The sequence below is a fragment of the Melospiza melodia genome, chromosome 6 (assembly GCF_035770615.1).
Source record: "Melospiza melodia melodia isolate bMelMel2 chromosome 6, bMelMel2.pri, whole genome shotgun sequence".
NCBI lineage: Eukaryota > Metazoa > Chordata > Aves > Passeriformes > Passerellidae > Melospiza > Melospiza melodia.
This window is the reverse complement of record NC_086199.1, coordinates 11,283,605-11,571,962: the sequence shown is the minus strand read 5'-3', so window position 1 is coordinate 11,571,962 and position 288,358 is coordinate 11,283,605. Positions and strand designations below refer to the sequence as shown.

The following is a 288,358-nucleotide window of genomic DNA, read 5'->3' as shown; positions in this document are numbered from 1 at the left end:
AGATATTTGTAGACACTCACATCCCCTCATCTCTGTCAAGGCTGAACAGGCCCAGCTCCCTCAGCCTTTCCTCACAGAGATGCTCCAGAGTCCCATCACCATATTATTGCCCTCTACTGGACCCGTGCCAGTAGCTCCCTGTATTTCGTGACCAGAGGAGCCCAAAACTGGGCACAGCACTCCAGATGTGCCTCACCAGGACCGAGCAGAGGGACAGGATCACCTCCCTTGGCCTGCTTGCAATGCTCTCCCTAATGCAACCCAGAATCCCATTGGCCTTCTTGGCCCCCAGGTACTGCTGGCTCATGGATCTTGTCCACCAGGACCCCAAGGTCCTTCTCAGAGCTGCTTCCCAGCAGGTCAGCCCCCAGCCTGTGCTGGTACAGTGGGTTAGTCCTCTCCAGTGGCAGACTCTGCACTTGCCTTTGCTGAATTTCATCAGATTCCTCTCCACACAACTCTCCAGCCTGCCCAGGTTCTGCTGGATGGCAGCACAGCTCTCTGGGGTACCAGGCACTCCCCCCAGTTTTGCAGTAGTAGCAAACTTGCTGAGGCTGTACTCTGTCCCTTCATCCAGGGCACTGATGAATAAAATGAACGAGACAGGACCCAGTGCCAGTCCCTGGGTAACACCACAGGCTACAGGCCTCCAGCTGGACTCTGTGCTGCTGATCACAAAACTCTCAGCTCTGACATGCAGTCAGTTCCCAGTCTACCCAACTGCCCACTCATTCAACCCACTCTTCCTGATCTTGCACATGAGGATGTCAGGCAAAACAGTGTTAAAAGCTTTGCTGAAGTCAAGGAAGGCAATATCCACCACTTTTGTCTCATCTACCCAGCCAGTTATTCCATCCCAGAAGCCAATCAAATTGGTCAAGCATGATTTCCCCCGGTGAATCCATGCTGACTACACCTGACAACTTTCTTCACTCCCACAAGCTTAGAGATGACATCTAGAATGGGATGTTCCATCCCCTCTCCAGAGATGGAGGTGAGGCTGACTGGCCTTTTTTAGTTTCCTGGATCCTCTTTCTTGCCATTTTTGAAGACTGGAGTGACACTGGCTTTCTTCCAGTCCTCACATGTTTCTCCTGTGCTCCATGACCTTGGAGAGTGGCCTGATCTCAGGCATCTCTTCTGTTCTCCATCACCATGGAGAGTGCCTTAGCAATAACATCTGGCAGCACATCTGGCACCCCTCAGCACTGGTGGGTGCATCCCATTGGGGTCCCTGGATTTGCAGGTGTCACTTTGCCTAAATGATCTCTAACCTGATCCTGCTCAACCAAGGGAAAGCTTTCCTTGCTCCAGACTTTTTCTCTTGCCTCCATGGTCTGAGATTCCCAAGAGCTGGCCTCAGCAGCAAAGTCTGAAGAAAACAAGACATTCAGTAACTCCACATACTCTGTATCCTTCATCAGCACAGCACCCACCCCATTCAGCAGCAGGCCTACATTTTCCCTAGTGTTCCTTTTGCTACTGATGTACTTGAAGAACTCCTTCTTTTTGTCCTTGACATCCCTTGCCAGATTTTATTCCAAATGGACCTTTCCATAATCCCTACTACACATCCGAAGTTGGACAGAAACACAGCACATGTTTGTGAGTGGACAAGCATGGATTTCCACAGGTAAAAGGGTTAAGGATGTTCAGTTTCCCATATTTCTTGATCAGCTGATCCTAGAGAAGAGCTCTAAAGCCTGCAGTCCAATTCTGGCTTCAAAACATTGCCAGTTTGCCCTCGCTGCTTGGCAAGAAACAGCAAAATTGTGTTAACAGTTTCTTTCAAGAATACATGTTAGTAAGTGCCAAATGACAGTTGTAATGACCCTGATGCATTTCTCTCCTTAGGGCTTTTTTGTTTAGAAGCTGGTTGCCGCCCACGAAGAGAAAGATCATTCTTTGTCATGAACTCTCCCATCACCCTGAGCTTTCTCCACTGCCACCAGCACTATACCTAGTAAAGAGAGTAAAGTAAGAAACCACCTCCTATTTAACAAAGAGCTACTCCCACCTGGGATTATAAACACCAGAGTATGCATTAAAGGCCTGCTAAAATTCAAGGAGTCTTTCCATCAATTTTAACAGGCTCTTGGTCAGGTCTTGAGAGTCTATTTTTATGAAATCACTCATTTCTTCCCTTGTTTATGTAAAGAACCTTTTTTAAAATCCATGTAGAAAGACTCTACTTGGACCTGTATCAGAGCAATGGTTTAATCATAAGTTAAATTAAGAAGTGTCACTGTCTGCAGCCAAAAGAAGGAAGCTAAGTCTGACACGGCACCTGTGCACTGCTTCTCTGGCTCAGCACTGACCTTGGTTGACAGGAACATGTGCCTGAAAAATGCACCCAAGGGGAAACTCATCACAACATGAACAATCACAGTAGAATGATAAACACCCACACTGCACAAGAAAGCTGCCAAACCCTCACAGCAGCCAGGACTCCAAGTGCATCTGGAAGGAGGTGTACCAAAAGAATATGTGTGTATGCACACATATGTGTTTGCACACAATCTCTTGCCCCACTTTGTGCCTAGAGCACCATGTTTCATTATGTAATAAAATGCAGGCATAAAAATACCTTTCTGCTCCCTTATGACAGACACAACTAAAATTATTGGGTTCCCCACATGCAATCACAACAGAAGGTTATGATGTCTTGCAGTGATTTAATCATACTGATCCATTCACATACATTTTTCTCCTTAACAAGATAACTGATGTATTTAGCTTTGAGCAGCTTAGCTTTCCTTTTAATAATTTATGATTACATGCTCCCACAAGATCATCAAAGCTGTGAGAAAGCCATAAAAACACATTCAGTAAGAAATTAGTCTGTGTTTCCTCTTAACTAATGGAAGAAACAATGGTTTTAAATGTTGCATGGATGATTTTCTTGCACATGTGGTCTTACGCAAGATCCCTGCTGTAAAAGCCTAAGGTTGGCAGGCACCAAGGATGAACTGAAGAGCCAGAAGAGTCTTTATGGGCTCAAATCTGTTCACCCATACAGGTAATTCACAAGCAGAACTCAATGCATTCATGCAAAGATTACCAAAACCGTGAAAGATCAGGTGCATTCAGTGTTCACATGGTCAGAATAAGCCTTTCTGAAAGTGAAATGCAGAAATGGCCTGCTGTGCCAATGAAGACTGAAAACAATTCTAGCTTTCTTCTATCCTCTTTCATCTAAAATATTTGCTGTCTCCTGCCACATGCAGCTATCCACAGACCAAGAGTAATGAGGGCAATAAAAGAAGTTGAAGGTGCTTAGTTCTTCAGCATGAGAAGTATATTTGCAGCAACACAAGCAAGAAATCCCTTTTTTCTGACCTGTATGTCAATCACAGGAGATCTGTATCACTCTTGTAAGAAGGAGACTTGGAAAAGAGTTGGACCTCTGGTGAAATGTATGGATATTCAGGGCTTAAGCATAGGTGTAATTGCAATCTGCTTGTAAGAATGTCTGATAAACTTCAATTTGGAATGCCAAATCTGACACCTTTTAGGTAGCTTTCACATTGCAAATGCCAGCTCTGCTTAAGATGTGTGAAATCCTTGATGTGGCTAGAAAAAAGCTGTAGATCAGCTCAAGCAGCAGATCCTGCAGGGTGCTGAGCCACTAAAGCCCCTCCACAATCACTGGTGGAGTGCACTCTTCCTGCTCCTGCCCACATGTGTGCATTGCAGCACTCAGTCAAGTAAATATGGGGAGAAACAGTGCATGATCTTGTTTTTGTTTCAAAGACTGACTGTGCCTGCAGCCTTGCCAGAGCCAGATGCTGTAACTCTGCATAGTTGCTATTCTGCAGGATGGGCCAGAATCTTCCAGTCGCTGGGTGTGGTGGGTGCGAGGTCGCCTCATTAGCATTGTTTGAAGCTGCGTGGGTAGTTTCCATTGTGGTCTAGCAGCCATGCAGGACACACCCAAGGGAGCTGGGTATACTGCATGCAGGAATTAGCCCACGCTAAATTCCACACTTGCACAGCTGGATTGCTACCCCCACTCCAGCAAGTTAGTTGAAAGCCCGGTAGGTACATCTCCAGAGAGAAGAGATGGGTGAAATATTGAAACAGGAGGCCCTTCTTTCTGCATCCTACAGCATTTGAAATAAAGGTGAGTTTAATAGAAGGAGACAGATCTGTCCAAGAGCGTCCCAAAGAGAGAAAACATCAAGCTTTCATGGTTTCAGTCACCTGAGCTAGAAGTTCTGGAAACCCTGAGCATAAAAGTTTACCATGTACAAGCAATACTTCCTACTAAGGGTACAGAAAACATGGAAATCCCAGTATTTTCCAGACTTTCTGATTGCTGAACAGTAAGAACAGATTGCCAGCTGGGAGCTTGGAAACCCTGCAACAGACTTCCAGTCAGCCCACAGAGCAGGGCTGCCAGAGCACCACTGATAGTGTGTACTCTGCAACTACTCCACAGAGCTGATAGTCAGAGTCACCTGTCAAATGCCATTTTAACTGAGAAACTGCAGGAACCAGACAGCATATTGATTTCAGAAATAAAATGTTTGTTGCTTCCAGCAGGAAATTATCACAAAATTTCTGCTTGGCAGAAAAATTTCTTTTCACTTCCCAGATCAATTTTGACCAAAAACTTCTCCTCCCCCCCTCCCCCCCCCAAAAAAAAAAGAAAACAAGATTTCCCATGAACCAGAATTTCTCTTCTTCAGCCAATTAAAATCAGTAAGAAGTGAAAGGGAGAAAAGGAGAGAGGAGTACTGTTAACCAGTATAAAACTTCTCAAGACCTTTAAATTGCCTGACTTGTTTTCCTGTAGTCAGAGATGTTAATACCAGAAGGAACAAGAGCAATTTCTTATCTCCACCTTTACATGAGCTGAAGTTACCAAGGCTTAACAAGTTGCCACATGCCAGCTGAATCAAGCAGTCTTTGTACATCTTCAGCCTTTAAGTAGCACAAGACAATGTGGTTTAACATAACCATTTTTGTTACTGGCTAAACCAAGTTTCATTGCCTTAAACATGCCCCAGTCTAAATGCATAAACACTTCTATTTTGCCTATAGAATATCTCAAGTTAGGGACTGACCTCTCATTAACCTGCAGCAATTTGAAGAAAAAAATATATTATATATGAAAAGAAGCATAATTGATTTGCAGCATCATTACTTTGCTGTGGTACCACAGTGCCATTAGGAGCACCACATGAGATCAAGGCTCCCAACTCCCTTATTTAAGGTGTCTTCCCAGGCCATTCTGTGATTCTACAATTCCCTTACACAATAAGCAGGAGCAACAGATGTTACTCCATCAGTTACTGATTAACTGAGCTAATTAACTAATAATTAATTAATTACTGGTTCTATTTACCCAACTGTTTCAGATCAAACTTATGTCTGAGTCTTATGAGAAATCTCTCCCAATCACAAAAATCACAAAATGTACTACAGATGACTATTTGAGCACATCACTCTTTTTTTATATAAGGATGTGTTGCTATGCCCAGTTTGCAGATTCAAAGGGCAACCATATTAAGTAATCTAAAAGTCATGCAGGAAATCTGTGGTGTAGCAAAGCCTCAAATCCAACAGAATTCTACATCCCTTTTACACACTGATATCTCTTCAATGATCTCTCCTTTGAGACTGCAGCCTGTCTCAGTTACCCAAGTTATTTGTCAGGAGTGCTAGCTTATGATCATTGAAAATAATAAGATTGCTCCTATTGCTATCAACTGGAGCTTTGCAACTAATTTTAACAGGAACAGGCTCATTGAATTCAGAAATCTAAAACTACCACAATGCTCCCCTTATATTGCAAACAGAGCAGTAGATTTGTTAACAGTTAGAGGGAATATGTATACGTATGTATGTAATAACAGAAATATGTAAATTTAGAATATGTATGCTGTTGTAACAACGTCAGACATGAGTTTTACTTCTGTAGCCAGAAACAACCTGCAGACCCATGAAACATCCTGCACCTGACTTTTGCCTTGTTTACTTTCTCAAGGCCTCTGTTAACTTATCTCTCACTCCATACTCTCAGTCCATAAGATTCCTAGTCTAGAGAGATTTCAAGCTGCTACCATTAAAAGGTAACTGCAATTATTCAAAAGGAAAAAATAGCCTACATCTATGGAAATTATTCTATTATTTTACCTTAAAATAGAGATGTGGGTAAAAGACACATTTCAACACTAAGGTCAATAAACAAAAGTCCTAGCTCACCCTCCAACAGGACTGTCAAATGTAAGGATCAAATATCCCATGGTTTGCTGTGATTAAGGACATGCTCACTTCCCAGCATTTGCTGCAGTTCTGGCAAGTCGTGAGACAGCAGACTTTAAATCTGTAACATGACTGATAGAAGTGTTGTTTTTAAAGGTTGAAAATGTTTTAGCACTAAATATTAAGTCACTCAGAGATTAGAATATGTATGGGATCAATTTTTCACCACATTTCATCAGACTTTTATGCTGTGAAAAATAGTGGGGTTACTCTGGCATAAAACCAATGCAATGGAATGGAGATTCATACCTGTGGTCACTAACGTGGCCCAGTTGTATATACAAAAGGATATGGGGAGAAAATATTAAGAAAAGGTGTCAAAGCCCAAACATGTTCTAAAATTACTTTCTAGTGCAACACTGAGTAAAATCAACATTGTTTTTTGATAAACACTTTGGTAGCATTTGTTGGAGTCTATGAGTCTCACTTTCCACTCATCATTGGGCCTGCAGAATTTATGTCCATATCAATTACAGAAAGTTGCCCCATCTTGCCACCAAAATGCAGGTGAGCCTGCAGCAGGACAAACTGTGTGACACAGAGGTCACATGCCATGCAAAGTTACAGATGGAAGCAGATTCCAGCAAAAAGCCTGACATCATTCTAGCTGTTAGGCTGTGCTGTCTCCATTTCAATTCTCTCTCAGACTGTTTCTTACTGAATCCAAAACTACCTTTTGAGTTTTGCCCTTGGTTTATGTTCTCATAATAATTACACTCATTTAATGTTAGAGAAGATTCATGAAGGCCACAAGAAGATCGGCCAAGCAGTACGGAAGAAATTTCTGCGTTAGACAAAGCTGTGAGACACAAATCATGGAAGATGGTAGTCTGGAGAAAAATGGCTTGGCAAGTTGAAATGAAGGCCATAAAGTCACAGAATTATAGAATCATTTGGGTTGGAAGGCCCTTAAAGCTCACAGCCTTCAGTTAGAAAATTCATTTAAATCAAAAAGGAGAAGGTCCACATTGCTCTTTGCTCCTATGGGTTTGTTTTCTCCAGTTTAGATCAGCTCTGCCTTTGAGCTCTTTCTGCCAAACTCTTGACAAGTTTAATTTTGAAAACTGACAACAACAAGGAAGCTTTTAACCGTTTTTATATTAATCTACTTCAACTAATTTTTATCTAGCTAGAGGCAGGGTTTAATCAATTACAGGTTCCTTCTCTAAAGAAGGCCTCAGCTCAACTTAACCACAGTTTACACTGTGGCCTACATTACTAAATTCCAATGGCATTTAACTTTTCAAGGTCTTTCTTTAGAGTGGTAACACTGAGTTTTACATTATACACAGACAAAGGTTTAGGAAATGCCAGATGGTTACTCCTGAAAGGATTTACTGATGGACTACGCCACCACTAATGGAAAACTGAAGAGCACACTTAGCCAGAACATTGTCAGACATCAGGATTTCTCACTACTCATCACACACACACAAACAAAAAAAAAAAACCCTTTCATGCTTACTGGGAAGCTCCTGGAAGAGCCCAGTTCTGCATTCCCTGCAAACCCCCAAATTCCCTTGGATTTCACTAACAATTTTGAGTTGCACAAGCATAATTCCCTCTCCAACTAGTAACTTCTGCCAGAGCCACAAAAGGCATGACTCTCCTACAACTGTTAGCCAGAAGATTTAGCCTTTTTGAGCTCAAATTGTCAAGCTATTCTCTAGCTCTGGTAGTTCCAGGTTCAATTCCTGGTAATGATTAGGCCAACAGTTACTTCACAGGGAACAGAGAATCCATCTCTAAGTACTTCAAAAATTCTTAATATAGAGGAACACCTTTAGTTGTATTTTAGTAGGCATAAATGCATACCAACATGCTCTCTCAATATATGATTGGGGGGGGGGGGGGGGGAAGCATTGAAAACTGATTTGTAAGAGGAGATGGAGATGAATAATAAATGCTTATATAACACAAAATGGCACATAATATTATAAATCATTAACTGCAATACAAACCAGATGTCGCTGCATCTGTAACAACCCTACAAATTTCTACTTGTCTGTTACCTCTGGGGTTTTTCTTTTACATATACACTTGCATGTTAAAACTTGCAATTTCCATGGCAAAGACGAATCAAGGAGCTTTTATGTCTGAGCTTATGAGGTTTAATAATTTTCTAAATTTGCCTAGCATAAAACACATAACAGCTTCAAGCAGATGACTCAAAAAATCATATAACATTATCTGTGTATGTATTTACAGCTTATGTTTAGAAGGAAAAACACATTCAGTGAGAGAATGACATCTTTTCAGGGATTTAAACAAAACACACCAAAAAACCAGAGTGGAATTTAGGCTTACAAGCAGGAAGATATACAGCAATAACTGCATAACAGCCTTCCTGATTTTTTGCACTGGCTCAAGGAAGCTCACTGTATGAGCACACAATCTTTGGTACACTGTAGCTAAACACAGAAACTGCTTAAAATCCCAACTCTGGAAAAACTTCTGAAAAAACTTAATTTGAAATTCTGCTGCAGTCAGTGGGACATGCTTATCCATATTTATATGCTTGGCAGCTGAGGACCCAAAAGATCTACAGCAGGTTCCTCTTTCCCCTTGCACATTGAGGTCCTTTCAAATCCCACCAACCATTTACAGAGCTCCAGCTCTCAGCTGAATAAAACGCTTACCATAATCTGGAGAGCACAGTCTAGACATCTCTCATCCTGAGAACATATTTGCTACCACAGGGTACCAAAGGTCTTCAAAAAATTGTAAAGAAGTAGAGAATTTCCTTCCCTTTGGAAAGAGTGAAGTCCGCTGCATGTTTTAACTCAGACTCACCCTAACAATTGCTTTTTCCTCCACAAAATGCATTAAGGGCCTAATATCATACTCCATTCCTATAGTGATCGAATTCTACAGACACATAAATTATCAAATATCAGCATGCAAACTCTTACAATCCTTGTTGTCGGGAGCAGTAAAAGTCTATGTGTTGATATGTTTAATCAAGATAAATATTATTATCTAAAGCAATAGGATGACTTGACTTCTGTCTTCATAGAGAAGAAAACATAAGTTCCTTTTCTTTTTTGCAGAAAAAAATAACAGTTACTGATGATATACAAATGTTAAAAAAGAAAAGTATGAACAAACAAAAGCTGTTTCATTAAATTCTCTGACAGACACAAAAAGGAAATGCCAAGATGCTTTACATTTATAAGATGCACTTTATGAAAAGTAGTTAACCCTTTTAAAATCACAGAATCATAGAATGAGTTAGGTTGAAATAAACCCTAAAGAATATCCAGTTCCAACCCCCAGCCATGGGCAGGGACACTTACCTCTAGACCAGGGTGCTCAGGACCCTATCCAACCTGGCCTTGAACACTTCCAGGGATGAGGCACCCACAGCTTCCTTGAGCAACCAGTGTGTCACTACCAGTGAAGAAATTGTTCCCAATATCTAATCTAAACCTGCCCCCTATCAGTTTAAAGCCATTACCCCTTGTCCTATCAGTCCATGCCCTTGTAAAAATTCCCTCTTTTCAATCTCTTTAGGTACTGAAGGTATCTAAAAGTGCCCCCAGATCCTCCTTTTGTCAAGGCACTAGTGATGCTGAAAACCATGAGACTGACTTAACTCATTTCCCTGCATAGTACAATTTGTTTATTCTACAATGGGAAGTTCCCCTTTTTTTTCAGTCAACTTCAAAGTTTATTTTAGTGCAAGATTCCCCTCAGATACAGCAATGTGACCACCTGACCTAAGCTGGAGTGTGGTAATACACATCCATACTGCCCTTCCTCCTGCAGCATCTTTTGCAATGTGTGCTGTTCACACGCCAAACACTCTTTCACCGATAAACTCTTTATTGGGAAATTAGGTAAACTGACCAACTATGTGTACCAATTAAGGGTAAAACTGATAAAAACTGACTAGAGGAACACACAAGCAGGCATTTATAATAAGAGAGAGGAAGCCTGCTGGAGAGGAAAGAGCAGGGGTAAAGATAAAAGTGGTCTCTGAAAATTAGAACAATTCAATTTGTGTCTGTATATATCATGTATTTGCATTTCACCATGATAATAACAGGATCCACCAAGAAACAGTATCATTGTATGAGGAGAGACCCCAACAGTTTTCTACAGGACTCTGCAGAGAAAACTTGCTCAGGAAAGGTCTTCCCCAAGAATCCTACCAGAACCTGCAAGCAGTTTGTAACTTGCTCCCTGGCAGAGCTCAGACACTCACAAATTGAGCTGACAGCTGGGCATGGTTTTATGGAGCCTAGCAAGGCCCACACAGCGCAGTTGGGTGCCTGCATCCCTCTGCAGACCTATCTGCTAGAATTTTACTCCAGTTTACACAGGCCATCTGTGTGACAGCCCAAGTGACAATGCCGGTGCAGCGCCGCCCACCGCGCCAGTGACTGAGCAGCGACGCCGTCTCGCTCTTCCCAACCACCTCCTGCCACAGAGCTCCCCACTACAGCCACTGGCTGGGAAACAGAAACCCATGCAGGGCCATTCCTCATGGAAAGCAGAGTTAAACACCATGGGCACCAAGCTGTAAGGCACTGGGGATCCGAGAGGCAGATGCCCCAGCAGGGACAGATCTGGTACTGGTTAGAGAGCCACAGCCTGGAGTACATTTTGAACAGCTTACATATTGCACAGCTCCTTAGCTACTCCACACTGTGCTTCTGTACACTGCACTATAAAATCTCCCAGTGCAGTAGGTGGGCTGGCTATTTTTAAAGTGCTTTGGATGAGTTTAGGCTGATTATTATGCCTCTTTGATTCTCCTCCTTTTTGCAAAACAGACTGAGTTTTGACTCAGAAATAAATACGTCTGGCAAAAGAAAACAAAGTCAGGCTTTATGTAAAATTTACACTGAACATAAACCTAAGTCTAAGTACAAGGCAAATCATTTTGATAAGTGGTTAATAAGTTAATAAAGATACTATTCATCAACCTACTGGAGTTGAACATTATAGTGATTTATAATTCTCTGGAAGGTTTTTTACTGGTGTATTTATAACTGCTTACACCACATGGTCCTCACATGGCTAACCAGCTCTGCAGGATCTGTTTGTTATTTAAGAAAAGCATATTAATGAAATCTTAACATAAAGTGAGTGACCAGAAAATATAGTGACAGATAATATATTTTATAATCCATACATGAACTAATAAATTTACCAGATCATTCTTTAAATAACTGTTAACATATTGAGCCAACAACAGTCATTCATACATATTAAATAAACAAGAAAGTAAAGGTTACAATGGAAAACTGTTCTATTGCTGTAAAAGTGGAACCTAGTGAGCTCCTAAGCTCACAAGATGCTGCTGAATCCATTCTCAGGTTGAAGAGTTTGAAGCTCAGCCTCAGGAAGTGTTTAAATTCAAATTTAATTTAATAACAAAGTGTCTTATTAATTCTTCCTGGCAGGTTAGAGGAGGCTGTTGTATGCACTATCTGTCGTGCAGCTGGCAGCAATGCTGGACTTTCCTAGGGCTCTGCAGGAGCACCTCAGGAAGGCCTCACCACCTCTCATACAGCAGGCACTCAGTGTTCAGACTGCCCCCCAGTTGCTGCAACAGAAGGGTTATGAACTCTTGCACTTCCACAAGTCCGTTTCAAACAGACTTTCAGTGCCAGTAGTCTTGCACAAAAGCTTGTTTACAGATTCAGAAAATGAACAGAAAAATAATGCAGTTGCTCTCATGTCAAAATTTAACTGGACTCTAAATATTGTAGGATCCAAGGTCCTAAAATTCACATCCAAATATAGATGTAGACACATAAGGAATAAGGTAATTTCAATACAAAGATAATTCCTAGAACATTGCTTGAGCTTTATTGACTGGTTAGAAAGACAAACTAAACAGCCAGCTTATCCTGGAAAGAATGAGACCCTTTTTTCACAATGACTGTGATCTGTTTATTGGGACACGAGACTGGACTCAGCATATCTAAACTGCATGCACCCTCTGGGTCTGAACTTTGGCTACCTTCCTCCTTGTCTCTATTCTTTTGAGATCTAGCACTAGCTGCATTAACACTTTTCCCTAGTTTCATCTAGGTGCCTTAACTTTGAACTGCAGCAGAGCAGAGGAGACTTGCTCGCACAGCAGCCCCCAACCTTCAACCGTACAGCAACAATTAACAGCAACTTCTGTCACCACCTCTTTGCACTGAATAGATATCTCTGAGCAAACAGACTCTTGCACAGTAGCCCTAGGAGCCTGAGAGGCTGCAGAATCATCAGCAAGAAATCCCACAGTCCAGAGTCCGACACGAGCTGGGTAGACTAACTAAAGTTACATCACAAGCTCAAATGAAGTTTGAACAAAGTGCAGCTACAGGCAACACCTCTGTTCTGTTTCCAGATCAAATAATAAGCTGTTTGTGTGCTTGAACATTTCTGTTTGTTTGTTGGCTTGCTTGTTTGTTTGTTTTGCATCTCTTTCTGAGACCCTCTTTCTGAGTGTACTCCCAAGAGTTCTATCTGGACCAGTACATTTCTCACTGCAAGTGCTACATCAGCAGCTTAGCACATTGGAGAGCTTCTTTCTAAATTCAAAATTGCCCTTGTACTTGGAGGCGTATGGAATGTACTTGAGAGCATCACAGGCATATCAGTTTTCTCTCTGTGTAGCCAAGGATGACGTTGCAGGGTACCATCCAAACCATCCCACTTGCAATGTAAAGAGTCCAGCACTGCTTGCCTTCCATGCACATTGAGGACATCCCTAAGACATGCAGTCACCGCAAACCTTTCTGCTGGTAAAGATGAAATGCTCACCCACAATCCTACGGCTATATGGGATCATGCCCAGTCAAAACCTGGTATTTCTGCAGCACAAATAGACCCTATGTGTTTATACTGTGCTTGGAACATTTTGATATAGTTCTGCATCATTTTGCAAAGTTGTAAAGTCCTCCAGGACCTCATGAAGCCTCTGGAGAAATGGAGGGGGGGGGGGGGGAAGGCAGGAATGGGAGGTAAAAAAATTAAGAAATTACTAGCAGCATCTGTGAACTTCATGAACCTATTACAGAAACCCCAGACACAAAACACAGTATAAAGCTAAATTCCAGCACCCATTACTCACCCTACTTTTGAAACATAAGTCATGTGTGCAATAAGATACTGCTCTGGATGAGACATCCGTGGTTCAGTATAACCTGGACCACACTGCATGAGGGATTTTCTGTCCCAAAAGGAAAGAAGCAAACTGAGTGAAAAAGAAAGTAAAAAATATGACAGTGTGAAAGTTCCAGGTAAACAATATCAGAAGGACAAAATATGAGTTACATATATATACCCTGAACTGTGATTTCAGAGTAGATACAGATGTTGTTGTCAAGCATTTGCCATGGGGTAGATGATTTTGCTGGACCTTCTGGAGGGAGAAGGGAGAAAGACTGGTCAGATATTTTTTTATCATCTTTAAAATTACAGGAATTTATTTCCAACTTTGTTCCAGCTGCAGCTTATTTTTTTCCAAGATTCTAAGCATACTCTACCCGATGTGTGGGCTCGGCAGGCTTTAGAAATGCAAAAGAAACAAATTAGGGAATTGTCTCTTGCTTTTTCATTCTGTCTTTACTTTCTCAATTTTTCACCATTCCACACAGATTCCAAGCTGTATCCCCACTGAGAAATGCAGGGCATGTTAAATAAGGAGTAGTTTGATCAAATAACAAACTCTGAACACAGCTGTCTCCACAGTCAGTGGTCCGGTCTCCTCCTCTCCCATCCCATCACCAGTCATTCCACTGCAAGCCCCACATTTCCCATCTTCCTTCTGTGCCCTCCAAACTCCCTCTTCTTTCCCTTTTCCTCCTTCACTTGCTTCTCTGCCTCCTGTATACATGAGGACCCACCTCCACACTATCATACCCAGTCTCTCAATTAAAAAGGTGACATTTTGTATAAAAATAAAAAAATCAGCAATTTTGAGCAATGACGAAGGAGGTAAGACTTCAAGAATAATGCACCAAGGAAGCAAAAATGTCTCTATTGGGCCAGTGTAATCTCTCTGTTGTGGCAAAAAACAACCAAACTGAAAATGCTGTTTGGAGCCTAACCTGTTAAGTTCCCAAAATTGCCAGTTAGTTGTTTGGGAATTTCCTGTGTGGCACCCAAACTACCATGTTTCATATCCATACATAAATTTCCTCAATTAATTTTTCAATGCCCTCTCATTTTGTATTTGAGAGAAACAGTAATTAATTGCCGCTTGAATCTTTTCACAGAACTAATTCACAGTGCTTCCATTAGTACCCTGTATGACTGCTGAAATACCACATCCAATCCATACAACCATAAAGTTTTGTTCCACATCCAGTCAGTAGTCACAAACTGGTATTATCTTCCACAATAAAGCCAAAACAGCTATCATTATATCAGGTCTATTTTCTAGCTTCAAGCAAGTGTGTAAGGGCAGCTTTGGAAAATATTCTCCAAGTACCTTTTGCAGTTCATTACTCTGTAGTGCCAATGCTCATGTAGTGCAAATTAACTTGTATGTTTTTGGATGTAAGCCTGACAGTGAATGTCAACCACAGCCCAGACTGTACATATTCACAAATCATTGTAATACATATAACAATGCTTTGTTAAGTGCAAGTTATAAAACGGGGTTAATGTTGCCTTAAGTAGATCAGATGAACGAGGTAGTCACTGTAGCAGTTTTAGGCTACTTTTTAAGAGTTACTGGACAGCATGTGATGTATCTATATGCAGAACAGTGCTTGTATTTGGAAACGTGATTTTCAAGAAATTTCAAGTTTTGTTTTTCAAGAATTTGTGTCATTTCTGCAGCTGCATATCATAGGGTTTTCAAAATGGGTTGACTCAGGCACACCCAAGTATTCTTGTAGGGCTCTGTTATTTACAAGCCATTCTGTTAAAATGGCAGTTATGATTTGGCTATACTCATTACTTTGTTTTCATTGTCTTCACATACTTTCATATGTCTTTGTCTTGATACTGCTAGGCTTCCTAGCAACATGGAGAAACTTAAGATTTGCTCCTTCAAAGAATTCATGGCCCCAACCCAAAGAGTCCCACTGACCACACTGAATTTTAAGGTTAAACAGACAGAACACCTTCTGAGAGCAACATCAAAATCTAAATCTGAATTAGAGGGATAATATGGTCTATCCTTGCAATTTTCTGCATCAATAAAAACTTCACAGAGTCTGAAATCCTGACCTCACTAACACTGACTAACCCTCTCCGGAAGATTTCACTAATACGGCTCCACTGGTACATGCACCTTACAAGCTAATTCACTTCTCCTTTTATTTGTAATTTGAAAGCCCGATGCCTAGAAAATTATCAGAATGTTTACTCCTTAAAAACAAGTATTAAAGACAGATATGAGGGATGGAGAATCCTGAATATATAAACTCAAAAGCTTAAGCAGTCAATTCCAATTTTTCATATATCTGACATAATTTTCTTAATTGTTGCATCCCAATTTACTAACAAGGCATTTGTCTTCTTCATTTATTTTCTTTCCCTTTCTTCCCTTTAAATTCACAGCTGCAAATCAATGCAAACTCATTCAGCGATTACCCAGGAGTAAACTTCTATTTTGTAAAGTGAACATTCTGCTTTCGGGACCTCTCACTTTTAACAATGTTACACCCTTGGGCCTTTCTGCCTTCCAATTCCTAGCTTGAAAGCTTGCATTCTCACTAGCTGTCCCTTTTTAAGTACACTTTTGTGAAACTGCACTGAAGTGAAAAAATGTTCATGAAGAACTTTGGTTTATTATTTTAAATAGCAAAGGTAGCTCTCCTGCCTCAGTCCTGGCATCTTATTGATTTTCTTTTTTTCACATTTTGGCCAAAAAAATCAATAAAATAAAGTAATTCTCAGTTTCCTATGTTACAGCCAACAAACTGATTACATTATTACTGGATAACATCACCTCTCTGGAATTAGGCTGCTAGCTGAGGTTTTATTATAGTAGTGAATTCACACTGCCATGGTTAGCAATGTCAGCATTTCAATTAAAATAGTCTCTTCCTCCTCCTCCTCCTCCTCTTCCTATCTTTTCTCAAAGGGCTGAAATTTGGACTTAAAAATGAACTTAAGGTAGAAGGACTGACAACATAATCCACGTCACTAAATCCATGGCTTACCATTTTAGCACGTTTCTGACAAGTGGCTTTAGAGTATTTTTAAGTAAAGGCCCGACTTCATGCCTTCATCCTCTATCCAAAACTTGAGCGTGTATGCAGAGTATGTAAGACTCATTACCACTACCTTTGTGGCTTGAGCTTCTTAATAAATGAGCTTTTAATAATCTCCTTATTTCAGGGAGCCACTGCTTTTAAAACTGCACATCCAGCAGACAGCTTGGACTGAAAGATGTGTGTTTCTACAGCTTTGCTTCAAAATTCTGCTTCAAAACAGGGATGTCATGCACGAAGCATGTTTCCCAAAAGCACTGCTGGTGCTGAGGCACGCAGGGGTAAAGGATTTGAAAGCACTCCACCTGGGAGCTCTGAGAAAAGGTGGGAGACCCGCTGCAGGCTCGCCATGAAGACTTCCCCCATACGTTTTTGCTGGGACGTGCCAGGAGGGCTCCATGGAAACCGCAGGCAGCCAAAACCCAGCTGCGTGTTTGCCGAGCAGGGCAGAGCACAGCGGTGATGACACCGGCGCTGCCCGTCCCTCGGACTGCGAGTCGCTGTCCCGGTGTGCGCCCCGCGTCCCCTCCCCGCCCCGCGCTGAGGTTCTGTGTTTGCCTTTGTCCTTGAGCGGGCGGGCGGCTGTCCCCGGGCACACGCCGGGCACACCTCGGGGACAGCGCGGGGCCACGGCCGGGGCTCGGCCCGGGCCCGGCCCGCCCGCCCGCTCCAGCCCTGGCGCCGAGGGACCGGCCACCCCCTCCCGGCCCCGACGGTCACTTACGGTGGGGCGGGTGCCGCCGGGAGCGCTGCCGGCCGCGGGGACGGACCCCGGCCCGCCTGCGACAGGGGTGCCGGCCGGGAGGGGGGCGGCCTCCCGTTCGGTGTCGGAAGGGTGAACATTTGCCGGAAACCCGGGCGTTTATTCCACTTGGCAGAAGCGCAGGGGGTCGGGGAGGGGGCATGGGTGCGACGGGCGGCGCGCGGTGCCCGGGGAAGGGGGCGAAGAGCGGGGCCCGATGTGCCCGCTCGCCGCTCGGCTCTCGGATCCGCTACCCGGCGGCTGCCGCCGTGAGTCACCCCCGGCCGCGGCAGCGTCAGCCTCGCCGCGGCGTTGGCAGCCAGACGAGCCGCGGCGCGGAGCCGCCGCTGTCCTCGCATGAACCCGGCGGGGCTGCCAGCGCCAGCCGAGTGCGCGCAAGGCGAGAGCCGAGGCTGTGCCGGCGCGGCGGCGTGCGACACCCCTGCGGCGGGGATGGCGGAGCCGGGGCGGGGGGCGGGAGCGGGGGGGGGCAGCCCCTCGGCGGCCGGGCCCGAAAGGTAAGCGTGGGACAGGGACGGTGCGGCGGGGGCACGGTCACGCAAAGGGCACGGTGCGGGCGGGAGGCGCTGCCCCCGGGGCCCCGCGTCCCCGAGGACGTGGCTGTGCCGGCCCAGGGCGAGGGGAGGGGGCGGAGGGGGGCGTGGGGGGCGAAAGCGCCTCCGCTCCAGGCACGGGTCAGACGGCTTCCGACAGCGGGGATGCTCGTCGGTGCGAACGGCAAACCCCACCGGGCCCTGTCCTGTTAAAAAAAAAGAAAAAGACAGCATCCTCTGCCCCGCGGCGCAAAGATCCCGCTCCTCTTGGGCGAAAGGTGCCTCGTTGCCCAACAAACAGCCTTATCTCCCTTCTCCTGGCCGCGGGGAGCGGCAGGAAATCGGGGCAGCTGCCGGCAGCTGCTGGCGATGTCTCGAAAGCCGCAGGCAGGGTCACGGCCGCTGCCGCGCTCCCACCGCCGTGTCCCGAGGTGGCGTAACCCGGGGAGGGGGGTTCACGGGCTTATCCACAGCCTCTCCCTTTGCTCCCACCTGTCATCTGTAGTTTTTCTTCATTTCTTTGCTGTCCGCCCACCCCATCCCCTACAGCTGGAGCGACCGAGTCCCTAAGGACAAGGCAGGTTGCCCACGCGAAAGCACGGAGAGTCTGAACCCTGGGAGGACATCTTCTGCCCTCCGTCCCTGCCCCGGGCGGTCCCAGCGCCGCGCTTTCCGCGGGGCTTTCGACGAGCCCTGGGCACCGGACCGGGCTCCGCCGGGGGCGGTGAGGCGCCGCGCTACCCCCGGGGAGCCGCGCTGGGAGGTAGGATGCGCTCGACATCAGGGAGACGAGAGCCGGGAAAAGGGCTTTTAAGGAAATTCTCCCTCGGTGATGTGAGGTCGGGTGGGAGGGCCGGAGCCCCTCTTGGCTCCGGGAGGGTGAGACCCATCCGCACACGCAGATCAGGTCATCGCAGTGCAGCAGGTGCCTCCGAACCCCTTCGCTTCTTCCCCGCTCCGTCTCAGAGAACAGCGCCCGAGGGAGCCCAGAGACACCACCTTAATAGCCGTAATAATTAAAAACAACAACAACAACAAAAACCCCCTTCTGCCTGGCCTTAATGATCCTTTACACACATTCCCCAGCCGCTCCCTCCCCCGTCCCCCCAGTGAAGGGCACTGATTATTCGCACTCCTCTGTTTGCCGAGAGCGCAGCCTGATGAAAGGACTTTATCCTCGAGTGACTCCATCGCTTGCTCCTCCTCCTCTCCCCAGCCTCGCTTCCCTCTCAGCCCTAATTGGGCTCTTGCTAATATGATTAAAGCCCAGTTAAATGTTTCTTGATAAATCTTGTCAAGAGAGGATCCCCCTCCGTCCCCTCCCCTCTCTGTCGGTTGTCAGAAGCCCGGTTACAGACAGGACATGCCTGGCTCCTGCTGTTCATACGCTGGTGGGAAGTTGGCATTTCACAATTGTTCCTTTAACAGAGTTGTTTTGGAGCCGGTCCTGCGGATTGTTCCTCTTTAGGCCGGGCTTGCTGATAAGAACCGCCCGTGGCTTTTATGTAACACGTTAGGATTTGGTCCTGGTCCCAAAATCGCACTGTTTCTTTAGCCTTTTATTTCATACCCACCCTCCCCCTCCTGCTCTCGCTGCTCTTAGTAGCCTGTTCCCGGAAAGGCTCTTGCTCGATGTGAGCCGGCCCGGCGCGATCGCCCGTGCAAAAGCCGCGCAGGTCCCAGCGGAGCTGCGCGGGGGCGGAAGGTGCGCACCGGGGGCTGGTCTCGCACAGCCGCCCCCGATTCCCGGGAAAATCCCGTTTTCTCCGGCTCCTCTGGCCGCGCTCGGAGCCCTCGGGCGAGGCTCTCCCTTTGCTGCCCGTCGCTGTGTGGGGCGCCCCGATCCCCCGCGGGTTCTGCGGCAGCACCACGGCAGCGAGCGCGCTCTGCCCTTCACCTGCGCCTGTTTCCTTGTGGTTTCACTGCCATTGTACTCGGGGGTTAAACCCCACCCCGCCCCCGTTATCCCCGGGGGAATGCGGTTGAATTCGTAGGCATTAGGAAGCAGCAGTCGGCGTTGGAGGGCGAGGGTGGTCCCCGGGCGCCGGGCCCCCTGCGGCCGGCCACGGGCTGGCAGCGCCGCGTCTGTGCTGGCGGTGCTCCCGCAGTTCGGGGGGGCTCGTTGGTGGGCCTGTGGGCTCGTTTCCATTTGGTGTTCGCTTTTCTTTGGGGTTTCAGAGGTCCGGCAGGGTCTTTTCGAGGGTGTTTGGTGGCTGCTGCTTCAGCCTTACTGGGTTTGGAGACTGCGGGGGCTGTAGCTGTCGAAGGGGGGAAGGGGACGGGCTGATTGCTCCCCTGTCGAGCCGTGCAGCCACGGCCTGGAAGCTCTTCGATCCGCGGCTGGAGGTGGTATTTCCCGATGGCACACCTGGCCCTGGCTCCAGCAGCAGCCCGCGCCCCCGTGCCGGCAGAGCCTCACGGCATTTCCACGGGGGGCACACGCTGCCCTCACCAGCGGCAAGCAGGGACAGGGGTGCCCGAGGGACACGGACCGCTGCCTCTGTCCCACACCCGGAGAAGTGCTCCCGAATCCCTCCCGCTCGCCACCGTCTGAGCCCCACAGGCTGCTCCTCTTCGTGCCCGAGGCTCTCCCGGGGACAGGCGGCGGCGCTGCCCCGTCCGCCCTCGGGGCCGCCGCTGCGGGGACGGGCCTGCGGGAGGCAGCGGAGGAGAAAGGTCAAAACCAAACAACGAAAAATCGCCCCCAGCCCTGGGGAGCGCAGCTCCAACAAAGGCGCTTGTTCCCTGGGCAGGGGAAAACCCGAGCCAAGGGGCAAAACAGCGATGTCCGTGCCCGCCGAGCCCCGCTGCCTCCTGCGGGCGGCGGAGCCGGGGCCGAGCCGGGCGGGGGGCGCGGGGCCGAACCGGGCGGGGACCTGCGTCCCCCCGGGGCTGCTCCTCCTTGCTGCGACCCCGCGGAGCGCCGGCCCTCCCCAGGCGAAGTTTCAGCCGCGGTTTGAGGATGGTTCCCTCTCCCTGCTCGTTCCTTCCCTTCTCCCTTGTGTGTTCCCCACCGGGGGGGTCTGAGAGACCACAAGAGCTGCGGCCCCTTTGGCCCGGGACTGTGGATTTACCCGAGAAGAGTCCTAAATAAGCAGCTGTTTGTGCTCTAGCTGGAACGCTGGAGGCTTTCTAAGAATGGCGCTTTTCTTACACGAGGGTTGGGGTTTTTTTAATTTAATTTTATTTTTATTGGTGCATCGAACCAGCCTACAGCATTGCTGGCATCTTTCCACCAGGTGTCTGGGGCTTAGAGAAAAATTCTAATGAATCTGAAAATTGTGAGACAGTTTCCCTCCCCTTCTCCCAAATAAAATATAAGAATTGGTACAAACTGTCCAGGAAGGGATTCAAGATGGAAAAAGAAAAGCACCTTCACTCCACCAGAGTGGTGAGGACCCAGAAAGGCCTTCCGCAGTCAGGAAGGAATCAAAGCACCTGGAAGATGGAATTTGACTGGTTTGAGAACCAGCTTCTGAGATGTGGTTACCACCCACAGCAAGGAACTTGACCCCATGATCCAAAATATCCCTTTTAATACTCTTCCTAAAAAATAATAATTTGCCTTTCTGTACACCAAAAAAAAATTTTCAAGTACATTGCACACATAAAACTACTCTACTCCACAGCATTCTTGTAGGTACGAATCCCTATTCCCATTGTACAGAGGATTTGCTGGTTTGCTGCCAGGGTCACGCTTGGAGCTGGGGGCACTTGCTGTGTCCTGAGACCCAGAGCAGCACCCAGCACTGCTCTGCTCACTGAAACCCCCTGACAATGATGCTGTTATATCTGCAAAGATAAGGGGCTGCTTTGCAAGACCCAGTAAACAGCAATTCTGGATGTTGTTTTAAATCAATATACGGTATGAGGAAACAGACATGCAACTGGGGGGTTTAGGTTTTAAACTCTCAGTGTCTGACTGTTATCATTATTTACTTAAACACCACTTAGTCTTAATAAGTAGTCCTTGTTACTTTTAGAAGAACCTAGCTCAACTGACTGAAAGATTTTCTACTCACCTGACTTACAAAACAATCGTTTTCTGTCTGAATAAATTGAGAGGACTGACTGACGCTCATGCTTTCGATGTAGACAGCAAAAGCTAGACTCAAATCTACTTGCTTTTCTTATGCAAATCTTCTCACTGGATTAGAAGGGAAAGTAAACAGCAGTCCAAACTTAAGATCTTTTTTCTTTTTAGAGGCAGCCTGTTGTATAAATCTGAAATAGAAACTGTTTTCATTTGAAGATCAAATAGAAGCTATCTAGTGAAGCTGACAAACAGGGCTGCATAATCTGTTTGCATTTTTGGGAAAAGGATAGCTCTGGTTTTGTTTCAAGGCAAGGAACTTTTAAATAATATTTAACGAAATAATTGACCTTGATGTTTAAACTACAACTTCCTTCATGTCATTAAGCTCACTGTTTTAAAAAAAAAATGTTTAGTATCTGAACTCTGGCGTTCATTCTGCTAATCTCATAATAACATTTGTTTCTTGTGGAATTTTGTTTGATGAACTCATGGTGAAAGAGGAGAGAGAGTTCAGAACAACACGAGCTTTGCAGCTCATTTATACTTTTTCTCTCTGAAAAAAATAGCGAAAACATCCTTATGCAGAATGACTTTTCAGGAACAATTTCTCAGATGGATGGATCAAGAAGAAACTTTCTACAGCTGAACCATAAGCCTTGGGACAAGCTGTTCTTTTAACATGTATTCTGACTTTTAAAAAATATTGCAGTCCTTGACTACAAAAAAATGATTTTGTGGAGTTTGTCCTCATGATAACTAGGCTCTGAGTCTGCTTTTGAAATGTGAGAGAAATGGAACTAACTCCATAAAGTGTGTCTATCACATAAAGCTTTTAGGACAGCCTAATTCACACTATATCCTGCTCTTTGTTCAACTGACAGATTTCCAACTGCAGAAAGAGGCACATATCTGGGGACTGCTATTATCTAAGCTAAATATGTACATTTTGGATCAGTTCTATTTTATTTGAATACTCACAGTTTCTGTTTGGGATCTTAAGCATGAAAGGATTGCAGTGATGTGCATTTTATTAACTATCCATCATTCTTTGTACATGCACAAAGGTGCATAAACATACACATTCACTAGTCTCTCTGCTCTGCAAGAGTTCAGAAAATTTCATGCAAAATTATTTCAAATAAAAACAAGGAACCAAACAACATGCACATTACCATACAAGAAAGCAGGGAAACAAACAAAGTGGGGAGAAATTAAAGCAATAAATGAACAGAGTTTAACTTAATTTTTATTTGTTTGTAAATGAAAAATACCATGACAGAAGTGGATTTTTTTTCCAGTCATGTGATCCTTGAATTGCAAAACACTGGTATCTACCAAAACACTGTTTTGTACCCTGCACGTTGTGTACTCACTCATAGATGAAAGCTCTTCCTTTTTCCCTGCTGGCACACATTTTTTCTCTCCAATGAGTACCTACTTTCAGAAGTATGACAAATCAGGTTGCTTTACTCCCAACAAAGGACACGCAGTTAACATTTCCCCCGATAAACAATATTTGAATTCCCACCCCAGGGTACAAACAATCAGCTCAATAATGTTTAAAGACCTGGGATCTAGAGAGCATGGTGGTGTTACACAACTGGAGATGTGACGTTATCTGGCAATCTGAGCAGGGTCACACTGGTCATGGGACAATATAAATTCTGTGTCAGTCATCGTGTTGATGCAGGTTTTCTCAACTTCACACAGGTGTTATTCAGTACAAGCAACAGTAAATGGTCAGAGTCATCTCCCATCTCATCACTGTCCTCTATCTCTGCCTCCCCTATGGCATACTTGGCACAGGACATCCCTCAGAGCATGCCATGGCAGTCCCTCAGGCCGCTGTCCCCAAGTGACTAACCGGTGTGTGGGACACAGGGCAGCACCCACGTCACACCAGTGATGTGTTTGCAGGAGGTAACTTTCTGTTACCCCCTTAATACAATCCCCACTGTGACTCAACACCAGCAAGGGAAGGGAGGAGGCACCCCCTGTCCTGTGGGGTTATCATGCAGTTCCCCTCCACAGGTTGCCTCCTTGCCTGCCAAGTTATATTTCTACTTATTTCTACTTATGCAGCTGCTGCTCTTCACTTTTACATAGAATGAGAATGTGGCATCTGGGCATGGCAGTTCTTGACCTGATAGACTACAGATGCTGCAACAGAGTAGTAGCTGTCATTTAGCTGTAGTTACTTGCAGAAGCTACTGGCTCTACTATTTTTGTTTGGTTTTGTTTTTGTTAATACTATGAGCTTCAAGGAAAATAGTACAGTAGCTCTTCCCAGTGAATTGGGTGCTGTGCCTGCCACAAGTCACATCAGACCTATAGCCTGTGTGTTTTGGGGTATGCAGTCGGCATCTAAGCTGACTGCATCTTTTCCCAACAACCAAACACAGCTTGCAACACGCAGGCAGAGACAGAAGATGGCATTTCTGTCATACAGGGCATACATGCTCATTCCATCTTCTGCTCCTCTGATGATGATTTGTGAGGAACCAACCTGGCATATTGCCTCAGCCCAGGGAGTAAACTTCATCTCCTCAGCACAGGTGTTAAGCAGGCAGCTGTGCAAAACCAAACTTCTCTGTGAGACTGAATGCACTGTTCGTCCATCTTCTCCTGAGAATTATTTACCTTGAGATTTTGCTTGATTGTGGAAATTCTCTCAGCCCAATATTTATATCAACATCCCCCACTCTTGATTAGGGAATCAGAAAGAGTGACTGTGTCCTAAATTTCATCAGTCTCTGGTTATCTTGCTTTAGAGTCTTCTATTCTAAAAATGTCTTCTTATCCGGCATGGTTATTCTTTGTATCCTCTGCTGAACTGGTATAGAACATTTCTGCACCCTGCAAAACAAGCAATGAATATTTCCCCCTGTGCTAAATTCAGTTGTTCTTATGGAAATCATGTCAGTCAACCTGCAAAGAGCTTCAGGGTCTGTAGATAACATGAGCTTAAACAACACCTGCCTGGATACATCTCCTTACTTTTCCTCCAAACATACCTGTGGGTCTGTCAGAGAGCCCTGGGGAAGCTGTAGCCACACGATGAAGGTGGCAAGGGTGTGAATCCAGAGAGGATTAAGGCTGCTAGCCACTGCAGCTTGTCCCTGCTGCCTGCGCCTTGCTAAAGCACAAAAGTCTTGTGACTGGCATGTCCTCCACTTCGCTGGGTTACATGACACATGCCAGAAAATGTGTCAACCCACTCCCCATCTCTTCAGCATTATTAGCCTGGGGAGGGAAACACAGCCAAAGAACACGCACACAACTTTGACAGGTTCTGCCTAATCCACCCACATAATGACATTTCTTATGCTAAGTGCCAGAGCAGTGTAGGGAGGCCACTGTCTGTACCAGCTGCTGGCAAGTCAAAGTTAGTTTCATGGTTATGTTTAAGATATAGCCTGATGTTACGTTAAGAAGTCTTTGTCTCCTGTGGTGCAGTGCTCAGAGAATGACATCAAAAGCCTTCCTAATTCACCCCCCGGGTCATCTGATTATAGGCATGGCACAGAGCCACGCTGCCCCAGGAGCCCGTGAGTCAGGGTGACATCCATGACTATCCTCTTAGCCCGTGGAAGGAAGTAACGTGCCCTGAGCATGAAACAACCAGGAGCAGATTACATCCTTCCTCGTGTCAGCTTAGCCCTGCTGGCTGTTGGGGCAGGCACTGGGGAGGCAAGAGCAGCCTCTGATTCCCCATCCTTACCTCGGGGAAGCTGTTTCTCCCTGTGCCGGGACACGCCGTGCAGGCAAACCCCACGAGAGGGTTTTGCTCAGCCAGGCAAGGAAGAGGACGCTCGGGCTCTCTTCTCCAATGTGGTGCAGGGTTACATCACACAGTGAAACATCCATCCCTCCTCCAACAGCCCAGGCATATCTGATCATGAGGGTGCTGTGTGTTCTCCATCCCTTGGCATTTATCCTTGTAATTAGTCTATCTGTTTCTGATTTATTTATTTTCAGGCAGTCTTCTACACCCTTGCTCCCTCACTTGGGCACATGGGGCAAACCACAGACTTGCCCTTAAACTACATAGAAAAATAAAATCAGAAACAGACTAACCACAAGAATCAATAGCAAGGAGCAGAAAGCACATGATTGGATAGTGGAGCTTCCTTCAGAGATCCATCTGCCCTGAAATGTGATGTAACTAGGCTCACATACCACATCTGCAAAAGGGGGTAACAGATTCGTCTTCGCAACCTGACTGGCAGGGTGAAACTATGCTGGCTCAGAGAAGCCAAGGCATGTTTGAAAATCACTTCTAAGGAAGAAAAAGAAGTCCATTTTGTGTTCACAGAGCTAAAGCAATCACTTTCAAGTCTGACATGATTCCTGTTAGTGTTATTGTTGCTTCCTAGAATTTAGGCTTGAATTTGGCAGAAGTCAAGAAGCCAAGGCATACACAGAACCATTTGTGAGAATCAGTGTGTCTGTGTGCATGGGCCAATTCTTTTCTGAATAAACAGCAGTCCCTGGGCTGCTGGGTAAAGTGTCGATATAAGATGGCAGTCAGACATGTAGGCTCATACCCATGAGGTAAGGCTATTTAGGGATGCAAGTCACCTTTTTTTCCCTACAAATAAACACAAACAGACAGTAAGCCATGCCTTTCAATGCTATTAAAATATTTTTGTGACCTTCCATACTGTTCCTTGTTTGTCTCCCAAAAGTAGCATCATTTCCTGGGAGAGGGTATCAAGACATTAATCAAAAATAGATGAACAGTACAAGAAATGAAGCACAAGCAGACAAGTATAAATATCTTCCTGCATATCCAGAATACAGAAGCTGTCTGAAAACCTTGTGATTAGAGCCAATACACTCAATTCACCACACAGACAGCGTTCACTGCTGTCATTCCTATACTGAGCATCTCATTGGATACCCTGTGATTCTGCAGCCCTCCATCAGGTGAATGATGTGAAGTCATTGCTCATGAGATAGATCAGACAGTACAGAAACCCTCCAAACAGAAACCTCTGCTTGTTTCTGGCTAGGAAGAATAAATCTTTTCTTTTGGGATCCGCAGAAATACAGATGCAAAAGCAGGACGTGGGTAAATGAGAGAAGATAAGGTATTGCTCCTGCAAGCAGAACATCCTGTCTTCAAAGTGGGTGAGTACTTCCAAACTTTCCAAATATTTCATTGCCCTCCAACTAGATCATAGATCTGACCCTCTTTCCTTTCCAGATACTTTCCAGCATTCTAAGCCATAATAGAGGCAGGCAGAAAGTATAATTTTGAGAAAAAGAGATTAAAAAAAATAAATGGGGAAAAAAAACCTGAGGATGCCCTGATTTCCATAGTCAACCTCCTGGACACTGCCACAGAATTTTTTCCATCTCCATGAAGATGTGGCTGATTCTGGTTGATCATTAGCAGAACTTGAGGCAGCTGTATAAACAGCAGATTTCTACACCTACAGGTCTTCATTCATTTCTTCCAGTGAGGTTTTTAATTTGACTGGCAGCTAGCCTATCTGTGCAGCTGATAAGAGAAGGAAAAACCACCCTCCAGTGCTTGCATCGCCACTGCCTTTCCTCTGGTTCTCATCACAGAAGCGTACAAAGAATTAAAGAGCTCTCAATACATTTGTAACCAAGTATTTACCCTAAGTGAGGTAGATTATATTTGCTTATTGTACCCATTGCATTCTGGCACATGTTCAAGACTGCCTAATTCCTTGGAGTGCTATGGAAGAGTTTAAAAACCCTTTGTTTATCATAAACTGTTTGGCAATGAGAGCACATTCAGTGTTGTCCAGGGTATAGTAGCTCCAGAGCTCACACGCCTGGTGTTTGGGCACTTGGCGTTGTCTCACTTCACAAACAGAGCACTGGGGACAGTTCTGGGATGCAGCCAATTCACCTTAGTCCCTTGCAGGGTTATTAAGAGTATTCTGAAATTCTCTCAGGCATTTCATGAAGAGAAAAGATAATTAAACCATGTTCAGAGGAAACGTTCTTCAAGGAAATACAACTTCATCTTAATCAGCTTGCTTTTTTGAGAGCATACTCATTTTGACAACATTTTTAATGGAGACAAATTAAAATATTATTTACAGTAAATTATTTTTAAATTATTGCTTTCCATAAAGTGAAAACATATAAGTAGTTCCTTGTTTTGTTTAATCTTGTTTTGAACTTTATATAGCATTCATATATTTAACATTCTCCTACTAAATTGAATATTTTAATGTCATTATAACTTTTGGGTTTTCTGGTGTGAGAATGATTTGACACTTACAGAACACTTCCACCATGCCAAATATATTCTCTTGGAATTCTCAGTCCCTGAAAACTTCACCACCTTCTCTTTTTCCCCAAGTGTTGGAATTTCCCATAGGATGGAAATTCTGTTTACTGACCAGCTCTGCTAAAATGTCTTTCTCTATCAAAAAAAAAAAAGGGGGGGAGGGTGTCACAAATACACAACCGTAAACTTGTCAGGATGCATTTCTTATTGTTGGCTCATATGTTGCCCTCTTTTGGTAGCTTTTGTATTGTACTGCACATAAAATATTTAACAACTGCTGCAGCAACTCAATATCCAAAGGGGACTGAGAGCTGAATGTTAAAACTAAGCAAATGTATGAAGAGAGCAGCAGGTTGTGAGTTTGGCACATAAAGATCTTATAGAGACATCCTGTTGGGAGAGGCAAAGCACTAAGGTATTAATAAAGCAGTACAGCATGAAACTGGACTGTAAAGGTTAGTGAGAAAGAGGAAAAATATCTGTAGATACTCACTCATGTGAATAATTTAACCCTATATCCTGCCTTCAATCCTCTGATGAGAAACCTGACTTTGAAAAATTTGTTCGATCAAGACTTGTAAAAGGAAGCTCTGCCCTAATCATCACTCATTTGGTCTTTCCCCGTTACTTATTTCATAACCTATGCAAGGGTTTTATTAAATTCTTGTAAAGAATAAAAAACTAGTAAAGCCCAGAAAAGTGCCTGCTAATTTTCCAGGACTAAATCCCTACCAAAGTCAACACTTCCTTCACTAATTTATTTCTGAATGATGAAACTAAATCTGCAGTGATTTGCTAATACTAGCTATAAAATCATGTGAGAGTTACAGTATTATAAGCCTAGAATCATTATTTAAGCAAAACACTGATGTGTTAATTTTTTTCCAGAAGAGAGATTTTTCCCCTACTATTTCTGACTAAATTTTAAAAAAAGCCCCTTCTCAATCTGTGCCAATGATTAAGAGTCTAAAGAGATGGGTATTCACCTCCTCTTGACTTTGCAAAAGAGCTGAGTGCTAACTCCCCCAAAATACCATTCTTAGAGAACAAACTGCTCTCTGCTCAGATAATTCTGAGTTATAAGCACAATAAATGGTTACTCAGGAGAGATATTCCCACCGTATCTGTGATTCCAGTTCAGCATTCCACAGCCCTATTCTTCAAAGATTAATTTTCTTTGGTTTGAAAACCAGCATCAGGAATTCAGCCTCACAGTAACTGTTTTATGAACAGTCACAGAGATCATTTCAGAGTTCAGAAGGGAACTCTTCCTCCCACCTTGAATTGTGAAGGCTCTGTGGTAACTGGAGGAATTCTTGGGATAGGGAAGAACACTGAGCCTTCCAATGTAAAGACATACATTCTCTAGTGCTTAACTCAAACCTAACCTAAACCCCCAACAATATGAACTCCTCTTGAAAGACCATCTGACAGCCTTCCAATTTTCACCCTAAAAACAATACACAGGAAAGGCATGATTTAGGTGCCACCCTCTCCCTCTTGTAAATTGTTGGCTGGTTTAAGACTTCACAGACCTTTGTTCCATATCTTGTGGTAATAAATGACTGCTTGGTGATTTTGATGCAGCCAGTATGCACCTTTTGGTGGCCAAGGGCTCACAGATTTTGATCAAGTTTCCTCCCAGATCTAACCAAGCTCCTTCCTGCTCCAGGCTGATGAAGTGCTTTAACATGTGCTCGGTTTAACCTGATATGTAGTTCCTTTGTTAAAGCCACCTAGCAGGGCTGTAAAGGGAGTTGTAAATCTGCAGCACAGCTCATACACTTTAAGTTAAGTTTATGCTTAATGAGATGTTTGGTTTGAGCCTGAGTCTTTCCCCCAAGTGTTTTTTCCAGCCTTTGAATCGTTGTGGGATTTCTTCCAAGTCCTTCCAGTCAGCCAGTGGCTGGCAATATTGAACACAGAGTTGAATGCAATAGCACAGATCTTTTACACAGGCACTCTTACCTCCCTGCTTCATGGTACAGATCTCTACATGCACAGCTTTTACAACTGTGCAAATTCATACCTCTCTCCCACCTGGTCTTCTCCCTGCCATACTTTGAAACTCTGTCAGAAATACTGATGGCCAGGACATGGGACATGTACATTCCAAAAAATCTTGGCATTCGTTTTCTTCTTTTTGTTTTTTTTTTTTTAATTGTGAATTGTTTGGGCGATTTTGTGCTTAGCTTTCTAGTATCTCCCATTCCTTTGATATCATTATCTGCATTCTTCTGTTTACATTCTTTCCTGGTTTAGTATCATCACCACATTTCACTATTTTGCTGTTTACCTCTACTTTGAGATTATCATACAGTTACTAAATAGAACAATGTCTGTCAAAAGTCCCTGACATGACCTATAAGACACTTCCACAAGCTACAACAATTGATCATTGCTCTTTGTTTACATTCTTTCTCCCATTTCAGTCTACACAGCAGTGTTCTCCGCCAAAACAATTGAAGTTCTTTCTCTCAACATGAATACCTGAAACTGTGTCAAATGACACATTCAGTGCTCCACACAGCACTCACCCACATTGCCATCATGCTGTGTATCTCTCAGTTCACTCACTGAGCATACTGCCTTGCTTGCTGAGTGCCAGCTTGGAGCATCCTGGCCACAGCCTACAGCCCTGGTCCCCAGATCTCTAATATATAGAATTAATATGTTGCATATTAACATGAAAGGCGTACTTAATATGCTTTACTTTGTGCAAGACCATACTACTTGCTGTTCCTGATACTATTTGCCTCAGTGTTTCCTTGGGATTAGCTGGATGACTTAGCTGTAAGAAACAAACAGAATTTGGCCTAAAATACTATAAAATATTCAAATTATTAAAGACATTGTCCTTGATTTATGGCCTCTGCGGTGAGAAATGTCCATTAACTGTCCTGTCTAACATTTTCTGTCGCAGACATTACCCGATTCCCTATATATGGAGCCCAAAATTTCTGCTTGGCTGACTTGTGTTTTCCAGAAAGAGATTCAATTTTGACATGTACACAATTGCTTTCTTGGGCTGTTTGTTTCAGCAGTAGATCACACTAACTGCTACAAATCCAAGCCTCAACGCTCGCTTAAATTTACTTGGCTTATATTTCCACCCACTGATTCTTGTAATATATTCATCTGATGCAAGACACTTTTTTTCTTGTTGTGAAGGTAATTATACACTGTAATCCAGTCATCTCATTTTGGTAAGGGAAACAAAACGTACTTTCCAATCTGCAAGCAGTTCTTGTACTTTTTCTCCCACCTTTTTTCAGATTTCTAGCACCCACTGTGCTGCAACGCACTCCAGCCACATAAGTCAACTCATACATCCCTGCTAACTTGTTCAAAGAGGATTTTATTCCTCTTCCACACCATCAGATTGAGCCCTGTGTCCAGTTGCTTCCCTGCAGTGATACCACGGACACTTCAAGCACCACCCTTGGGATATGATTTCTATTGCATCAATACTGACACTATCTGTGCATGATTTAAGATTCTTTTCTGCAGAGGTCCTGCTTACCAAATCTGGGCTTTTCCATCTTCAAAATTTATTTATCGTTCCACCAATTTTAATTTCCTCCCTAATTTACTAAGCACTGTTTAACTGGGGATGTATTTGTCTCTCAGTCATTAAGGGCAGTACTGAGGCCTGCCAAGAGTAACACCCATTTCTGCAAACTGACTCCAGAGCTTTCCTTCAGAGCTGACAGCTGCTTTTTGACACCTATCAGTTAGTCAGTTCTTAATCCCCTCAGCAGTCACTCAATACCTGTTGTACAGTACTCATTTGTATTAAATGCTTAGACAGAGAAGGCAAACAAGTGTATTTGAATGCTGAAAAAATGGGCTAAGAACTTAAATCCTGGAAATTGTTAAAAAGCCTAATCCCGACTGGTGCCTAAACACTTACAAGCACACAGACTTACGTGACTCATTGTAGGTCCACAGTTATGAAACCTCATGCTTTGTATATTTTTCTGTTGATATTAATTTTTCTTATCTGTGAAAGAAAAACTTAGACTGTTGGATAGACCACACATTGCCTTTTGTAGTCACACACACAGAACTTCCCTTTTGTTTCTCTGCATCTTCACAGGTAACTATTCTTTTTCAAAAATAATTGTCAATGTCAGTGTAAATCTTTCAGATAGTATTTCTAATATTATTGAGTTCAGATCATGCAGCTTTGGTGACTTTCATCCATATATTCAAGTATTCCCTCGTCTGTTTCTATCAATAGGATTTATTTATTTGTGTCACAGTGTTTCTTTCTTGTTAATTGCTTCAAGTTATTTTATGTAATTAAAGACAGATGGTAAAGCAAAGTTCAGTATCTCATCCATTTGTTAATCGGTGGCTTATGCAGCTCTATAAATGTAGCGGGGATGTTATGATTTTGGTGTTTTGTGTGCTGTGCTTTAAATTAAATACTGGGACCAATTCCGAGTTACAGTGAAGCCAATGACAAAAGCTGCCATTGACCAGGATCTCACAGTGGGAGACCATGGATGAGGAAAGCTGTGAGCCAGCTCAGTGTGGTGTTTACACTTTACAGAGGCACACAGCTCACTCCCTCCTACACCCAGGTCTCACCATGGACCTTTGCATCGACAGCTTCCACAATGTGTCAGGGGCAAAGGGAGCAGCCAGGTCAGGGCATTGGTGAAGAGGTTTATGGAAATCCATCACTGGTTTCAGCATTCTTTCTGTTTATTCTATTTTGGGGAAATTATATTCTTTTCATATGCAAGGGAGCAAAACATCTGTTTTCATTAAGGACATCTTGTTCTTCAGATTAGAGGAAATAACCAGAAAAGGAATAACAAACAAAAGTCTCCAGAGGAAAAGAAGCCCGACACGTGCTCCCTTGGGCTGCCATCTTGAACTGATCCAGGGCCTTGGCAGCCTGGGAGCAGATCCCATCAGATCCCAGATCCCAGCACAGATCCCTCACTCCCACGCAGTCCATGCATCACTCTCTGCACACCCAACCTGTTCGTGGGCTTATTTTACCCCAGCTATCTCCTACCTGCAGATCAATCTGCAGGCTCTAGCATACTGTGTTATTTTGATGCCCTTATCTTTCCTCTTTCATAAAGAAAAGGTTCATGGCATTCTTGCTGGCTTGCCTGTCTGTCCCCCATGCTCCCACACTGGGCAAGTACCCTCTGTACAGGCACTGGCAATGGCTTTCTAACCAACTTACTGGCTCCCATCTTTCAGTCCAACAAGCAATTTGGCTTTATCTGTTTTGACTCAGTACGAGCCTGCTCCTATTGTTTCCCACATTCTTGCATTTCCACCACATTATGTGACTGACAGAAAAGCAATTCCTCAATTAGACTACAAGGAGTGTGCTGGGAATCACAAGTCAGCCTAAGGATTTATGTGCTAGACCAAATTATCGTAACTGACACAACACTTCCAGCAAGTGAGTTTGGAAATACCAGAATCTCCCCCATCCCCTCACCACCACCACCCACTCCCCCCCCCCACCTCCACTCCCCCTTTCTTCTTTGGGAAAGGCAAATTAGAGAGAATAAGGATTCCTCATCGCTACTGTGAGTCATGCTCACATTGAGCACATGGCTGGTGAGGTCAGCGACAAGGGTTGTTGGGGTTCAACTACAGAAAAAGTGGATTTTTCTAAAAGGCATCACAGTCAGAGCAACATGAAAGAAGAAGAATGCAGCAGCCACCAAGGCCCCTAAACCACAGGTGAAAGGGAAGCACAGTTGGACTCACGTTTCTCAAAAGAATGAGCAGAGACAGGTGGCATAGGATCCTGTGCCCTTTTATTCATCCAATCTTTTGGCCCTTAACATAAACTTTTGCTTCCTCACCATGGATGCTCACCAAAGCAAAAATTTAACCTATTTTACTCAGCCTAAGATAGAATTTTAAAAAAATGTTAGCACCGCTTATTCTGGGGAACAAGCAGTGAGGCATATTTGAAAATAACTGAGTAATTTCTGCCAAGCAGGTGTCATGCCTAAACCCTATTTAAAATTCAGACATTGAACTTTAAGCACATGCTTAAGTCCTGATAAGAGACAATGCAATTTAAGCAAAGTGGAATTCAGCGTGTGCTTGGCTGAGTGCTTGAATCAGGTCACAGCCACTGAAGGATTACTGGCACCAGCAGTCCAGCCATGGATTGTAGGGTGGCACTTAAACTGCTGAATCTGCGATAGCAAGTGTGGTTTGTTTTTTTTTTTTTCCTTATACTCATTTTTACTTCTTCTTTTTTTGTGTGTGTTCCTGTAAAACAGGTTTCACCCTTCAGGAAACCATCTGTATTTGGCACCTATTTGGTGCATTTTTACCTATTGTAAAAGAATGACAGTTGAAAATTCCAAGGTAGTTTAACTATAGAGAAAAAAATCTTCTAATGTTGATGCTGAAACAGAGCTTAAAGTATTATAGGTTGATAGTTCTTTTTTTTCTTTCTTTTTTTATTGTTAAATGCTAAAGCATCAAGTAAATACACTTTACAGTCTATTGCATCGGGCTCTTTTTCAGTAGGTTGGCTCCTGCCAACAGCAGGTTCAGAACTGCCAGTTCTAATTAAAAACTTTATTTTAAAGATACATTTCACAGTTTATTCATGGCATCCTGAGAAATTTAAATTGCTGGATTGAGCAAATGGATACAGTTTCTTTTCTATTGATTCCCAAGTAATGGCTTTAATTAATAGTTTCAGCAATTCACAATTGATGTACTGTGGCTGTTGAAATCAATTTCTTCTTTTAGACGAGTCACCTAGAGTGGGTTCCCCTAGTTTTGCCTATTTCTTTGCACAGGGTTTATCTAAATTTTATTTACTTTTTTAATTTTGCATTGCATCAGTCTAAAATGGTCAAAGATTATTCTGGCCTCAAGAATTTCAGTGGCAAATCCTTTTAGTAGTCCCAGTTGTAACAAACAGACAATTGCCATCATGAACTCTGTATAAGTAGTATTGTGAAATCTCTGATTTATAAGCATATTGCATAGCAAAAACTATTTTGATAACCCATGCTTTTCTCTGCTATGTCCAGCTCTCTGGTTGCAGAAAAATATGAGTGAAACAGTTTTCTGCCTTCTAGATTTGGTGGGAAAATAGCGCCTTCAAGAGCTGAACACCAGATCTAGAAATGCCACACCTATGGGTGGCTAAATTTCCTGAGGCTTATTTCTCTGCCTTAGGTGGCAGAGAAGTAATTTGAATAGCATAGGATGGAGTCAAAAAGGAGAAAAATATAGCCTAGGCTTTTGATTCATCATGTTTTTATAATTGTTAATCAAATGCACAGTATATTTCAATGACTGCCGCTTTTAATCTTGTATCCTTTATAAGCTTTTCAGATTAAATATAGAGATTGCAATGTTCTATTAGGTGATTAAATAATATATCATACCTTTATTTTATTATTTGGTGATCATTAGCTGCTGTAGAGCATATTACCAGCAGCAAGTCCTCCAATTAACTTTTACTGACAGTATCACATCAGAAAAAATCATTACAATTCACAAGCACCCTGTCTGCATTCTCACAATGATGTGAATACACCTCAGTTGCTCAGTGAAGTCAGATGTTTGCCTTTACCAACAGGTTTTAAGCAGGATTTAGATCATAGATTCCTTAAGAGTTTCAGACTATAGGCAGCATCTTCCTAAGTTTTCTCATTAAGACTCACCCCTGCTTTCTGATCACACAGAAACCTTCTGGTTTTGATGGCTGAATAACAGCCCTGAGGCAAGCACAACTGTTAGCATTTGAAAGTGCTAGCTAGGAAATATTTAATGTGTTTTTAGCTACTTTTAGCACCATTAAACTGTTGGGGGAAAAAAATCACAAACAAACAAACAAACGAGAAAATGCAGTCAATGCTATCTGATGAGCCAGCTCTTGCACAGACACTCCCCAGGTCTTTGGTGATCTGCAGAACACAGCTTCAAATCCACTGCAGTATTTGAAATCTCACTCTTAGAGCAGCTGAAAGCTCTTCACACCTGTGTGTTTCTTTTTACAGTAAGAGCTGGATCTGGCTTCAAATGCAGGATAAAGAAAGACATATAATTTTGACTTAAGAGACATTTAACTAAACCACCAATATATTCTCTTAATTCAAAGCAGGGATAGGATGAACATCTCCAAATCCAAAGAATGCATTATATCATCAACTCCTTATTTTTAAGTGATTCCAAATCATCAAAAAGATTGTGTAAGAGCAGCTGATTCCCAATATAGATATCCTTTTCTTGGGCACCAAGTCATGCCAAGACCCTGGCTGAAATTTTACAAGCGTCTCAAATTGTACTTTAAATAATAGTTATTAGTCATAAGGATTGGCTACCTTTCTTTTCTTTGAAAAGAAGCTATAAATGTATCATCATTTATTCATTTCTGAAATCATCATATTGTTCTCCAAAAGAGTTGGGTTAAATTTACAAAATTTAGAAACATATGTTGTGGGACATGTTTAGGATGTTTCTACTCCTAAACTCAAGTTTAAAACTATGTGTCCCATCCCAGTTGTGAATTTTATGAAAAGTATGTTCAGTCAGAAGTACAAGCATTTCTGCAAATTTCTGAAGGTGGGATTTCCTCCTTATTTATGTAAACATTTTCTTCTTGAATAAAAATAATCTGATAATTACTTTTTTTTCTTGCATTGGTGTACCAGTTCCAAGGCCCAGTCATTAACTAGGACTCCAAGTTAATAAGTGCTTTATGAACAGGGAGAAAGCAAATTTTCCCTGCCCCAAAGGGTTTGTAATGTAAACTCCTAATTTAAAATTCATTAATTTTACACATCACCTTACATAACAATCACAATGCCATAAAGGAGTGAACACATGCTTGTAATTAAAGCCATGGCAGTCTCATCCCATTGTATGAAAAATAGCTCTATCATAATGGTCCTGACTTTGTGCCAGACTAGCAGCTAATCATGGGAGAAAGATGATCTAACACTTGCACAACATGAAAATAGAAATGAAACGTTCTGGTTCCAGCCTATTTTCTCTAGACTTGCAGGGTGATCTTGTGCGTGCTACTTAAGCTTTCCGCCCCTCAATTTACCCATGTGCAGAACAGCAATAACAGCATTTATCTGACTCAGAAATGTTTTGTAAGAATAAATTCATAAATCATTAAGTCTCTTACGCACTCTCAACACGCTTTCTACACAGCACCCATTATAGACACTCGAGAAGCACACATGAACTACTGGTTTTAGTCCCAAAATGCCTTTAAAAAGTAGAGTTCAGGGAATGTGTGGCAGGAGCAAATAGATCTATCACAGTCAAAACCTTTCTATTCCTGTGCTATTTGCATTTCACCTGCAATATGCAATAAGGATAAAGCTAATCAAATTCATTTTGTCACTTCTGGATTTACAATATGTTAGCAAATATATGTTCAGAAATTCAGACCAAGATTTTCTACATAAAACTTCTGGGGAAACTCCTTTGATTCTTAATCTGTATACTGTTTTCATAAGAGATATCAAACTCTTTAGAAATTGAAAAGGTCTCTTTAGGAATACCTTACAAGGAGAGAAATTCTGGTAAATGCTACTTTGGATGACTCTTCATCTTGAAAGAATGCAGGGATATTGCTCAGTAGCCATAGCATCACTGTGCTCCTACCTAGCAGGAAATGCCAATACTAGATCATCAAGGTCAGAAGTCCCATTCATTGACAAAACCATTCATGATATGAGAATGAATGAAGTATCTTGTAAGTTAGCACTCTCTGACTCTCTGTGCAGATTTCACAGTTCAGGACAGAGCCAGTCTATCAGTGGAACACTTTCAGCATGTAATGGTCTGTAAAGTCACGTCCCAATAGAGATAATGAGGTCCCATTCATTATTTGCCAAAGAAGTGCAGCAATTTAAGCCTGACTCTCTTCTGCTGTAAAGTTAAGTGTTTGAAATTTGGACCTGATCCTACCTTCACTGAAGTCAATGATAAGGCACCACCTGATTTCAAGGGAGCAGCGGCAGATTTTTTGTAATGCAGAGATCACATTAAATTCACTCTACCCTTCTCTCACAGAGTGAAAAGCAGGTCATGGGTCTGATGTTTGCAGCAATAATGAGGAGGCTTTAGAAACTAAATGGGATGTAGCTGATTATTTTAGCACAAATTGAACTGAAGTACTAATGACTTACCAAGCATTATTCTTATCTGTTGCACAATCAGCACATGATGATGTCCAGAAATAGTGTAACATCATACTTTGTTCAGCAAAAGGCTCAAGGGCTGATTCACCCTCTATGACATAAATCGGGAGGCAACCTCACTAAAGTAATTGAATTACATAAGACTAAAATTAGTGACAGGAGAGCTAGACCTGAAAAGGACCTCTCCAAGCACTGAAAGGGAAGGTGCCACCTGCCCCCAGCAATGCCCAGCTGAGCCAAGGACCGCCCCAGCCCGCTGTGCTTGTGGAGGGCTGGGCCCAGCAGGGACTGCAGCAGCCCTTCTGTCACAGTCTGTGCTACCTTTGCTCAGGGGAAAAAAAGGGTTTGAGACCAGAGAAACAGTGACTTGATGGGGCCACCCCAAAGGAAGCCACAGGGAAGATCAGATACTTGTATTTTACTGTGCACCAACTTGTGTCAGTCAGACCCAGGCCAAAGAACAGGGCTGCTCTGAGGCAGTTTGCCTGGCCAAAGAGCTGGCACACAGATTGCAGTGAATATCCTGGAGATAGGCTCTCTTTTTGACACTTGTCCTAGCTCCCTGACAAACAAAGCTGCCTCCGAGCAGAGAGGCATTGGCTCTTCTGACATTGGCTCCTTAATTTCCATACTCAGTGCAAGATATTAATTTTTTCTCCAGTTTTAATGCAGTTTACTCACATATGTTATTCAACAGTGAAAATGCAAATTTCCCGGCCCAAGTATTCAGCTCCACTCCTTAGCCATGTCACATTCTCACCTACAACACAGTGATGTGCTCTGAGCACTGCCCTGCCATGCCCCTGTTATTGCTCACCAAGATCCTGCCCCCAGATGCAGGGTGCTACCACAAGTACTTGAATTGTCCAGTGGAGATCACAGCCACTCATAACATCCTGCTGTGAGTAGCAACAGGACACACAGTAAGGCTACAGGTGGCCATACAAGATCCCATTTGTCAGTAAGTCAGAGAGCATTATTCTAACACCAAGAACCAAAAAACAACCTTTGAGCAGGACTCTGAGGCTGACAGAGCCATGCCCTTCCCTATTGAATGAGTGATTCTACATTCTGAAGTCAGAGGGACACTGGGAGTATCACCAAGCAGCCCTTTACATCTTTTTACCCAAACCCAGCATCATGTTCTAGCAAGAGAGCCACAGTATTTCCAAAGCAGTAGCATGTTCATCAGGAGACCCTTAACTCATTCTTCCCCTTATGCACAGCAAACACTTGTACTTCTACAGCTGTGAGCATCCTCTTTTAGGTACAAAAAGCTAAAATTACGATTAATGGTTCCTGTGCAGAAAATCAGCATTCATTATAACAAACAATTCTGGCTTGTAAAGTTAATGGGTTTTTTATATAATGAATAAACTGTTCACCAGCATTATATCTTTAAGCAGCATTTTAGCTATTGTAGAACTATCTGCAAGTCAGCATCTTACATGGCTCAGAGAAATTAACTAAATTGAAGACTTAAACTAAATCAATGCTCAGCAGAACTCTAGCCTTATTTTTGGATGCCAAGCCACACTACAGAAAACTTTGTTAGAAAGCAAAGAGAATGTTATTTTTCAACAGAACATGTGTGTGTGTAAAGGAAAACATTGTTCACAGCTAAAGTTATCCATGAAATACAAATGCAGAAGATTAAGAAATCTGAAAATTTTATGTGTACTTTAGGAACAAAAAAAAATTGCATCTTTCTATAATGCCTTACACTTGAGAAGTTTTAATTAGATCACAATAATTAAGTCTGTCTGATAACATCACTGTGATATATGTCTTCATTTACAAATGGGTAAACTGAGACTAAAAGTGGTCCTTTGTGCCAATTTGTGCCTTACCCAATCAATCAAAGAACAAAACAGCACAGAACTTCTGATGTCCTGGCTTCCACTTCACTGGTCAAACTTTTACCAGATCACATCTCATGCCAACAGGACCTCATGCTAACAACCTCTTTGTATTTGAGAGTGGGACCCAGAGTTTTCAACTCCATTATTGCAGTAACACTTCATCACTTGTATTCCTGTCTATTAGTTTAGCATATACAACTGTTTTTACAGCCAAACAAAACAAGTTTACGAATTCACATATTTTTATTTTAATTATTAATTACATTGTTTTCCAAGAACCTCATTTAAAATACCATTTAAAGTCTTTTTCTCATTTGTCAAAAGCCCCAGTAAATTTATTCCCCTTTTATGTGGTACTGGATTATTTACTCTTCATTTTCTACATGAAACAAGCCCCGACTAGTTACTAGATGGCAGACATGTCATGTCCAAATCCCAGAAACCTGCTTATTTTACTTCATAGGTCTTTTGAGGGTTTGGCTGGTTTCCTGATCTTGCATATGTGAGCTCCATCTTTCTGAGAATGCATCAGCCAGCCTGCCTGAGCTAGTCACAGGCAGGATTAGTAAAACCAGGCATCTGCAGATGTTAGGCTCCCAAAAATGAATACCAGTGTTGTATTCTAGGGGCTTTCATTTGGTGAAGGACTGTGGGCCTTGGCAGGGTGAGTTGGGATACTCCCTCACGATAGCTTATCTGCAGGAAAAGGAGTGCCAGGGTTTATAGGATTCAGCAGCAGCGTGGCTAATGAGGACAGAGCAGCCTGACCCATGTGAGTGTTGAGCAACCACAACTCCCATTTACTTCAGCACTTTTGTAGATCAGATCCTCAAGGTTATTTGCTTTTTGGAATAAGCCACTTGTGGTCTGCATCAGCCTTTTCTCTTGGCAATGGTGGCCCATGCCATTTGTTGTTGGCTTTGGCCAGCTGTGACCAGCATGGCTCCTGATCACAGACCATGTGACACAGTTATTTTTAGCATATCAAATTCGCAGAAAGACTAAATGCCCGGTTTTTGCAAAGTTGTTGAAAAGACAGTTTCCTCTTGTTCAAAGCATTTCTGTCTCCAGGTCCAGCAAACTGCTGCTTTTGACAAACTACAAGTCACCATCTTGCTACTCAGCAGACTGTGCCTGGGAGAAAAGAATCAATTAGATAATAAAAGTGTTAGAGGATTTGCTTGTTTTATCACTTCGTTTATCCTTTCAGTGTTATTGTTCTGTCAAGAAACCAAAACATGAAGAACTACATCACAATTACTCTTTGCTTTGACTCACACAAAACCAAGAAAGATGGGTCAGTGAGGGCTGTCACGAGCTGCACCCATTACCACTGCTGTCCTTTGGAAGGAGCCTTTGTTCATTTTTCCTCACTTCTGGCTACTCATCAGGAAGGGCCAATAAGGAGGGAATCTTCTTTAGTCAGCTTCTGCATTGTTTTCTGTATCAGGAAAAAAGAAAAGAAACTAAGCAACAATATAGAATTCTGATTTACAGAATGCTAAGTGGTTTTTTCCCAAAGATTTTACTACCTCCCTCCATCACTGCCATTGATTTATCTGTTTCACTGAGTGAAAAGCTCGTCCTCTACTAGGCTGAATAGCTGAGGTATCATGTACTGCACGATTCATACCCTCTCCCAAAGAGATTATTTTCAGGGTTTTCATAAGGAGAGAAAACAACCTGAATAACACAGCTGTAAATTCACTGATTTTAAAAAAAAAAAAAAAAAAAAAAAAAAAAGAGTTTTCTAAAAAAATTTCCTGAAACTAATTGCAATGAATTCAAGGTTTTCTACAACAAATGAGACACAAAGGGGTCTATGCAACCAAATTCAATTGTATTGCAAATTACCTACCTACCTGAGTAGAGATCCCTTCTTAGTCTGATTGAGAATATAGATATAGGCATGGGACTGCCACATGACTACTTTATTGCAGAGTTCATCTGCCTCTTTCCATCCCCCTTTCCCCATTTTCTGCCAATCTGTACTTCCTCCCTACTGTCAAATGCTCCCCTGGTCTACCTCTGAAAATGTAGCCCTTAAAATATCCTGACAAGCTCTATGGACCTTTACAGCAATAAGGAAGATTTGGCTATCAGAGGGCTATTTGTCACACACACTGAACTTAGCTCAGAGCCTCGTTAGATCCACATATGGAGCTTCAAGGGTATTTGTTTGGGATGGGCTGTGAACTTAACCAAAGGTAACTCCCATTCACTGGCAGATGGAGGAGGTGGTGCCAGTAACATTACTGGGTTCAGAAATACAACACAGCTTGTCATAACATGTTGCTCTGGCAACATCTGTTAACAGCCCACAGAGCTATGTAGCACTTAAGCCAGATATAGCCATAATGTAGTCTTTTGCACTGAGCTGCAGCTATTTGTACCTTTCCCAGACAGCAACATGTATTATTTGTTCCTGGCCTCAGAAAACCCCACCATCTCTTTCAGGGTTTATTTCCATTTTTCTGGGATTAGGCTACAATGCCGTGGCAAGTACATCTCAGTAACAGCCTTTTTGGAGATGTGAAACTCAGAATTACACCAAATTCCTTCAGGCACTCCTGACAACACCCAGCTAGAAGCAGAGTTTGGTCCAGACAGCATTGCTCCTCAATCAATGGAGCTAATTTCTTACAGGAACTCCTCCCAGCTTCACCAGCATCACTCCATATCCTTGACAACATAACATCCAGTTTCATGTACTCTATTCAGCAATGGGGAAGCTAGTCTGGCACCACCAGGAAAGAGTATAGAAACAATCATTTTTGCTTTTGAGTTTATATTTATGACCATTTTGATATGTTACTGCTGCAAATGGACCAACGTAGTCTCTTACAAGCCAAGTGAGGTCATATCAACACAAATTCTCTATGACAAATGTAGTCTATAAAGAGGGGTAGGTATAGGGAAGGAGACAAGGACTTCTGCTTTCTTGTGCACCATCAGGATTTTATCACAAATCACAATTTTTTTATACTTTTAGAATTTTACATGTTCAGTGCATGAAAGGAGTGACAATTTCCAGAGTGATAATTACTTGAGAATATTTCTGTTGTGATAAGGGAGCCCTTCAGGGTGTCTACAGAGACAAAAGTCAAAAGAGGTTAATGCATGCCACAGCTGTGCCATACCCTTCCTCTGGGTCTAGTAAGCCTGGTGGGTTTTTCCACTGAAACAGCAAGGGATTTTCCTATCAGAAGGCAGCTGGTATCAGCAGATCTCCCAGCTTATCTAGATGTCGCATCTCTTCCAATTTAAATGCTACATCAGTGGTTATTAAGCCTGTGTTGCAAAGAAATAAAACTAAGGAAAACATTCTGGAGGGTGCTCTGGATTCCATTAAAGGATTGAATTTCTCACTATGTTACACTTTTTCCATATGGCTGAAACATGGAGTTGAATGCATTCATATACTGCTAGTGGTATAATCCCAGATGGTGACAAATGACCTCATTTCAACAGCAACGTATAGATCTTTATGACACCAATGCTCAGCCATGCTCTTGGGATATTCTCTCCAAACAATGAATGACTGGCAGATAGCATAATGTTTAACTTCTGCCTTCAATTTTGTACACACTTTATGGCTAATGCTGCAGAGCTACTCGTTCATTAAGTACTCAGCCTTGTAACAGCATTCAGATGACACGAGATATTCCCTGAGCTGCCAGCCAAGGACCTCCTTTGGCCCATGAAGATCAACTGTGGTGCAGGCAGTGTGTCACTGTGTGTGTGTAAAGATATGCTCTGGCAGGGTAGAAGCGAGCTGATAACGTCTTACCCCTGCTTGGGCCCTTCAGCTGCCTCTTGGGGAAGCGTGAAAGGCTGCCAAGCTCAAGATGTGCTGCATCCTGCAATTTGGCTTTCCAGAGAAGAACAACCCCTCCCCCCAAACTCACCCACGCAGTTCTTTACCCCAAGAAGAGGTCATCACACAAAAAGTAGATAGGAGAGAAAAAGACTGCACACTTGACTGTAACTGCAAAAGAGAGAAGTCTGGAGTCCTCTTGAGATGATGTGTAAATGGAAAGCAATCTGGGCTGTCTCCATCTTTTACAGAAAGACCTCTGTGCTTTTGTGGACTTCATGGCCTGCCAGATGGAGACGGCTCCAAGTAACACTGAGATCTTATTGCTGCAGAAAACCAAGGAGAGCTATAACCCCAAGTACTGCAGGTGTAGGAGGGAGTACTTGCTTGGATGATGATTCATGTCAGCATCTGAATAAATAAGGTCAGACAGCCAGAGATTATTCCAGTGAAGGGGAGTTGATTTGTTTGGGGGGCAGAAAGGAGGGGCTGTTTGTTTGTTTTGTATCATTATACTGTAACCCTGGCCTACTCTGATTTGGTTTTGTTTTTTTCCCCAAGATTTATACTCATTTATTTTAATTAAGACCTCCATTCAGCAGAACATATAACTGGGCGCAGCCTACCTGAACTGGAATAACTGTATCAAAAGCATAAATCCTAATGTTAGCATCCACTGTGTAGCCAGCATAATGTAGCATTTATAAACATATCTGCAATCTGTTTTAAGGAAGATGTCTCCACTACAGACCATAAAAAATAAAAAATCACTTGCCTCAAAGGGGTGAAAAAGGATTAATTAGTTAGTGCTCGTGTAGCACTGTGGAGATACAAATCATGGGACTGTGTTATTGGTAAGCAAAAGATGCCAACAGGAAGCAGCATTGTTAAAGGCACGAGGACTAACAATGGTTTTGTTCTCGCATTTGTAAATGATTCGTCGGCTATTGAAAGGTGTTGGCCTTTCAGCCTAGGAGACTGAAATCCTCTTTCTTCAACCAAAAGAGCCTTCATGGGCTGTGCATAGTTTCTCACACTCCTTCACTAGTGTTCCTCACTCTTAGCTTATAGATGCTAGACAGTAGCCCATTCTCCATAGTCCTTTTATTGCTTGGCCTCTGCCTCAGCTGCCAAGAGGGGTGCCATTTAGACTCATTGTTATGGTAGCTTTTATGATCTAGACATGGTGTCTAGGATCAGAGACTTCCTAGCAATTTTGCATATGCTGCTGCACTGCTGTCAGAAGAGAAGAACTCCTAGTAGCCAAAAATGTGGGCAGAATTCAAAGCAATGACCTACAGATGAAAGGCACCCCATCTGGGCCAGTTAAGCCATCCAGCCCCTGAATGCCAGCTCTTCACTGAATGAAACCGTATTGTGATGTGATGCTCAGAAGGGAAAAAAAAAAAAGAAAAAAGAAGCAGTTTTAAAATATCTGTGGATAACGGCTGTCTAGAGCTAGGGCTACAGACATTCAAACCTTGCTTACATAATATTTCTATCACGCACCATCCTCCCACCCAACTCTCCACATCATGCCAAGGTGCTGGAGGGAGGTCTTGTTCTTATTTATGCGGCATGAATACAAAATCAGAGAGGGTGGCAGAAACTTTCCACAGAAAGGTATGGTGCCTTGGCATGCTGAGGAAAATAGTAGAGCAGGAACAGCTTGTAAGTGAAGGGGGAGGAGAAGGATTAAAGAAATTGAAATAACGGTATTCAAGTATTTCCTCAAAAAAACAGGATGACTGCAGTCCCTTAAACCCAGAAACTCAGGGAGAAAAATACAGAGCAAAGCATCTTTTCTCCCTATGTTTGTTAAATTGCTCACTTAGGCAAGGAAAATCTTTTTTTACCCCGTTGTCCTCAGCTTCTTTTTCACCCTGTTGTCCTCAGCTCCTTTTTCACCCCGTTGTCCTCAGCTCCTGACACACATATGACCTCTGTCCTCCTTCCTTGCAAACATAGGCCAGATGAGGAAGGTGGTTTTGTCACCTGGAGTTAATTTATTCCAGTCTCCGCTGTGGTGTGCTGCTGTGCTGGGGTGGAACCTTTTCAGATGTCGGGATGACAGGAGAAAGAAAAACGAAGCAGCAGAGTATGTGTGGCGGGTGGCCGAGTCATCCTATCACCACGTATTTGTGTAGTTTCTTTTAGTGCCATCCAATCTTTCCTTCTGTCCCTAAATGGCCTGTGTTGAAAATGTCCCTGCTTACAGTTGCTCAACTGGAATGAGGACAAATTGTTTGCAGTGGCCCCCTTCCAAATGCTTGTGCTGTAACTTTTGTCTTGACTAGTCTCTGGAGATATCTCTAGAGTGAGTTTCCTATGACTCGTTTGTGCTACCCCTAAGTCATGTCAGATTTTCTTCCTCCAGTCTTTCAACTTTGCAGCAGAAATCTTATTTAAAACAGAAGAAGCCAGAGCAGGCAGAGGCTTAATGCTGTTATGTCACAAGTTCCCCCGTGAATTAAAAGCGAGGGGGTCGGGTCCCAAGGGTGTCCGAGGTTACAGAGGGGTTCCACAGGGGCAGGGAGACCCACAGGCACAAAGGGGATGGCCACACCAAGCAGCTCTGAGTTATTAAGTCCCAGTGGTGTCAGGACTGCATTGCCTCCCATACTAAGATATCAGCCACTTTTGTAGGTAGGAATGCCTGGCCCTTGGCCCTCCAGACCACTTTGGCTCAGCACTGAAGGGGTGGTGAATGTACTCTTCCCCCTCACACTCACATGTGAATCAGTCCAGGATGACACAGCATCAAAAAAAAAAAGTGGGTTAGCAAAGCCTGAAGAACTAAGCCAAGAAAGCAAGGGTTTATAGTTCCAAAAACCATTTGATGGAGTTTTGCACGTAGACTCATTAATAGATGTTACAGAAGAAAAGGTTCATTCCTCCCCTGTTAGATGCATGATCTGTTAGACATGTATGTGTATATATCTATAATATTTTCCAAGGATAACTGAATTCAAAGGCTATTGTCTGCTTAAATATTAGTTTTTCATCGAATATGCAGGCTGCTTTTAGAAAATAAATACAGAGTTAATGGTATGAAATGGTCTCCTTCAACACTACTAGGACAGAAAACCAGGCCTGCATTCAGCATCTTCCCTGTCTCTTTACACACTTTGCAGAAAATCATCGGAGCATCCTCAGACTGAAGGGAGAGTGAAACCAGGAGATGAGACTGCCATGGTTCCTCACAGAGCCCCTGGGCATGCAAGGGCCATGATGGGGAGCAAATTGCAGGACCATCAACCATTTCTGCCTCTTGGCTGCAAGTAACCAGCAGGGCTTTGCCTGCTTAGGTTTCTCAGACAGCCTCCCTCAAAGCACCTCAGCACCTTTTGCTTTGTGTCACAGGAAATAGGAGTGTGGGGGAAAAAAAAGAACAATGGAGTTTAGTGAAGGCATCCCATGGTTCCAGTCATGGAGTTGTTCATGTTACACATTGGGTGGTGCATCACATTGCAATGGCATCTGCTGCTCTTTGACCCTTTCCTGGTCTCCTGACTCAGCAGAGAGGTTATCTCCTCTGCAGATATATCCCTGTATCTCTGAGATAACATTACCAGCTAGAAGTGGACAGAGCACAGCCAGCCAAGGCATTCCAGACACTGGAGGTTGCTCAGTGTTATGAGGCTCAGCAAACACAAGGGTTTTGTACAACATTGCCATTATTCTGAGGATTTAAAATCTTTGTCACTGGCTATCTTTTATTCATTATTTTTGCTTTTCCTTTCCTTTTTTTTTCCTTTTTTTTTTTTTTTTTAACACAACCAATGTCATACTGTGCCTCTGCCTCCCAGTTAGTCAGCCAAATGATTGCTTGCATTGCACCAGGATCTCACAAACACTATGACTACTTTGTTTTTCATTAGCACTAGAGGGGGAAAATAAACAAGCTGGGCTCATGGTTTATAATTGCATATGTAATTACCATTTTAAGACCACTCTTTGCAATACAATTTAGCTCACTGCCCTTTGTATCATCTCTGCAGTGCCTCTCAGAGCAAATGTAAGCCACCCCTGTTTTTGTCCATCATGCAGCCAGATTCCAGTCTTGGATGTGCTGAAAACAGCGTGATGTACCTCTAAAAATTATCTGCTCTGCTTGCAAACACAGTGACCAGTATTTGGAGCCATGCCTTGACATTCGCTATGTAGTTGGAAGAAGAACCTGTCCAGGCCAATCTTTGGGTCCAATCCAGCTGGCAAACATTTTATAGCACAGCAAATTTTTGTAGAGTTACTCCTGGTTTACTTTGTTTTCAACATCTCAACAGATCCATGGGAAGAGATCTGCTGATACCACAAAGGCAGAGTCTTCCCTTGGCTTGATTGGTTTCTTCCATGTAAGTAGTAGGGAAGATGAGGAGCATATTGTCAATAAAACACAGACATTATTTACAATTCAACTTCTAAAAGCTGCCATAAAGTAGTGAATAGCAATGAATAAGTCCAAAGCCATTCTACTCTGTTTTGGTTACTACTTTATGCTCCCAGAGCTCATATGTTCAAAGGGACAAAGCAGAGATGCCCAGAGGAGAGGAAGTCTCATTCTAAAAAAACATAAAAAGAAATGCATGGCCAGAGATCAGGGGATAATTTTATGTCTCACATGTTTTCTGAACCAATAAAGAGCAGCTTTAAATTGTTGCTCTCCTTCTTGATTTTAGAAGAGGCTGAAGCAGACAGCATAGTTTACAAAATAGCAGGTGAGCATGAATCCTGAAAAAGTAGATCCATAACAAAATCTTGGTCACTGAGGCCAGAAGGACCCTACCCTTCTGTCTGTGGCAGGATTGATCTAATTATTCTATAACTGTTCCTGCAGATGGGTGTCTGGCCTCGAATAACTCCAACGACAGTGATTGTCCAACGGCTCTTGGCAGCTTGTCCAACTGCCGAACAGTTCTTCTACAGTTTTGCCTAATATTTAACCTAAAACTTCCCTTCTGCTTCAGCCAATTATTATTTGTCCCATCTTTGTTGACTAATGAGAATAATTGATCCTTGTCCTCTTTATAACATTCCTTTATGTCTCCCGTTATTAGGTTCCCCACACTCTACTTTTGCCTTTTGGCTAAAGGTGCCAAGTTATCTTAACCTTTCCTCTTAGATCTGAATGCCAGACTTCTTACCATCTTTCTTCCACTCTAAATTCTTCAATTTGTCCACATTTTTTCATACAGAATTGAATGCAGTTACTCCAGTTATGCTTTAACCAGTGCCAAGCAGAGCGCAATAATTACTTCAGTAACCTTACTGACCCCATCTAATAACAAAGGCAAAATGCAGCATGTAATTAAAATCTAAAAAAATAACTATTTTTAAAAGCTAATTGCCTTAACAATCAAACATTCTACAGCTCAGAGAACACACACTAAAGTATTTACAGGTTATTGTCCATTCAAAAAACATCTTTTTCAGTTATATTCCCAATATTATATTTTGAGCTACGTTCAGTTTTACTCCTATTAGGAATGGTCTGCACTGCATCTCCCACACTGCCTCACCATCTTTTTATTTCCTGCAGATTTAACTCCTAGAAGTTCCACAGTGTCCTGTCTATAGCAGGGATGTTCACTAAGGATTTCCCACTGTTATTAGACCTTCTCCAGCTCCACCAGTATGGCACAGCAGAGAACTCCCACTCTTGCTTTTGATCTTTTAGGCTATTACTATGTCTTCCAGCTTCACTAATGTCAGTGGAGCAGAGCCAACAGTGAGGCATTTTTAGAAAGCTTCCTTTACAAGGACAAAATATGCATCTCCTTTGCCAAGTCCATGGTGCCCTACCTTGAATCCCCTTCTCTCTGTGGTCTGGCTGGTGTTCTTTTAAAGGGCCTTCTGTCCTCTTCACATCATCAGCATCACACACGTCCATCACAGCCTGTAACTGCACATACTCCTGCCTTTCAATGGGCACCTCTTCAGGAATAGAAATCCTTGTTACAACCAACACAAATGATTCAACATTACTATCAGTCTGCTGACAACAGCTATTCTTGGAAAAGGATTACATGAATTTCTAGAATCCCTGAAAATAAACAAATTTGGCTCCATTTACAGGAATGGCAAATTCAGACTGCAAACTCACTTGACTGAGCCAATGCATTTAATTAAATTGGTTTGCTATTATGCTGATAAGCAGAGATATGACTGTTGTTAGTAGACGTAATAGTTTCTATTCTTGTTGCCTCATAGCACCTTAATTAAATTACAATTGTTCTGTTGGAAAACATGTCTGTGAACACCTCCAGAGAGACAACACGGGAAAATATTCCTAACAGTATAAAAAACAGGAGAGCAATACTGCATGGTAGATAGTACATAAAGGGCTAAGATTGCAGTAGGGAAGATTCAGATTTGACTTAAGAAAAACCTGACTGTGAATCATTGGAATATATCACCTGGGCATATGAATAGATAATCTTGATTTTCCTGTCCTGTGCTGTCTTCTAGCATAAGTTAAATGAACAGCTGACAGGAAGAACCCAGGCATAATTGGTCCTACTTTGTTACACAGATGATTGAGGTTCTTTTGAGGATCTTTTCGCCTCTGTTTTTCTATGGTTGTATTTCACTTTAAATTTCTAAAAAATGAAGTAAACTCCTGATCTCATTTACACACATCCGTGCCTCTCATATTCTATAAAATCTGTACATTTACAAATGAGGTCAGAATTTGGCTTCCAATAATAACACATTGTAATATGCCAGCAATTCCTCCATAACAGGGAAAGGAGCAAAGTACCTTGTTGCGTAGGTCCCTTAACCAGTCCATACAAGGCAAAATAATTACTGCTTTTTTTAACCAGACTCATCCAAGCACTTGTGTAAGACCCTCTTATATAGCTATGTAAAGTAATACATGCACATATTTCCACCTGGAGAAGAGATAGGTTTGGAGGTCTGCATAAAATCAAACAGAAATATCACCTGCAAATGTATAGTGTACAACTAGGCATTGGTTGGAGTCCAGGCAAAGAAGAATTTAAAGGACTTATGTTTGCAAACATGTGTTTGCATGGTTCTTTGGTATATAGGTATTTTCTTCCTTCTTTGTTTATTACAGTGTTCTGGATAGAGATTAAATTTAGCAGCTCGGTATTTGGGTTTTTCCACTTACCTTGTAATAAGATTTGCACACATTTTTGTAGCTAGATTAAAAACTGCCAAGTGGTCTTTTAAACATCCTCAGTGCTTTCAAAGGAGTTGTTCATGGCCTCTTACACACCAGTGTGTCCCTGGACCCACATCAGGAACTGATCCCATCCCATACAAATAAAGCTTTACCCTATTTGTCCAGCAGAAAAAGCACTCCTTAAAACATGCCAGGACACAAAATCCCCATTGTATTCCACTAGCAAATTCCACAATAAGACTCCATTTAAAGCCTATTTAGGTTGGTTAAAGGCTTGCCATCAAGTCAGTGAGGTTTGGGACAGGCCCTGAGCACGGGGGTCTTAAGGACAGGAAAGCCTCCCTATACACTACAGCTCTTAGGGAAATCACTGAGGTCAGCAGAGGCTGATGGACTTCAGCAGGTCGCTGAGGTCAGCAGATGCTCAGTGGGAAAAGAATTTTGTGCTGATCCAAAGCTACCAGAGAAATAAGAAGGTGGGAAGACTGAAGAGAGTGAGTCCTCCCCACATGTCATTCACCTGCAGGCTGCTAGGTCTGCAGAGGCTGGAAAAGCCAAGCAGAAATGTTCTTTGGAAGTGATTAAAGAAGTCAGCACTCCCACATTGTGTAGAAATGACTGCATGATGTGGTTTTTATTTTTAAAATAAATTTAAGATTCCATCCCCTAATTCACACAAAAGCTAACAAAATTAGGTGGTTTTTTAATGATGTACAAATCAATATTATAAAAATAAGTAAATATTTTCCTTGGCAAGAAAATATCAAATACCTCATCCTTGTAACATGCTAGTTTTGTATTTACACAGCGTAAAGTGTCCCACATTACCATAATATGTTAGTAGCATGAAATTTTTTTATCTGCCATATCTTAAACAAAGCTTGAGTTACTGTCTGCAGTGCCCTTAAGCTAAATGTCATAGTTTTCACAAGATTGAAACAAAACACAGAAAGCAGTGAGCAGTAACCACATTAAGGTTTAATGCTTATAAACACAGAAGGTTTAACACTTGGCAAGCCAAAATTCCCCTATGACCTGAAGACATGCAGATCATGACCTGAGAATTAAGTGCTGCGTTAAGCAGTCAAGCTGTCTCCCTAAAGAAAAGACAAAAATAGCCAAAGACTAGCTGAGCCATTGGGCTGGCATATGTCAGGTGAGACCAGGCCCAAATCAGAGCTGACCTGTAGCCATGTGGGCCAAGCCTGACCTAGCCCAGCCTTTCTAGGCAGGGCTTCCTAAGAAGAAGGATTTTCAGAGGTGCTCAACACCCATTGTCCCCACTGACCCCCAGGGAAGAGGAGCACCTGAACTGTCATGCAACCAGTCTCAACAAAACCCTTCTGGTATTAGCTGGAGGGAGAGAGACAAAGTGAAATTACTTTCCCCTGTGTTTTCCTGATTATGAAGGTGCCCCCTTGCTTGCTCTGTCTCCCTTCAAGGACTTTTCCAAAAAGCAAGTGCCACAATCTTGGGAAGCTTAGGGATAGAGAGGGAAAGAGAAGGAAACAGGGAAAATAAAACGTGAAACAAAGGTTTTGAACTTAATGCTTAAAGATACACAGGTCAACTTCTGTTTAAAAAAAGAAAAAAAGGAAGGTCTGCAAGGCAGAGAAGTTGATTTAGAAAGATGAAGGTCAGCAGAGCAACAAACATCTGAGATGAAGAGGAGGAATGCAGCAACAAGAGGGGAGTGTTAAACAGCTGCCATGGGGAGCTTAAAAGGGATGTTCAGCATGCTCAAAACACTCTAACTTTGCCATAGTAGATCTGTTTGTGCCAAATTCCCACACAGAAAAAATTCAGGAACATAAGACTGACCTCGGTATCATGGTTTTACTTCTCTTACTTTCTTCACTGCAAGCTGTGTTTAGCTTGTAAATACATGAGTGTTTTATTCTCAAGTATTTATTGCATTCCTTACAAGATATTTTTGAGGGCTGATCAATATGAAGCTTATCCATGAAGTTACTATACAATTCCTACAGGACTAAAATTGGACATTTCTCTGCTTGTTGGTAAATTGCCAAATGCTGTTACAAGTAACACTCAATTGTAATAAACTTTTATTTAGGGTCCTAAGGTGCTCATTATAGAGAGATGCATATATATATATATGTGTGTGTGTGAGTGTGTGCGTGTGTATATGTTAAATTAGGCAATAAAATAATCCCATGCTGCATAAGACCTAATCAAAAGGCAGAATTTCCAATCTGGAGGGAATCTTGCAATTTCAACTTTCATTTCCATCCCTAAACAGGTCAAGAAATCAAAATATCAATTAAATTAATTGGTGGAGCACAGATAGCAGAATAATTTAGGTTTGAAAATGTCTATAGACAAAATGCTGTTTCTTCCAATTGAAAATATAATTGTCCCAGGCTGAAAAGTCCTGGAAAATGATCCTCTTCTCACATGGCTAGAAATCAAGGCTATTCTGCTAGAAATCCATGAAGTTACGTTGGTGGAAACCTTCACATGGGTAATAAAAAATACACAGAATTACAAGCATTTGATAAAGCCAAGTGCTTTGGAAAGCTTTTCGCTTTCAAGCTTCAGGGCATAAAGTAACCTAGGAATCAGGAGGAAATTTCATGGCTTATCCCCATGGCTGCGATAGTGGAGGCCAGGCAGTCGCACCGCCTCCCCAGGGCTGTGGGGAGCACGTCTGCTCAGCAGGAATGCAGGAACACCCCTATTCTCTTCTGTTCAGCAAATGCTGGGATTGAGGCACACACTGGACACGGGCTAGTGAACAGGACTTGTGAATGGCAGAGCCCAAAGTGTCTGCTGGGCTTCACAGGCAGCTGAGAGACAAGAGGAGGAGGCAGCAGCTGGCCCTGCAGTGGGAAATACTGGCTGTCAGAAGCAGCCAGGCAAGATCTGGCAACGCGCTCCCAAAGAAAGTGGAGACAAGCTGTCTGCCCGGCTCTCTGAATGCAGAAGTTTTGGACCCGTGAGCAAAGAAACTCTCTTCAGACATTTGACTCCTCTCCAGAGTTCAGGAAATTAGAATTTAGATATATTCATTGTGAGGGATACAAGGTGTCACGCCATTCTGCTACCAAGTGCTCCTTTTACTGAAGACAGCTCAAAACTGCTCTTCTTCTTTGGGCCTTTCCTGTTCTTTGGTTGTTTTTTTTTTGGTTTTTTTGGGTGTTTTAATGAGATTCTTTTAAAAGGCCGTAGCCCTCAGGCCACAAGGTAATCTTTAGTCATCTGCTTATTTTTTTCTGAAAAGCCTGGTACCAACCTTTGTTGAAAAGTGTCGCTTTGGGGGAAAATAAACATGGATATTCCCACACAAGGCTCATTCTGCAGGGGACAGTTCAAGCTCTGGACAAGGCAGATGTTTTATCTGCATCACCACAGAGTCAATACCAGCAAAATTGCCATTTTCTGGTGTGAAAAGCCGAAATTGAAGAGAAGTGCTACTGCCATGTGTTCTAAGAGTGAGGACCAGAGTGTAACATTTGCACCACCAGCTCTGAAGATGGTCCCTGTGTCTGGAGTAGCAAAATTACAGTGATGGGAAGCTGTGGTTTCAAATCTATTGTACAATAAATATATTAAATGTTATAAAGTTCAGAGCTGAACATTTAAATTCAGGATGTTCATTTGTCCCAAATCTAGTCACTTGAACCTCTGAACATGTCTGCAGCTGCTGCTTGTAGAGGATTGTTAGAGAAGAGAGAAGAGCCTTTGGAGTACCTCATCTGCAGGCACTCATTGGTTGTTCATCATTTTTTAAAAGTTGAAATAGCCATCTGGTTGTGTGTAATATGATAGTGCTCTAAGGATTATACTACAAGGTAAAAGAAAAGACTGGAGGAAATTAATGTCCCTATTTTAAATTTGAGACTTTTAGAGGTATTGAAAGGAGTTAAAATCCAATTGCAAAAGAAGAAAAATTGGCTTTTCCAGAGAAACTATTATCACAGTCCAAAAAAGAATGCAGAATACACTGAACCAAGAATTTTATACGTAACCTCAGAACTAAGCTGAAAAAACAGGTTGATATGTCCCCAACTATTTATATTTAGTTGGGGGTAAATCACTTCAAAGGCAAATTCAGTTACCACCTGAGTGAGAGAATGAAACGGAAGGGTCAGTCAAAAATCTCTCTGTGTAGAGACCTGCATTGTTCATTTCTGACTCCAACCTCCCAACCCAACTCCATTCTGCAGTCTTGTCTAGCCTCCACAGTGATTTCATAAAGTCAAGCACAATGGAAGTGCAACAAAACCAAACTTCAAGTCATTGAACCCTCACACAAAATATGGACAGATTTTTCCACATAATTCTATCAAAATTTTTCAAGTCTCAGGCTAGGCCGTTGGCCATTAGATCTTTTCTGCTGCCCAGAATAGGAAAGAGCATCCATTTCAGGATTATTGAGAATGCTGGAAAATTTGAAATTTATGAAATTACTTGTGATCAGGGCAAAAAGGAAAAAAAAAAATGTCTAACTTCAGAAATCAGCTGGATGGATCCAAAACTCAAGGCGAAATTCAAGACAACTTTATTTACTGGAGAAAAAAAGGAAAGCCTGATCTAATCTCTCACCCAAAATCCAACCACAGCGTCTGGACTCAACAGGGTCAGGTTATTTTCCCATAGTATCAAAACCACAACTAGAAATAGTCAAAAGAAGCAACTGTCAAAAGAAGCCACTTGTTTCATTAAGTTTCCAGTACAGCTCTGATCAAAGTGACAGTTACACTTCAACAAAGTCTTTTGATCTTGTTGATGCTCAGCTGAATGGAATCATCACGTCTTCAGAGCCATGCCCAATGAGAACATAAATTCTGACTGCTCACTGCTGAAAAGATTGCTTGCTATTTTTATCCTGGTTGTTTGTTACTTTAAGAAAAAAGTTGAATTCGCTCTGTCAAAATCAACAGAAGAGTTATTTAAAGGTATGGCAAGATACACACTCACTTAATGGAATACATACAAGAGTCTTTACAATAATTTGATTAATTCCAGAAGTGGACTCAATACTACACAGCAAAGTCAACCATGCTGGTAGATACATTAAGCTAAAAATGCAAAACTGATTCAGAGGAAGATTTCAAAAAATAAAAAAATCTCACCAACAACACAAGGGAAGAGAAAATATGAGGTGTGCATGGAGCAAATGGAGATAACATTAGAGAAAGAATGCAACACAAACCAGCTAATGGGTTAGGAAAAATCACAATTAGTCTTGCAGTTTTGCATGCTGAAGTCTCTCAGCCTGCAGTTCCTGAGCCATGATGTACAAACCACCACTGGCCAACACATCTTTGGTGGCAGCCTGCTGTCAGCTGGCTGAGCATTATCTTTCTTGTCCCAGATGTTACATCACACTGAGGATGCTGTTAATGTGTGTCAGACTGAACCAAGCCTGTGGTATCATTGCCACAGAAGCTTTTACAGAACTGCACATGAGAAATTCATCAGAAAAAAGGGCAGAGAGTAAAAATTTATCTCACCCCTCTCTCCATAGGGAGATACAGAGTATTCCGTGTTAAAAAATAAAAAGATTCTTGTGTCAGTTCAAAAATTTGCACCAGGAAGTTTGAGAGATCAGCTGTAGACCAAACCATGGCTGATACATCAGTCAATACAGCATTTAAAAAGACTTCAAGGAAAAAAGTAATTTTGATTCCTGACTTAGAGAAATTCCTGGCAAAGGAAGTAGCTATGCTCAACCCCCAAATAACCAAACACCCATCCACTGCATGTGGAAATTATTCTGCCATCATTTTACTACTCCAGCAGAGGTGGTGCATGGACTTTCAAAGTGTTGGCTCTTTTCAAAGGCTGTTATTTTAAACATTTTAGTACTGGGAACTGCATGGAGATGGCAATTATGGAATTAGAGTGCAGTGTGGAGAATGTCACTTTGAAATCATTAAGCTCAGTTAATTTCCTTTTCAAGCGCAATAGAAAGCAGATGGAGCAGGGAGGGCTAACACGCCACAGAACTCCCCAGGCCTTGGCCAGCACTCTCTTCCTCAGGTCTTACAGAGGGGTCACCAAATCCTCATGGAGTTATTATTCTTTAGGAGCACCACATGCTAGAGCTCTGCCAGGATCCTGGTCTTTGGAGCAAGTTGCCTCAATCCTAGGTTTGTGTTCAGCATCAAATATTAGACCTAAATTGCTAACAAGGTCAAGAGGGACACAAGGCTCGCACCAGAAGAGCAGTGCAGGGGAGCCAGAGAGAGGCCAGGGGAGCAGAGCAGGAAGATTAAGTGCTATGGAAAAGAGAGGCCTTGCTAGAGGGAAAGAGGCCTCCAAAGAGTTGTCCAATATGAAGGAAAGGCTGTTACCAAAAGAAAGCATTGCCATATGCAGCAAGAGTTGGACATGAAATTTTAATCTTGACTTGCAGCAAAGATACACTGAGGTCAGGAGAGCAATAATAAATGAAGTGCAAGGTGCAGGGGGAGTGAAGCTTTGAAGCCTCAGTGTGTAGTTGATGCTGCATCACTGGACGTGGCAGGGAGGGGTTAGAGGAATTTCTCTCAGGGACAATCGAGTTAAGTGTGATCTTTCCTCGGAGCAAGGGGACGACTTCCAGGGATACTGTCCTGCACAACATCTCTTGAATAACTTAATAAAGTCTGTTATGGCTTATTCTTTGTGTTTCTTATGCAGAGAAAGAGGGATTCCCCAGAGGAGAATAATGTACAATAAGAGAAACAGATTCAAGTGCTGGAGTTGCAGTAGAGTCTAACAGAGACTTAGGAAGTCCAAATCCATTCCCTGTTAATGTAACAGGACAGATATTCCTCTCTCAGAGTCAGTAATGCAGAGAGCTCAAGCTTCACTGGCCAGGGTAACTTCCACCAAGCAGAAACCAGAGTGAGCCCCAGGCTCTGAACCACCTCCTGCTCAGCTCCAGTTTCACCCATGCACCACACTCATCCCTTGTGCCATGTGCCCCACAGCACAGCAAGCACATTAAAGATGGATTGTGCTCCAAGCTTTCTGGTATCCATTGTCCAACATGCAGGCAGGATCAGCATCACCACTGCTTCCCCTTGCTTCACCTCACAACCAAACAAGTTGCTTGTGCTCATCCACACAGCCCTTGCTACTATTTCCCACCTATCACAAGATCTGCCTTCTTAAAAACAGTCCATGGTGTCAGGTGGACAGACTTGGTCAGGTGGACCTCCAAGGCATGGACAAGACTGATGCCAAGGATAAGGGCAGCTACCCCAGACTGGTGGCAGACATGGGACACAGTGATATCCTCTCTTCCTGCTCACAGGAGGTGTCCATCCTCCCTGGAAGGGTTTGTGCTGTGCATCTAGGATTACCCTTGATGGAAGCAACACTTCTATATTCATCAGACCAACTTCCTGCAGTTCCCCTTCTAGAGCCCTGTAGTGAAAGAGAAAACTTCTGCAGTTGCCTTAGAGAGTTTTGCCATTCTAAGTTCTCACCAATATTAGGAGTCATGGGTGCAATTGTGGTAGAGGTCTGTGAGATTAGCTCATTGGTCTGCCTGTGCGGTGTGTTCACTGAAAATACAGAAGGCTGGTACAGGTTCTTAGATATATGCACTCTCCAGATACCCAAAAAAACTAATAAAACTTCTTAGTATCCTCCAGAAATCCCTCAGCAGAGAGATTTCCTCCCTTGCCCTTTCTGAGCCCTAAACAGAAGGCTCAGAGATAACTGGCAACTTCACCAGACACTTGCAAAAGAGCAGCTATTTGAAACACTGCTCTGTGCCATGGGAGCTAAGGTTGTCATCCTACCTCAGATATTGGCAAGAGAACAGTTTCCAGCACCTAGGCAAACTCTACTGACAATCTCCTACAGAGATTCAGGCACTGTATCAATACAAGTATGGGTCTGGCTGCCTGCAAGCTCCCAGCAGAGCATGTGATCAGCTACTTGACCTCAACATGACAAATCTGGGGCGACAGGCTGGACAGGTCATTGCAGCCTCTTGCATAACCCATTCCAGGCCACCAGTAAGCCACCCATAAGCCAGGTCACCAAGAAATCATTCTGGCAGTGTCTGTCTTTTGCTTCTCTGTCTTTCCTCCCCACATGCCCTTCAGAGGCAGTTTCCCTTTCCCTGTCCTGTAGCACAGCATGTACAGAGGTTTCTTTCTTCTGTTCCAGCCACCAGGAGCTTCAGTCGCTGTCCAGACCAGAGAGGTAGCCCTAAGGCTACCAAATACTCAAATGTCTCAAGATTCCTTAGCCATGTCTATTGCTCCCTCATTTCTTTTCTGCCTACTCTCTCCTCCTTTGAAGTGTCTCATGTTCTTCCCTCTCTTTTTTTAACTGTCGCTATAGAGAGACCTGATGACCCACCACTCTGCAGAGAGGTCCAACTCACAACAGGCTGTGAGTGTCTCTCCAGCTTGAGGCTGTTGCACACCAGCTACAGCAACAAACCATAGAATCATAGAACTGCTTAGGTTGGAAAAGAACTTTTAGATCAAGTCCCACCATTCATGCAGCCCTGCCAAGTCCAGGGTTAAACCATGTCCCTGGGTGCTACATCTTCTACATATCTCCAAGTGTGGTGACTCAACCACACCCCTGGGCACGCCCTCCCAATGCCTAACAATGTTTTTGTTGAACAAAGCTTCCTAATGTCCAACCTAAACCTCCCCTGGCATAACATGAGGCCATTTCCTCTCATCCTGTTGCTTCCTTGAGAAGAAGAGACTGACCCCCATCTCACCACATCTCCTTTCAGGCAGTTAGCTGCAAAGAGCAATAAGGTCTCCCCAAGCCTCCTTTTCTCCAGGCTAAACACCCCCAGCTCCCTCAAATGCTCCTCACAGAACTAGTATTCCAGACCCTTCATCAGGTCTCTTGCCTTTCTCTGGACATGCTCCAGCCCCTCAACGTCCTTCTTGAAGTGAGGGGCCTGGAACTGGACACAGGACACAAGGTGTGGTCTCACCAGTGCCAGTGCAGATGATCACTTACCTGGTCCTGCTGGCCACACTATTCCTGACACAAGCTAGGATGATGCTGACCTTCTTGGCCACCTGGGCATACTCTGGCTCATGTTCAGCTGCTGTCAAGAACATATGGCATAAGCTGTCAGTATAGTTTTACCCTCCCTCTACTGCCTCATCAAAATTAACATAACCTTCTTGATGAGGAGGAATGGCTAAATCTTTAAAAAGAGGCAGGAAGGTATTTGAACTCAAAGGGAAATATTAAAAATCCTTATTCAAGCACATTAATATATACTAAGAGGCGTGGATAATAATTGCATGGTGTTTACACCAAGTTATTTAAACAGGAACAGAGTGCTTGGCACATTAATATATAGAACAATACTGCTCTGGTAGCTCAAATGATAATAAGACCTAATAGGATTTCCCTATCCCTAATTCTGCTGAATCCAAGACTGTTTTAAAAGTTGCAAATCTGCAGGAGGTGGCTTCCAAGACAACAAAAGGCATTTCTATGCTCTGAAAAACAAGCTTTGAGAATGTGACAACACATGAAAAATTCCTTCACCTGCGCCTCTGCCAGGTGAAGCTGGGTGAGCTGAGGCTCGTGTTCCCGTGGCTCTCTCGGCTGGTACCGCAGCCCAGCGCCCCAGCACAGCCCGAGCGAGCTCCTGGGGTGATGAGCGGGCCGAGAAGGGGCAGCGCTGCCGGGAGCAGCGTCCCTGCCTGCCCGGGGCGGCTCTCGGGCTGCGGAGCTCGGGCCGGGCGGGACAGAGGGGAACGGGAGCGTGAAAAGGAAGGAAGGAGTAAGGAAATAACTCAGCCAGCGCAGACACAGCTCGGCTAAGTCTCCTGGAAGCTCCTCAGAAAATTAGAAAACCGGCAAGATGCGCGCATATGCTGTGCATGTGTGGAGGGCGCGCACACACAGGTGCGCCGGCGGGGAGGGCTCAGGTGTGTGAGCGCTTGTCGGAACAGCAGCAACCTCCCTGTTCCGTTCCACTGCCGCGTCAAAAATAAAAGAGGTGCTGGAATATTTACGGGGACCAGCAAAACAGGATGAATCTGCACAGGCAGCAGCCACTCTGTGTTTAGAACTCTGCAAGTTTAGAAACACTACAGACAGCAGCACTGAACGGCTCTCAGTGAAATCCACGCTCATGTAAAATTCCAGCATCTTGGACTAAACACCTTTGTTAGAAGTGATTGAATCCCTAACAGCTGCGGCAAAATGCCTTCATTTGCAAGTGTTACTGGTGGATAAGCAAAATTATCTTGTTATTACTACTATTTTTAGCAGCACCCATAACACTAGCTGATTTCCAAACAGATTTCTCTCCAGTGAGCTTGCTACAACTGTTGTGTGCACGTGGATGTTAAATTATTTTCTTCTGTAGTAAAAGTTGCTCACTGTAAGCCTCAAAGTTCAAAAAGCACCATGGTGGGTAAAATTGGAGTTTAACAACCCAAAGACTATAATTTCATGAGAGATATAAGAGCAATTCTCTCCCTGCAAGCACCATTTATCCTCTGGACAATAAGATTTTTGATGTAGAAAAGCATGTTTGATTTTAAATTCATACTTAAATTTGTAAGAAAACACTGTGGTAGTCTATGTTTGAACTAACAATTTTATTTTCTTTTATCACTGCTACAATTTTTGTGGACAATATAATCATGAAATACTTCTGTGAATGAAAAGTAATAAGTGAAAGCTTAGAGATTTAGAGAATAATATTTCAGGAATTTTGCCTCAAATAACCAGGTCTTTTTTTTTTTTTTAATACACTTGTATGCATGAGGAAAAACAGTGGTGTTCTGTCAAATAAAAAAACATCTTTCTCATTAGGACTGTGTTTATCACGCTTACAAATGTTCTGCAAACCAATGCCCCTATTTGTCACTGTAATTCAATATAATAAAAGCTGTCAAAACTGCTCACTTTGCTCACTAGAGACAAATTTGCTGAAGTTTTGCAGCATGAGCCAAATAACACAGCACCAGATCCTCCAGCTTTTATTTCACTTTGCTCTAGGCACTATTCATACTGGTTTCTGTGCAATTTTTGCTCAAGTAAGGGCTGAAAGTTTCAGGGCTTGAACATGAGACTTTTTTAGAAATAAACAGCACAGAAATCCCATTTACAAAGAACATCGAGTGACTGGAATGGTGCTGCTTGTGAGCTTTATCTCTGAAATGTCAAGCTTATTTCCTTCAGATTGTTGCAAAATACAGACTAACTACATCCTTGATGAAATTCTCTCAAGGTCCATGGGGTGACTCCCAGGATTAAACACTGCCTGACCTTTTTTATACAGAGTCCAGAAGCACTGTATTTTGGTGCCTACTAGCCTTCCAGAGATGTTAGTCTGTTCCACTAAAAACAAAGATTATAGATCTCTTCCCTCGTGGGAAGAGGTTTGATGAAGCAACTCTCAGTTATTACCTTGTCCAGAGACTCAAGGAACCACACTATGTCCTTCTGGCAATAGACAAAACAGACAAAGTTATCACTCAAGGACAGCCTTGAGTAATGGCTACATTTCCCATGGTTTTAAAAAACATGTTTTGATGCATTAAATAAAGAAAACACATGAAGAGCTATGTGTTGGGAATAGGTAGATTGGCAGGTCATGAGCTGGGACAGTGGTTAGGGCAGAAGATTAGAGTCAGCTGCTCTTTTTAGTCCTCACCACACTACTGACTTGTCCTGAGATTTAGAGAGGACTTTTATGGTAAAATAACTAAACTAGAGTCCTTCGTCTCACTCTTTTGAACTGCCTTTCTGCATCTGTGCAGACCACAGCAGTTTAACATGTCAAAACACTTTCACAGGCTCAGATAAAAACTGCGAAATATTAACAGCTGTACTGGCCAGCCAATGCATTTTTATCTCCTTTTGAACATGTGCCCAAAGACCATTTGATGAAGATGTGTTCTACACCTGTAAAGAAATAGATTTCCACATAGACACGGGGGGCCTAGTAAGACCAGAGAACATGAAAAGCAAGATGAAATCTACTGATGACTACAGCTCCTCTGACTGAATCCTTTATTGCAGCTGCTTGGACAGACCCCTCCCTGAGTTTTTACTCCAGCCATTATTCCTAACTTGGCATCCAGAAGTCAGCCTTGGCTTCCAACATGAAAAATAAAAGGAGATAGGCTAACACACACTAGCCTCAGTTAAGCATTCAGGGTATTGTGCATGTGATAAAGGATTGGATAAAACAGTGGCAAAAGTCTGCTATCTTCCAAGGCTCAGGAAAATAAACCACAAAGACAATTCAACAAAGTCCTCTTTGTTCCTGAATAGCACCAACAAAATGAAAGGAATCTGGTGGAAGGGAGAAGGCAAGAAAGAGGTCTGCTGCAGGGAGCAAGTACAGACAGAATCACTCTTTGCCGGCTCCTCTGACAGAGCAAGTGCATGATTATCACATGAGCCTCACAAAGACTGGAATTAAAGGGGCTGACTCGGCTGTCACATCGCTTCAGCTGCACTGAGGTCAAAGGAGTCCGGACTAACCGGGGTCAGCAACACACAGCCTGGGAAGTAGGGGTCTCTTTCTCAAAGCAACAATTGCTTGGGTTGATAAAAATAGATACCTAGAGCCCATGGTGGCTTACAAAGCTGTCCCTTTATTATACCAGATTCCCACAAAGTGCTGTATATAATCAATAGTGCTCTGAAAAGAACAGAACCACAATGAAGGCAGTCAGGTGGTCACTAGAAACAAGTCTAAAGGGCAAAACACACAAGGGAAGTCACCATCTGTGCTCACCCCTTAAAGACCAAGGGAAAAAATAATAAGTCTGAACTACTGGCACACAAGTATGATAGAACCCAAATGCAAACAGGTGTCAATGGCATGACAGTAGGGGAGTCTGCTATTTGCAGGTCACCACATGTCTTCTGTATATTATTTCTTGAATCGTGTCCTCAACAGAGACTTCTCTTTGCTGATTTCCAGTGATGCCAGGGCTACTGATAAATGTCTCTGTGCTAAAAATAGTACCTATTCTCTCCCATGCCCTCTGTCCCCTTTCAGCCTCCACTTCATATGAATCAGCTCCAAGAGAGGGGCACTGACCTCATCTCACCAGGAATATCAAACATCTCCACAGCTTTGATGAACCTTTTGATGAGAGTGGAAAAAGGAGAAATGTACACATCAGCTGTGTAATCATGTGCTGGATGGGTCTGGATGCATCCTAAGGTTTGTGTTTAAAAGCAAAACCGATACACATCTCCTTTGGTATGCAAGCACAGAAAAGCACCCTTTGTTTTTGTGTGGTTTTGCGGGGGGGTTTTCTGGAGCCTTCAATAGTACTTGGATGGGGTCCACAGAAAAATCTGCTAGTTTTGTCATAGACATAGAATATATCATCTTTGCCATTATCATCACTTTCCAGATAAAATCAAGATCAGGATATTAGTGGGCTTGTTGCTCCACAACGTGGATTAAATAATTGTTTCTGCCCCACAAACTCATATTGACCTTTGAATCCTGATTTTTGAATCAGGATTTTCTATTGTGACACTATTTGTGGAAAGATACCAGATTTTTATTATAATTTTTACAAATACAATCTGTTTCCCCCTCATTCCTCAAGCCATAGCACTGGGGCATCCTGTTAAAAAACTGGATCTGCTGTGACACTGATAGAGTGAACAGAGAGAGGTTTTCAAGCATCATTCTGCCACAGCTCTTTGTGACCAGGGAACTTGCAAAAAAAAAAAAAAAAAAATCCTGAGAGCAAGACAAAGCAAAGAGGGCAACCTGCATGACTCCCAGGGCATCTTCACATATGTGCTCAAGCTGATTGTGCAGATGAGCCTGAGAAATCAAGTCCTTGGATAAGCTCAGTTATCCTTTACAACCTGACTGTTAATGGCTATGTGTTTACCTGTCCTTGAGGAAAGAGCCTCTGTTGTGGCTTATCAAACACAGAGGAATTCCTGGTGCCCTCAGGAAAGTCTGGGACAAAAGTTAAGTTGATAATTCAAAATACACTATTTGTGCTTAATCATTTGACTGAGTTTAAACTGGAAATCCTGTTCTATGTCCAATGCTGTAACAGCAGAAAACTGCAGGTCTTTTTCATGTTTGTTCTTTTAATCCCATAGTACTGCATATTTTCTGTTCTGTTGCAAGACTTTAGGCACTGATGGTGTCCCCCAGGTCAGAATCACCTTGCAGAAGGAGATGCCAATGCCTGTTGTTAAGGGGTTTGTGTGTGTGTTGAGGCCAGGTGAAGGACAACTGTCTCCACTGATGCTACCTTAGAGGATCCTGGAGAAAGCAACACAGAGAGATTCCACAGAGGGAAAGCCAGCACCTACAATGCTTGTGAAGGGAGTGGGTAAAACCACAGACCATGGAATTTGGGCTTTCTGATACAGATGGAATCCAGATTGATGAGAAGATGAGAAGCAGGCACTCCAATCATGTACAGCCTGGGCAAGGTGAGGAGCTTGTTCTTAGGGACCTGGAAGTGTTTACTCCTGAGCTGCTGGACACTGAGAAGGGTGCAGTCCACCCAACAGTAGCACTTTCTGTTGAGCATTCTCCACTGAAAATGTTTTGGTTTTCTCTGTAAGCAAGCTTATTCTTGTATCTCCAAAGTGATGGGAAGTAATGCCAATTTCTCTTTCTGTGTGTTGTCACCAGCTCCTCAACTCAGCATGTCTTGCTGGTAACTTATCCTTCCATTGCAATAAAGCAGCCTTGGTCTTTCACACCATGTTAAAGAAAATAACCAGCAGAGTACTTAAACCAGGCTTGGCTTGACTGCAGATTTCAATTGAGTTCAGCAGTAAAAGGAAACCCTGTTAGTACTACTTCCCCACAGCTAGCTTTGCTCAATGCCTAGTGTTAAGATAAATTATGTTCTTCAGTGTGTAGGATGAAATAAGAGTTGCTATCACAGCAGGATGAGTTTTTCAAATATTACTTACATTAGGCAGCAATCTTTTGTTCCCACAAAAGGAAAAATTTTGAAAATAGATAACCAAGCTTATCTGGGAGATCTATCACTTGGGGCCATCATCCATGATCTATGTAGCCTCACTTAGTGCAAAATATATCATTTTGTCTAACAGCCTTTAACAGGGACTTTGAAAGAACTATTATTTTGTTCTGAATGATATACAAACAAATCCAGTTCTACAATTTAATCTCCAGTCATCTCTCTTCATTGTTCTTTTATTGCAAGTATTCCTTGGCATGGTTTAAGAACTACTGAAGTATTTAATAGCTGTTTAAAAGTAGCAGCTATTACTACTTAGACTAGAGGACATAATAAGAGGACAACTAAACAGGTCGTTACCTTTGCAAGTAAGGTGTATATGGAGAAGGATTTAAGATAAATGAAATTATAAATCCAGTTACTTCCTTATTCTCTGTCTTTTAAGTGAGAAAGCAAAATGAGTTTGCAAGGTTAAGTACAGGGTAAGACTATTCTGAGTCTAATACAAATATGAAGGTACTGTTAGAGAGAATTTGCCAGTGGCTTAGCCCTTGGAGAGCCACTTCTGGGACTGCTTAGGTAGGGATTCTTGGCTCTACATCTCAAATGTAATCAACATTTTGCTTGTAATTCTTGTTCAGTACAGGGTACGCCAGTTGTGAACAAGAATGTATTTTCCATTTAGATGGAGAAAGTAGGGGGAAAGGTATAAGATGGAGTGTCTCATTTCTCTTGAGATCTATCCAAGACCCTAAAAAAACAATGGAAATCTTTTCTGTTGAGTTCACCATGCTCTGGATCATATCCTTACAAAACTCATTTATTGTCAAGTCCATTCTTTCTTCCCCATTGTGTTGCTCAATTTGCTCTATGCTGTTGAGAACTTTTTTGCAAATATTAATAAATCTGTATAATCTTTGGCCTTTAGCTGAGTCTCGATTCCATGGCACACTGTTGCACTGTGTGCGTGACTGCATGGTTGAGGGTTGCTCTGGAAATTACTCATAAAAATTAATTGTCTGGTAATACCACAATTGTCAATATGTGTAGGTTGCAGCATTCCCCCTGTGGGCTGTTGTAGCAGATCATAAAACTTCATTTCCAGGAAAGTTTCAAAACTTTTATTTTCTAGGGAACATTAATTATCAGAGTCCAGGTGACCTGTCCCGTTTCTCCATTAACTTCATCTCTTTTTTTCTCTCATCAGACGTGGTAATTTGAAGGCAACTGGCAACAGATCACATGTCAGGCTCCTGGTTTTATATCAATGTCAGCTAAAGTGTTTAAAAGCAGCCAGACTCATAAGCCTAATCCCCAAACGAATGTTTATATGTGACCATTTCCCCATTGTTAAACTTTTGTGCCAACAGCTGATTTACAAGTCTGACACTTATGCAGACATATGGTTTGGCATTCTGCAGGCTTCCTGAGACTCATGCCCTCCAGCACTGCTTGTTGACCTCCCCTTCAAACTTAGGGCCTTAATGGAGCATCACAATGGACAAACCACTCTGGACCTCCATGGTCGCAAGAACTCCAGACATGTCCCCGTTGGAGTTTACAACGATGCATTCTTTCACTGAAAAATTATATTCCCTTGAGACCCAACATTTTGCAGGTTTTTACCAGTTCTTATGAAGTTCTTACCTGGGGAAGGTTCTCATGCCTAGGATGAAATACATCAAAGAGCAAGAAAACTTCCACCCCTCCTAGATAATCATACTATGATCAAGGCACTGACTGGTGACGCAGGAGTCCAGATTTCAAGTTTCTGTTCTGCAAGATGTCAGAATCCTGTATTCCAGGCAAACTTCCTGGCCACCAAAACATCAAGCTCTTCTTGTATTCTGTCTCTCCTGTTGGACCTGTTTCACTTTGTATAAATAAATAACCATTAATTGAACAAGGGCTTGAACTCAGGCTGCCCATTGAACTATTGCATTGGTCATTCCCCAGGTCAGTGAACAAGTAACTGCTTGTGTGAAGTTAGCAAGTAGCAGAGCAACAGAGGTAGCTGAGGTGTCCCAAAAATGCAAGGAAAACAAAGAAAACCACTTGGTAAAGTAATCTAGTAGATTATGAAGCGCCTGTTTTTCAGTCCTTGACCTGAATGAGGAAGAAGAAGGACTTCTAGTTGTTCTAGGAGAGGCTTCGTCCAGTCCTCTGAAAGGTCATAATTTCACCACACTTTGAAAAGAACTAATATTTAAAAGTGATACTTTCTTCCTTTCTGAAGTAAAAAAAAAAAAAACCTAAAAAAAAAAAAAGAAAAACTTCAGCTAAACGATCCTCTAAAAAGCTCTTTGCATTAGAGTGAAGGTGCATCACAATACCTTGAGTCTTAAAGGTGCTGGAAACTCTGCCCCAGACATGAAGAAGGACCTCACTGTTCCAGTTCTGAGTGATTTCTTCACCTAACATTCTTCCCAGCTTTGCTGGCATTTTCAAATGAAGACTTAAGTCTATTACTTACACACTATTTTCACATGATAAATATGAGTTTTACTCATATTTAGTCATGCAGAAAGATAACTGAAAGCAATAGGGAGAATTCAGTGATTTAGTGTAACATTGATATAAAAGATCATTAAAAGGTAAGACAAGGACTGGAAAGCTTGAGTCCCAATCTTCTTACTTGCTGCTGGATAATATATTGCAGTAACTTTAATATTTACATTTGATGGTCAAAAATATTTATTTTCAAGGATCTCTTTCATAAGGAACTTGGATTAAGTTCTTTGATGAGGAGCGAAAATCCACATTTTAGTCAGATTCACCTCTCTATAAGCATATCAGCAAATTGACATTTCTGTAGACATAAGTCTTCTTTTTCTTTAATGTTATATAATCCTTCTCATAAGCACTTGCATAAAATCAGTTAAGAGTTAACCAACTAAAATATACAAATATGCGGGAGGTTTTATGAAGAGCTACAACTTCAAAAGGAGTTGGTTTAGGGGTCATGACCCCATTTTTTGCAATAACTTATGCATCACGAACTTACGTAATTGGCAGCAGATAACATATCACACTCTCAGTTTTATGTCCTTGGTTTGACAACAGTGTCAATTGAAGTATTTGCTAACAGCAGAACAAATGGAGCCTCATAGATGAAAATGTTTTCATTCCAAAACTGATGTTTGTAACAAAACATTCCCCCTTTATTGTTCTTTTTCAACATTACAAAATTCAGTATCAGAAATGGGTAGGGATATACACATAATTTTCAACATCAAAAATATTTCTGAATATTATTTATCCTAGCAAAATGGAAATACCTGAGAAAGGAAAGCATATATTTTTCTAAATAAAATATCATCAGCACAAAAGAACACATATGAAGTGGCCTTGGATCTCTAAATCTTTGTTATCTTTAGAGCATGAATCTGGTTTAAGATAAATTATCGGGAAATAAGTGACCTGGATTTCAAAGCATTTAAGTAGGGTAGGTTTAAGTCTATGTTTTCCTTTTCCCAGAGATTACGTTAAACAGCAGCCAAGAGGCAAGTCTAGACTGCATCTCTATGTCAAATCTGGACACCTTTACCATCCACTTACAAGATTCATCCTCTTGGGACACTGGAATCTTCACAAGCCACAGCCAAAAATGCATAAAGCAAAAAATTACTATACAGAAGGGAGGTATTTAAAAGGAACCTTAGTGACTTCAGGTCTTAATTCCTATTTAAATTCAGTGGTAGAGAGGCCAAAATTCATTGAGTCTCTTTTTGAGTGATCTGAGGCTTAGGAGTAGGATTTGTTTGGGGTTTGGCTCTGACATGTGTATTTTGTAGGGTGCAGTTGTCTTTCAAAACACTTCTTTCTCAACAGTGAGCATACTGACACACACTATATTGACCATAATTCCCAAAACTGTACAATAGAGAGGAAGGGAAGGGTGGCAATTTTATTAATGTGAAGTTTTCTGCTTGACCTAATTGTAAATTAACGTTGGGAAACAATTATATGCCATCGGTTTAGTAAAACATTGTGATTATTTCTCATCTGAACCTGAATTTAAACTGACCTAAAGAAAATATGATATGTGTTTTGAAATCTAGCTCAGATGATGTATATTATTTGCTAGACAAGATTTTTGAGTCAACTTTGTTAAAAACCTTTGGTATCTGGGAGAGTAAATTGCCTGCAGTGAGACTCCATGATGTAGCCAAACTAACACAAGTTATAAGTTACAGACAAGGAAAATAATTATAGCAGGAAAGATGGACAAAAAAATTTAAAAATGGAAAAAAATTAAACTGATATGCATAAGAAAAAGGGATGCCCATTGTAGAGTCATAGAATTGTTTATGTTGGAAAGGCCTTAAAACTCACTGGGTCTACCACTAAACCATGTCCCCAAGTGCCAAATCTTCATGCCTTTTAAACACTCCTGGGGTAGGTGATTTCACTTTCCTGGACAGTCTCTTCCAAGGCTTGGCAACCATTTTCATGAAAAAAATTTCCAATACCCAATCTAAACTTTCCCTAGCACAAATTGAGTCTCTTTACTTTACTCTGCCTGTTACCTGGGAGAAGAGCCTGGCTCCCATCTCGCTGCAACCTTCTTTTGGGTAGTTGTAGAGAAAAATATGACCCCCCACAAGCCTCCTTTTCTCCAGGGGAAATTTGGCCTGAGGGGATGCCATAAACTGACCAAAATTCATTTCTGCTTTTCCATGTAGGAACAACTGTATCTTTCTTCTTAGTAAATTATTTTTTATTTATCCTTTTCCTAGAAACATTTCAGCATGGATTTTATTCAACCTCCATAGTGCTTCATTGCCCTTATCATTACAAGCATTTTCCTGATGTCTGACTCAAATATCTCTTGTTGGTATATAATGTTGCATTCAACTCTGAACAACACACAGTCAAAAATATCTGGATTGTATCTGTCACCAGTATTTTAGTTCATCCTTACATATTACGCTCAGATTCACATAACTAAACAAACTCATACTCAGAGACTTTCAGGCAAAGCTAAATCAGAAAATGCGTTCCAGAAGTCCATATAATAATCTCCAAACAGTACATACATGCAGTTTGAGGGACCAGCCCAGAACTACTGCAAAACCTTAAAGCATGCATGGCTATGGATGTTAAGCCATCAGCATCAACTATTTTATTCTAATAGTTTTGTTTCCACCCCACACTCTTACAAGGCCACACTACTTACTAAAGTAGATAGAGCTGCTGGCAAACACCCACAGAAGAACAGCAATAGCTCTGATGGGATGGAGAAAGATGTTAATTAGGAAAGAGGAGGCCAAATACAAAAAGGCAGCAAAAGACATTTTACAGCCATTGCTTGCCCTGGCCCTTGTAATATAGAATAATTATGGTCATGCAGCTGTGCAGCCCTTTGCCTTGGGGTGATCAACATCCTGGGTTTGAGGACACAAAGGTAGACTGTAAGAGCCAAGAACTATATTGCCTTTAATAATGTCAGATTTTGATTTGGTATCTTAGAACATAACCAAGGATAAGATGTAACTAAGATAAGAAAAAAAACAAATACTTAATTTCAGAAAACAATGAACTGGCATGACGTTTCTTAAACAATGGAACAGTCTCCCAGACTCTTCCCAGTAATGAAGCCTATTTGTTTGGTGCTTTTATAGCCAGATTGGCAAATGCTAGAAAACAGCCTGCAGGATATAATCTTGCTTTGGCAAGACATTGGGCTGGATGATCATTTCCATCTAAGTTTCCTCCCAGTTCAGGCTCAAGTTTTGGAAACAGAATGTTACTGTCTTACTTTGTATTTACCATTTGAAACCATATTTCAGCTGGAGCTCCAAGATATGACGCTTAGCTTCAATAAATTCTGGTTAGAGCTCTTGGGATATGATACAAACCTCCTTAGAGATGAGTGGACTGCTTCCACTGCTGTGGGGACCCTCAGAACAAGCCTTTGATGCAGAAATGGATGCATGTCTGTGAATGTGTGAGAAGTCAGAGTCACTCACCCCTTTAGGCTGGCAAGAAGCAGCCCAGCATTAGCAGAAACGTGCAGCACTGTGAGCAGGTGCCTTTGCCTGAGCTACTATTTCCTGCAAAGCAGTGGAACACTGACACAGTGACACAGCTTCTGCATTCAAGCTGACCTGTACCTTGTCAGTCTGCTACGTGCTCAGAGGAAGCTTTCACCTGCTCTCATAGAAATGTCTTCAATTAATTTTTAATAAGCAAAAATAAAATCCCAAAAACTCAAAACAGCTTCTCCCTTTTGACTCATAACATGGTGCCTTATCTTTAATGCCTGCCATCAGAATGTCAGGACACTGAGGCATGATGCAGTATTATTTAATGTCTGATAAGAATCAAGCAAGATGCAATCAAGCATCTTGACCCAACAAAAGCAACAGAAACCAGAGGAGCTGCACTGCACTCACAGACAGCAGTTGAGAGTGTTACTGCTTCTTTGGGGCCAGCTTGTCCTGTCAAAATTTCCATAGTGTTGAACATCCTCCTCTAAAAATTTATTTCTTGAAAATATCCCAGTTTAGCCACCTATAAATGGGTCATCTAAGCCTTACAAGTAAATTTGAAAAACTACAGCCATATTCTTGAATGGAGAGGCCACATTTTTATTTCAGCAATATGGACATAAATTAGAACCCTTCCTTCTCTTTCTCAAAATAAAGAACAATGCTATTTACTGGGCTATATATTGTACCCCTTCAACACAAATACATGCACACTAAGACCAAGACCACCAGTACTAAATGCAGAATAATTTATTGCCATGTGAAAGATAAGTACACACAACACAGCAAACAGGAAAAAAAATTGAAAACAAGTTTTAAATTAAGATTAGAGAGCAGAAATAACAGGAGAAGAACTTAAACACATTGCTGCCCCAAGAGGATATGAATTTCAATGGAAAATAACTACCAAATGTTTCCAAAGCCAACCACAAAAAATCAAATAAGATTCAACTTAAATGCAATTTATTCTGCAGATTTTGTTGCTATAGAGTCACACATGCATGTAGGATTCATGGTTATTTCTCAAAAATTAAACTCTTCTGGGCTCAGATTTGTGTAACACCAAAAAAGAGTTTTAAAAAGAGAAATCCCTCTATTCTGTGAAACAGTTTCTGGGAACCTTCCTGGAAATCCCAGCAAGACCAGCCAAAGAAAATTATCTATGGGGAATTGTGATTGTTGCAGCAAATATGAGCTTATACTCTGATTCATTTAATTAAGCTCTTTGAGTGAATAATGGGATACAAAACAAGGGATATACTGAAGGAGAATAACCAAGCTATAACAGGATCTCTCCAGTTATTAACTGTAAATTACACAAATGTAAATCTAGATCAGCAAAAAAGCCCTACCACACTCACATGTTATGATTTTTTAATAGAAACTTTAAAGCAGCATTTGTCAATGGTGTTAATTTTAAATTATATGGCTAGTGACAATGCTGTATGCCACCCATGATTTCAGCATGCTGGGAAAATCACATTTCTCTTTTGAAGTTATTTTTCAAAAAAACCAAATCATTTTTGAATTATATTAGTGGATACAGAGTGAGAGAAGAAAATATACACAGCGAATAAGCTAAAACAAAAAAATAGATGTATAAGAGACACATTAAACGTCCATATTCCAAAGCCCAAGTGACTTTTCATTTCTATTTCAATTGAAATGAATAGTAATGTGCAATAATTGTGGTAGGAAAATAGAAACTGTTCTCTCATAAGCAATACTGCTGCTTCCAAACGACAACAGCACTGTTAACACATTCATTTGTATTGTATTATATTAGTAATAGTCAAAAATTGTTATGAACTTGTGGTTATTGAGTGAAGTGCATTGATAGGTCCATGAATTCCTCTTGGACAAGCACATAAGACACTCAGCAACGATGGATCTGTAGCTGTTATTAGCATTGTCTTTGAGTAGGTCAGCAGCTACATTTGGGGGAAGACTGGTCTCCAGTGGTCCACAAGTAGATGTACATCTACCCATGCTTATTGTGGGACAGCTTGGAGAGGAACCACTTTGGAGAAATGACATTACATCCTGGGAAGAAGGTGTAACAGGAAGAAATGCAGTACTGAGATGGAGACTGAGATGCTGCTAAGTTAAAACTGATGCTGATAACCTTTTAATGAAGCATAACAACAGAGATTAAAAGAGGCACAATGCTTTATATTCATCCCTGAAGTTTCTGATGTACCATTCAAAACACCATAACTAAGGCATGCCAGCTTGGACCAGCACTTCCAACCATCTTTTATTTTCAAAGTATGTCATGCTTCAGTATGGCCTTGAAAATTTGCCTTAGTCACACCTTGTGTTTCAGATTACTCACAGGTTCTTTTGACATTTTTATGTTCAAGCTGGGAAAGATCAAACTGGCCAGCTGAAAAAACTTAATGCACTTCATTTTTCCTTCTGAAGAAATTTTTTTAAAATTTAAAAAATAAAGGCAAACCAAAATTTCAGTGAACAAAAGAAAAACCTACCAGATATAATTTGAACAAAAGAGTTGTATTTTGGGCATTTATAACTATCCAGTTAAAAATACACCAAATTCTGGGGTGATTTTATATAGCTCAATTACAGCAGAAAAGGAAGGGAAAATTTACACCCCACATTTCAAATGTGTATGGGGAGAGGAATTCTGCATTTGAACAGCTGTCTTATGTGGAAAGGAGTGACTTCATCCCCAACACACAAGATATCTGAGCTGTCAGAAAGCTGCTAACAACCTCTTTAGTACTGCCATCCTCATGTACCTCAGGATACAAAGACCTGGGCTGAACTCCAAAATTACGTTGTTCAGCAGCTGAATGACAAAAATCCATCTAGAATTAAAAAATTATAGATCAAATTAACATGCAGTAAATAATGAATTTTGTGGTCCTTACTTAGTAAAACAATATCCTCACATCACCTTTCCCAGAAAGTGAAGCCTGAGACATTACTGTGCTAAATTAAATCTCATACAAACATTACTTACGTGTGCAGAAGTACCCTGCTTCAAGTGCTTACTCACTGAACGCCATTCAAACAAATGGCAAGTTATTGGGGGTCAGGGGCAAGCATTGCATGAGGACTTTTCAGCTATTCAGAGCTGTGAATCTAAGGTGATGTATTGTTAAATTGAATATCTATACAAGAGGGCTATGGTTACAGTTTGATGGCAGTGAGCACTGTACTGAATTTAAATGTCACCTTATTTATCATCCTGTATTATTTTTAGAATGTTTAGTGCTAGGAAATATACTTATGCAACTTTAATTCTGTACTAAAAAGCTCTCTATAAGAGAAAAAAGCTCTCTATAAGAGAAAAAAGCCAGAATTTTCTAGAAAAAATATTTTCTGTTTCTACAATTCCCATAGCTGTGAAAATAAGCACTTCTTCAACTATAGTCTATAGTCTATAACCATATTCACCATATTAGGTCATTTTGGGAAACTTCCATGCAGGTGTTTCACAGATTATGGCTTGATGTCCTAATGGAAAAAAAAAATGCATCAAACGCAAATAAAGTAAATCATTTTTACACACAGAATGGAGAATAAATGTTTTATAAAATCCTTCTCTGATTGATTAGAACCTAAAAATGAGCACAAGTTCCAAACCCCTTTAAAAGTGATCCATTAAATGCTGAAGGCAGCATCACTGCCTCCTATTGCCATGTGCTCAAATTTCATCGTCTTCTGTCAGACCAACTGGCCAAAGTGATGGTGGCACACACTAACTAAGCAACTCCTGTCCTGATTACCCAGATGAGCTGTTGCTCTCAAAAAACAGGGCTGCTCAGCACAGGACCCCCTCCTGTTTCCCCAGTACTCACAATTTTCCAGCTTTGTTCCCCCTAAAAAGGTTTCATATTCATGGAGGCTGCTAGGACTAAATTTGAGTGGTTCTTAGCAATAGACAGATATTAGAACCAAAATATTCCAATTAAATCAGCCAGATCTAGGATCCTCCCCTTCTTAATTGTCACCATGACAATGTCAACACTTCAATCATCAGTGCTGAACATATGTGAGATGTGGCCCAGCTTGTCTCTTGGAGTCGTTACCTAGACTGCTTTCAGATGTACCACTGCATTCAGTTTATATTGCTGCAGTTTTCTTCACAGTCAGAAAGCTGGAGAAAAGAGATAGGAATCAGATAGCTCTTGTGGCATAAAGAAAATAGCAATATAATGCCCAGTTCTTAGGTTAACAGAACAAAACTGCTTTAAAGGCCAACTTCAACACCACTGTTGGAAGGGACTGATGGCAGGACTGATTGTTGCAATACCTCTCCGGCATCTGATTCAAAACGAGGTGTGTGCTTTGTCACAATAGCTGGGGTCACTGTAAGTCATATGAGGAGCAGCTGAGGGAGCTGGGTTGTGCAGCCAGGAGAAAGAGAGGCTCGGGGGAAACCTTATTGCTCTCTACGATTACCTGAAAGGAGGTTGTAGCCAGCTGGGAATCAGCCTCTTCTCATAGCAACCAGTGACAAGAAGAGGAAATAGCCCCAAGCTGCACCAGGGGACGTTCAGGTTGGACATCAGGAGGAATTTCTTCTCTGAAGGGGTTGTCAAGCATTAAATGGACTTCCCAGAGAAGTGGGGGAGTCATCATCCATAGAGATGTTCAAGAAAAAACTGGAGGTGGCACTTACTGCTATGGTTTATTTGACAAGGTGGTAGTCAGTCAAAGGTTGGACTCCTTGATCTTGCAGTTTTTTTCCAACCTAAATGATTCTGTATATAGAAAATAGTTGAGGCTGAGTTAAACGAGGGCAAATATTCCTCATAATGGAAATCTAAACCTTTAATATTGTAGTTCCTTTAATATTATGTTACATCCTTAGTGTTAATTTGGTATAAGAGTAAGTGTTTCATAAGCACAGTTTTATTTTTAAGCAAAGCCTTTGGAATTCTTTTAAAAGATGTTTACAGTAGTTAAAGAAAGATCACATTTTAAAGGTACATTTCTAATTACATTCTGGCAGAACCTTAGCTGGGAACACTACCAGCACTATTTTGATAGCAAAAGCTGTGACAGTTACATCAGCTAAGGTTATCTGCTGTCTTCTTATTATCATGATCAAATTAAAATACAAGAATATGGTCAGCAGATCGTATATATATGACACAGAACACCAGGGTGCCAAGATTGGGAAGAACCTTAGGAAGTCTGTAAGTGTACAGAACAGGACTGGAGTATGTCACTGGAAGAACTAAACAACTTCAAGAACTGAAGCAGTATGAACAGGATGAAATCCAGAACTGCCTAGCTCAAATTCATGAAGCTGGCAGCAAAAAATATCACAATAAACTGGGCACTTGCCAGCTGCACGTGGAGGAGAAAACTCTAGATGGTTCAGTCAAAGTCAGGGTTAGTATAAGTCCCTAAACAGAGGCAGCAATGGTAAACAAGTACAATTCAAAAACACATGGGGCATCCAGCAGTGAGGGATGTGCTCGTCATACGTCACTGGAATACTGTGTAAAATTTAGGTCACTCCTTTCAAGGACAGACACAGCTGTGCTCCATATGGGGAAGTTCCACAGCCACAGCCCTGTCACACGGCCCCCGAGCATGTGCCTGGGCTCCCATGTTTGTGCCTGGGAAATCCCATGCCATGAGCAGGAAACCCAGCCTGTGGAAATGTGAACACAGATGGCCAGCGAGCACACAATCCGCCCAGGCCCCTTCGGTCACACCAGGCTCACCAAGATGGGTTGACTCTGTGGTGTGCTGGCTGATACAAGAGAAGCTTCGGAACAAAATGTACCCAAACTTTTCATTTTTCCTTTGAGTTTCCAGTAGATCCAAGCCATATTGCAGAGCAGTGCTCAAATAACACAGCACATGTAGGGTACACCCAGCATGTCCCTGACATGCCACGCTCCTTGCCCAGGTGTTCAGCTGTCAAGCTGCATCTGTGTTTGTCTGTGACTTCCAGATGCCAACCTGACTGATGAGAATGATTGTGCTGAACCAGTGACCATATGGTCTGCCAAGCCTGCACATGCAAGGAAAAGGAGGAGAGGGTAGAGCCATCTTTTGTTCTCCGATTAATTCCTTCCTATATGATGCAGCAAAATAGACTTGTCATGAAACAGGTGCAGCAAATTGCTTCTAGAAGGATCAGGGAAATGGAAAATCCATCTCATGAGAATAGACTGTGCTCACATCTGAACAAACAGGTGCAGACCAATGTGAGCCTCAGTTGGCCTCATACTGTCCCAAAATCCACATGGCCTGAATTAAATCATTGCTAATGAAGTCTCCAGCAGAACTCACAAGCTCAGGCTTAGCATTCCACTGCCATAGCCCTACAGGCAGCAGGAGAGGCTCAATTCATATCCCAGCTCACTGAGATCGTTAGCAGAGAGCTGGGTCTGCCTGTCCCCATCAGTGCCAGCACACCCCACAAGAGCTTGGCTTGATAGTCCCAGTGGAGTGGGGCCCCAGGGTGTAGGACTGCTCTCAAGGATTTTAAAGATCTTTTCCAATCTAATGATTCTACAATTCTTTAATTCACAGAGAAATGGGAGGCAGGATAACTGCCTCAGCAAAGAGACAATGTTGGCACACCAACAAGCAGTGTAAATATGCCATAGATAGAGTTAAGCTGAAAATATGAATAATTCTATCCATTATAGCAGCAAGATCCTGGAAGAGCTCTCACAAGTAATGGAGAAAAACTGTAACAAATTTTAAGGTGATGTTTGATTTTTCTGAACACATCTCTGCCACAGAGGTGTCTGAAACACCCGCAGATGCCCCTTAAGACCCCATCCTGAAAATCTCTGTTAGCTGTGAACTGCAAACCAAAATCCAATTGAAATCAGAAATTTAATTAAAAGCAGCACTTCTGAGCCAGCTGCTGGCAGGCACTGTGCTGGTAAAAAGTGACAGCTGCTTCATTGGCAGTACAATGTCAACAACTGTAGAAGAGGCCAAGGAATAGGCATGGGCCACAACTGCTCAAAGATCACCCCACTTTGAAGAAGGTACTTGTAAAAAGGCTTCAGAGGCTTTTGTCTATAATTTCATCAGCTAAGACACTTTACTCATAGTTTATATTTATATTTTGCTGCTGTCTTCCTTGTTTGTGTGGGGTTTTTTGGCTCAGTGGGATCACAATGCCAATTAAAATTAGTTAAGAGAGAAAATGTCAGGTTTTCCAAATACAACATAATTGTTCTTTAAAAACTATTCCCTCACTACCTAACAAATCCAGGGTTTGTTTGCAATAAATGTGCACTTCAGAGATCTTTCCCTTTTATACAAGTGGACTTAGATCCCTTTGATCCATTTTATTTGCATATGTAAGTATATGATTCCCATTTTTTAAGAGGAGTTATTAATACTTTTGTTAAAAGGTAGCATTTTCTTCTTTTAAAAAATACAGTCTTGGTTTCAAGTAAGACAGAGTAGCAAGGGATTGGTAGTGTGGCCGTTAAATTAATGGTCCACATGGAAGGGTAGACCATTCCAGGTATGCGGAATAATTCATACATTGAACACAGTGAATTGGAACCCAAAGTTTCATATCTAAGTTTAAAAGTAACCATTTAGTATTTGGTTGGGGTTTTTTTTCCTGCTAGAGCTTCAGGTAGATGTGATGTGCCCTCAGAAATGATGAGCTGTATCACATAAATCAGCTTGTCACAGTTTCTCCCTGTGAAGAGACTATACTGCTTAGTCTAAGAATAATTTTAAAATTCACAGAAAGTGAGAACTGTTGAGCAGTTAAAAATAAAAAGTCATAGGAGGACACACTGTTAGGCATAAACATTAAGACCCTTCAAATCAACTTGAGCTGTTGAGCTAACCTAAACATTTCAGGTCAGATCCTGATCCCAGTGAATTCAAAATGATTGGCAGTGATAACTAATGTTTCTCCTTTTATTTCTGTTTTCCTGCTAATGAGTATCAGATATAACATTGCAAGACTACACTGTAAACAAAGTGCCAAGTTAATCATTTTCAAAGGAACACTTTATTCACAGTAGGCTGTGTAGGGAAGGAATTAAGCATGAGTAAATAAACCATGAAGGTAGATGAGAATATAAAGAGAAATCAAAAAATAAGAAGATGCAAGTTAAAAAATAGTGGGTATATGATGAAAGCAAAATATACTGCTTACGAGGAAAATTCAACAACTGAGTAAAATGCTGAGTAATTTCATTTGTGCGTTAAATTATTTGCAATTTCCTGAATAAAAGTAAAAAATAGAACAGAAATTCAGAATTGCCATGCCAAAGATCTTTTCTTCATCCAAGAGCAGAGGAGCTAGAAGGTTTACACAATTTTATGTCAATTAAAATATTCCATATAAACAATGCATACTTGTCCAAACTAACTGACTTCCAATTCTTTCTGGGCAAAGTCTGAGAAAGAAATACTGCATCACAATATAAAATAAGCAAAATTCATCTATTTTGGAACAAGTGAAGAATTACATGTAGTTCAGATACATCAAAATCTTTCAATCTGGCTGCAGATGCCTATTATTAGGATGTGTTAAACCTGTCCAGAAACTTCTTTTTACTATTGATAAACAATCCACACATTAAATTAGAGATTAAGACATGTATTCCTTCCAGTCCTTATGTATGTTTGCCATTAATCCAAAATAACATTGCCAAACCTCAACCACAGAAATAGTAAAAATAAATACCAAAGGTCTGGGAAGAGAAATCCTGAGGTCACAAAGAGAAGGTAACTTCAAGGGAGTATCCTGGAAATTATGTCCTATAAATCATCATGGTCTGAAAGAAACAAATTCAGCAATTGCATAATGCCATTTTACATGGCTAAAAATAATAAGAGTCGTGGGGTGAATGCCAGGAAAAAAATCACTGGAAAACTTCACAAACATTTATGTTCAAATAAAGGGCTTGAAGCAAGAAAGTTGTTTGATGAGAGCCTCAGTGCACAGCACTGGTGCCTTCCTGCCTCCTTGCTTCGAACGAGTCAGTCATGCTTACAGCAATCATTTACACAAAACCAGACCCCATTATGTTCATAATATACATTTTAGTGATGGTGGGGATAAAAGGTCAGCAGAATAATCATCTCCATTCTATATTCAAAGTAGGCTGATACTCCTGTCTTTCTGGGTAAACTCCTCCATTCTTGCTAAAATGTTTGTTCCTCTGCTCTACAGCTTATTCAAAACCATTAAACCACTGCTGGGTAAAACCATTATATTATAGAAAATGAGGGTCACCCTGAAGAAGATTATCCTATACATGATCCCTAAAGATTTTCCTTGAATAAATGTTTTTTTAAATGCTATTTTTTCCTGCCTTCCCCTCTGAGTCTGTTAGAGATTGAAAATTGAAACGTGTGTATCATTTCAGGCAGGGCATATGCAATCGCCTTAAAATCTGAGAATTATTAAACTGTATTATATTGAAATTCTTTATATTCTACTGAACTTGCTAAGGAAAGTGAGATGATGAATATTGGACCCTGAGTTTCCAGAGCCCCTTTATTCTGTTATCATATTACATGGCTTGGGCAAAATCACAATCACAAGGGAAGCACCAGGAGTTTTGCTGCTGATCACTCACAGCTTTCATCACACAAACCTTGGGGCTCTGAGGACCAGCCTGTGACAAAGACTGCCAGACAGTAGTGAGAGCCCCCATTGGCAAAGGATCTCAGAGGAATGGTGTTCCCTTTACCCTGACAGAGTAGTGTTCCCTTTACCCTGACTGAACCAGTCTTTCAACTCCAAACCATCCCAGTAACATTTTGAGAAAACACTCTTGCTAGGCTGCCTTTTGAAAGATGAAAAACCAATCTGAGTTATCAGCCTGCTGTCCCCATCTCTCTGAACAGTGTTAGTATATTGAATTTTTATGTCATGAACTGAAACATATTCTGTTGTAAAACACTGCACATGGTGAATTTTGTTACAATCTTCTTAGAGATTTAGATTCAAGCAAATTGCATCTTCTTATCCTCATCTACAGCACACCTGAAACAAAGACAATGGTAGAAGTATTTTCTGTTTTCTGACAAGGACTTCATCTGTATTCACTGTGTATAAAGTCACTGCTTAAGCATAACTCCACAGGGCTCCACTTCTGGACTAGACTGTCGTCTTTGCTGCAGAGCAAGCCATTCAGATGGCTGTAATTGTACTGTACTACCAGGGGGTCCAGCCTGAGCTCTTGAGCCACAGAAGCTTTTGAGCAGTTTGCTTGATGGGTAGCAGGGATGTGCTTGGCACAGGGGGTTCTGCATAATCTGATTTCCTACTGATGGAGGTGTGTTAGCAGCTGCTGTTGAAGTTGAAATTGCTGGCTCCCTCCAGAAGCCATCTGTGCACCCTATCCAGCTACATTGCCCAGCAGGACCCTGTGACAGCCACTGTTACCTCCTGTACATCTCCTATGCTCTTCCACTACACAAAGGGAGACTATGCACATCTGCAGTGAAACTTGTTTCTACTCTCTTACACATTCTCACTATGCAATTCCACCCAGGGGTGGATGGATGATATTGCTAAGTCAGTCTGATGGGATGGTCCTGTTAGCCCTGCCTCGGCCACAAGCTGCGGCCATTTCTCTTGTGCTTCCCCTGCACCACAGATGATCATTTCCTTTCATCATTAGCAAGTTTAGGGAACTAGCCTGTCCAGAAATAACTCTTTTTATCTAAAGCCAAGCTCTTCTGCCTCCTTAGTCCCCAAAGCAGATCACTGCAGATAATTTCAGGATCCCACAAGACACAGTGCAAGCAGAAATGAGGAAGAATTAATGGGATGGACAGTTGCACCTTTTGTCATTCAAGTTGCAGTGAAATTTATGCTATTAAGTTACACTATTTTAGGGGTTCTAAAGTAAACCCACTCACCAAAACCATCTGGGTTTAAAACCAGAATTTTTTAATCCAGAACCTTTTAGTTATCTAGTTTCTACCCCAGCCTGACAGGTTGCTGTCACAACAGAGGCACTAGGGAGTAGCCATGGAGAGGCAGGTGCAGAAACCCACTAACACATCAGGGGAACTGTACACTTGGTCACATGGCAAAGCCTTCGTAGATGGCTCACAGGCTCAAGAAAATGTTGGTTTCCACTTACTCAGGGTGAACATTGCACTTACGGACCTTTGGCTGTAGAATGAGTTCTCCCAAATTAAACAACTCTTTCCCAGTTCAACCCAGAGTCAGCAAAAAGTGAGGGGAAAAAATTTGAAAGGTTCAATGCAGGGAACCTCTTTGTCTTATATGACATGCTTGTCATGTATTTGAAGGTAAGAGTGACAGGGTGGGTAGGAGATTCAAAGGCCATGGCTCTACTAGTGATTTTATAGACAAATCTGCAGCACAGCACTTTTTTTCTTTCCATACTCAAACCTACTTCAGGCATTGCCTAGCTGCTTGGATTTGTAAGTTTTTTTTCTGAGTCATACATATTTTATTTAAAAAAAAAAAATAGGGGAGGAAAATAAGAACAGGTGTCATCTAAAAGTGGCGAAAGATTAAGCAAGAAGCAGCTCCAGAGACACCAGACCCATGCACAAACTCCAGCATATAGTAACTTTTCCAGAGGTGTTGCTACAAGCAAACAACTGCAAATGGAGATTATCCACCACCAATTTCAGCAATATTTACCCACTTCTTACAGATACCAAACAGGTGAGTAATTTACCACTGCACCACTGCACCTCTCTTCAGTCACCGGGTAGCCACTTAGAGGAGTAGAAATTGTCCAGCTCTTGTTTCAGGAAAGTCTTTTCCATTTCCTTCACATAGAGTTCTACCACATTAATGACATGGAGCTTAGATGACATGAGAAGTGGAACTCTTCCAAAATACATTTCAGTTCCTGTCAGAAAGCATTGCGTGCCTTTGTGCAGGAAATTATAAAATAGAAAATAAACATGTAAATATACCATTTCAACACATCCTCTACATCAAAGCAGACCTGATGGTTTTAATTTCAGCTTTTTGAGGTTTTGCTTTTATAAGTTGCTGAATTTATTTTGTAGCTCCTGTTTATGAAAAGAGCTTTAAAAGAGTTATAAATTACATTTATCAAATGAAGAAAAACTACAGCTATAAAGTTCTCAGAAAAAAGGAAATAATGTGAACCATGTATGTGCACTTGTGCAAGGACACACACACACAAACTTATGTATTTTTAAGTTAGTGACTGCTGAACCACAGACCACATGCAGAAGAGTAGAAACCACCCATAACCAGATGTGCCACTGTAAAACCCATATTTTAGGATATATTCTATGAAATCCTCAGTATACAGGAAGACATAAATTCCCACACTATTAATATCAGTGATATGGATTCCTAGAAAGACTGACTACCTTCACACACCTAAAAATAATCCAAGTTCCAACTGGGAGGTGCAGCCTTGGGAAGTAGAGAGGGGGTTTAACTGAGTTAAAAGACAGGATTTTGAAAACCATCCAGCTCAACACAGACATGAAAACAGCAACAAGACGTCACTTCAAACCTTCTGAGAACCAAGGGGCTGCAGAAGGGATTCCACCCTTTCCCACGGAGTTAATGCATGAGCACTGCACCTCAGCTGAGCCCATCAGAGCATGGCTTGTAGTGCCATGCAGAGCCACCCCTTATTCCACCTGGAAACAGTGGCCTCAGGACGTGCTTGAATTTTCCTGTGGCAGCAAAGTGCAGCCCTGGGCTAGTGAAGCAAACTGCTTCAATTCTCTGCTCTATCCACAGCTGAATAGGAAACCCCAATTCAAAGGTTTCCTTCAAGCTATAAAAACAAAGCAAAGCTGTTTACAGGGAATGGAGAAATAGTCATTTCCAAAGTCCCTATCCAGCTGCAAATAGAGTATATAAGACCAGATAGCATTTTTACCTCAGAATATCTCTCACTGATCTAGTAGAGCAAAGTTTGTTGATATTCAGGGTTGCAAACCCATCTGTTTACTCAGGCTTTTGTCTGTCAGCATAGTTTGAAGAGGTCACTTTGAGAGATCAATTTTTTTTCCTGGGGGTTTCTTCAGAGCTACCACAATTTGTTATTGCGTCTCTTTAGAGGCTTTAATTTGTGGTTTTCAAGATTGCATAACTGCACAGAGAGGTGGTGAGAGGCCCACATGAATAGTTCAAAATAAGTTTGACAATATAGTAAATATCTACTCAGTAATTTTCCCTGGACTGAGCACTGTGGAATGCCAAAGAAGTTATTAATCAGGCTAGTGGATGAACGTGGCTTTATGAGGGCTGGAGCATGCGTTTCCCCTCAGATGTTAAAATGCTGAATTACCTTGCTGCTGACTCCAACTAAAGATGACCTACCAGGGCACTACAAACCAGCCATCTGATCAGATTGCTCTAAACCAGCCTATTCAGACCCAGAGAAAGAAAAAAATAAAATGGGATTTTAATTTTGCCTTTTATTTATTTGTTCTTGTTCTTTTATTTATATTTGTTCTTGTAATAAGTTACATAAAAATTAAGCAAGCTGCTTAGCCTCCCATGAGGAGGCTCAGCATTCATTTTTCCATTTCACAGAGGATAGATGGGAGGTACAGACATGCAAAGTCACTTTTGGAACACAAACTGTGCCTAGGGGAACTGCAGGTCCTCGAGGTCTTTGGGAATCTGCAGCCAGAGACCTGGCACTGGCCAACAGGCAGAAACAGAGCGCCCAGGAGCCACAGGCACGTGGAGTTGCATGTCCCAAAGTCAGTGTGACAGGCACATTGGGTTGCATGTCCCAAAGTCAGTATGACAGGCACCTGGGTGAGTGGCAGCTGCAGCAGTAGCTCAGGGTTGCATGAGCCACATTTGCATAGCAGAGGGCAGTGTTCAGCGTTTTGGACAAGTAATGCTCCTTTCTGAGGAAGCTGGTGGGAAAATGAAGTGCATGCTGCAAGCTGGGAACCCTGCAACAATGGAGTGGCAAAGTTCTGAGCAGAAACACTAAATTACGTTTTAAGCTCTGTACTCCTGGGACAGGTCTCCATCTAGTTCAGCAGGAAGGAATTTGCAGGCCATAAATTCCTTCTGATGGGTGAAGACTGAAGGTGGCCAGTCAGTGCTCAGCCCTGCCCAGTGAGCACTTTGCTACTAATATACAACGCACCCAACCCACAACGACTCGCGTGTCCACTCTGGGGACAAGCACACAGGTCTGCCTGGCCATGCCCGTGAAGTGACCCTTGAGCCCTCAGTTTAAGGGTTTTGCCAGACCCAGTCCGGTGAGAAGCTTGTGTTTGTCACTTGACAGGTGCAGAGGAGTCCTGCCGGCTCCTCCTGGGACGCCATAAAGGAGCGTCTGCCTGCCCTGACTCGCTCTCTCGGGGATGCAGCAGGACCCCAGAGGGCAGCGGGACATCGCAGGCGCGGCGCTCTCCTCCTGTCGCCTCCGCCGTCCCCTCTGCCCACCCATTGTCGCGCTTCCCGCAGCACCGGCCCCGCAGCGGCCGCGGTGCAGCCCCGTACTCCGAGTGCCGTGTGGGGCAGGTGGCGGGGCCCGGGCAGGTGGCGGGGCCGGGGCCGGGCGCGGACGCCCCGGCCGGGGCTGAGGGGCCCCGCGCTCCCGCCGCCGCCGCGGCTTCTCGGCCAACAGCTCCCTCTGGCGGCCGCCCGCGCCCCTCCTCCGCCCGGGGCAGCGCCCACCGGCCCGCGCCCACCTGGTGCCCCCCGCGCCGGGCCCGCCGCCGCCGCCGGGGCCCGGCCCGCCCAGCGCGGGCCCGGGGGAAAAGGGGGGCCGGGTCAGCGCCCGCCGCCCGTCCCGCCGCCGCCGCCGCCGGAGAATGTGGCAGCGGGTTCGAGACCCGGGTGCTCCCGCGGCGCCGGGGCGTGCGGTGGGGCGGAGGCTGCGCTCAGGGGGCGACCGGGCTGCCGCGGCGGGGAGGGGAGGAAGGCGCGGGAAGGGACGCGGCGATGGCGGCCTGTCCCTGTCACCTGCAGGCGCTGCCGGGACGGCCCCGGCCCCGGCTCCCGCCCCGGCCCGTGCCTGCACAGCCCGCGGGGAGCCGGGCCGGGGGCGGGCTGTGCCTGTTGCATTGTCCTTGGCGGGGCTGCCCCTGAGCGCCCGCCGCTATCTGAGGCCGGGGACCCCGGCGGTGCCCTGTGTCGGACTCTCTGCCCCGCCTGATAGCGGCTGCACCCTGCTCCGTTGCACGTCCCTTGCGGCTCCCGCCGGGGCTCTCTCCCCTTTTGTCTGTGTATTTTTAGGTCATTAGAGTGGAGGGGTAGGTAATCCCCAGGCTCAAGTTCCAGAGGGGCGGGTTCTGGACGGAGGTGGAGTCACTTTTCATTTAAATCCCTGACTATAAAATGGGCTTAAAGAGAAGCGGGATCTCAGCTGTGCTGCACAGACCCCGGCACGCAGGGTGCGTGGGGGCCCCCCGGCAGCCAGCGCCCTGCAGCACAAGCCGCTGCGATGCTCCACTCCGTCGGCGTTCACACCTTGCAGCTGCTCACCCAGGCGGCCGCCTGCATCCTCCTATTTCCCCGCTTCCTGCTCACCGCCGTGATGCTCTGGCTCCTGGATTTTCTGTGCATTAGGAAGAAGATGCTGACGATGCCCACGGCGGAGGAGGCGGCCAGCGCCAGCGAGGAGCCGCCCCCCGACGACCCCCCGGTCTGCGTGTCCGACTCCAACCGCATGTTCACGCTGGAGTCGCTGAAAGCCGTGTGGCACGGGCAGAAGCTGGACTTCTTCAAGTCGGCGCACGTGGGTTCCTTGGCCCCTAACCCCGAGGTGATCCAGCTGGACGGGCAGAAGAGGCTCCGCATCCTGGACTTCGCCCGCGGCAAGAGACCCCTCATCCTCAACTTCGGCAGCTGCACCTGACCCCCGTTCATGGCCCGCCTGAGGTCCTTCCAGCGCCTGGCCGCGCACTTCGTGGACATTGCCGACTTCCTGCTGGTGTACATTGAAGAAGCACACCCGTCCGACGGCTGGGTCAGCTCGGATGCAGCCTACAACATCCCCAAGCACCAGTGCCTCCAGGACAGGCTGCGGGCAGCTCAGCTGATGAGGGAAGGGGCGCCCGATTGCCCCCTGGCCGTGGACACCATGGACAATGCTTCCAGCGCCGCCTACGGTGCCTACTTCGAGAGGCTCTACATCATCCAGGAGGAGAAGGTGATGTACCAGGGAGGCAGAGGACCAGAGGGCTACAAGATCTCGGAGCTGAGGAGCTGGCTAGACCAGTACAAAACCCGGCTCCAGAGCCCCAGCACGGTGGTCATCCAAGTGTAAAAAGGACCTGGCAAGAAGCGCAGGGGTGGAGAGGCGAGGGAGGGCGGGAGGAGAGGTGGGGAGGGAGAAGGCACTGCGTCGCGGATGGCAGGAGCTGTCTTCCCGCGGGGACACTCGAAGGAGGCTGCTGTGCGAGCTTTCGAGCAAGACGTGCCATAGTCCTTTCTCTATTCAAATCATGTTGATTTGCCAGCCACGCTCTGTCAATACTGTATTTCCATGTGCGTTTTGTAAATAACTCTCCTTCTTTCCTTTTTTTTTTTTTTTTTTTTTTTTTTCCTAGCGTTTACTATTTTTTAAGGAGGCTCTCTTCCTACGGGATCTGTTCCCGGCTGCGTGTGTGCGCGGGTGTGTGTCTGAAAAGTTGTGTACAAGTGCTCCGTGCTGCCTAGCAAGTGCTAACTGGGATTTCTAGTATTTCTTTGTGATGACCGATTTTGAAATGGGTTTCTCTAATGCCAGGAAATCGCGTCTGATGTTGTCAAATACTAGAACTGCCAATAGCCAGAGCTGGACGGAATGTCCTATTTATGTGGGGGGGTTTTGTAAGACGTTCGTTCACCTTCCTTTTTTTAATGAATTTTTTTAAATAATAAAGGTTGAGTAACTACACGTCTAAGGTTGACTGCCTTTCTCTATCTTCAGAGCGCTGCGTTCACTTTCCCTTTTGCCTACCTCGCGGCACCCCCCGCAGCCGAGGAGGGGCAGGAGGGAGAGGATGCGCTGCCGGGGGCTCGGGGGCGGCGGGCTCAGCCTCGGTAGCGGCAGGAGCGCGCACCGCCCGCGACCCGCAGGAAAGGGAGAGGACTGGGTGTCCCCATGGGGAAATCCAAACCTGCGGGGCTCCTGGGGGAGGAGACCGGTCAGGGGGACCGCGTGCTCCCTCAGTGACCCCGGGTTGAGCCCTGGAGGGCGAAGGTGCAGCGCTGACCGGTGCCGCGCAGGCAAGTGAGTCCCGGCCGAAAACACAGGCTGGGGAAAGCTGCCCTGGGCGGGAGAGCCTCCCCGCCAAGGACACCTCGTCTCGGGCAGGCTGTGCCGCAGCGGAGCCCGGCCGGGGGCAGCGCGAACCGCACCTGCGGCGAGGGGCTCGGGCAGGAGGGCAGCGCCCAGCCCGGCCGTGCGAGACTCAGCCCCACCCCCGGGGCCAGGCAGATACGCTGGAAAGGGCGCGGGGTGCCGAACCTTGCTCCCTTGGACCCCGACAGGTGAGACAGGGAGTGGAGAGCATCCCGCAACCTCCGCAGGAGCCGTACAAAGCTGCCCAGAGACAGTGGGTCTTTAAGGACCACCCGTGGCGCCTCTGAACGCCTCCACGTCCTTGAGAGCAGCGGGACGAGGCGCCCGAGCTGTTGAGCCCCTAAGTTTTGGAGAGGGGTGCACGGCCCGAAAGCAGGGCAAGCTGCGAACGCCGCTCTCCGCAGCTGGGCACTGATGCGCGCCCGCAGTGCTGAACTGAACCCGCGGGAAGCTGTTTGTAAGGGCGTTACAGCCCCTGTCTTGACAATGCTCCTCTGGACCCGCAGTGTTCCAGTCTTTCAACATGCACGGTTTAGACTAGCACGCGAAACTGCTCCCGCCTCTCCCCGCAACAAAAGCAGCACCGAGTGGCCCCTCACAGAGAAACCAGATGCTCCGACCCTGCTCATCCTTCCCCTTAGCCCCCCCAGCCCCCCTGAAAACGGGGCCGCTCTGTTGAGGTGTCGAAGGATCCGGCTCAGGTGCCCGCTCCGGGCTCCCCGACCCGCCCGGCCACTGCGCCTGCTCTGACGAGGTCCAAGCCCTTTCAGCCCTTCTTCACCTTTCTGCTGCCCCCAAGAGCCGATCCCCCGGCACCGGGCTCAAGCACCGGTTCCGCCCGGCTCAGGTGCCTCCGGTAGATGCTGGGGCTGCGGGGCGAGAGCCCACCCTGAGGTGATCTTGCTTCCCTGGCCGGGCGCTGGGTGCAAGCGCTGCGAAGTCCCGGAGCGGAGGGGAGAGCCTCGGCGACAGAGCCGGTAGGACAGGCTGCGGCAGGGCATCACCTCGCTCCCTCCGGCATCGCCCCGCTCCCCCCGGCATCGCCCCGCTCCCCCTGTATCGCCCCGCTCCCTCTGGAATCACCCCGCTCCCCCCGGCATCACCCCGCTCCCCCCGGTATCACCCCGCTCCCCCCGGCATCGCCCCGCTCCCTCTGGAATCGTCCCGCTCCCTCCCCGGGCACGGCAAAGGTGTGTGCGTGTGCCTGAGCCGCGGCCAGCGCCCGTCAGTGCCTCCCGCCTGCACGGGCACATCAGCCTCGGCTCCCTCCCGGCACCCCAGGAGGGAGAGTGAGCGCTCCTCCGTGGTGCGAGGCTCCCGAGCCCCGCGAGGCTCGCCCTGCCCCGCTGCGGGACAGCAGAGCCCCCGCTCCGCCTGCTGCCCGCGGCTCTCAGCGCGGCCCCGGCCCCGGCCCTGCCCTGCTGCGCCTTTCCCAGCCCCACGCACGCCGTATAAAACAAAGGCAGAGGAGCAGCGGGTCTCCTCTCTCGGCTACAAGGGCAGACTGTGTACGCGATTGCTTTTTTTTTTTTTTTCTTTTTTTTTTCTTTTGCTTTTTTTTTTTTTTTTTTTAACAGCTTAGTTTTCCTGACTTTACAATAAAGCCATTCTTTGCTTTCTCACCTCGTTATCTCTTTCCTTTATCCGCTTTTGGCAAGCTTTAGTTGTAATTCCTAAGTTACGGCAAGACCCGGGCACATCCCCACCCCGGCCTGGCCCCCAGGACATTTTCCGGTCATACAGACAGAAATGGTCACTGTGGGCTTTAATAATAACAGAAACAGCCTCATCTTTACTCTCTACTACTAGCAGATCTTGGTCAAAGGCTATATGAGGTCAGGATTTTTTTTTTCCCGAAATAAGTCAGCTTTCTAAAGCTACATTCCTCCTTTAAAGCAAACACAGAGATCTTATTTATCACTTTCTCTTTAATCAGCAACAGAAGAAAAATTTGCTATGAATTCCTGGAATCCCTGAAAGAGATCACACTTTTCCTTTGCACAAATCAAAGTTATCTGCTTCTATTATATCCTCCACTTAAAATGAATCATAAGCCTCCATCCCACTGAGCTTTCTCGGGGATACTTGTTTAGCACAGACGAGAACAATACGCTGTACATCTAAAGAGCCCCGGGCGGCAGAAGCCTCCCCGACTGATACAAAGGATTGAGAAACGTCCTATCTTTAAAACGCATTTTTAGTGCCTTTCCACCTCCCTAGTGCACTACAAACAGAAGTCAGAGAGTGCAGAGAGATTTATCAGAGAGAGATCTGAGTGGCAATTACATGTTCTGTCAATAATTAATTGAATTATGTCCTCATCATAATTGCATACAGTCCTCTAGCCAGGAGGAGAAAGGAAAGAAGGAAGTTGTGGTGTGGTCAGAGGGGGATCTCAGGACATCGTTCCAGTCATTAAAAATGTGATGTAACATTGCAATCTGGTGTATTCTGAGACAAATGGGGAAACACAAATGAAACCAACTACTAAAATCTTATTTGATTTACAGCAGGGAGACAGAAAAGGCACTTGCCTTCATTAGTTGTTTTCATTACTACTTTCTGCTGGGGATTTAAAGGTACCTTGCTATGCAAAGACCAAAGGTCTTGCTCATTTGAACTGTAACCTATATGTTGTAGTCTTTCTATTGTTCACCACATACTACCTGACTACACTGGATGTTTCTGATGTTTGAAATAAAAATTTTAATTGGTCCAGAAACTAAAATTAGTCCAGCAAAGCATCCTATACTCAATACAAATGACACATTCAGAGTCTTGCGAGAAAATTCTTACTCTGATACTTATTTCTCTGTACTTCATCCAGTCATAAGGGAGATCATCATATCATTATTAATTTATTATTTACTAAGAGCTGTTAGAGTACTCTTTTGGTACACAAATGCAGGAAAACAAAGAGCTTGATTCAGTTCTCACACAAGTTTTGCACTGGTGTAACTTCAATGACACGGGTGTAGTCACTTCAGAACCACCTGGGTGTAATTATGATCAAAATCTGGGCTATTGCACTTCCTTTGCTTTTCTAATGGTTCAAAACCTCTATTTTTCTACAGCATGCTGTGGAAGACAGACAGCTGTTTGCATATAGAGCTCAAAAATCATTCTCAAGTTCCTCCTCACTGCCAGTGCCAGGGTCCTATATCCTGCCACAATTCAGGCATGTCAGCACATTTCCTCACCATTCTGCATCCTCCCTACAGCATGAGAGCTGTAAACCCCATCAATATGTGGTTTCTTCCACTTGTTAAGGCAGATCCTCCTGGTGTCTTGAGCTTTAGAGCAGGTAGCTTTTCATTCTAATTGCTTTTAAGACCCAGCTGCCAAAAAGGAATTTGACACCGGCTTCCCTCTTTGCAAATTTCTCTTTTCAGACAAAAGTTTGATGATGCCTCTCAAAAAGGGGTTCATTCACTTAATTGACTAACTCATTTATTTCTCATCTTCGTGGCCTTCCACCTGTTTCTTCAGAGATTTTGGAAGTGGTTTACGTTGGTAAATGCACAAACACTTACTGGCCAAAAACATCTTGACTGGAATTACAAACAGTATTCAGTACTTCCTGAGTGAAAATGCAATACAGAACAAGTTAAAATCCTTCAGCCAGTGTGTTTTGCACAAGAATCCTTCTCAGGGCTTGTGCCCTCAAAAGTAAGGCTCCCTCACTCTGGTCCATGGAGTTCCTGTGCTGATCAATCTTAGAAGATCAGGTCTGTATGTTGTTTCATCCCTCTTTGACAAATTAAGAACTCTATCCTGATTTTGCTCATGAAAGCATTTGCTTCCATTTCTTTTCAAGTAATAAATGTCCTCCATCTGGAAAGGACCTTTAAGACGTGGCCATATAGGGTAAGGTAGATCAACCCCCTGCAAAACCCCCAGTGGCCAGAATTACCCCAACACAAAGGTGATCCCTGAAAGTCTCATAAAAATATCCAAGAGCTGCATTTCTTACTGGAATCTCCAAGAATGAACTGGCACTTAGTTCCCAGCAGAAGAGCATTCCATTATCCAGTATAAAGCAACGGGCACCATGGAAAATTATAAACAGATTTGGATTTTACAGAAACCCCTAGCAATAAGGGTAAGAACCATGACAAAGCTTTCATTCTTTTATGCCCATCTTCTCACCATCTTAGGTTTATAAAGCATCTAGTGCTTCAGTGGTCTGCATTTGATGAGATTTTCACATTCTGTTCCAAGTCATCCCAGGCTGGAGTTTTAGGGTCATATTTCTATTTTTCTTGCATCTTGATTTTCTTGCCTGAAGAGTCAGTCAGGATATATATTCAGAATCACAGCATATTCTGAGCCGGAAGGGACCCACAAGGATTACCAAGTTCAGCTCTTACATGAATGGCCCACATGGGAATGAAACCCACAACTCTGGCACTATCAGTGCCATGCTCTAACCAGCTGAGCTAATCCCTTGCAATGACAGAAATTCAGTACAGTTATTTAATCACTACAGGTTGTCAGGCACAATTTCTCAAATTATATACCACCTTACAGAAATTCAATGAGGCGTCATTGCATAGAACCTCACTTCAAGTACCATAAATTTTAAAAACTTTGTGTTGAAACATCTTCCGGAGCTTTATCTAAGTTCATATAACTTTGCAAGCATAATCATACCAAAGATATCATTAGTGCCAAAGACCTGGTAGTGAGAATAATTCCTAAGAATAAAAAAAATTCAAAGCATCTGTATAAATCTTTTAAATATATGTTTATTAAAAATACATTTTATTAAGTTATAGATAATGTTTTAATGTATATATTACGACTTTTAAGATTTGTTCTAATAGAAGTGACCCTTAAAATCTATGGGACTGAAGCTGAAGAAATTCTAGAAGTTGCACAATTCCATGCAAGAAAAAAAAAATATTTTTTATTTGATCATTTTCCATTTGTGATGAAGGACAATCAGGAAAGAATAGGGTGCAAGGCTGCTGTCAACCAGATTTGCAGCACATGGACATAAAGAACATACTGTGCCACCAACACACAACACATACAATTGCAGAGATCAAAATTAGCCCAAAGTGTATTTGGAACATTAGAAAGGGAGAGGCAGGGTGTTGGGCATTTTATAGAACAAAATAGTTATTTCAAGAAGTGATAAATATACACAATATTTTTTAAATTACAAAGTTAATTTCTGTGTATTCTCACTCAGAAGTGGAACACATTCATTGCATGGTGAATAATGAACAGCTTTGGGGAAATGGAAGAGAATAGATGAAACTCAGTTGTCTAGTTCCCTCTATTTCATTTAATCATGTTTTTTTTCCTTTTAATTTTATATTGCCTTTTCTAGAAGGCATACCACTGGAATTGTTATGCTGGGTTCTAGTTTATTTGATGCTCATGCAGATCTGTGTGCGTTTCTGTCATTGTTTAGTTGACTGAAGTATTTTTGATACTAAATAATCTACCATGACATCAAACTGAGGCAATTGTTCTACCTACCTGATTAGAGCAAAAGTATGGTAAGCAAATGCAACAGAAGAATTTGGAACTGTTCCCCAGAACTGACCGTCCAGACCTCTCCTATTCCCATGAGATGTTTTCAGTTGATTCATTCATCCATAATAAATTCCAGAAGTTATCTATTGGGAGGAACAGAATGGAGGAAAAAAGAGCAGATTGAGGAAGAAATGCCATGGATCTTACATTTCGGGTTTTTTTACTAACTGAGTAAAAGTCTTCTGCTGCCTTTTCATGAACACAAAGACAGGTTTGGAGGAGCTCTATAGTGATTTACCAGTAGAACTGAAACAGATTTGTACATACCTTAGAAGTACATCTGTTTTCTAAAGCTGGGTAGGAAGCTACCCAGAAAGATGTATATTAGCACTTCCTGCAGCCACTGCTGGAAGCTGGAAAGATCTTTTTTCTTTTGCCACATATTCTGTGTCATTATGAAATCACTTTGAAATCTTCTGATTTGGTAATAAATCTAATCCCAAGAAAAGAGACTTGACAAAAAGGAAGTTCCAGTTATTGAGTGTGCCCACTGACTCACAGTTCATTCCTAGATCTGTCAAGCCCCTCTTGCTCAATGCAGCAGGGCAGTGGTTCAGGGGCTGGACAATGGGGAAGAAGCCACTGAGGGCTCTGAGAGGGACCACAGCACTGCACTACAAATTCCTGAGATCAGGGCCAAACTGTGGGACAATGAGAAGAGGGAGAAGATTATCCATTCCCATGCACAGCACTGACAGCTGACAGACCTGCACAAATAAATACTGTCTCTGAGACCTGGGGCTATTTTTGCAGCCACGTGAGAAATCTGGGCGTTCTTTGCCATTCCCATGTCATTCCTTTCTAGACGATGGATGTGTCATCATTGCAAAATGGAATTTGGTGTTTTTTGGAGGAGAAATCAACACTTAAGTCATACTTTTGAGCAAGTCAAAAGACACCCAAGGGTATGATTGCCTTGTGTGCTGTTCTTCTTAATAAGGCCAAGGAAAAGCATCACTGGATGGGATCATAATCATCTGCTACTTTAATGCAGACAATTGAAGAAGTCTCCTTACTGATGGCTGTAAATTCATCATTATGGATACCACTCAGAGTCATTTGGCATGACATTTTTTATGCATAGAACAGAAAAGTGCAGTATTAGCTCCTGAGTGATTGGATGAGTTGTACATCCATTAATGTGCATAACAGAAAATGTTTCCAAGCTCTGACTTATCTCTCCTACACAAACTGAGAAGATGCAGATCGACTTGCTGCTGTTTACTCAAATTTTTGGTGCATTTTTTCATTTTATCCAAAGTCCTATATATTTGAGAACCTACTATCATCGTGCATTGTAGATTTTACAGCTGACTCTGAGATTGTAGCAGTCTGGCTATGTTCATATATTATGAAATTTACTGGATGACAGGGAATAGTTGCACTAACCCCATAATGAATAAACATTTCTCAGTTCAATGCTTTGGGAAATGATAGTATTGGTAGACCATAAGCCCAGGAAATCTGGAAAAATGTTTAATCAAATTTTTTATCCACCCAGTTGTTAGTTCAACGTGGTTAAAATCTATGTGTCATTCATCTGAAAACTGCAAAATTAGTCCACCAAGAATCCATTATAACATAAAAACATTAAAATTAAAACAAAACACCTTTTGCTAATTTTCATAATAGACCACCTTTTTCATTTAAGATGTTTCATTTCTAAATGTAGCTAGATTAAATTTTCCAGAAAAAAGAAATTAATTTTCCATTTTGGCCAACTCAAAAATATACATTTTCCAGTTATTCAAGTGAAATAAAATATACATTATTCAAATTCCCTAGTCTGTAGTGTGTCTTCCTGTTCATGAATTGTTCAGGAACTGGTTATAAATTAACTGATCAGTTAATTTATGCAAACACTTCCTCAGTCAAATTACATGAAGAAATCTCAGCCAAGAATGTATCAACTAATTGTTCACTTAGGATATTTATTTGACTGTGATATAGAACCATCAGTTATATGAATGATGTCATATTTGCTCCCCTGCTGATTATAAGGCTACTTTTTTCAGAGAGGAAATACCAAATATTAAAGTAAATATCAAATATCAAGCAATGGCACTTTTTAGATGTGAATTATCAGACAAATAATCATTAAATGTTTATGAGATATAAAAATTTTCTATCTAGACAGCAGCGTTATCTATGTTTAAGCCATTGACACATTTTCAGAAGTCTGAACCACCACCTTCTATTTAATAATACGCGCAAACTAGAGTTTATAAGAGAGACCTAGATTATAAGAATGCTCTTAAAAATAATAAATAAAAAAGCCTACATTTTAGCATTTAGGCTTCCAATATAAACAATAGGGAGAACTCAATCCTACCTCAGCTGCCAGATAGTGAGGGCACTTACTTAAAGGAGGATATTCTGGTACAAGCCCAGCCCATGTCCATGGATCTGAACCTGGAAATTCCATAACCTGGACAATGTCATGGCCTGTGAAACACAGAAACCATTTTTCTTGGAACTTTAAGGGAAGAGGTAGTGGTCAGCACTTGTGGCAAATGGCTGGAGAAAGACTGTTCATTTTCCTAACAAAGCTACTTTCTGAGGATATAAAACAGCTGTGTTACAGTATTAAGCAAAATATCAGGTACATGCCATAACTGTGAGGCTACTATTTAATTCCAGATGACCAACATTCTTTGTTTTATTCTGACCAGAATGGCTATTCTGACTTGAGAAAGCTTCCCAACATTTAACCAATACATTCCCTCATGAAAGTTCTTAACTCACCAGAAACTTACACATGCTCCAAACAAAACAAAACAAAGAAAAAGGAAAGTAGAAAAAATAAAAAAGAGAAGAGAAAAAAGAAAAGAAAAGAAAAGAAAAGAAAAGAAAAGAAAAGAAAAGAAAAGAAAAGAAAAGAAAAGAAAAGAAAAGAAAAGAAAAGAAAAGAGACAAGAAAAGAAAAAAGACAAGAAAAGAAAAAAGACAAGAAAAGAAAAAAGACAAGAAAAGAAAAAAGAAAAAGAAGAAAGGTTTTATCTAAAATTTTAAGGTCAGCTCTACAATAGACTTTTGGACTCACTTATAATTGCTTTCATTGTCTGACTGGTCAACATGGTTACTTATCTTCCCCTGCTGTGCATATGACCAAGTGTTGTGTAGGCAGGCGTGCTGGCCAATAAAACCTCAAAAAGCAGTGAAACATTCCCATCAGTGCAAGCAACAGCTCTCAGTATAAGTAATTGTCTTGTCATATCTCCCCAGGCCCATTCTTTTCCTTTCTCTCCCTCTCTTTCTTGAATTTCCTCAGAAATGTTCTTTCTCCATCAACATAGCCTCATATTACTTCTCTGCAGCTCTGCTGCCCTCCATTCTAAAATCTGGCATTACATTGAAACTTCCAAGAATTCCATTCTCTGAAGCATTATGAGTCACACTGTAGTCCTCAGCAATATTTTTAAAACACCAATGTTTTTTTAATCACTCTTGAGACCCACAGAAGAAAGTAAGGATATTATCTTGCTAACTTACAGTCCTGGTTGTTTTTTCTATTGCCACCCACACTCTCTCATCTTTCTCCAGATACTCTGCTCCAGTCTCTCAATAGTGCAGGCATATGGTATTCAAGCATGCCAGAGTCTGACTTCAAGTTTTAGTAATTTTTCTTCCTGTAAAAAGGATGGAGGGACATTGAGCCTTGACCATTTGAGAGCTTTCTTTATGGGACAGTTCTATTTGGGTTTATACTTTCAAAAAATTATATGCTGTACTGTAAACCTAACAAAGAAATATCATGTCTAAGCCATATTTCATCTTATCTGAATCCCAGCAATGCCATGTGTCTGCTATGTCAGAGGCAACACAGAACTCACTGGTCCAACTGTAGAAAGGGGAGAATTTATGCCTGCTTCTGGCAGTGATTTCAAAAAAAGGCATTTTAACAGAGGAGATGGTTATCTTCACAAGCTATAGTTGTAAATAGTATCCCTGATAAGAAAAACATGGTTATTGTGTTTCAATGCTTGCTCCATTTTTTTTTTTTTTTTCAGCACGAGGATGAGGCAGCTTCTATTATGAAAGAGTCATTTGCATCTTAGGACTGAAGTTCCACAAATTGCTGTTATCTGCTGTGCAGATGCTCATGTGACACACTGAATAAATATACCTTAAGGTAAGCACGTAACGCTGGACAATGGGTGTACAATAAAGAAGATCCCTAAAGACAACAGTTGTCTGAGTTCTGTAGAGATCAGCTTTTGCATGAAGCACTTGAGGATGGCTGGCTGCCCCATGATAGTTTTTAGACAAAGCTGGCAGGAAATAAGAGGATGAAGAGACCTAGATTCTAAATTACCAGCTGATCATGTGAAGAAAGTACATACTTAGGTCTCAAAAGTTACTGAAAAATGGTCAGTGAGCTTGCCTATGCAAGAGATGGTTGAGAGAACTGTGAAAATAAACACATCATTGAGAAATGGAGGTAGGATGAGTGAGATTTACTTAAGAAAAGGTGAGAAAAGTGTTAAACGAGATAGAAAAGAACCCATATTAAATAGTAGCATTAATGCAGTAAGCCAGGAAGCTACGAGTGATCAAGACTCCTCAAGAGTCACAGTTAGACATGTTTACTCATGTATTTATTTGTCTACATAAAATAAAACACAATCATACTGAAACTGCTTATTTTATATCCTACTCATACAGGGCTTTTCTGTCTCATTGCCTCATACCAAAAGGTGTGGAAATGCAATGAACTTGCTTTTAATTTTGGTAGGATGTCGCTTCTACTCTGTGTGTCTTTAAGAAATCTTGACCAATTTTTTGATTTGATTGTACCAGTATTAAAATTTGGAGTAAGTTTTAACTTCTGGGCTGCACCCAAAGCAGTGTGGCCAGCAGGCCAATGAAGGTGGTTCTGCCCCTCTACTCTGCCTTCACGAGACCCCACCTGGAATTCTGCATCCAGCTCTGGGGTCCTCAACACAAGAAAGACATGAACCTGTTAGAGTGAGTCGAGAAGTGGGCCACGAAAAGGGGCAGAGTGTTGGAGCGCCTCTCCTGCAAAGAAAGGCTGGGAGAGCTGGGGCTGTTCAGCCTGGAGAAGAGAAGGCTCCAGGAAGAATTCATTGTGGCCTTCCAGCACCTAAGCTGTGCTTGTAAAAAAGAGGGAGCGCAACTTTTTACACATATAGGACAAGGGGGAATGGTTTTAAACTAAAAGAGGAAAGATTAGTTAAAAGGAAGATATTCTTTACCCAGAGGGTAGTGAGACACAGGAACAGGCTGCCCAGAGAAGTTACGGATGCCTCATTCCTGGAAGCATTCAAGACCAGGTTGGATGGCTTTTGTAGCAATGTGGTTTAGTGGAAAGTGGCAGGGGGATTGGAACTTGATGATCTCTAAGGTCCCTTCCAACCCAAACAATTCCAAGATGCTATAACTACCAGGCCAAGACATTTAAAAATTGCTTTACTCACTGTGGGCGTTTTTAAGATAACAAAAGAAAAATTTCTAGGAAATAGGTCAAAATATTAACACATTTATTAGCCTAATGTTAAACTTTTAAATCTGTATTTAGTCTCCCTCATGTCAGTAAAGTTGTTAATTCTCAGTGACAGATATCCACAAATCTCAATGAATGAGTATGAGCTACAACTTGTCCAAACATCACACTATCTAAACAATTCATTATCATTATAGATTCAGGAGCCTATTTAAATACAGGCATCCAGTTTTGAATGTTTGTCATAAGAGTGTTGCAGTGATGAGCTCAAATATTTGGTAACTGCTGATGTCATTGATGAGCTGCAGAGATTTCAATTTTCCACAGAAGATGCTGTTACCAATAGAACACCTCCTTAAGCCACTTGTTTCTTTATTTTTATTATTTCTAAGAAAAATAATATCCTCACCATCTCTGAACACCCATCAGTGTGATTTTGTGCCTTGGGCAGAAGAGACTCTAAGGAGAACCTGCGGGCTGGGCGGCACACTTCAGGCTTAGCAAGGAGAATGTCGTCAGTCAGAGAACAAGAGCCGAGGATAAAGATTCAGAGGTTACTCTGAATCATTCTCCTGAATGATACTTCATACTACCTCTTACTGGATTTTCAGGAATAATTAGAAACAGGCAGCAGTTACACCATTTCTGTAAGTTTAAGGCAAGCTGAAAATCAGAATTAAATTGTTTGTTGCTACGTTTTCAACAGCAGAAAATGTCAAGAGCACAGGCAATTTCCAACTGAATTTACCGACGCTTTATTCAGTGCTTCACAGGCAGAGATGCCAAGTGACACAATAGGGAAATCCAGCACAAAGTATGAAGTATAAAGGCCTGAAAATGAAGATTGTTGTGAAATTTAGAAATGTGATACTGATGTGAATGTTCATGGCTCTAAAGCAGCCTCTTCTATTACAGATCTCAGAAGTGTATATGCCAGACGTAGTTGAGTGAGAGCCAAAGCGTAGATTAATTTTCTTTCTGTAAAAGTTGGATTCATATGTATCTGAAAATCAAAACACAGAAAATAATATCAGAAAGCCCACGAAGACAATAATATTTCATTAGTTGCAGGTTAGTAACTAATTGGTAGAGATGCAGGACCTTACCTTAAATGATTTTTTGTTTCATTTTGTTTTCCTTGCATAAAATAAAATTCTGGAATTTGGTTTTCATTATAAGCATTCTTTAATGAATTCTCTGGTGCTAACTATTTAGTCAGAAAAATAAGTGGTATTTTGTTAATTTTTACCTTCTTTTTCTATGACAAAAACAAAGAAGCAAAATAGTACTGGGGGGAATCAAAGGGTAAGTATCCAAATAAATTAGAAGATAAAGACTGTGTATTTTAACAAGTCTGCCCTAGTATGGCAATATGATGGGAGTTACAGCTGTGACAGAGATTTTAACTGGAGAAGAATCAATGCAGATCTGCAGATGGAAGTCATGTCTCAAAAATGCATTAGGTTTGTCCAAAGGAGCATGTGGATGGGGCAATCTGGTAACTGCAGTGTTGCAATTCTATACTTGGATACTCTGCTGCATATCTCATGGATTTCCATGGAGCTTGGGGAAAATTCAGGCCTTTTAGAGAACAAAGTTACCATGGCACAGGAGGAATGGTCCTCTTGAATATCATGAGCTTTTTTCAAGTTAGGCGGGAAAAGAAGGGATGAGTGGCCAGTTGTCAGAAGGGAAGAAGCTGCTCACAGGGTGTTACAAGGTCTCTGCTGGAACCTCTGCTGCTCCCACTCCTGAGTAACCTCAGACACAGAAAAAATAGAAACTTTATATGTTCTGGTGGTGATCCAAAATTACTCAGGACAGTCAAAGCCAAAGTTGTGTGAGGCAGAGTACAGAAGCACCTCACAGTCCCAAATCACTTGATGGTAAAGCGATAGATGAATTTAAATGGCATTTCTAAGTAGGGAAGAAAAAGGTGTGTAGATATTTTTGCACATAATGCCTGCCTGATATAACTCTGAACAACAAAGTCTACAGAGATTTTAATTACTTAATTAAATGAAATATCAATTTATGTCCATGATTCAGGGTATTCCTGACAGTGTCTTTTAATTTCATTGGTGTCTTGTGGACTACCACAAAATTTTTTATAATTCCATTCAGAGATGAATCTTCTCTGTCTTTAGGTGCTTCATAAATACAAACTAATTTTCTTTATAAACTAAATAACTATCATAGAATGAAAATTGAGATACTTCAGTTAAAGGAATTACACAAAATGCTAAAAATATGTCAGATAATTCTCTACCAGAAAACTGTCATTTTTATTGAACCCCTTCTTAAAAGAAACTAAATTAAATTTATGCATTTCTTGGGAAAGTGCAAAAAACTTTTAAAATGCAGATATATTTCAATCAGACATTTCTGGAAAAGAAAGGTTCAAATTTTCACATTATAAAAAATTGCAAGTGTTTAAACTGAATGTCTTTATTTTAACCAAACAGTACAATTCAAGCAACCCAATGTAGTTTTAAATTGCATCTTTCCCCCCCGCCTCCAGGAGATGTTAAAGAATTTCTCCTTCTTGTTTCCACTTGGGGTGACTTTATTTTACAAAGTATAAATTTGTTTTTTGAAAAACAAACAAATGTTCATTCACTGACCAAATCAGGATCTGTTTGTTCATTACATGTCTTGAGTAAACAACACCACAAAAGCTGCCTTTGATAAATTCTTAGTATCTCCTGTGTATAAACATTATCTGTCTAAAATTACCTCTTCATAGATTAGCTTTCCTGGGTAGAGTATGTCCTTGTTGGTTATTAATCCCTAAAATATCTTTCAAGAAGTTTGTGCACTTTTAGTAGATACTGAAACAAAAAACTGAGGTGTCCTGCCCCAGATAAACCTAGGCTGAAACTAAAACTTTTACTGAAAGATGAGGAAAAATACTGAAAAAATCTGCACCTAATTTTAATAGAGGATTTTATATTAATCTTCAAGTTTTTGGTAGTAAATCACTGAACCACGGTCTGAAAAATTGGTTTCACCTGCTCAGTCAATCTGTAATTTTACATACAGCCCAGCTAAAGCTCTAGGCATATGAATAGTTTATATTAACTACCTGTTTTTATATTTCTTCAGCTGCTGTTCTGTACCCTTGCAGGCCCCTTTTTTTTGTATGAAATTAAAATGCCTTAAAATAACTCCATGCACTAAAAAATGCCCAGAGAGAACTGTACAACCTGGAGAAAAGAAGGTGTCTAGTGTAAATAAATACCTGAAGATGTGCAGGTTTTCAGTGGTGCCCAGTGAACAGGACAGGAGGCAATGAGTATCTACTGGAACCTGGAGTTTTCATCTGAACATCAGGAAAATCTTTTTCCTGTGAGGGTGACTGAGTGATGGCACAGATTTGCCAGAGAAGTTGTGGAGTCTCTATTCATGAACATATTCAAAAGTCATTTGGACAGGGACCTGGGCAAGTTTCTCCACTTGGTCCTGCTGGAGAAAGGGATGGTACCAGCTGCCTTCCAGAGGTTCCTTCCAACCTCAACCATTCTGAGATCCATGATTCTGTGAAATATCACTCAAATTGACAAAATATTAACGAGGGAAAATGAAAGAATAAAGGAATAATTAAAACAACCATCTTAAACAAGAAAACTAAGGAAAACATGCCTGAGCAACTAGAGCAGCAGTATCTTACTGGTACATTTATTTATAACAAGTACTTAATAATCAGCTAGGAAAAAATATAAACTGAAAAGAGGACATATGCATCCACAGGTCACCGAAGAATTACTTAGATAATTTATGAACCACTGACAATTAAACTGGTATGGCAAGAGAAACAGGTACTGAGAAATAAAAAAATTCCAAAGATAGAAATATGGGTAGTACTTTTCACAAGGAAGTCCAAGGAATTCCAGTACTTGCTTTCCACTATCTCTTTTCCTTCCAGAAAAGCAATTGGATACATGCTATTAGGAAAAAAAATTTTATGGACCCAATAGGAGATCAAGAGCAGACTAGAACCATAAGCAACAGTAGAAAATGAATAGGATCAAAAGATCACAGGATAATTCAGGTTGAAAGGTACCTCTGAAGTTTATCCAGTCCACCCTCCAACTGAAAGCAGGGTCAACTGTGAGATCTGCCCAACTTATTCGTATGCAGCTTGGTCTTGAAAAACCTTCAAGGACTGCACAATTTCTCTTAGCAATCTCTTCTGATTCCTGACATCCTGAACTGTTATTGACTGACCAAACTGTAAAAAAGTTTTTCCTTAAATCCAGCCTGGACTTTTCTTTTTTTCAACTTCTGCCCATTATCTCTAATCATCCCACCATGCAGCCACTGGCTCCATCTTCCAAGACCCCCTGAAAGCCGCATCTCCATGTTGAACAGGTCTCAGCTTCTCCTCCTGAGGCAAATCCTTCAACCCCTGACTGTCTTGGTGGCCCTTTGCAAAGCTTGCTCCAGTTTTAAATTGAACTCACAAATCCTGGGCAAGATGTATAGCACTCTCCCTTCAGATATAACCATAATGCAGTGATGAATAGTCTTTTTAGAACAGTTTCATTGAGGAGAACTGATAATATATAAAAGACACTATTTGAAAAGATCTCCCTATTCAGGAATGAAGATAAAGTATTCCTTAACTTTTAATGACTTTGAAGTCCCATTTACGTTATTACATTTAAGAATCTAGTTGCATTTCTTAACAGGGTTAGACTTGAGCACATGTTAAAGCACTTTCCTGAATCTGGGCAAGAGATGTTATATGTAAAATACAACCTGTAGCTGGACTTCATATCTGATTACAGTGCCTTTCAAAACTTTACCCACAAATTATTCATATTTTCCCAGAGCCTTATGAACTGCAAAGTAATTAAAAGACCAAAGCAAAAGGTAATGGAAGAACACACATCAAGTTTAGAAAGAGGTGGTACCAAATGCAATGGAGTTCACTCACTTAAGTATTACTAAAGATTTCCATTAGCTATCCATGGTGACAGATAAACAGCACTTATATTTGTAAATTATGTTGTGCCATTGTAAATGTTAGTGAAAAGAGTGAAATACTTTCTTTGCAAAGGAGTCTGAAAATATCAGACAATGGAAGCCAACACTGCTTGCCTTGCTGATACAAAATTCCTATTAAAACAATAAGGTGTGCAGAATTTGGCTTCTGGAAATAGGAAACAAAGGAACAAATCCAAAGCTCACTGAAGTAAAGAGGAGACATTCTTCTGACCTCAATGGGCTTTGGATATCACCCAAAATGAGATTCATTCTGGAAAAATGCAAGCTGAAGGAAATAATAATTCAAAAATATCTGGGAGAGAGATGTTTGGAAAACCTGGAAATCAAAGAATACCTAGGAGAGATTGTGTAATATATGATAAGTGACAAGAGCTCATGAACACTGTTACATGACTTTTCTAAAACCTTATTAGTCTAGAAATGAAGAAAGAATAGATGATAGAAGAAAACCCATTCCATCCAATGAGGGAGCAGAAGCTGGAGGGATATCACATCACAGTGTAGGCAGGTTGTTTTGTATGGAATCTAAAATGTGACAAGCATCAAATCAAAACACATCACCAAAGGCAGTTGTCCATTTAAGAAACCACTAATTTCTCAGCTGTTTTCCCAGATAAGAGTCTGCCAATATCTACAAAGATCAAATGCACACAGTGTTTGCATACAAGAATCCATGGTCAGCCTTCAAAATGACATAAGTGTCACATTTGTGATGTGGTCCTCTTCTCATTTCAGTGATGGAGGTCTACAGAGACTTTTAAGATTCCATCTTTGCCATTATACACAAACATCCTGTGCTAATCCAAGAATGTCCTCCTTTGGTGGAAGGACAGCCACTTTCAATCTCCTGTACACCTTGCTGCTGTCAGATGGAGAAAAGGTTTCAAGGATATAAATACATCTCAGTGGAATGAAGGGCTGACCTTATTGTCAGGATTGAGTAGCCTCAACATGCATGTTGGAAATTCTCAGGATTCCTATCCATAACAATTATTTCCTACTATTTCATTGATGAGAAGTGGATAAGGATGTCTGTAATCATGTGTTATATAGCAGAAGATGATAAAGGTAGTTCCACCCCAGCTGGTCTGCTGAAAGAAGCACCTCTTTTGTCTACACTAATTCAGTAAAGGAACCTAAGAATGGTTTGCATAAAGAGTAAACTGGTCATATTGAAAGACTGGCAGGCTGACTAATGCATCTACTGAAATTCAGAATGACTTGATCCTTCTTCTGTATCACTACTGTTGGCTGTTGAGTTTATTTCTCACCAAAATAACCAAACAAATCTCTCAAACCCAAAGTGCAACACAAACCATGTGTAGCTCAACAAATAAGATTAATGTGGCATTGCAATTTTCTGCTTCATTGGTCCTATTGGTTCTATATAATTTTTCTTTTAAGACTTAGGTAAGTGAAGACAAGCAGAAATTTATGAATAAATATATTGGAATAAATAATTATAAGATGATTGTGATAATGATTACAAAGCTCTAGGTTAATCTAGAATGTCTTAAGGTTCATACACTGTAGATTATGTGCTATTTAGTACCATCATTTCTGCTTTAAAATCCTTCTATTCTTAGATTTTAAAACAAGAATCTTTTTTTCTTTTTTTTTTTTTTTTTGGAATTGTATAGCTGACTCTTCAGAGAAAATGTTGGAAAACATTTTATTTTGAAATATTCATCCTTATGCTTCATATATTCTTGGACCACTTCACACAAAGTTCAAAGGCTTTTGCTGGAAACTTATGCCTCAACACGACTGCAATTCTGTCAGTGGCCTCAATCCTATGAAATCCTGAGCACTAATTTTGATCAGTTCTCAGGTTTTCTCTGAATCTAATCTTTTGTGACATCATAAAAAGTTTGCTGTAATGAAACCACAGGGAAAGAATTAATTCTCTTGGGCAGGAAGAAAAAGGGGGACATGGATTTTAAAACACAAAGATTGTAAAGTTCTACAATAAAAATGGGAAAAGAGAAATTGTGGATAACATGACATACAAGAGAATCCTTCTGAGTAAGCTGCTTTGGAAAATCTTTTTATAAATTTTCAGTATGTTTTTTGAAAGTAGAGTCCTGTGCTCTTACTCTAAATCCTCCCTGACTTTATAAAATTGACACTGGAAAAAATCAAATATCTTGCCTGAAAGCTATAGTTTCAATTAACAAGGATGTTAAGCATTTTTTTCAGATACATGAAAAGAGTGACAGGATTATAGACCACCAAATTGGTGGTATTTTAAGAATCTGACAGGCTCAGCACCATGTGCCATTCTAGCCTCTCTGTGTATCCTTTGTGGTTAAAACTCTTAAGCACTTTAAATTCTTTTGGTCAGTATTTTTTTCCTTTTAGGGGAGACAACTAGAAGCACATTCCAAGTAACTATTTATGGTGTACAGAAAATTATAAGATACTAAAATCACCTCTTTGAAGGTGTTTCCAGGCGTTGTATAGTAAAACAAATATTTTATTTGTACAAAAAAAAAGTTGTTGTTTTAAATCTAGAATATAATTATCTATGTTCCAAATCAAATGAAAGACAGAAACAGCACAAACAGACAGCAAAATAATACATGTCAAATCCTAAAGCCTTTACTTGGACAAATCTCCCATCAAGCTTTGGTGGCAGCTTTGCCTGATGAAATATGGCTGAGCCAGACCTGAAATAAGGAAAAATTTAAGAAACCACATGAGTGGAATAAGTTATGGAACAACAAATGAAATATTTATTTTTGTTGTCTGGGAAATAATGACAATTTAGTGCATTATTAGTATGAAAGCAGAACTCCACTAAACCAGCAGTCCTCAGATACATTTATCCAGATACAACAGAGGACCAAAAAGATGTTTGAAGAAGCAGATGACTTTCCAGAATATTTGATACAGGCTGGAAGAAATATGCGAACAAATTTTTCAAATCACCAAGCTCTGGCAAAAAAAAAACCTGACTGTAGCTTTGCATAACTTCACTTAAAAATGGCTCCATCCTCTCATGTTTCTCCTTTTCCAATGAGCAAGACAAAACTGTGGACTGGTCCTGCGCAGATGACATATCTGCTTGTTGGGGTTTGTGGTGGGAAGGAGGCCAAAGCTGCTGTGCTGCAGGCAGGAAACACCCCTGGGAGGAGGTTCCCTGGAGCTGACACCTGGGCAGGGGCTGGGGGACACGCAGAGTGTCCCACCGGGCAGAGCAGCGCTCTGGGAGACAGGGAATGAGAGGAGCTGCCAAGCACCTGCAGCTGGTGTATCAGGTCATGCGGCAGGAGACAGATTCTGGCACTGTGCTAGGAAAGTCTGTAAGACATACCCCTATCTGTGGGGGTGAGTGCATTCTGGAGCCAAATCTATGAGTCTCACACTCGGTGCACACAAACTTAGCAGCTCAGATGGATGGGTAAAATCTGTATCAGTGTAGAAACTGCATGGCATGAAAGCTTTACAGTTCTGCAGAGGAATCTGGTTCTGCTCTGTACCATCTGTGCACCAATTGTGTGGATTGTTTGTTGAGCTTTGTTTGGTTGGGTTTTTTCATTCGAGAAAGAGACATAAGTCAGTAAAAAGAATGCATTTCAGGTCAGTTTAATTCCTGAGCTGCTCTTTTTGGACCTCACCACTTCTGATTATAGGCTCAAATTTTGTACAAGAGTTAAAAAGTTTATTTGTGCCTAATTAGAGTTTTCTGCAATTGATTTAATTTCAAAAACAACAATTTAATTTCAAACTCAAATTAGAGGAAAAAGTAGAAAAAAAAACCTGTAAATACAGCTAATGTAAGATTAGACATCTGATTTTCAATGTTAGGTTCTTACAGCTGACAGTATATTTCTATGTGCACCTAATATACTCACAGTCTGTTGAAACACAGTGACCATGTGATAGTAAATATTTGGCAGAGCCAGACCATGAAATGGATGCTTCCATTAGGTTTGTGCTTATACCAATACTGATATAATGTGTTTATTTCCATTATTTCCATTCTTACAATATGCACACAAATAAGACTGAACAATTCTTAGCAACAAGGAAATGCAACAACAACAACAAAAAAAAAAGCTTATACATACATTAAACATTTATATAACAATGCATGTTTTATGCACATATCAATAAACACATTTCAGTGTTCAGGACCCTGCAGTAAACACATTTCACATGGCAATTTAAAATTAATGTCCACAGGTACTTCAAACATACTGTGCCACTCTTGGAGTGAAATCCAAAGTTATTAAAACAAATAGGATTAATCAGGATTTTGCAGACTGCAGAAGTCCAGAGGATGATCCAAGGGAATCCTTGAGGAAATTTAAGATCATATGACATCAAGGTGAAAAAAGGCTTCATTCCTATCTGTTTCTCAAGAGGCTTCTCTTGACTCACAGGAAACACAGTACCTTATGCTCTCAATCAACTGAAAGCATGATGGACTAAGACTTGCATAAACATTGGTAAATGTCTTACAGGAATGTTTTTTAAAATCATGATGTTCTTTTCTGGCTTCTGGGGTTTTGGCAGGAACTCCAGTCTCTAGGCCCATTTCTGCATACACAGTTTAATGATGGGCTTGATTAAGAGACAGTAATTCCTGAGAGGTTTTGCTATCTTACTTATCGACATGAACACAAGTACAATGCCAAAATCAAATGGTTACATCACAAACCAATGAAAATTCGCAGATGCAAAAGCATGATGGATTCTTTATTTTTCAGGTTTCATCTATTTCTATTGTTTCCCACTGCATATGATCTATAATGCTTCATAATATAAGCAACAACCAATCTGGCCTTGCAAGACCTTTTGCCAAACAACAAGTAGCAAAAATGTCAGCCTACATCTGCCCATGAGGGAATTACATTGAGGTCCAGTTATATTTGTCCCAGTAACTCTGTCTGCCAAGTGAGCCAGCTTCCCTCAAATGAGAATTTAAAGGAAGAACACAGATGTTGGTTCTGGGATAAGCTAAGGCAAGACTGCAAAGGCAAATTCTAGACAGTGAACTCTGTTGCTGGGTAGTTCAGGAGTCAACCTCAAAGGAAAACAAGGCAATGAGTTCATAAAAATGAACTTGTTGACCTCCTACACAGGATTACAAATTTACAGTGAGGTAAGGAGGATTTTTAGGCATATAATATATCTCAGGACTGGACTTAATATGCTTTCAAAACTGGATTTTCATAACTGAAAGGCAATATAAAGCAAACATCCTTGACATCCCCTATATTTAACTAATGACACTGAACTTCAGACCAAATAATTTTCTTTTTCCTCTCCCTGGCAGACACAAGGAGAAGAACCCTCTCCTGTGGCTCTACATTCCATAAAAAATCAGTTTCCTGAAGTCTTCTCTCTTGCAGGAGAAAGTGGAGATGATCCACAGCCTGCAACTCTACCATATATTCCTTTGCTGGAATAAGAAATGTTTTTAGATCAACAGCTTAAGAAGCCAATGGAGCATCTGTGTGCCAACATTTAAGTCTCTTTTCAGCTGTGAGAATTCCATGCTTTCTAAAAGCCTTGCCTTCTCATAGGAAGATGGCCAAAATCTCCCAGATAGGTGTTTGTGGCAGAAATCTACAAATTTGGATTACTAATTACTGCTTTTGAATATATATCATTGTACATGAATACATTATTCTGTATTTCTTGATTTCTCTTTTATTTTTTCCTTCAGTTTGACCTCCATCTGAATTCCAGTTTATTATGAAATTTTGAATGTTTTATTTTTCTTTCTTTTTCAGTCTTGTGGTTGTTCTCATTCTGGCATTTAGTGACTTTTCCCTTCACTTGTTCCTTTGTATTTCTTTAAGGCAACGAGCCATTCCTGTGGTGCTGGATGGGGATGGGGAAAGTTGCCAGAAAAATTTTTGGTGCACGTGCAGTAAAAATCCTCTCCCCACAAATTCAGGTTTGTAAAAGGTAAGTCTAGGTGGAGTTTCCACAAACAGTGGCACATTCTTTCAGGAGGTAATTGTAAAGTCATAATTTGTCTCAATTATTCACACATATTATATGCTTATGTATTTATCACTTACTATGATAATGTAACAAGTATTTATTAGAGATATGAGGCATATTAGACACGTGAATAAGTGCAAGCATAACATTTTTCAATATTCCAAGTAGCACAATGAACTCTCAAACATCTTAGTGCTTGCAAATACCATTTCACTAACAGAACATAAAGTATCTGTCAACCAAATGAAAACATTCATATACAATAAAACACAAATATGTTCTTTGTATCTTATAACATTTGTAGAAAATTTTTAGACAATTCTAATTGTCACATAAAAATATTTTCATCGAATCTATCCATATGAAATTTTATATTCCATTTGTTGTAGTAGAAACTCAACAGTATTATAGTCTTCAAGGAAAAAAATAGTGAAAGGAACTAGATAGATAAAATCCTTGCTTTCTTTTTCATTATTATGACAAACTGCAAGACTCAAATATTGAATCTGAGAATTATACATTATATTGTAGTTAACATAAGTGTGATGCAAAACCCACTGATATATTTGGAAAACAAATGAGTTTTACAACTCACACAGAAAGCCATCAAACTGAGAATCAAATACAGCAGAGAAAAAAGCTGGAAAGCAATATAAACTGTGTAAAGGTTAGTGATGGTGCAATGAAACTTTGCCTATTGTGTTCCATGCCACTTCAAGAGATGTTTAGCTGAAAGAGAAAGGTGTCAAAGACAAGTAATGAAAATGTGGTTACAGGCAAAATATGACCCTATTATAAGAAGAGACTGAAATGAATAAGTGATAATATGACACAGACATCAGATAATTAAATTTTGGCAGTAAATGCCAAGAGCAGTTATGTCCGCAATGTTATTTCACAGGAATTCTCAGCTAAGAAATACATAAAGGAAACTTCATGGTTTTGATCACTACTGTAAATGTAACAAAGAAAGAAAATGGAGGGGCTCAGTCATAACCTTCAACTGCCTGCCAAAGTAAACAAGAAGGCGTTTGGTTTTCAGCCAATAAAGATGAAGTGAAAAATGAAAGTGGGAAAGCTCTGCATAGAGCTTTTTCTGGTAGAGAAAGACAGGCAGATGTGCATGATGCTTTATTTATGGCTTTGGTAGAATACAAATGATTTAAAACAAATTGAAGCCCTTTAAAAAAAAAAATAAAAATTAGAGAGTATTAGTCCTTCAGATGTCTGCTGAAGATGTTAAACAAGGTACAGAAACTTGGCAAAACTTGGAAAATCAATTGGGAAAATGCACTTTTCTTTATCAATGTTGTTTCCCATAGAATTCAACTGTGGCATTAAGCTTCCAACTGCATTATCAGGTTATCTAATATACATTTTTCAAGACAAAACTACCAGAAAACACTGATAGATGATAGATGAGAAAGAGTCAGCAAGACAGAGACACAAACTATTTCTGGAGTTAACACCTTGTACAACAGGATATAAATCAGCACAGTAATGAATTCTGCAAAACACATTTTAACACATTTCATCAGATCATAATTCATATTTCCACAGATGTTTGACAAAAAGTAATTGCATTTTCCATTTTGGCCATTACACAACTTCCTCAAATCAGTTTTGAAGTTAGCCCTCACACTGCTTCTGCAGATGAATAAATGATCAGTGTTTCCTCCAATTTGGGAAGTGTTGGCACACCACACACCACTGCATGCAAATTAAACTTGTTTTGAAATTGAAAGCAGCAGTAGTTTGATATTAGAAAGATTTTTTTTTCTAAAATAATTCACAATTTAAGGGTCATTCAGAGGCAGAGGTCAACAATCCCTAGCCCAGTAAAACTGTACTAGATTGTATAGCAAGAGAGAGAGACTGGCCTTTTAGATTCAGCCTGCCTCTATCCATTTGTATGGCCATCTCTTTCTCAATTTCCTACTTCCTTTTTCCCCCCTTAAGTAGATATTTAATGATTTCTTTCATAATCCTTCCTGGTAGAAAGGTAAGAGATGACTGTTCATTGTTAAAAGTGATAAAGTGCTCATTTCCCATTGTTAAAGAAAAAGAGTTTGGTTCATTGGTAATTGTCTTATTAAATACTTGTATTAAATACTTGATGTACTCTTTGACACTATGACAGATCATTGACTGCAAATACTCCCAGAAATTCTGTCTTCCAGCCCAGGATGAAACTTAAAACATTACTTTATGTCAAAATTGAAAAGGATGAAACTGAAAGATGCAGAGTGAATGGAGAACTATTGCAATACTGTCTTACTTTCTCTACTGTGTTCAGCATCATGTAAATTAAAACATGCTTATCAAGACATTTTCTATATCTTTCCACTAAGTATACCATTATGTTCTATGACATGACTTAAGAAAGCATGAGATCCTAAATTATAAGGAAAGCCAATCTGAAGGAATTATGGGGGAAAAAATACTTCTATAAGCAATATTCACCACTAGAGAACCTAGAGAAAGGTACAGAAATTATGACTATCAGAAGTTCTACCTATCCAGGAGGAAGCATTTTGAAATAATTTTAAAACATTTTACATTGACATGTATTTATCTTCCATATACTGAACACAGTGACAAACAAGTGTAACACAAGAGACAAAGCCAATTTTAAGGAAAAAAAATGTTTGCTATTCAAGCCATGGATCTAGTAACAGATGGAAATTGAACCTTTTAGACTGTTCTTACCATAATGACTACTAGGAGAACTCACTAAGTCCAATTATAGCCACAATTAGCACTTTTTAAGGACATAGATGTATAAAGAACTGAGACAGATCTAACACCAATAAAAAACTACCCTGTTTTCTGTTATGTTAGCTTATCAGACTCTGCAACTGGAAAAGGATTCATCTTTTTCATCACTTCCCCAGATTTTCCCTGTTCTGGCTTCCAAGGAACAGATTTGTCTTCATGATTTTTAGTGACACCTTCAGTTCTCTAAGAAAAATGCACTACACAGTTTTTTCCCCGTGGTGCAACCCCAGCCCAGTGCCCTCTATCCCATTTCTCCACCAACAACGAGTCACTGGGCAGAGCCAGAGGGCACAAAATGAAGTTTTCCTGTGGTTTTTGGATCATCCCAGTGGGGCCATTGGCAATCAGCACACCTGGGACAGACCAAATCAGAGCACTCTTCTAATAACAGAGAATTTAAATAGAACTTTCTTCCCTTTCCCTTCGGCAGCTCCATGGTACATACCACTTGCAGCTCAAGGTCCAGCAATGTCTCCTAAGCTATGACAGTACAGACAATCTGAATCCCAGAACTGTTTAACTCTCACTTTCCAACACTCTCTGTCTTCCTACATCTCCTTCTTGCAGAATTTCATCTCATGTCATTTACAGACACATTTTAGTTAAACATTATCTGGAGAAGAAATATTAAGCCACAAAGCAGGCTGAATGCCTCTTAAAAAGAAGAACTTCTGACATCAGGAGGTTGTTGATACACAATTATTGTTTATTTAAAGAGCTTCTGAGAAACTGTGAGAAGGCTCATTGCTATTTATCCCAAAGCATGGATGTTAGCCTGCAGTTGGAATAGAAACAGATTAATGTTTCCAATGAAAAAAACCCCTTCTAGCCAAATTTTAATTGAAGCTAGATAGCAATTGAAACATTTTTTTCGCCTGGGGAATTGAAGACTCTGAAAACAAAATTGTATCAATGAATTTGGGATTATTTTAATACTAAAAGTCTAAACAATATAAATTATATACAAAAACTATTTAGAAATTCTTTTGTGAATAGAGAAAAGCCAAAACTTTTTTGCCAGATAGTACTGAGGTGGATACTGATGTGTTTTTCCAATGTGAAAATACTTATCTGTTGGCAATCTGATATCCCCAGCTCCGTCTGCTCATGATCATAGACTAATTCTCAAAATTAATTCTTAAGATCTTCATTCCACAGTTTTAAAAGAAGTATCAATGTTCTGAAGGCTTTGTTCTCTCTTAGAATTTCACATTCGTCATTAAACAATCACTTTTCATTGTATACACTGCTTACAACTTGAAGCAATGTTCATCTTTAATAAACAGTGGTCCAACAAATATTCTGGAATAGATTAATTGTTTATCACTACAACTCACAGTCTTGTCTAAAATGGAAGAGATGCTGATATGCTGTAATTCAGAGAAATAAAAATATAAGGCACCCAAAAGTGCAATTGTTTGCTTTTTTTTTTTTTTTTTTTGTTACCAAGACAGATATATTAAAATCTGTTCAGCAAATCAGTTTGGAATTCCTAATTTTTCTAGGAAAGTTTTGTACAGAAGCTTCCTCTGTAATTCATACTTACCTTCACACATACACCTTATTAGATCCTAACTAAATACTCTGAATCAAGACCATAGCTGCAGTGTTCTATAAACAAGGAGTGTTGTCTGGAAAAATTAATCTTAAAATGTTTGGACCTCTGAAAAGATCAAAACTAGTTAAAGTGTGCACAAAACCTGAGATGATTGTGAAATCAAAATGGAGTGCATAGCTATGAAGAAAAGTTGTGGAGGCTTGGATGGGGAACATACAGGTGTGTCTTAGCACTGCCTAGACTAGAGATATTATACAGAGATTCCATTGTTTTTAAAAGACAAGAATATCATGAGTCCTGAAGAACTGTTTTCTAAGGGTTAACAGTAATGCCATCATATAGAATATCACTGTTATGCACTACTATCTATTCCCTTCAGTAATTAATTATCTCTGGTAAAAGACAGTTTATTCACTTTGAAATACTGCTTGACTTCTTCTCTCAAGTGTTTTGATTGCTAGGCATGCTGAAGCCAGGATGCCTAGCTTGCCAGTTATTTCAATAATCTCTTTCAGTAGCCAGAGTCTCCATCCAAAATCTGAGTACAGAATGTAGAAAATAGGGGCATCCTGTGTCTATTGCAAGTTCTCTGTCTAGGAGGAAACATAAATCAAAAATCCAAAATGAATAATGCATTGCCAAGGCTTACAATCTTCAAAGCCTGTGAAGGCACAGATCATCTCCTATCAGTAATTAGTAAAATATTGTTCCCTTTGCAAGAGAACACTCCTGGCCAACAGAACTGGTCTGAGAATTCTAAAGACTGTAGAGTGAAGCTGAATTCTGGAAATGAAAATGGAGGAATGACTAGACAGCAAATTGTCTGAGAGTATTACATGTCCTAAGGTGGCCAGTGTTCTGTGACTATGTAAATCACCACTGCTGAACAGGTAGGACCATAGAATGGGAACCATGTCTGCCATATCAAGAACAGTCAGGAGTGATGTCATGGCTGAGAGACCATCTGGCCTTCATTAAAACAGAGAAGGAAGTATTAGGAGAAAAAACAGAGAAGAAACCATTTGAATCTGTGTCTAGAAAACAAAGCCAAATACTTCAGCAGCCAACACTGCAATGGTGTTGAGAAATAAGCAAGCTCACTTAGACTGAGGGGAGAGGAAGTTCATCCATATAAGCCAATTCAAGAAGGAGACAGCCTTGGAGTAAAACACATACATACCACTGGGTAGTGATATGGAGAATTTAGACTCTCTGGAATGAGCTCTTTTAGTGATCAGAAAGAAGATAAACATAATACAAAAACTTTCTTAACTCCTGAGAAGAAAACCTCAAAGTCTAGCTGCCTTTTGCACACTATTCACATCTTGAACAATTAGCAAAGAGAAAACCCTGAGAAATATGGTCCTAATTGAGAAAACAAAGGTAATCCCACATGTAGGCTTGGTCAGGTGACTTCACCTTTGCATGTTCTGTACAATCGAAATGAGGCTTTGGACTAAATCCTCAGTTCAGGAGAAGCAAATCTATTATTTGCAAAAAAATCCACAAATCACTCCCTTTCACCAAGAGAAGTTCCTTATATGAAGACCAACACCTCTTCTCATACCACAAGGACAAAATTTTGGATCTTGAGTGCCTGTGATATAGCAAAGCCATTGTAATAGCTAACATGGACCCATTTCAAGAACTTGTGGTTTGAGAACAGATACTGTTTAAGACCAGAGGGCATATCTAGGACTTGACTTTTTTCCCCAGCAACAATAACCTTTGAAGAAAGAATATAGTCTCTGAAAAGGTTGATCAGGCAGTAAATGGAAACAGCAGTGCTAAATATGCAAGGCATTTTGGGGGCCTGTTTCTTCAAATAAACACAGATTTGGGGCAGGTGCCAGACTTAGAGGGAGAACAGAAATTTGGGGACTGTTCCTCATCAAAGAGATTATCCAATAAGAGGGAAATACCAGAAGAATCCCCTTCCCACAAGGTGAACTGCACGTCTGTTCTTTCCTTAAGCCACAACTAACATACCATGCCTAAAATATGAAGTTGTTCAAAGGGGTAACGACACACATTCTTGGTGCACACAATATCACCCTTAAAACTACAGTAGCAATAGCCCTGAAAATGTAAATAGTGTTACAGTGTTTACCTCTGTAGTTGATCACACAGAAAAGCACCCCAGAAAACCTTTAATCCTTCAATGTGTCCAACTGCACATTGATGCCCAAGGTCTTGCTCCTTAAAACAAGGTCAAAACAGAAAACCATTAATTCCAACAATGCAGGATCCAACTCTACATGTAACACTGAAGGAGAAACTTGTATTTTCAGGTACATCATTAGTCAAAGACCAACTTCTTAAGTACAGTATTTATTGCAAAAATTCTATGTTAACATAAAAAGGGTTAAGCTGAAATATTTTAAATCAAAACACTTATCAATTCCCTCCACTTTTATCCCTATTCATATCATAACTCCTCAAAAAAGAGTGAATTACTTAAACAGTTGCAGCTGGTACAGAATGCATTTTGAATACCCATTAATTTCTACAGCTTAAGCAGCAGTATGCTTTGGTTTGAACAACCAAAGGATGCCTCAAATTTGATTAATCTCTTCCTCAAATAAGTGTTTTCTACTTTGTGTGAAAAAAATTAGTAGCCAAACTAGTCAAAGTAGGAAATTAAACAGTTTCAGAGTCAAGAAAGGGCTGAAAAAATCATAAACTACATTAGATATGACCCAAAAAAAGAGTGGAATGACCAATTAATTGAGATTCTAAACAAATGTAGAAGTTTGATGAACACTAATTGGCTTTATTGCTTCAATTAAGTCTAATAGTATAGGAATAGAATGGGAGGCAGCATTATTGACAACAACAATTAGTCAGGACAGGCAAATCTAAAACTTACTGTTAGCATTTGCAGAATTATGCCATACTGAGACCAGGAAGTAAAATTCATTAACTACAAAGACAGTATCTCTGACTTTGGAATTTCCTGAACTGCAAACTGCTGGAGCTGAGGAGAATATTCTGACTAAGTAACAATACATTATTGCCCTGTTTGAATGCTTTTTTTTTTCCAGCAGTGTTTTATTTTAGCCAGTGGCAGAGGTAGGAAACTGGCCAAGGCTAACCTCTGTTTCAACCTAGGACAAACATTCTCAAGTTCTTAAAATGGATCATGGATGCATAAAATCAATAAAGGCAGCATAATACACAAGGTCAAATAATATAAAAATATAATCCCTTTATATTATCATAATGAAGGGTGGTCTGAAGAAGACTCATTCTGGTTAATTCTTTGAAAATAGCAGTTAAATATGCACCAGCATTCAAGAAGACTCACAGTACAAACTACTAGGAAAGAAACAGAGATAATTCTAAAACAACATAAACCTACCACGTTCCCAACATCTATAAAGTATGCAGTTTTGACATTCCATCCAGAAAAAAAAATCCTATAAAACAATAGCTTTAACTTCCGCAATCCTATAGTGTCTATAAAACTATAGAAAGAGTATCAAAGAAAAATAAAAGTATGGAACCGCTTCCCCTGGCTGCTGAGGGCCTGGATGGGTGCTCTTTTCTCTGGGTAATGAACTGGCTGGATGGCTGGGCCCAGAGAATGGTGTGCCTGGATTTGCATCCAGGTGGTGACCAGGTCAGTGTTGGGGCCAGTGCTGTTTGGTGTCTTCATCAATGCTCTGATGAGGGGACTGGGGGCACCCTCAGTTGGTTTGTTGGTGCACCGAGCAAGATCTGCTGAGGGGAGGAAGGCTCTGCAGAGGGATCTGGACAGGCTGGGTCGATAGGCTGAGGCCAATGGCGTGAGGGACAACAAGGCCAAGCTCTGGGCCCTGCCCTTGGGTCACAACAGCCCCTGCAGTCCTGCAGGCTGGGGACAGAGGGGCTGCCCAGCAGAAAAGGACCTGGGGTGTTGGTCAATAGCAGCTGAACTTGAGCCAGTGTGAGCCCAGGTGGCCAAGAAGGCCAAAGCTACCCTGGCCTGTGCCAGCAATGGTGTGGCCAGCAGGGCCGGGGCAGGGATTGTCCCCCTGTACTCGGCAGGTCCTGTGCTGAGGTCACACCTCGAGTGCTGTGTCCACATCTGAGCACCTCAGCTCAGGAAGGACAGGGAGGGGCTGGAGTGTGCCCAGAGAAAGGCAATGAAGGGTGAAGGGTCTGCAGCACAAGTCCTGTGAGGAGCAGCTGAGGGAGCTGGGGGTATTTAGTCTGTAGAGGAAGAGGCTCAGGGGAGAACTTATTGCTCTCTACAGCCACGCAAAATGAGGTTGGAGTGAGGTGCAGGTCACTCTCCTTTCCCAGGCAACACATAATAGTACAAGGGGGAATGGCTTCAAATTGTTCCAGGGGATGTTTACATTGGATATTAGGAAAAGTTTCTTCACAGAAAGGATGGTCAAGCATGGGAACAGACTGTGCAGGGAAGTGCAGGGTGAAATCATCATCCCTGGAAGTGTACTAAAACCATGTCGATGTGGTGCTCAGGGACATGGCTTAGTGGTAGACCTGGCACTATGTTAATGCTTGGACTTGGTGACCTCAGTAGTGTTTTCCAACCCTAATGATTTTCTTTTTCTATGAAAAGAAAAACAAAACACTGCAAGACGCTTCTCTTAAAATAATCCAGAAGACTAGAAGCAAAAGATGACTAATATTAATGTTGGGATAACTGAAGTCATTAATGTAATTAAAGAGGCTAACAGAGAAGAATAATCTGGTTTTTGTTGCTCTGCAAATAATAAGGCTCCCCAATAGAATCATCACATAGCAAGTGAGAATAAATATTAAGCTATAATGACCTTTAGTCTCATTTCATGTGACTGATCTGATATTCTAAATTACATTTAGTAAATGGGGTCAAGAACTTATATGTAAATATTCATATAAAAATAATATAAATAGAGCAATTGCTTACAATAATTATTATTTTATATACATTTATTTTTATGGAAAGAGCTACTTAAAGTTGAATCAGATTAGCAATTAGAGTTCAGGAAAATGCCAGCCACAGTAGTTTCCTGTACATTTTTACACCTTCTTTTGAAAGCACAAATGTATCAGCAATTTTCAGAGACAGGATACAGGACCAGATGGAATTCTTATATTCAGATGAACATAAAGTACAAGCCTTTAAAGTTCTGATTTTTCACAATTCCTGAATAATTTTCATCTCTTAGAGCTACATATTATTCCAGGCAATATATTTATAAGGTATTGTTTATTGTTCTGTATGGTTGATATTTCTCAAACCTGTACCCCAGGACTACTTCTTTTAAAATATACTTCTTGTCATGTCCCAAAGCCCAAGCATATCCATGTTTTACTTTTTCTTTTAAATTCCAATATGATTTGGGCACACTGAGTAAACAGACTTAATAAGCTGAACTCAATCGTGACTTCTCCACTTACATTTTTTGGCAGAAAATGCCTTTCTGAGTTTCTATTTCAGTGAGATTCACTTAATACGTCCAAAGCTGTGTAGGCTTTGATCCACAATTACAAAGTTAATATATATGGAGAAAGAATAATGCTGGGAAAATGCTCTCTTGGCAAATACAAGCTAGAGCAAATTAATCCCACAAATTTCCCACCTTTAATGAGTTCAAATCTTGCCATCATTAATAATACTGAAATAGTTATTAACATTTATATAAATATAATGAGAAAAGGTCTTTGGACCTGCCAGCAGGATCGAAAGCTATTGGAACTTTTATCACATGAGCAAGATCAAAACCAAAGCAGCTATACTCATTTTTTTTCCTTTGCTTTAAGTAACTCCATAGCCCAGGCATCTGACTATGGTCTTGACTTAAAGTCCTTGGCTATAACCCAAAGCCAGGTTCAAATAAGGTTCTTTGATTCCACACGCATGCACATACACACGTTCTTTGAATCCGCTCTCCCTGCATGCAGGAGTCAACAGGACTTAAGGGCAGCACTTCAAAGTATGTCCAGCACTTTGCAGGATGTGGCCCTTTATCCTTATTTGACCCCTTCTTCTGGTTTAGCTCTGTTTTTACCAGTTCTACTAATAATGTTTCTCTGCATCAACAGTGTCCCAACCCCACTGATGCCTACTGCCATCTTTCCTTGAAGTCCTATACAGCACCTATCCCCAAGTTACTATAGTAGTTTATATATTCTATATCATTAATTTTAGAAACTAAATAATTCTGGAAACCAAGACAATAAAATTCTCACTTGAATTTGAAAGGTTGGGAAATTCTTTAGTAAATGCATAATTTTTGTCTGACATATTGTTTGTTCTATTGTAGTCTGTAAGGAGATGTCTATTTATTTTTAAAATTATCAGGATTGAATTCTCATTGCTCATGATCCTAAAATGTGGATTAGAGTTTATCTTGTCATCCAGTTACTGTAATTTTATTCAGAATGGTAATCTGTCTAAACTGAAAACTTTCTGCCTGTATCTTTAGGTTCTCATTCAACGCAAATGACAGCATTAAATTAGTGGGAAAGCAGAATGATATACATCTAGAGCTTGTTCTGACAGTCACTTAAGATGCATGTCTGTATCCAGGCCCTCACAGACACCACAGCAGAATTGAGTAGTTTATGCACAGCAGTTTTACAAAATTAGTGGTGATCAGTGCATTAAAATGTCATGATTCATCTGGCTTTTGTTTACAGATCATCAAATGAACTATTGAAATTTCCTACAAATCAGCCACCAGTGCCCAAAGGTTGCATTTTTAAATACATGTTTAGATACTGAAACAAAAGTGACTTGAGCTTTTGGGAAGACAGTCAGCAATTTGACTGTTTGTGAGTCTACAAAGCTGTGAAGGAATCACATTTTAGCACCTAAGCTTGCAAATATGAGTTCAAATGTTTTGGACTTTATTCTTAGAGGTCATACTGCATTTAACAACGTAGACATTGAGCGTATCAATTCCCTAAAAATTCTGCTATTAAAGTAATCAACACATTTCCCACAAAGTTTTAGAAGAGACAGGACAGAAGTTTATCTGATTGGAATCTAAATTATGAAAACAGCAGTGCAGAAGGATTTTTCATTACTGGCTTTTTAACAAGAATGTTCCTAATTTCTAGAAGTTAAGTAAAAGGAAGAAAAAGTTGTCCTCCATTTGAGAGGCATAAATTCTTTAAAATTTTTTAAATTTTTGCTGTTTATATAAGTATAACCACTTTGAGCTTTGTTTCCAAGTAAATTAAATATTAATTGAGTTTCATCTTTCCACAAGTCCATTAGTAGCTGTGGAAAGAAAGCAGCCAGCAAGACAGAGAAAAGCACCCCTACTGCAGTATTTGAGACTCAGGTTAATGCATCCCAACTTCTTTAACAGATCTTTTTAGTGTTTAACCATCACACCTCCTTTCCAGGCCTCTTTCTGTTCATCTGCAAGAGACATAATATTATTATCAGAGTAATCAGATATTTACTATATTAATATTTTTAAGTGCTTTCACATTCTTAGATTATTGGCACTAAATAAATTTAAATTGCTACATAGAACTTGCAGAGACCTTATTTAGCAAGCCTCATGAGATAGTTTGTTAGCAAATAAATTCTCAGTGAGAAAACGAGCACATTGCCCACATATTAATGTCTAAATTCAATATTTTAAGAACTCCATTCATAGAATCATCTCTTTTTTGGAAAAAATGGCACTAGAAATCGCTTAGCAGCAGTCCCTACTATTGTTATTTGCACTACAACCCATATCTACTGCATTATTAGTACTAGTGCATTAATCATATTTATTAATAGACTAATATTAATAGATAGAGTAGGTGATTCCTGCACACTTGTCAGAAAAAGTTACAGTGTGCACACCAAGTCACACATTACAGATGTTAGATATTACAATATAACATTATATCACATTAAATACGGTGCAGAAAATGAACTAAAATTAAAAGGTGGGTGGCAGAACCCCTGTAGAAACACTACTTTCCCAAAGTCTGTCTTATACACTACAATGATTTTCTATTTTTAAGTACAATTTAAGAGATAGAATTCTACAATCTGTTTTAAAATACTCAAAAGACAGATATCAACAATGCTCACTACAGAGTTTTGGAGCCACCAATGCCTTTGGAGGCAAATAGTTAAGCTGAATGGTCTAATGGGTGTTTTCAATCAAAATTTATTGTTCTTATTCCATGTAGGAAGTGCATTTTAACATATGCCACAGCTCACTCCTTCCAATGAATCAGTGGTAGAAATCCTAAAAAAAGCTGACCTTCTCTTCTCAAATTTGATATTGCTGCGCTATTGCTGATCTTGAAACAGGCAATTGATTCACCTTGATTTAAACATACTTTTTAATCTGTACTATGTAAAATAATTATTGAAATCTGTGCCTAGTTTTGGAGCATTTAAATGTAATCTGTTTCCAAACTAAAGACTATTTTCTTACTCAAGCACATACCAAAAAATCAGGCCAAAACAACTACAAGAAAATAAGAAAACTTCAATCTGGGGCACGCTCCATAATGTTCCATAAGCCATAAGCACACATGTCCAGAATGTACAAGGATATTAGATCTCTAAATTCTAATAATAAATATTCTTTCATTCATCATTTACTTCATTCTTGATATCACTCAGTTTTCAGAATCCTTCTTTTTGATATGAAACCAATTTTTGTTTTTCACTGAAATTAGTGAGGGATTCAAGGAAGAAAGAGGCAAGTCAGGGAAAAACCCCAACTCTGTGCTTTTACCATTATATTAAATGGACTAAGACAAATCAAGAAAAATTTTAAGCAGTCAAATAAATACTAAGGGAAGTTCAAACATGAACATTCAAGAAAAATGGAAGTTGTAACATACTCTAAAAAGCACCTGATTCTTTGATTGCAGATCATTTCTATGTACTCAAAATTCACAATAACAAAAAAAGGAATGAAAGGGTAGAGAGCACAGTAAGGACAACATCTTGGGCTCCTCATCCAGGTGTTTTTCTGCTGCTGATAGAACTGAAAGGAACACACATTTCATTAAACACTTCCCTGTACAAGTCAGTGTCTCTAAAACACCTTTGGGGCCACATTTTGTGATCTATTCAATATAATCAACTCCTACAGTCTAAGCTAGTGACTAGACAACTTTTAAGGTCCCTTCCCTACCAATCCATTCTATGATTCCATGAACTGACAACATGAGCAAAACAATTCCAGCCTCATGTGGATCATAACTAAGGTGAGGAATTTGACTGGTCCTCTGTCTGTAATGCTGCAAGAACTGATGTAAAACTGAATTTAGAATCTGAAATTTCTAGGGTTATCCCTGCTGGTCATTTGCCAAAAATCTCAGCCCATTATCATTAACATATTTTCAATCATCCTTCAGCAGTTTTGTCAAATAATTCTTACAGAGGCCATGCTCACATATACATCTGGTTATTTACTGTAGTGAAGCTCAGGAACATAAAATCTTGCCTTTGGTCCCCAACCAGGCACCCCCCACTATAAAATATCTTCTATTCAAAATTCTGAAAATTTTTGTGCAACTTGTATACATTAGAAAACAATAATAAAATATGCAGTTCCTTTTAGCAAGAGCAGTACTCTTCTACAAATCTCATTTTTTTTTAGAATGATTTGATAAATCTGTTAATGCCAGTGAGAATTCTGGTTGTGAAAGAACAGCCACATCAGGGACTAGTCAGGAATACAGAGAAAGCAGAGTACTGTGACTAATATTGTTAATGCCTCTTTACACAAGATTACAGAGTCACATTCTCAAATCCTGAGGGGAATTTGGCTTAGGAGTTCACCCTCTCAGATACTTTTAAAGAACAGAATGTAAGGTGCTAAAAATATTTTTTGGCAAGAAAATAATCTGAGACACTCTTAGAGGTAAAATAATTTCACAGTCGGTGGGTGCAGGCACAGGAAACAGTTTGGAAGGTAATGAACAAACTGCAGTTTGTTGTGATTAGCAGACAAAATAAAATTATGGAGTCATGTTCTCCATTCCTCAAAAGAAATGTGATTAATAACAAACTTTTTGTAGAAAGTATCTACTTAACGTTTTTCCTTTGAGCAGTAAATTACTTTAAATAGTGATATTATAAACAACAGGCATGTAATGAAATAATGGTTAGAATGCAGACTCCCGTGGGATTTTTTTAACTGTCTTACAATATATCAGAAGCCATGAGTTTCTTTTATTAGCTAAACAAGCAAAAAAAGTACACAGCATATAAATTAGTATTTAGTTAATCTTTAAAAATACTATTTGACAAATATTGTTAATTCCTCTATTCTTAAGTTTGTGTTCTCAAACTGTAAAGGAACATGTGGAATTTATTGATTGATTTTTAAAGTAATATCAATGAAGAATGGGTGTCCTGTACTGAAGAGAACAGGAAGTGACATAATTACTAAGAAAAAATTAAGAATTCATGTTATTTTAGATTATTATATCAACACTACAGCACTACTTGGTTTAGGCAAAAATGTTTCTTATTCCTAAAGCACTTAGTCCTCTCACACTCTGTTACCAGCAATTTTTGTAGCAGTGATTCCCAGGAGAGACCTGCTGAAACACAGAAATAGGCACTCCCTGGAAAAGCTGTGTGACTCCTCTGTCTGCTAGCACTTTTGTTACACAATATTTTGACCAAAACATGTAGAACCCTTGCTTAATTTAGAAATTTGTTTTTATTTCATATCAGTTTCATTTGTTAACTTATTCAAATATAGAAATATCATCTCCCATCACAAACCAATATGTCAGTGACCATATTCTTCATTCACTCCTACACTCAGCAACTTCTCTTTCAGAGAAGGGCAGTAAAAAAAATATGCACCCAGAAATGGTGCCATTTTCAAGCTGAAAAAACAACTCCCTCATCACATCAAAAGAATCGTGGTTTAAAACATGAGGCATTAAATTTAATAGCAAATGGCTCCCAGAGCCAGATAATGAAGTATTTTCACAATGGTGAGTACTTACTCTCTTATTCTTATAATCCCAGCTCAATTAACAGGACAACTAATTTTTTAAGTGGCCATATTCTGGCCTTCTGTTCTACTTGGTAATAAATTAGTAGGGGTTTCTTTGTTTCATACTACTGACAGTATGCAATATTATTTAAAAATGAGAAGGACATAGCTTCTTTTTCAACATCCCCAGTCAACTTCTCTTTTCCTCATATAAGATTTTAAATCTCTATGAACATGAACCTGCCTGTAACCTAGGTCTCCACTGAATCTAAAAAGCAGCTATACCTTTCACAAGCCAGATTCTGATTTATACCCTATTTAGAGATATTTGTTTGAAAGTCAACAATGTGAAAAAATAATGCAGTATTTTTTTCCTCACAAATTCCACAAAGCTGTACATTCAAAACAATATCATTTTCAAAAACTATAGCTCACAAATCATTACCAAAAAATACACCACCATATAAAGTATTTAGTAGTAAAATGGATTTCTTTTTAGTAAACACTTTTTTTTTCTGACTTCACATTATGGAAAATCACAAGGCTTTTTTATTCTAGAAAGCTGAAGCAGCTGGTGCAGAACCTGACTGGAAAAAGGATTCTCCTCTCTGTAGTTCTATAGTATAAAAACTATTTTACAGCTCCACTTCATTGTACTTTAGGCTCTTATGCAGCCTATTCAAATCAAATAAATTCTCAGCACATGCTTATATGATCTGTCTATTCAATTTATATTAAAAAGTAATTCTTAATAATTTCCAGATATTTAGCTTGGGCAGCAATACACATAAGAGTGAGCTGATACTTAATAAGTTTTGCATCAAATCTAAATTACAGCAACTGAAATCAATGAAGACAGATTTTCAGATTTGTTGTCATAGCCCTGCCACATGCAGTTGGTCTGCTTTCTCTGACTTGAGGTCTCAGGGCCTTTTGTTTAAGACTGATTGCTTCCAGATGTATGGGATAGTGTCAGTGGAGAGAAAGAGAAGGTATACTTCACACTGGTGCAATTGAAGAATACAGTCTGCAAATCAAAGTCAATTCCTTCAATGTATTTATTTGTCCTCTCCTCTGTTACAGGCTGAATTATTCTTTCTTATGTTTTTTAGTCAAACTCCAGAAAAACAGAGACTTTCCACCTGCACAATTTCTTACCCATAGGACTCTGTGCTGCCCTATTCAGGGCAAGACAATAATCCTATATCCACTGGAGAACACTGGAGAACGCCTGCCCTACTGGAAGCCTTCTGAAAAGTGACACATTTGCCATATGAAAGATCAAATATTCTAAGCATTGCACACAGTACATTATTACACCATGACAGGGGCTGTGGTTATTAGTGGGAACAGAGTAAAACTGTGCCAGACTGCAAGTTCATATTCATATTCTCCAGATCGTTGGTATTGGCAACTGCTACCTGCACATGACATTGTAGCTCTGCATTGACCTGTGAGAAACACACATGATTATTTTATTTCCTGTATTTCACAGATTTCTAACAGAAGTGCCCTTATTGGACTCTCTTTTGTGCAAATCAGCTAGCAGCAGGAATTTCAAAGGAGCAGATAAAATGAACCATGTTATAGGTCAACAGAGGAGGATATTATCCAAGGAGCTTTTGCTATTCTTCCTGTGTTGTCTGCCCTGCTGATCCATTTCTGCAGACCTAGCAGTCAAGCTCCACTTGCAAACAGGATATTGGGTAAGAAAGTCTGTGTTTATTACAGAGCTCTTCTACTGTCCATTCTGTACTTCAATGAAACACTGAGAAAACTCTGCACTGGAATACAAAGCAATAAACCATAAAACTTCCTAGCCAAATATAATGTTTCCAAATGTTTCAGAATAATTCTTAAATCCCTACATTTGTATTTAAGGTGAGATTCTTAAAATTATAAACATGTGACACTGCAAATTACAATTAACATTTGGTTTTATTGTACTTCATATTATATGAACAGTATTTTTTCAGAAGAAAACTTTAAAAGGACAAAAAACATACATAGAACACAACATTTCGAAAAACAGGGTCATCAAGTGCATGCAATTTTCAGTAACATAATACCAAATTAATTTGGTTTTAGCCAACAGGAACACTAAAACATAATAACCCATATAATACTAAACCTCCCTTTTCTTATGCCCTTAAGTCATTAGTCCTGGATAAACAGAATCAAGAAACACAGAATTCAAGAGAGTCAGGCAAGTGGAAATAGAAACAGGAGACAGATTCACCTGGTGGTACAGACCTATTGAAGAGAATGTGGAACTTGAGTAATGGGTTTTTACTCTTTCTATATCACAGGCTTATTTTTACACAGTTCAAGAGATAAAGAGAATTATTTTGGTCCCCTAAGATGTAGGACCTGTCTTCATATAAACAGATCACAGCCTGTCACAAACACACAGTTCCCTTTTACAAATCCTCTAAAGCCTTTCCCCCAGGATATCTGGATATTATTTCTTCCTGACATAGCTCTTCATTTCTTTATTTATCTGCAGAATACACATAGCAGAGGCAGAAATTCTGGGACTTCTCTCTATTTCACATGGACAATGTGAAAACATTCAGAGAAGAACTAGAGGGAAAAAGAACAAGTCAATCTTCACTGGCAATTCAAACATTGCCAAAAAAATCACTGAATGGCACTTTCTGTCATTGGCCAATCTGAAATGTAAACTTCTAACTGAATTTTTGGGGACTGGAGACATACACTTAGGTAATGAAACACAGTGTTATGCTCTGACACACAATTTTTTGTCACTAGCAATGTGAACTGGAATTAAACTCATGAGTCAGAAGCAAGAGGATCCATAACTCAATGTAAGCCCCTGAGTAAGACCTTTCAAGTGCTGTAACATCTGAACTCTTGGCACGGTGTTTCTAAAATAGCAGCCTTCACTCATAGTTCCATCTGACCCTCAGCGATGCACTGCTTACAGTACTACTAGTTCTTATTGACTCCTTAAAAATAGTTGTTGCCTCTTTCAAGAGAATTGTTTCTTAACTAGTTATTGTTCTATAGCTACAGTTATGTTGTCACAAATTTGATGTTTTCCTATTGCAGTTTACCACTGCAATTTACATTACTATAGCAAACACTGCTCAAGAGGGTTGTGGAACAAAGGCAACAAGACAATGATTTCTCTCTGTGCACATGAGCTGTCCAAATCAAGCATTTCCTTTGGTCCAAGCAGAGACCTCAGAAGGAAAAAGAAAGAAGGCACTGCAAAAATTTTGCAATCTAAATCGAATGCTGGAGAAAAGAATACTACATTTTTATGTTCTTTATTTTTGCTTTTGTTTTTTAAGAACAAGTCACATAAAAATTAAAAAAGTATTTACTTTGAATCCTTTGTACAGAACTGAAAAGCAGCTTGGGAGAGTAGGAACATATACACTTGTGAATTTAAAAATTAATTTATAAAAAACAGATAAGTTATATGAATGATGTCATATATATCATTGCTAGTAGAAGCCCTTTAGTACCCGGTGCTTATATTTTATGGAGCATTAAATGGTAACATTTAAAAGGTATAATGCCACCTCCTAAAACATATCTGCTAAATCTGGGAATGGAGAAGAAAAATGGAAGCATAGTTAAGCCAGGTATGTGGTCCTCTCACTGGACCTGATACACAAGTGAGCTGGCTGTGTGTCAAATGGTCTTCAAAAGTAAAACCAGAGAAGTGGGAACATCAGCATGTTCATTCCAATCAGTTCTGCTTCTCACTTGCTTCTCTGTTTCCTGCTTTCACTTGGCCTTGGATCTATGTGAGGCATGCATGAATCATGAAGCATCAAAACCTCGTTAATCCCAAAATACATGATGAAATATTTAGATGAGATTTCTGCAAAATATGTCAGAATTGCTAAAAAAAACCAAACCCAAAAGACCCCCAAACAACACAAACACACACAGAAAAAACCCCACACCAACCAAAAACCCACAAAAGAGATGACATAGGATTTTTAGCATATATAAATTTCCAGAGCAGGAATATTATTAGAGGATGAGAGAGAAATAATTTAATTTCTTGTACTAGCTTTACTCACAGTAAGCAAATACACTTTCAGTCTAGACCAGCCCTTTTAGTGAGTAAGTTTAAAAAACTGAAGCATCGAAATTTCAGAGTTTGTTCTCTTACACCAAATTTCTCCTTTCTGTATTTTTCCTTAAGCTATATGCTGGGTTTTTGAAATTTCAAACCAAAAAAAAAAGAAATTAGGAATATTTTATGTGCTTGTGAATAACAATATCTAGAGACACTCTCACCATGAGAGTTTGACTTTAACAGTAGTGTTGAAGAGGAGACTAAAAACCAGCTGGTGGTCAACCATGTTAAACAACATACCTATGAAAAAGTGACCACAGCAGAATACATTTGCATAAGTTCGATAGTTCAGAAAATCATAAGAAATCATTTAAATATACATATATATATATACATATATATATATATACATATACATACATATATGTATATATATTCTGGTAAAATATATGTAGTGCTGCTGATGCTGGTGGCTGGAGCACATATTATCATCACATTGTATGCAGCATTCCGTTAATTGCTCCTTGTTGTGTTATGCAAATCAAAACTCTGAATTTATGAATAATAACGATGACACCCCATCTTTTCAACACACACAAACCAGTCCCCAGCGCTGGAGCTGGAGCCTTGTGTTAATGCAATCTGCCACTAGAGGATAGTGTTGCCATATGGCTATGCACACACGTTAGGAACAATAAGTACATGAAATTACTGTAAAGTTCAAGTTGCTTGTTTTCTAAAGCCGGGGGGGAAAAATTATGTTTCAATAAAGATTTTTTTCCCCTGAGAAGCCCTGAAGACTATTTTTTTAATAAAAATTATAGAGTAAAATCACATTGCATAATTGTTTATTAGTTTATTCTTAGTAATTTAATATGTAGCCTTAGTAATCTCTATTATGTTCTTTGTTTTCAAGGAAATGAGATTAATGCACCTTGGGGTGAGTGTGCTACCTGGGAATCTCTTGGAAGGACACAGCCTTGGTGCAGGGGTCTGACATAAAGCAGGTAACTGAATTTTTTTGTAGTGGTACTTGATATGTGTGAGAGTTACAGGGGTCAGACTTGAAAACTGACTGAGTGTTCTGAGCTCTAGGAGCCAGGTCAGGCCACTTATGGCAGTAGCAGGGAATCAGAAACTCACTCCTCATGCATTACTTACACCTTCACCTCAGCAAAGCAGAGATAGATCAGCTGCAGATTTCAATTAAAATGTGCAGATCACACTTAGGAGAAAAACCTGTGCAAGTTTCAGGGATAGGCTGTATTAAATAAAAAGCCATAGTGAATTGCTGCCATCAGGAATAAGAAAGGAAAGGAGGAGATACTGTCTCAGTCATCCCCCACAGTTCTACCTGACACACTACAAGTTTCTCAATGTTCAAAATAAGAATTCTAATTTCAGTGAGAAAAAAATCAAAATCTAACTTCAGTCTGGTGATGATATGGAGAGATATTCTTCCATGAAGAGGGCCAGGATACATTTTACATACATGTTTTCAGCATACATGAGCAGAACTGTCAACTCATTTGGACCTATGATGACCTTATGACATTATTTCACACAATGAACACCACACCCTTCAGAACCAGAGAGCATTTCTTCTTAATGTTTCTTAAGTGCTCACAATTTACATTACTAACATGACAATACTTAAAGTAAGGTGTCGATTTACTGAGTTATTTTGTATTACTTTAATTTTTAAAGTCCATAGAGTCAGCAATTGTTAATATTTGGAGAAGGAAAACAACAGTACATGTGGCTTAGAAAATGCAGCCTATGAGAGAGATGAAGAATCTGAGAGTGCAGAACTTTCATTCTCTTTCTACATGAAAAAGGCAGTTATAAAAAGATGATCATTTATTGCTCAATGTATTCACTAGAAGGAGGACTGGAAGAAGCACAGGAAATATTAGCTAAATAGTACATTGGAAAGAATTAAAATATACATAATGATAATTCTGCCAAGCAGTAGAATTAGACTCACTAAGAAGGCTGTAAAACCTCTACCAAAGGTTTTCAGTAAATTTAAGGGTGTTTGTCATATATTATTCAGGAGAAAAAAACTGACAAGAGTCATAAGTTATCCTGGATCATCTCTTCAGGCATATTCCACCTTTCATACGTATTTGTAATTCTTCTATGATCCTAAACTGTTGCAAGACAAAAATCTCTAATCATTTGCAATCTCAGTAAAATCAATAAAAACTGGGAAAATGGTATTGTGTCTGACAGGTCCACTTGTGTTATTAGCAACACGACAATATTAGCAATGTTAGTAATATGGCATTTTTAGGAAAAGGGATCTGTAGGGATATACAAAAGCTATTAATAATTGAGAAAAATCCATCCCCATTTGTTGATGAGGTTCTTTCAGTTGTGAACACATAATTAGCACCCTTTCTCTAAGCCCTTGTACAAAACCAACCATGTAAATAATTCCCTTCTCTTCTCTTAGCTACCAGTTCCTCAAGAATATTGAGCAACATCCAATCTTGGAAACTCTACTAACAATTTCTGAAAGTTTTTTCACAGTGCTGAAACCAGTCACTAGAAAAAGTAAATAGCAGCTACTAAAAACAAAAGAACCCAAATGCTTCAGCTTTGTCACGCCACAACTGAAGAATTCTTCTTTCAAATAGAGTTATTTAAATTCACTTATGAATATAATTTTTTTTAGGTCTTCTTAATTTAAAATGAAGCAAATTTGAGTAATTTTGAACCCAGCAAACTCCAAAAATATTTAACAGGGATTTTTCCTGTGAACTGCTTCATTATGCCTTTTATTTCTACAGCTATAATCTCCTTGCTGTGGTTGTTTTCATAAATGTATTTTACTCCCATTTTAGCAAACTTTTTTATTAACATCTTAATAATCAAGCTTTACACTTCATTGTTTGAGAGGATATTTAAACAATCAAATTCTGTGTGTGATCTCTGTATTCTAAAGAAATCCACCAAATCTATCAGATCTTCTATACTATGAACTGCTTCTTTCAGAGAAGAGTTTGGGTTTTTTGGCTATGACTCCTGAAACTGGTTTTAAGTTGCACTTCTCATTTTCTTACAAATTAATTTCATTTTCCTTGAAACATTTGCAACAGCTATTTAATTGCATACAATGTCAGAACATGTGTCCTGGGTTGCTCAGTTAAATCATTGTTATTACCATTACATAATGTTATTATATCTGCACTAACAAGGTATTTGGCTGTAGGTATAAGTGTTCAGGCACGTTCAGTTTTGCTTTTAAATGTACATGATTAATCAACTGTGAGTAGATAACTGCTGGCAAATGATCTTCACAGAAATGGCCAAGAGCTGTCATAAAAAAGAAGTTCAAATAAATGGTCAACAGAAATACTAAATCTGATCTAGAAAGCATTTTAATCAGCATTAAGTGGCTTTTTTGGGCAAGGAGACCTGAATTTCAGATTCTAGACCATGACCACTCACACATTACCCAGGGTCATCAGTATAATTATTCTTTAAATTTAATCAACAAGTCACAGAGATATTAAGAAATTATTTTCTCTCATATCTCCCCTTTCAATCTCTTGGCTTTTGTGATATGGCTATGAAATATTCTCCAATTGCCAGTGACTGTGGAGGACCTGGATTTTTAATGTCAGAGTTGCAGCTGGCTTTTGTAATTAGACACTTTTTGCATAACCTAAATAATAAAAACAAAAATGTTTCATATTCTACCATAACACCCATTTCATCGTTAATATAAGGGCTGTATCTGAAGCTGAGTTTGACCTCAGGAATTTACTCATCCACTGAGTCAAGCAAGGATGTGACCAATGAGTTACAGTGAACAAAGTGGTGCAGTAGATGTGGCAATACTGATACTAGCAAAAATGAGACACAATTTGTCCCACTTGAAGAATAACAATAAATAAGACTGCAAGAAAGTCCCCATCTAAACCAGTTTAAGACTGTACCTGTTTACCTACATAACCTCTTTAGAGTTTCTTACAGAAAGATGAATACCAGGAACAGACAAGGCCTGGATGCTGGTCCTTGTCCTGAAGGTTAAAACCAAAATGAGCCATCAGAACATCAAGGAGAGCAGTCTGCAGTGAATCCTTAGAGATGCTGTAATTCATGCTGTCAGTAACCTACCAGGCACTGGTTGCCATAGCTATAGCTCCTCTGTCCCTGTGTACTGCAGTAGCACAATCTCAAAGCCACAAAGGCATAAAACCGACAGAGATCTGTAGCAGAGGTAAACAGCCAAGCCTTTGGTGGTTTTGGCAGGTCGTAATATCTAATATTAAAATTAATTTTTAAAAAATAATAGTCTAAAAAGAACTTTTATTTTGCAAATGTCTTGGATCAAGGATGAAACCTGCATGCCATTTTCTCCCAGGCACATAATTATTTTCCAAGTGTATAGAAACCACCCTTTGTAAGGAAAAAAAAAGCTCAATACTTAGAAAAAAAGACTTCCAGAGACATTAAAAACTTAACAGCTAATACAATCTTGTTTTGGCTGGAGACTTTAATCTGACAAGTTTTCAGATCATATTGTTCATCAATTTAAAAACTAAACAACTTCTCCAAATTATAAGACTGTAAATTATGGGTTTGAATGGCTTAAGTTTTAATGCAATAATTGTATTGTGGAACTGTCAATTTAAAATGTTAAAACAGTGTTCAAAAGAAACAAAATTCTCTAGATATTTCTGGCTATTTTTCTAGCACTGACTTTTCAACAGAGCTGCCTCAATCTTTGTCAGCATTCATCTTAAGTCTAAAGCATTGCATTACTTGTTTCATAGCATTAAGTGATTTATATTATCAAGCACTAGATTGGTTGTTATAGTTATAATAATAATATTATACAAGTTACTTTTCTTTTTTCACACTCCCTCTTTTGGAAAACTATTTTAAAACAGTGATAAAACTTATTAATGTAGTATAGATTCTTATGAAAAAACTAAGCAAACTCATACTCATAGATCAATTCTAATTTCAAGTCATATGCTTTAATTCCTTTTATCCCCTAAAACAGAAAATACAAAAAATCTTGCCGTGGCTACTAAGGAGATGCTGGAGCTCAGAAGCTAAATAATGCTGCTGTAGCTCATGCTGGAAGAACTAACAGCAATATAAAAGCTAGAGCACATTCCACAAATACATTATTAATGGTGTTTTCTTCTCCAATCAGCAGATGGCCACTGAACAGCTCAAGTGACTGGTAATGGGATACTCAGCTTTTCATCTCCAAGTATCTGCGTCAGGTCTGTCTCGAGTGGGCTGTAGCTGAAAGGTACAATGTGACAGGCATTCAACAGCAAAAATGTGATAGCCAGGCTCAGTCTAGAGACTCTGCTTTTCCTGTGCAATCTGGTTAACAAAGCTGCCATGTCATTTTCAAACTCAGGGTTGAGTAGGCCAGGAGACTTGATTATCCTTTTACATCTAAAGGGTCAGCCCAGCAAAACAGTTTTGAAACCCAGGTGCAAGTGGGACAATGGACTCAGTGGTCAGTTTCCTTTAGTGTCCCTCAGGTGTTTTTTCAACTTTTAAACACACAAACAAACAGATAAAAAGACAACAAGAACAAAAAAAAAAAAAAAACTGAGATGAATGGGAAAAAAAGTAGTGTAATGAGACAAACTACTGTTTTCACAAAGTTTTGCATGAGGGATGTGACGTGTTCTTCTGCACACTCAAGGCACAACATTTTTCATATGGATACAGTATGGATGCAAAACATCTGTACTGTCAAAAAAAGAATTAGTAAATTGATAAAATCAAGTGCTTGTAACTCCCTTCTGCAGGAAACCTGGCATCTGCTGTTCTCAACAAAACTCATTATGTTCAGCAGTCTCCCTGAGCTTTGAATTTATTAGGGGTGTTTTTATAACCACATCTAGGTTTTCAGGGAATCCAACTGAAATTCAAGGAATTTCAATACAGACTCAAAGTCTGCTTTCATTACCTCGAATCTGACAGAAAAATTAGTCATAATGTAGAAGCCTTCTTCTTGTGAAAAGAAAATTACCATCCAGGTATATTTGGAGTAAGCCTAGAAGTAGACATCTCAAACATAATTAATCAGTCAATTTCAAACATAAGGTCAGTATCATGAAATGGTTTTTTATGATAATATTTTTGAAAATGTATCAGGAATGAAAGGGAATTCTACATGTAAAAGTGCTGCAGACATCTAGCAGCAGGTGATAAGAGTTGTTGAGTCAGAATTCTTAAAAATACAACTTTGTTACCTCCTTGACATCCACAGAAATTATAGTTTCCTTCATGTCAGTACAGAACATGAAGACAGGTGCTAAAGACTGCTCTGTGACAGGGTTGAATCCCTTAGGTTAAAGGTGGCTGAACACATAATTTAAATTATGTGTATAATTTCTTATTAATTAACTCTGTATACCTACAAAAACTGATTACAATCATACCTCAATAGAACAATTGAAATTCAGTTTGCACTTAAAGCTACTGGTCATCACTGTTGTTAGAAACACAGTCCAGATTGCCTTCTTCCTTATTCTAGGCACTGTAAAGACAAATTGCCATAAAGATAGACAAGAGAGATAAAAGATAGTAAAAGAAAAAGAAAAAGAGACACAGAGATTAACTTGCCAAAATCACTGCAAATTAATGGTCAAATTAAGAATAGAATTCAGATCATTCAGACTCCAGTCTGTTGCTGAGCTCACAGAGTATTCCCTCAGGCTTTTTCTAAGACATTTTTATTAGCCATCAGTGTTTACCAATACTAATTAATGTTAGACCATAAAAAGACCTTTTAAACATGAAGCATCTGAATTTACTATCTATCAAAATACCACTTCCTCTGTAACATTTACAAAATAATCAAGTTGACTAGGAGGCTCCTGAACATTCTTACTACACCAAATGTATTTAAGGTTTTCACTCAAGCCTACGAGAGCCTCTCGGGCCAGCTGATGCCTTACCCTCTTCTGCAGCCAAGAGCGTGCACAGGAGTGCAAGGGACAGCATCAGGTGATGGAATTTATCCTTCAGGCCAAACAGCACAGGTCTAGACAAAGCTGAGAAGCCTGGAAAGGCACCCTCAGAGCTTGAACACATGGCAGTGACTAGCAAGCCTTTGCATCCCTTAACTTATGCATACTTAATAAATTTTACTATTTACTTGCTCAGCTTTTGGTCACTTCCCCCTCATTCTGGTTTCTAAGCTACAACTTATGCATATAGGTAATTTAGCATTTAATTCAACAATACCATATATGGAACATACTGCATGGGAAAGACATAGCAAAACCAGATATTTCTGTGAAAATTACATTTCCCTACTAGTATTTCAGTTACAGTTCTATAATGCTTCAGCCTTGAATTAAAACCACTGGTTGGGTTCATAATACAACTAAATAAATAAAGAAATCTTTAAAGATTTGACATTAATTCATCTAGTTTCTGACATTCTAGATGAATATAAAACACCATGACATATTTAGCAGAATGAAAATTCAAATGCATTTTGGTGCTGTCAGAAAACTCGAGGTGATGAGCTGGATTTTTATATAAAAGTGTGTAAAGAAACCTTTATTTATATATCTTATGTACCTTATCTCGTTTCTGTACACATTTTATTTACCTTATTACCATTATCCTCTCTACATATATGAAAGAAGCTTTAAATATAAAGTGCCCTGGGAATCATGAACAGGCACTTACCAATGTGTTTCTTTTCTCTGCTAACAACAGGGATTTTTCATTTCAATTTATATTAAAAAGCAAATAACTTTAGTTCAAATGCCTGTTAACTCTTCCTTAAAAAAAAAAAAAAAAAAAAAAAAAAAAAAGATTACATAAGGAAATCTGGGCATTTAGTCTATAAATTAGAGAACACAAGACAGGCAAAGGGCTGCCCGTAAAACTATCTTGATAGCCCCACTGAAAAAAGAGAAGAACAGCTTTCACAATTGGTCCTTGAATCATGTTACATGTGTATGGAATACTTCCCTGAACAGCCAAGAAATGTATGAACCAAGAATCTTCAGATAAAACTGAAAATAAATAAGTGAGAGTAGCAATAAAAGCAAAAGCAGACAACATACAGCATGCTGGAGAGACCAGAGCTGGTTTGGAAAATTAAACTCTAGGAGAAGAGTTGTAATTAATCAGCTGTGCTGATATTGATACATGCTATTTTCACAGCAAAACCTGTGGACAGCAAAAGAGGAGCATAAAGTTAAAAAAACCCATGAACCTCTGTGAAGGAAATGCATGAAATATAAAGATTATGTGTCATGATTCTGTGGAATGCATGCAGGAGAAAAATCTGTGTCAAAGGCCTTGTTTTATGACTTCTTAGTAATTGTCTACCCAATACCTCTAATCAACTTCCTGATGTTCCAAAGAATTTCTAGCATACCTAAGAACTGATGATAAAATGTAAATACAACTCATATCTATGTCAAATTTCTGAAATAAATACCAAACATAAGATGCAAACGAATTTAATGTTGGGGCAAAGTTTGTACAGGCATACCAGACAGTCAGCACACATCATGATATAAATACAGATGGAAGAGAAATCTGCAGTTAAGTTGGTCTAACACTTCCTATTGTAAGATTCTGGTTTGAAATGCTTTTAAGCTTTGCCAATGTTTAATTGCTCTGTCTAAATTCTTTTAGAATATCAGACTTTTTTTAAACCTTCAGTAAAAATGGAGCTGACACCTTCTAAAATGTGACTAAGCAAAAACATTCTGGTTTGATGAAGGCAATTTATTCTTAATAAAACTCTTATATTGAAAAGCTGAATTTAGAATTATGAATTCCTCAGTACAAACAGACTGGACAGGAGCTCCAGGACTGGGCCCAGCTGGAGGGCTACAAAGGTGATTAAGGGACTGGAGTGTCTCTTTTATGAGGAAATGGGTTGAGGTAGCTGGGCCTATTTAACCTCAGGAAAAGACAACTGAGAGGGAACCCCACCAGTGTCTACAAGTATCTGAAAGAAGAGTGGCAAGAGGATGGAGCCAGGCTCTCCTTGGTGGTGCTGAGCAACAGGACAAGAAGCACAGCAAGTTCCACTTGAACATGAGGAAGAAATTCTTTATTGTGCACTGACCATGCATCGGAGCATTGTCCAGAGAAGCTGTGGATTTTCTCTCACTGGAGCTACCCAAGAACCATCTGGATGCAGCTCTGTGCAATGTGCTCTAGGACAACCCTGCTTGAGCAGGGAGGTTGGACAAGATGAACCACTGTAGTCCTCTGAAACCCAACCCATTCTATGATTCTGTGGCTCAGGATTTTTACCAACCAGTAGAATCCACAGCTGAATTAGAAGCCAAGGCTTCCATCACAATGCATAAGGAGATTTTGAGCACACCTGCAGTATCAGTTGGAATTACTGCCTGTTTTGTTCCCAGGTCCTCTTCATTAGCATTCACTTTGTGCACATGTTTGATTATTCCTGGAATACTCTCTGAATCAAAATAACAAGGCTTGCTCTTAGAAAAATTCTAGAAGCCATTCAGTGACTAGATAGTTCTAGGAAAGGTATGAGAACAAAATCTCTTGGCTCAAACCTCCAATATTATTCTTGCAAGCCTTTGCCCAGCATGACCCTGTAACATGTCTCTCTGATAACATGGCATAGTAGGAGATAAGTGGTGTGTCAAAAGCATTTCTCCTATCTTGGGTAAATAAAAAGATTTTGTTATTAAAGAACGTTTCAGAATTGTTCAGATGTCTCATATGCAAGGATAGACTTTAAAGTGCCCAGAGGGAATCGGTCTGGCAGAGGCCTCTAGATTATCACAGCTTTTGAAGACAGGGAACCCTGACTGCAGGAGTTACCCTGCCTACCAAAACAGACCTGGTGAGGCTGCTTCATGCTGAGGGATTTTGGTGCAGATCCAGGCAACGATACTTAAACCCAAATTTAATCCTTCCTAAGAGCTGGCCTGATCACAGGATCTGAGCACAGCAGAAGAGCAATGTCTGTGCCACGCTTGCAGAGAGGCTGTGGAGGCCTGCAGAGCTCTGTCAGATGCCTGCAGCTCTGTCAGATCCCTGCAGAGCCCTCTAAGATCCTTGCAGCTCTGTCAGATCCATGCAGCTCTGTCAGATCCCTGCAGCTCTCTGTAAGATCCCTGCAGAGCTCTGAGATCCCTGCAGAGCTCTGTCAGATCCCTGCAGAGCTCTCTAAGATCCTTGCAGCTCTGTCAGATCCCTGCAGCTCTCTGTAAGATCCCTGCAGCTCTCTGTGCAGCTCTGTCAGATCCCTGCAGCTCTGTCAGATCCCTGCAGAGCTCTCTAAGATCCCTGCAGCTCTGTCAGATCCATGCAGCTCTGTCAGATCCCTGCAGAGCTCTCTGAGATCCCTGCAGAGCTCTGTCAGATCCCTGCAGCTCTCTCAGATCTGTGCAGCTCTGTCAGATCCCTGCAGCTCTCTGTCAGATCCCTGCAGAGCTCTCTGAGATCCCTGCAGCTCTGTCAGATCCCTGCAGCTCTCTGTAAGATCCCTGCAGCTCTCTGAGATCCCTGCAGCTCCCTGTAAGATCCCTGCAGCTCTGTCAGATCCCTGCAGCTCTGTCAGATTCCTGCAGCTCTGTGATCCCTGCAGCTCTGTCAGATCCCTGCAGAGCTCTCTAAGATCCCTGCAGCTCTGTCAGATCTGGGCAGCTCTGTCAGATCCCTGCAGCTCTCTCAGATCTGTGCAGCTCTGTCAGATCCCTGCAGCCCTGTCAGATCCCTGCAGAGCCTGCTCGGTGCAGCGGCAGGCAGCCTGCCCTAGGGGGAGCGAGCCAAAAGCGCTGCTGGTGGATGCTGCTCCTCGCATTCAGACAAGGCAGCACGGATTGCTCCTGAAAATCAGAAATCCAGGGTATCCATCATCTCAGGAGATGGGCACTCCTGTGCACACGCAGACACGGAGCCTCCTGAGTCCACAAACTCATGGCACTTGCAGGGTTAAGTCCTGAGCATGCCTTCTGTGTGTGTCTTTCAACTCTTCCCACACTGAGATAAAAATATACGGCTATATTAGCTATGACCAATCCTAAAAATGGCAGAAAAAAGATATGAAGTGTAGAAGGAGAAAATCTTGCATGGCATCAACAGGAGGTACAATTAATTGGATGTCTTCATTCATTCTATAAATACCAACTTAAATATGATAAAAATGAAAATGTAGGAGTTTTAGCTGCAGTCACCTTTATGTTACTACTCTCACTCATCTGATACAAAATTAATCTTTCCTTTGATATCGTGTGGGAAGAAGGAATGCTAGTACATGTATGGGAACATTGTATTTAATGCAGCAAAATCCTGGAATGAACAAAGACTGCTAAAAATTGCACCAAAACACACCATAAAAATACTACATTTGGACATGAAAAAGAAATGAACTATCAAAAATAAATATGTCCCTTCTACCTTCTAAATGTTAGGCAGATTAAATTTCCTGAATTTCAAACAGATTATTATATAATGATTTCAAGTAATGCTTAACTCATTATAGAGACAAAAAAATAAACCCACAGAAATAGAGGAAATGTGAAAATAGACATCCTAATTTATAAATGTCACAAACAGAGTTAACAGAGTTGCCTGTCTTTGAGGTTTTTTCCTGAAAAGATTCAAGTCCATGACATACAGCAAAGTCTTGCTTTTAAGATCTTTTTATTTGCTTCACTGAGGCAGAAGAACATCAAGCGACTTGTACAAAGAGTTTTAATGTTACTATTTTTGTAATTCCCATCTCTCTGGAATTTGGGTATCAGCACACAAATTCAGGCACTCCTCATAGGAATTGGCATTCTGGATAAGACAAATGGTTCATCCGGCTTAATAGCCTGTCTTTTACTTTGATCATCCTCTGAATTCCCCAATGTAGGTCATTTTAATACTTAATAACCACTGTAGCAACTGTGGCCACAAGCAGATAAAAATGTTTTAACTATCATTAGATATCATTAGATATTTTTGTGATATATTATTTGTCCAGAATACTTCTGAATCTCTGTATAGATGCTTGTCATGGTTTAATCCCAGTAGTCAGCTCAGCATCACACAGCTGCTTGCTCACTTACTCCCAGTGGAATAGGGGTGAGAATCAAAAGGGTAAAAATGGGAAACTTCTCAGGCTGAGAAAAACACAATCTAATATTAATTAAAAGAAAATACACAAAGAAGAAAAGATTTAAAAAAACCCAAAACAATTGCTCACCACCAGCCAACAGATGTCCAGCCAGTCCCCAGGTAGTGCCAGCCCCAGCCAAGCTCCACACATCTCTCTCTCCATCCAGTTTTAGTGCTGAGCAAAACATCATAGAGTATGGGACAACCCTTGGGTCAGCTGGGGTCACTGTCCCAGTTGTGTCCCCTCCCAACCTCTTGTGTACTCACAGCTTCCTCATTGGGGGGGCAGTGTGAGGAGAAAAGGTCTTGAGGTTGTGTAATCACTGCTCAGCAATAACAAAAACATCCTTATGTTCTTAGCACTGTTTTCATCACAAATTCAAAGCACATCTAGCCCCATAGAAGCTACAATGAAGAAAGGTAACCCTATCCCAGTACTATGCCTTAGTAACATTCTGCATGAGTTGTCCATTCTCATTATTTATGTTTTTCAAGTTCATTTTAAAATTAAGTTGGCCCAAATAGAAATCCAGAATCCATTTGTTAGTTAATACTGAAAATTCTTAAAGCTAAGATCCAGATAGCATAATCAATCATACACGAATTTTTTAAATTTTTTACTAGTCCAAATTTTCCAAACATACAGAGCAATATTACTACTAGAAGGCATCAAATATGATGCTACTACACATACATATATTAATTATGGTTCTGAAAATGTACCTCTGATTCTGTGTTAAGTGATGCCAATAATGGCCATTTGTAATTATGTGGTCACATATAGGGCTAAAATATCATGTTGCTTAGATGCAGGAAGCTCCAAGCTCAACCTATTACTAATAACCTCAAGAGTCTGACTTTTATACAGCTGTGAATAAATTGTTTTGCAACCTTTATAATACTGCAGATTGTGACAGCAGGGCATCCAACACTAATGGATTTTAAAATAATTGAGAATTAAAGCTTTATAATTTAGATTGAGAGCAGCACAAGAATTATTTAATGTGATTCAGGGTAAGCAGAATGAATTCATGCTTGTAGAGAAAGTCCCTGAAAGATGTTTAAGCTTTTTTTGTGAAGTTGAGTATACTGGTTTTGCAGCTTTTGGTGTTAGATTGCATAGAAGCAGAATCTATTGCAGGTGCTGATTAAGTAGTTTGTTCCCTCAGTTAGTTCCTTCAGACATAATCTGCCAGTTCCACTATTCTTGCCAGGAAAGTTACCTTAAGTAGTATTTTGGCTCATGCAAGCATGAGAAAAAAAATGTTTCTATTTCAACCCATCTATTCCAGCCTCTTTGCTGCCATTGGTCCTTCAGGTTTCAGCTCTCTCTATCTGACACAGTGTGCCAGACAACCAAAGCCTGCACCAGTCAATGAAGAGATGTTTTGGGAAACAGCCTGACAATGTTTGACAATTATGTATTATTATGACAGTTCACTGGCTGCTAAAACCTTGTCCACAACTGCTGTTGCATAGTTTGGGCTGAGCCAAATTAAGAGCTTCCTAGCAAAAGGTCTCATTGTCTCCTGTCACCACTGCTCAGTTAGTTTTCTGCCATTTTAACAAGCTGAACTGGCACACCACCCAATTAAACCAGAGACAGGGCACGGGAAGCAATAAAGCCATACAACTGGGGATGGAAGATGTTATCCCTGTCACAGTGACACTGGTCTGTTCAGTAAGCTCAGGCCAGAGCATGACTGCTCAACCACTGTAAAGGGATTAAAAAACAAACAACAAAAACAAATGAAAAGCAATCAAACAGACTAGAATATCCAATACAGCTGGAGAGGACTAACTGTGTAAATATTCCCCTTTCATTGGCACACAGGACACTTGGCCCAGATTCAAGCTATTAAGTATTATCCAGGTGTTTTACACAATACTTGACATTATTTGGTGGCTTAACTTTTGCAGATTTAGAGAATTTGATCAGTACAGTAAAAAATGCAAAAAAAATTGAAAACTATGCTACATGCGTTAGTTTTTGACATTTTAATTAGAGTGATAACCTAATCCACGTGAATATGTTCTGCTTTTTGAAAACACCTAATTTGCATAAAATGTTCAGAAGTTAATGCAAATATTAATACAGTCATATTCACACTCAAATGACATCACCTTATTTACACAGTTGTTCCTACTCCATAGCAGAACAATTAGGCCCACAGTGCCATATAGTTGTAGTAAAAGTAAGATTTCATCACATAAGTCACATATCTTAATCTCAGGTTTTAGGAAGGCACTAGAGCATGCAGACAGAACTATTTTTCTTATAAACCTCCTCCACCCACTAATTATTTCATATAATAGAGCAGGCCTTGATAAACACAATTGCTTTCTGTTACTGATGAATTAGACTCTGCAGCAAAGCGAGGTGAGGGGGAGTCAAGTTTTCACAAGAGTTTCTACATCTGTGGTCACAAAGAAAACCTCATAAATGTTAACTGAGTCAGTGCCAACTTTTGAACCTGCATTCAGTTCAACATATTGATTCAGGGTTTCCCAACTAACTGCAAAATAAGGACAGACAATTCTTTCTGCTCCTGTTGAGAAGTACTTGGGTAAGAATGACACTGACAGAGTTTTTCCATTATTTAGAAAAACTATGAGCCCTAGCAGCACAAAAGAGGCCAAGAGCCAATGAGAAACTCATTAAGCTGCTTAAACTGATCTAAATCTAGGCTGTTGAGGTCACATCCCGCCCCCGCCACATATTTCCACCCCCTTCCTTCAGCCAGCGTTAGTGTTTACAGAAGCAGGTGGTGGTGTGCCAGTTCAAAGCAAAAAAAAAAACCCAAAAAAACAAACAACAAACTCTAAACCAAAACTAAACCAACATACCAACACATCCTTTTGGGAGGATAGTTTTCAACCTGATCAATTCTACGAGCAGGTTTAAAGTTCAGAGCACCAGCATGAGTGCAGGGGAGGGAGACAGGAGCACAACAGCTGGGAATTAAGAGTAGTTTAAGCTTCTACAAAACTGTAACCTAACAGAGAAGTGGAAGCTCTTGAGTTTATCCCTAGCCATACAAACCCTTTCACACACTGATTAAACTCCAGACTACAGATGGAGGTAGATTTCTTTCCTTTGCTGTCTATTAGTATTTCAACAGCCCATGTTATTCTGTTTGTCAGAAATGTCATTTATTAGTAGCCACTCATTCATGACTGGCTCTCAGCAGAGGCACAATGGTGATAACTGCACCTCATTTCTAAGCTCTCAAACCAGAGATGAAAGGATAAGAGGCAGACATAATTTGTTTCCCAGCACTTAAGAAACAGGAAAGGAAGAGGACTGAAGTAAGAGGAAGCAGCTCTCCACAGCCAGTAAATTCCTTTGCAGTGCCTGGAAAATGGAAAGTTTGTCTTTTTCGCCACAGCAAAAGCAGTGTTTCAATATAATGGATACATGCTGATACAAGTATCTAACATTAGATACCATCCCATCAGATACCAGTGTTTGTTGGAATTCCATGTCCCAAAAATGAGAGCATATCTGTTTGCTCATGCTGGATTTGATACTCACAGGCAGGGTAGGGAATGAGATGAATTTCACTTTTACGCTGTATTTATTAAGGTGTAATTTTTCTATCCTTTAGCAGTACTACACAATTAGAATTTAACAAGTACATCCAATCTAAATTTAAAATATTTTATGCCTTGATGCTATTAGGACTGCTAATGTCCTTTGCACTTTTTCCTCAGCCAACAATTAATTTGTGGCTTAATCTGACCATGGGAGAAGTACAGTTTGTAAATTTTCCAGATGGAATATTTGCACATTTATTTGTCATTAAGATTGTCCTAAATTTTGCATTCTGGTTTTGGGAGATTAAAGAGTTATTTGTTTGGACAAAAAATTATCTCTAGTACAGGTGGGCATGATGAAAACATGCACAACCGAACTCAGGCTTTTAAAAGCAATCAAGATATGGTTTCAAAACCAGTCTGTAACTTCCCAAAGTTCACCTTCCCCACCCACATGCTGCAAGCGCATATTGAAGGACTCGAAATGATGATGGGCACGCGGGATTTGCACGAGAGGGCCAGCTAACTTCAGGCATGTCCTATGTTGGTTTTTGGTTGTTGGGTTGGTTTTTTTTCCCCCTGACGTTTCCGCTCCCCAGTGACGGGTGCCCCTCGCCCAAGAGCGGCGGAGGCAGCGGCTGCAGGGACTCCCCGCTTCCCACGCCACAGGACGAGCCCGCCGGAGCCTCGGGGCCCTGAGGGCACCTCAGCCCGTCCCGCTGCCCCGCTCCTCTTGCAGGAACACCCCGAGGCGCGGCCGGAGCCCGGGCGGAGCGGGGAAGCCGTCGGGAGAGCCACGATCCCGGCCAGGAGCGCTCCGATCCCGCCGGGACAGCCCCGGAGCCGTCGGGAGAGCCCCGATCCCGCCGGGAGAGCGCCGGGGGCGGAGGCGCCGCCAGCCCCGCCCGCTCGGTGACGAGCGCGAGCTGCAGCCCACGTGACGCGCGCAGCCAATGGGCGGGCAGGGCCCGCTCCCCGCGGGCGGGGGAGGAAGGGGGAGCACCAAGGCCGCCGCGGAGCGGGGGAGCGGCAGCGCGGGGCGGGCGCGGCGCGGAGCGAAGCGGGGCCGGCGGGGGCTGCGCCTCCGCGGCCATGCCGAATAAAAACAAGAAGGAGAAAGTGAGTCGGGGGGGGGATCGGGAGAGGCCGAGCCCCGCGGGGAGGCCCTGGGGTGCAGGCCCCGCGGGGAGGAGGGGCCTGGGGTGGGGGGCGGCAGCGGCGAGCGGCGCCCGTTCCCAGGCGCTGGGAGAGCCGCGCGAGGGGCAGCCCCGGGTGAGGGCGGCTCCGTCCCTCCCGCCCTCGCTGCGGAGTGTCGGCCTCCCCCGGGTGCCGGGGAGGGGGCAGCTCCTGGCGGGGCCTAGGCCGGGGGTGCCGAGGCGGGGTCCCGGTACCGTCTCGCCGGCGGCCGTCGGAGGGAGGGAGTCGGTGGAGGGCGGCCGTGGGTTTGGCGTGCGGGGGAGCGCTGGAGGGAGGGGATGGGAAACGTGTCCTCAGCCCGGGCTGGCTGAGGCGGAGCGGGGCTCTCGCTCGGGGCTGGCCCGGGGGCGTTGGGGAGGGGGAAGGGATTATTTCCATGGCAAGGTGGGGGCGTCCGTGCCCACGGCTGCCTGCCCGGGCCCCGTCCTGGGAAGTTTGGCTGCTGCGTAGCTCTGGCTGCGGTGGGGGGTGCGCTTTTGGGATCTCCATAAGTATTCAAGGAGCGCTGATCGCCCCTCGGAGGCTTTCAGCTCCTTCTCCTGACAATAGAATGAACCGAGCTTTGGCCCCGCTTAGCCTCAGGCTCCGGGGAGTGATTTGTCTGGCGGCTACGAAAGGGGCTTGCACAAGTAGTGATGGCAGAAAACTTGTAAACCCGGCAGGAAGTTAGCTGGATTGCACTTTATTTTGTGTGATAGGCAATTAGCCGTGAGTGGCAGTCAGAAACAGTGAAGTGTGGTGTCCTCCTCTGCCAGCTGCTGTCCCTCTCCACCGCTTCTGTTCAGCTTTTAGTTTGTCAACGTCATTTTAAAATTGGATGTAGGGAGGTTGAGTGTTGAGGTTTTTGGGAGTTGATTGCTTTAAATTTTCCCAATATCCTTGCCCCTTTCGATGTTAAAAACATTGAAACTTTTTTTCACTTTTCTGAGAGTAACAAATTTCAGAAATGGGTGAAGGATTCAAGGTAAGTACAATGCTGTGATGCAGAAAATTGAGTTGTGGGCCTACTTCTAACAGTGGACTTTCTAGCTCCTAGAACAGACAAAATAATAAAGTGTGAAATGTGTGCTATACTGATGCTAGTTTCAAAGTTAAACTAAATATAAATATTTCTTAACCAAAAATCCAAAGACAGCAAGGTAGTAAAACTAAGTAATTTCTTAGACGTGGTTCAAATCATTTGCATTCTTTGTCCCTGCCTGCTTACCTATGTGAAAGCTTATCTTTATAGGTGAATTTTGAGGCATAAATAAAACTCCAAAGTCTTTCTACAGATAAAAAATTATTAAAGTGGCTTTGTAGAGACTTACAGTTCAGTGTTATCATCTTCCAGGTAAATTGTATCATTTTTATTCTGCCAATTTTATTACTTTTAACAAGTATCTAAAAAAGCCTGATTCCTTGACTTAAGAATCTATCTAGATCTCCTTAAAAAAAAAAACTGAAACTGCAAACTTTTTTTTTTAAGGAACCTGCAAAATCAGTAAAGAGTGGAAAAAGTGGCAAAGATGGACAAGATAACCAAGAACATGAGGTAAATATTACTAAAAACCATAGTAATTTTCTCAGTCATTTGTAAAACTTCTAAAAAGTGCTTTAAGGTTTTTTACATTGTAATTTTGACATGATAGTTTTGAGAGAAATGAGTCTGGAACTACTGCCCTGGTATTTGGTAAGATATAGGATGATGCTTTTAAGGAAGTCAGTTTTATTTAGAGTAAATAAATGTTTGCTTGCTACGGTCTTAAATAGTCATGGATGCCCTTTTTTGGTTATGAGATATACATCTGTCTTATTTTCTGCTTTTATTGTGAGTTTTTGGGCTTCTCTTCTTGTTGCTCAATGTCGTTTTTAGAATTCTCTGTAATTCCCAGAGGTCTCGTCTCAAACTGTCGATGCTGGCATGTCAGTGCAGTGTCAGTAGCCTGGTTTATTGTCAGGAGGCCTTAGGCATAATCAAAGGCTGCCAGCTGTTGTGTTGTGTAGTTCCTTTTGATAGGTATATGATGAAGTGTGCCATTTTTGACTAATTATTCTGTTGATGTTTTTTCTCCTCCTGCATTTCTCTCTCTTTTGCCCACTAGCAAGGCACAGCAACTTGAAAAGGGATGATTAAATCATTATTTACTCCCTTGCACACGTTCATCCAGCAACTCAGAATTAGTAGTTTTGTTTGATTTGGAAATCCACCATTTACGTTAATTTCCTAAAATTTCCTTTAAAATGTTCTTAGTAGTTTAAATGTAAAATGATATTCTGAAAAGTTATGTATTTCAGCCTCTGAACAATTCTTGGTACTGAAAGATGATGTTTGAGAACAAAACACTCATCCATTTACTGTTTTTGCTGTCCTGAAATGACTGGTAGGGGTAGGTGGGTTGGACTATTTATTGTATGCAGCTCAATGAGTTCTCATTTGTCTGTTGTGCAGAGTGATTCATGCTACTGTCATAAATCAAGAAGATCATTAAAACTTGTAATTTGTGTGTAAAAGTATTTTGGTAAATTCCTGTAAGAGTGATTGAGTTTTGATGGAGGGAAGCTAGCTACTAGAAAGGATCTCAGCTACCAGGGGAGCTTGTAGAATGAAGTGAGAAATGTATCAGTGTAGATGTTCCCAGTGGTGTAAATAGATGTACTTCATTGTGATGTGTTCTGTCTTTGCAGTAAATTGCTATGATAATAAAGACAGTGTCACTTGGCCATATTTTTAATTCCTGTGTAGTTGTAAGACTCATTATTATCACCATCTTTGGAGTACATTTGTTCACTACTTATTTTCTCAGGCTTCTGAATGACAAGTTTCTGAGACCAAGACTAATTTTCTTATTTCCTCTTGATTGTATGTAAAGCTCCTCAAGATAAGTGAAGAGCTTTGTATGGTAGCCAAAAACGTGTATGTGGGTTTCTTTGTCATTTCTTCCTGTCTTTGCAGATCTAGATTTTTGGGTTTTAAACTTGAAATGTGAGAGAGATGAATCTCAATTGAAGAATGTTTTACTGTTCATACACTGTTTCCTTTGTCCATCCAGGTAGAATTCCCAATGGAAAGTACAGTTTACTTGTCTAGGATACTTGACCACATGTGAGCAGGGGCAGAATGGGAAAGGAACTGGGAATGTTACTGGCACATGCAGTATGGTTGTCATTCCCAGTGGGCATTATTTAGTCTCCATACAGTTATGAACACCTCAGTGCTTGACTCATTATCTTAATTAATGGAGTAATTGCACACAAAATAGTAATGTAGACTTTGCATTCTAACATGGCTGGCTGTAATCCTGCTGGATGTTAGTTGGTGCTTGTATGAGCAGAAAGGAGGCTATTTATTAACATAGTGAAGGTTGAAATATTCAGGAGCATCCTGTTAATGCATTTTTAGGTTTCCTTTCTCTTCGAGAAAGGTTGTTGTCATGTGTTGCTCTACATATGTTTTAATATGGCTTTTAAAAAATCCTCTCCTAGACTATGAGTAGGTTTGGAAATATGGTGGTTCATTTCAGCTTTTTGTTTCTCAAAATGCATTTAATGCATATGCATTTAATGCAAATGAATTTAATGCAAATGGCAGATTGTAAAGACTAGAAACCGCCTGCTGTTCAAAGAACAGGGACAACACAAGCAGCATCATCCCACAAATACTTTTATTTATAGATACTTTTATAGCACTTAACTAAATTCATGATGCCTTGAACTTCTGTAGATAAAAAAAGTAAAACAGATCTTAGTATTTACAAAAATGAGCATGTGTTTTTCCTGTCTTGCAGTCGGAGAAATGAGGTTTCAGTTGATGGAAGCTGTACAGCAAGTTTGAAAAGGGATTGAAATGATTCCTGGTATACCAGGTCCAGAATGTCCATGCTAAAAGAGGGTGAAAATCACTGAAGCTGATGGTTTTTGCATTAGCTGAGTGTGTTTACTCTAAAGAAGCATTGCTACATGTGAAGTAGCAGGGACCTCCCTTCTGAATTGCTGTGTGGTCAACTGCTGATGCTTGAGGAGAGAGAATCAGAGTAATGTTTATGTATGATCTTTCATCCTGGTATACTTTCCTTTAAGCCAGTATGTGGTTTAGAAGGTTGTTTAACTGGAAGTTGTGTAAAATTAGTATTAAATTATTAATTATGTAATTGACATTTATATATATTTTTAATATGTATTTTATATTTAGAGATTTTTCCCCCAAAATCCTGCTTAATGTCCCCTACACAGGAGGACTCCTGTTACTTTGATTGTCCTTCTATTGTTTCCATCCACTGTTCTCCTCTTTGTGACAGAGGTACCAGAAATGCACAGTCTGTATGAGGTGAGGGCACCTTGTCCTTCTGTACCCAATGCCATTACTCCAGTTTCCAGGTGCATGTTGCTCATTTATTGAACACTTAAGAAAAAGCTGTCTAAGCTTATTTTGCAGCTTGTTAGTAAATGTTAATAAATTAGACTAAATAGTTGCCAGACCAGTAAAATCTATTCTTTTAAGTGTAACCTCCTATTTCATCAGTTAGTCCAGCATCTTAGTGTCCTCAGGTTGTGAACAAAGACTCAGTCTGTTGTGTATTGTTTTTCCCCTCTATGGGAATAGTGTCTCTGCTCTGATAAATTCTTGGGGCCTTTGTTTAACAGTGCCCAAAAACTAAACTTGCACCAAAAACTGATACTGAAAATTAAATCCACCTAGATGTGGTGATTGGTCATTCCATTGGTACCTTGTGGACATATGCCCTGTGATCTAACTGGCTTTTCAATAAATTATTTATCTGCTGGATAAGCTTTGTTTTAGAGTTTTGTTTTGTCACAGGGGTGTGGAGGTCTCCTTTTGAGTGGAGGGAGCAGTAATTTATGGTCAGTCTCATTTGTTTAGAAAAGGTGACTGGGTAATTGTTAATGACTTAAAAAACATGACCTTTTTCTATCTCTAGAAAAACCTAACCTAACACCTAAAATAATTCAAGTGCAGTACTTTGGCAGTGGTTTTCAAATACTACCACAGAGGAAGGAAGTTAAAATTCTAACCCTACATACTCTTTACTTCTGACTTTTTTTTTCTGTGGGAGGGTAGGTGCTAACACTTGCTCTTTTCAGCAGTCACTGGAACACTTCAGGACAATTAATTCACAACTGTGATTCACCTGGGGGATGGAAGGGTCAGAAGTACCTGGTGGCCTTTCATAGGTGACAATAGTCTGGTATAAAACTAGGTGACAGGGAGTGATGGCTTCTTCTGTGTCTAGCTGGACTGGCCTAAATTGGCATGAAAGTTCTAAATTTCATTTGTTTTTATTTTCAATCCAGATGCTAAGTAGTCTGTAGAAGGCAAAGACTATTTTTGTTGTTTGAGAAAGTATTGGCTTGGTGACTATCAGCAAATGAAAACAGAAATTATAACTCATTCCTCTGCCATGCAGAAAAGCAAACGGAAAACTAATGTGGTTTTGAGAAGCCTCTCTCTGTGTGTGTATTATCTTGTTGTTTCCACGTGCTGTCCTTGTTGGTTCTTTCTGCTTTAAAGGTATTTTGTTGTGGGTTTTTTTTTCTTCTTTTTAATGTAGGTAAATCAAAATGGAATAAAATGCAAATTGTATTAGCCATTTTTCTTGCTGTGCAAGAAATGGATCTATTGATAGCATATGTTGCTGATGTTAGACTGTAATCACTGCTGAGACCAATTTTAAAAATAATTTAAAGTCTTTTAAGTGCTGGTCCATGCTTCTATCCTGCCACTGTCTCACAACCATCACTTTTCAGTAGGTGTATTACTGTAATGGGTTCCAGTGCAGAAATTTTGTAAGGCTTTGTTTTCAGAAGTTTTTCTTCCCTGCTTTTTGAGGCCTTTTTAATTTAGAAGTTAATTTCTTAAGCTACTTAGCATAGTGGTAATACTTTTCAGTAAATTGATTTTCCAAAAAATTCTAGAAATCTGTTTGCATCTTCAAAACACTTCACACAAGTAATGATTTTCATCCCTCTGAAAGAACCTCCAGAGGTGGCTTTCCAGTTTTCCATGATCACCTTTCCTCTATTAGCCAGCACATGGTGGGGAAAGGCTGTCAGTATTCTCACTACTTCTTTAAATAATTCCTGACTATATGAGCACAAAGGATTGTCATTTCCATTAAAAGTAGGAAATTGCTAAAGGAATGGTAGTAGAAGCAGTGTTGATGTTTTTTGCATGGCTTTTTAAGCTGAGATCATATGTGGAAGTATCCTAACATTTAAAGGAAAGCAAGAATAGACAAAAGCAATAAATCCAGCACTATTTTGTGTTAACAGGTTTCTGTGATCAGCTGAAGTTACTTAGAATGTTGAGTGGATATTCTCTATATATGCTGCTTATTTTTCTCATGTTTACTGTTTGTGATTTTCATTGTTGTGCCATTTACCCTGAGAAACAAACATACCTGATCTTGAAGATGGGGACTGTTACGCAGTGTCCAGTTTGAGACTAGAATTTTCTACTTCAGAATTTTTTTAAGTTATTCTTGAAAGCCTTGGCACAAGTAAGTACTATACTGGCAGTTCATCTAGGCACCAAGGCAGAGGAGGTTGAAGTTTGGGGATTGGGGAGGGGACAAAGTTCTGCAGTTGTTTTGTCTTCCTTGTTAACATGCATTAGGACTGCTCATAAATAATTTCTTGAAATACCTTCTAGTCACAGGCAGGTATTTATTCACTTATGTGAATCACTTATGTGAATGAATCCATCCATCATTTAGGTCATTTCTGTTATTGTTCAGTTGCAGAATCACAGAATGGGATGGGTTGTGTTGGAAGGGACCTTAAAGTCCATCTAGTCCCAGTCCCTCTGCCATGGGCAGGGACACCTTCCACTAGACCAGGTTGCTCACAGTTCCATCCAGCCTAGCCTTGAACACTTCCAGGGGTGGAGCATCCGCAACTTCTCAGGGGAAACTCTTCCAGTGGCTTACCACTCTCACAGTTAAGAATTTCTCCCTGATATTTAATCTAAACTTACTCTCAATTTAAAGCCATTCCCCCTTCTCCTGTCCCTACATGCCCTTGTAAAAAGTTTCTGCATCTTTCTTGTAGGTGCCCTTCAGGTACTGGAAGGCTGCAATTAGGTCACCCCTAAGCCTTTCTTCTCCAGGCTGAACAAACCCAATCCTCTCAGCCTTTCTCCTAGCAGAGGTGCTCCATCCCTGTAATCATCTTTGTGATCTGCCTCTGCACTTGCTCCAGCAGCTCCATGTCCTTCCTGTGCTGAGGCTCACACAGCTGGGTGTGGTGTTCCAGGTGGGGTCTCAGCTGAGCAGAGCAGAGGGGCAGAATCCCCTCCCTCCCTGCCTGCCCTGCTGCCCACGGTGCTGTGGATGCAGCCCCACACACGGGTGGTTTCTGGGCTGCCGGTGCCCGTGGCTGGGTCATGTGCAGCCTCTCATCCACCAGCACCCCAAAGCCTTCTCAGCAGGGCTGCTCTCCATCTGTTCATCCCCAGCCTGGATGGACACCAGAGTTGCCTGGACCCTGGTGCAGCACCAGCACTTGGTCTTGTTCAAGTGCGTGAGATTCACATGGGCTCATTTCTCAAGCTTGTCCAGGCCCCTCTGGATGGCATCCCGTCCTTCAGGTGTGCCAACCCTCACACCATGGGCAGTTTCTGTAACTCAGTAGCACTGCAGTTTGGATACATGCCATTCACCATCTTTGAGGTGTAAGATTGTTCTTTACTTGTTCTTGCTAGAAGCTGTTGTCCTTAACAAAGAGATACATTTAGCACTGACGGGCGTCTTCCTCACATAACAACCCCAGCTGGGCCCTGGCTCTTCCCTTCAGTGGTGAGCCCCAGCTGGACAAGCTGCAGGGCCAGTGCTTTCATGAGCCACTCCCATGCAGTAGTAGATAAAGGTGATTTAAAACTGGTGGTCTTGCATTTGGAAGAAGAGATATATTATGAAATAAATTGAAATTTCAAACAACTTGTCCTCTCGAGTTTGAATCATGGAATGACTATAAATAGACTGTGTTAGACCCATTATGTAGCTTTCTAGGCTATTAGTTTGGGATTTTACTCATAACGTTAGCAAAACAGGATTTTAAACCAAAACTGTGTATGAAGTTGGGGTGGATTTTCTCCTGAATCAGTTATAATGGCTAGAAAATAAAGTCTGTAGGCTTTGGAGTGGGTTTGTTTAGTTTTAAATTGGTGTGCCAACTTCTTTAAAAAATTAATTTGGAAACTAATTTTTGATCATGTCTTGAAGTTCTGATTTTCTTTCCTAGAGAGATTATTTTAATGGGTTGATATAACCATTAAAAAATACTCGAGTATATACACCTACTTGAGTGTATATACCCTCAGCTATTTACTGAGTAAAGAGATGCCATGTGTTATTCTTAGAGCATCTACAAAACTTTTTGTTTGTCTTTAACTTCTGTAATTTTCCTATTTCCAATTTTTATTGACATCCTGGTGTTTTGATTTTGGCAACTGGAATTTCCTTCTGTCTTTTAAGCAAAGACACCTTAATACTGAATAGTGGAGTTACCTTAATGGTGTTTGTTATGTAACTTTAACATTATGCTTCTAAAATTAGTGGTGTTATTAAAGTGTACCAAACACTGCTGTATACAAGTATTTTGTTACCTAAAATGGGACACTTCTGAAAACAGGATCTTATGCCCTTCTACTTCTTACACAAGGCTGACAACTGCTTGTGTAACATATGAGGTGTGAGAACAGTGTGTGGTTTAGTGCTTGCTATCCTCTGCTTCCTAATGGTGTTTTTAAGTTCTCGGAATCCTTCCTGAATGGAAGCAGCACAGCAATGAAGGTGAAGGCTGTTCTAATCAAAAGGAGCAAAGGGACTTTCAAAAATGGATACCAGCATTTTGTAAACTGAAAATATCCTTTTCATCCTTTGTTTCAAATTGCTTCTCTTAAACTTTTTCATAAGAGTTAAGGCCTAGCACTCAGAGAGTACTCAGATGTACATTAGCACATTTAATACAGAGTTATTAATGTAGTCACCTCTTAGACAATACAGTGAGAAAAACAGGTAGCTGTTGAATGTACCCATATGTTCACAGACTACAAACATACCTTGTGTGCATTTTCCCACCCTCAACTTCATTTGAAAACAGAATAAATTTGTAATTCTAGAAGTGGGATGGTAGGCTTTGGGATTTTTTGTTTGTGTGTCCTTTCCTACAACAGGCTTAGAGGGCCATTTACAGAAACCAACCAGCCAAAAGCTAGGAAAAAAATCCTGGCCTATTCCTGAATATGCTTCTTAAAAGATGACTGCCAAATATTATAATTTGCTACACATTTATAGTGACTTTTATATACTTCCTCATCACTTCTCAATTTAGCAGTCTGAAATACTGACAAGTATTTCAGCAACATGTAAAATAAAAGCATATGAGAGCCAAAGATGAAATGATTTGGTGTAACAATTCTGTAGAAGCAGTTACAGTTATTATTCACACAATGGTCTGGTTGGAAGAGACCCACAAGATTATCTAGTTCCAACCTGCCATGGTGAGGGACACCTTCCAAAAGACCAGATTCTTGTCATGGACTATAACTCTCTCAAAGAGCATCTAATACAAATACCAAATTGGTGGACAGGAGGCAAAGTAAAAAAAGATTTCAGTATGACTGTGTGAAGTGAGAAGCTTCTATGAATAGATCAGGGAGCACAAAAATATGGACCTCGGTGGTAAAGCCACATGTGAAGTTGCCTTAGCTCATCAGTAGCTGTATATAATTAAAATTTACAGTAGTGTATAGGAGTTGGTGCCTAAAGTGAATGTGTTAGTATGTGATTTCCTTCAAATGTGGGAACCTTACATATCTGTGTGCATATGTGTGTGTACATACATATATCTAAAAAGAACAAGTGTAGTTTTTGTTGGTTTGGGGTTTTGTAAACTAAAAGGATGCTTCAGGCTCATCAGAGAGAAATTATAATGAAAATCAATAAGTAAAGTAATTGATGTCAGGCCATCCTTTATCCAGATTCTTCATCCCTGTGTTCGTATAAATGCTTTGAAATAATACTTAGGACATTATCTGGTTTAAATCTTATTTCATCAGCTAACTGGTGGTTGCAGGTAACAATTTATTTTTTTTTCCTGAGGACATTCTTGCATTGAAGTTTTGTGATAGAAGATACATTAGGAACCAAGTGTTTTGCTGCTTTTTGTGAAGTACCAGGTGCTCACTGATGGTGGTGTTTCAGCAAAAACAAAGCAGTGTCAATCCACTTGAAGCCTGAGCCTGGGCATCCTCTCATCTTTGCCACTACTCTGCAACCTTGGGCTGAAGATCTGAGCTCTGACTAAAAGGAATCAAATGTCAGCTTGTTCCTGGAGTATATTAGTTAAAGCAAAATTAAATTTACAAGAAGCAAATGGAAAACAAGCCTTATGCTACTGATACTTAATTGTGAATGTAAAATTATAGTCTGTTAATGTCAAGGATGCAGCACACTGAGCTGAAACATGGGACTGGTTTGGTGTGTTGCAAGTCAGGTCTGTTACACAAAGCTGTGATGATACAATTCTTTAGAAGATAAAATTTGAGTCCTGTGTATAAGCAGCTAACAGGAAATACAAGCAATGCTTTGTGTTGTGAAAAATAAACAGCAGCAAGAAAAGCAGGAAAGCTTCAGCAAGTTGTGGATCAGACTTCTGAAGTGGTTTGTGACAGTAAAGTTTGTTGTGAGCTCCACAGCAAAGAGGCCCAGATGGCCTTTTTGGTGCTTGTGAGAAACATCCCAGGCACTGACACAACTGAGCAGGCTCCATGCTGTCTCTGGCAGAACACTAATGCAACTCCATAGGCAGACACTGAGAACAGCCAGCATAGCACTGCTGTATGTAAATGCAAAATCATAGTTGTTAAACAAGTACTACAGCATAAATCTGTGAGTGCTAAAATACAGAGTTGGGCATTACTATCACGTTGAAAAGTTAATCTTTGTGCTTATCATTAAAACAGAATGGATACTCAAAGCTTTAGGATGCAGCTCTTGCTGTAATAAAAACATAGTAAGTAATGCTGAGATAGACTGGATAGTAATCTCCAGCAGTAATCTCAACTACTGAGAGTGTTTAACAATAATAAGCATATTTGCTAGAAAGGCAGCTGCAAAGATCATTCTAGCAGCCAGTCCAGGTATCATTCTGGCAAATGATTTTGTTGAGGAAAAACAATAGACATCTAAATTGCCATCTGTGTGAAACCACCCAGAGTCTTCAGCACCATAAGCTGCCTCTCCAGAGACTCCTTCCTAAGATGTCTGTCCAGACTGGCTTGTGGTGGTAAAACTGGTGAACAATAATGGCATAGTAGCAAGAATCTTCAACAAATAACTTCAGAAACCTCTGCTGTCCAAAATGGTACCCTGCAAACATGTTGTTTCCCTGCTGTTTTTAATTGTGTTGTTTATGGATCAGTGTTCCCTTTTATGTACCCAGTGCATTCCATATCAAGCTTTGTATAGTTTGTACTGATTCTCTGTAGATTGAAAATATTGATGTTAAAAATCATATATACTTGTTCCATAATAAACTCTGCCAGCACATACATGTGCTAGAATTACTGCAGACTGTCTGAAAGCTCTGTCAGGCCTTATCTTTAATACCATTAGTAAAAAGAGTTAATTCTGATGCTATCCTCTCAGAAGTCATGTTGAATTGCTGCTGGTAACAACACAGACTTGAAATCAGGTGACACATACTGCTCTCCTGCTAGTGTTGTCTTGAACAACTTGCCTTGGTCTCAGCTGCTGATGTCACCAGCCCACTTCCTGTAGGTATGGTGTGGATATATTTACCAGGCTGATGACAGCTGGGCCATATACCAGATACTATCTGTCCTTGATCCCACTCCAAACCAGTAAATGAAGATCTGCCAATGAGAGAGCTCTGTGGTAGTGTTCAAGAATTCCTGGAGTGTTCTGAGATTTTTCACACTACTTTGAAGTTACTGCAGAAGGGAAAAGACTACATGGAAGGCTCTTTAGCTGCTCTCCACCCATTTTGACTCCTTGATCTTTGATTTCAGTTGTCATCTCAAGAGATTAAATTAAATTCAGCTTCTCAGCCTAATTACATTGATTATGTATTAAGCCTCAACCTGTTAGCCAAATTATTTTGGTTACATACTGGGCCCTCATACAGTTTTGAAAATCAAGTTGTTGATGTCCGTTTCATGTTTTGTGATGATCTGTGTTTAGTTTCAGTAACCGGTATTTCAATTTCTTTTTAAACATGTTGTAGATGTAATCCAGAATGCTTTCATAGCATTTTCTGAAGCTGCCTTGGCAAGAAACAAGCTCTTCTGGGTGCTGTAGATCAGACCTCTCTTTATCTTAATGAAAAATAAGTCCATGGAGACTACTTACTATACCAAAAGGAGAAGAGAGAAGGGATTTAATTCTGCATTAAAATAAGCATTTTCTGTTTTAGATTCAGACTGATGATTCTTTTAAGTGTTCTGTGCTTTTTTTCTCTGTGTACTTGTATTTCACAGGGAACCTTAATCATGTGTGAATTGGTACAGGGTTCACCTACCAGATTCCATAGGCCAGAGCTTTTTCTCAAGGTTTTGCTGTTGCCATTGTGGAATGGTGTGCACACTGATATAAACTTGAATTCAGTGGTGATACTTATTAGAGGGCAGAAATGTGTATATTAGTCTTAGAGTGATCTGTGTAAAGAAACACCATACAGCCTGCTGCCCAGCACTGTTTCTTCAGGCAGAGGATCTCTACTGCCATGTGCTTAGGAGATCTGATTTTGTCACTAGTAAGCCATCCAGTTTTTTAAGTATTTTAATGACAGCTGCATCAAGATGATTTTACTGTTATTTTCAAATGCTCACCCTGCTCTTATATCTTAGAAAGCAGTATGCAAGCTTGCTGCATCATTATAGAATTGACTTCACTCTAGGCTTGGCTTGGTTTGGCTTTTGATTTTGTGGATCAGAAGGCTTTGTGTCCTTTGGTCTAATTCAGTTACTGTGCTTTGAAAGGTAAGGTCAGACAGAGTTGTTCTGGTTGCCCTTGTTTGTCGAGGTAGCTTGAATAGCATTTCTGGGAGACTGTCAGAAAGGGAAGATGGATTCTCCTGAAAGAATTCCTGATGGACACAGCATGCAGGGTGGATCCTCCTCCCAGGTCCCACCATACTCTCTCTTGTGTCTCAGATAGTTGTCCAGAAGTAAAAGTTGCATTGTGGGATGCTTGATGATGATCAGTTTAACTTAAAAACTGGCTGTAACTTGTAAAAAACTTGTAACTTGTAAAAACTGGATGTGCTTGCTCTACTCATGTCTTTCTTTCCCTGGTTGCAAACTTAGTGTTGTGTTCTTATCTTTACCTGCCTGTATAATGTCAAAAGAGTGAAAGATCCAACTTTGCTCAAAAGAGTGATGTTAAGAAAAGGAATGTACCACGTCCTGCTTGGTGCAGGATTCAAGGGATGAAGGGATGCAAGGGCTCTCTGCCTTGGAACTGTTGTGACTGGTGAAAAACTTTCTCTCCTCCCCACCTTTCACTCTATTGAATTAATTTTAAGCTTAGTCATGGCCACTGAGGATCATCAGCTGTATATCTTCAGTTGTTAAAATCAGAATTTAAAAGTTGAAATCACACTTAAGGTGATTGTCTTAATATTTATTGAAGTATGTATGTAAAGCTCTAGCTTTTCAGAAATAAATTGATCAGAAAACCTGAGGGTTGTGTTTTAATCATGATTTGAAGAAACATTCTCAGTGTGACATTTTTCAGAGCAGTTTGTGCACATTTTTAGATGTTTATCAGAACTTTTAGAATTGAATGTGTCTGTCCATATAAACACTTGGGTAGGAGGGAGTTGTTGCCAGAACAAGGGCAAGAATAGGTATTGCTTCTTCTGGTGAAAGAGAATTGATAAAAAGGTGTCTGTAGCCTGACTGTTCAGGTGCCAAATACACTGAACTGTTCACTGCTGTGGCAGTGTCCAGCACCTACTCTTGGGAGCTGTGGTGTCTGTGGTAGTTTGGTTTGTTCCTGGGAGGAGGAAGCTGAGCTTGGCTCTTCCAGCTGAACTCAAAATCTCTGTACTCTCAAAGAAAGTGTGTCACCTTGAAATCTTTAGCGGATGAATACACAATTGTTAGTCTGAATTTGTTTGCCTTTTTTAAAGAGATGTGGTTGAAATTGCTGAGCTTTGTGGCTTAAGTTGACTTAACTCACTTTCTGGGTGCCCTTCTATCCAATGTTGCTGCAAGCTCTGGAGGACCAGCTCCTGGAGCTCTTCCCTGGTAGCACCATAGTGCCAGTTGCAGAGGTCATTGGGAACAGCTGCATGGCACTGAAATCATGCTTTAGAAATGATTCTGGCAGCTTTCTGGAGCATGACTGAAAAGCAGGGGTGATCATGCTTGATGTGTAGGAAGGAGGAGGAAATCTGATGGATAAATGGTCCAGTGATTCAGGACTAGAATTACTCTGGAGTCATCGCTTCTAGATGGGAAGTTGCCATAGCAACAAAAAATGCTTTCTTTCAACAGTTCTAGTCAGAAATGTTACCCATCCTCTTAAATAACCACTTCTGGCTAATTTTAGAATTTTTCTGCAATTTAGAATTCTTGCTTCCCTGAGGTGTGTGCATGTGTGCAGACACATGACAGCACCTGTTAATTTGAAATGAGAATTTGTTTGGGAAATAGAAGAAACAGGAAAATGGATTTTCCTGTTCTAAGTAATGAAAAAATACAGGTGGCAGTGGAAAGTAGCCAGTTCAGAAAAACACCATTAGGCTCAAAAACAATATTGAAAGTACAGAATCCTGTGCAGTAAAAATGTTTATGATGCATCTTAATTAGCATTTATTGCTTAATACTCAGTAAGTTATTGCTTCCTAATTCTTAGTGCTGTTTTTCTTTTAGTTTAGTCTATTAATATTTTTGTTTGTAATGCTTTTTAAAATTTCAATTAATGGATAGAAATTACCTTGCAGATCACTTGTATTTCAGCATAAGCTTTTTCAAGCATTTAGTGTCTGAGATTGAAAAATGAAATAGTCTGAAAAATGCAATGTAACAGGTATTACTTGTATATAAATTCTTTCAATTTGCTGATGTATTCCATTTTTACTGGAACAAGTTCTAGAGTGGTTTTTGGTAACTGTGACTTATAATATTCACTGTACTGTCTCCCTTTATTTGTTCTATAAGGCTGTAAAAGGGGTTTTGCTTTTATAATCTTAAATTTGAAAAATGGTCATCTTATATGGAATGAAACCTAAATTTTGCTCTCAGACATCCTTGATATATTAAGTGCTGTGTGTATAATATAATACAATTGTTAATCTATTCTTGAAGTATATATTCTTTCCCAGTCATACTACTAGAACAAAAGTGGAATTAAATTACTTTGAGTTACCTTTTGAGTCTTGGAGACGCAAAAGGTAGACATTTATGTATGGTAACATTTCCATGCATGCTGAATGTATACACTACAAAACTATGCAAATTGTTGATGAATAAGCTTTTCTGGAAATACTTTTTAGAACATTGGAAGAAAATTGGTTTCCCTTGGTTTAGCACTATCTCTATGAAAATGCCACAGATGTTATTCCATGCAGGACTGAAGCTGCTTTCATACCTATAACACTTAAGAAAATTCTAATTAAATCAAGTCAAACTGCCAAAGTACCAGTGTTACAACTTGATTTCCATCATGAACCCCATTCCCATCTGATTTTTTTCCCTATTGCTTATCTTGTGGGCACTTTCTGAGAAGAATGTGGTTTTCCTGTAAGGAAGAAGTGCCAAGGTATATTTTAAGATGTATGTGCTTCTAGTTTGCAAATTTGAGAAACTTCTAGAGCAAATTAAGGGCCTGCAAAATGAATTACAATATTGCAGCAAGAGGTCCTTGTCAGCTGTTCCTCTATTTTTAGCTTAGATCACTCCTGGATGTTTTATCATTCTAGTAATGAATGTCATGAAATTATTCATATTTTGAAAGTTAACTATTGCCTCCTTTAAACCTGCTTTTCCTCCTTCAAAAAAAAAAAAAAAAGGGAATGAGAAAGGCAGCACCACAAGTTCTGACAGGCTTTTGTTAATGATGCATTTTATTCAGCTTGAGAGAGAGCAAGTGTAGTCAGTGGAATAACAACAAACTGAAAACCTGTAGTGGGAACCATTTTTCTGGATTTGTGTTATAAACTTCATACAGAGGTACAGTGACAATCTAATAAGAATTATTACAGTAAGAGCAGCTTGCTTTGAGTAGGCAGTAAACCATGTTTTTGAAGCTGTTAGAGCTACTACAATAGTAAGACTCACTCCTTTAACTTTGTATCAAAGCCTGACTGCCCTGGCCAAGCTTAGGACTCTGTCAGCAAGGCACAGGATGAACAGGCAGAGAAAGGTTCACCTGCTGTAAACAGACAAGTTTCTCTGGTCCCTGTGAAGATGAACTTAAATACCTAGGAGACCTGGACTTCTCACGTGGGGAGAGGTGAGAGTAGCTGAGGAACTACATTATTTGAAAATATCTTTTCACTTGTCTGGTAATTTCAAATAAATGGGCTACTGCATATGTCAAGGTGATCTATTCCCATCTGTATGAGGGCTGTGATACAGAAATAAGTGCTGAAAAGATGAGCAGAATAGGTGGCAATACATTCAGAGGATGAAGGATACAATAGTTTCATTAAAAGCATATTCATTCTTCATTCATTGCTGTGAAGATTTTTTATTTCTAAGTCCAGCTGTAATTAACTACTTTAATTTCTTTTTAAACAGGTGTCAAACAAAAAATCAAATAGTGCTCCTCCCCCAGCACAACTATCTAAAATCAAAGTACCAGCACCACAGACTGTAGTGAAGAAGGAAAAGCGTCAGAGTTCTTCAAGGTTTAATGTTAGCAATAACAGGGAGCTTCAAAAACTGCCAGCTTTAAAAGGTATGTCTTTCCAAAGTGGAATTACTCTTGTGGGGAAGTTTGGGCATGAGATTGAGAAGCACCTCAGCTGTCATACTTCTAATATCTGGACAGCATACATAATACATCAAGTATGCACATCTGCAAACTGCACATACTTGCACTGGGTGGTTTTTTCTTCTGTTTGATCTCCACTTGAGGACTTCCAGTATGTTGCCTTCTTGGCAATCAGTATAGGCAGTGTCTGTGTGACAGCATATTCACTCATCTCACATAAAAGGAGACTATTTGGGATCTTTTTGCAAAATATTAGGCATCTGTCCTCAGAGCAGTGTGCTCAAACCTTGCTTCATTTGTGCTACAATTTCTCTTGATACTGTTAGAAGCCTGGTCTATCACTATGTATGGGTCTGTTTTTCATGAGCATGGGTCAGGCAGAGTGGTGCCTTTTTAGTGCATATGAATTTTTCCTTTGTTGATTTTAAGGCTTGTTTTATCTCTTAGATTTATATTTACTTCCAACTGTGACAAAAAGATGATGATCATTGATGGGTTCTCTCTTACTAACCCGGCTTTTATCATTTTTATTTGCTCTGAAGGCTTATTTAGAGGAAACAAAAAGGCAGTTTTGAAACAAAAAAAAGCAGTGTATACTGCTTTACAGTGTTCAAGAGTTCAAGATTGCCAATGAAAGCCTAATAGATCACTGAAATGTTGAGTAGTACTGGTGTAGGCAATGTGAAATTATGGGAAAAATTATTATATTCTTTCCTCCATTCATCATTTTCTTAATACAATAAATTAGTGTTTCTTGAAAATGAACTCTGCTTCCCAGCCTGTCTGAATTACACTGCATTTCATTCAGATCAAATGAGATTGCAAGATTTTTCTCTTTACACAGATACTGTATTTACAAAAAGAATCTAAAATACTGTCCATCATATTAATTTAGCAGCCTATAGACAAGATGCTGTTTAATATATTTCAAGACTAAACTACTGCTTCATTGAAACTTCATTTCAATATATGAATTAAAAATTTAATAAGACTATTTAGCAGCACAGATTATGAATAATAAGTTCTGTCTTTTAAACTGACATAGAAGGTTCATGCACAAGCTGTGACAACCAGGGCATGAGTGACATAAGCAAAAGATACTAAATTAAAGTAGTGATTTTTATAAGAAGTTATGCATACAGAACCTCTTGTTCAAAGACTCAGACAAAAAGAATATAATTTGTTCCTTGGTCATATTTTAAATAGAGTGGTTCTAGTAGTGCCTGGGACTGCAGCTCAGGGATACCAGAACCGAGCATGCAATTAGAAGCAGTATGGACAGAGAGCTGGAAATGGGGAAAATGAGTGCAGATGGGACAGGGGAGAACTAACCCATCCTACAGTAGTGAAGGTGAAGTTTAAGATCTGTTTCTGCCTTGGCTCTGTTGCAGTTTAAACCACTAAGCCAGTGAAATGCAGAAGAATGTTGCTTGTAGTTGGAGGAGGGAGGAGTAAGAAAAAAAGAAAATTCTTATAAACTGTCTGAGGTATTTTCTCAGAGCATTCTAGCACTTTTTGACACAGTGTACCTATTTGTGAAGAAATGGTAGGAGTATTGTGCATTGTAATTGCCTTGAGTCTGCAATCACTCACTCCCCCATGCTCAGGTGAAAGGAATGAAAAGATCTTGAGCTTCTCCCTGGTGCTGTGTGTACGTCCCCAGGTTGTCAAGGGCCAGACTTTGTTATGGAGCACTGGTGCAGTTGTTGATCCACTGAGGGGTAGTAATTGCCACCTTTCACTAGACAAGGCAGTAATAGCTCTGTTACCAAGCTGTACCAATCTCCTGGCTCACACCAGATGTCTGCATAATGGCTGTGCTCCCTGCATGTGCTTACTCCTGATGTAATTCCAGCCTGCTGGCGTTGCTGAGGATACTGTTGGCCAGTCACGCTGTTCCTCTAAAAGATACAGAGATACTTGACTTAATGTGCATTTAGTGGGTCAAGTGAATCTGGGAAACTTTCATTTTGGATATCTTTGTGTGTTGTTTAATGTCTCTGTCTGGTCAGGAGTTAAATTGGACTGGCAGGCTATAATTTAAAGGACTGAAATGATTAAGACAGGTTTGACTTCTGTGAAGTGCTGGGAAGAACATAGTGTTCCTTCAGGTTAGCTGCACTTAACCAGCTTTCAAACTCCTGTTACTCATAACAGGTGGCTGCATTTCTATGGCTACAGTGCCTGGGGAACCTTTCTTTTGTCTGTAGTAGAGCAAGAGGTGTGTATTTTCTTACAAGTGTTGCAGGGACTACTGTGTGGTGTGAGGTACTTTACATGAGACTGTATCTTAAGCACAAAATATAGGATGGGGTTGTCTTTGCATACTTTAAAGTCCATATGAGATATGTGGAAGCTTGTAACTGGTAAGATCTAAATGACCTGTGGTATTGGTGAGATAACCACCTTTTTCTGTGCCACAGATCTGGAGATGAGGTCAGCAAATCACTTGAAATAGTGGGAGGGAAAGGAGGAGCTGCCAAGGTGGCTTTTCATCAAGATTTCTTATTTAAGAAATAGCTTTTTGATCTTCAGGTATGCTGCAAACTTTCTCTTGGGTGTTATACCAAAGTGCTGATGATAAGCTTCTGGAAATTCCAGCATATTTGCCCTGGTGACTGGTATTAGTGTGATATGATTTGTGTTCATTGGAGCAAATTAAGACTTATGTTATGCACCCTCAGATTATCCAGGAAATGGAGGAGCAGGATAGCTCAGATAATGCACAAAGAAAGGGAAATAGATTATGAATTAAGGGATTTTAAGAAGAGAGCTGAATGTAGAAAAGAGAAGTCTCTGATGTAATTGGTTTGTGGAACATCAAGATCCACATATTAGCAAAGCTGCAAACTAGTTATGCTCCCTGCAGCACAGTGCAGTGCAACCTGATTTAGTTGGGTAGAACAGGTAGCTCATCTGCCCACAGACAACCTAAAGTATCTCTGGAGAAGTGCTTTCAGAACAGTGCCACACATCTTGAAAAGATCTTCCCTATTTTCACCAAAAAAAAAAAAAAAATCTGTGCCATTAAATTTGTGCTTTGTTGATTTCTGCCTATCCAGTTCTATTTGTTTGCTAACATTGGTAGTACAGGTACTTAAGTTACAGAAAATTGATTATTGTTTTAAATTGTTAATTGAGAAAAAATTACACTGGACCTAAAGATGTGTTTTGTTTTATTTTATTGTGATTTGAAAGCTTGCAGACTAATGCTTTGTTTATATCAAATATAAATGGCAAAGGGTGCTTCAGCCTTCAGAAACATACCAGTTTCTTAATTTTTAGTTTCCTAAGAAAGCAATTAGTAATTTACGATATGTTAAAATCAGTATATTAAATATAAAATATTAGAATTACATGAATAGTTAAAATTGTTTAAAACTTTAAAAATGTGTTCTCTGGGAAATGAACAGTGTAAGTGTTCAATATTATTATGTAAATATATTTTAAAAGTAGCATATCCAAGGTTGTGCACACTTGAGCACTGACACAGTGAAGAGAGTTTGTGTTTTTTGCATGCTCATTTCAGCTTTATGAATTCATTTTTACATTTCTGGTAATTTTTTCATAGTAAGTGAGATTTCTAACTGTGCAAACAGGTGAATGTATTTGTAAGTTATTTTCCATGAATGTGCTAATTTTAGTAAACAGTAAATGTAGTAAACTGTAAAATAGAGAAATGACTGTACAAAGTGTTGAGATTTTTAAGGATACAGTCTGAATCATGACAATATGTAAGAAAATGTCACAATGAGAATTTAAAAATATAATGTTAAAACACCCTAAATAGGATAAAATGTTTCATGCACTGTCAAATACAGTTGTGTCACAAATCTGACTTTAACCTTCCAGTAATACTCATTAAAAGCAATGTTCCCTGTCAGTTCTAGAATAACAAATTTGAAAAAATAAGTCAGTACTACTTAATATTCCAAAACGTTGCAAACTTTCCCAATGAACATATGTTAGTCATGCATATGTAAATTTGGGCATGATTCAAAAATATGCTTTTTTGGTAGCAATTTCATATATACTTTTTTAAAGCTGGGTAAAATCCTTTCACAGCCATATAAAGGCCTCTTGGGATGCAGTGTCATGATTCAGTTTGTGCATTTGGGATTGAAGTTTTTTGTTGGTTTTGTTTGGGAGGTTCTTTCAGATAAAGGTGAACATTGTTAGATGCAACAGAGATTGGACATCAGCTTTTATTTTCAAATACAGTTCTCAATTTATTTTAAAAGTTACTATTTGCCTCTTGGAGTTGGACTTGTGATCTCAAACATGTGGATACAATATTCTTATAAATGTTTTTATGAAGGTAGGAAGAAATAAGCTACATTGACAGCTGAGGAATGTGTAGTGACTTTTAGTGCTGAGAAGTATAGAATTGGTTTTTTAATGTAGAATATCTGCATGTGATAGGATTAAACAGATTCTGGTATTTGTTGTTTTAAGATCTTACCACACATTTTGATCAGTCCTGGTTTTGATCTTCTGATGATGTCAGTTTCTGCTTTAGCATGGTTTCAACATCAGAAGTACTATTAGTCATATCTATTTGAAAAACCCAAAAACAATGCAAAAAAAACCTACTCAATAAAAGTGGGGGGTGGAAAAGAAAGGAACATGACAGGTCATTTTTCTGAGCACATTTCATGCAGAGAGCATGGTTCTTGTTTTTCTTCAAGCAGAGACTTCAGAGCTCTGCCAAATTCTGACTCTGTTCTGTGTAAAAGAACATCAGGGTGGTGTCTCAACTTGTCTGCCTGTGATACAGGACTCTGATAGGGAGGCAAGCATTATTAAAGCTTTCCTAATGTTTTTAAGTTGTAAATGGCTGTCTAGGAGATAGCTCTGTTTTCATCATCTGTAAAATATTAAAGTCTCATGAATCAAAGTTGCAGAAGAGGTGATTTCAGTTTGAGTCTGATACCTAAAAAAACAATTGTACCAAATTTTGATTGATAAAACTGTTGAAACCATGAGGAAGGAGGAAAAAGTGAGAATTGCTCAAGAAGTCAGAAATGTAAAATTATTGTGTTTTTCTCAAGCACAGAGTACCAATAAGTAAGCAAAACTGATATCAAGTAAATGAGAAAGCAAGTCAAGTTTTGTTCTCGGTACTGCAGAGAAATTCAACCATATATGTTGATAGTTTCTACAAACTCTTATTGGAATACATTTAAATTTAAGCAGAGTCTGTTACCTGTTCATTTAAAACTAGCTTCTGTTTTCATGATGCAAAAGAGACTGACTGGATGTGTGCCATATAATAGAATTTGTGAGAATCATGGCACTAATGGGCTACTTTGGGGTTTTGAGGAGCAATTTTCATATAAGCTGCTGAAATTGGAGATCTCAATGTTTAAGATCACTTTCATTGCAGAAACCTACTCCTGCCACTTGTAATTTATTAGAGGATAAATATGCAGTACTTTGGCCTTTCCAGTTTAATTGTACTTCTTAAGTGCATGCATGGCAATTCAGGAATTGTGTCCAGCTGCAAGGTGATAGCATTCCTGTTTAGATAAAAGTATTTTATGCAAAGTAAGATGATAGATTAAACAAGATAATGCTGCTATAAAATATAATTTACCCTAATACACAATTCATTTAAAAGGCAAGACACTGAGGCAAAACAAATTAATTCTCATGGAAAATATCAATGAATGCAGTTTTGTGAAACAGATCATTCTCCTCTCCTTCATATGTGAACTGTGAACTGTAGTGGAATAACTGAGTGTGCTAAATGCTGTCCTTCTGGTCCTGACTGTGTTTGTGCTTTTATAGGTTTTTTTGGCAGCCCATCGTTGTATTTAATATATTGAAACAAACAAAAAGTCCATAATGGAAAATACTGCAGAAGCTTGTTCTTTCCTATATGAGTATGGCTGAATGTGTGTATTGTCAGTGGATGTATGTATTGTATCATGTGAAGGAACTGGGGGGGCTCTTTGTCCTGTACTTTAGCAACTTTGTCCTTGAACTTTGACTTTAAAAGCATTATCAGTACTGCCTAAACACTTTCCCGTACTGATTTTTCTTGTAGATGTTTAAAATAATCATTAAAATGTCTGTGGTTAGCATATACATTTCTTAAACCAAAAGCTGACAGTCGTTTGGTGTTCATACAGGAACATACGATCTATCAGTGGTTATAAAGTAATTAATATTTAAATATTTAGAAATTATCCTGTCTGAATTGCTATGTAGCATTTTAAAGATTAAGAAACATGATACCTAATGAATGAAGAACTACCAAAAAAAGAAGGTTGTAGAGGAAAAATACTTTGCTTGAGTGTGTGAATTCTTTTCCTTCAGCTAGTTTTACATGAAATCATAGGCTTGGATTAATGAGCCATTTTTTATTTCAACTGCCCTATCAAACACCTACTCATTAGTCAGCAGCTGAAAGTGTTAGAAGAATGCACTACATCTGTCACTGGCAGCATTTCCTACCCAACTTGTTTCCACTGAAGTTTGGATAGAATCCATAAAAATAGGATTTAAAATGTGGTATTGTCTTATTTTCTAGATTCTAACCTGTATCTGAATTCAATTTAGATCTCTCTTAAAATGCCTTTTATTATGCTCTCATTCACAAAAGGAACATTTTGTTCCATTGCATAGATCCTCATTATACTCAGACCTTCACATTTTTGCTGCTGCACTGAACTTCCTTCTTCTTAAGACCTCTAGAGATCAAACATTGAATTTTTACACATGGATATCAATCAGGGTTGTTGGTTAACTAGCCTGGTCTCAAATTTTTACTCTTTAAATGTTATTTTTACACTTTATTTCTTAAAAGTGGTACGTGTGACCTATGTAATAAGGCCACAGACATCAGTGAGTTTGGTGTTGTTTTGGTGGATTTTGCACAGGGCTTGATTAAAGTAGTGTGCCAGTATTTGAAATGAGCTTCTGCTATCTACCCTAGGAATTACTTTTTTGTACCAATGCTATTTTAAAAAAAGGTTTCTTTTAAGGTAATGGTCTTATACAGCTTTCTAAACTCAACCAGTATCTACTGGTGGTTTTTCTTCCTGTCCCCACTCACAAAAATTCTTGAGTATACAAGATTGATTGAAGGAAAACTTGGCACTGTTGAACCTGTGTGCTACAGTGACTGTGCAAATATTAGGAAATCCAGATAGAGACAGGAAATCCAGTCAGAGACATTTACCAATTCCTCTTTAACCAAATTTTACTGTACTAGAAGGAGTGAATACTATAAATTTTTCAATGAGGAATTGTCTTTTGCCGTGCTTGAGTTATGGAAATTTTTTAAGGAAGCTGCATGACAGTTCATATCCCTTTCATTTATCCAGGTAAGTATTTTTTCTTATCTCTGTATTTCTTTTGATAGCTAAGTATTAACATGGTGTTTACTGCCTCTGTTTCCCTGAAGAATTTCCTCTTGGCTGTCCTTGGATTTAGTCAGAACCTAGAAGGAGAAGCCCATATCCTTCTTATTGCTGCAGGTTCTCCTCCAGAATGTGTAGTGTCCAGTACCTTTCCTTCTCTAAAACAAAGTTACTGTCTTTGAGTAAGTCACTGTTCAGGGTTGTGATGAGACCCCCATTTTCTTATAGCCTGACATCATTTATGAGAACAGTAAGTTTAGTGTAGGTTATGATTGGAGGGGGGGGGAAAGTAAATTATATTGCTCGTACCAGAAAAAGCAAGTCATGTTTATTCCTGTCCCTTTTTTGGGTGTCTGTCTGGTGGGCCAGATAATGGAATCAACATGGCTCAAACTCACCCTTTTCTCATTTTAACTGTGCTCAGTTTCCTAATCTGGTTCAGCCATGCAGCTGCACAACCCTTGTACAGCAATTTCAGACGCTTGGGCACCTGAGCCTCAGAAGAGAGGGGATTGCAGCAATAGGTCCTGAAGGTTTAGCTCTGCCTGGACTGCCATGGAACACAGTCTGGGTTAGCAGAAAACTAACCTGACAATAAAGTGGCTTTCTGTTGGTTTAGGGAACTACACCAGCTCAGCTGTGGGTCTGATGAGAGCAAAATATTTTCAAATGTAAAGCAGAAAGGAGTGCAGGAAGGGGCCCTGCAACAAGGCTGGCTTAGGTTGATGAGGAATAGCAATTTCAGCAATTGTGTCTTTAATAACCTTAGAGCTCAGACTCAATATCTTCCCTTCCTCTCTCAGTCAAAAAATGAAAACTCATACAGTCTGAGAGGTAACCAAGCCAAGTGTCTTCATATAAGTAGAAGTTTGTGCAATTTTAATTATATTATGTTGTTGTTCCTGCCATTAATTCAGTTAGAGTAGTAGGTGGTGTAAAATGGAAATAAAGGCAACCTTTGGGCACGTGAATTTGCTATATGTGTTGTGGGCTGATGAGAAGCAGGGTTAGTGGTTGTTTTTAAAATCAATAACCTAAATGGAGTGTTTGTTTTTGAAAAAGTGGCACATAGCCTCCAAGTGTAAAGAGTATTCATTAGCTATAATGCTGGATCCTAACTAAAGGATCTGCTTGTAAGGCCCCTTCCAACCAGTTATATCCTGAGAACTTTATAGGATTTTTCCTTCATTCCCATCATTGGAAAGTTGGAAGTGATGAGCAGGGTTCAGAGGAAACCTGGAATAGCTACAGTCTCATTACATTGTCAATATGGTTTTTTGTTCATTTAATTCTAAAAATCGATAGCTGAAGTTAATACTGTTTTTCATTTTCTTACAACAGAAATGTCTTCATAAATTTGTTAAAGTAAGCTCTTCTTCCTCCCATTGATCTTCATTAGCTCTGCTCCACTTGCACTAATATTCTTTCTCTTCCATTAGGAAGTCAATTCCTAACTCAATTTTCTTTGCAATTTTTTTCCCAAATGAAGTTGCTCATAATAATTCAACTTAAATAAATATTTTCCTTTGGTGGCAAATCAAATATTTTAAAACTGAAACAAAGGGAGTGTATAAAAACCTCCTGAGCAGAATGTACTCTCAATCTGTACAATGGTGAGAAAACTGCAGATGTTGTTAACCAGCAAAAGGTCTAATGAAGACCAAAGTACTTCAGCTTCACTAGTGTCCTGACAGAATTACACCAGAAACACACTGGTTTATGAGTATTTTAACCAGTTTCTCTGGGTTTTTAAAGTACTGGACTCAGACCTATCAGAGTCCAGCAAAAAAGAAGGAATGAGAACATTTTTGCAAAAGAAAACTTCCTGAATGTGACTGAGTCCTATCTGCCAATAGTATTGCTAGTTCTGTGAATGTCACATTTACTCTCTAATGAAGAATTTTCTAGGGGGCTTGACTCTTAAACCACTACCTAAAATTTGCTAATGAACTTCCAACAATAAAAGTCCTGCTTATGTGTAAATTAGGAAATGCCACTGTAACTAATGTTCCCTTTTTGCTCTGTTGTGAAATTGTGTCCATGGCCACAGGGACAGCCTTCCTGTCTATTTAATCTTTGCAAGCAGTTCCAGAGAGACAGAGGCAGCAGCTGCCCATTAAAGCAGTCATGAGTAGAGAGGAGTGATAGAGCAGCTGTTCTTAAATATATAGTTACCAGAGAAACTGGAATTTTTAACCTTATTTTTGCCACTTTGTACTGTGGTTTATTACTATAAAATAATCTAATTCTGCTTTAATATCAGGAAAAGAAACAGAATTTGCTACAAGGTCCTGCATGTGAAAATACTTCAGAAAATACCCAAGTTGTTTTGTTTTTTCCTTCATCCATCAAAATCTTGTAGAAAACCCTGTTAAAGGTCAGTCTAGGTTTTAATCTATTTTTTTAAAAGGCATATGTCTATGGTAGTTTTTTATTTTGAAAGGCTAAAACTCACATTGAACTTGTTGACTTCAAAGGTCTGTTCCAACCTTGATGATCCTATGATTCTAAGGTATACTCAAGGGATATATAGATAAAAAACATGACATTTTTGAGGATACACCTTCCCTGGTTTTGCCTACATTGTAAGGACAAAGGATTCGAATCTTTGTAGTCTCAGAGAAGAGGTTTAAAAAGTTCATGTGGCTTGTTTTGATGTTGTCAAAAGCAGGATTAACTACATTTATGTCACACATTATGTTTGGTCATTTTTTAAATTACTAGAAACTTGGCGGGTTTTTTGTTTTTTTAAGTGTGCTTATTGTGAGAGGATTTAATTTAATTTCTAACCTAATCTTCTTTGAGGTAGAATGCATTTACTGTTTGTAGTGAATGTAGAAAGATTAATTTCTTCCACCTCCATAATTATTCTTTAAAATACTTGGATATTCTCAGTCAAGTCCATTTTATTTAAAAACAAACCAACAAACAAACAAACAACCTACACACCACATCAAACAGGAGCTTTATTTTTTTAACTAAGTAATATTTTAAAGATTTGTTGTCTTTGGGCTTTCTCATCAGGTTTACATCCAGAATGTACTACTTCAAATTGGGCCTTGTCAGCAATCATTAAATCCAATTGATTTCTTTGTGTGTCTTATGGATGATATTCTTCTTTTTTATATCCCAGTTAGTCTTTTCCCTTCACCAATTGAATAATATTCAGTACAGCTCTAACTCACCTTTGACAGTACGTTATTGTAGTGTGATGTAATTTTTCTAACCAGGTACACATATGCCCTATAATTTGTTTTTATATCAATTTTTCATCAGCAAGTTACTTAATCAAAAAGTGTCCTCTGATGTGCACCCTTTTTTTTTCTCTTTCTTGAGCATATAAATTTTTCTTTCTTGAGATATAAATTAAGACAGTGTCATAGATGCAGTAATCTGCATACCCATTTGCACTAGTATGTGACATACAATATTTGGGCAGAAGGACAGATCTGGAGACAGCACAAGTAACAGTGCCAGTTTCTCTGAACATCACTCCCAGCAGACAAAATGGTCCTTCAAATAGCTCATTGTAAAAATAAATGTGCAAGTCTCATATGACCAAAAAAAAGGCTGCTCACAGTTTTGTTGTAAGTACCTTAAATAATCAAACTAACAAGTTCAGAAATTGTTATGCTATGCCTTTTTTATTCTACTTCCGAGATTATGCAGGAAAACTGCTTCCATGTGCTTATATATTGTTTCTTCGTAATTTTCTTTACTTTTCATTAATAGTTTTAAAAGTTATTTATAATTACGGATCTTTTTAGAAAGGAAAACCAGTATTGTGCAATATCCAAATTTAGAAACATTAACATAAACTGAAGGCAGATCCATTTCTAGATTGATAGAAGTATCCAGATCCATTTCTAGATTAAAAGACATATTCAGCATGAAACATGAGGTTTTCATCTGCTTGTCATATATATGCATTTTTATTTGTTATGTACATACTAGTAACCAGCGTTGAAACAGTGCAAGGAATGTTTATGCGGTTTTATATTTCTAAATCAACAGTAATAATCTAAGGACCTGTATCTTACTGTAAACCAACTACCTTTTGTTATGGCCCTTGAAAGCTGAAGTTGTAGATATTACCCTCAGTGCTGTGTTTTTCCACGGTTAAATTAAACATTGGTTTGATAATCCTGAGAAACCGTACTGAAGGAAAGGCCAAGGAATGAGGAAAAATAAAACTGCATGCGCTCTTTCTAGCAGGTGCTACTGAATATTATCGAGGGGGCGGGGGTACCACAGCAGCAATGAGATCATCCTGGCAATAATAAAAAACCCGAACCCAACGCGGCAGGGCCGTCATCTCCGCAGCCGCTCCGCCCCTGCCGCGGGCGGCGCGGGGCCGTGGCGGGCGCGGGGGGAGCCCCGCACCGGCCGCGCTCATTCGCGGCCTCCTCGGTGTCATTTGAAGTTGCAGCCGTCGGCCAATGGGGCTCCTCCCGCCCGCTGACATCACTCCCCAGCCAGTTCCCTCCAGCTGCAGAGCGCTTCAGTTTCTGTCTTTTTTTAAACTAAAATGGAGGCTGGTTTCTTGCCTTAAGGAATACAGTGCCGTGCCTGCTGGAGCCTAGATGTTGACATGTAACAGAGCTGGCAGCAGGATGGTGGTTGACGCAGCCAATTCCAATGGGCCGTTCCAGCCCGTGGCCCTTTTGCATATTAGAGGTGAGTTATTGTGCGTGCGAGAGTGAATCGCGACCCTCTGACGAGCGAATAAATGGCTATTGTGGAGCTCGGAGAAGGGGAGCAGGAAGTCCTTTGTAGCTCAATCCCTCTCGGTTTGTTACAGCCGCGGTAAAGCCGGCGGAGAGCAAAATCCATTTTCTGTTAAGTGTGTTCGGGGAAGGTTTAAGAATTCATGGTGGCATTGCATACATAGTTAAAAGCAGGTTTTACAGCTTTCTGCCGTAACTCTCCCATCCCCCTTCCAAGCTGTGCTGATGTCAAAGGATGTGAAGTCACTACCCCAGAAAGGTACTGAGGGGGGCAGGGAAGAGCCGAGTTATCCCTATAGCGTTTCTAGAGAATAAGGGCAAACCTTTGGTGTGCTTCAAAGCCTTTTTTTGTTTGAATTGTTTGGATAGAGCTGCCTTAGTGTGCACTGCAGCTTGTGAAAGAATTGGAAGTGTCAGAGAAGGAGGGGGGAAAGAGATGTGACACTTACTATGAAAATATCCTTTATGTATTTAGAAGGCATTTCCTAGAAGAGATGCGGTTTGGCTTTAACAAGCAAGCTCTTGTGTGCCTGCCGTGCTGTGCAGTTCTGAATGTTCAGTTCTTCACAGAATGTGTTCTTTTGGGTATATAGAACTAGTGTATTGCAAATTACATATTCTGTTATTTGAACATACGTGTTGGTATGACGCTTCTGTACAATCGAGTGTGTATCTCTTGTTCTGTATTTTTTACGTAGTAAAATTTTGCATTGTGTTGGGGGGTTTTGGGTGTATTTTTTAGCTGGCTTTTAAGCAGCCAGTCCTTTTTTTAATATCTGCTGTAGGGTGTTTCTGGCTTAGAACTTTATGAAGGCAGAACATGTATTAGCTGGGATGAGCACATCTTGAACAATGGTATTTATATGCAAGAAACATAGCTTGTACCGTTCTTAATTCTTTGCTTCTCAGCTTTCACTGGCATAGGCTAGATGTTAGTACTGGAAAGAAATTTTTTTTTTCATTAATATTCCATACTCTGAAAAAATTTTGCTTTGGAAGTTTATAAACCCCAACTGTTCAGAGGTCTGTTCTTTTAAGTAGGAACATGGGTGTTCACGTATTTAAAAATCATGATTTCTCTTTAACTTTTAAAAGAGCCATAACCTGCTCTGTCTGAAGTGGCAATAGATGAATTCTAGAAAACTAATTTTGATCTGTGACTGGGGAGGAAATGCAGTAAAATTCCATTGATTTCAAATAGGGACTATGCTTGTTGTCAAGGGAATAAAATGGAGCTGCCTGACCTGTGGACAAGCCTTTGCTTGGCACTCTGTACACAAATCATCTTCATTTTCAGATAGGTGTTGCCTTTTGGAAGGGGAAAAGCACCACCTTTTAAAGGTTCAAGTTAGAAAAACAAACAAAGGTTGGAATCAGAATGATGAAATATTGCAATGATTTTCCTTAATCCTTTGTCTCAATATGATAACAAGGTTCTTGTTATTGAAGTCCTTATCCTGCCTTTGCTCCAATAATACATAATTGTGGAAACCATGGATTTTAAGAAACTGTTCTGAAATTTATTTTCCCAAGACCTACATTTTTGGTGCACTGAATAATATAGTAGCAAAGAAGAAGTTAAAGGGTCTGTGGTTTAGGGTTTTTTTGGGTGATATGGTTTTTTTTTTCTGTTTGGTTGGTTACAGTTTTTCAGTGGATTATGAGAGTAGAGTTTCTTGTAAGCAATTAAAGAATTACTGGGAGATTGATTGTTTTTCATTTTTCAGGTGGCAGGAAATAGAATGGGTTTCTGATATTATAGCCCAGAGGAGTTGCTTGACACCGGGAGAGCAAAGCATCTCTTTCATGCACCCTGAAGTGTGCAGAAGTTCCTTTGGGTTTTTCATATGTACCTCAGAAGTTCCTTTGGGTTTTTTATGCGTACCTCATGTCACCAGCTGTGCTGATGCTACTGATGCTTCCAAAATGAAGCCTGTCAGAGCAATACATACAAAACTCTAATGGCAGTAAAAATTAGCTGGTAATTCTGAAGGCTAATGACACATTATTACTGTTTGTCCCAATGCATGCTGCTTTTACAGTTGTCCTTTTGCATCATCTGTTGTAATATAGGATTAAATTTCTAGTAGAAGTGTTCCTCTGGGCAACTGTAAGAGCTAAAACTTCAAGGTCAAGGACAGGGGGTAGGGGCATAAGCCCCTTGGGTGTTTCTCATAGATATCGTTTGTTGAAATAAAAAAAAAATTTCTTAAGCACCAGTTCCATAAATTTTTTTAAATTTTGAGATGGTGTAGGTACCATATTTGAACTCAATCTTGCTTCTAAAAAGTATGTGAAGCCTTGTGGACTAAACTGTTAGTACTTAATTGAAAATAAAAATTGCAATCTTACTTATAAAGTTAATTCCAAAGCACTTTCTGTACCTGGATCATATGAAATATGTAATGCTTGCAGAATAAAAAGAAAATTTTTAGCAAGCAACAATATCATGCCAGACATGGTTTGTCGTGTGCATCCTGAACTGTAAGGAGCTTTGTTGTCTGGGTTGCTTACAGCTTTACATAAGCAACACAGTTGGAAAAAGATGCAATTGATTTTTTAAAATTATGTTAAAGTCCTGTGAATAGGAAATAAGAATGTCAGAATTTTACTGACTGCCGTTGCTGACACTGTTGTGTCCAACATCACCAAAGGAAGGAGCAGTGGGTACTTGTAGGGTAGGAGGTGTCATGGCCACAAATACCCCATCCTCCAGCAGTTCATTTGGCTGCCTGTACTCAAGTTTACCTTGGGTATGGTGCAGCCACATAATCCTGAGTCAGAGTGCTGTGGAAAGAGCTGTGAGCGTGTTGGGGTTCCCCTTTGATTCAGGAGCTGGCTTCAGGCTCAGGCTGTGGCCTTGGTTGTCGCCTCAGTGGTTGTCATGTGCCTCGTTGGTCTGCATCCTGGTGTGTTGACTTCCCAGCTTGGTGTCCCTCTGCACTGAGCACTTGTTCAGCAGACACAGGACTGTCAGCTGAGCCTGCTCAGTGTCAGAATAGCTGCTCTCTTCATTCAGGTACTGCAAGACTGTGCCCTTTGTCACAACTGTAGATTGTTGGCAGTTGTTCAAGAGCAGTGTGTAGAAATCAGAAATGCAGGTGACTTTTGACCCACTGGTGGAAAATAACAAGCACCAAAAGAGCCTAATCCACGCTAAATGCAAGTGGTGTGGCACCATTGCTGTGTGTTATCTGCTTGTGCTGAAAACATTGCCTCAGTGAGAGTGGTTGGCCTGTTGGGGTAGTGAGCCTTCAGTCAGCAACAGGCTCTCCTGGGGATCTGAGCTATGCTGCTGCTGCATTGGTCTTTCTAGAGTACAAAGGTAGCTGAGCATTATGCCCTTGAATTGATTGTCACTTATTGCCGTCATCAACTGAAAACATAGTGGTATTGGAATGATATAAGGCTTCAAGGGAAATCACAATTTCAGTTTAAGCAGCTGTTACAGCCATGGAATAACTGCTGTGGTTTGTGATCTTGGATGGAGGCTTGACCTTGTGAAACCAATGCAGCTGAAGGAACTCAGCATGGGAAATCTGCATGGAGAGCTCCTTTAGGATCTTTGTGCATTGACAGGCCACTTGCAATCAAGGTGACACTAAGCACAGAGAGTTATTAGGTATCATGAATTTAGCACTTCTGCAGCAAGGAGGGAAGCAGGTCTGGATGGTGTTTTCAGGAGTGAATTCAGGGCCCTGAGCAGATGAGCCACAAAAACAAGGTGAGGCTTGAGGAAAGGAAACATTTTGATTTCCATCTCAGCACTTCAGTCAGAGAAAGCAGCTGTAAAAGCTGCATGGATTAGGACAAACAGTAAATGTTTGCCACTAGACTTCAGAGCTACCAGTTCATATTTACTGTTGAGTGTTCAAAACCATAACTATAGTACAGCGTGTAGTAACAGGTAGAAAATAATAGTCATTCATTCTGTAGGCAGAATATGAATTCTCAGGGGGGAGGAGATGTTTTTCATTAGGAAAATGTGTTGATACCAGTGTTGATGACAAAAATCCCTTAATATTGTTTTGTCAGACCATAGAAGTAGCCCAGATGCCAATGTCTCCATGAACTCAAGACATATTTTGAACAAAATACATATAAAACTCTGTTCTGATCTGCAGTGGCAGAATTAGAATATAAAGGTTACTTTAATGGCTTGGTTGCTGTTCATGCTTTTCAAAAGTTATTTTCAAGATGTTTTGCAAGACATACTGAAAATTGTGTGGGAAGAAGGGTGAGAACACCCTGATACTATGTTAACTCAAACTGATGCTTCCTGTAGGCCATAACATGTTTCAAATATCTCATTGTCCATCCTTCTCCTTTGCCTTCCAGAGCAGCAAATGTTTTTTGACAGATTTGACTTGTCATTATTGAAGTTACTTTAGATTTTGTGCAAGGTGCTTTGACTTTTTTTCAAAGATGATTTATGTTAACTTTGTCCATTTTTTTCTGTGCGCTCCTTGTTCATCTTGTGTGAGGGATCATGGAAGGTATTTCAGATTCCACCTTTACATAGTGTTCTTCAGGGCAAAAAATGTCAGTGGTAGTGTTTCTGTGATGTAAATATCTGAGTATTTAGATAGAAATTTGCATGTTCCTCAAAGGTGGTGCAAGATCTTTGTTTAGTTGGGCAATTTATATCTTAAAGGAGAAAAGCTTGGCACTTTCATTTTAGAAAGAATGTGTTCACGTGTTTGTCGTGAAAAATAATTGACCTGAAAATACTTCTGTCTAACCAGAGTTGCTAAAAACTGTTGCTAGACTGTTGCTTTGCAGGAATTGTGTCTGAGCTAAAAGAAGAATAAAAAATTATCCATTCTGTAATTAAAAGGGAAGCAGAGCCCAAAGCTCTCACTTCAGAAGTAGTACAGACCAAACTCAGCCCACAGAACAGCAGCCATTTACCTCATGATGTACAAAGGAGGCTGAAGGAACTGGATTTGTTTGGCCTAAAGGAAGGAAGGTTAAGGGGAGATTTGATCCTCAACTAACTGATGGGAGGGTGTAGAGCACAGAGCCATGCTCCTCTCAGAAATCCACAGTGGGGGAATGAAAAGTAACCAGTATGACTTGGCAAACTCTGGAGATTGCAATTGTACACAAGGCGAAAATATTTTCACCATAAAAGTGGTTAAAAGCTGGAACAAGATTCCAGAAGGGGCTGTGAAATCTCTGTAATTGGAAGTACTTTGACTGGAGAGCAGCTGGGTTTATGTAGTGGGGGATTAGAGTAGCAGAAATGACTGTCCCTTGTGGTGAAAATTATTCTATGATTCTGTCATTCTTTGGTTCTTGTGGGACCAAAGAATTATTGACCTTGCTGTAGCATAAAAGAATTACAATATTAATTTAAATGTCTTTTTTTTTAATCCAAGCTCAAAGAACAATATTCTTACTGTAAACTCTCTTTATGCCCCTTAATTTCTTTTTAGTTACTAAGGCAAACATTTTAATACTTGGTGCTAGGATGCCTATTAGTAGTACTTTTACTTCTGTTAACTCACAGTTTTTGGTGTTAATGGTGTTTTAAATTATTCTTACCATGTTTTAGCAAACTGTTAAAGATGGGTGACTGGAACTGCATGCAGTATTAAAAACACTGGCATGCTAAAAGAATGTTTTATTCATTTCTAAATCTTCAGTTAGAAGCTCAGCAGCAGTCCATACCTTCTGAATAAGATAGAACTAATAAATGTACGCAGACAGCTATTTCACCCACATTTCTTTACATTTATCAGCTTTTGGAAAGCTCTAATAGGTTGAATTAACTTGCTCAGTACTGTGAGATTTTTCTCTAGCCTTCTTTGACAAGTTTGAATTGACAATGAGCACAGCTTTTAACAAACTGTGTGACCTTGCTATTCATCTTCTGTGGTGTTTATGAAAATGTTGAACAGTGTCATTTCTAACACATCCTTACAACATGTTTGTAGTAATCTTCCTGTATTATAACAACATTATGTTAAAAATACAAAAATCCCAGGATAATTGTCACTTACCAAATTTCCAATACTTTCCAAGAACTTGATGCATTTCAAGCATGTGCTGTGCCTTTACATGTGCTGAGTTTGCTTTTTTTGAGGGTAATAATATTTTATTATACTCTGAAACTAGCCTAATCTGATTATAAAAGCATACCAAAAAATCTCAAAGTCACATGTCATGATACTGGTTTTTTCCTCTTAGTATTTTCTGCAGCAGAAAATTAATCTGGTTTATTCCTTCTGTATTTTCTGTGTAACTATAATCTACACCTTAGAATGCATCTTGCACCATCCACCTAAGTAGCTGTTTTAAGGATGGTGAACTTGTTCAGTCTGAGCACATTTGTTTATTTAAATCCTAATTTTCTTTAATTCTTTGGCACATTTAAATTCAGTCAATATTTAAGGTACAATCACTCTTTGTTGTAAGAAGTGAGCAGTCTTCCTGGGAGGAAAGGTGGATAGAGGAGACATCTTAATTTGCTTCTGAGATGCTTCCATAGTAGCGATGAACTGTGTTACTTCTCTGAGTGAATTTAAATTTTTAAATTTTAAAAGGGAAGGCTTGTTTGTACCTTTGTGGAAATATTTCCATGCAAAGGACCTTCAAAACTTTTTTTAGTCTTTCCAGTCTAATAAATGGAATTTCCCATGATCAGCATGCGCCTTCTGTCCTGCTTGCGGGTCATAGTTGGGTTTTGATCTAATGGATAAACCTCAGTTGAGATTTAAAGGAGATGAAAATGGTTGTTCTTCCCTTTTCTCCCCCATTAGCCAATTATAATTTGGTAACCTGAAGGGGTGAGAACAGGTATCAACCTTGTGTTTGGGCTGTTATGTTCCTCCACAGGTACGTGGCCTGACTCCTGGAGCTCATAGTCATCCATCTTGCCAAAAGTTTCCAACTTCTCCTAGAAAATTCTGAGCCTGCTGCTGTTTAACATTGCCTAATGACTTGTACACTTAATTGTTAGCTTTGAAACTCATCCACTGTTCCTTTCTAAAAGTGTTGCCTCAAAAAATAGAACCAAGGCCATCTTCCTCAAGGACAAGCAGCAGTTCTGTTCTTAATGAACTTAGGCCTCTTGTATATATCAAATTATGAAAACTTTCATATGTTAGCATTAGATAATCACCTGAATTATCAAAGGACTGATATTGGTACAAACGGCTCTGTTGTTGTATTACTTCTTGTACTGTTTTGCTAGATCTTTTGGAAGGACATTCAGACATTGCCAGACATAGACTGATGGATTTTTAACATATATACCAAAGAAACTCATGCAGAGTGGTTTTAATATTTGACCAAAAGCAAGTTTAAAGGAGGTTATTTAGTTATTATTCCTGCTGCCTTTAACATGGTGACATGCTTATTAACTCTCCACTTACCATGCAGCACTTTCTATCAGAGAGTGTATTTTACCTTGCTACTGCCTTTACTCTTTGTTCTCTGTCACTCCTCCTTTCTTGACTTTTTTGGGTTGTTTTTACCTTCATATAGACCCCTTGCCAATATGAAGAGTGTATGTACGGGTTCTTCTGCTGGAAACAGTGAGGATGTTAAGTGTTCACACTGCATGTGAAATATCTGAGGGCATGACTGTAAAACGTCTCTAGAGGGGACTTTTTGTTGAGCTAAAAATACCACGAAATTGTAGGAAGGTAGTCAGCTGGAATTTTTACAGTACTTTTACTGACTCATGGAGTAATGTGCATGCCCTTTCAAGGAAGCAAAAATGGATGCCCTCAAATTTTTATTCATACTGTTTTGTGGTGGTTGCTGTGAAATACATTTTAAGGTAAAATTAAGTGTCATCTGTTTCTGTGGAAAATTTTTATTTCCATTTCTGTTTGAAGCTTCTAATAAATAATTTAGACTTCTGTAAAATTAATTCCATGTGCTGTCAAGTAATTAGCTACTGAAACTGCGCTGTAAACCACACACAGCAATATTTAATAGATACAGGGTTATTTACATCATATGTAGACAAGATGTTCATCTGGGGGAGATGGCTTCTGTGCTCTAACCTTTGTGCTGGGGGTGGACACCTCATACAGGTAAAGCAGAGTCTCAGCAGCCTCACAGAGCTGTGTGCACCACCCTGTCTGAAGTGATAAAACTGAGATAAATGGCACTTGGAGTACATGATGTTTTAAAGCCACATATGCACATCCTTAAATCAATTCCACATAATGTGCATACAAATCATGTGGTACCATTTCTGCTATAACTTGCCAATGCAGTTTTCTTTAATAAAAGTATAGTCAAACTTAGGGGTGGGATCTGACTCTGCATTGTTATCAGTAGTGGAAGTGACAGTTTTGTGTCAGTTTTCATAATTGCTCTTGTTACTGATAATGAGCTGAATTTCATGAAGAAAAAATTATACATGAAGTTTAAAATTTAAAAACTAATTTAAAAAATGTTCATTTGGGACTTTTCTGATTCTAGAAGCCTACCAATTTGAAGCACTTTTTAATTTTAAAGATTTTTATGGAAATTTTTTAATTTGCATTTTGGATTAAATCTACCAGCTGTGTGGCTTCACACAGCCTCTAGACCCAAATCCTGTTACTACTTTTATATTTAAAGTGAATGTATAACAGTGCCCATGATGTTTCAAAGGTGTCCTGTGTTCATTTACTCATACTGGAAAGAAAACTTGAACAAAATTATCAAAGCCTACGAAAAACCAATGTGATGTCTGTTCTTTGGGTGTGATAAGTTTGTCTTCAAAAAATTTTCCAGACAAACTAGTTGTAACAATAGATCTTTTTTTCTAACCTATTCCCATAATATTTTTATACTTTTTGCTCCTGTTACATCTAATCTGTATAACGTGCCTTAAAATCCAAAAATTGATCCACTGAGGTTTTTTGAGGTCTGTCTTAAAGTTGTTTGCATGCAATAAAAACTGATTTGTTCTTGTCCCAGTAGAAATGAAGATTTTTATGGTTTTTGAATCAGAATATTACACATCCTCTCAAAAGCAAAGTTTTAAGCCTGTATTTCACTGCATAACTTTTCTTATTTCATATTATTGGAAACTCAGTAATCATTAATGTATCTTAAGGAACAAAACATTTCAAAACTTGTCGTTAAATGGAAGAAATTAGAACAAGTTCCTTTCATTGCATATTAAATCTTCTGTTAAAAAGGGAAAATATAAATAGAATAATGAATATTTTGAAAAATGTGCTGGGAGTAACATGTTTTAACATGTCCAGGACTTCTGGACGTGTAGTATGGAGTCAGTCTTGGATTCATAGCTAATACAGCAAATCAACTTGTTTGTGCCCTGTAAATGTACAGATTTCTTGGAGGCTCTAATTTAAATCTATTCCATACTGCAGTTCACTCTTTCTCCTGTGTGAGAGGAGTGGAAATTATCAGCAGAATGTCAGCTTTTCTGGCAGCCAAGCAATAGGGACAATTTAGCTAATAGGTACATTCTCAGTTCTTGCTAGAATTCCTTTGTGAGGCTGGAGATTAGTTTGACCAGAGACTGAAGACATCTGTTGAACAAATGTTTTCAGACAAATGTGATGTGAGGAAAATAATGTTGGATTATGCGGGAATAATTTTTGGGTTAAATAGGAAATCATTATGCACATAATTCCTGAAAAACGTGCAGGTATATTGTGTATTCAGTGTTCTTAGATGTTGAAAGCGTGTATTTTTAAATGGGCATAGTTGGCTTTCTACTTTGTTTGAGTCAAAATTTTCCTTGCTAGAAAGTAGTTTTTATTTCCTAACAGAGAACTGCTCATAATTGCTCTTAGCATTTGACATGGCCAGCATTGACTGCTAAGCAATTTACTGACCTAGTTCTAAATATATTTCTTTATTTTCTTACCAAATCATTGTTTGTGTGCTGCTTGATCATTGAGGAAAACTATGCACTGAATTGGAGGTTTTTTCCCAGTGGATACAAAAAATCAAACACAAACAAAAAAAAAAATCCCAAACAATCAAACAAGAAAAAACCCAAACCAACCAAACAAAAACCCTACACCCCCCCCCCCCCCCCCAAAAAAAAAAAAACCAAACCCAATACATACAAAAACCACCCTGTACTAGAGATAGGCTTGCTGTCTACTGAAGTCTGTTAAGAAATTGCTCTCAAGAAAACCACAAAAGTCCTGTTGATTTCTGGTGAAAACACTTTTGCATATCTTGTAACAATGTGTGACAGTTTGGGATGATTTAGACATTGATCAGCCATTCAGGATCTTAGTTTGCATCTCAGGCTCACTGTGACCTGTGCTGTTTAAGCTCTTCCTGTGAGAAAAGACTTGCCCTTCCTATTTCTAATTTTAAATAGAGTGGATAATTTAGAAAACTAAACCAGGGTTGTACTCAAGGAAGGTTTATGGAAGTTTTTGTTAATATCAAAATAAATGTTTGCTTCAGACAAGCAAGGATGTGCTTATAACTTTAACCAGAGTTCCTGTGTGGGGACTGGGTATTTGCTTTGGGTTGCATTGGAGTGTGAAACCCATCAGGTTTGTTCACAGAAAAGCTGGGGGGAGCTTTTCTTCCTGCTTTGTAATCTATTGTGTAATCTATTTCTAAGCCTACACAAAACCCCGCTTGTGATATCTGTTAATGATTATTCTAAGTGTCATCGTTAAATTCACCAATTTTGGCATCCAGCAGAAAGCAAGCAGCAGCCCCCAGGTTTAGCAAATGCACAGGGACTGAGGAGAGGGGGAGGCAGTCTGACAGGCTCTGGAGAAGGAACTGAGTTATTTTACATTTTGGCAGTTGAGTGTTCTTTGAATTGTATTTATCACGGATGTGTGACAGGTACTATTGACTGACAAGTTACTCAGACTCAGAGCAGTACCTGACTAAAATTAGGGGTTGGTGTGTGGAGTTTGGGTGTGTTTAAGGAAACTCTGCATTTGCTTACAGCAGATGGGTAGGCTTGATTACCTGATACTTCATCCAAGTGTCCAGAGTGGCAGTTTATTCAGGTTTATGTATTTCTTCTTCAAATCTTCTGACTCTACACCACACACTTCAGTAATGTTACAGAATGTTATTGAGGCCTGGTCTCACAACAGTAGTGCTTCATTTTCTCAGACTGTTACATATATTTTAAAACCATTTTAAAGTTTTCAAGCACATTTGAAGATGTTGGGTAACTTGAGAGTGAATTCAAGTACGCTCTAGTGGTTATGAAATTGAGGGGTTTTCTCTTAGTGTTTTGTGTTTAAAAGTGAGATTTGCTGTCATTAACTGTATGTGTGCCAAAAAGCTTTACTGAGAGTTCTTTGTTTGATTTGTCTCCTTCCCCATTAAGACACTTTTTTTCTTCCATTGTCTGTTTGATTATCCTCCTTGCCATTTTTCTCCCTAATTTTCAGGTACAATTTCCATTTCATTAGCTCAAGCCCATTTCGGCTTGTTTCACATGTCATTTCCTGTATAAGCATTCCTGCTTTCCTCTTTATGCTACATTGCCTTTAAAATATTTATGCAGTTATCATTGCTTTTACTTTTCACTTTCTGTTTTTAAATGTTTTAATATAGTGTCAAAAATCCTTATTTCTTTTAACCATATTAGAAATATCCTCTTAAGGTTTTTAAAAATTTCACATAGCTTCTAATAAAACAGTTGACTTCTGATAAAACTCTTTTAAAGCAAGCTCTTGGTTCACAGTGGCATTGGTCTGCTTTGGAAAAATCATTAGATAATATGGTATACGTATTATTCACTGTTGATCTGCCCTTATCATCATCAGACTTATGATTTACACCTGGAATAAAGTTACTGGCAGTAATTTCAGTGCCTCAGGTTGTTTAGTATGTAAAAATTATGCCAAATAGTTTAAAATGACAGCAGACCTTTTTTCCTATTTCTTTATTAATCAGTCCTTAAAATCTCCCATCTTAAATCTTTGCCAGTTAAATGTCATTACTTAGTTCCTCTATCCTCAAAGCCACAGTGCACTCTCTGTTAGGAGGAGGCTGCCACCAGTGCTGGATTCCCCAGTGACTGGAGATTTCACAGGGGATTAGTGCTGTAAAGCACCTGCTTTGAGCTTCACGCTGGGACTGACAAAACACGTGCTTCCCATTCCTTTCAGGCTCCTTTAAACTGTAGGATTCTTGAGGTGTTGTCCTTTTTTTTTCCTCTTTCTATTTTCAGTTGCTGTTTAATTAGTCTGGTAATAGCTTATTTGATTCTAACAGCCTTTTTTTTTTCATTACATAAAAAATATATTACTTTAAAAATCCTCATAATCAAATGAAAAGCCACTCTTTTGAATGAAAATTTAGCCAAGAGATTTCTTTACGTAGAAACCAAAAATCTTAAATGCTATGTACCTTAATGAAATCCAACATGTTGTTCTTGCCTTCCCCCTCCCCACTTCTGTATCATAAAATCACATCATAAAATGGTTTAGATTGGAAGGGACCTTAGAGAACATCCAGTTCCAGCCCCCTGCCATAGGTTTGAACACCTTCCACCAGACTGGGCTGCTCAGACCCCCATCTAACCTGGCCTTGAGCACTTCCAGGGATGGACATTCTCAGCTCAACCTGTTGCAGTGTCTCACCACCCTCTCAGTAAAGAATTTCTTTCTAATGTCTACTGCACCAGCCCTGCCCTCTGTCAGTTTAAAGCCATTACCCCTTGTCCTGTCAGTCCATTTCCTTGTTAAAAGTCTCCCTCCAGCTCCCTTGTAGCCCCTTTACATACTGGGAGGTGCTGTAAGCTCTCCCCAGACTGCTCTTGGGTGCAGAAGAGCCCCATCTCCCACAGCCTGTCTTCACAGATGCGGTGCTCCAGCCCTCTGAGCATCTTCATCCCTTCATTGGGCTCACTCCAGCAGGTCCCTGTCCTTCCTGTGACAGGGACCCCAGTGCTGGGTGCATGATTGAGGTTATTTTCATACACAAGCTGTCACAGGTGAAATAACTTTTTCATTGTAAGTGGAGTTACAGCTTGATCCAGGCTGCAGATAGGCATAGGAGCAATATCAGTGCTGTTGCTTTATTAAAAATATAAAGTTTGATGCTTATTACTAAACAGAACTTGTTTGGTGGAAAGAAGACATCTTTAAATAAGCTGGAGTATCTGAGTGTCCAAAAATTGAACTACTTGAAAATTAAATGAAATAGCCTTGCTTTTGAGATTTAGGTAGAAGATGTGCCACATATTTATAATCCTAAATATTGTTTTTAACCTTTTTTTCCTATCAGTATTTAGGGAAGTAATTGTATTTTGTGTGTCTATCACATTTTGGGTGTCAGCTTTTCAGTTGAAAATGTATAACGGTGGCAGAAAGGAACAGTGTAATTTCTTCAAATACAGGGAAATGAAAGGCAGGGTTTTCTCCAGTTACAAATTTCTGTTATCTGAAGAGCAGCCAAATGGTATTTCTGGCAGCAGCTCAGTTCCTTGAATGCAGAAGGGTGGGCATTGGCCTGTAATTGCAGCTAGGTCTCATTGCCATGTCTCTGGGGTACCTGCACAGGTGCTGAACATCACGGGCCTGCAGCAGGGCAGCTGATACAGGTGAAGGACACACTTTGGAATTTTGGTTCGCTGTCCAAGCACTGCCTGAGACTGGAAACTTCCCTTGTGCACCCACCTGCTCTTCTCAGCTCACCTTCTAGCTGGCCTTGAACAAAACAGCTTTACTTTGATAATAGCTGGTTGGAGTAGTTAAGTGTTTTCTTGTAATCCTTACAGAAGCTCAAAGTGCCTGTAAAATATTTTTAATTACTGATCAAGAGTTGTTTGGGAGTCATGAGCTTGTAGATGAGACAAAGTCTATCTGCTCTTCAATGTCCTATTTCTGATGGGAAATGTCTCTGAAGTGTTTGAAAAAAACAAAACAGGAATGTTTACAGGTCTCATACATGGTAGTTGGAAAAGGACCTTGAGTTCAGAGTTCAGTTCTTTTAGATTAGGCCTGTATTCTTTATGACACTTTATAACACTGACACATACTGACTTGTACATCCCTTAATCTTCAATAGTGAGATAAAGAACAGAAATTAGTTCATCTTCTGTACCACTTCAAATGTTTATATGTGGTGCTCTCTTGAGCTTAATACCAGCACTCTGTTTTTCCATGAGTGTTCCTGTGACTTTTTGGTAATTGTGGTCATTTTTTATTGGTTTTAAGTTTTTGTGGTTTTGGGTTTTTTTGGCAAAGAAATGTTTCTACAGGGTCAATAAATAAAACAATATAAACAGCAGTATCTTCTATGTATTTGTTAGTCCAGTGTATCCATACAACATCTTGCCTGCTCTGAGTTGTCTGCAGCCAAATTCCCACTATTAGTTGCTAGTTATAGTATAAAATGTATTGTGTATAATTTTAGTGTTTTCTGGTGTTCCTTGAGTTTATTTTTATATGCTGCTAAAAGAAATAGCTTTATTTAAATTTGTCCGTGCATGAATTGGAAGTTTTCTTCCCTGTGCCACCCACTTATTTCCAATATCATGTGTTAGGATATAATTCTGTTAATGGGAGACTGTCATCTTTAATTAGTGTTAATTATTGTCATCATGATTTCAGTAAAATCACTAAAAACTATAAAGAGTTGGTCATATAATAGAAATGCAATAAAAATCATTGCAGAATAGCGTGTCTTGCTTTGCATTAGGATGGTAGTTATACAATTTCAAAATAAAGTAAATATTTTAAATGGAATTTTATCAGGTGTTGGTTCAGCTTTTGTCATATCCTATTTTTTTTCTAATTCTTCTCATTTTTAAGGACTTGATCCCTAGTTTTGGAAAAAGTATTAGTTCTGGTAAACCTATGTTTTGACAGATTATATTCCCCTTTCCGTGCTGTGTAGCTCCTCTGTGTCTGGCAGTTTCCATTTCTCTTACTCACGGCACTGGACTCTATTCTTTGTAAAAATGCTGCTGTGGTATTGTCAACTGAAGTGTTTCAAGAGAACATTGCAAGTTACTAGAGTCCCCTTGTTGAAGTACAACTCTATAGGGCATCTTACAAAGGTTCAGTAATGCTGCTTTTTTTTGCTGATGAACATAAAATTTAAAATGCACTAATACTTTTGACTAGCAGAAGGGACCATGTGACCAATAAATTAGGGGATATCCTCTGGGTAGCACTCTACGTGACAATTAAATGTTGTTTTTCCAAATCATTAACAATTCTAGTCATTCATGGGGATTGCTAACACGTTTCATGAGATGTTTTGTCTGCTTGCAAGGAGGCATCATCTGCTCTACACCAGTGTATTAAAGAAGCATTTACTTTCAGCATATGATGTTCCATTTGTCTTTTTTCTATGACCTTCTAAGAAAAAGGAGCTACTTCTCCTTCAATGAGATAGGGACCTGGCAGCCAACCAAATCTCATACCTCTGCTAAGCTTTTATATATGAGTAAAAAAATAGTCACAAAACTGAAATTAATTTTGTATTCTGAATTTTTTTTTTTTTTGCTACTTGTCAACCATATCTCTGGTTTTCTGATTTTAAAATGATGCAATATAGTATGTTTTACTGACCACAAATTGTTTTGTGGTAAGAATTGCATCAGCTCTTTTCTGTGTCAGAATATGACCTAAAACTTGAAATTCAGCCTTATTTCAGTTCCAATCTGTACTAGAAATCAGCTGTTTCATGTGACATCTCTGGGTCACCCACTTACTGTGCTTTGCCTTTTGTCCTCCTTTATTATATTACACTGTTGTCAAAGAAGAATCGGCTTCAATGAAAAGGTAGGGATGGATCTGCCATCAGTGCCCAGTGATGTCACTGTTACAATACATAACTAAAAATACAACTTACAGATTTGAAGGAACATCAGAAATATAATTGAGAGAACAGTAAGATCTCCACAGTCCTGCACAGCAAAAATATTTGTGTGTCATAGAATACTGAACATAAGCTCAGGCACTGAAAACAAACTTCAGTGTTTTCTGGGTTTTTTGGTTTTTTTTTTTTTTTTACTTTAGCTAATTTTCTTAAAAACCAGGAAAATTTTGTTGTAATATGAAGACATCTTGCTTTGTTAGAATATTCACAGGTTTTAGTTCTTCAGCTGATCTATACATAACAAAAGAAGGGGTGGTGGTGGTAGCTCCTGGGTGCAGACCAGTGCCACATCCTGGCTGAGAAACACGCGAGCTCGAGGACAGCTACCAGTGTGAAGTATGCTTGCAGTGAACTCACAGTAGGAATTACTGAAGACATGCCTGAACCTTCCAAAGAATCTGTTTCCATACTGAGTTCAGTGTTTGAATTTAAACTTTTCCAGCCAATTATTTGTGTTCTGCTAAGGCACTTGGTAGCTTAGGTACCAAGCTTAGACCTCTGATCTTTACCTGGCTGTTTCAAAGGAAAATACAGACTGGGAGTGGTGCCTTTCAGAATGAGATATTGGTCTAGTTAATCTGGTAATAAAAGCACAGCTTGTATCAGTTATAAAGTGGAAAGTATCTTATTTTATACTCATCAGTATACAGAAAATCTGGTACGGCCACATGCTAAGATGATGTTGAAAATTTTATACTGAATAGCTGTTTCTGTATTGATGCTGTTAAAACAGAAGGGGCAGAGCTTACATATCTGTAGATTGTATGATTTGATCCAAGGAAAAAACCCTGTAGACAACCCAAACAAGACAAAAAGCTGATCCCTCAGTCCCAGAGATGTATCTTACTCTCATAATACCTCTCATCTTTTGGTACTTTTTCCAGTGTATATTTCTCTCTTACAAAAAGAACAGTAGGATAAATGATGCAGGCTTAGGCATAAAATATGCCATAATAAATTTCTGTAAAGGTGTATCAGGAATTGATAAACCTTCAATCCAAATATGAGACTGACCATCTTTGGGATTACAACAAACTGTACTTTGTTCCAGTAGAAGAGCAAAAATAGTACTCATTTAAGATATGAGTACTGACAGGGATAAGTGTTTGGAGTGAATAAAAAAGATTATTCTACTGCTACTGTTCAGAAGCAAGTCCTGTGAAAATTATGTAAACCATTGCTACCAGTTGGAGAAGGGGGAGCAGAATATATGGGATTTTGGTTTGGTTTGATTGGAAGTGATGGTGTTTGGGGTTTTTTAAAAAAAAAACAAAACTTTGCTTAGTGAGTAGCTTTAAGTATCAGTTCTGGTGTAATTTCAAGGAGTAGCTTCTGAATAATTATGACCTTCCCACAGTCATCAGGGAATGGAGCACCAGAGCTGCACAAGTAGGGAATTTTTTTCCCTAGTGGCATTCTCTTCAAATATGCCAGTTAATTAAGCAAATGGAAGTGAGGGGTTATCACTTAATTAAACTGGAAGGTGATTTAGAAATCGGCCTGCAGTTAACTGAAAGAGCATAACCAGGTAGTCCCTGGCACATGTCTGAGGATAAATGACTTATTGGGTGTCCCAGAGCTGCTCTGCAGGTGTGCACACATACTCTGCACAAAAATTATGGGCTACAAGTCATCTTCTTAACCACCTTCTGCTTGGTATCGTGCTGAAATCATCCTTTCAGACCTTAAAAGGAGGGGTGATCCTGATTTCAAGGCAACTACTCCAGACAGAGTACTAGAAGAGATGTGAATGTGAGGTGCAGACGCTTGAAAGCTGTGAATGAATACTCTTAAAGGAAGCAGTTATGTCTCACCCAAATAAACAAAACAGTTCTTTAGAAACATGTGTGGTTCTCAGTCTGTATAGAGAGGATCTCTCAAATAATGAGGATGACTGAGGTACTTAAAATAGTTAAGCCACCTCAGAATAAATGGTGAGGGAGGTGGCTTGCCTAGCTGAGGGTGTTTCTTGATCTTTGAGTTGTCAGTCTTTAACTTTCACTATTAGTGGTAATTACATCTTTAATGCTTCCTCTCTTTAAGGTTAGTGTACTGTAATCACTGTAATTGTATGTCCATTACTTGTGTAATTATAATCTGTATTTGGGTTTTGGATTTTGTGGAGTATGCATTCATAGCACAGTATCCCTGAGTGTAACTGTTGTTGTGCTTTGGGTAGAACCTTTTCTGGTTTACAGTTAGTGGAGGAAAGGTGACCACTCCAACCATTTTGTATGTCTGAGGCTTTCTACATTCAGGTCGCAAATTTGGCTGGCTTTCCGCATGCAGACTTCTCAATTAATTACTTTTTTTGTATTTTCTCAGGAGAAATTATTCATTACTTTTTAATTCAAATAAACAAAAGCACGGATATTCAGATACAAAATTTGTGTGGCTTTGTTCACAATGCTGGACAGGAATTTTGGTTTATTTGTAAGAACATTGTTGCTCTGCATAGGGACACCTGTTACCTAGCATCTTCTTTCTACTTCTAGAATTCTGCACTGTCTCAGGTGTCTTGGTGACACCAAAGTCTATAACTGACTGTGGTTTCTTTCATGAAGGCTGCATTTTTATTCTGTATGTTCTCCAGGGCTATTACTACACAGAGTTTTCTTACTGGAATTGTTCTTCAGAGAAATTAGGCACAAGTAACTTTAAAAAATTGCCAGCTGTTATAAACAAATAAGTCTTCCAGGTTTATTATATCAAAAATACTTTGGCAAGTAGCTTCTCTTCAAGAGAGGAGCTATTCCACCTTTGTTATCATAGGAAGTTTTTCAGGCACTTATAAGGAGAGCAACTGGTATTTAAACAACTGGACTGAAGATCTGTTGCACATTCAGGTAATTAGATTGTACATACACAATGAGCTTGTATTCAGTAATACCACTTGAAATACTTGGATGGTAGCTGTTGCTGCTTGTGTAAGAAAATTGTTAGCATTTTATGATAACTATAAGGAAAAAGAAAAGCCCATCAACTAGGAGAAGTGGGAATAAATTGCAGAACTATTTACAAAGTCACTCTAGTCCTATTTTTTAACATGCTATTACTGCTTTAGTAGTTCCTATCTAACAATAAAAAGTCATTATGCAGAAACATAAAATGTGTTATGGTAAAAACTTAGGCAGACTCTCTGTGGTGTGTTCACATTTAATTTCTTAAGCTTTGTGCTGTAATCATGTCGCCATTTTAATCGGACACAAGTTTTTGCTGCAGTCAAAACATGGTACTGCTTTCTTTACCTCTGGCCAGTTATCAAGTCCTGATCCTGGAAGTTTTTGCTATATATAATTTGTAATCTCACATATATCTGTCATTTTAATGGCTCATGGGATTACTTAAGTAAAACACAAAGCATATGCAGGCATTTCTTCAGGTATGTATTTTTTCCATGCAGTGTCTGCTTCTGGCAAGGGCACATTATGCGTCACTGTTGTAATTTTTTAAATCATCCTGATATGTACAGAGTATTTCAGTGGGGTTCATACTCTGGAACATGATATTTCTGAAAGTTGTGTGAAGATTTAGAAAGTTTGCTTATAATCTGAAACACTTCTATACCTGTGTTTCACAAAGTGAAAATGGGGAGGGCAGTGAATCCACTACAGCATAATTTAAACATTGTATAATTATCTTTACTTTTCAGATGTTCCTCCAGCGGATCAAGAAAAGCTTTTTATCCAGAAGTTACGACAATGTTGTGTACTTTTTGACTTTGTTTCTGATCCACTAAGTGACCTAAAGTGGAAGGAAGTAAAACGAGCAGCTTTAAGTGAAATGGTAGAATATATCACACACAATCGCAATGTGATTACAGAACCCATTTACCCTGAAGTAGTACATATGGTAAGTGTTCCTGTTTATGATTCAGTGTTGCTTCTTCAGTGTATCAGTTTATCTTAAGAAATTTTGATGAAATCTTCAGAAAAGATCAACTATGTTTGCACATCTGCAAAAGAATAACAGGACTTCAAAATTTTATTGCCAGTGTTGATTTTTCTTTTTTGTAATACAGAAACTAGACACATATATGAAGCAGAATTAGATGATGGGTAAAGTTGGTAAAAACAAAATCTTGTATTTATAAAAATAGGGAGGGAAGTTAAACACATGCATACATATATATATGTGTATGTGTGTATATATATATGTATATATACAAAATTGTTTAAAAAACATGTAAATTGTAAATTTGAAATTTTAAAAAATTGGAAGGTTAAAATTAATATCCCATGTGCAAGCTTGACATTTGTAATCCTGTTCAGTACCAGAGACTGACTTTATTCTGTGTTCAGAGGTGAGAATGAGAGTCAGACTTTATTAAGCACACAGGGTGGCAGATGAGGTTTCTGCTGAGCAAGTTATGTGGGCCATTCAGACCTGCATTGTCCCTCCCTTCTCAATATCCAAGTCCTGGCTAGCTAGACTTGGCTTATTTTTCTGTTGTCTGCGAGTCCTCTCCAGAGGAGGAGATCAGGAAATTACAGCAGATTCTTTCAGCTCTGCTCATGGTGGTGAGCAGACACCAGAGGCTTGGAGTCGCAGTTGGGTTGAGGTCTGTAGCTGTTGTCTGCAAAACCCTGAGAACAGAATAGTTTGAAATTCCTAACTAGTAAGCCTACAAGAAGCTCTTGGTTGTGTGTAACAGGATGATGTTTCCCCAGGCTTTATAACTTAGGGTGAATTTTCAGTAGGTTGAGAAAACACTGCTTCTTTAACATTAATATAAACTTCATATTTAGTAATTCTCCTGCAAAACAGAGACTTTGAAGCTTCTTCAAAGATTTTAAGGATTTATAATATGTAGGACAGTGCTTGTGATGAATATTGTTATCTAAATCAGCCTTAAGTGTTTACTGAGACTGAAGTTATTTTCATGAGAACTTCTGAGAATATGAGGATTACACATAACCCTGGATGTCAAACATGTACCCAAAGCATTGAGGATAGTTAATGAGGAGATGTGGGATCTTGGCTTTTCCCATGTTTTGATAACTTATTTATATCTCTGGGTTTTTTTCCTAATTAATTGCTTGTTGACACTGTTGAAAGGAGAGATATGAAGGAGGATAAGCTTGCTGAGATTTTCTTTGGGTAAAGTGGAGTTCATGATGAGCTTTTGAATACCAGTGTCAGATATTGGTGCTTGCTCTGTGCAAGAGTTCTTAACTGCCCATAGTTCATTGCTTGTGCTTTCTATGCCTGCATTATCTTCCTCCACCAAACAGTTGTGGCCAGAGTACATTTGACTGAGGACAATGTGTGCTTTCTTTGTTTTCAGGTGTACCCAATGGTAACCAAGTCTGCCCTTTGGTCAGTTGAACAAATCTTGCAGCAGAATTTGGCTGCTATATTGGTTACCTGGGTTTTGCTGGTAGCAGGCAGTGTTTGAAAATTCTTTTGGTGACATTAAAATGCTTTTTATCTGCAAGGGTCTGAAGGGTATGGAGTTCCCTTGCATTGTTTTTACATAGCACTGTGAGAGACACTGTCAGTGAAGGCACCTGGACGGGTATTTTGAGGTTAAATTCAGATAGGTTTTTTTTTCCTTTGGTCATTTGTTGAAACAACTGTATACTTTCTGCAGTAGTGTTATGATCTTTCCTTCAGGCATGTATGTCTGGATTGTCATGAACATTTGCTAAGTTCTAGACATGTATCTGAATTGACTGTGGGAATTTTAAGGAAAATTTATGTCTTCATGTACTTTAAAACTCTTCCAAGAAACATTCATAAGTTATGTGCTGCTACTGCCACTGAATTATATTAGTAAGGAATAGCATTTTCAATAAAGTTATGAGGATCAAGAAATACTCAGATTTGAGAATGGTTCTCAGTTTGGGAAGTATGTGGAGTTGGCAAGAGAGTTGGGATTTTGTTATGCCATTCTGCCAGACTTCACAGCTTGGAGGTTACTTGTTTGTGTACATGTGTACATCCTATATATGTGTGCGTGTGTGTACAAGTTCTGTTTGGTATTACTAAATTATTACTTAGGCCAATCACTCAGGGCAATGAATTTCACAGGTTGTCTGGCTACTAGAAATAAAATAATGTTTCCTTTTCCATAGCTTCAAGCATTCTTTCTCTCTGACAAAATAAACATTTACCTTATAATCTCATTCTGCTTTATTCTTTATAGTCTTAATGCTCATGTCATGTCTATCCACCCCACCCTTCTTTTTTTTTTCACTTTAGGTGTCCTGCACTAAATTATAAGATCTTTTCTTTAAGTTATATATTCATCTAGTGGCTTAGCTAATAATTTAGTGTAAAGCCTAAGTCTTTTTTTCAAAAGATGTGAGAAGTTAATTTCTAAAATGGATTTAATGTTCTTCTTTCAGAGTAGATTCAAGAGTATTTTCCCTTTCTTCCTCAAAGTGCCAGCTGATATGTCCTTCAAATTCATTTTATATTTCTAAGCAAAGATGTGATGAAAAAGGAAATGTTTTATTAACTGCTTGTTATACAAGTTCCATTTCCTAGGTGTAATATAGTGAAGTACCTCTTCTCAAAACTATAAAATGTGTAGGCAAATGTCTGAGTAAATTTTCTAAATGTGCATGATGTATTCAGGGTTTTGTGATGAAAAGCATCCATTTCAGAATCTTACTTAAAAAATAATAATGCCTTTTCTTTAGCTTGCTTTAGCAGAAAAGCAGGGCTTTATGACAATATTATGTTGTGCATTAGCACATAGGGTAGTTGTTTTTTTTTTAATTTTTACTATGTATAGGAGCAGATCCAATTTTATTCAGCAACTGACATGGTTTTCAGTGCAACTTTTCATGCATTATTAGAACTACATACTTAGTTACACCTATGTGAGCTTGAGGTTTTGTTGGTTTTTTGTTTGGTTGGTTTTTTTCAGTTTTGTGTTCAAAGGGGCAATGCAGGTGTGGTGTTGTCTGCCTTTGCTTTAGAATAAGAGGGGCTGCTGTGAATAGGAGTGTGCTGTTGTTGCTCTATTAAGTATAAGGTTGGCTTTCTTCATATGAATACAGAAGGCACAGACTTTGAGTTTATGTGCTCTTCATTCAGGGCTGCTCACATCAAGCTTCACCCAGACTGCTCAGCAGAAGGGAGAATATGTGTAGCATCTCTGATGCCTACTTGAAAATATTCTCATGATGTATGAAATGGGCCACAGGAAAAGCAGGATTTGTGACTGCCATTACAGCAAAAGCCCCTGAACTGATAAAAATGCAGGTTGTTTTCTTTTCCCTTTTTGTTTTCCCATCCTCCTGTTACATTCTTTGAAGTTAAGTGTTGTTAGTGCTGGCAGCACTGACAGAATTTTGGCACACTAGGCCAGTGTTCATAAAGACTTGAATTTCATAAGTTTGGGGGATCTTGAGGAATTTTATTGGTGGGAGGAGGAGCTGGGGAGGAGAATGTTTTTCAGTTATGCTATGTTTATTTATACTTCTGTGGGAAATTTGCCTTAGAGGAGATCAGGCTTTGCAGATTGTGTCTTGTCTGTTTGGTCAAGACTGAGAAGTTAGAAAAAAGATCAGCCATTTAATGGGCAAAGGACTCACTGATAATAATTCATTGTAAATTTTCCTAAACCTCAGAAGAGTAGACAAGAGAGACAGGGGACAAGAGAGTTTCAGGTTTGTGCTTTCAAAGCAAGATCCTGCAGCTTGATTTAAGCAGTTTTCTATTCTGCTGGTCACGGATATAAAATGCAAAACAGATCACATCAGGCTTCACTGGTTCCATTTCTCATAGAAAAAATACTCTCTAGGTTTTTAATCTGTTTTCAGTTTTGAAAAATACAAAGTACAAAACTTGGTTGCTAACACCTGGCATGACCCAGATTTTATTTTTTTTATAGTGAGAGACTGAGACTTGAAGAATTCTTTAGATAAGCTTATTCTTCCATTTGTTTAACAACCTCAGCATGTTTTGAATTTCAAGTCTGGTCTTCCTGGATTTGTTTTCTTAGAAGACCACTGATTATTGCAAATTTTCACCTTATTTTTTAAACAAAGGTCAGAGGTGGTTAATCACTTATGTCCATGCTTTTAAAAGGGGAACATGAAGATATATCATGTTTAGTTTTAATTCTCTGCAGCAGTAATTACTCTGACATGTCAGTCTTGGTGTGTATCAGACCTCTATGTCTGCATTGCTTGAATGAAGGAATATTATGCAGAAAAACAGAGCATCAGGATGACTTTTCCCTCATGGGAGTATAATGTAAGCCTTGCAGATTTAGCTGATGCAGTTTGATACTGCCTCCCACTGTCTGCTCAGCCATCTGTCAGATGGGAGATGGCAGGACAGACATACACATCCTCCTTGGCCCTTGTATGTAGACAAGCACTTGAAAGCACTAAAATACATTTGTATCAACAACTTGAAAAATAGTTCATGTTTGCAGACTTCCATGAGGATGCTAAATGTTTTTCAGGGGGTGCAGGGTTCAAATATTAAAAGGATGAGGGTGTGTAGTTCTTCCCCCTCGGTGCTGTGTAATATCAGGTACATGGAAATGGTTTAAGAGAAATACCACTGGGGAGGTTGGTGTTGTGGAACTTGGTTTTGAAGTGTTCCCAATGTGTGCAGCTGCTGTGTGAAATGAAACTAGTATTTTACAGAGAAGAACAGATGTGAGTTATCTTTGGTTTGCATCTCTACTTCTGACTTACACTTCTGCAGGTTGCTGCAAGGCCTTATTAAGTGTGTATATATAAAAATGTTTGTGTGAACATCTGACTCACATTTGCTTACATACATGTCTGTGTGTAGAGAGATCAGAGCAGCATCCTCATAAAACACATCCTGACATTTGTTTTGTGTTTCAAAGAGTACTTACTGCATAGAAAAGTGTTCTCCAAGTTAGAACTATGTAAAGTGTGAATGTTCCTCACTGTTTAAAATACTGCATTATATAGCTTGTATTTTTGCAAATGTTAATTAAAATAGTTGATGTAAAGAATTCTTAGCCAAAACTATCTTGAAAGTATTTTTTAAGTCATTCAGTTGTTTCAGAGGATTTAAAGGCATGTGTAATTTCAGTTTGCAGTTAATATGTTTCGAACATTACCACCATCTTCCAATCCTACGGGAGCAGAATTTGATCCAGAGGAAGATGAACCAACCTTAGAAGCTGCATGGCCTCATCTACAGGTATTTCATGGAGGCTGAAACATCACAGTCTATAACAGAATTTTGACATTAAATTCATTGTTTATCTATTCTAAATTGTTTAGGTTATGTGTTTATCTCAAAACAGTTACTTTTCTATGTAATTTTTAAAATGTGTTTCTTGCATTAAAACTGAATTTTTTTTTTAATCAGTTGTTAGGTTAAAGGCTCATTGTTTCTTATGGTAGGAATGTAACTGCTGAGATTTTAAATGAGCTTCTATTTGTCACTATGAATGCTTTGATCTGGCTCTGGCACAGCTTTAGCTTTCAGAGGTACCATGACAAACAGAGGAGAACAGGGACTTCTTAGAACATGGACTTCTGGGCATGATAAATATTAGATTACTGTGTGTCACTTGAGTAAAGTGTAGTGATGGAGCTCAGCAGAATTTCTGCAGTTTAAATAACCTCAAGTTCTTGTAATTTGTCAGGAGAGCAAGAGCAAAGCCTTTACTGTGTGTTGTATAGATAACTATAACTAAAACCATTTTGCAGTTCTGAGCAACTAATCAGCAATTTTAGTAATATGATGCTTATAAAAAGGTTCTTGTTTAAATTCTAATCCTGGGTTTTTTATTTTTTCCAGCTTGTTTATGAATTTTTCTTAAGGTTTTTAGAATCTCCAGATTTTCAACCTAATATAGCTAAGAAATATATTGATCAGAAGTTTGTATTACAGGTGAGGTAAAAAAAGATTTCTTTTTTAACTTCAAGCTCGAAATTATTTTCACAATGCATTAGATTCAGTTAAAGTACATCTTTTTTCCTCTTTTCAGCTTTTAGAGCTCTTTGACAGTGAAGATCCACGTGAAAGAGATTTTCTTAAAACAACTCTACACAGAATATATGGGAAATTCTTGGGCTTAAGAGCTTACATCCGGAAACAAATTAATAATATATTTTATAGGTATGTCAACATCTTTGTATTATGGTACATGTGATCAGGTATGCAGTTAAAACACTCCAAGACACTGCTAGCAATTTTTAGAATTCTTTATATGTTTATAGTCAATATTTCTACATCTAATAATAATTAATACCACTCTGGGAGATTTAAATTAGGGTAGTCTTGCCTGTGGCATATATCTGGCAGCTGAAATTTGAGTTAATATATGATTTAGTGGGTGATTTGGTATCTTTGTGGGAGGCTTTTTTTGGGTGGTGAGGTAGTAGTGTTTGTAATATACTAATGCCTTCATAAGGTGTGGTTCTTTATAATGCAGAAAATGTGCTGAAATTGAATGACTGAGGGATCTGTAATTGGCTTAAAGGAACATGTCTGCTGCCTCTCCTTTCCTCAGAATTGACATGTGCAGTTGAGCTCATGTGAAATATTTGTTTGTTGCCTAGAATGAACTCTAGTACTATCACTGATACAAAACACTGTATTACCAAAGCTCTCTGGAAGTGTGTTTTTACTGCTGTTACATCCAGTGTGAATGCAAGATTGTGGTGCCTGTTTGACTTTTTTCATTTTGATATTCTTTGCTTTTCTACAAATTACTGATACACAACCATATATCAGCTTTACATCCTGCTCCTTCTCTGCCACTGTTTTCATCCCACAATGAATGTATGGTGGTACCTCTTTAAGAAAGTAGCCAAGAGCTGCCTATGGCAACAGCTGAGCCTTTGGAAGGGATACAGAGCAGCTACTCTGAAATAATTAGTGAGCCTGTAGTGTCTTGCAATCAACTGGAAGTTGACTTCACAGGACAGTCTTGACAGGACAAGTGAAGAGCCAGTATATCCCAAGGAAAAAGTACAAGTGGATCTTAAAGATGCAGATTTTTTCCCCCCACACGTTAATAAATTTCCCAATGGTTTTATTAAATTAAATCCAAAATGCATAATTTGGTCAAATATCTGAACAGATGGTAAAACAGCATCATAGCACATTATATGCACTTCTGAAAAGTGGTTTTATTTGCCATTTTGATAGTTCTGATGCTAAGTTTTTTAAAAACTCAGAAATTGGCTGGTTGTTAGATCAGCTTTGTATAGTTGGTATAAGGGAGTTTTCCATCTGACATGTATATGGGAGATTATATAATTTGCACAGCTACGAAGTTGTGGGAGAAAAAGAAAAGCCAACCACAAACTTAGACAAAAACTCACTTAGCTGTGTAATATTTAGGAGCTCAAAGTTTAAAGATTTTGCATCCAAATGTAAACTGGTGCATTTGTTTATGATCACCAAGGAGAAGTTGTTCCAGCTTGACTTGAATTAGTGAATTGGGCTGTGTGAAATGATGTGTATGTGTACACATACACATGAAGTATGTGTACAACTTAAAAAATATTTAATTTTCATATACTTTTACCTTCAAGTTGCCAGTTTATTACTGTGCTTACCTAAGAGATGTGTGGCCTTCATTTGTCTTTTAGTCATTGACCAGAATTACATTAATTCTTTCCCCATAGTGTGTTAATCTATTTTTTTCCCAGAAGCAAAATACTTTTTTAAAAAATTGTGAAACCTGTATGTGCCTATTAATTCAATCCAAACCTTTTTGCATCACAGTGTTTAATTTTGCTTGGAATTATATCCTGAATTATATGGAGGGGATCTTTGAGAATTAAAAACTGTCACTTCAAATATTCTGGATTAAAAGTAGCTTTTAATATGTCAGCCTATGACAAATTTTCAAATTAAAAAATGCTTTCAAATTAGTGGAATTATTTTCTCATAAGTGTAAATGTTTATAACTCTGCAAATTACCTGAAGCCATGCATAGAACTTTGTCAATAAATTTAAACTCAGGTGAAGGAGACTGAAAGGTGACTACCTAATAAATTACAGTGCTCTGTCTAAAGAAGATTCAGGAAAAGTGACGTCCTTTGCTTATTGCAAGCCTTTTGTATGCACAGAGATCTGTAATGCCAAAAAGCTTTTTACATCCAGAAGTAGTAACTGTTTGAACACCTTGTGCTTGCATTTGCTATAGAAGGTTGAGTCATGGTGTTTAATTGTGCCAGATACTCTTGTGTTATTTTAATATTTAAAGTGTTATTTGCTGTGTTCAGTTTTGCATTATGAAAATGGCATAAGGTATGAGTATTGGGAAAAGCTTGAGTGTAGGCTGCTTTGTAAAATGTGGGAGAAAAGAGCAAGCAGGTGTGAAGCTTGAAATCAGCTGGGTGTGCTACTGATTTTTGTTTCCACAAAGTTTCTTTTCCATTGTGTCTCTCTGCTTTCCTTTTACCGAGTGACTGAAATATTTGGGTAATGATAGATGGTATTGGATTTGTATCTCTCTTCAGCAGTAAACCAATAAAATGTTTCATTTGTTTAGGTTTATTTATGAAACAGAACATCACAATGGCATAGCAGAATTACTGGAAATACTGGGAAGGTAAGTTGTAGATTTTGTTTCATTAAACTCACTTGCTTTTAAGAGTAGACTTCAAAGATTAAGGGGACTTTGTGTAAGATTGTAGAAACACGGAAAAAACGTGAACTTTGTGGTGATGTTTTGGGACATGACAATTTTTGCCGTGTCTCAGCTGTAGCTATAGTTGTGTGCAGCTTGGAAGAAGAATTTGAGACTGCTGAAAAACTTGGTTAAGGTGTGGACAGAGATTGATCTGACTACTCTATTCGTTTGTAAATATTAGAAAACAAGTCCAAGAATTTTTGTATATCCTGCACATTAGTGCAAACTTCCATATAATTACTGATCTTTATTTTTAAATTTCTTTCCCTGGCAGCATAATTAATGGATTTGCCTTACCATTAAAAGAAGAGCACAAAATATTCCTATTGAAGGTTTTGTTACCATTGCACAAAGTGAAATCACTCAGTGTCTATCATCCACAGGTAAATTTTACTTGGTGTTTTTCTACTAGTGTTTAAGTAAGCTTGCTTGAAGAGGTTGGGGGACTTGAGTAACTGCTGTAAATTCAGTTCTAAGCTCCAAAACTTCCTGGCTAACCAGCCTGGGGGAAATTACTAAACACATATGTCTGTAATGCTTCACTTGTTGATAGAAAAATTAAAAAGAAAACATGTGTGCTCACAATAATACCCTTTCTAAAAGCACTGTAGTGTTTATAGATGAAACATATGTAGTAGTTGGTTAATGTGAGAGTTCTTAGTATTTATCCACACAGGATTTTTTGTTTATCTTCTTGTCTGTAATGTTTAGATGTAAAAAATTGCAGAAAAGTATGGTTTTAATGAATGTCATTTATAAATACTTTATTCTAAATTACATGAAGCAATTCAGCTGAATTCAGTTTGTTGAATTTCCTGTTTTGAAAGGAATTGGGAATTTACGAGGACATCATTATTTAATTCAATTTATCCTTTCAGAAGTACACAGAAAAAAGGGGTCTCCTGAGTTGTACCATGCTTTTAATCCATCAGCTTACATTGATAGGCATAGTTATCATTAGTTGTGATATATTTAAAAATCCCAAGATTTACAGCTGTTCAATGCACTTTTATCTAACTTAGGTTATGAAATAGAAAATAATTACTAAGTCAGCACAGGACACCAAAATGTTAGTGAGTGGAAAGTACTCCACAAGACAAGGTCATGATTTTTAAATCCTGTATTTGAAAAGATGAGATGTGATGAAATGCAAAGTACTAGATCATAAAAGAAAGCATCATCATGTGTATCTACGATATAACACAGGAAAAGATGAGGACACACTTGCAAAGGTTGGAAAGAATTGCTAAAGCCTATTTACCCTTTTGTTTAAGTTGTCTGCCAAATAGGTTTTTAAATTTAATTTTTTTTTAATTACAGAAGAAACTTGTATTTTATTTGAAGGCATTCAAAATTATTCTTGATTTATGCTAGTGACTTCAAAATGTGTTCAGTTTCATAGTGACAATTAATAAAACTCTTTTTCTTTTACTGTAGCTGGCATACTGTGTAGTTCAGTTTTTAGAAAAGGACAGCACACTTACAGAACCGGTAAGTTTATCTTGCTATTATTACATATTTTGAACTATTAACACACCTTACATCTCTAGACTGTTTAAGGAGGTTTGTAATTGTTTATATTGTTTATAATTGTTTATGTTTATGAGGAGTTTTGTAATTGTTTATTTGTAATTGTTTATATTTGAGTCAAATATTTAGCCGTTTTGATCTATCAAATTTAGTTTTTTCCAGCAGTCGTTCGGAATATCTAAAACTAACTAACACAACATTTATAGTACAGGTTTTACAAAGAGACAGATTTTATTCTGCTTGTTTTGTTCTGGCTGAGCAGACAGGAGATGGTGGGTCCAGAAGCAATTTAGTCAGAAATTAACTTGAACTGTGCTCTGTTCAGAGATGGATGTTACGATGGAACAGAGATTTCTGACAAACAGCTGCCTATTGGTGCAAGGCTTTTAAATCAGATCCTGTTCATGTCTACAAGCCTTGGACAAAACCAGGCTTTGGTCTGGCTGCACATAATTGCAGAGATGAATAGTTTTAACTGTCCTCTGTAGTATCTAGTGTTTTGTTTCATTACACCCAAAATCAAGTAGGTAAGAACCAGTCTGTTTAATCAGTATATCAATAAAACAACCGCTGCTAACAAAAGTGCACATTATTAGATTGTGACCATTTCTATTGTAAAATGGAAATGGGATTTCTTGAAACAAATGGAAGTATACACCTGAGCAGGAGTTCACTCCTAGCTGGAGCTTTTAATATCTAATAAGACAGCAAATGTCAGGCATTCTATCATTTGTACTGTATGAGATCTTGTTTTCTTAGCTTTCTTGCAGCATCAGATAGGATGTTGCATATTTGCTAGTAGGAGTCCAGAAATCTAGAATTAATATGCAACCAGGTTTGTTTCCTTTTTTGATCCCAAATAAGTATGTGATTGCTAATTTTTTCAAGAAAGTTGTACACACATCAGCAAAGTACTGAGTTCCTCTTCAAAAGATCCTGGTCTTTACTTCCCTTTTAATTGTCACATGAGACTTTTTGATATCTTATTTTTTAAAATCTGTGTATATTAACCAAGGCTTCATTGAGGACATAATGTCTGCTTTCATGATTGAATATTATGTACTTGAAAGAAGTACTTATTTCTCAGAGTTGTCTTGTCACTGATGATATTAAATATTGCTTACAGCTTTTATATTTAAAAATCATAGAATCACAGGATTGTGTTTTGAGTGTTCCTTGCTAGGTAAGCAAGCTGGGTAAATAACTTATTAATCATGAAGAAAATTAAGACTAAGATCATAGTAAGATAGTCAAATCAAAGTTTAAGAGCAGCATACCTAGAATAGTTGGTCACCAGTAATTCAGGCATTTTTAATAAATATTTTTTTAAAATATATTGTTAGAACTTAATTGCTTGATTTTTGGATTACATCCCCAGGAAGGTAGAGATTTAAAGCTGCTGTCACTTAGATGGCAGGTAATTTTCCTGATAATGTAGTAGCAAATTAGCACTTTGATCATATGGAGTTAGATATTAGGTTTTCTCTCTAGTATTATGATTATTATTTTTGAACATGTCTTACAGACATATAACTTTGTTTTCTGAAGAAGCAAGTTTAGATGTATTAACACTTATTTCTGTGATACTGAACCATGTCTGATTACTAATGTCACATGGAACAAGCAATCACAACATTTGTGTTCTGCTTGAAATACCAGACTTATTAATGCATTATAATTGAGTTCAAGATAAAGTGAAATTATCATGAAATTATTTTATCTTTGTCTCTACAGGTGGTAATGGCACTGCTGAAATACTGGCCAAAGACTCACAGTCCAAAAGAAGTCATGTTTTTAAATGAACTAGAAGAAATTTTAGATGTTATTGAGCCATCTGAATTTGTTAAAGTTATGGAACCTCTCTTCAGACAGCTAGCCAAATGTGTGTCCAGTCCACACTTTCAGGTCTGTATTTACTGCATGTACAATGATACCAGAATTTTTGTACAGCAGACTTGTAATGTATTATTCACCATAATTAATTTTATTTGTTGCAAAGGAGTCTTCAATTCTATGTCAAGTTGCAGGGATCCAAACATTAGCTTAACTGTTTGTTCTCAAGAGTGCAATATGTGCATTCATTTTGGGAGATTCACTTCAGTGTTGTGCTTAGCATAAAAAGGCTGAAAAACTCAGTGTTCTCAGAAGTGCCTGAACCCTTTCAGTATAGTGTTTGCATTTCATTTCTTGTAATACAAGTTCTGCAAATACTGGTTCTTTTGGAAAGTATTTCTTTGCTTGAATTTCAGAGTTCATGGGTTATAGATTGAATCATGAGCCTAGCAAGGTAAAAAGCAGTTTTTCTGTCTCTTTCCATCAGCTCCATGACTCTCATTAGCACTAAAAAATCCAAGTCTGATCTGCAACTTCTCTTACCTTTCCCTTATATTTGCCAAATGTTATGATTATGTGCTCTGTAAGAGATTGAAGAAGTGTTCCTTTTTTCATGTTGTCTTAGGTTGCAGAGCGAGCATTATACTACTGGAATAATGAATATATTATGAGTTTAATTAGTGATAATGCAGCAAAGATTTTACCCATCATGTTTCCATCCTTGTACCGGAATTCAAAGACGCATTGGAATAAGTAAGAAACACTTGTACAAATTTCTGCTACTTCACTTCTGTGTAGTTGTAGGTTTAAGAGTTTGGATCTGTGAGTTGCTAGTTTAACACTGTGTTGAGCTGTTTATTCCATGATATTGAAGTTGCTGGATAAAGAGACTGTTGTTGTCTATTTTGAGGAAGTATTTAGAACTGTGGAAGATAGCTTTTCCTTTTTTAATTAAACAAGAAAGTGTTTTAGTGCATCTAATCCATTACATTATTCTATAAATATGGAGCAAATTTGGCATTCATCTGTAGTTCAGATACTTCTAAAGACTTAACTTTGATTTCTGATCACTAACCTATTTGCTGATCTGCATTTCTTCTGCATTCTAGTGAAATATGTTGTAGATCAGATAATTTTTTCCCCTTCTTTTTATTTTCTTTTTGTTTACTGCTTGTTTTCTTCTTTCTCCATTGATTATTTTCGGTTTTTTTCCCCACAATAACGTAGTACTTACGCATGAAAACAGTCCTGGTCAGCTCCCTTCTGCAGCTGTTCCATTGTAAAGTGCCTCTTTGTTTGAGCTATTGTGCAACTGCTGGGGTGGTGACAGTATCCCAGTCTGGCTCTAGCTGTGAATTGAGGACTGCTGATGGGCTGGCCAAGAATGAGTAATCAGTCTGCAATTAAACTCTAGGAAAGAAATGGAAAATAAAGTGATGTTAAAGTGGTTGCTTACTGTCACTGGGTGCAAGCAGTAACAAATAATGTACTCATTAATAAAATTCCAATTCAGTGATGCAATTGTACATAGTAAATGTGGGTTGCTGTTGGTTATTTTTTCTGACTTTCAAGGTCATGCATTCATTTTATTCTGAGTAAAAGTCATGCTACCAGTACAGCTGCACTCTTATTTGTAACTCCATACACAATACAAAGTGATCATTTAACAGATTGCTTTTTGAGCAGCAGTACATTATAGCTTGGAGTTGTAAATTAATCTGTACAAGTGCCTTATCAAGCAGATTGATTTTGTGTAATTTTTGTGATGTTTTCAACTTTACTTTTCTAACATATTTCTTAAAGAGTTCTGGCATAATTGCATTGAACTGAGTGCTGTTGCTGTGTGGCAGTTTTCAAAAGGAATGGGGTCTTTTTTACACTCCTTTTAATTACTAACTCTTTTTTTTCTTCAATTTATCAGTTGCCAGTAAGTTACTTACATCAAGATCTTTAATGCCATACTACATTTTCCCTACTAACTCTTATGGGATTAGTGTCTGCTACTAAATTTCACAACTAGGCCTGTATTGATACATGTAGTACTAAGAGTGAGGTTCAAATGTCAGAAGTGTAAGTGATAAGTAGTACTGCAGAGTAAGAAAACTTTATTCAAAGTTGGTAATTTTAGTGTTAGGCCTCTTGTGGGTAAATTGAAACTTCCACTAATTAATTTCATTTCCACTTATTCTGAAATGATGTAATTTTCCAGTTATGTAGGCTATTGGCTACTGTTGACCAGAAAAAGTAGATTTCAAAGTTTAAAGTACTCTGAGTTTCAACCAGAAGTTTTACTTATAGGACAATACATGGCTTGATATACAATGCTCTGAAACTCTTCATGGAGATGAACCAAAAACTGTTCGATGACTGCACACAGCAATTTAAAGCAGAAAAACTGAAGTAAGTTTTTATGTCAGTGTGTCTGTCTGTTCCTGAGTCATTTGTTCAGAGTGCTTTAGCTCTCAAAAACCACTGTGTCATCAGTGGGAAGTTGCCTATTTTATTGCAGCAGTCTCAAAGTTGACTTGCTGAAACTTCTTGTTATATGTGAACTAAATCTTAACAAAGCGTCTCATGTAGGCTTAGACCTCATACTTCTGGGGTCACCATCTTCCTAAAAATTAAGTTTTTGAGAGGGACACTGCTAATGGTGGAACCCAGTGTAGAGAATCTGTTGAACAGTTTAGTTCACATCCTGTGTTTATTTTTGCATGCTTTATTTACCCCGTGTTACTTCCTTTCGTGTTGTCACTCAGTTTGTCCCAAAATACCTTCCCAGTATTTTTCAACATTGCATTGTGTGTTAGCATATCTTCATATTATTATATAAGTTACCTGAAATCAAGTTGTTATTCTACAGTAGTGCAGGTCTCTAGTACAGATTTTATTTGATGAAAGAATCCTACTAAAATGAGATAGAGAAGTCAGAAATATTAATGGTTTGGATCTCATTTTAGAGGCTGGAACAGTTAGTGGACTAGCAGAAGTGGGTTAGTACCTACTCACTAACTGGATATGAAATACCTGGATTTGAATTTATTTTAAATTTCAAAGCAATCAGGGATTCTTTCAAGTAGTGGTTCAGATTAGACACCTATTTTAAACTGATATACTGGAAGTATACAGATTCTCAATGTAGATTGATTTGTCCAAGTTTTGAAGTTCCTTATTAGAATTCAAGAAGACATTATCTTGTACAGTATCAAATTCTTAAGGTTTGTGTGTTTATAGATGACAAAATATGAGCATTGGCTCTTCAAAAAAAGACTCTAATTCTCTTTTTCCTGATTGCAAGTAAGTGGAACCCCTTTTAAATAAGAAATCAATTCTTTTCTTCTTTGATTTTTATAACGTTTTTGGATGATGTTCTAAGTATGAGCTAAAGCAGAGTGCTGAGCAATGAGCTAGCAACACAAAACCAAAATAAAAAATCTCCCCCCACATAAGAACTGAAAAGGGGGATGGTTGAAGGGTTCCTACCTCCCATCTTGAATTCATTTAATTGAGATCTGGAGGCAAATTGTGTATGTGCTTGGATACAATTGCTCTTCCTTTTTTTTTCTTGACATTAGGGTCATCTGATCTGTGCATTGAGAGCATTTTTAGTACTCTTAGTTCAAAATTATTGTAAATTCTACCAGCCTTCAAAGACAGGTGGATCTTTCTAGTCTCTGCAAGAAGATGTTTATTTGTAAGAAAGAAAGATTTTACATTTTCAAATTGCATTAGGCATAAGAAAACAAACTTTTTCTACTTTGTTAAAAAAACCCACAAAACCAAAAAGAAAATGATCCACATTTATGTCATCTCTCTGGACTTGCTGCTCCCTAGGATGAGTGTAGTTTTGTTGGGTACTTCTCTGTTAGAGTTCAATTCAAAATGTCTCTGGTGCCTTTTGGTTTAACCTGTTGCCTGAAGCCATTGGGCTGACAAGTAAAAATCTCTGCCCTTTCATGGTCAGTTGTCAACCTCTTATTTACTAAAAGAACATTCTAATAATTAGAAATAAAACAAAAATGTGCTTTCAGCCTAGATCAAAACTTCTTTCTATTTTAATTTTTGCTTTTAACAGTGTACATGTACTAAAGATAAGCTGGTATCAGCCAGTTTGTTGCTTTCATGAGAAAATCTTGAGTTTTTCCCTTTTAATGTTGATTTGAGATCATGGGGTATTGATATAATGCAAGTTATCCTGTCAACAGTGGTGTTTTGGACAGTAGACTCAAATGGGTATAGCTGAACAATTTATTTTGTTGAATTCTTTTACTTCTATATGATTTTTTTTCCAGAGAGAAGCTAAAATTGAAGGAGCGGGAAGAAGCATGGGTTAAAATAGAAAATCTAGCCAAATCAAATCCCCAGGTATTTAGAAAAGATTAACATGATCATGTTTAAATACTCTAATTTTGTTAAATATCAGTGGGGGAAACAGGTCTGATGATCATGGAAATAAAGGAATTTCACCAACTGTATTATGAAAGATACACAATAAAAGTACTTTTCAAATTTTTAACCTTTCTCTTGTGCAAGTAATTATTTTTTTAAAAAAAAGGTTTCTCAAAAGTATGATATGAAGCACTTTTTCCTTTCCTTGTAATAGGACTTTCACCATATTGCAGTTTGAAAAGTTATTGTGCAAAATTATGGAAAAATATAGAGAGGCCATAATTGGTTTCTCTTGAAAAGCTGTTTTGCAAACAATATATTACAAAAGAGATCTTTCTGCAAACTGAGTTTTGAGTGGTCAGTTTTCCTTTGTATCAGATGGATTAATGCTGTATGTTCTTGTCTGGTGCATTTGTTCCCATACTTGCACTGGGCTGCTCTGCTGGTGAACCTGCTGCTCAGGTATTTCCTGCAGGAACCATCCTGTCCAGCATTAATGATGTGGCTCAGTTATGATAACAAAACAAAGAGGTCCTTTAGGCTATTCATTGGATGTTGAAATTGCAGGAGAAGGAAATGATTTGGCTTGGATCCCCCCACACACACCCCCTTCATTTGCTTGGAGATTGCTGCCAGTTTTCTTTCAGCTCAATCATATGAACAAAAAACCTCCAAACATTCAAATTACTTCACAGCCAGAATTCTGTTATACTGTAGCAAGAAACTTAATGTACTATATATTTCCAAAACCATCTAGCTGAGTTTAAAGTGTTGGAAGAGGGAGAAATGGTACTCTGTAAACAGAAGTGGGACACTTCCTGGTCTCAGAGCTATTTTAAAACAGAAAGTATGAGGTAATCTCTTTTTCTAAGAAAAGGAAATTCGTGAATGTTTTTTTCCTCTTGGGTTATTTGCCAGGGAACAATTAATAAACTGATCAAGTAAAATCTACTAAAATGAATAAACTGTCAGTTGACAACAGGTTAATTAAGTGAATCAAAAAGGACTATTCATATGAATGCAATAATTGACTTCCACTGACAAAATATTTCTCTGATTACATAAGTCATACATAAGCATTGCTTGAAGAGAATTTGATATACATGGTCACTTGCTATCACAAATGATAGGCTATTGCCTGTTTGGCTAAATAAGTAGATTGAGTTGTAGAAAAATTCAGAGTTCTATGGTATCAATTTCCTTTTCTTTCAAAGGAACTTTTCGTAAATACATTTTCTGATACTGGTTAACACCACCTGTATACAGTATATTCTGCATAGTCTGCTTGAAGAAAGCTAATATATGGAAGAAATTTAAAATACAAATTACTGAATGCTCCACTGAATTTGACATAAAGATATAAATGCTTTTAGTGCTCTAGATAACGGACTTTTAGGAGTTTCTTTTTTCCTGAAATGTCTATTAACTTTCTAGTTTGTCTAATAACTGATGATTCTTGTTATTCAGACCTGTTCCTGATTCTGCTTGACACAAAAGTACAATTTAAGATTTTAAATCATTATATTTATTAAATCCTTGCTCTTAGGAGTTTTTTTAATTTTTTCTCATTTGCATTGAGTTATTGGTACCTGGTTATTACTCAGATACCAAAATATTAATGAGGAAAAAACTGATGAAAAGGCCTGTGTGTGCATGTAAATAACTTCTGAATTCAAAACTATATACACATCATCTGAAATAAAATAAGATCTGATGTATTGAGATTACTGGATAACAAAGATTTTGGGGTTTTTTAATTCCTAAAGTACTTTTATAATTGTTTTTCTTTCCAAAGACAGAAAAGGGTATTTTTTTGTTTGAAATCATATTAAATGTATATTAGGTATATTTGGTCTTTACTAGTGTATTTTTTTCTTCCAACACAAAATTGCATCAGCAAGTAAAATTATTGTGTTTGGATTCTTACATTGTTCACAGAGCACTTGACAATGTATTAATAAGGTTTCAGATTGCCAAAGTAGACATGCAATACTGACAAAATCTGAGTATTTTAAAATTGAGTCTCAGATAATCAAACCATCTTTTTTTAATGCCTACTGTATTTCTCAGCAGGATATTTCTGCCAAGTGTGAAAGTATTGGAGTTCAATTCTAAAATCTATTACTTAATCCCTGGATGCATAAAATATTGAAGTTAATCTCAGATAACTAGTCATATCAATCAAATGCTCAAATACACTCCTAGTGTTTAGTTATTATGACTAAGAATGATTATTTTAACATTTTGCATTTTATTAGTACCCCACATACAGTGACACGAGTTTGCTGAACAGTCCTGTTGCAATGGAAACAGACGGGCCTTTAATTGAAGATTTGCAGACGCTGAAAAAGACAGTGAAAGAAGAGGCTTGTCAGGTAAAGCCTTGTGGAGATAGCAAAGTGCTCCAATTTATGAATTCATTTCTTTAGGTGACTGTTAATCATGAACTTGGCTTGTATTTTCAGCCCCATAACCATTTGTTCTGTAGTAATAGGCTTCAGCAGGGCTGCTGCTTTGAAATGATAATCTAGCAGCCAGAAGTAGTGTTATGTGTCTAATGCCTGTGAATCTGCTACATAGTCTCTTTTAAGGTTTCTTCTTAGAAACTTTGTTGGACAGCTGGGACTTAGGTGCCAATAAATAAATGGCTGAGTAAAATCCATGCAGTTTTTAATAAGGACTTGTTTATAGTCCTTATTAAAAAAAAAAGAATAAACAAGTAAATTAGGGTAGGTGAGACAGACATGGGAACTACATAAAGACACCATTATAAAGTTAAAGGTACTTTGTTAGGAATATTGTCTGGTTTTGAGAGAGCATTGGCAAAATGGTAATGATGTCATGATTGTTAATATCTTAGAATTTCATAGTTGTTTCTAGTTCGTCCTCTTAGCATAAAAAAAAGGTTTTAATACTTGAAACTGCATAGATGGTAGGGTAAAGAGGAGAAAGTATAAACTTCTTTCCAGAGATTTTTTTTTCCTGTAAGTGAGTATACTGATGTGCAAGAAGTACTCTTAAATAATGTTTAGTAATCAGTATGTTTGGCTAACTTGGTTCTATTTTTATTTCAGGCACAAAAAGATCAGAAAAAAGATCGTCCTCTTGTGCGACGCAAGTCAGAACTGCCTCAGGATATCTATACCATGAAAGCCTTGGAATCACATTGCAGAGCTGATGAATTAATATCACATGATGGGCATTAAACTATTACAGTGAAATATATTATTTTGGAGGAAAAGTTGTTTTCTTTTCTGGACTCAGTTCTACAGTAGAACTTAATTTTTTGTGCCATACCAATCAGTTACACACAAAGTCAAAGCTTTCTTCAACCCATTTCTGTAGGCAATAAAATAGAGTATGCAGCTCAAGATTAGTAGTTCAAACAATGGTAAATTACCCAGTTCCATTTGCAGAATATTGGGTTGACCATAATCAAGTGGACACAATTTCCTGGAGGTGTTGTCATAGTACCAACTAGCTGATATCATGCAGTTTTTATAGTCACATTTGAGAAAAATGTTCCATGAAATCTAAATAAGTGAATGACCAATAGTTGGTACTAATGATAAATGTGTGTTTTCAGAAGGAAAATTATTTCAGATATAAGTATTAAACTTTTTTCTAGGATTTCTCAGCTTTACAGTTGTTTCAACATTATTGCTGTCTTGTTATATACCAGCAGTTTTGAAAATACAATTATTCTTTCGTATTATAAAACATGGCTTACAAACTGGTAACATTCATGACAATCCTCAGTCATCATTCCTTTCTAAGAATTCTGTAAATTCATTTTTCTTTTACTTAGGGTAAAGATATATATATATCTATATATACCACATCCTAATACTTTATGTATATTTAAAGCCATATCTTCCAGTCTTTAGTGTGTAATATGGCACCAGTATTCCAGATATGAACTGGTCGAAGAATTTTTCCTAAAATGAAAATTTGTTTACTATGACTGGGAATAGACTGAATATAAAATTTCATTTTAATTTTTTTCAAGTCAATAAAATAACTCTTTCACTGTTTTCTCCCTTATCTGAGCTTTTAATACTCAGCATTTTTCTTGGGCTCTAGGAGTTCAATATTCTGTGGCAGATACTATGTGTGATTTCAGTTGCATCAGTTTTTATCTGAGAGATGAACACATCATAAGCTTATTAAAATTTAAAAAAAAGAAAAAAAAGAACAGACTCTTGAATTCCATTCTGCTTCTTTTTAAATGAGTCTAAGAGCTGAGGAGATAGTGACCATAATTTTACCGTGAAAATATTTTTGTTGTTGTTGTAAAGAGCACATGTGCTGCAAATACACCTCACAAGTGAACTGAAAATGCATCTGAGTTGCTGATGATCTTCAAATGCTGCTATATATTCCACAAGATTACTTGCATGTAATGAGCTTTTTGTTGTAGATGGAAAAGCACGGGAGGAAAATCTCTTTTAAAATATAGTGCTTTGTCTTCAATATTTGATTTCTCTCAGGGTGGCCAGTATTTTGACTTACTTATCCTGCTTACAAGCTGTTTGAAATGTGTTCTGCTATTCTAAATGGGTGATTAGTTTCTTTTGTCTCTGGCAGTAACATGATATAACTTAATGTTTAATGTCTTGATGCATAAAGAGATAAAAAACGTGGCTTCTTTAAAAATAGTTTTGTTTTACTTTTTAAGGAAGTATAACATCTCCTGCATCCATAAAAAAAAGTATTGCTCAAAGCAGACATTCATAGTAACCTTGTGCAGATGTAGTGCCTGCTGTTTGTTGGTTGCATTTAACATTCGATTTCCAATATTTGTTACATTGTCTATTGGAAGAAAATTGTGAGTGGTAAATATTGGCTTACAACACCTAAATTTAAAGACCAACCCAACCTTTAAGTGGAATGTCCACTGTGTCTGAAAACATTTCCTGTAAAACTTGAAAAAGAAAATGCTTTACCATTAGGATAAACTATATGAAAACAGTTTAAAGATGCCTTCTACTTTTGAGGGAAAAAGGGTGCTTTTTTAATTGTGTAAAGCAACGTCTCTGTATTTTGATATACCATTGTTTGAACTTCCATCTTTAGCTGGTAGATTATCAGTTACCTTTGATTTTGGGTGTTCAGTATGTCTGTGCAAGAGATTGCTGAAAGGAATTATTCTTATGTTATCCAAGTGGGGGGGAAAATCCCAACTGTATATCAGTGTTTGATTGATTGTGTGATACTCAACGTATAAGAACATCTTTCACTGTCTAGATTTTATTTTTATTCTTTATTGAAGATAAACACTCACCAAAAAGGGAAGTATTGTGATAATTTAGATGCTTCAAGTTCTCTATAAAGGCATATTTGAAATTTTGGGTCACTGAACATTTGCTTAGGCAATATTCCAAAATCTTACCATCACTAATGGTTTAGCATGTTTGTTATCAATATTTATATATTTCGTATAATCTTGTACTAAACAATTCTAAAACTAATACATCCAAAATAAAAAGAAAAATTAAAGTAGAATTTTGGTGACTGTTGTTCTTCATAAAGTTCTGTCTGATACCTTCCCCCATTTTCCAAAATTACACCTGTACATCAGGAATGTCGAAAGTAATATTACAAGTGTCTTTTTAGTGTGGCTTTAGTATGGCTTCATTTTAATATTGTACATACATTGTACCTTGTTTTATGGTAATAAGTAATAAAAATGTAGACTTCATATTTTGTACAGAATTGTCCTATGTACAGAATAAAAAGTTCCTAGAAACAGCAAAAATAGGTAAGTGGCACAATTATTTTTCATTAGACAATATCTGTAACATTATACGTTAGTGGAATGTTAAGTTCAAATGTACCTACATATTTTTTAACATTTTGTAATTCAATTTTTTGTTCTGGCATTGTTTCTGAAGAACTTCATACACCTGCCATTTAATATGCTTTTATCTAATTTTAAAACTTAAAAAAAAAAGGTGTATTATATGGACAAATAAAGAACATGTGAATTTTACTTGCTCATCATGAAACTAAGTTTAACACAAGGTGTTTGGGAGTGTGTTCATATTATCACTGGTAGCAGACTCATATGTGCAAATTAACTTCATAAATTTCACAAAAGCTAGACAAAATTATGGAAAGGCCATTAAGTAAAAAAAAAAAAAAGAAAAAGCAGGAATGATTGATACTCAGTAGAAAAAGCAGACTGCCTGTAGAACAGCAATCAGTACTAAAATCTGGTAGTGCTCTAATCTACAAATAGAAAAAAAACATCTTTCATACTATAGTGTTTTCCCCTGAAACATTTCTGTATTGACAGGCTTCAAGCAAAGTAACCATAAAATCTTGGATTATTTTGTGGTGCTCGATACACAATCAGGTGGCAAGGATACAGGGAAAAACTGAAGTTTGCAGTAAGGCTTGTCTTCCCTCTGCAATCCATAAAAATCTTCAAAAGAACTAAGGAAATTAGTCACATAAAGCTGACATTCAGTAACTGGGGGAGTTGGGGGTGGTTGGGCCTGGGATCAAGAGCTGACTACTGGCTTGAGTTACAAATATAAGATTGGAGTTACAGGTTAGGTCTGTGTAGTGAAACAGTTTTCTGCATGAGCTCAGTAGTAAACTCATCAAATCATGAATGAAAAACAAGATATTGAAACAACTGAGGATCCAGTTATTCACCTTTGGTAATCAGGGTTAAATACATCTCAAAATACAGTGTTTTAAAATACTGAGAGCAATGACATTTTTTCCACATAAATACTTTAGTGAGTTGCCAGCTTTTGCAGGAAATGACCTTTAATCCTTGCCCTCTAAGGGAATTAGTCTCAGGGGCTTTGACCAGCAGTGCTTTTTGGCACTGCTTTCATGGTTTGGCTTTGTAGAATTGGAAAGGAAGGTGCTAGTGTAGCACATATTGCTTGTGTTTGGAGATGTGTTCGTTTGCTTTATCCACCTCGCAAACATACGTACAGGAGATAGCTGTGATTTCAGGTTAGCCATGTTCTGCACTGTTTTATGGGCCACCCACCTAGAAGTGGAGCACTTCTGCCCCTTGGATCTTGTCCTTACTGTGTGCTGTGATTGTGAAGACTCTGACTGTGTATAGCTAATTAAGAAATGCCATTCTAATTACCATATCGCTGTCTCCCTGGATTATAGTTTCTTTTCTATGAGGAGACTTGGCTTGGGCTGTCTTTATGCAATAAAACTGGATGTAGTTAAACATTTTGTATGAACAAATTCCCAAGGGAGCATTGACTGTGGAGCTAAAAGAAGGCAGTGCATTCATTATTCCTTGCTCAGCTCCCTGACGAGCAGCAGGGCTGCAGCTGGCTCTCACTGGAGCCAGGCACGTGGGGACTGCATTCATTCCCTCCCCAGGGAGGTTTGTAAGCACTGACCCTGTGGTGAGGAGGGGAGAGGGCAGTCACATAATTGCCTTGAGCTATTTCAGGCATTTTTGTGATCCAAAAAACCACACTGAGCAGGTTCATGCTAGCATGAAGACCCTGCCATAGTAATTTTTCTAGTAGATTCGCTGTAGAATTAAAGCTGCAGGAGGATTAGAGATGGGAAAGGAGGTGATTTGCCCTAATGGTTACCTCTTGGGGTATTTTCCTTTGGTTTTGGTCTCAAATACTACCAAATTAATATTAAGTATAGAAAAAAAATCCTTTTTTTCCCCCTGCTGAAGTTCTTTCTTTTACAAATTACAAAAAAGGTTTTGTTTCTACATACATTGTATTGCATTTTCTAGGAGTAAGTCTTGTGTCTTGACAAGTCCTGTTTTCATTATGAACCTCTGAAATATGTGTCTTTAGTTAAATTACATGGGAAATCTGTCATATTGGCAGTCTTTGCCTTTGGGTGGCTGATTGCAGTGGCTTCTCACACCTGTAAGAAGGGCCAGGTCTTCTGTGTCCCTGGGAAAAGGACATGCATAATTAACTAGAACCAGATCAAGGCAAATGCTTTTTCACCCTGATTGAGCAAGTAAAGCCTTTCCTCTCTCCGTAGGCTTTGACTGCAGAAGAGAACTTATGTTAAAAATTAGTTTCTCTTGTCTGTGCCTCAGTTTCCTTTAACTTAATTTGCATCTTCCTCCTGCTCCCCTTAGCACAGTAGATAAAGCTGAAGAGATTAAAGGAATACAAATTCTCTACCTATGCTGGCTTTTAGTTGCAAGTGGCCTAACACTTGATATCAGAATTCGACTTGTTGCACATGGAGGATTTCTGATTTTAAAACCTACAGTAAGATGAGACTTGTTGAGGATTTTTGACCCTACTTTTCTACAAGTCAGCAGCAATATATATAAATATTTACTTGGAAATTAAAATTTCCTATCCCTGTCCTGCTTTTTTCTACTTACTTCCTTATTTTCCTTATTTGCATTTTTTCCTGGTAACAGTTTTACAGCAGTGAGATATTGTATCTTGCATTGTAAGCTACAGAAATTCTGTGACAGTTTGGCGTGGCAGATGATGCCTGCTCCAGAAGAATGAGCCTGCCTGTACTTGGAATCATTGCTTGAGCTCACCTCCAAAGAGATGCCAAGTTACACTTGAGATGTATCTAGGTTGCTTAGGAATATTATCAACACCCTTCTAATCAACATCTCCACATCCAGAATGTGAATTTAACCTGTGGGTTTGGGGTGCTTGGCCTGTGCTGGTGTTTACTGTGTGGATGTAAGAAGTAGCTAATTCTCCCTGCATTGGAAAGCTGTCAGCCAAGACAGGATAGCCTGGGTGGAATTCAGACAGCTATGCAAAGTTAGCACTTTTTTCATACAAAACACAATCCTGGAACAACCTGAATGTAGAAGAATTACAAGGTGTGGACAAACTAGACTTCAGAAAATTGAAATAGGTGAGTGCTGTATTAAACACTGTCTCAGTAACCATTCTATGAACAGAGCATTCAGAGATGTATCTACCAGTATTTTTCTTCATCAAAAAATCACCTTAGTGGGAGGGGGTGTGTGCTAAATAGGTTTGATTCATCAAAAACCAATCACCTCTGTTCATTTTGGTTCTTGCAGTTGAAACTTAGTTGCTGAACAAATGATTTTTCTTCCAGACAGGAATGTTTGAGATTTTTATTACTTAAGAAATCTGTTTTTTCAAAGGTAAACTGGACTCAAAAATGCTTTAGGAGCCTGCCTGAACATGGCGTGCTTTTTCCCTTGGTAGAATAGAGGAGCTGGGATATGTGGGTGGGCTTTGCAGATTTCTAGTGTCCTAGCTGGACATAAACACTTTAATTCTGAGTTACACTTGTGTAGAGGCTTACAGATCAGGTCTTCCTTTGCTAGGCAGGATATTCTACCACAGCTTCCTTATTTCTTGGGCAGTACATCTGAACAGATCCTGGGCCTGGGGGTCTGTGCATTTCCCTGTGTGTCTATTGAAATGCATGGGAGGTTCAGATGCAGTTTTGTACGGTTGTCTTGCTTTTCTTTTGGGGACAACCCAAAGAAAACCCATTCCCTTTTCTACTTCCCTATGAGCAAAAGCTGGAGTTTCAGTCTGTGGGTCACCCACCATCCCTGGTGTACTTTTGGGGAGTCAGTGGAATTGCTTTGGAACTTCACTGCCCCCTCCCCTCTCCCAGACACCTCCAAATGCAGCCAGGACTGGGGGACTAGTTTGGGCCAGGAGGAACAGGATGGTCCATCTCAGCAGCAGTGAGTTAAACTCATCTGATACCTCCAACAGTCAAACATACATTGAGATGTGGCAGCTGTAACAGATGTTTAAGAATTTTTTAAAATTAAATTCTTTCATTTTTAATAAAATCCCCTTTCTCACTGAAGTACTCTTTGTCCCTGTCTCCTTTTATGTCCTTTGCTTTTGGGAAGCAGTTTCACCAAAGACTAGGATTAATGGTTTGGGTGCCAGATTGATTAAACAGTAATTAGTACGGCTGGCTGGCTGGGCATGTAAAGCACGGAGATACTTCACTGAAGAGGCCTTGCAGTTGGCCTGCTGCTTTCTTCACGGGAATATGTCATTTTTGCCACCTGACCTAATGGCTTCTGGCCTAATTTTTCACATGAAATAATCACTATTTACCTTTGGACAAACGAGCCTCGGGCCTGCTTTATCTTCTGGGTAAGGAGGCAACAGCGACAGGACACATCTCCCGGGTGCTGCTGCATTCCCCTTTTCCCTCACAACCTGCGCTCTCCTTCCAGAATAAACCACTGTGGAAGGGATAAAACCCTTGTGGAAGGGTTCCTGTGGGGAACTTTTCACTAGCTGAAAGGAGCTTATAAGAAAGACGCAGAGGAGCTTTTTACAAAAACATGTAGTGACAGAACAAGGGGAATGGATTCAGACTGAAAGAGAGTAGGTTTAGATTAGCTATTTAGGAGGACGTTCTTTACAGTGAGGATGGCGAAGCACTGAAACGGGTTGCCCAGAGAAGCTGTGGGCGCCCATCCCTGACAGTGCTCTAGGCCGTGTTGGATGGGGCCCTGAGCCGCCTGGTCTAGTACAAGGTGGTGCTGCCTATGGAAGGCGTGCTGGAACCGTGATTTTTAAGGTCTCTCCCAAGATAAACCGCTCCATGATTTTTAAGGTCTCTCCCAAGACAACCCGCTCCATGATTCTACGAATAGGCGGCGGCGGGGAGCGGCCGCTGCCCGGGCGGGGCGGGGCGGGGAGGAGCGGGCCCGCCCGTCCCAGGCTCCCCCGCGGCGCGGCCGGGCGGGGCTGGCGGCGCGGCGGGCGGGCTCAGCCGGGGCGCGGCCGGGCGGGCGGAGCGCGGTGCCGGCCGGTGTCCCTCTGCCTCGGCATGTCCGACTCCGGCGGCGGCGGGGGCGGCGGCCCCGGCGGCGAGGAAGGCGGCATGGAGGTGTCGGGCTCGGCTGTGCAGAACGTGGCCGACGTGTCGGTGCTGCAGAAGCACCTGCGCAAGCTGGTGCCGCTGCTGCTGGAGGATGGCGGCGAGGCGCCGGCGGCGCTGGAAGCGGCGCTGGAGGAGAAGGGCGCCGTGGAGCATATGCGCAAGTTCCTCTCCGACCCGCAGGTCCACACGGTGCTGGTGGAGCGCTCCACACTCAAAGGTGAGGCGGGAGCGGAGCCGCCGCGGTGGCAAAATGGCCGCTGCCGGCCGCGGCCGCCGCCCTGCCGCGGGTGGGAGGGGCGCGCCTCCGCCGCGGCCCCGCTCCGCGCTCCGCCTCAGCGCGGCCCCGGCCGGGAGGCGCCGCGCCGGGCACCGCGGCTTCGCTGTCGGGCTCGGGCGGTGGCGGCACAGCCTGGGCTGCGGGCGGGTCCCGCTGGCCGCCGCCCGGCCTCCCCCGCCGCCTTTGTTCCGCGGTCCGGGCCCAGGCGGATGCGCGGCGGGGCTGCGGGCTCGCTGTGGGCGCAGATCCGGGCGTGCTGCGGCCGCGGCCGGTCCTGATTGGGAAGGCACCGAAAACGCTTTGTCAGCTGGCCGTGGCAGCGCTCCTGAGGCAGCCAGGCTGCTCGGGAAGTGACCTCCTGGGCGAGGCAGAGAGCCGCTCTGAAACAGAGCGAGAGCGCCAAAACCCCGGATAAAGGCAAAAAAATAACCAAGCCTGAATCGACCTGTAAAAAGCGTTGTTTCATGGTTAAATAGGGAGGTCCTGTAATTGACAAAGGAAGATGTGGGCCTTGCCCTGCCTTTGTTTCGTTATCGAAGCCTGGTGGCCGTGGTGCTTGCGCTCAGAAGCGCATCAAATGCTGCATGAAATGCAGCCAAGCTCAGACTGTGGCTGGAGTGTCTTTGTTACTCGTGCTGCTGTAACTTTATTTCGAAAATAACTTGTCGACAAATCTGTTGCTAAATAGGCTCTTAGAGTCACAGAATGCAGCCTAATATGCAGTGACAAAATGCAGCAAGGTTTCATCAATAATACAGGCTTTTACTGTTAAACAAGCCCCTCCAGTCCATAAATGGCTACCTGCCTGCCAGGGTGAGCGTGCAAAATTCTATTACAATTCTGAATCCCTACTCCTAGTATGCTGGTGGTTCTGTTCCTGTATATATCAAATCCTAATAAAATCGTATCTCATATTGTGCTATTTAACATGTCAATAACAAGAGAAACAATTTAACGTCCTGATGTATGCCCTGCGGTTGTTGCATACAGAAACATCAAGAAGATTCTTTCACTTGCTGTCTATTAATTGTAAACTTCAGATATTGCTTAAAAATACCCCATCATTGTTTATTTTTTGCCTATATCCAGATCATCCTCCTCTTTCCCCTTCCAAAGTTTGAGATGTCTTTTCTAGTAGGGTTAATTTTCTCAAAGAGAACAAAAGAACTGCTGTCTTTATGAATTCATGATACAGTGTTTAAAAAGGTTTAAAGAAAACCATTTAATATTAATGCAGATGATTCCTGCATTTTTGCTATGCCTGGATCATGAGAATGGTTATCCCTAGTTAAGGTTGGAAATAATATCATGGTGATCAGTTATCTCCAGGCTCATGGCATAGGTATTCTTATATATGTATGCATAAAAAGAAATTGAGAGACTCATTACGTGTCAAAAGCCAAATACTAATTTATGATGCACAGATGCCATTTCTGTCCATGTCTTCTGGTTTAATAGCAGTTACTTGGGCAGAGTGGATTTTGTGAATGACAGCCAGGTGTAGCAGATCTGAAATCTCCAGCAGCATATGGAAAGCTCTGACACTGTTAAAAACTGTTGTTATTGAAGCTTGTCCATGGATTGCATTGCATGAAGTAGATTATTGATTACAAGTACAATAAAACAGAAGCCTTATTTCTGCACAATGAAAGCTGCATTCTGGATTCACCATCTCCCCAGCCTGCAAGGGACAGAGTAGGGCAGAGTCTGCTGTAAAGTGTCCAGCCAGAGTGTGTCCCCCAGCCGGGAGTGACCTTCTGCACTGGAATCACTGCATTGCAGCACGGCTGCCTGCATCCTCAGCAATTACATCAGCTGTGATGCACTGAGTACTTCCCACGGCTTGGCTTTTTGTTCTGCCAAGACATTTTTGTTGTTGTTGTTCAGAGACTTAATTTCCAAATCATTTTCAAAGTAAATGTCTGAAAATGCAAAGCCACCTTTGGAAGAAAAAAGCAGCTGTTTAATGTTCTCACTGAAGCATAGTTGTCCTGGCAACATACCTCTGAAATAAATGCACATTCTGTATTGCAGATTTCTCTCTCATATAACTCTTCTGTGACTTATAATTCACTTACTGTAATTCTTTATTATTTTTATAGCAAGCTAAATCTTAATGGAGTTTTGTTTAAAGACAATGAACCCATTCTGCATCTGAGACATATTGCAAAGCTACATTTGACCTAATTTAGTTAATTAAGTTGGTGTGGAGCTTAAAGGTTAGGAAATAGTCTGATAACAACAGAAGGTGGTTGAGAAGGAGTGGCAGATGTGTTAGAAATTATTTCTTACATACAATATTTTTTGCAGAGGATGTGGGAGATGAAGGAGAAGAGGAAAAAGAGTTCATTTCCTACAGTATCAGCACTGACATTCATTATGGAATAAAGTCAAACAGGTGAATTAGTAAAATAGATCTTAACATTTCTACTCTATGTATGTAAAACTTGTATAAGCAAATTTACTTGCTTTACCTACAAATTTACCTTCGGTTTGCCTATTGCTTTCAGGCAGTTTTTTTATCCAAGCTTGCCAAGGCAGAGGCTCTGATAAAAAAAGGGTGTATCATGAGGCTGAAAGGAGTGGACCTAGGACTTCTAGCTATGGGCTATTAATTTTGGCTTACATGCAGCTGTAACATACACAACTTGGGTTCAATATTCTTTGGTTATGTCTGGCTGCTGTTACATATTTATTTACTATTTATGCCTCACTTACATTGAGGCATATTTGACTCTGAAACTTTGTAAAATGTGTTTGTCTTTAGTGTGCACCTATTTCAGAGTCCTTATTGATAACTCAGCTTGCTTATTGCTGAACTGTAAAGATGTATTTATTTGGAAGACTTGTATTCAAGTCTCTTAGAAGAAGGATTGTGAAGTGTGATGATACTTTTTAGATTTTACTTTTGGATTGCCATTTGGCTCCTAACCTTGCAGTCAGATTTAAGCTGTTGTGTCACTGAAGTGTCAGATGATTGGTCAGTAACTCTCTTCTCTGTTCCGTAGCCTGGCGTTCATTAAACGTACAGCAGTGATCGATGCTGACAAACCAGTGTCTTCCCAGCTCAGAGTGCTCACTCTCAGTGAGGATTCTCCATATGAAACACTGCACTCTTTCATTAGCAACGCTGTTGCTCCCTTCTTCAAGTCCTATATCCGAGAATCTGGCAAAGCAGACAGGTAATTCAGTAGAAATGGTGCATTTCTGTGCTAATGAACTGAAGTGTTTAATGATTAAAAAAAAGTAACAAACAACAGTGACTCTTCAAGGTGAATCACATGAATTGTTTTAGCACATGGTTGGTATGATGCTGTTGCTGACTCTGGGGAAACAGTTCAGGTCTAAATGTGTTATGTATGGTTTTTTGGTTTGCCTTCTTACATGTAAACATCTGTGCTTTTTCAGGGATGGAGATAAGATGGCTCCTTCAGTTGAGAAAAAGATTGCAGAGCTTGAAATGGGCCTCTTGCATTTGCAACAGAATATTGAAATTCCAGAGATCAGTCTGCCCATCCATGCAACCATTACTAATGTTGCCAAGCAGTGTTATGAACATGGAGAAAAACCAAAAGTTACAGATTTTGGTGAGAAGGCTGAGGATCCATTGTTCCTTAATCAGTTACAGTCTGGAGTCAACCGCTGGATTAGAGAAATACAAAAGGTAACCAAATAAAGAACAGGGGGAAAAAAGCAACCAAGTAGTAAGAACTTCTGTGTAGTACTGTGTATCTTCTTCACAGATTAACTGGTAAAATTCTGCTTGTGCAGGATGCTCTGAAGATCTCAGACCAGGTTTTTGAGTCACCAGAAACATTGGTCTAAATTAGGCTAAGTCTAGTTTAAAATTAGGCTGAGCCTAGTCTTAATTTGGAATCTAGTCTAAATTGTTTGACAAATAACCAAGAGTATGACTTTGTTTTACGTATTGTAATAGACTCAAGTAAATAGCAGTAATCCTGTGAATTTTGTAACTGTTCTTCAAATCTTTACAGACTGAACAGCAGATTGATACAGCAGATTGAGGAGCACGTCTGATTTGGCCTGTTTTGTTATTTCCCCCTGGTGCATCCACAACCACAATGGTTGCTCCAGCCCTATCTCATAATCTCATACTTCTGCCTGTTACTTTTCAAAAGAACTTCTGTTCTGTTGGTGTTACTCAAAAGCAGCATCTGAGATACTAGTCTGGCTTTTTGCCTCTGTTGCACAGGAAACACCTATTGCTCATGGAACAGTGTTATCTTTTCTTGCTTAAGGGCGTAAAACATTTGTTATCTTGCCTGGCTCATCTGCCTTTAGCCAGAATACAGACACTGCTCAGGAAAGCAGGCAGGTGACATTTTTAGGCTATGCTGAGGATTATTATATGAGGGTCCTAAAACCAACCTTTAGGATCTTTGGAATTACACTTTTCACATGTTGCATACAGTTCCTACACTTTTCAAAGAATGAGTGCCAGAACTGTCTGAGGTTGGGTTATTAAAACCTGGCAGTTGTTGCATGTTTCAATTATTTAAGCAAGTTTTTACAGCTGAAGCATATAAATTAAATGCTTTTCTTTCTTCCTTTCTCTTTCTCTCCATTACCTTGCAGGTGACCAAATTAGATCGAGATCCTGCATCAGGCACTGCATTACAGGAGATAAGCTTCTGGTTAAATTTGGAAAGGGCTCTGTACCGCATTCAGGAAAAACGGGAAAGTCCAGAAGTTCTGCTGACTCTGGACATTCTGAAACATGGCAAACGTTTCCATGCTACTGTCAGCTTTGATACTGACACAGGTAAAGTATCTGTTCAATAACATTTCTCTCAAATGTCATACAGAACTGTTAAAAAACCTGAACATTGTGCTGCAAAGAGCAGTGCTGTTGCGAGGAACTTTGGAATGGTTACAGGTAGAGATTTTGGTCAATGAAATGAAAAGTTATATTCAAAATCTTTTCCATTTAGGTCTGAAACAGGCGCTGGAAACTGTGAATGACTATAATCCACTGATGAAAGACTTTCCACTGAATGACTTGCTGTCTGCTACGGAGCTGGACAAAATCAGACAGGCCCTTGTTGCAATATTTACCCATTTGAGAAAAATCAGGAACACAAAGTACCCAATCCAAAGGGCATTGCGTTTAGTGGAGGCTATTTCAAGAGATCTGAGCTCGCAGCTGCTTAAAGTGTTGGGAACCAGAAAACTGATGCATGTGGCCTATGAGGAATTTGAAAAGGTATGTTATGGCTTTGTGATACTGGTTGCTGTATTTTTGTGTTGGACAGTGACTTTCAGGCAGGATGTAATTTGGGAGCTGAAGTTCCTTTTCTAAAACTTTTTTCAGGTAATGGTTGCGTGCTTTGAAGTATTCCAAACCTGGGATGATGAATATGAGAAGCTGCAAGTTCTGCTGAGGGATATCGTGAAGAGAAAAAGGGAGGAGAACCTGAAGATGGTGTGGCGCATCAATCCTGCTCACAGGAAACTCCAGAGTCGTCTTGATCAAATGAGGAAATTCAGGCGTCAGCATGAGCAGCTGAGAGCTGTCATTGTGAGAGTCCTGCGACCTCAGGTAATCTTGGTTGTTACAAAACAGAAAATCTGAGTGGCTTCTTCAGGAGTGTTACTGTTACTTGAAGTTACCAACACAAATGTAGTGTAACATTCAGTTTCCATGTTTAGTTTTGAACGCTTGCTAATAGGCTTACCTTTAATTCTGACTTACATTGCATAATACATGCTTGTGTTAATAAACTCAGCAAGTCTAGACATAACACAGAGGAGATTAATAAATGTTTAAATCCTTGAACTTGGCTAAACCACAGTGGAAAATGAGATTATGCTGCACAGTAGTGGAAGTTTGCAAAGTAACTGTGCTGCCTTGTTCCTACTGGAAGTTAATTCTGAAGCATGACTGAAAGTTTGTTAAAAACTTATCACTGATTGGCTGGGGGTTTGTGCAATATTTTTTAAAACCAACTGCATTTTGCTACTTCAGGGAAATTTTGAAGTATCCAGCTCACTAAATTGTGATTCTAATATAGGTAACAGCTGTTGCCCAGCAAAATCAAGGAGAGGTACCTGAACCACAGGATATGAAAGTAGCAGAAGTCCTTTTTGATGCTGCAGATGCTAATGCAATTGAAGAAGTCAATCTTGCTTATGAGAATGTTAAGGAAGTAGATGGATTAGATGTTTCCAAAGAAGGTACAGAAGCCTGGGAGGCAGCAATGAAGCGCTATGATGAGAGAATTGACAGAGTTGAAACAAGGATAACAGCCCGTCTGAGGGACCAGCTCGGTACAGCGAAGAACGCCAATGAAATGTTCCGAATCTTCTCGCGCTTTAACGCCCTGTTTGTGAGACCTCACATTCGCGGCGCCATTCGTGAGTACCAAACACAGCTGATCCAGCGTGTGAAGGATGATATTGAGTCTCTTCATGACAAATTTAAAGTTCAATATCCGCAGAGTCAGGCGTGTAAAATGAGTCACGTTCGTGACTTGCCTCCTGTGTCTGGGTCTATAATTTGGGCAAAACAGATCGACAGGCAGCTCACCGCTTACATGAAGCGTGTGGAGGATGTCCTTGGCAAAGGCTGGGAGAACCATGTGGAAGGTCAGAAGCTGAAGCAGGATGGAGATAGCTTTCGCATGAAGCTTAACACTCAGGAGATCTTTGATGACTGGGCAAGAAAAGTTCAGCAGCGCAACCTTGGCGTGTCTGGTCGCATTTTCACCATCGAAAGCACTCGTGTTCGAGGCCGAACTGGAAACGTCCTGAAACTGAAAGTCAACTTCCTTCCAGAAATAATTACACTTTCCAAAGAAGTCCGAAACCTGAAGTGGCTTGGTTTCCGTGTCCCACTAGCAATTGTCAACAAAGCTCACCAAGCAAACCAGCTCTATCCATTTGCTATTTCTCTCATTGAAAGTGTCCGCACATACGAGCGAACGTGTGAGAAGGTAGAAGAGCGTAACACTATCTCACTGCTGGTCGCTGGCCTGAAGAAAGAGGTGCAGGCTTTGATTGCAGAAGGAATTGCACTCGTGTGGGAATCATACAAGCTTGATCCATACGTGCAGCGCTTGGCTGAGACTGTCTTCAGCTTCCAGGAAAAGGTTTGTGTTTTCTGTCTAAATCTGCAAAACTTTTACATTTATAATTCAGTAATGTGTGGTTATCCAAAAGTGTCATTGGATAGCTGAGAACCAGTTCTGCAGCTCTTGGTTTAAGTAGCTGATTGAGTCTGCACAAATTGGCCAACTGGATGGATCTTTTAATAGTGCTAAAATTGCTATTAGCAGTACTGTTTTCATTGATATTGCTAAAATTGATGGTTTGCTGCATCCAAATAAAGATACATGATTAACCATTACTGAATTATTGTTTCCTTGATCTAACCTGTCAAACTAAACATCTCATTTTTCCTAAACTGTCTTAGGTGGATGATCTGCTCATTATTGAAGAGAAGATAGACCTGGAAGTGAGATCATTGGAAACATGCATGTATGATCACAAGACTTTCTCTGAAATCTTGAACAGAGTTCAGAAAGCTGTGGATGATTTAAATCTTCATTCATACTCAAATTTGCCAATCTGGGTCAATAAGTTGGATATGGAGGTAAGTTTGAGATCAAGGAGTAGTATATGTTTAGAGGTAACATTTTATTCAGGTGCAAAATATATTTTGATTATTGTCTTCATAATCACCCAGGGAGACTTTTCTTTATAGTCACACCAGAGACTAAATTCTCATTCCCTGAAAATTTCAGTGCATTTTTGGTATGCAGAAGATACAAGACTGTGTTGGGGTTTTTTTAGAATTTTGGGATCAGTAATTCAAGGGGAGTTTGTCTTTTGAAGAAAAAAGTTTGATACAGTTTGACAGCCTAGAGGATGCTGGGGACCAAGGTAGATAAAGTGCAGTGGAAATGTGCTGTCCTGGTAGCAAAGACTTGTTGCCATCATATTGTTTGCTTCTGCCTGTTAAGTTTCAGGTTATTGGTCACTAGGCTAACTTCACTATGATTAAAATTCTTTAATTACATTAAAGTCCATGAGGAGGAGAAGAAATTTTGAATTATATTCAGTGCAAGTTTACCAAAACTCCTAAACCTCTTTAATTGTGGAATGGTTTGGGTTGGTAGAGACCTTAGAGATCATCTAGTTGCAGTCCCCATGCCATGGGCAGTGATGCCATTGATTTGGTAGCTGAAAGCCCCATCCAGCTTGGCCTGGAACACTTCCAGGGATGGGGCATCCATAACTTCTCTGGGCAACCTGTTCCAGTGCCTCACCACCCTAACACTAATCTAAACTTCCTTTCTTTCAATTTAAAGCCATTATTCCCTGTCTTACTGCTACAAGTCCTAGTAAACAGTCCTTTCAATTCTTGTAAGCCCCTTCTGGTGCTGGAATGGCTTAGTAAAGGAGCATTTGGTTCTTTGAGGTGCTGTAGTGTGCCCATCAGAATATATTGATAGTGGGGATCTTCATGCAGTGAATATGCAGGTTTTTCCTCCAATGTGCCTCATTTTCTTTAGATTGAAAGAATCCTGGGTGTTCGTTTGCAAGCTGGACTGAGGGCCTGGACCCAGGTTCTTCTGGGACAAGCAGATGACAAAGCAGAAGTTGACATGGATACAGATGCTCCTCAAGTGAGCCATAAGCCTGGTGGTGAACCCAAGATCAAAGTAAGTTTTCCTGTGGGGTTTTTTTGCATTAGATTTTGTTGGTTGGTTGGTTGGTTTTTTTCTGTATTGTCAATTAACTAATGCAGAAATTATTTCTGAGGCCTGTATGGTAGATGACTATTTCTTCTTTCATCTTCTTGCATGTTTTTGGAGAAATATTTTCCTCTTTCCATTTACGTGCAAGTTGATTTTTAAAAAATACTTCTTGAAGTCCAAAATTCTTGTCTATATGTAGCAGTATCTGCCAGTAAAATTGTGTGTTTTTACTATTTTTGCAGAACATTGTACATGAACTAAGAATAACCAACCAGGTGATCTACTTGAATCCACCAATTGAAGACTGTAGATACAAACTTTACCAAGAAATGTTTTCTTGGAAAATGGTAATCCTGTCGCTGCCAAGAATTCAAAGTCAGAGATACCAGGTAAGTGTAATGCAGCTGTATCTAAGTCAGAGCAATTGCTTTCACTTAGTAATTAGCTGTCCTCAATATATTAGTGTGTTGATCTAAAACCAAACCTGAGTGCCCTGGAAGTTTGTGTATATCACAAGTGTAACTGTGGTTCTTAGGTTGGAGTGCACTATGAGCTGTCTGAGGAAGAGAAGTTCTATCGTAATGCACTGACCAGGATGCCTGATGGCCCTGCAGCCCTGGAGGAGTCATACTCAGCTGTCATGGGAATTGTGACTGAAGTGGAGCAGTATGTCAAGGTAGGAGGCTGACAGGATATAGTGGAACAGCTAAAATTAACATGGACTCTCAGTTTTCCTGGGGGCTAGAGGGAAAGCCATATTTTGGAATATACTGGAGAAGTTCTGAACATTGTGAAATACCTCCATCAGGTTTGGCTGCAGTACCAGTGTCTGTGGGACATGCAGGCTGAAAATATATACAACCGTCTTGGAGAAGACCTGAATAAGTGGCAGGCCCTTTTGGTTCAGATAAGAAAGGCAAGAGGAACATTTGACAATGCAGAAACCAGAAAGGAATTTGGACCTGTTGTCATAGACTATGGCAAGGTGAGAAATCTTAATTATTTGTTGTGATAAATGCATTGAATTTCGGAAAAGGTGTATAACCGAAAATAGCAAGGGTGACAACTTACTGTTATGTAATATTATTCACTTGTAGGTACAATCAAAGGTGAACTTGAAGTATGACTCCTGGCACAAGGAGGTGCTCAGCAAATTTGGCCAAATGCTTGGTCAGAACATGACAGAGTTTCATTCACAAATTTCTAAGGTAAGAACAGTCTTAATTCCAGTTTTTCACTTTCAGATCAACTGTTGTAGAATGCTAAAACATTGATTTGTGCCCTTAACAGTCCCGTCAAGAGCTGGAGCAGCATTCTGTGGACACTGCTAGCACATCAGATGCCGTGACGTTCATCACATACGTGCAGTCCTTGAAACGTAAAATCAAACAGTTTGAAAAGCAAGTTGAGGTATGTTTGTTGTCTTTTGTTAATGATTCTGACTTGTGGAATGTCAGGCTTAGCTCATAAAATGCAGCTTCATCATAAAATAATACTCAGGTTCTCTTAAGAACAGATTTTAAATTCGTATTCTGAAAAATCCTGTGAGCTCTATAGTGAGCATTTATTAAAGTGTGTTTATTTAGCCTTGCAGCTTAAATTTTGTGTTTTTAACTTAAAACCACTGTGTCTTGTAGCTTTATCGCAATGGTCAGCGCTTGCTTGAGAAGCAAAGGTTCCAGTTCCCCTCCTCTTGGCTCTACATTGACAACATTGAAGGAGAATGGGGTGCCTTCAATGACATCATGCGGAGGAAGGATTCTGCCATTCAACAACAAGTAGCAAATCTGCAGATGAAAATAGTTCAAGAGGATCGTGCAGTGGAGAGCCGAACAACTGACTTGCTGACAGACTGGGAGAAAACAAAGCCTGTAACAGTAAGTAGTGATGATTAATATTCAGTGAATGAGGTAGATTTTCTGCATTCAGTTTGTTTTTATGCTTTTTTTGCAATTTTTCATTTTAGGTGACAGTAAAAGTCTTTTTAAGCATTCTATAATAACTTATAATAAGTGTATTGATTTTTGGCAATAGTTGCAAAGAGAAATTTACTCTTAAAACATAGGCCTCTCTTAGGTGCAGAAATGTAAATTGCTTCATTGACTAAGAGAGCTTTGTCTGAAACAAGTATATGTCAGAGATATGCGTGTAGAAGGATTCAGAAGTAAGCTGCTTTTTGCCTTTTTTTTTTTCTGGAGTGCTTTTTGGTAAAGCCAAAAACTGCATGTAAAAATGAAATGGAACTTATTGTGGAATAATATGTTGTCTTATTATTTATATTTAGTCCCTGCTAACAAACCAACATTTATATTTAGTCCCTACTTTTAACTTGCCTTCATCATAACTGTAGGATTGTTGGATTAATGTATCCTGTGCAAACTTTAGGGAAATCTGCGTCCAGAAGAGGCTCTTCAAGCTCTTACCATTTACGAAGGAAAATTCGGCAGGCTGAAGGATGACCGTGAGAAGTGTGCCAAGGCCAAGGAAGCTCTGGAACTCACAGACACTGGGCTGCTCAGTGGCAGTGAGGAGCGCGTCCAGGTACAACCTGCTCACACACCTTCCTGCCAGTTTTGGATTAAAATGTTTCAGTTCCATCGTTTTCTCCCTCAGGAGAGTGACTCGTAGTGTGTGCTGTACCAATATCAGGGCACAGTCTCCACACTTACTCAGTTCTAGCCTTCAGAGCTTGTCTGTGATCTCTTCCTTGACTGTCTTATTCTTTTGAAACTGTTAAGTGAGCTGAGATGGAAAATTTCATCTTGGTCACTTGCTCTTGCAGTTCTTGCAGTTGAGCTGGCAAACTATTCAAAGGTTTTTGATGGATTAGAAGTATTTTGTTTAACTCACCCGTGCTATTGACTTTGAAGAAATTAGGAGTAACTGCTGATGTTTGATACATCCTTTATTACAGGTAGCCCTTGAAGAGCTGCAGGATCTCAAAGGTGTCTGGTCTGAACTCTCTAAGGTCTGGGAACAAATTGATCAAATGAAGGAGCAGCCCTGGGTCTCAGTACAGCCTCGCAAGGTACTTCACTTTGGTGTACATTAACAATATAACTGCCACAAGTATATGTAAATTAGGAATTAGACCTCTTGAGACAGACATGCTCTATTATCAGTGTAGATAATTTTCAGTGTTTAGGTACCTTTTTCAATATATTTTGCATGTTTCTTCTGAAAGTAAGATAAAAAATATTCACAGGATTGTCATAATTTAAGTAATCCTACAGGGAATTTATGCAGCTTCCATCGTTTGAGATTTGACTGCATCTACAGAGAAGAAACTGCTGTTTTTAAATAGTCTGTTGGACCTCATTAGAGAAACTTCATTATACAGTTGGGTAAACAGCATTGATTTTAGTTCAGTGCTCAGGAGGTAAGGAGCAGAAAGAGCACTAATCTATAAACTGACTGCCTGTGACAAGACTGCATCATGAATCTCAGTCAGACCAATAAAATTACATTCTCAGCTGTAGAGTAACCACATCTTAGGCAAACAAGGCTAACACTTGTAAATGCTGTCCTGTTGCTAATATCTCATTAGAGAGAGTTTTTTGTAACAAATGTATAGGTAATTTGTATGGTTATGTGCACAGGACTTGTAGAGAAAGATTTCATTGCTTTTGTGTCACTGACAGCTTCGACAAAACTTGGATGGTCTGCTGAACCAGCTGAAGAACTTCCCTGCCCGTTTGCGACAGTACGCCTCCTATGAGTATGTCCAGAGACTTCTGAAGGGCTACATGAAGGTAAGTTGCCCACATTTCTAGAATGTATGTATTTTATATTCACATTCAAAGACGTGACTTACTTTCTTTTCATCTGTAGATAAACATGTTAGTTATTGAACTGAAATCTGAGGCACTTAAAGACCGACACTGGAAACAGCTGATGAAGAGGCTTCATGTTAACTGGGTTGTCTCAGAACTGACCCTGGGCCAGATCTGGGATGTCGATCTACAGAGAAATGAAGCAATTGTCAAAGATGTTCTGCTTGTGGCTCAGGGAGAAATGGCTTTGGAAGAGTTCTTAAAACAGGCTAGTATCAGTTCCTTGTATGTATGCATGTAGTCGCAAATCTGAGGGTTGCTGTTAAGTGGCTACTTGTGTAGTTAACTTGTCACTCTAAGCTGTTGAAACAAGTGCCAAGACTCCGTGGTTTTTTCTGTTTTGGGGAGCAATTTAAAGCTTTGTAGACTTCTTCTGATAAAACTTGCAGTATTTGGGAAAAGCAGTTATTGGTGGTAACTGCAAAAATCCCACCTTGAACTGCATCATAGTCTCAGTATTTTTAACAAATGCTTAAGTATAAAGCCAGAATCTTTGGGTAAAAAAAATTAGTATCTGATTCCTGTAATATATTTCTACTTTGTAACTATGTTGGAGCAGAAATTATTGATGTCATATCTTAAACATCTTTTTCTTCAGATAAGAGAAGTGTGGAACACCTATGAACTGGACTTGGTCAATTACCAGAACAAGTGTCGTTTGATTCGTGGGTGGGATGACCTTTTCAACAAAGTCAAGGAGCACATTAACAGCGTGTCTGCCATGAAGCTGTCACCATACTACAAGGTAAAATGGAGAGCGAAGCTAAAGAATTTTTGTTTATTTCTGCTTTCCCCTTCTGTTTAGTTTATATTTTTGTCAGCAGGGACTATATTCAGTGTTTAAAGCTGACAGACTGTTATTTGTATAATGCATACTTTGTAACTCTCAAAAAACTGTTTCCTCTAATAATTATTACTAGACAAGCACTTTATAACATTAAAATGAATATTAATGTAGTGTTTAAACTTCAGGTGTTTGAGGAGGATGCCCTTAGCTGGGAAGATAAGCTGAACCGTATCATGGCACTCTTTGATGTCTGGATTGATGTCCAGAGGCGCTGGGTGTACCTGGAGGGTATCTTTACTGGCAGTGCAGACATCAAGCACCTGCTGCCTGTGGAGACCCAGCGGTTCCAGAGGTAACTTTGTCATTTTGTTGTTTTCTTGCCTCCCTTGGGGCACCCTGTGGGCAGGCCTGAAACTTCATGACTCTCTGTAGCACTCCCTGAGTTGAAATACTGGCTGAATTCTTACCTGGTCCAACTGGATTACAGCTGCTGTAGATACAAGTTCATCAAGCAAAGAGGTGTAACTATGGCAGAAAATGTTTGTAGTAAGTAGGCTGATGTACAATTTTTAGGAGATGATTTGGACTCAGGTAGTTTTCCTTGCTACTTCCTATCAGTTAGTTCAAGGTTTTTTCTGGCATTGTGGCTGCAACAGACAGGCAAATTTCTGTTGCTGCAGCCTTTAATGTCACCCTTTAAACATTATTTACTTCCTCTCTTTTAAGTTGGTCTGATCATACTTACTCATTCCACACACTTCCACTCAGATCAAAGAATCAGATTTATGTGTCACTTCAAGAGGTAAAGATAAGTAGACCTGCTCTGGACTTGGTAGATTGAACATTACAAAGAAGTGAGATTTTGTTGTTGAGGGCTTGAGGTAGATGAAGAGTAATTTGGGGAATTTAAGGTTGTGTTCCCTAGAGCTGCTGTAGCCATTAGAGGTGGAGTGGTCATTTAGAGACAAATAACTTTGGTGTTCTTTAGGCCTGTGGTTACTGAGTTTGCACTAATGTATTGTGTTATTTTACTTGCAGCATCAGCACTGAATTCTTGGCACTCATGAAAAAGGTGTCCAAATCTCCACTTGTGATGGATGTTCTGAACATTCAGGGTGTGCAGAGATCATTAGAGAGACTGGCAGACTTGCTTGGGAAGATACAGAAAGCCCTGGGAGAGTACTTGGAAAGGGAGAGGTCCTCTTTCCCTCGGTAAGCAGTTGACTCCTGAAGTAATCTGATGTTTCCTGTTTCTCCTGCTTAATCTGATGCAGGAATTGGTGTACTGCTCTGGAAAGCCTCTACCAGTTCTGTGGTGCATATATATGAGATGTTATGACCATTTATTTAGGTATTGTCTATATACATAATTCAGTTACAGCTACTTCTCCAGAAGTGGGGCTGAAACTTCCCTTAGTTGCTCATCTGTGGTTGGTTTCAGGATTTGGATATTGCCTAAGGAACCATTGCAGTTGATTTCTGTAAACTGAAGAGGTTCTTCTGCCATTTGATTGAAGGACAGTGTCTGAATTGTCACAGTCCAGTATTTAGGTCATTGATTTTGACTTACCTGTAGTCCTCAACTAGTTTGTCACTTAGCATGAGAAAATAAGAGTGAGGGAGGTACTGAGTGGGAGTTCTTCTTCCTGACAGGCAATTCAATCCCAAACTCTACTGTTGGTATTTCAGAGAGGGATAAGAAAATTATCCACACTATGGAGCATGTGTACACTTCTGTATGGTACAGACCACATGAACTTAAAGGTAGCACTAGGGTATAACTGCTAGCAAATTTGTGGTTCATGCACACTTGCAATGTTGAGGAAATGGTTGTCAGTTACTTCTGTGTAGTGGCCATGGATGAAGCATAAATTATAAATTTAAAGTGATAGTTGAAGTTCTGATATAGATCTGATTTTATGTGATTAATAGGTTCTACTTTGTTGGTGATGAAGACTTGCTTGAAATCATTGGAAACAGCAAAAATGTGGCTAAGTTGCAGAAACACTTCAAGAAAATGTTTGCTGGAGTTTCTAGCATTATTCTTAATGAAGACAATTCTGTGGTTCTTGGAATATCCTCACGTGAAGGAGAGGAGGTATAGCTGCAGTATTTCTTTTTAAATAAAATTCTGAAAATAAGTGGATGTGGGCTGACTTAAACCTTTAATTCTTGCAGGTGCTGTTCAAAACACCAGTCTCCATCACAGAACATCCCAAGATCAATGAGTGGCTCACTCTTGTTGAGAAAGAGATGAGAGTGACCCTTGCTAAATTGCTTGCAGAGTCTGTTACTGAAGTAGAAATCTTTGGAAAAGCAACTTCAATTGATCCAGCAGTCTACATCTCTTGGATTGACAAATACCAGGTATTAATGTGGAACACTAAAGTATACTGCAGCTTGGTTACTTCAGCAAGGAAAACTATCTGATGAGGGTTTTTTTACACAGGCTCAGCTTGTTGTGCTGTCAGCCCAGATTGCTTGGTCTGAGAATGTGGAGTCAGCTCTCAATGGTGGAGGTGGAGACAACAGCCCTCTCCAGTCTGTGCTAGCCAATGTTGAGGTCACACTCAATGTCCTGGCAGACTCTGTGCTGATGGAGCAGCCACCCCTTCGCAGAAGGAAACTGGAGCACTTGGTAAGTAAAAACTTCCTTTCCTCTTCAGGGTTTACAGGTGAGCATTTTTAAATTTTAAAGAAAAAAATTGATCAGTCTAAGATTTACTATTCCTCCAGCAAAAGATTTAGTGTGATTTAAGCAGTTACATTAAGGCCTGATCCTTAATGTAGGTGGTGGTAGTTTTCATTCTTGTCAGCTTAATTCATGATATCATATGATATGCTGTCTCAGGAATTGGTCTTCAAACTGGATCTTCCAGGTATGGAAGTTACTGATCTTTTCATTCAGATGTGAAATATGTCATTAAGTTGCTTATTTTTGTAATCATAATATGCTTTTGATTGTAGATAGTGATTGGAGGTGGGAGGAGAATTAAAATCATCCTGGGTTATTTCTAGAGGGAGATACCTGGTTTCTGGCAAGTAAAATACCAAGTTCAGCAGTGTAATAGATTAACAGGCTGACTGGGCTTTGCTGTAAACTAGGAAAGTCATTAAGAGCAGTAGGCAACATTGTTAGTTTTGGCTTTGTAGCAACAGGTTTTTAAACCAGAGACTGGTTTTAGGTCATGATTTCTAAGTGATGGCAGTTCACTGTGCTAATCTGAGAAGCTCTAGGATTCCTGTCTTTATTAGCCTGTGTTTATTGGCTTGTATTGTTGTGGTGTTAAGGAGTTCTTTCCTTCTCCAGATTACTGAGCTGGTGCACCAGAGAGATGTTACAAGATCACTGATCAAAAGCAAGATCGACAACTCCAAATCCTTCGAGTGGCTCAGCCAGATGCGGTTCTACTTTGACCCAAAGCAGACAGATGTGTTGCAGCAGCTCTCCATTCAGATGGCAAATGCCAAATTCAACTATGGCTTTGAGTACCTTGGGGTTCAGGATAAGCTGGTGCAGACTCCTCTCACTGACCGCTGCTACCTGACAATGACACAGGCCCTGGAGGCAAGACTTGGAGGATCACCATTTGGTAAGTTTGGGAGACAAGTGTATAAAATTCTAAAGTCTAATATATATGAGAATGAGTGGTTTAGGTCACTTAAAGAATCACCAGTGAGAAATCAGTGAAGGCAGGTTTAATAGGAATTTGTTAAAGCACGGCAAGTTGTATGGCAAGGTTCATTTTATTACTTACTATATAGATAAAGAACACAAGGAAAAATCTGATGAAAATAAATCTAAAATGGTTTATGTGGAGCCTGGGGGCACAGAAGGAAAAGCAGGGATAACTGTAAGGGATGCAGAGGGGTTAGGGAGACTGCTATTGTGTCACAAGGGTCAGAGTGGACTCCCTTGCCAAACTTAGCTTTAGACTGGATCCAGTTTAGGTCTAAAGGGTTTAGAAAACTTAATTATCTAATCAGTACAATAATATCAATACTTGAACAATTTATTAATTTAAAACAAAATTATTCAGTAGGATTTTCTATAAGCACAGCAGTAATTTGACAAAATGTTTAGAGTAATTACAGACCTAAATTGGCAACACTCATAAGGCACACAGACATGAAGTATGTGCAAAGGTATACCTATGAAAAACTCACCTTAAATTCAGTGAAATACATCAGATGCCTTTGCATCTCTCCAGAGATGAAGGGTTGGGTCTCAAGGAGTGGGAGATAGCAGTCCAGGTTCAATTGTCAACTTTCAGTGGCAATCCTCCATTGCAAACTGGAGACATGACAAGCTCCAAGAGGCATCCCACTGGGAGGGAGATCCTGGTCACAGCCTGCTGCAGTCTGGGAGATCTCAGAGTCTCACTTAGGACCACTGTTTATGGAGTTGCAAAATTACTGATTTTAGTCACCAGTAAATTTCCATCCTGGCCACAATCTGAGTTGGTGGTTGCTGGAACTTTCCTTGAAAAGTCCAACAACAAAAATATTATTCTACTTGCTCTGTTGTTCAGAGAGAAGAAAGAAGTCTCAAGGCTATTTAAGTAGAAAACGGGAGCTTGTTAGACAAGGGAAGCTATGGGAGCAGACAAGGTTTCTGATAAGCACAAGGGGAGCTAACTGGTGCTGTTAATGTAGGCCATGGCTTAACAAGCATTCCTGAGACTATAGTGTGGCCTAGGATGGGGTTTAGGGGGTGGACTGAGGAAAGGAAGTGCATCCCCACAGTACAGTGTCAATATGAACATGCAGGACACTTTTAACTAAGGTAGCAAAGAACAAAATGGTCTTTTGGGGGAAGTCAAAACAGTTTTAGGTCTTGTTTGAAGTCTCTTGATTGAACAGGCACCTTCAGAATCCACATGCTGGCAGATTACATGAGTTGGCAGTGCTATTCAGATGATGAATTCTAAAGCATGTCCATCCCATTTCAAAAACAGGTCCTGCTGGGACTGGGAAAACAGAATCTGTTAAAGCTCTTGGACATCAGCTCGGCCGCTTTGTGTTGGTTTTCAACTGTGATGAAACATTTGACTTCCAGGTAAGCTGTTTGATAAAAACATTGTAGTCTTTGTTAACAACAAATAGGAATCTCTTCAGAACCCTGAAACAGCCAGCAATGTTTATTTTCAAGATGATTATGTAGAAATCCTAACTGAGCTGGTATCTATTGGTCATAGAACCTCTGTAACAAAAAAATGCCTAAAGCAGAAGTGGGATGGAACATTGCTAGAGCAGAGGTTCTGTGCTTTTGAACAGGTAGTTCTGTAACAGCAAATGGAGGGAAAGGAAGTACAGGGGCAGGGGCTTAAGACTGGCTTTAGGAAAGTATCTTAAACTATGTAGTTTGCATTTATAGGACTGGTTGAATGAGGAATAGATGAGAGTGTGAGATTACTGAAGTAGCTGTACTATTACCTAATTATCCTTTACAACACAGATGTGCAGTTTATCTCAATGTGTGAAGAATTCTTCAAAACTTAAGAAAATTTATCCAGGTATTTGAAGATTAATGACATCTTCAAACTGAGAACCAGATGAAATGTGTCTAAACTGTAACACAGCAAATTATCTTAAAATCCTTGGTCAAGTGTATAGATAAAAAACAATATAAAACATGGACAAGAAAGCACTAAACTTTATGGATTCTACCTGTTATTTTTCCTCTGCAGCAGTAATTTGACCAGATCAGAATGCCATTTAACCAACATTTGGCTTGTAGGGGTGACTGTAAGAAAATGCCTAGGGAGTGTTGCTATCACAGATAATGTGATCCTCCTTGCCCCAGCTCACTTCCTCCCTCTGACAGTTAGAACAATCAGGATGTCCCAGTGGAAGTGTTTCTCTGTTCATGCTCCAGCGAACCTTTTTTAATGTACCATTTCTCCCCTTAAATCCACTTACACACTTGGTTCTAGAACATCTTTACCAAATTGTTCCACTGTGCACTATTACTATGCACTTCATGAAAGGGCAGCTTCTTTTTGTCTTTTTTCAATGATTCCCAAGTTCTTGTAGTAGAAAAGACAGTGAATAATTGATTCATATTCATCTGAAACCAGTAGATTGTAGACCTCCATCATGTTCCCTCTACAGAATCTTACCTTAAAGGTTGTTCTTTATGTAGGAAGGTTATCATACTCTGGCCATCCAATTTACTCTTCCGAAATGTTTTGTAATTCTTGTACCCTCCTTGCAATAAAGGACTAGAACTGCACCTGATGTTAATGGTGTTAGCAAACAAAACATTATGCAGTGGACTTAGTTTGCCTGTTTTGGAAACACTGCAGTGCAGTGTGAAGTACAGGGAGCTATGATCTGTGGTTCTGTGAAGCAGTGAAAGCTGAACTTCAGAACCCTTTCATAACTCTTACAATACTACAAATACAGTAACAGACAAATAAACTTCCTGCCTTGGATGCATTGTATAAAGTGCTCTTCTCTGCTCCTTTTGCCAGTGCAACTGAGTGAATTTCCCCTTCTGTGTGCAGGCAATGGGACGAATCTTTGTGGGACTTTGCCAAGTTGGCGCGTGGGGCTGCTTTGATGAGTTCAACAGACTGGAGGAGAGAATGCTCTCTGCAGTTTCACAGCAAGTTCAGTGCATCCAGGAAGCCTTGAGAGAGCATTCCAACCCCAACTATGACAAGAGTATGTAATTCTTCTCTAACATCCTTCATGCTTCTCTAATATCCTTCATGTTTTGTTGCTCAGCTACGTTTCTTGCAAATTATGCAAGGATGAAGCTACTTTATGTCAAAACTTAAATATATGATGTAACTTTCAGCTGGTAGAAATGTATACTGCTTGACTTGCAGTACTGGAGAACCTGCTGTTCTTTACTGTAGGAAACTAAAATAGAATAATGTATGACTTCAGTTCTCAGTGTTGGATCACTGACTCAGGTATAACTAAATGCACTCTCTTTTCAGCTGCAACACCCATTACCTGTGAGCTGCTGAACAAACAAGTCAAAGTGAGCCCTGACATGGCTATCTTCATCACCATGAACCCTGGCTATGCAGGCAGATCCAATCTGCCTGACAATTTGAAGAAGTTGTTCCGTAGCTTGGCAATGACAAAACCAGACCGTCAGTTGATTGCCCAGGTCATGCTGTACTCCCAAGGCTTCCGTACTGCTGAAGTTCTTGCCAATAAGATAGTGCCGTTCTTCAAGTGAGTAACAAGTTTGGCTGCAGTCAGTAATAATAGAACTTCAAAGCTGTAATATTCTCCACAACTCACTAAGCACATTGTGCAGCAATCATTTGAAGCAATAGTTTCAAGTAGAGAATGACATTTACTGAGTGTTATGTTGGTTTATACTGAGAATCAAATTGTGTTTCATCTCTTTTGCTTCTTAGGCTTTGTGATGAACAGCTGTCCTCCCAAAGTCACTATGATTTTGGCCTGAGAGCACTGAAGAGTGTGCTGGTTAGTGCAGGTAATGTGAAGAGGGAGAGGATTCAGAAGATAAAGCGGGAGAAGGAAGAGCGTGGGGAAGTCGTTGATGAGGGAGAAATCGCTGAGAACTTGCCAGAGCAAGAGGTAATGTGTGTGTAAAGTCCTTTAATTCTGTGATAAAGGGTGCACACTAAACAAAGAAAGTAACCCTTCAGTGTTTACCATTTAGTATTAAGCCATGTGAACAAAATAATGTTATTTACCAAAGGTAATTTGATAGCTTAAAAGCACCAAGTTAAACACGACTTCTAAATCCCTGAATCATAGTGAAAATTTTATTCATATGAGGTGGTGCATCCATGACATTTATTGCTGCACAGTGTCTCAGCAATTAATGCCAAAAGCATAATGAAGAGACTTAGGAAGGACTTGTATAAACTGCAAATCACTAGGAAATCACTGAGTAGTTCCAAAGTTGAAACCACATCAACAGTTGTTTTGACTAAGACTACCCTGGTCTGATGCTTAATCACTAAATTATTTAGTGAAGTATTCCTTGTCAAACACGTTTGGTAAAGTGAACTTAACAAATCTTCAATGGAATGTGACTCTTTCTCTGCAGATCCTGATCCAAAGTGTATGTGAAACTATGGTACCAAAACTGGTTGCAGAAGACATTCCACTGCTGTTCAGTCTCCTTTCTGATGTATTCCCTGGAGTGCAGTATCACCGTGGAGAGATGACAGCCTTGAGAGAGGAGCTTAAGAAAGTGTGTCAGGAAATGTACCTTACCTATGGTGATGGAGAAGAAGTTGGTGGCATGTGGGTTGAAAAGGTAAAATACCAAACTGAAAATGTGCAGTTGAAGTTTATGTTTAAGACTAAATTTCCTTTTATATTATGAAAAGTTGAAAGCTTTTAAATTTTTCTTGTCTTAAACAAACCGTACCTAAAAGTTTAGATTACCTGCTGAAGTTAATTGGTACATTACTGTGTCACAGGTTCTTCAGCTGTATCAGATTACACAGATAAATCATGGTTTGATGATGGTTGGTCCCTCTGGAAGTGGAAAGAGCATGGCCTGGAGAGTACTTCTGAAGGCCCTTGAGCGGCTGGAGGGTGTGGAAGGTGTTGCTCACATTATAGATCCAAAAGCAATCAGCAAAGATCACCTCTATGGTACTTTGGATCCAAATACCAGGGAATGGACAGATGGCTTGTTTACACATGTCCTGAGGAAGTAAGTCTGTAATAACACAAATACAAAATGGCTAGTACATTTGTGCCTAGGATAAACTCACCTTAATTCTCTCCTTCGATAATATTTTCTTTAATACAGAATCATAGACAATGTGAGAGGTGAACTACAGAAACGTCAGTGGATTATCTTTGATGGTGATGTAGACCCTGAATGGGTTGAGAACTTGAACTCTGTTCTGGATGACAACAAACTCCTGACTCTGCCAAATGGGGAACGTCTCAGCCTCCCACCTAATGTAATGTTACTTTTTTATGTTGTGTTTATGTGCTGTGTATAAGCTTGTTGGTTTAATTTAATATGTACTAGTGTTGTGCCTCTTTCTCATCACAAGCAAAGTAATACTGAGTTCAGATTGTGGTTTGCTGGAGTAAAGGGTTTTTGTGGAAACATTTCATGTTACACTTAGTCAGACCCTGTAAGACAAAATGTGAATTATATAAGTCTTATGGTAAATGTCAATAATGATGAACTTACCTTAGGGCAGTATAATGCTGATGTTAATTATTTGGAGTCTAAATGCAAATCTGCATATTTTAAAAGCTCTCTGTTTTTTCAGGGAAAGAGTGTTTGTGTTGTTTTGGTTGATTGTTTTTACTCCTAAATGTTGTTTAAAATTTCTTTTTTCAGGTGCGTATCATGTTTGAAGTACAGGATCTGAAATATGCCACTTTGGCTACTGTGTCAAGGTGTGGTATGGTCTGGTTCAGTGAGGATGTTCTCAGTACAGACATGATATTCAATAACTTCCTGGCCAGACTAAGAAGCATTCCTCTGGATGAAGGTGAGGAGGAAGCTCAGCGCAGGCGAAAGGGCAAAGAAGATGAAGGAGAAGAAGCAGCATCCCCAATGTTGCAGGTATAGCTTAGATTTCATTATGGGATAAAGTAGTAAAAATGCTTGTAACACAGGTACACCATAGTAGAATTTATGACAGCCTATCAAAGAAAAGCTGACTTCCTCTTTACATTTTTTTCCTTTTTATTTTTTTTTTAATATGAAGCATTTCAAACCTTAAACAAAACCTTTTCTTTCTGTCTGGTAGTCAAATGAAAAGCAAATGCTTAGAGCAGTGTTTGTCTCCCCCAACAGATTCAGAGAGATGCTGCAACAATAATGCAGCCATATTTCACATCCAATGGCCTGGTGACCAAGGCCCTTGAGCACGCCTTCAAGCTGGAGCACATCATGGACCTGACGCGCCTGCGCTGCCTGGGCTCCCTGTTCTCCATGCTGCACCAGGCTTGCCGCAACGTGGCCCAGTACAACGCCAACCACCCCGACTTCCCCATGCAGATTGACCAGCTGGAGCGTTACATCCAGGTACGTGCAGCCTGCTCTTAGTGACTCCTGTGTTTGCCTGGATTTGAGTTACTCACTGGGCTTTGTTCCCTTACTCCAAAACCAATAGCTGCTGCTCTTGCTTCTTACAGAGGTACCTGGTCTATGCCATACTGTGGTCTCTCTCTGGAGACAGTCGTTTGAAAATGAGAGCAGAGCTGGGAGAATACATTAGGAGAATCACCACTGTGCCACTGCCAACTGCACCCAACATACCTATCATTGACTATGAGGTAAACCTTTCTGGTGCTGGAAATGTTGCTCTTTCATTTTCTTAAAAGCTTGCTTTAGATTTTGGAGGCAAACCTGGAGAATAAACTGCTAGACTACCTTAAATTTTACAGTTTCATACTTCAACAAACACATAAAATTTGATGTCACTTAAAAAAATAAATTTAACTAAGGTTGAGCTGGATTCCTATTCTAAATTGTCTAACCATTTTTTTGTGCTTCTAGGTGTCCATTACAGGTGAATGGGTGCCATGGCAATCCAAAGTTCCTCAAATTGAAGTTGAAACACACAAAGTTGCAGCTCCTGATGTTGTAGTGCCAACCCTAGATACAGTTCGCCATGAGGCATTGCTGTACACTTGGCTGGCAGAGCACAAACCTCTGGTGCTCTGTGGACCACCAGGTTCTGGAAAGACCATGACCCTTTTCAGTGCTCTCAGAGCTCTGCCTGACATGGAGGTACACAAGAGACTTGTGTGTGTGTATGTGTGTGTGTGTGCGCATGGATCTGTGATTAGTATCAAGTCTTCAATATTTTTAAGATTAAAGATAGCATGAAATTTATTTCCTAGCCAAAACTCAGTGATACCTTCACCTCAGTCAGTCATGTGTATATATAGTAAAAAATAAAAATCATGTTGAGAATACAAATTCATTTCTCAAGTTCCTTAGCCTAAAGCTGCTTTATTTCTTTGCCACTTCAGTAACAGAGAAGCATTCCTGCGTTCAGTATTTAAAAATACTGTGCAAATGTTTAAGAGTAGCTCTCACCCTTCTGTGTATTTAGGTTGGGTGACAGTTACATGAGGCTGTCAAGTTCAAAATACAGGGTAGGGCAGGAAGCATTCCTGCATGGTAAATGGAGAACCTGCAATGGGAAGCAAAGAGTATCATAGCTGTATATATGTGGTAATATACTTGTAATGTACATGATGTATATACTTCCATTGTGAACAGCCAAACATGCCTGTTTCCAGGACTCTTGATATACTCTCTTTCAATCCTTAATGTATTTTAATATTTTTTTTCATTATACTCTTTTTAAGGTGGTTGGACTCAACTTTTCAAGTGCTACCACTCCAGAACTGCTGTTGAAAACTTTTGATCACTACTGTGAATACAGGCGTACCCCTAATGGAGTGGTGCTGGCTCCTGTGCAGTTAGGAAAGTGGCTGGTGCTGTTCTGTGATGAAATCAACTTGCCAGATATGGACAAGTATGGCACACAGAGAGTCATATCCTTCATTAGACAGGTTTGTATTTCTTTGTAATCAACTGTATCAGAACAGCTACTTACAGGGAAATAAAATGTTCCACTGATTTGATTTTATTTTTATGTTTTTGTTCCAGATGGTAGAACATGGAGGATTCTACCGTACATCTGACCAGACATGGGTGAAACTGGAGAGAATTCAGTTTGTTGGTGCATGTAATCCACCTACTGATCCTGGAAGAAAACCTCTGTCACATAGGTAATGGGTCTAGTAAATTCTAGATAACAATTGAATAGGAGTCAAAATGTAAGCATTGATTATGTAATCTGTTCTTAATACACTTGTTTAACAACAGCTGTGCTGAAATTTTGTTCCTTGGTTTGGCACTACCTGCTGCTTGGTTTTTACTGTGAAAGCCCAGCAGTGAACTCAGTATTAGGCTGTTGAATCACCTGTCTGAAACACTTGAGAAAGGGAGCAATCAAACCAGCTACAGCTGCTGCTGATGGTTTTGAATCAAACAGTTATTTAATTTTGGCAAAAGATAACTAAGAGAATACAGATAGTAATTTGACTTTCTGTACTGTGAAATATGCTAATCTTTCAGATTTTTACGACATGTTCCTGTGGTTTATGTGGACTATCCTGGGCCAGCTTCACTTACTCAGATATATGGAACATTCAACCGTGCAATGCTGAGGCTGATCCCATCACTCCGCACATATGCAGAGCCTCTCACTGCTGCCATGGTAGAATTCTACACAATGTCTCAGGTAACTTGTTAAGGGCAACTCCAAACTCCAGGTAGAATGATTTCTTCTATGCTTCATTTAACATGTGTTGTTAGCCTTTCTCATGGATAGTATGTGTACAAGAACTCGACTAATTACTTGAGTTCTGGCAAAAATGACTGCATTATGCTGTCAGAATAATGTCTTGTAATGCCAAGTCCTGTAAAAAATATGTTGCAACTTTGAGATAAAGTAACTAATTAAATTTAAATTTTTAGGAGAGATTCACTCAGGACACACAGCCACACTACATCTACTCACCTCGTGAAATGACTCGGTGGGTGAGAGGTATATTTGAGGCATTAAGACCACTGGAAACCTTACCAGTTGAAGGCCTCATCAGGATTTGGGCCCACGAAGCCTTACGTCTCTTCCAGGACAGGTAAAAAATTCATGAGCTGGGGAAACAAAACCATAAAAAGTTGCCTACTCCTTGCCAGTTTTCGTTAGAACATCAAACTAAAGTGTGTTTTATATAAAAGCTGGAATACCAGTGAGAATATTTCATTTCACTGCAGCTTGACTCTCTTAGGAGTCATATCTGCACAAAGCAAAAATATACTTCAGCCATAGTGCTGCCATGTGGTGTGATTATGTCCTCTCATTACAGAGGACTGTACTCACTGACTTAATTCTTTATCCAGACTTGTGGAAGATGAGGAGAGACGCTGGACTGATGAGAACATTGACATGGTTGCTCTGAAACACTTCCCCAACATTGACAAAGAAAAGGCTATGAGCAGACCTATCTTGTACAGCAACTGGCTGTCAAAGGCAAGTCAAAGTTTAAGAAAAAATAAACCCTGAAATTAAATAGGTTAGATGCAATTGAGTGATGCAGCTCTTATTAAAGTGATAGTTGGTGCCCATCATGCTGTTGAATTGATTTCCAAGAAGTTTTTACTATGATTATCTGAAGTGAACTCTGCCACAAATTTCATAGCTTTTATGCCAGGGATGCTATGGTAAGAGCCACCATGAAATGTAAAGGCAGTATTAAATAATATTTCTGCAGAATATTGTGACACTACCAGGTGACAGTTATTCCTTATGGAATCTCTTGGATTAGGCAGTGACCCTTGAGCAATTCTGATATTACACATTTTCTGGTGACCTGTTTCTTATAATCATTTTTATAATTCTTATAAAAATGAATCGTCTGGGTAACCTGTACAAATCCTGGTGAGTTTAGGTAAAAGTCTACCTAGCTTTTAGGTAGGTAGTGATATAAGTAAGTGACTAGGAAAGGCTGTTTAAAATAAACTTGGGAAGGGATTTAGTCTTTAGTGCTACTTCCCAGTCTCTTTGGTAACTGGCAGCACAGGCTCAGTCTGTGGTAGGTTCAGTAGTTCCAGTGTTTAAACCCCATGCTCATACCTGTAGCACTCCAGGCAGTGGACATGTTCCTGTGCAAGTTAAATGAGTACAGTGTTCTTAAGCTTTTGTAGAGGATTATTACTTCAAGTATTCTAGTAGTTCTGCTTTGGTGTACTCATAAATTTACCCCTAAGCAAATTCCCTTAGTCTTAACTTCCATACTGTATTGACTGTATTGGTTCTTGTAGGATTATATTCCAGTGGATCAAGAAGAATTGAGAGACTATGTGAAAGCTAGGCTTAAAGTCTTTTATGAAGAAGAACTTGATGTCCCACTTGTCCTGTTCAATGAAGTGTTGGATCATGTGTTAAGAATTGACCGGTAAGTTCAGACTTCCATTGCTGCTCATATAAGCAGTACATAGAGTTACTCTAAACCAGAATAGCCTCAGAACAGAGTAGGAATGGAGCATGGTCTCACTGATGTCTATAAAAAATATGCTGCCAGCCTCTAGCTAGTGGGATCCTGACTAGAAAGGTGTCTCAGTTTTGGTACTAACTTGTAGCTTAGATGTTCTAGGAAATGCTTCAGTGAGTTGCTAACACTTATCAATCACACTTGGTTTTGTTCTTTTTCAGAATCTTCCGTCAGCCACAGGGTCACTTGCTGCTAATTGGAGTCAGTGGAGCAGGGAAAACAACCCTGTCAAGATTTGTTGCCTGGATGAACGGTTTGAGTGTCTACCAAATCAAGGTTGGTGTGCTAAGTTTACTTCTAAAATCTTGTAAATCAAAACTCCCACTTATATATTGACCCCTAAAATCCCATTAAAAGCTAAACCAAAATGTTGATGACCCATGTAAACTCTTACCAGGTTCACAGAAAATACACAGGTGAAGATTTTGATGAAGACCTCAGGACAGTATTGAGACGCTCTGGCTGCAAAAATGAAAAAATAGCTTTTATTATGGATGAGTCAAATGTCTTGGATTCTGGATTCCTGGAGAGAATGAACACTCTCCTAGCCAATGGAGAGGTAATAAGATTTTAAATAAATATTTTTTGCACCTTTTTGCAACCATAAGCTACAACAAAACTTACCCTTTGAATTAGGTTCCTGGTCTCTTTGAAGGAGATGAATATGCTACCCTCATGACTCAGTGTAAAGAAGGAGCACAGAAAGAAGGTTTAATGTTAGATTCACATGAGGAACTCTACAAATGGTTCACCAGCCAAGTTATTCGCAATCTCCATGTAGTGTTCACTATGAATCCATCTTCTGAGGGCCTGAAGGACAGGGCAGCTACCTCTCCTGCTCTCTTCAACAGGTAATTGCTGCATATTCCAATATATTTTACAGGTACCATTAAAACACTGCTTTTGGGGAAGTCTTCACAAATCCTTTGTATTTCAGATGTGTCTTGAACTGGTTTGGAGACTGGTCAACTGAAGCACTGTACCAAGTTGGCAAAGAGTTCACAAGCAAAATGGATCTTGAGAAACCAAATTACATTGTGCCTGATTACATGCCAGTTGTGTATGATAAGCTGCCACAACCGCCATCGCACAGGGAAGCCATTGTTAATAGCTGTGTGTTTGTTCATCAGACTCTTCATCAGGTATGTTATTACACTGCTTAACTTACACTTACCTCTAGGCCATGGCATCATTCACTAGATTCCTAAAAACTATGATCCTTGGCATGCAGATAAATTTTAAACCAGTGCATACTCTAGAACACTTTGTTCCCCCAAGGCTAACGCTCGGCTGGCGAAACGAGGAGGCAGAACCATGGCAATCACACCACGCCACTACCTGGACTTCATCAACCATTATGCCAACTTGTTCAATGAGAAACGAAGTGAACTGGAGGAACAGCAAATGCATCTGAATGTTGGTCTCAGAAAAATCAAGGAAACAGTTGATCAGGTATGTATTCTTAAAACTTTCCCCTCTGTAAAGCTGAAGTGAGTAAATAGATCTCAATGGTCAATATGAATTCTCTTTTCTATCTTGCAATCAATCTTAGGTGGAGGAATTGCGGCGTGACCTAAGAATAAAGAGTCAGGAGCTGGAAGTAAAAAATGCTGCAGCCAATGACAAGTTGAAAAAGATGGTGAAGGACCAGCAGGAAGCTGAGAAGAAAAAGGTAAAAATTTTTGTTAAATCTCTGTACATAGGAACTATTTTATTTACAAAACAGAGCCTACAGTCCAAGTACTGGAAGAAGTTCAGCCTCTAAAAAGCAGTATTTTTGTGAAATTTCCTTACAGGTTATGAGCCAGGAGATTCAGGAACAGCTGCACAAGCAGCAGGAAGTCATTGCAGACAAGCAGATGAGCGTGAAAGAAGATCTTGACAAGGTGGAGCCTGCTGTCATTGAAGCTCAGAATGGTATGTTAGCACCCCAAGAGATCGCACTGTGGTCTTGGATCTAAAACTGGTCTATGGGAATGTGTTTTCTTGTGATCTGGGTTGATCCTGTCCAAAAAAACTGTAAGCATCTGCTTCTCTAATAACATCATATTCATTTTTAGAATCTTGAAGCATTTTTAGAAATCCAGGGTATTCTGCTGGGCTTTGCTAACTGTTTGTTTTCTTCCCAATCAACACTGTTCATCTTTGTGGCACTGGTTAGCTGTGAAGTCAATAAAGAAGCAGCACCTGGTAGAGGTGCGTTCCATGGCCAATCCCCCTGCAGCAGTGAAGCTGGCCCTGGAGTCCATCTGCCTGCTCTTAGGTGAAAGCACCACTGACTGGAAACAAATACGTTCCATCATCATGAGGGAGAACTTCATTCCAACCATTGTTAACTTCTCTGCTGAGGAAATCAGGTGAGGTGCAACTGTGAGATATTTATGTGAACAAACCATTTACAAAGAGCAGGGGGTCTTAACTGGACTTTGCTCTGTGTAATTGCTTTGGTAGCACTTGACTTCTTTTGACACCAGCTTATTGCACATGGTGAACATGCAGGTGGTACAGGAAATAGACTGCTGAAGTTAAGGTGTATCATGAAAACTGAGGCAAAGCAGCTGCATGTTGTGTGACTTAATGTCATGGTTGCAAAGCAGTGTGTTGGTGTCCAAAGCCACAGTCAGTTGAAAGTGGTTTTGCAGCAATAGCAGACCAGGCTGCTGATGGCTTTATTCAGCTTAGGAGGTCAGCTTCCTAGCCGGCTCTAACTGTGAGCAGAAGGTCAGACTAGAGACATCTAAATTCCCTTCCAGCTCCAGAGTTGAGCAGTTTGTGAATGACTAATCTCAAAGTATTGATAAAATTTTTTTATCGCCTTTAAGCTGTAATTTCTGAAACAACATGTTGAACATTCCAGCTACTACTCAGCAAAAGTGACGGGAAATGTTTCTTGGCAGCTGTGGAAGGCAGGCTAGACAAAGGGATACTGAGCACCTGTATGCTGACATAGTGTACTCATGCTGTGTGTATAAATTTTTCCCTTGCAGTGATGCCATCCGGGAGAAGATGAAGAAAAACTACCTGTCAAATCCAAGTTACAACTATGAAATTGTAAACAGAGCATCACTGGCCTGTGGACCTATGGTGAAATGGGCAATTGCACAGGTAAAGTCAGCTTGAGGAAGCAAAGGCAAGGTGAAAAGAGTGAGCCAGAAGGCACATGGCAATGTCTAAAGGCTCTGAATTTGCCTTTATTCAGCTGAGTATTACAAGCTATTTTGCTTCAAAGAAATGGGGTAGATGGTTTAGATGAATGCTAATGGAATATATATATAGTGCCATGCCAGAGAATTATTGGCCAGTTGTGATACAGCCTCTGCACTGAAAAACTTTAGGTTTACAGTGAGCACTGGTGGATACTTTCTATATGTGATATCATTCTGCAGGACAAGGCAGTTGTCCAGTGGAAAATGCAATGCAGTCCTCTTAATGAGACTGCATTTGTCTTGCCTCAGAGTAGGATACACTCAAGGCAGACTTTTACGTTTCCTAAAGGAATAGGCTTTGGGAATCTTGCCCCCAGAGTGAGGTACCCAAGAATGGTTTTACTTGCCTGTTGGTGTTCCAATAGAGCAAATTTCTTGGCTCATTAAAACTGTGCCTGCTTGGAATGGCCTTGATCTGGAGAGACTCTATTTAGCTTGAATCTTGCCAACAGGCCCTGTCCTAATTGTTCTGTGGCTTAGCTTTACTCATTTCACTGCTTGCTGAGAAGGGCAGATTAGCACAGTACTGGCATGGACACCCCATTGAATATTTATGTAAAACAATGCTGTGCACTTCTCAATGGGGTCTGAACCTTTTGAATGACTTTGTGTAAATCTACAGAGCAGTACAAGGATCTTGCAAAAAGCAATTACTTGTGTTTCTGTGCTTAGTTTAAACTAGAGTCCTAGGGACTGATAAACAGTACTAAGCTTCTCTTAAGTAGTTACTAATTCTTACACGGGTCAGAAGTACATAAATTTGAAGAGATGCAGTTGATAGTATATACCTGAATGCTGTGGTTCCTGTTAACCTGTCATTTTAGAAAGTGTAAAGGTTCTATATTCCATTTGCAGCTGAACTATGCTGACATGTTGAAGAGAGTGGAACCTCTACGCAATGAGCTGCAGAAGCTGGAGGATGATGCCAAAGACAACCAGCAGAAAGCAAATGAGGTGGAGCAGATGATTCGTGACCTTGAGGCCAGTATTGCCCGTTACAAAGAAGAATATGCAGTTCTGATTTCGGAGGCTCAAGCTATTAAGGCAGACTTGGCTGCTGTTGAAGCAAAAGTAAGACTTCATATACCAATAATTTTTCATTCTTTGATCTTTGACAGTCTGAAATTGAATCATTCTTTGAATTTGAGAGTGGTTGCTTCCCCTGTGCAGGGCATTTGAGCTGTTTCATCTCTGGGTGTTATGAGGCTTTTCAAGAAACCTGTCTGGAGTTAGAGAAGTACCAACTCATGTTGCTGCTTGATTAACAAGACAGTTCTCATAAGGTTTTAAATATATAGAAAGCCTTTGAAAACAGACGTGGATGTAGTGGGATTGTAATGTCTTAACTGGACTTGAAGGAGGGGAGTATGGATTTCTCTATGTACTTGATCTCATCATTAGTATGTTACTACTCTGCTAGTACTTAGCACTTCTAAGTTCCTCAGGGTAACAGTTAGAATCAACATAATAAATTAGCACTGAAGAGCCCCAAATTTATCTCATTCTGAGCTTTTAATTTAATTCAGCTTGAGTCTGAATTTAAGTGTTCTGAGAGACTTGTAATATAAGAACATTTCATCATCTGAAGAATCTACCTTCACCACTTATTTCTAGGTAAACCGTAGCACAGCTCTTCTGAAGAGTCTTTCTGCTGAACGTGAAAGATGGGAGAAGACAAGTGAAACTTTCAAAAACCAGATGTCCACTATTGCAGGAGACTGTTTACTTTCAGGAGCTTTTATTGCCTATGCTGGCTACTTTGATCAGCAGATGCGTCAGAATCTGTTCACTACATGGTCTCACCATTTGCAGCAGGCAAATATCCAGGTAAAGATACAGTCATGATAATTAACCGTGAATTGATTTACTGCAGGAGTTAAACTTTAGGATTGCTAGATAAAGAATGGAGCTGTTGGAAAGTTGTTGCAGCTTTGTAGAGCTGCATTTGCTTAAAATGTCTGGTTGGAGAATGTCAAGTTAAACATCAGCTTTGTTTGCTTCCTGCAGTTCCGCACAGACATCGCAAGGACCGAGTACCTTTCCAACGCCGATGAGCGGCTGCGCTGGCAGGCGAGCTCCCTGCCTGCAGATGACCTGTGCACAGAGAATGCCATCATGCTCAAACGCTTCAACAGGTACTTCATTCTTAGATGTGGAGTTCTTAAGCAACATTCTCACAGCAGGCAGGGTTTGCACCTATTGAATCACAGTAGCTCCTGCAAAGTACAGTTTCCCTGGGGTGTGAAGCTCTATGTTCTTAAAAACTTCTCAACTGTGTGTAAACATAAAAACTCTCATTCGACTTTGCTTGCCTTTTTTGCTTAGCTGTTAAAATGAGTTGGCTTGAACTATTTTGATGTTTGAGCTATTTTGTTGCCCAAATACAAACTTATCTTTCAAAACTGAAATGAATCATTGAACCTGCCTCAGTTTAGTGAAGGAATAAACAAGGTTTTAGAGGTGAGACTAATGCAATGTAAATTCATAAAACTGCTTAGACACTGTCTGCAGTCAAAACCTAACTAATGAAAGTGTTTTATTATTAACTTAAGGTATCCGTTGATCATCGATCCCTCTGGGCAAGCTACAGAATTTATCATGAATGAATATAAAGACCGTAAGATAACTCGCACAAGCTTCTTAGATGATGCTTTCAGAAAGAACTTGGAAAGTGCCTTGAGATTTGGTAACCCACTTCTTGTTCAGGTTAGTGGCATGACTGTGTAGAAGCTATTTAAATTCTTGAATTCTGTCCTATGTATTAGAAAAGTTTTCAATTGTTCTCTTGCATGTTACTTACATGCAAGCAACTTTATTTTCAATTTACAACTTAACAAGTAAACTAGCGATACATGTGGTGCTAGTCCTGAGAAGAATTAGTGAGCTACAAGATCAAAAGAAGGTATTTCCTTTTCCACCATTTTGAGATGAAATTCTTTTATTTCGAAATTATCTTTCCACACCGTAAAATTACTTACAACCTGTCTATCTCTTCCTGTGTTTTTATGTGCTTTCTCTAGTCATAGATAATGGCAACTAATACGGTTAGTTATCTAGAATTAAATCTACTCTGAATGTCAGGGAGAAATTTCAGTAATATGAAGAAATAGGCAGCTGTAGGAGTAATTGTCTTTCACTTGAAATGGGTATGTTTTTCACTTTTAGTATGGAAATGAAAAAGATCAGTAACTGTTGCTTGTGCTGTTCAGAATAGGCCTTACCTGCAGTAGAGCTAACAAAATTACAGCCACTAATAATACTTCCCTTCTGTACCTGTGTAGCTCAACTACACATCTAAAGTGCAGATACCTTCTGAATGTGATCCCTATTCCAAACCAATTGTTTGGAACTGCCAATTGTTTGCTTACCAGAATTTTAAGCACCTGTTGGATTGGGAATTTTAACTTGAGACATTTGCAAACAACAGTCTTTTAAACATCTGTCTTTCTAGGATGTGGAGAGCTATGATCCAGTTCTGAATCCTGTTCTGAATCGTGAAGTCCGAAGAACTGGAGGCAGAGTTCTGATTACTCTGGGAGACCAAGATATTGATTTGTCACCGTCCTTCGTTATCTTCCTTTCCACCAGAGATCCAACAGTAAGCAAAATCAAAAGCAGTCCTGTTTGTAGAAATGGCATGTGAAGAGAGCTGAGATAACTTTTCCATGTTTCCTGTGACAGGTTGAATTCCCACCAGACCTCTGCTCTCGTGTTACGTTTGTGAACTTCACCGTAACTCGCAGCAGCTTGCAGAGCCAGTGTCTGAATGAAGTCCTGAAAGCTGAAAGACCAGATGTTGATGAAAAACGCTCTGACCTCCTCAAGCTTCAGGGTATGTTTGCCAAAATTAACTTCTTCCTCTTCTAAAATATGGTGGGTTTACTCTAAGAGCACACAGTGCTCTTATCTTCATACTCTTTTTCTCAGGATGCCCAATGGCAAAGTACACACATTTCACATAATTCTTTAACATATCTGTACAATATGTATGTATGACTTTTTTTTTCTTCTAATTAAGGTGAATTTCAGCTGCGCCTACGTCAGTTGGAAAAATCCCTACTCCAGGCACTTAATGAAGTGAAGGGACGTATCCTGGATGATGACACCATCATTACTACACTTGAGAACCTGAAGAGGGAAGCAGCAGAGGTCACCAGAAAAGTAGAAGAGACTGATATTGTCATGCAGGAAGTAGAAACTGTTTCCCAGCAGTACTTGCCTCTTTCTACAGCTTGCAGCAGTATCTACTTTACCATGGAGTCACTGAAACAGGTAGGTTGAGTTCTTCCTCTCAGGAGCTTTGAGTGTTTACTGGTTAAAGCTAAACAGGCATTGCCCAATATTGCAGTTTGCTAGGCATACTCTGTTGGTTATCAAACAGCAAGATTGTGGAGAGAAAAAATAAACTCTCTTCTCTTTCAGATACATTTCCTGTACCAATACTCCCTCCAGTTTTTCTTGGACATCTATCACAATGTCTTGTATGAGAATCCAAATCTGAAGGGAATTACAGACCATACTCATCGTCTCTCAATCATCACAAAGGATCTCTTTCAGGTTCCGTTTTTTAATTAATAAATGTAATTTTTTAATAATTTTTGAAGGGTCAGAGTTCAAAGCTTCTTACACTACTAATATGTTTTGTTCCTAGGTGGCCTTCAACCGAGTGGCACGTGGCATGCTGCACCAGGACCACATAACGTTTGCCATGTTGTTGGCCCGGATCAAACTGAAAGGCACCATTGGGTAAAAGTTTGTTTCCTTGCTTCACTTTAGTTGAAAAAGGGAGGGCTGTCTTGAAGGCATCTAGCTGAAGTCTTCTTTTCCCTTAACATTAGAGAGCCTACATACGATGCAGAATTCCAGCACTTCTTGAGAGGGAAGGAGATTGTACTAAACACTGCATCTCTCCCCAAAATCAATGGTTTGACTGTAGAGCAGACAGAGGCAATGATGAGGCTGAGCTGCCTTCCTGCATTTAAGGACCTTGTTTCAAAAGTTCAAGCTGATGAGGTAAGTGGTGCCTGGGGTCTGTCTCTCCACTGCACTATTGGTGAGCTTTTCAGGTGTCTGCTTGAAAAGCTTCATGCTTAAAAGCAAACTCTCCTGCTGTGGAAAGGGAAGTCCTAAAGATTAGCTAGTTGTAGTTGTAGAAATGAATGTTTTTACTTCCCTCATAACCCAGCTGTGAAACTTGTAAAGACCAGCACTGTTCATCATTCAGAAACAGTTTCACCATGCCTCTGGCATTGTGGTTGACCAACTTTGCTTCCCATGGTAGCAGAAAGTGACACTGCATGTATTTTGCTGCATCACTATTGTGTGATAATTATGCAGTAGAGGGGAACAGCTTCGGCCACAAATAACTTCATTATGGTGGGCTCTTGGACATGCCTAAGTGGAATCAATTTGGATAGTACTCAGCTGCTGAACACTGCACCTTCTCATGACTGAAGTGTTCAAAGAGTAATACATCTTTGTCTTGACTGTGAAACTGTATGTCATAAAATACATCCATATCTTAAATAGTACCTGTTTGGTTTGCCTTGCCTAATTTTTATATTAGAAGTTGAATTTTCCTTACTTCATCTAATTTTTCTCAAACTGTTCAGCCTAGGGTAAAATAACTTACAGCTTGGCCTGGGACTTGATAGAGATCTGTAGAATCAGGTGTGCTGGAGGCTATCAGTGAAATGAGGCATATCAGTGAAAGGATTTGGCACATCTAAGGATAGGATAATAGGCAAAGTGTAATTGGAGTTTTACATACACTTGCTGTATGTTTCTGATATTTTGAAAGTCAGCTTCAGGTTTTTTGCATTTTTTTTTCAATACAGCAATTCTGCATTTGGCTGGACAGCAGTTCCCCAGAGCAGACTGTACCATACCTCTGGACTGAAGAAAAACCTGCAAGTAAGTGAATGTGCACTATTGTCCATATCAGGCCTACTGTACTGATCTAAGTAGTTACTATGATTTTAAAAGCGATTCTAAAGTAGAATTTAATTTTGGACTATAATGGTTGAGAAAATCATAAGGTTGGGATTGTATAAGAACCTCAAGTCTAGTGGGTTTGGTTCTGGGTTGTTTTGGGGGGTTTTGGGAGGTTTGTTTGTTTTCACTGGATTTTTTTAAACCAAACTGTTCTAAGCAGTAGTTACTACACTTGGTTGCTGCACCTTAACCTGTGATCTGGTCTTCCACTGAGGATGAAACATAATTCTACAATCTCATTTGATTGCATAATAGTTTGGATTAACCTTAGTCATTGCCAATCTGGAGATGTCTCAATACTCTAAAAAGCTCCGAGACACAGATCTTCTGTGGACAGGGCTGGTCTAGTAGACCTGCAGTTGTACCTAAGCATGAAGTTACCTCTTGCTACATTAGTTGTCAGTGCTAATTTTTCAAGAGTGAGAACTTGAGGGTAACTGTTGCCCTTCAGTTCCTCCCCTGTCTGAAAGGTAACTTCAGCAAGTGTTGCTGTCTTTGATCATTCCATGCTCATTCCTGTCACTTTATAAATTAAGGATTCTAAGCTCTTCTTTACTAACTGCTTATTGAAGCTGCTGGAGCATTAACTGAAGCAGCTCTAGGTTATCTACCCTATCCATGCTAGTCAAGCATTTTGTGAGTGAAAGTATGTGAAAAGATCTGTTGTCCCTGGAAATTAAAATCACTCATGTCAATAATTTTAGCCTGTAGATTTTGAAAACCAGCTGAAGCTGCTAATTGTTTTTTCAGTCGTTGAATTGAAAACAGAATATAAGCATTTAATTAAAAAGTTGCATCAGATCTTCCAAAAGGATAATTAACTTTCTAAATATGTAGTCTTCAGAACAAGATGGGGAGAGATTGAATGGAGAATTGAAGAGAGGAGGGTTCATCTAATCCTGTCTCCTGTTTCCAGCTCCCATTGGACAGGCCATCCATCGCTTGCTTCTGATCCAGGCCTTCCGTCCAGATCGTTTGTTGGCCATGGCACATACCTTTGTTTCCACAAATCTTGGAGAGTCTTTCATGTCCATTATGGAGCAGCCTTTGGATCTGACACACATTGTGGATACAGAGGTAAACTGCTTGGATTTGAAATGCTTAGGGCCACCTTGCATGAATTCCACATGAACATTTCTTCCACTTTCTCTTCCCTGATATGAGTGGATTGTTTTTTTAAAGGAAAATGAACAGTAACGTAATAGTTTTAGTTGTACAGAGGGAAGAAACACTAAGCTTACTGCACTCTCATATTTGTCTAGTGATTGATTCATATCCTTTTCAATTTCTTGGAGCACAGGTGAAACCAAATACCCCTGTGCTGATGTGTTCAGTGCCTGGTTATGATGCCAGTGGTCATGTTGAAGACCTTGCAGCTGAGCAGAATACACAGATTACTTCTATTGCTATTGGTAAGAGCATACCTTGTTTCAACATCTAAGCATTAATGAAATTGTTAGCAGTAAGAGATTAGCAACTCTTCTGTCTTTCAGGTTCTGCCGAAGGGTTTAACCAAGCAGATAAAGCAATAAACACAGCAGTGAAATCTGGAAGGTAAGTTCTGTTTTGTTTTCAGCTAGAATGCTGCCTGGTGGAAAGGTAAAAGGGGGAAGTTTATTGGTTAAAGAGATAAAACTGTGAGTAAAACAAAAGAGTAGGCCTATCTTTTGAATTTAAGTTTGTAATAGTAAGCACATCAGTTTAAATATTTTCAGGAGAAGTAGGTTGTACATGTAAAACAAGAAAATTAACTCATTTACAGTACATAGTAACTGGTTCTATGTAGAAGGCAAGTTTAAGAGGGAGGGAAATCTGTAGCGTTGATACATTCTGTTGCTCTTTGTGATGATCACAGGCAAGATCCATAAGCTGTTCACTAAAAAGCACTTATTCTGTTTCAAAAATTCACAGATGGGTAATGCTGAAGAACGTTCACCTGGCTCCTGGCTGGCTCATGCAGCTAGAAAAGAAACTGCATTCCCTGCAACCCCATGCATGCTTCAGGCTCTTCCTTACCATGGAGATTAATCCAAAGGTAATAGTGATTTAAAATTTGGTTATCTTGCTGGGTAACTGGCTTGCAGAGCTAAGAGTGCTCCCCAGGGAAGGTTCTCTCATGACTGCCTTCTGCAGTAAAGAAGAAGGAAAATACACACCTGTCAGGGCAGTTATTATCCTTGCTTTCTGATGACTGAACTGTAGCTGTAAACTTGATACTGTTCCTTTTGCTGCTTCCCCTAACCTCCAAAAGAAAGGCAGTACTTCTAGTGCTCACCATGAGGTTTTGAAGCTAATGCAAACTCTGCTGGGATTTAATTTAATGAAGGCTAAAGCAACTGGATTTGAGCTTATTGATCTTCTCTAGGTGCCAGTGAATTTGTTACGTGCTGGCCGGATCTTCGTGTTTGAGCCTCCTCCTGGTGTAAAGGCAAACATGCTGAGGACCTTCAGCAGCATTCCAGTTTCTAGGATGTGCAAGGTGAGGCTGTGGTTTGTCTTGATGAAACTAACTGAAGAACATGTTTGTTGAAATCTTACCTTAGATGATAAAACCTGAGATATTAAGATGTACTTGAAGTGTTTTTTCTCTCCTCACCCAAGCAAAGTAGTAGTTGCTTTTTCTGTTGGTAGAATATATTCAGTTTCAGTGGTGATCTAGCATTAAATCTGATACTTTCTAGTCTTTTAGCAGGCTTTGGCTTTGTCAGTTCACTTGAGTAACAGTTGTTTGGTTTTGTGTTGGTTTTTTCTCCCCACTTCTAGTCTCCAAATGAGCGTGCCCGTTTGTATTTCCTCCTTGCCTGGTTCCATGCCATCATCCAAGAGCGCCTGCGCTACGCTCCCTTGGGCTGGTCCAAGAAGTATGAGTTTGGAGAGTCTGACCTGAGGTCTGCCTGTGACACAGTGGATACCTGGCTGGATGATACAGCAAAGGCAAGTAGTGTTGTGTGCTTAGGCACAGATGACAAATTACTTTGGATCTTCACTGAAACAGTCTGTTCTGGAAAAATTAAGGAAGTTAAATGAGTAGGCACAAAAAACCTGTTGGCGATTCAACAATTGTTTCCTGCTAATTATAGGGTCGCCAGAACATTTCCCCTGATAAGATCCCCTGGTCTGCACTGAAGACACTGATGGCCCAGTCTATCTATGGAGGGCGTATCGATAACGAATTTGATCAGCGTCTGTTAAACACGTTCTTGGAACGTCTGTTCACCACCCTAAGTTTTGACAGTGAATTCAAACTGGCTTGTAAGGTTGATGGACACAAAGATATTCAGATGCCAGATGGAATCAGGTATCATTTTTTTCTTATCCTGATCTCTTATGTAAAACTTTTTTTAATTAAAAAACTGCACATAAAGGTGAAAAACACCAAGCACAGAACCTGTATTTCTGTGCTGTGTGAACATCTGTCTCAGGCAAAGCATTACCTTGGCATTCTAGCAGAGAAAACCCTTTAATGGATATTAAAACTCTGCATTGCAGGCGTGAAGAGTTTGTCCAGTGGGTTGAGATGCTCCCAGATACACAAACACCATCATGGCTGGGACTGCCAAATAATGCAGAGAAAGTTCTTCTCACCACACAAGGTAAATCCAGAACTTAGCAGTGTCTTCCATAGAGTACCAAGCCACCATATTAACTAAAAAGCAGAAGAGAAATACAAGTTTTGCTAAAAAGTCAATAGCTTACTTCTTCTCCCTCAACATAATTGGTTTTTGAGTAATCCAAACCTGACCAGGAGCCTGTGAATCAAAAAAAGCCAGTTCCATTTAGTCTTCCAGATGGCAAGCTCTTGTCTTGATTCTGGAAAGCTTTATTGTAAGCTTGTGGAGCCACCTACAGCTGGGCAGTTCTGAGTCTTAGGTCTAGACTAGAAATAATGGAAAGTCCTGGTTCTTACCTATGGGTTAGGTTGTAACCTTGATGCCACTGCTTCTCTAACAGCAAATCTTCTGTTTTAGGCATAGATATGATCAGTAAAATGCTGAAGATGCAGATGCTGGAGGATGAGGATGATCTGGCTTATGCAGAAACTGAGAAGAAGACAAGAACTGATTCTACATCAGATGGACGCCCAGCCTGGATGAGAACACTGCATACCACAGCCTCTAACTGGCTTCACCTTATCCCACAAACTCTAAACCATCTGAAGCGGACTGTGGAAAACATTAAAGTAAGAACTATGTTTTATTTCATGGGGGCATAGAAAAAGCACAAGTTCAGGTGCATTGTGATTTGGAAGTACCAACTACACTGCTGAGGGGTCAATGGAACCTGTGTCAATGCTGATTTTGAGTGCCATAACCATGTAATGACCTGCTAGGTTTCTTGAAATGCTCCTAAAACCTGGTTTGTGGCTTTTGGGTAGCATTTGAAGAAATGGAATGGCAAACAGTCTAGCCAGGCAGTCTGCATTAATTGTTCAACTGTGACTTCTACTTTCTTCCTTCTCCAAGGGAGAGGAGATTGTTGGTTGTCAAACAACTTCTGTAATCACTTTGTGCACCACAGTGCTTGTAGTCAGAGTGTTACTTCTTCATCCACTCAGAATTTGGGGATTGTTTTTCATAGCAGTTTTCCAGCAAGACCTTTGATCTGCATCTTACTTTGAATGTTTTGACCATCAGGATCCTCTGTTCCGGTTCTTTGAGAGAGAGGTGAAAATGGGAGCTAAGCTGCTCCAGGATGTTCGCCAGGACCTGGCAGACGTGGTTCAAGTGTGTGAAGGGAAAAAGAAACAAACCAACTATTTGCGTACACTGATAAATGAGCTGGTGAAAGGTATGGCAGTTCTAACCAGCACCTCCAGGGCTCTCTTTGCTGCTTGCACTCTGTAAGAGGCAGCAGCTTAAAAAAACCGAAAATGGTAGAAAAATGTGGATAGATTTTGTCATTTGACACAAGTAATACTTAAATTTGAGCATTAAATTCCCATTGGCTTGATATGAGATTCCAAGCTGAGGCTGATAATAGCCTAATAATTAGGTGATAATAGTAATAATAGTCCAGCTTTAATATATTAGGCTTTTTTGTACAATTTATATTAGCAGCTTAATTTCTAGGCTGAAATCTTACTATGTTCTCCCAGTTTCTGACTTGTGACAGAACAAAGCTATTTATACCACCATATAAGCAGTATTGATCCTATAAAATATTCAAGCTCTCAGAATTTCTATTTAAAGATTCTACATGTGGAATTTTCACAGTCATGCTGTATGTTGTAATGCATGGTGATTTGAACAAAAGCATTTTCTGAAACACAGATACTCAACCTCTTCAGCTTTTTCTAAAGAACTTAAACGTTCATGCAGAGCTGAAGATTAGGTCTTGCAGTAAAAAGCTGTGTGTAACTGCAGCTGCTCTTGAGGGGTATCTGTAAGTGGGTGGCATTTTAAATACAAAGCAGACCTAGAGGCCATTTACTCTGTAATCTTTGAAAGTGTTTTCACTTACTGAAGGGCCTTTTAAAATAGAGGCTGATATTCCAGTCCAGGTCTTCAAAGTTTTAATATAGTGTGTAATTTCAACCTGTATATGAACAAAACTTAATTCTAGTCACATCTTTGTAGGTATTTTGCCTCGTAGCTGGTCTCATTACACGGTGCCAGCTGGTATGACTGTTATCCAGTGGGTGTCTGACTTCAGTGAGCGCATTAAACAGCTCCAGAATATTTCCCAGGCAGCTGCATCTGGTGGAGCAAAAGAACTGAAGGTACTTTGTGCTGACTTCTCAGGGTTATTGGTGGAGCTGTGTAACTGCTTTCTGGAGTATTCACATCAGGACTTCTAAATAGCCCCTCAGTCAATAAACTTGAGTCAGTGTTCTCTGAAATGTCTGTAAATACTGCTGAGCATCTCCTGATCACAGCGCGATGAGGCTTAGCAGGGTAACTGTGCACAGAGATCAGAGGGAGCATTGGTATTGTGGGACAGGGGGAGACAAAGCCTTGGAGCAAAAAGCATCTTAACAATTACACTGTGTTCCAGTCGTAGCAGGAACATTTAAATGTAAAGAGATTGCTTATAAATAGATTTATAATAGTCATTAATTAATACTGCAGCTGAAATACTTTTTTCCCCCTGTATTTTTTCTTCTTAAATAGAACATCCATGTGTGCCTGGGTGGCCTGTTTGTACCAGAGGCATATATTACTGCTACAAGACAATATGTTGCCCAGGCAAACAGTTGGTCCCTTGAAGAGCTCTGTCTTGAGGTCAATGTTACAACCACCCAGAACGCAGTCCTGGATGCCTGCAGCTTTGGAGTCACAGGTAAACTGAGCTGAAGGAAGGGACCTTCCTCTGAAATGTTTTCAGAAGCTTCTGTATTAAATGGGCTGTGTCAAATGAAAAAGATGCTGTTGTTGAAAAAGTTATTACACACTTTCTGAAAGTATTTTCAAATTAGTTTGATATTAGTTATTAGGGAAGTACTTCCAATGCTAATAAATCTCAAGACTGGGGCCAGTATATATTGAAGTGGTATTGCATAGTGTATCACCTACAACCTTTTCATTTTGCATTATGAAATACTTCTCATTTAGTGGACTTAGCCCTTAAATGATACAGAAGGAGACAGCCTTTGGATGTATGAAAGCTCTTATACTCTAAACTGCATTGCAATTTGCAGGCCTGAAGCTCCAGGGAGCTACGTGCAGTAACAACAAGCTGTCACTTTCAAATGCTATTTCAACTGTCCTGCCCATTACACAGCTCCGCTGGATCAAGCAGACAAACGCTGATAAAAAAGCAAATGTTGTAAGTATTGATGGAAACATTTAGATATCCCTAGCAATTCTTTCCTAAGGCTTTATGGATACTTGTACCGGGCACAACAAATCAAATTGGTGTTCTCTAATTACTCTTCTTGTCAGTTGGCATCTGATTTCAGGGCTAGCAGCAAACAGACCTAGTGCTCACTGTGTTTTTCCTTTGTAGACAGATAAAAAGGGGAGACATCTAAAAATGCTGTTCAAGACAAAACTCAAATTTGTATCTATAGCAGCATCTGTGAATTTATTAAGTCTTGGGGTTTTTCCTCATATTTTGAGTACTGAGTTATCTGAGACTGAATTGCCATCTCATTGGTATCATATAGTGTTAGAGAAACCTGTGACACTCTTCAGCTGTCTTACAGAACTCTCCTATGTTCTTGTTTTTCCCCAGGTTACTTTACCAGTTTATCTGAACTTCACTCGTGCTGATCTGATTTTCACCGTTGACTTTGAAATTGCCACCAAGGAAGATCCCCGCAGCTTCTACGAGCGTGGTGTTGCAGTTCTCTGCACTGAGTGAACAAATCTATTTTCACTGGTTAATGCTGTAGTAAGTGTCAGTCTTCTATGTAGTGCTCACCTGTACTTTTGTAATCAGGGTAGGTTAGCAGATGGATTTGTGTCAAGTTGGCTGGAAGGGTGACGGTGCAGTGGGAAGCTGATAAGCCAGAGAGATTTCTTTGAAGGAAGATTGAATGAGGTTTTTAGAGGGTTATTGGTAGATGTGATATTTGATGGATTATGTTATATTAAATAAAATATATAACAAAACTTTTGAGCATGTATTTCTGTTAATCTAATTCTTAGTGATGATTTCTGTCTGGAAAACCTATACCCATGACCTTTTCAGAGAATAACTATGAATTGCTCTTCAAGCTAACCTGCAGTAACAGGAACCTTGGAGTGTAAGTCTGTAGTGCAGTAATACACAAAACCTGACATCTGCTGTGACAGTTCAGGCCATTGCATTAATTAATTGCAATGGACTGGGTCTGACTTGAAGTAACCTGCTACAGTGCATTGAGAAGCTGGAGCATCCTGAGCTAAACTTTCTTGTCCTATTGACCACAGAGCTTCCTCTTTCTCAAACTGCTTTTATGGTGAAATATGTCCCCAGATTTATGTCTCAGTAACCCAAGAGGAGGCTATTAATTGCTTACACAAGGAGTTACAATATTATTTGAGACTCTCACATGTGGCCAACCATTACTAAAGCAGGAAAGCTGAGAGTTCCTGCTATTTGCTTGGGTTGCTGTAATGGTTTGGGCATTTGCTTGCTTTTTCTGATCCTGAATTTGTTGGCTCAGCATTTCTACCTTTCTGACCATCCTCTCAACACAACTGTCCTCTCTGACAGTGGCTGAAGTCAAGTGTTCAAAGGTGTGTATGAAGAATGTGGGTACACAGCTTTCTAATCTGAAAACAGAAATCTTGGGAGCTCCTTCCTCCCCAGTTGCTCCTATGAAAGCAGTGACTTTGATCAGCTCCAGTATTTTTCTGTGATAAGGGTTCCATAGTACAAGCCTGGACTGGGAAGAAAAATTGCTATCTCAGCCTGCCTCACATACTTGTTTTGGTCAGAGCTTGCTGTTTACTGAAACAGAATTCTGCTGTCTGCCCTCTCCATACTGTTTTGCAAAGTTAATCCCTGAGATTAAACTGTCCTGGTTTTGTTACTTTACAAAGTGTGAATCCCAGACCAGTGAATCACGTGCAGTTTAATAATCTGTGTGCAGTTCTTACCCAGTTGTGAGGAACAGAGATGAGAACTACATGCATCATGATCCAAGATGAGTTGTAACCATAATGCCTTTGCTTTGTCTCAGCCTCTGTGAGAGACTTTGCTTTCCAGCACCAGAATATGTTGGAACTGGTATCACTGCTTCCAGCATAGTTTCAATTACATTGTACAGAAAGAAAGCAGCATGCTCTGGGTACCAGCTGCAGTGTAAGTAAGTGTTAGCTTAAATCAGGAGCTGGCTGTTGGCAGCTCCACTGAACATGCACCTTCCTTTCAGCAGCTGGTCTTTGTGCCCAGCTCATGGACCTGGGCTGTGGTACCACTTACAGCTACTGTTAAAACTCTGCCCAAACCAGTTCCACCTATTGGCAAACACTGATGGGGAGATCCTAGAGCTTGAGCTTCCCAAACTCTTCTGCTCTTTTATGTTAACTTCTGCATTAGGCCTGAATTGACAAAAGGTACAATTTCAGGTCACAAGTTAATCCACATCTGGATTTTCATACTGAGTAAACATATTGCAATGAGTAGATACTGTCCTATGTGGCTTACCTTTCCACTCCCTTTCTCTCCTGTTGTGATTTTTCCATGCTGTGTGGAACAGCTGCTTTTAAAGAAATCCTCTTTAGGTGAGTTTGGGGGTTTTGGCTGCAGTTTGAAAGTCAGGGGTTTCAGTTTCATTTGGCCTCAGCTGATGGGGCTGAGAGCTAGGGTGTCTGATAGCTAGGACTTAAAATGAGGCTGCCTCACAATATTGTATTCTTAAGCTTTTCGCACATCTTCCTTCCAGAGAGAGCTGTAGGCTAATTGCAGTACACACCAATCTACAGCTACAAGTGGTTGGTTGTTGGTTTGTTTGGGGTTTTTTCAATTAACTTCACAGTTTTCACTGCAGCAGTCTTTGCCTCTGGACAAGTCAAGGGGCAACCACAGTAGCTTCTGTCTTGGGGCAAAGGCCTCTGAAACTTACTGTTTAACCACATATGTTCCAAGCTGATTAAAAACCATTTCCAGCTGAGATAATAAGGATGAAAGAAAAGTTACTTTAATAAAATAAATACACAGGTGGAAGGGTGCAATGTTAGCAGTTAAATAACATTTTGAGTGGCTTTCCATCCTATGAAAGAAACTGAAAACTAAAAAATCTCTGCCAGTTGTACAAAACAAGTGCTTCCACAAGTTGCTGGTACTAACATCTTTCAAGCTACCATTATACTTTGATAGTTAGTAGTTTCCCTCCCACACAAATGGACTACCCAGATTCTAAACCTGATTAAAGAAATTACCATACAGGAAAGGGAGATCAGAGAGACAGATGTGCTCCCTAACTGGCCGCCTATCTGTGGGCACCATTCCTGCAGCTCCTGAATGATTGCTTTCACTAAGCAGCTCTGAGCTCATGTGTTCCACATCACATTGTAAACACTATTCTGGCAGCCACGCAGAAACTGCCCAAAACATTGGTCAAACAAGGAAGGAGCAGCTGTGCTAACAGCAACTAGACAATTTCTCCCCTTTGAAGGAGACAATAAATGCTGGGTTGCCAGTAGCTGCAGTCAGTTCAGCGTGATGCAGTTCAGCTGTTGGGAGTCAAGCCTGTATCGTTCACCACTCGAGGGAGGTCAGACACAGCAGGAGCCAAACAAGACATGAAGCAGGTGCCAGACAAGCCATGGCTGCTGGAAGATAATTGCAGCCAAGGGGTCATTCTTCTTTCCCTCCTCACAAGCCCTTGTCAGTGTTGGTGAAATTACACTGAAACCGAGCAGCTGCCTCCAGGTACTGCACACAGGAGCTGGGGCTGCTGCTGCTCCCAGAGGACCTGGGCACCGAGCTTGTCTGTCACGCTGTGGATGTACCTTTGCTAGTTTCCACTGGAATTGTCACACAGCTTGTTTGATTCGGTTTTTCAGGTGGATCTCAGAGCTTACTGTACAGTGCAGTGCATTTGTAACAGGCCTGAGGCAGCCTGGCTAGTTCAGGTACACACTGCAGAAGAAATTTCTACCAGAATGATCCTTCATTTTCAGAACAGTCTGTCCAATGATTTATTCACCCCTTAGGTTAAGTTGCACGGAATTTCTTTCTCTTTAGTTTTTCACTAGCACTCTCTGTGGCAGGAATCCCGTGTTTTCTTTTAATCGTGGGCTGCTTGGCCGTTGTGCCATCACAGTGAGCTGCGGGCAGGGGCTGTGGAGCAGGGCCAGCCGGGGCTGCAGGGAGCTCCGCGGGGGCTGAAGGGTTAACAGCCCTCGGTGGGGCGCGGTCGGGTGTAAAGGCTTCTGTGCCTGCAGGCGGCTCCGGTGATGGCCACAGATCCTGCTCCGGGCCAGGAGGCTCCAGGGCTGCTCTGCAGTCGTTTACTGCCTGGATTTCTCTGACATTTGGAGGATTAGGGAAGGATTCTTCATCTTCTGAAGTAGCAGCATCCTCCAGAGGCACTGCTTGTGAGGCACTGTTCATCCATGGTGCATCTTTCATAGAGCAGTCAGTGTGAACAGATGCATCTTCTGAATCACCATCATAAGGATCTGAAAACTAAAATAAACATCTCTAAACATGGTGGATGATTATTTGTCCCTAAAAAAAAGCCAAACCAAACAAAATGCAATATACAATGGAGTTTAAAATCCCTTCCAACCTAAGTCAAAGACTTACTGTGGAAACTTTTCTGTTTATCCACACACTCCCCACCTCTGTTTTAGTTTTTGGATGCTACACCAAGGACTGTGTAATACCCAAAACCTACTTGTAGTCCCCTGGATTCCTTTGCTCTCTTGGGTCCTCCAGCAAGTGGGGTAGGCACAGCCTATTTAAGAGAAGTTAACATGGGTTTATAAGGCACTTTCCCTTAAGTTACCTAATGAAAAACAGAGTAGGTGGAAATCTTAGAGAGGAGGAAGGCAGATTATCACTTTGCTAAAAGAATAAAAAGTGTGTCTCAGTCTAACTTTTAAAAGCTTGGTAAAGTTAACCTAAAATAGAGCTAGGGTAAGTCTTTGTGCACTTAAAGCATTGCACTCAGGAGAACAATGAGTAATTACATGCCACCAGAAAAATAAACCAAACCAGCACTTAAATAATAGCAGTCAGGATACAGTTTAGAGACCTTCCTTTCCACTCAAGTCCCTTTTTGTTCTTTCACATGGGGATGATTTGAAATCCTGAAATAGTGCTTAGAGTCTGGGCCTTTTAATTAATAAAAAAAAAAGCCGTGTAGGGAGACTCCCTTTAGAAAGCAAACCCCAGGTACCAAGTCTCACAAAGGAAAGGAAGTTAACAGCAAGGAAAGTGGGAAAGTTCTTGAAAAGGATCCACCACAGGTGTTCAGAGAAAGCCCCACCAGTCAGTGCTGTGCTGCTTCCAGTGGGAAGAGGGAGAACTGAGCACAGCTGAGACAAAGCAGGGCTCAGGAATCTGGGCTCAACAAGAAACCAAAGGCTTTATCAGAGGAGCTGAAGCCCATTTGTGACCTTGTATTCTTGTGCTGCTTCAAGGACAGAGACACTCCCACAAAGTTCTGCTTCCCCAAAGAGCACAGAAATGCCCCAGTCCTGGGCCCTTCCTCAGCAGCCTCAGTGAGAGCAGCCAGCTCTGTTCAGGCTGGGACTGTGCCAGCCCCCCTTCCACCCTGCCCAGCCACCACACAGCTGCACTCCCAGCCTGGTTCTCACGGGAGAGCAGACAACTCCAGCCTTGCCCTGACCTGTCTGGAAGGTGAAGTGGTGGCAGGCAGTTTCTCCAGGTCGCAAAGCACAGTGATTCATGCACCAGCAGTGAGCATCAATTCCAAAGAGTTTTACCCACAAATTAAGTATTTTGTTCTCCACTTCAGCATCAGGTCTTTTTTCATCAGCACTAAACACACTGGTTTGGCAGAACAATGTTTAATAAGTTAGCAATTTCCATAACTAACTGCCACAGCTACAGAGCTGATCTTAACATCCTCCAAAAGGGACAGTCAGAAGGCAGAGGTTCTCTACCCAGAGCTGCAGAAATCCCACTGGACCAGAGCTGCTGAAAGTTAACCACCAGGAACAGCTCAGGTCAGCATTTCTTAGCATGTGTCTGCCTAAAACACTCTCTCTCCTGCCTCATCCCCATAGAATTAACTTTTATAAAGCTAGTAACAGTTGTTAGAAAGAGCCTGATGGAAAGGGGAGTATTGGGTTTGGGGTTGTTTTGGGTTTTTTCCAGGCACAAAATCAACAACCCCACAACATGCCTTGGAGGCTCCCTATTGAGGCTGAAGGAAGGGTTGGGTGCACATCAGGGAATCACATCACCATCAGACACTGCAGAGTCAGTCCTTACCTCTGCCCTGCATTCAGACTCAGACTCTGTGCTTGACTCCACCGTGCACTTCTGCTGCAGAGGAGGAAAGGAAAGAAATTCCACTCAAAGTAGAAGTTATGCAGCTTCAGGCTGAAGCTTAAGTTCTGGTACCAGCTGTAGGTGCTGAGTTTCTCCAGAGCTTCCCAAATATCCCACAGTTGTGGTGCTGGTTGGGTTGTGCAAGTGAAACATAAGAGGAAAACAGAAGCCTCTCTCATCACTCCTCACCCCAAAACCACAAAGGGAAGCAGCCCAGAGCATGCCTTGCACTTGCTAACAATGGTTACTCCAGTCTTGTGAGTAACTTTACAAAACATTTTTTAGTTTGCACTGTGGTTCTGTTTGTTTCTTTGCATTTGGTAACCCTACAGCTCAGAAATGTAACTGCAGATGAATGACTGATAACACCCTCATTTTTTCTAAAGCTCTTGCATAGAAAGAGACCTTACAAACAAAGAGCTCCCCTCATCCCCAGAGGGTAGCACCGAAGAGGAGGAATTACCTCCATCCCTCCCATTTAAATTAATTCATCCATCCCTGTTCTTCATGCAATCTTTTCCAGCCGAGGCAGCTGCACCATCAGGCCAAGGGCAAACCAACAAACACTTTCTGAATTGTCTTTTACCAGGCAGGTAAAGAAAGTAGCAAATTTAAAAGTTACCATGTATTTTCGTGCCAGTCTTTCCACACAGTCTGGGCTTTTAACAGAATCCTCCTTTTCCTGAGCATCGACTGAAACAGAGGGTAGGAGAGCACATTAGAGAAAACCTTCTCTGAGATAAAATGCCCAGACATGGCTACTCCCTTTATGGTAGAAAAGCTGATCAGTCCTTCACATAATCAAAGGCAGCTTCTGTTTAAAAATAAATTAGAAGCAGCCACTGTCTTCTACCACAAGAAGACTTCATTCATGAGGAAAATATGATTTTTTATAGAAGCTTATACCAGACCATAGAGGTTTCTTTCCTTTTCTTTTAAGCACTGCAAGTTTTCTGAATCCTTAAAGAGGTATTTGTGCTGAAGACACCCAACCAGACTAGAGAGGGATAAAGGCAAAGCTGTGCCATCAGCCTGTTCCAGGTCCCCACAGCCAAAATTCAGTCCCTGTGCACTCCCACATCCCCTTCCCCGCTCGGGGCTCCGTCCCAGGGGCTCCCTTTCCCTCCGTGTCCTGCCCACCCTCCCGCCGCCTCCGCCGCCGCGCTCTCCTCCCAGCCGAGGCCATGGCGGCCCCGGCGCCTCCCGCGCTGCCGCTTTATGGGCCGGGCCCTGCGCCCTCACACGGGCCCCGCTCAGCCTCCCGCACCTGGAGCTGCTCCTGCCGAACGCGGAACCGGGCAGCAAAACTCGGCAGGGAAACCGTTCCGTGAATGAAAATCCTTTGTGCGGCTGCAAGGCTCCAGCGCTGCCTCTGTGGGGCCTGCACTCCTTGTCGCTGCATTTCCCATGTGCATATAAAATACACACATATATATTATATATACATGTATATGTATATTTAAAAGCACACATGCCCAGTTTGCAAGGCCTCATGGCCAGGGATGTGATGCTTCCCCTCTGCTCTCACCAGTTTATTTTCTGGAGCCCCATTTCCCTCACAGGACCCTCAGGCAAGAGCCAGCAGGGAAGGGGAGCCCCCTCTGCACCCCCAGTTCCTTCCAGAGGCAGCCAGGATGACCAGAGATGTTTATTCTATTATTTACTGGAGCAGATGATCTCCCCTAGAGCAGAGGGACAGTTGTAGCTGGACACACAAAACTTTCTGAGCATCTTCCTTATCATTTACAATCCAGCATAGCAATTTTACTGTTCTTAAATACCAGAACAGTATTTTTTCAGAGTTACCAAAGAGCTATGGATCAGGTCTGTTTTTCACAAAGAAGCAGATCTGATTTCACCCTTTAAAAGCTACATCTCCATTCCCTTTCTTGTTCTTTTTATAAGAAATGAGGAACTATCTTTACTTTTTTTTCCAAATCAAATTCCTTTTCTTGCCATTGTCTTTATCCTAGCTGGCTTTCTTGCACAGGGCAGAAAATACTAGTGTATAAAAACCTCAGCAAAACAAACATCTCACTCTAAAGCCAGCAGTGGGTTGTTGCTCTGAAAAGGCACCAGGAACAAGTCCCAGTGGGGGTGACAGTGACAGCAGCTGTACCAGGAGCAGCTCACAAACCTTCACCCATTTCTGCCTCCAGCTGATCTAGACCCTGCTGCTTACAGCTCTTTTCTTCCCTGCCTTTCCATCTCCTTACCTTCTCCACCCAGACTAAAACCATCTGATGATTACACTCCTTCTCCTCAGAATCTCCAACCATTTTCAAAACATAGCAACCCAGAACCTCACTCACCACCCCGCAGCACCTCCCACCGCTGAAGCGGGAGCTGAGGAGGCTCACTTAGTGTTAGCGCCTGCAGCTCCAGCTGAGCTCAATGAGCACAAATGACCATCCTGCCCCACCCAAACACAGGGCTGGGACTCGTTACTCCCACAAAAGCTGCCCAAAATTAGCTACAGATTCTTGTTAGCAGCAAGGTCTGAGCTCCATGGGCTGCTTGGTCTGCGAGGGGCTGCAGGTGAAATGGTGATTGCAATGGAGAGAGAGCACAACCCCCACAGCACCCCGGAGCCTTTCCGGGCAGGGCCAGGCAGCAGTGACAGCCACACGGAGCATTCCAAGGGGGATCTGGGTGTCCCTCTCCCAGGCACACAGGGGATGCCATTGCTGAGCCCTGTGGGAACGAGGTGGCCCGAGGGTCCCAGGGGTGCAGCAAGTTTGCTCCAGGGTTCATTCCCACCATTTCCCAGTGTTCTGCCACTCCTCATCACTCTTGGTCCTGCACAGGCCTTGTGCCAGCCACACAAACTCTGATTTCCCTTGAGTCCAGGTTTCTTATGCTCTGGCTGCACTGCGTAATGCAGGGAATTATTCAAAAACACCCAACACGTTCTCAGGGCAAGAAATACCGGAGACAACAGGCAAGTTTCGCCTGAATTATTCTCTTAGAGATAAATCAGTTTTCAAGAGAGGTTAAGACTTGTGCCATCACTGGCCAAGGGGAAAAGTCTTTAGCATTATGTAAATTTTAAATCCCAGTGTTACTAATTGGAAGACGCTTTCACCATTTTTTACACAAGATCTCATAGAATAGATTTTAGTCACAAGTCACACATACCTTAGAATCTCCCTTAGGTTTGATACTATTGAATACTATTTTTTGATACAGGTCTTGAGGCAGTAACTAAAGCTTGCTGAAGTCTGCTCTTCTGATAATCTCCAAGACAGAACATCACAGAAGGAAACCTTTTCCTTCTGATTATTGCTTCTGTCACCCACACACCAAACTGGAAATCAATAATGGTGCACACATTAGCAACTGTAACTCCCTTTCTGCATCTGGCTCGATGCCACGGTTGTTATTACAGCAGCAGTACAACCATCACTGCGAGGGGTGGAATTGAACACAGGGACACCTCAGCCAGGCTGAGCAAACAGCTCCTGTGAGACACAGGACACCTGAGATCACAGCACACCTCACAGTCCCCAGGAGGAACCACAGCTCCTGCCTCACTGCCCAAGGAAATGATGTCCTGGCTTTGACAGTGCTGCTCCCACTGGTGTGCAGGCACCAGTCCCTTCTGCAGACTTTTATGAGGTACCATAATTTAAAATTACTTTGAACATTTCATGTCATGATACAGAATGTGAGGCATGAAAAACAAAGGCCCCACTTGTCACACACATTCAGCCTTCAGCAGTTGTGTAAGCAGCACTGAAGCAGTTGATTTTCATACCCATCTTATTTCTCATCTTTGATACAGGATTCAGATTTGGAGCCCTGTGACCAGCTCAGTCTGTTGAACTGACATATAGGAGACACAAGCTTGAATTCCTCAGCTTGCAGTGCACCCACAAACGGCCTCTCCCCACCAAGGGCTGCATTGACATAAAACATTTTACAAACCACAACTTGTCTGACATAATTTTGAATTGGTCTGCATGGAACCAGGTTTAGGTACCTGTGAAATACACTTAGGACCAGAAACTCCACCTCCTCTTTTCACCTTACTACAAAAACAACAGCAACACACTGTAATATGTATATGAATTATTTATACTGGGAATTCCTGTATCATGGAGCAGAACAAATGGACACAGGAATCCAGCAGGGTGAGTTGGTCAGAACCTGCCCTTAAACCCCTCCTCCTCCCAAACTGGTTAACTGAATTTAAGACACTGTACCAAATAAAAACTGCCCTAAGTCACCAAAAGGGCACCCAAGAGGCACCAAGGCCCAACTGCTGAATGGAGCTGCCTACAAATTTCTGTTTGCTACTCCCACGACAAATGCCAAGGAACACAGAATGCAGCACAACCACCTCATTCCCTGGCAAGCTCTGTGATGGTACTGGCAACTTCTCAGGTGAAAGTTCTTCATCACCTCCCAGCAGCACCATGGAACAAGATTGCAGCTCCATTCACCAGAGACTTCAGGAACAATTGCTGAACCATCCATGTAAATTCTACCCCAACTTGGAGCAGATCACTCTTCCAGAGACCCTTACCCCTCTGGTGTGGCACTGGCGTTGCAGGGGGATCACCAAGCACACCCCATTCATTGTATGCTGAGGGCAGCAGCTGGAGCTCAGGATCCAGAACAGCAACCCACGTGGGCATGGGCAGGGCAGTTTGGTTTCAGTGTGAAAAGACAAGTCAGAGACACAGCTCAATTCTTAACACTTTTATTCTTACAGTTCTAGGTTTGAACTGTACATGCAGAGTTGCATAAGTCACAATAGAGATTTACAGTGGATTCTATTCTATGGTAGAGTGCAATCCAGAATCCTTGAACAGTATAAAAAACAACTTTAAACATCAAGACCTTGTTAGGAGCAGAAGGATTAAAGCTTCCCCAAGAGATTCAGCTCTCCTAGATACCTAGTTACTAGGTACTGTATGTTAGACACTTAAGAATTGAAGAGCTGTGTAACACTAAACAAACTTGAACACCCTGATGTCTTCCCATCTTCGTTACTTCTTTCCACATTTCTGGCAATTAAGAATAAGTCAAAAACCCTGCCACCTGCAACCAGCTAATACAGACAAAAATAACTACTCCTTACTTGCCTGTTTAGGGTTGTACAGTGTTAAAGAAAATATTCCCTCAATGGCATTTTTATCTCACATCAGCTGAAAAAGCAATGTAACAAAAATAAAGGTATAACATCTTCGAAAATAAATATAAAGAGGGAATGCAGACAAAGTGTCAAAGATTTTTTTTGGCAGGTAACATTCATAATATACAAAATATAACTTATTCATATTAGCCAAGGAAACATTCATGAGTTCCTGTAAACTCGTTTAATCCACCTCCTCCATGCGTGATGTGTCATCATCTCCTTCGAGAGGAGGCATCTCCTCAGTGACAGCTGGACTGGCTTCCTCTGCAGCAGTGTCATCTTCATCGATGCCTGTGCAGGAAACACACACCCATTAATGCTCACAGCACAACCCAAACCTTTCATCTCCACAGTACTTTCAAGCACCTGAGGGTTCAATTTCCACACTACCAAGCAGGACCAAGACAATACACCCTGAGCTCACAGGAGCCAGGACACATTTGTTAACTTACCCAGGCCAAGTTTGATCATTCTATAGATGCGGTTGGCATGTGTCTGAGGGTCTTCTAGGCTGAAGCCAGAGGACAGCAGCGCTGTCTCGTACAGCAAGATGACAAGATCCTTCACAGACTTGTCATTCTTATCAGCCTCTGCTTTCTGCCTCAGTGTTTCAATGATGGAATGGTCAGGATTAATCTCCAGGTGTTTCTTTGCTGCCATGTATCCCATTGTGGAGTTGTCCCTTAATGCCTGGGCTTTCATGATCCTCTCCATGTTGGCAGTCCAGCCATACGTGCTTGTTACAATGCAGCATGGAGAAGTAACTAAACGATTGGACACAACAACCTGCACGGGGAATACAAAGCACAGGTTTGCAATTTAAGCATTTCAACAAGTACAACTGATTTACCCTAAATTCATTTTACATTGACTTTTACACACAAGTAAACTAAGAACTATTTTTACCTTTTCTACTTTCTTTTCAAGGATATCTTTCATTATCTTGCAAAGATTTTCAAACTTTGCTTTCTTCTCCTCCTGTTTCTTTTTCTCCTCCTCATCTTCTGGAAGCTCCAGACCCTCTTTTGTGACAGAAACCAGGGTCTTGCCTTCAAATTCCTTCAGCTGCTGCACACAGTATTCATCAATGGGCTCGATCATGTAGATCACCTCCAGCCCATGTTTGCGGAGACGCTCCACAAAAGCAGAGTTGGCCACCTGATCCTTTGTTTCACCTGCAACAAACACCACCACAGATGAACCTCAGCACTAACAGCAGCTTGTTCAGTTTCTGCAGAGCCTATGCAACAGCTGTGGTGCTTCATGGCCCAAGCACAAGGGAAAAACAGCACCAACAGCCCCAAAGACACTCAAGCAGTTTAAACTGACACTCCAGTATTTAATACTCTTAACTGACTTGAAAGCAGATTTTTATTTCCTGAAATAAATTTTTTACAGGTAAAAAATGCTTCCCATTCCTGCCAAGCAAGGTAACTGAGAACCCAGTAACATGATTTATAAAACCCCCAGAAGGCAAACCTACACACAATGCTGGCCTGACCATTTCAGGTCCCAACTCACCAGTAATGTAGTAGACATGTTTCTGGTTCTCCTTCATCCGAGTGCAGTAATCCTTCAGGGAAACCATCTCATCACCAGAGGCAGATGTGTAGTACCTCAGCAATTCTGAGAGCTTCTTGCGGTTCTGCGAGTCCTCGTGGATGCCCAGCTACAAAAAGCAAGAAGAAAATTCACTTAGTGATTCCTTCAGGTAAATACTGAACTGCCACAGTCACCAATCTGCAACTGCCAACATCAGCAGTGCTCAGCAGAAAGACTACAAACCTTGATGTTCTTGGAGAACTGCTCATAGAACTTCTTGTAGTTCTCCTTGTCTTCAGCCAGCTCAGTGAAAAGCTCCAAGCACTTCTTCACCAAGTTCTTCCGGATCACTTTCAGGATCTTGCTCTGTTGCAGCATTTCACGGGAAATATTCAGAGGCAAATCCTCAGAGTCTACCACACCTCTCATGAAATCTGCAAACAACACAATTACCTTTGTTAGTCTCAAACAAACATTACCAGTCACTCTACATGCATGTGCCTCTGCCCATTACAAAGCACCCATTTGTTTCCATAGAACTCCAGTAAATATGAATTAAGCAGTACTTTTAACTGCTCAACAGCTGTTTGGAACTAAATTTTCCCCCTTCCAAAAGTAAACTACGGAACAGCTAAGCAGTTCTTCTAACTTTTCAGGGAACACTTTCCCCAGAATTATACTCACTCAGATATTCAGGGATCAGCTCCTCACAGTTGTCCATGATGAAAACTCTGCGCACATACAGTTTGATGTTGTTCTTCTTCTTCCTGTTTTCAAACAGATCGAAGGGTGCACGCCGTGGGACAAACAGGAGAGCCCTGAATTCCAGCTGCCCTTCCACAGAGAAGTGCTGTGAGAAAATAAGATGATAATTTTAGTCAGTTTGCCTGGTTCCACTTAAAAGCTCTTCAAATGCAGAACACAAACTGCAACACACTGGAGATCAGATTACAGAGCAGCTGAGACACTGGTGAGGAACAGCCTGTCCTCAGACACACTCAATTAGTGTTACATTATGACCAATTCAGAACACACTCAGCTCCTTATACAGCATACTGAGATTTAGAAAGCAAATGTGTTCTTATGACACTTAGCATTAAACAAAAGGCAAATACCTTTTCAAATAACATACTACTAACATAATTAGCTTTTTTATTTATATGTAACCTAGTCTGAAATTCAATTAGACATGGTGACTAAACTATTAACTGGGAAAGCACCTGTACTCCCTGACTGCAGAATTAATTCAGATTATCAACACCAATGCATAATGGATCGGTTGAAGCTGTTAAGCAACAGCTTCAGTGCTGTGTGTTATAGTTTATGTATCTACAGATACAGCAACTGTAGCTGTGTCTCAAGAGAAAAACTTACTTTGACAGCCAGGTGGTCTTCCCAGTCGTTAGTCAGACTCTTGTAGAATTCTCCATATTCCTCATTGGTTATGTCATCTGGATTCCTGGTCCAAATGGGCTTGGTCTTGTTGAGCTCCTCCTGATCAATGTACTTCTCCTTAATCTTCTTCTTCTTCTTCTTATCTCCATCCTTCTTCTCTTCTTCTTCATCAGAACCAACATCCTCAATCTCTGGTTTGTCCTCTGTCTTTTCCTCCTTATCTTCTTTTTCCTCTTCCTTTTCCTCAGCTTCATCATCACTCACCTCCTTATCACGCTCCTTCTCCACCTACAAAACAGTATCAGTACTTGAATTGCAGAAGCTGTAAATTCAGTAACAGTTCCAAGCACCCCTTGCAGCCTCACCAAGCCAGCAGACTCCAAGAACATGGAGTCAAGCTCTCCCTCCCACACTCCAAGGACTCTCATTCTGGGTGCCGACACAAGCGGGTGTTTCCATGTGCCATGAGCCAAGTTCTTACTGCTCAGTTTCATTACACTAAATGGCTCCTAACAATACATCTAGGCTAACTGTATGGAAACAAATACTATTGGATTGGAAAACATTGGGTTTTTTAACATAGTCCTGTGAAATACAATTTTAAGTAACAGGACTACATTTCCCCAGAGTGCAATATCTGAAAGAACTGAAACTAACCAAAGGAAGATTGACTATTCCTTCTTACATGAACTCCCACTTGTGAAAGTGATAATACTTATTTAGCATTTCCAGCAGGGTACATACAAAGAGTGTGATGGGGTAGCCAATGAACTGGGAGTGCTTCTTCACGATCTCCTTGATCCGCCGCTCCTCCAGGTACTCAGTCTGATCTTCCTTGAGATGCAGGATGACTTTGGTTCCACGGCCCAGAGGTTCACCTAGAACAGAATTTACATGTTTTACCTTGCTGTAGAAGAGCAGATTCCATTATTAACTCTTTAAAAACCACACTCCGCAATCAATTTTTCACCTTAGCAAAATGAAGCTTCTGTGTATAGAACAGCCTAGGTTATGCTTTCTCAAGTTCACTACATATACTTCAAAGAAGCTTCAGAAGAGGTCTACTATCCAGATCATAGTCTTTAAAGACTCTGCATACAAAGTTGTTTTCCAACAAATACTTTTCCATGTGTAAACTTTGAAAGCTTAATGCACCATTTACCTGGGCATCCCATACATATGAAATCATGCCAACTGAAATTACAAGATATGACCTGGACCTATGTTTGATGTAACACATTTTTTGTAATAATTTATTTTGTGTCTTTTTCAAGTCAGTTTGGCAATGCACTGTTGCCAAACATCTTTAAGAGATGTCACTGAGCAGGAACACTGAACACTCACCATTATCCAGTCTGACAGTGAAGGACCCTCCAGCTGAGGACTCCCAAGCATACTGCTCATCATCGTTGTGCTTGGTGATCACTGTCACCTTCTCAGCAACCAGGTAGGCGGAGTAGAAGCCAACACCAAACTGGCCAATCATGGAGATATCAGCCCCTGCCTGCAGGGCTTCCATGAAAGCCTTGGTGCCAGACTTGGCAATGGTACCGAGGTTGTTGACCAGGTCAGCTTTGGTCATGCCAATGCCAGTATCCACAATGGTTAGAGTGCGATCGTGCTTGTTTGGAATCAGGTTAATTTTCAGCTCTTTCCCAGAATCCAGCTTGCTTGGGTCAGTCAAGCTTTCATACCTGATCTTATCCAAAGCCTGCAAGAGAAGAGACACACTTTAACATTCTCTGACTATTCCTAGATAATTTCAGTAATTGCCAAAATTAACCAGACTACTTTTGGTACTTACATCTGAGGAGTTGGAGATCAGCTCACGGAGAAAGATTTCCTTATTGGAGTAGAAAGTGTTGATGATCAGAGACATCAACTGAGCAATCTCAGCCTGAAAGGCAAAGGTCTCCACCTCCTCCTCCATTGGTTGGTCCTGAGTTTGCACAGCTTCCGGCATCTGTGAAAGGAGAGGGAGGAGCTGAAATTCCATCCAGAACAGCTTACCTAACATAGCCTCTTACAGGCAGAGACAACGGCATTCTGAGATCAAGTTTTTTAACCACGTGGTTTCGGCACCAGAGTAACACACACACGACAAAGCCCTTCCCAGACCTTATTTACGGAGAGTAACTATTCAGAAGTTTTAAAAAATGCGGGAAATAGATAACAAAATTTTTACAATAGACTTGCATTACACTGATTTTACTCTGCAGCACCTAAGGTAAGACAGGACTACTCCACTCACCTCCCTTAGTTTACGGATTGATATACGACCTTTATTTTCCCGTTTCACACAAGCACCTAAAATCTTTACTTGAATTATTCTTTTCTTAGCCGCGTCCCTTGACTACTTTGCATACACAGCTATCCCCACCTCTAACTTAGATAGAACATTTGCATTAATGAATACTCGTCCTTCCCCGGCTGTAGCTGCCCGGCCGCCCCCGTTCGGGAGCCAGACCTTCACCCGGCCGAGCAGCGTCCGAGCGCGGCCCCGCCGCGATGGCGCCGAGCGGAGCGCCCCGAGCGCGGCCCCGGCCCCCCCCGCCCGCGCGGGACCGCGCCCCGAACCCGCGGGCGGAGCGGCCGAGCAGCGCCCCCTGGCGGCGCCCGCCGGCACCGCGAGACCTTCTAGAAACTGCCAGAGCCTTCCCCGGCTGCCCCCGCCTCCCGCCCGCGCATTCCCCACCCCCCCCCCCCCCCCCCCAGAGCGCTGCAGCCCCCGAACCCGCTCCTGGCCCCATCCCCTGCCCGCCGGTCCCCTCACGCCGCTTTCTCCCCATCCCCCCCTTTTCTTTCCCTCCTCCATCCCCCGCTTTTCTCCCGCTCCTTCCTTCCTGCCGCCCCCACTCTCTCCTCCCCCCCGCCGCTCCCTTCCCTCCTGGCACTCTGCTCCTTTCCTCTAACCCCCATTCCTTCTGCCCGCAATACCCTGTTCTTTCTACTTATGCCGCCTATTTCTCCCCCATCTCCGCCACTCCTTTTCTCTTGCTCCCGACCCGGTTCCCCCCCCCGCTCCTTCCCCCTCTCGCCCCCGCCGCTTTCCCGGTCCGGCGCTTCTCCCACCCCCGCTCCTCCATCTTGCACTCTCATGGCTGGGGGCCCATTCATTGAGAGCGGACCTCTCCGGCCACCCGGTACCTCCGCACCGAGGCGTGCTCGGGTCAGCCTCCCACAGCCCTCCCGCGCACGCTGCGAGGCGGAGGGGGCGCTGCAGCCGCAGCCCGGGACACGAACAGAGCCTTCCCTGACCGCCCTCTGCGCCCGCCGCTCCGCTGCCATACCGGCACCCCCCAAGGAGCGGCTCGCTTTCCCCACCTCCGCCGCCATTCTTACAAGAATGTAAATTTAGTAAGCTGGGTTCAAAACCGCCAACTTAAATCTTTTTTTCACCTCTACCCAGACTATAAGCTCCAATCACCTTTCCCAGGATCTACAGAAGCACAGAGGAAAGCACGATCAGCGCCACGCGGCTCCTACAGCACACCCCACCCCCACCACCCACGCAACTCCGCACACGAGCCCCGCATCCCAGCCACCGGACCCCGGGGTTCGGACGGAAAACGCTCCGTGCGCCGATCCACCACCGGCGAGTGCCAGCTGCTGCCCCCACCGCTCACCTTGGCAGGGGGACGGGGCGCTGCTCTCCGCACTGACGCTGTGACACAGCCCGCTCGCTCCGCTGTAGCCTCTCTAATGCGCGCTCCCCACAGCCCGCCCGATTTATATACGGCGGGACCCGCCTCCTTCCAGAACCATCGGGAACCTTCACCGCCGGCGCGGGGGGGTGCGGGGAGGGGGCCGCGAGGCGGGGGCGGAACAAGCCGCCCGAGGGGCGGGGCCGTGCCGCTCGCAGCCAATCGCAGCCGTCCGCGACAGGCGCCGCGGGGCCGGCGGCTGAATGGGCGCGAGCGCGCGCGCTCCCCGCGCCCCGCCCCGCTGCGCCCCCAGCGATTGGCCCGGCCGGGACTCCGGGGGGAGGGGGAAGCAGGGAGGAGGCGGGCTCGTGCGCGGGAGCCGCGCGGGGCGGCGCCGAAGGGGCGGGGCCCGGGGCTGTGGCGTGTGCTAGATGACGTCACTCGCTGCCGAGCCCCGCTCCGAACGTCCTAGAAGGGGGCGGGGCCGGGGCCGGGGTCTCTCCCCCCCCCAATCCTACCCCATTCTCCCCCCGCCCCCGCGGAGCGGCAGGGAAGGCCTGGAAAACTCGGGGTGCCCCCTCACTCCTGCCGGGAACGGCGCGGGGCTGGGGTGCGGGGTGGCTGTCACCCTCTGTATCCCCGTGCTGAACCCCTGTCTCCGCTGCGCGGCCGGTGCGCCGGCGTGCGGCTGTGCGGGAGCGCGGGGGTGCTCAGGTGTGCGGGGTGCAGGTGTGTGAGGGTGCTCAGGTGTGTAAGGGTGCGGGAATGCGGGATGCTCAGATGTGTGGGGTGCAGGTGTGTGAGGGTGGGAGAGTGTGGGGTGCGGGTGTGTGAGGGTGGGAGAGTGCGGGGTGCAGGTGCGGGACTGTGCCGGACGGAGTGCGGCTGTGCAGGTGTGCGGCGGCGCGGAAGTGAAGGTGTGCGTGTGCTCAGGTATGCAGGTGCAGTTGTGCGAGATCAAGGATTTAAGTTACTTAAGGGTTTAAGGTGCGGGCTGTGCAGCTCTGTGTGTGCGCAGGTAGAGGTGCGCAGCTCTGTGGCTCTGTGTGTGTGCAGGTGGAGGTGCGGGCTGTGCAGCTCAGTGTGTGTGTGCAGGTGGAGTGTGCACTATGCAGCTCTGTGTGTGTGTGCAGGTGCGGGCTGTGCAGCTCAGTGTGTGTGTGCAGGTGGAGGTCTGCACTATGCAGCTCAGTGTGTGTGTGTGTGCAGGTGGAGGTGTGCGCTGTGCAGCTCAGTGTGTGTGTGCAGGTGGAGGTGTGCACTATGCAGCTGTGTGTGTGTGTGCAGGTGGAGGTGTGCACTATGCAGCTCAGTGTGTGTGTGTGTGCAGGTGGAGGTGTGCACTATCAGCTGTGTGTGTGTGTGCGGGTGGAGGTGTGCACTATGCAGCTCAGTGTGTGTGCAGGTGGAGGTGCGGGCTGTGCAGCTCAGTGTGTGTGTGCAGGTGGAGGTGCGGGCTGTGCAGCTCAGTGTGTGTGTGCAGGTGGAGTTGCGGGCTGTGCAGTTCTGTGTGTGTGCAGGTGGAGGTGCAGCTCAGTGTGTGTGTGCAGGTGCAGGTGTGCGCTATGCAGCTCAGTGTGTGTGTGCAGGTGGAGGTGTGCACTATGCAGCTCAGTGTGTGTGTGCAGGTGCAGGTGTGCGCTATGCAGCTCAGTGTGTGTGTGCAGGTGCAGGTGTGCACTATGCAGCTCAGTGTGTGTGTGTGTGCAGGTGGAGGTGCAGCTCAGTGTGTGTGTGTGTGCAGGTGGAAGTGCAGCTCAGTGTGTGTGTGCAGGTGCAGGTGCACACTATGCAGCTCAGTGTGTGTGTGTGTGCAGGTGGAGGTGTGCACTATGCAGCTCAGTGTGTGTGCAGGTGGAGGTGCAGCTCAGTGTGTGTGCGCTGTGCAGCTGCCGCCGTCCCCTCGGCCGGGACCAGGGGCTGCGGGAGGGCGGCACCGCTGCCCCTGCCCTGCTCCCCGTGCCCTGCTGGCCGGGCAGGATCCGGCCGCGCTGCCGGGCGTAGCCGGGTGAATCACAGCTTAGGGATGCTGTGGTAACGCGTTTCGCCTGCTCAGGAAAAACAACACCGGTTCTCACGCAGCAGGTATAAGTCTGAGAGTTAACAAAATTCTGCCTCTCGGTCTGTGCACTTGCACGGGGTAAAAAGAGCCGTGGGACCGAAGCCAAGCGGCTCAGCAGACCTACATAGCTATGCAGTTACTTAAGGATTTAAGTGCTAATAGTAGACATGAGGCGTAGGCCAGTGCTGCTGGGTTTGTAACAGCCCAGAGCCTGAAACCCGCTGGGATTCTCAGCCTGAGCATGGCCTTTGCCAGTTCATCTGGGAAATCTTGGGTGGTGTTCAAAGGGCACTGCAAGAGACACCTTTATACATACATTTACATATGCTGCACAAAGGCTTTGATATGTACCCATCTCATTATACCAAGCAGCTCTGTGATTGCAGCATTTAGCAGGGCGGGTATTTTTATATCCTGAATGACCTGATTGGGAGCAGGGAGTTAAATGCAGATCTTCCACATCTCAGGAGAATGATCTGCATCCCATGTGTTCCAGACCAGACTTCTAAAACTTTCTTCTTGGAGCTGATCCACTTTCGAGGATATAAATACCCAGAGAAACTACATGTTAAAATTATGCACTGATGTAAGCATGAATTTAGACATACCTCCTTGCTCTAAAGAATGGCTATATATTTGAGGAATAAAAAGAATGTTGTTTCTGTTGCAAAAATTTATTTCAGGTGTAACTTCTTTCCATTTTCTTTTGGCTCTTAAATGTGCCCCAGACTTCTATCTAGTTCGACATCTGTCTGACTTTGGGGAATTGAAGTTTAAGTTGCCTAACCTGCCCTTCTCCAAGTTGAGTGTCTAAAATAGACTGGCTAGCATGAATTAATATTCCAAGACTTAGATCCGTTAACACATTTAATCAAAAATCCTCATGCTGAACTTCATGTCCTTTGTATTGGTTATCCTGCAGTTTTAACCCAGATGAGCAAATCTGATTGAATTGGGGTGCGCTGGCTTAATTTCTTTTTGTAGCTTTGTGTTGTCAGAGAGTTTTCAGTATTCTGACAAGAAGATACATTAAGTACACATGTAAAACATGCAGGAACACCAAGCAATTAAAATTACAGCTTGTCTTGCTGCAGTTTCTGCAATATCTGGATCAGTACATGCATTGGTGCAGTGTCTTAGAGGACTCTGCCCTTCTCAATCCTGGTGCTCAAGCTCTGACCCAAGCAGTTGGCCAAAATACAGGATCCTGCAGGTTAGTTAATTAGGTGGAAAAATTAATCATGGTGTCAACAACATAAAAGGGTGTGTAAATGAGCTGCTGCTCAGCCCACAGGAGAAATCAGACTGTAAGGGTGAGGTTATTTGCTCACCATTCTAAGCCACTGAGAAAGTTGGCTTTCAGCCAGTGCTCAGGCTTGAAAGTTCTGCACTTGTGTCTGGTTCACTTTCTTG

The 288,358-nt window shown here is 40.5% G+C and overlaps 4 protein-coding genes and 1 long non-coding RNA gene across 7 annotated transcripts; 4 read left to right on the top strand and 1 right to left on the bottom strand.

Moving 5' to 3' along the window:
* Positions 1-17,677: 17,677 nt before the first annotated feature.
* Positions 17,678-44,344, top strand: LOC134419753 (uncharacterized). The gene is made up of 3 exons (XR_010028135.1): positions 17,678-17,705; positions 26,825-26,910; positions 44,160-44,344. It is a non-coding gene; the product is annotated as an uncharacterized LOC134419753 (long non-coding RNA).
* Positions 44,345-87,261: 42,917 nt separating this feature from the next.
* DIO3 (iodothyronine deiodinase 3) lies at positions 87,262-88,780 on the top strand. Its single transcript, XM_063159380.1, has one exon. It carries the CDS (start codon positions 87,344-87,346, stop codon positions 88,166-88,168), a length of 825 nt encoding a protein of 274 aa, XP_063015450.1. The 5' UTR covers positions 87,262-87,343; the 3' UTR covers positions 88,169-88,780.
* Positions 88,781-147,190: 58,410 nt separating this feature from the next.
* PPP2R5C (protein phosphatase 2 regulatory subunit B'gamma) lies at positions 147,191-218,312 on the top strand. 3 transcript variants are annotated; one of them, XM_063159943.1, is made up of 16 exons: positions 147,191-147,258; positions 148,805-148,870; positions 164,105-164,264; positions 195,857-196,056; positions 201,238-201,348; positions 201,955-202,047; positions 202,145-202,275; positions 204,665-204,724; positions 205,080-205,188; positions 206,243-206,296; positions 208,070-208,240; positions 208,794-208,921; positions 210,467-210,568; positions 212,458-212,530; positions 214,813-214,929; positions 215,629-218,312. In XM_063159943.1, the coding sequence occupies exons 1-16, from the start codon at positions 147,232-147,234 to the stop codon at positions 215,758-215,760; spliced, it is 1,734 nt and encodes a 577-aa protein (XP_063016013.1). In that variant the 5' UTR covers positions 147,191-147,231; the 3' UTR covers positions 215,761-218,312. The 3 variants fall into 3 exon arrangements, with proteins under 3 accessions (XP_063016013.1, XP_063016015.1, XP_063016014.1); XM_063159944.1 differs by lacking the exons at positions 147,191-147,258; positions 148,805-148,870 and adding an exon at positions 176,221-176,344 and having other exon boundaries at positions 164,141-164,264; XM_063159945.1 differs by lacking the exons at positions 147,191-147,258; positions 164,105-164,264.
* Positions 218,313-223,324: 5,012 nt separating this feature from the next.
* On the top strand, positions 223,325-267,815 carry DYNC1H1 (dynein cytoplasmic 1 heavy chain 1). The gene is made up of 78 exons (XM_063159941.1): positions 223,325-223,610; positions 225,981-226,068; positions 226,679-226,852; positions 227,079-227,334; positions 228,267-228,453; positions 228,623-228,894; positions 229,003-229,230; positions 229,703-230,779; positions 231,103-231,282; positions 232,205-232,354; positions 232,633-232,779; positions 232,926-233,066; positions 233,199-233,375; positions 233,488-233,598; positions 233,681-233,800; positions 234,028-234,267; positions 234,776-234,931; positions 235,305-235,418; positions 236,032-236,142; positions 236,222-236,431; positions 236,822-236,968; positions 237,196-237,362; positions 238,049-238,222; positions 238,943-239,108; positions 239,189-239,377; positions 239,460-239,648; positions 240,321-240,603; positions 241,969-242,069; positions 243,520-243,679; positions 243,961-244,204; positions 244,393-244,576; positions 245,055-245,267; positions 245,434-245,672; positions 245,772-245,928; positions 246,321-246,548; positions 246,783-247,013; positions 247,124-247,264; positions 247,488-247,721; positions 248,309-248,515; positions 248,613-248,734; positions 249,084-249,249; positions 249,486-249,649; positions 249,912-250,041; positions 250,833-250,966; positions 251,224-251,338; positions 251,460-251,621; positions 251,699-251,913; positions 252,000-252,204; positions 252,341-252,514; positions 252,615-252,734; positions 252,859-252,979; positions 253,224-253,419; positions 254,050-254,167; positions 255,124-255,339; positions 255,883-256,095; positions 256,276-256,403; positions 256,821-256,974; positions 257,720-257,866; positions 257,950-258,100; positions 258,287-258,540; positions 258,691-258,825; positions 258,920-259,014; positions 259,107-259,281; positions 260,106-260,181; positions 261,179-261,339; positions 261,563-261,674; positions 261,756-261,816; positions 262,174-262,297; positions 262,628-262,741; positions 263,026-263,196; positions 263,343-263,560; positions 263,752-263,855; positions 264,231-264,442; positions 264,897-265,050; positions 265,839-265,981; positions 266,373-266,541; positions 266,900-267,027; positions 267,436-267,815. Exons 1-78 carry the CDS (start codon positions 223,340-223,342, stop codon positions 267,562-267,564), a joined length of 13,950 nt encoding a protein of 4,649 aa, XP_063016011.1. The 5' UTR covers positions 223,325-223,339; the 3' UTR covers positions 267,565-267,815.
* Positions 267,816-277,848: 10,033 nt separating this feature from the next.
* Positions 277,849-285,024, bottom strand: HSP90AA1 (heat shock protein 90 alpha family class A member 1). Its single transcript, XM_063159940.1, has 11 exons — positions 284,866-285,024; positions 283,044-283,202; positions 282,584-282,950; positions 281,984-282,117; positions 281,219-281,527; positions 280,529-280,694; positions 280,088-280,278; positions 279,824-279,971; positions 279,209-279,477; positions 278,755-279,088; positions 277,849-278,593 (listed from the first exon to the last, which is right to left on the bottom strand). Exons 2-11 carry the CDS (start codon positions 283,200-283,202, stop codon positions 278,484-278,486), a joined length of 2,187 nt encoding a protein of 728 aa, XP_063016010.1. The 5' UTR covers positions 284,866-285,024; the 3' UTR covers positions 277,849-278,483.
* Between the last annotated feature and the right edge of the window lie 3,334 nt (positions 285,025-288,358).

Coding starts and splice junctions, on each gene's coding strand:
- DYNC1H1 (XM_063159941.1), top strand. CDS start 223,340: ATGTCCGACTCCGGCGGCGGCGGGGGCGGCGGCCCCGGCGGCGAGGAA. Junction 248,735..249,083: donor AGAAAACCTCTGTCACATAG/GTAATGGGTCTA, acceptor CTAATCTTTCAG/ATTTTTACGACATGTTCCTG. Junction 265,051..265,838: donor GATAAATGAGCTGGTGAAAG/GTATGGCAGTTC, acceptor ACATCTTTGTAG/GTATTTTGCCTCGTAGCTGG.
- HSP90AA1 (XM_063159940.1), bottom strand. CDS start 283,202: ATGCCGGAAGCTGTGCAAACTCAGGACCAACCAATGGAGGAGGAGGTG. Junction 279,972..280,087: donor AGTTCTCCAAGAACATCAAG/GTTTGTAGTCTT, acceptor TGCTTTTTGTAG/CTGGGCATCCACGAGGACTC. Junction 278,594..278,754: donor AATGATCAAACTTGGCCTGG/GTAAGTTAACAA, acceptor TTTCCTGCACAG/GCATCGATGAAGATGACACT.
- PPP2R5C (XM_063159943.1), top strand. CDS start 147,232: ATGCCGAATAAAAACAAGAAGGAGAAA. Junction 196,057..201,237: donor ACCCTGAAGTAGTACATATG/GTAAGTGTTCCT, acceptor GTGTAATTTCAG/TTTGCAGTTAATATGTTTCG. Junction 204,725..205,079: donor TTACTGGAAATACTGGGAAG/GTAAGTTGTAGA, acceptor TTTCCCTGGCAG/CATAATTAATGGATTTGCCT.